General features: G+C 37.1%; 2 protein-coding genes, 1 long non-coding RNA gene and 1 other non-coding gene across 6 annotated transcripts; 3 read left to right on the plus strand and 1 right to left on the minus strand.

Annotated features, from left to right (window-relative positions):
* Window positions 1–11,577: 11,577 nt before the first annotated feature.
* On the minus strand, window positions 11,578–218,917 carry LOC106072300 (uncharacterized). 3 transcript variants are annotated; one of them, XM_056034204.1, is made up of 5 exons: window positions 218,542–218,917; window positions 111,460–111,509; window positions 22,221–23,424; window positions 15,026–15,185; window positions 11,578–13,889 (listed from the first exon to the last, which is right to left on the minus strand). In XM_056034204.1, the coding sequence occupies exons 3-5, from the start codon at window positions 22,611–22,613 to the stop codon at window positions 13,225–13,227; spliced, it is 1,218 nt and encodes a 405-aa protein (XP_055890179.1). In that variant the 5' UTR covers window positions 22,614–23,424; window positions 111,460–111,509; window positions 218,542–218,917; the 3' UTR covers window positions 11,578–13,224. The 3 variants fall into 3 exon arrangements, with proteins under 3 accessions (XP_055890179.1, XP_055890180.1, XP_055890181.1); XM_056034205.1 differs by lacking the exon at window positions 218,542–218,917 and adding an exon at window positions 124,602–124,883; XM_056034206.1 differs by lacking the exon at window positions 111,460–111,509.
* Window positions 139,098–143,144, plus strand: LOC129926891 (uncharacterized). Its single transcript, XM_056033368.1, has 2 exons — window positions 139,098–141,346; window positions 141,548–143,144. Exons 1-2 carry the CDS (start codon window positions 139,098–139,100, stop codon window positions 143,142–143,144), a joined length of 3,846 nt encoding a protein of 1,281 aa, XP_055889343.1.
* Trnal-uaa (transfer RNA leucine (anticodon UAA)) lies at window positions 154,430–154,512 on the plus strand. The gene has a single exon. It is a non-coding gene; the product is annotated as a tRNA-Leu (tRNA).
* Window positions 196,252–203,941, plus strand: LOC129927018 (uncharacterized). The gene is made up of 2 exons (XR_008778728.1): window positions 196,252–198,179; window positions 203,449–203,941. It is a non-coding gene; the product is annotated as an uncharacterized LOC129927018 (long non-coding RNA).
* Window positions 218,918–229,041: the final 10,124 nt, after the last annotated feature.

Consider the following 229,041-nt stretch of genomic DNA (forward strand, 5'->3'; position numbering starts at 1 on the left):
CTAACAACAAAGCTTGCCTTCACAGAATCTTCGATTGCAGTGGGCGGACACCTTGTAAATTTTTCATTCGCGGAGGTGGCAGCGGGCCATACAAAATTGTTTCGCGGGCCACTTGGGCCACGTGTTTGAGACCCCTGTAATAAACTAATACTATGAGCCTAGCTGAGAGTGTGAGAACAAAGTAGCTCCTAGATTTTTCTGTACATCAATTTAGCTCAGAAAACAACGTTTTGACAACTAACTAGATCTCTATATTTTTATTTTTCTCGGCGTTTTAAATGTTTGTATCAAATAACAGCATTTCTAATGAGGTAATTAAAATAAAAAAGGACATATTTGGATAAATAGTCCATAATGATTTTTTTTAAAATATATTATTTAGCCCTGATCTTGACCTTTAAACTTTATAATTCCATTTGTTAATGCGTTTTAAATTATTTTTTTTTTAATTAACTGGCTTTAAAGCAACCACTTCTAAAAAATGCCTCTAGCTTGAGGTAGGTAATAAGTGGATGACCTAGAGGTCACTCTCGACTTGGAATTAGCAGACTTCATCCATAAGGTGGTACATGGTTGTGGTGATATAGTTGAAAGTAGTTACTGTTTGTATAACGTCCTGGGAATATGTTCACAACATTGATTTAATGTGTTATTGTCCAAGTATCTTTCAATAGTTCATGGTCATTCTAGCTCAGTGATGCCCATTTGTGCATTTATTGTTTATGAAATCAACCAGAAAATTTACTTTTTTTTGTGGAACATGATAATAAGCCAAGAAAATTATTTTATAAAGACAATGTCACAGTTTTAAAAAAAACCAATTAACATATAAACGGCATTAAAATCAAATATGGTGGTATTCTTGGTTGATCGATGAGAATATTTACCAGAAAGTGATAAGAAAATGAGTCGGTGGTATAACTAGTGTTATAGGTTTAGAATAGGATTTGTTTAATCGGGAGTTTCCTTTTAGCAATACGACTTTAAATTAACACTTTATTTGGGACGGAAGTGGTTCTGGGATATTAACGACAGTTGAAAACGCACTCCTTTAGCTTGAAGAAAGAAGTGATATTTTGTTAGTAACTGTTGACACTGGACTGTGCCCATTCTTTGTGTATTAAAGAATATTACAAGTTGAACAAGCGTTATCAAGTTATTCATCATATGTTATAAGTGTGTGATCGAACCTCAAGGCCTGAGTGTGGGTTACTACTAATTTCTACATCTACATTTACATCTAATAACAACACCACAACACTAGCTACAATGTTGCTCACATTTTAAGTACAGAAATAAAGCCGTATTCAGATGCGTAAAAACTTTAAAATATCCAATTAATCAATTTTAGCATCCACAGGTTTGTAATAAAATAGTTTCAGGTCAATTTCATTTCTTTTTTTTTTTTTTACCTTTTTAGGTTACGTGGCCCGCGACACGAGTGTCGGAAATTAAAATGACCCGCAGTTCGAATTAGGTTGGGCATCACTGCTCTAGCTTAATAAAACCTTGTTTTGGGTTTCTCTACAGTGTTACTGGAATGCTTATTACGATTGTATTAGGATTGAGAATGATTGAATCTAAATGAGTCATTAGGTTGTCCTTATCGTCATAATCTTCAAACTTCATTTGATTGAGAGCCTCAGAATCTCAAACCTCCTATTACAAAAAGCCCTAGACACAAACCATGTTGTTGTGACTAGTGCATGTAGGTCACCATAAAGGTCAAGAACTTGTGGGTTCCCAGACCTGTCAAGACGGAAAAAGCAGAAGAAAAATATACGAGACACGGTTATCTCCCCCAGTAGCGAGGCCACCGTGATTCAAAGTTTAGCTTAAAGCGTGTAAAATATGAACCAATGGACATTGGTCGGTTCTGCACTGTTTGTTCAGGCAACACCCATCATCAGATAATAATAATAATAAGGCTTGTCTTCGAGTCCGTAGGTTAATGAGGAATGGCGTATTTCCCGTGGCTACGCAGCCCCAACTGTAACCTACATATTTTGCCACACCCAGGGCAAGCATAACCTTTGTCCGCCGGTGGTCAATTAGGATTTTCTTTTCGCCGTCTGCGTCTGTCCTCGGCAGCGGATTTTCTTTAGGTCTAAAATGTGTAATCCGCGGCCTTTGTGAGTGACCTCCAACTGTCTCGTTCTGAGGCCACATGCAGCCAGGTGCTCTCTTCTATGTCAGCTAAGGCAAGTTGGCGCCTAAGCTGGTCTTTAAAGAGTTTCTGTTGGGCACCTCTGTTACGTCGACCAAAAAAGACTGCCTTAGGCATATGTTCGGTTCGTCTCCCATACGGAATACGTGCCCTACCCAGCGCAACTGTCGTACCATAAGAAGTACCTCTTTACTGTCTATACCGACGTTCGCAAGGACATCGCTGTTTGTAGTGCGGTCTTGCCACCGTATGTCCATGATGGAGCGCAAGCATCTTTGGTGAAAGCGCTGAAATAGTCTTTATTGCTTTTCTGCATAATACCCATGTTTCAGATCCATTTCATCAAATAATTGACTTAACAAATCTAAACTGTTCGAGTTATATTCCAAACACAAAAATAGAAAATAATGATATAAAAGGACAAAACAAAATGTATAATTATGTTATATGTAATATTATTTGTATATGAAAGGATCTTCTGGTTTTAAACTGACATAATATGTACATGACCATATGCACAGCCATACAAATCTAATTGTATAGAGAGTAGGACTAGAACCTGTTATCGAGTATACATACACACATCGATACATAAATCTAATATTCATGACATTTAAAATTGTACTTTTGTATTCAGTAAAACAAGAGATTCATTATTTCAAAATGTTCATTACTGGCAAACATTAACATAAATTAAAATAACAATAAAGATTCGAACACCTTGATAGCTGTCTCCACGTGTACTCTGCCCGGCTATTTTATTTGTACAGATACAAATGTATTTACAGTATTATTCAAGGGAACTTATTTACTTATTAAACTGCAAAAAAAGGCAAACAGAGTTACAGCCCTTTGTATGCTTTGTAACCTACATGCGTGGGCACTTCAAAGACTTGAATGCATTATTTTACCATAAGATCGGATTTAAACAATAGGAAACAATCTACTAATAATCGATAGGTGTTGACCTAAACCTTATAGAGAGTATGTCGGTGAATGCACTGAATAGAGACACTATGTGGTTGGTCGAAGTTGATGATTGGACCTCATACAAGGGTCCAACCAACTGATTACCTATCGTTATATTAGGCCTGATCACGTGTGACTTGGCAACGCTTTGTTGGTCCAAATTGCCCACAGGTAGCGACGTCACAGGTCAAGTGTTCAGGCCTTCTATAACGATTGGTCTCGATCTAGCTGGTTCTCGGATAGGATTGAGGAGGCGGGGGGGGGGGATAACTATTGTATGAATCATGAATCATGCACGTGCAATGCTTGGAGATGGTGGTCCTTTGATGAATCGTCTAAAACTCTAATGTTCTCAGTTATCTCCCATTACTAAGGTTCATGCTGCACCTTTGTATAAATGAACAAAACATTTATAAAGGGTAAGTTTGTGTTTTTGTTTGGGTGGCTGAGCAACTTGCAAGATAAGATCAAAACCATGATAACTTTATTATGATATTTTAGACACAAAGTAGTTTCCATTCCACTAGCTTCCACACCAACCTCCGCCCCATATCTCCACTGACTTCTGACACCATAAGACACGAGCTCAGCAAACAATTTCAACACATTATAAGTACTGTAATACGCTCATATCTCGAAGCACGCTTCAGTTCATTGGTCCAGAGCATTGTATCGATGAAAAAAAAAACAATCACGTGACATTGTAGTTGCAGTCTATGTTCCTTCTGTTTTCTCCACTTTTATTGATTGAAAGTCAACATTTTTGTCAGCTCAACATAAATGATAAAATGAAGACGCCATTTTCCTTTCTGGCCTCGCTATATGTACGTAGCTCTCCACCATCCAGGCACTTTTCTTCTATCTCACTCTGTCTATCGATCTGTCTTTCTATCTATCCACTATATACATATATATTTTACTGCTGTCATAGATGAACAGTTTTCACGACACAGTAAAAAGGACCCTGTTACGATGGGTGGGGCATGTAGTCCGTATACCTAGAAATCGCCTCCCCAAGCCAATTTTTTTTTTCTGGGGGGGGGGGGGAGCTGTGCGCAGGAAAGCGTTCACAGGTAGGGGACCTATTTAAGTTCTAGTTAGTAGTATAGTTTACACCTAATCAAGCCTACCTAACATAAACGTTACCAATACACCCTGAAGAGCTCCCTCAAAGTTTGAGATTGACTTTCACGGCTGGAAAACGCTAGCTTTCGATCGCTGCTCATGGCGTGAAGCCGTGAGTGTCGGGGTTTTAAGATCTGTCATAAAAGCAACAAAAAAACAACAACAAAAAAACAACACAGGTGGCAAAAGAAATGCTGGGGAAAAAAAGACAGCCTATCTGTAGCAGACCCAATCTACGCCCTGCCAGTGTATGTGTCCGGCTCTATTGCCAACTTCGAGTTCATGAGAAATTAGAAATTTTCTCATTCTCAACTACGAAGGAGGAGCTTTTAGGCTCGGCGACCCCTTTTAACAACCCCCTCCCCACTCTGCCGCGACCCCCCTCCCCTCGGTATACACACACAGCAAATAGAAGAATGGACAAAAACAATTCATTTTTTTCGATGGTCTTAGTCGACCCCTTGCAAATCGTATATCGACCCCCTTAAGGGGTCGCGAACCACAGGTTGAGAACCCCTGCTATAGACCAAAGTAACTTTCAGCCAATGCCGTCTCGTGAATAAACAAAGCTAACGAAATGATTATTTTTTTAAATTTTAATGTCCAGTGTTTATGATGGCTTCTCCTCGCCCACTGGAAGTATGACATCAGTTATGGGAATAAACATCTAAACTTATTAACTTCATTGTGACTACAGTAGTCCCAGTCGTTCAACCGAAGCACTTAATGTTACGCCCAAAACACCAGTTTTCATTTTTATATCAATCTAGAAATACGACCGAATGGAACAAGACAAAAGGTTATTAACGAAAGAATACAACAACACACACACAAAGTTATCGGCTTGCCAGGTTTTACAACTTTCTGGGAAACACCGCACGTGAAACTCACAAACATGCGCATAAAACAGCTTCCGTTTTACGATGTATGGATCAAGCCGTCCTATTAAATTTAATGTTGGGTTTTTTAATCTAGGAGCTGAGTTTTTATTGGAAAGAAAACCTGTGGAAAAGATTGATGCACGGAAATGCGTCTAAAATGTAAAAAAAAAAAAAATGTCTCCTTAAAGTTGGTGTTTTTTGATAAACAGAAATGTCAAGGTGATATTTGTCATAGAAATGTCATTAATGGCAACAGCATTAGGTCAACCAGCTGGGTATTTGGTTCTGATCCAGATGTCTCGAGTCTGAATCCTGGTAGAAACAAGGCTATAATAAAAGGGATAATGCTATTAGAGCATGGAATGGGTTGCCCGAATCATTCTGTAGAACCAATGACTTAGCCAAGTTTACGTCTATAATTAACAGGCACGGCACTATGGATACATTTAGGACGTAGTTATTTTGTCTTTTTAAGTTACATTTGTAATTTATAAGAAAATAAAATATAAAAGCTTATATAATGGGAAGAATCGCTCAATTACTACCGAATCTCAATGCTGCAGAATTTATCTCCATTTTTTTATAGAAAAAAAAAATTAACTAATTATGATTGATTAATTTATTGATCTATTTAGGTGTTGTCATCGACAAAAAAATCAATATGCAAAGTTTCAAATTGATCCGAGAATGGGAAGTGGGAGAAATAACGTGTACAAGATTTGTACTAGACAGACCTACAGCGTGAGTTGATACAAGCTTTATAAAAAGCCACCGGCTATTGTGAGCACCATACACACACTACAATTGAGCCCACAGTTTTTGAGTCAACAAAACTTAAACACTCGAAATGACAACCAGAATTTTTAAAGACAAATTATCGCCCTTTGTACTCCAAAGTTTCAACTCGGATCTTACCTGCTATGTGCATTTCGAATTACTAGACTTAAAATATAACTATTCTATTTCATTTAGTCTTTATTGCACTACACCAGTGGTTCTCAAACATTTTCCATATCGGAACACTTCGCACATTTTGACTATTTATCGGAACACTTTGCTTATTTTTTAAAGAGAGGTTAATTCACGTGGTGTCCTACTAGCTAATTTTATTCCAGTAGTTCGTGGAACACCTACTCAGGCCTCTCGGAACACTAGGATTCCGCGGGGAACACTGCGGAGGACAGTTTGGGAAACACTGCACTACACCATAGAAGCTCTCTGTTTCCCCATATAATGACACCTACTCAGGCCTCGCGGAACACTATGTTTCCGCGGGGAACACTGCGGAGCACAGTTTGGGAAACACTGCACTACACTATAGAAGCTCTCTGTTTCCCCATATAATGACTTCTTCTTTTCTTATATTTTCCCGTTTTTCTCTTACTACAGTCCTTATATTTACGTCCATTATTTGCGACTCATTTTTCCCGCCATTTTTTCCCGCGTTTACAAAATGTCAGCCGCGAGGAAGAATTGAATAAATAACTCGCCCAATTACCCCTAACAGTGCATCGAATGTAAACATCCCCGGCTCGGACACACACACAAAGGCGAAGTTGTCAACAGACAAGTCAAAAGATTACATAATAATTCCTGACAGACCTACACGGGGGATCTACTTGCCAAGACTATCAAGTAGAAAATGTTCATTAGAAATGAAAGTACTTTTGATAAAACATTCCAGTCAGTACACTCATAGTACCAAATACAAGCCTGTATTTATATTAAACATAATGGATTATTAATTAAGACATTTCCTTTTCTTCAATAAATAATGAAGCAAGAATAGCAAATAACACTGAAGTCTATGAGGCAGCTTTAAAAAAAAAGTAGTAAATTTCCCCTTTCAGACCTAGCGATCTATGGGGGCAGATGATGTTAAAGGTCATCTGTTTCTCTGGCCCATGGTTAACGAGAGGTATCATGTGTCCAGCACAACGACCAACCGCCTTTACTTTTCCCTAACTAATGTCAGGTACCCATTAGAGCTGGCTGGACTCAGAGGCGCCCAAAGATCCCGAAATTAAAATACACAGTCTTCACCAGGATTCGAACCCGGGACCAAAGGTTCAGAAGCCAAGCGATTTACTACTCAGCCACCTAAAAACGTGATGACTGAAATTCTAGTCAAATAATATTTGCATTAAAACAAAATAATCACCCCCGAAAAGATGTAATAATTATTATGGATATATGATATATCCTCGTTACTGTGGAGAGTATTTATTTGAGCAGGGTTAGGTCATCTTGTACAATAGAACTCACTGTCCAAAGTTATCCCCCAAGGTAAAGAGGAGGGAGCACTACTGGTCGTCCAAAGAAAAAGTTTGCTGGCTAACGTCAGAGAATGAACCAGACTCTCTCTTGATAACCCGCAAAGACTGGGGGGGGGGGGATTAGGTCACGCGAACTGTCACGGCACCCATAAGACGAAAGGCAAGGAACTGATGATGATGATGATGATTAGATTGGACGAGTACCCCGAAATGATACAATAACATTGGCGTCTTGGACCAGAAGGAATAAGTCAAAAATTAATGAGCAGTGAATTATCGTGGCATAAAGGGAAGAAATCGCATTTCTCTTTCTAAAACACACAATATACGATCAAAATTCTTATAAGACCTAGCGCTGATGTGAAGGTTTGTTATTAACGAGACTTTCACATAGCCAGAACAATCGCAAAACATTCTTTAATTCATGTAGTCGTGTATGGTGCCGATTTGTAAAATGGAAAATTTTCAAGAGTTTTTGTTTTAGAGATTATGTAAGTCTTTATTGTTTTATTTTAAATTGCCTCCGGAAATGACGTCATTGTTTTTTTTTTTCCTGTCGCTATTACATTTTGAAATCAAGATGCTCATTTCAAATAATGGGAAAGAAATTCAAAGAATTTAGACAATCCAGAAAGTTTAGACATCAAAGACATGGAATGTATTATTTGAGAAAAGAAACTTTTTACATATTACATTCTCGCTGAAGTGAAAGAATCTTTGAAGCTTATATCTACACAGACCATTCAAGTGAAACAAATCTTTGAAGTCGCCATCTACCCAGAACGACATCAAAGTGAAATCCTCTTTAAGGTCGATATCTACCCAGAACACAAACAAATCGAATTTTCTTTAACAGGCAGGTCATTTGCATCGGTTTTTCTCATTGGTCACAAAAAGGAAAAAAAAAAAGCTAGACTAATGGCCTTGATTACTATTTGATATTGACAAATAGGACTTTAATGTCACTCACCCGGTCGGCATTCTCTGGTTTAACGTAAACTGGTTCTATTTTTAAATCATGTGGTCACATACCTAAATTGAGTCCAATCATAGAGCGATTGGTCTAGGACAAACCGATGACCATAAATACACGCGTATGACCTCTGTTATTGTTTATTTTGTTTGACACGACTCCACCCTGGGCAACGCTTCTCTACCTCATCGTGGCGCTCGGGTGGAAACGATTAGTCCAATAGAGAAGGCATTGCATTAACGGAGATGGAAGAAAGCCCCCCCCCCCCAAAAAAAAAAAAAACAACAACAACAACACATGTTACTATACACACACCGTTCCACAATGGGCTTTTTTTCCTCATGGCTGACACATGCACGGCTGATGTGGTTCAGAAAAAGAACATGAGGAAGTTTCCCCGGTGTGCTCGGCCTTTGGACTCGATTCTATTACGAGCGTCCTGTGCTACGAGCCATCTTCGACTCAACTCTTAAGGACCATTTAGAAGAAGAAGAAAACGTTTGGACGTTTTTTTTTTCAGAGCGGAAGATTTTTGAACTTTCTCCCAATTACACGGAAGAGATCTCCGCGAAATGATTCAAACTCGGGGCCATTGTGATGACAAGCCGAAGAGCGTACCACACATGCCATATTATAAAAATTTCTTTGAACAAAACAAATGTGAATTAGTGTCTAAATGTGTTTACAGTAAACTCAAAAAAAAAATGAAATTGCCCAGCACTTTTTTGAAGTTTAAAGACTAGATCTAGATACGGTAAAACTAAAAATGAAGTCGAGAGAAAATCAAGTTTACTTTAACATTTAGCTTACAGTAAAGACAAAAAAAAAATATTTCCTAAGAGTGAACAATTTGGCAATACTTGCTATTGGGCTTGATCTATGTAGGAAACAGAATTGTGAGGATATACTGTATGACTTTGCTACAAGCAAGGCTCGTAAAGTTAATTTGATCGTGATATTGTACTTAGTAAAGTATGAATAAAATGCAAAGACGAATTTATTTTCTAATACAAAATCTTAATTTTCACTTATTCACCTAATCCTAACCCTATCCAGAATGGGCCGAGCGAAATCCGTTTCCCATAAGGCCCCCTCAATTGTTAGGGCCGGCTCTGCATAGGGAGAATGGCAAGCACTTGAACTAGCAGCTACCACACTAATAAACTACCCATGTACAGCCAAACTGTCTTACAAAATAGTCCTTCGTAACCAGAAACACTCAGATACTTCTTACTTAAATCGTGGGAAGAGTGGTCGAGAGGCTAAGTGTGCTTGAACTTGGCTTGGCTACCTAGACGGGGGCTCGAGAGCCTAAAGGCAGCACGGAAAACCAACTGCTAGATACCCCCTCCCCCCCCCCCCCCCACTGGTCCAAAAATGAGATTGGACCAAAAGCGCTCTGAGCATGCTATAAGCATGAAAGTAGCGCTATATAAAAGCTATAAATATATATATAAATCAACTCAGGACATCTCTTTTCAACCCTACCATCAACAGCAAGGAAACTGTTCTTCAATGTATTCCAGCACACATTGAATTAGAAGTCGACATACTGGCCAAAGATGGAAGAACGAACGCACAAATGAAAATGCCTCTCCATTCAGTAGAGATTATGAGAATGATAGAGTGCAGAATAAATGAGAATCGGACCAGCTCACATCCCAATTACAAGAAAAACGAAGTCTAATTATAAGCTCTCTCGACATGACCAACGCATAAATTTTCGACTCACAACCGGACACAACAGAAAGAAACAACATTTGTTCCAGAAGCTTTCCTTGTGGAGCATCACCAGAGAATGCTGACCATGTCCTTTGAAGCTGCATACTTTATCAAGAGGCCCGAATAAGACTCTGGTAAAAAAAAGAAACTATTATAGAAGAAAAACCATACAGAGAACTGCTAGATCTGGAAGCCAAAGTTCGGTTCATCTCTGATGTCAGATATAGGATTACTGATATGAATCCAACGACATGAAAAGTGAGAATAAAGAAGAATATATATATATATATATATATATATATATATATATATATATATATATATATATATATATATATATATATATAACATATTTGTTTAAAAGCATACTGTATGAATCTTTTTAAATCCACTAGGAGGGTAATGAAAGATTAAAGTGACATATTCAATCAAAGCGTCCACTCTGTCAGCCGACGCTGTTGGCCATCACTTGGCATGTCGCTGATCATTGAATCTGACATTGTCCTTATATGAATAGATCTCTGATGTCACCTTTATTTTCATCTCATTTTTTTCGTCAAGAGAGAACAAACTGAAATCCAATGAGAGAAAAAAAGATTTCGTAGAGGAAAGGCGCAGAGCACAAATAGAGAACACTTGCTAGACATCTAATTCATTTGCACCTGATGTAGTAAAATATATAGGTCATAGTTAGGTCTAGGTGAAATACCGCACTGTTTCTTCATCTTCTGGCTCAAAGAAAGTCATAATCTATATTAAACTTATCACTATTTAGTGGATCTCTCTCTCTCTCTCTTTCTGTGAGTCTGTTAAATCTTACTCATCCATCTTATCTATCTATTTCTCTCTCTCTCTATCTGTCTATTTATCTATCTACCTATAGCCTATATATCTATCTATCTCTATCTATATGCCTATCTATCTATCAATAGCCTTACTATCTATCTACCTATAGCCTATCTATCTATTTCTCTCTATCTATCTATGTCTGTCTATTTAGCTATCTATCTATAGCCTATCTTTCTATCTATCTATCTCTCTATCTATATGTCTGTCTGTCTATTTATCTATCTATCAATAGCCTTACTATCTATCTATCTTTAGCCTATCTATCTATCTATTCATTCATCTTTGTTGCTTGATTCTTACAGTACAAGTCTAAATTGTTTATTTTTTTTTTTACTCAACTCAAATACAAGCCTACCTGGCAACTGAAGTTTTATTTTTAGCTTTCAAGTTTCACTGATGCATGCAGCACGCGTCAAGAAAATGTAAATTTTTTACAAATATTTTTTTTTCTTTTTTTTTGTATTATTATTTTACCAGATTCTTGAACCAACAACTTTCAGACAGGCTTCTTAGTTGTTTTTGTTTCAATGTCCAGATTTAGCTCTGACAACATGGCCGCTTCAGATTTGTTTATTTTCTGATGAAGATTCGCAGCTCACTGTATGACCTCGTCAGTTTTTTTTTTTTTTGAGATTTTAAATTATTTTATTGCCTTCGTTCACAGTAATTTTTATCCAGAATATAGATTTTAAATTTTGCGATTTTGGTTTTTGGTTACTCTTTCAATTTTCGTGAGCAAATCTGGATGATGGACTTGAGAATAGGTCGCTGCGCCTCAATCTATCGTTGAATCCTAGTGGGCAAGATTTCGTGACAAGTATTTACTAGCTTATGATAGAAGTAATGACTTAAGCTGAAACTCTATGGACAAGTCATTTCAAATACTTTGTCTTATTGTGAATTCAGTGGTTCTCAAACTTTCATCTTAACCGAACACTTCACACATTCAGAGTATTTAGCGGAACACTTTGCTTATTTTTTTTTTAGATAGATTAATGATTAATTCACGTGGTGGCCTTCAAGTTAATTATTCCTATAGTTCGAGGAACACTTATTCAGGCCTCGAGGAACACTAGGCTTCCGCGGAACACTGTTTGGGAGACACTGGTTAATGTATTCAGCTTAAAAACTGAGATTTAAAATTTGAAACTTAAGATTTCCAGCCACTTTTGGTTAGCTTGTTTGTTACATTGACTTGTCTGCTGAGTATGTACTTGTGTGTTATGTTATTTTTATTGTGTGTATGTATTGTTATGAGTTAGATTGAATACTTAGCGCGTACATTTAAGATTTTTAATGTAGCGCTTATTTAGTGACTGTGGCGTAGTTAGAAACATAAAAATTTAGGAACAGAAATAAAATTTATGTACAAAAAAGGTAGATTCTATAGCGTCATGGCAGCTAGATCTATGGTATAGTATTGGTCAGTATTTGGGCTTGTTTTTTTTTTACCTATGTGATCGTGGGAGACTGAAAATGAGTTAGTGGAGGAACCAGTTACACAGGATATCACTTAGCAGACGTCTATTGCTAGGGGCCCATATCTTGACAATCTTAGTTGTTTTTAAGTACGTAGTGTTATAAAATACATGAAATTAATAACAAGAAAAAAATATGATAAATAAAATGTTTAAATATACATATATGTATATATGAACATCAAAAATAATATACAACAGCAGAAAATATTCTCAGTACGAACTATCATCAGGTGTAGTGTTTTCCACTAAGAGTACACTTTCATCAGGTATAGTGTTTTCCACTAAGAGTACACTTTCACAATAGTGTACATGTCTCAGCCATTGAAAGGAAGTTTACACTCAAGCACACATCTGTACACACACTCTCTCCATTGAGGCATCAAAATGTTTTGTAGCTTGTGTTGTAGCTTGGGTTGTAGCTTGTGAACTGAACAAACTACGAACCCATTTCGAGAGCTATTAATGATAAAGGTAGACGTGGGCTCACTGGACGCAGCAGGTCATTACTTGACATTCAATATCCATTGAAGTTGGTTTGAGATTGTCCTGGCGATTCACTAAACGATTACGACATCTTCACGAGGCCGTCAATTCAGGAGGTCTTAACTTTTCAACAAAGATTAAGGACATAGCAGCCGTATTAAACAGATGAATGACGTCGAAGTGGCGTAGCACAGCTGGAGGGCGTCTCGGCGTTGTAGCACAGCCTAATGTAGTCGAAGCTGCTCAGCACAGCCAAAGCAAAGTTTTGCCTAATTCCCACAAAGGTCAAGGTCACTGGTCAAACGTCCGAAGACATAAGGCACGCCCGAGTGTTCGCCCCTTGCTCTATCCTCTCGGCCAGCTGTATCCTCGGCACTCCCTCTTCCGGCTCCTCGGAAGAGCTCCGGTCGTACCTGCCGGTCAGCTTGGACCGGATGAAGGCGATGCTGGAGATGTAAGACAAGGTCCTCCGCCGGAAGTTGGGCGAGAAGATGAGGTACACGTGCAGCTTGATGGCCCACTCGAACCTCGACACGTACAGAAAGACCGGCTGAAGCTCCGGAGCGTACTGGACGAAGCTGCCGGACACCATGACGAAGAACCGCAGGAATCCCAGAGGCACCTTTAAAATAAGCATAATGAACACCACTGGGAATATCACATTGGTCACCCGCACGGAGCCGCGGCTGGAGGCGCTGCGGGTGGGACCGGCCCTGCCGGACAGCTCCACGGCCGAGGATATCCTGTAGTACTCGTACCCCCGGAAACAGATGAGGCTGACCAGCAAGAGGAGTACGAAGGTGGGGAGGACGCTGACGAAGACCACGTCCAGCTTCATCAGGATGTAGAAGTCGAAGCGAAGCTCCCGCCACTCCCTGCAGATGACGGTCTTGTTGTTCATGGTGATGGGGCCGGTCATGTAGATGACGTAATAGTAGCAGGTGCCCGCCATGATGGCCATACCTGGAGATACAATGAACAAGACGTGAATGAAATAACAAAGACATTAGACTCAATTCTATGTTTCAAGATCTTAGATATGGCTAACGTTGGAATGGATGAGCCGAAGAATAAACCAACAAAGAAAAAATTCCAGTCTTCACCAGAATTAGAACCCGGGACCCCCAGTTCGGATGCCAAGCGCTTTAACACTCAGCCACCGCGCCTCCTTCGACTTGATAGACCGGGGTTCAAATCCAGCAACATCTCCCAGCATTCCGCTTGCAGTTTGAATAGCAGACACAATGTTTTGAATGCCCAATGAATGCATTGCTGGAGTGTGCGGACATGTGGAGAGATAATGTCAATCAACAGACAAGTAAAAACAGCATCATTACTTATAGAGATACGCCTAGAAGGAATGGATACGCGTACGACGTAATTATCTTCTATTAAGAAAGAACGTCTGTAATTTATAAGATTATCCTGACGTCATTCTTGTGAAAGTGTATCAACTTAGAGAAAACTTGATGACATTCAAGGGAAGTAAAAAATTGATTTGGTTGACAATTTTTGACCTCGTGGTCAAAGCCAGTGACCCAAGCGACAATCACCCCCCCCCCTTCACCCACCACCAGTCCTAACTACATGTCACTTGAGAGTGACCCAGGATTAAAGTGTGACAACATTGGTATGGGGGGGGGGGGGGACATCACAAAATAGGACGTAATCATCTTTTTTTTTTTTTTTTTTTTTTGAAGTAACGTCTGTATTTTAGAAGTACTGGACGAAGCTGCCGGACACCATGACGAAGAACCGCAGGAATCCCAGAGGCACCTTTAAAATAAGAAGATATCGAAACACAAAACATAATTAGATAATATGCTTTTGTATTATCCACGTAATGTGGCATGCGCTCTGGACTGTCGTTTTCAGTCATCCCGAAATCTGTAAACCGCCATTCTCTTCCATTCAGCTGGAGAGCTAGGATGTAAATACTCTTCAATTCTGAAGGAACATCCGAAACATGTACAAAAAAAAAATTTAAAAAAAATCAATAATAAGGAAAAAAAAATCTTCAAAGTGGGACATACTGGAGTCAGTGCCCCTTACTTCGCCACTGATTTCTATGTCACCCCCCACACAGTTTGTGATCTTACCAATGACAACCACTTTGGCTCTGAAAGGCGTGCAGAGGGTTGCCTTCCTCAGCGGGCAGTAGACGCCTATGAACTTCTCCACACACAACGCCACGGGGTACCATATGCCCAGGAAGATGAACACGAAGTTGAAGTAGGTCACGTACTGGCACATGCCCGACTGGGGAGAGAACAGAACAAAATACAACTGTTAAGAGTGGTCCAGATGTGGAGTCAAAACAATGTTAAGCGTGTTCCCGATGTGGAGTCAAAACAATGTTAAGCGTGGTCCAGATGTGGAGTTGAAAGAAATGTAAGAGTGGTCCAGATGTGGAGTCAAAACAATGTTAAGAGTGGTCCAGATGTGGAGTTGAAAGAAATGTAAGAGTGGTCCAGATGTGAAGTCAAAACAATGTTAAAAGTGGTCAAGATGTAGAGTCAACTTAAATCCTGGCCCGCTAACATTACTATTTTAGACTTTGACGACATATGCAGATACACATATTAGGCTGCGTCCCATGCTTAAAAAAAAATACTTCAAAAGTATAAAAACAATAAAGAAAAAAAAACAATTATTTTTGTTTAAAAGACTATACCTGATTTGTACCACTTAAAATTAAATTTTTTTTTTTAAATTTAGTTCAAGCCCGGTATCGACCTGGTACTATTGCATCATCAGCTAGAGGAACCTATGTCTCTATTCAAAAGGACAGAGCTACTTTATATAATTGTCATTGTTTTAGTATCTAGTGGCACTTTCAGTGTATAGACATGTTGAGCTAGAATCTAGATTAAACTGCTGCTTTATCTTATCTTATCTTATATAATACAGACGTTACTTCAAAAAAGAAGATGATTACGTCCTTTAGAGCTTATAAGGTCTAGATATAGATCTACCGGTGCTTCTATATCTAGATGTAATGTATTTTACATTTACGTAAAAATATAGCGAAGTTAATCTGTCAAAAAAACTTAAAGCAACTTTAAATTCAATAAACAACTCAGTTATCGGTAAAGTACGGCTGACCAAGCCTTGTCACTTTTTTAAATTGTGTTTCTCTTAAAGGGAAACTCCGATGGTTTTTGACAATTTTTGATATAATGTTTTGATTTACAGATAATGAATATATTATTATTTTGTTTTTATTTGCAATAATAACTCAGTAATTGATATTTTTCTGAAGTAATTTTCATGCGCATCCAAAACGGTCAGACTTTCACCGGGTTTCTATGTGACGTCACACATTCCTATTAATTTAATCTATTGACTTGCTGTATAACGGAAAACCATACAGTAACGTTTACATTCTCGTAAAAGAAATATTTCTTCGTCTATGCAGTTAGATCTAGATCTTGTTAGCCAAGAAAAAAATGCGTGATTTACATGCTTGACTAACCACGGCAGTGTGTATCTTCTCGCCTGACCACTCAACACACAACAACACTATCGCTTGGTTGTCTTGTCATGACTGACTACACGTAGTCTAGACTAGCCTTACACTGACCAGTCAGACCTGCGATCTATTTACTTCTTGGGACAGGGAGGGGCTTAGATGAAAATGTTACTATTTTTCTTGAGTTGATTGTCCTAATGCTTTTAAATCTATCTATCTATATATAAGTGTACCATAGCGCTTGACTAGGCCGTCACTAAGACTTACAGCCTAACAGCTACTGTAAGAATGAAGCGATACGATTGGTCAAATCCAATTTCCCTTTCAGTATTGTTGAGTGAAGTGACGTATGCCTAACATAAAAACAAAATATCATAGAACACCGTTTTTTTTTTAGATGTATCTAAGCATTTAAATAAAAAAAATGGTAAAATGTTTACTATTACAACTTTTTACGCAGAATTTAAATATGTCAACAACTCAAATTTGAAAAACCATCGGAGTTTCCCTTTAATAACTGATGAATGTTAGATTTATAAAAACAACAACAGCCCCATTCTCCCCTAACCCCCAAGGAAAAATCCTGACTAATCGAATGCCTACATCTACTACATGCTATAATATTCCAATGATAGACCTTTAAATATTAAGACTTAGAAGATGATGAGCAAAAATGTTTCTTGAACATTATTTATTGAACTCTTGAATCAATAATGCCTTATATTCGGAAATTCCCGAAAGCGATAGTCCTTTTTAAGAACGCGATAGTCAAAACCGATGTAGGGTCTAGTTCTGTCGCCTAAGTTACAATTTTTTTATTTTGAAAACTTATAAAAACGGTCAAACTAGAGTTTTCCCCATGGGGCCCACGATCTAGTAATTGTTTCTCATCGATACACATCAACTGTTAAGTTTCGTTACAGCCGTTTTTGAAATCGGAGTCCAGATTCCTCCGCCCACTTCTCCTTACAGTTTCCAAATTCCATGAAGTTCTGACTTGAATAGAGGTGTTGTAATAAAAGATTTAATGTAATTCCTAGACATAATAAAAAAAACAACAACACAAAGTTGATTTTTAATGTCAAATATTTATAATGCCAAAAGCTTTTATGAATCATAAATATCGTTTTAGTGATGTGACGAGACGCCATAAAAATAAGTAATTCTGTTTCCGATAAACAAAGAGTGATAACCCTGACAATATTTCATGCTATTCCAATATTATTGCTATTTTCTATTCCCCCAAAGAAACGAATAATGCCAAAATGAGCTTTGAGTTAGATTTTTTAAAGATTAAATTTCTTCTCAATATTGTTTAAAAGAGAAAACTAAACTTGAACTCATTGTGAAACCCAATGAGTGTCTGGCGTAAGTCGAAGAACCAATGCATTTTTTTTGTTCAGCGTATTAGACTTTGAATTTAATAATTTCACATTGTGTTTGACCAATCGTATACATTTGTCTAAGAAATTAAAGTATGTAGATGTGATATGATGTCTGTGTTTCTGGATAGATCTTGAGACATTTGAAAAATATTAGGGCTGACATTAAATACTAATGAAGTTGACATTATATAATATTCAATTTGACATTTCGCAATTTTTTAACCAGCTTATATCAAGTCACTCTGTCTGTCTGTCTGGTCAAAATCGTTTACACGTTATATCTCTAATTTCCGTTTCTCGGATATAGTTGAAGCTTTGCACAATTATTCATTGTCAATGACAACAAATGAATCAATCAAAAAATTAACCCATTAGTTGTGTTTAATTAATTTTGTTTTATATGAACAATTTACTAAATCAGCATAGAGCAACCTGTGACAATAATGTAAAGAATTAGGTCGTTCATTAAAAAAAAATTAACAAAACAATAGACTAATAAAACGTTTTAATTTAATAAGTATTTGACCAGCTCAGTGGCAAAACATGTCAGCCTTGCATCATAGAGGCTCGAGCTCGAATTCCCAATCGCGCAGCTTTTTTTTTTAACCTCGCTAATATCAAAGCGCGAATGGGACTCTTGTCAAAAGGTAAGATAGGAGACGAGAGTAGCCTACGCAATATTCAACAGTTATGATTGATTCAAAATAATTGATGCAATGTTACTCAATAGAAGCGAGAGTTCTACAAAAGTTTCATGTACGTTTAATTTGTTTCCAAACCTCGATTTCTGAGGCGCAACACAGAAATGTGTTTAGATAAAAAATAATATTAGCCTAGCCATAGTGCTTTCACTTAAAAGGGGGGTGGGGGGCTTTGACGTTTTATCCGTATACCCACTAATGCTAGTGGGCAGGTGTCACTTATATATTCAGGAGTGAGTGCTAATATTAAACGGCAGTGGTTTTCTAAAAATCTGAAGGTGTTGGTGTGTTCACATAAAAGTTCACAATGTAAGAAAAAAAAAAGGTGGAGGGGGGAGAGAATAAATGACAAACATTATTTATCTGGGGACTCAATACAGGTGAAGATTTTACTCTCATGTGATATTATGATATAAATCACGATATATGATTTGATTATAGTCATTGGCTACTAAACCTAGATTATTTAATCCTCCCCCCCCCGCCCTGTTCAATCTCCAATATTAACAGGGTCTGTTGCCCTTATATCTGTGTTTATATGTTTATAATACGTCATTTTTTTGTGTGTGGAGGTTTTGTGAAAAATACTTGACAGGATGTGACCTAATAAAATTAAGGCTTTCAATGTCTACTATCACATTTCTTATTCCATATGCTTGGACAAATTTGTACAAATGCTCCTTCTTCCCTAGTGCTATTGTAGCATGGAATGGGTTGCCTGAGTTTGCCAGGAAAACCAGTGACTTGGCAGGATGTAAGTAATTGGTTAACATGCATGACTAGACTAGACAAGACTAGTAATATATTTTTTTTTTAAAGTAACGTCTGTATTTTATAAGATAAGATATCAACATGAAGCATCTGTTAATTAATTCTTATGGGTAATCGTCTACTATAAGTTATTTCTCTGTAGCAACAAAGCAATATCTATATTTAGATCAAGAAGATTATTTCTGTTTGGAAAAGCAAATCTTGGTCTATTTTAACAATAGATGTCCAATCGGAATCGAACATTGCATTAGAGAGGTCTGGCGAAGCACAAAGTAAATATTGCTGCAACATGAGTGCACATCAAATTAGATGTCAAGACACTGTAAGAGGCCGCCATAGTGGGCGGGAAGTAATCTTAGTCGTAACATGTGTATGCTCCCTCGGTCCAAACGAACTCATTCTAAATGTAGCCTACATGGACATCTACAGAGTTCTTTTACGTATTTGCCCAAATATATAGAAAAATAATTGTTACTTTTTATATTTTTATATTTGTATCTTTTTGTGTATTGCTATTACACTAAAGCTATTGTTCTGTTTATATGTAACTTACGGATTTTGACCTTCAGTTTTATGCCTTTCAAGAGATCGCCTGTGCACTTTACATAAACTACGCGTCTTGCTATATTTACATCTCCTGGGAAGTCAATAATTTGATCAGCCTATCGGATAAAACGTTACGTACCTCCCAGTTAGGTCGACTTGACACGAGCGCTGCCGAATTTCCATATTTGATGTAAATCAAGTTTTTATTTTTGTCCTGCACCCTGACCGCTGGGCATTTATAATTTCATTAAACTCTTTGGGGGATAATCTGGATGTGCGATTGAGCAAATGCAGTAGTTTGTTTGCTTTGTTAAGCATGGGCATGTTTCCTCAAATGATGGTTGAATAGAGAGCAGCATATATACGTTTTACTGTCAGGTTTTATATTATTTACTGTTCATTTAGAGCTCGCTGAAATATTGTATTCACCTAGTACGTAATACAACTTCCATTGTTTAAAGTGGGTGACGAGTTTGTTTGTATAGAGTTTCAATGTATACTAAAATTGTTCACAATTTCTTGTACAGGTTATATAACGTCATTTGTGGCAATATTTTGTGAGGTCGTTGCGTCATTTGTGGCAATATTTTGTGAGGCTATGACGTCATCTGTGGCAATTATATTTTGTGAGGCTATGACGTCATCTGTGGCCATTATATTTTGTGAGGCCGTGGCGTCATTTGTGGCAATTATATTTTGTGAGGCTATGACGTCATCTGTGGCAATTATATTTTGTGAGGCTATGACGTCATCTGTGGCCATTATATTTTGTGAGGCTAAGATGTCATCTGTGGCCATTATATTTTGTGAGGCTATGACGTCATCTGTGGCCATTATATTTTGTGAGGCTAAGATGTCATCTGTGGCCATTATATTTTGTGAGGCTATGACGTCATCTGTGGCAATCATATTTTCTGTAGTACATTTATTCAGACTATTTCTTCCTCTAGCCGCTAGTTAGGTACTCACTGTACACTATAACAAAACGGTCTAATCGATAGACGTATCATTAAATTCAAATTACATCGCGCCATGAGTCTCGTGTGTATTCAATAAATCAACAAAGTTGTTGCCCATAATCAAAGAACATTAAATCCGTTCTGGTCAAGGTTTCATATCGCGATAAACGTCTAAGCAATTGACAGTAGAAACAAATCTATAGTAAGAAGCCTTCAACTATGCCCTTTAATGTTTCAAATGTGATTTTTTTTCCCCCCACAAACTGAATTAGCATTTAAACCATGTTAAAATAACTAAATTGATTCTCTCCCTTGGCAGCACAATAACCCCTCGAGTTACACGCTAATGGTTGATGATGTTATTCATTATTTGCAAATATTTGTTTCCAAGCTTATTTTTAAAAAAATGTTCTATATTCTTAGAAAGTAAAGCGCTTGGCTCACAACCCGAGAGAAGGAGTTCGAATCCCATTGAGGCTGAGATTATAAATTCGGGATGTCCCAAGTCTAGCTTTTCCAATCAAATTTGCTATAGAAATTAAGACCGCTATTTGTAGGGCCTTGCGTTGGCAACATGGGATCCTAGTTTATTAAAGATGTATGCAAACGTTTGTTAACCCCTCAGACTGAGAATACTTTTAACATTTTAGGTTCTCAAAAAAAAATGTGTTGTGTTAGCGAATGAAAATTTAGGAAAACAAAATGTTGCTTTTTGTTTTTTTTTTAGCTTTAGACGTGTCAGATGTGGAAAGATTGTTATGGAGTGTGTGTGTTACTATGGTGACGGTAGGAAGAAGCTAGCGATTGGTTCTGAATGATGCAGCATAGGTGGCATTGTCGTCATTTGGTCTTAGGACAGACGACTCGAGAACGTGGGATTGAAAATGTGTGTTATTGTAGCGAGTTAGATTTTGTTAAAAAAATATTGCTGCTAAAGTCGAGTACATTTACTTTATCTCATATAGACTTGATTCTTTTTGACTGTATTATAATAAAAGTTATGTTTCGTATAGTTAACAATGAAGTTATTCAAGTTATTTTAATTAAGCTTTTTTTAGTTAGGATAAAATACGCCTACAGCGGTGTAGTTGTCTACCCGAAGTTTGGTGCTACACATCAACGACAGCCAACAACAAAGATACATTTCATCTTCTTATCTTATCAATTACAGACGTTACTTCAAAATTAAAAAAAAAAAGATAATTACGTCCTACTCATTTCATGTGTCAATCTAGTCATGCATGTTAATCAACTTAAACTCTGCTAAGTCGTTGGTTTTCTTGTCTGATTCAGGCAACCTATACCATTCCTTAATGTAGAGCTAATATGACATGACTATTTGATAACATGCTTCTTTACATAAGACAACAGAGAGGCTACTTACCAAGCCAATGATATTAATATGACATGACTATTTGATAACAAGCTTCTTTTCATAAGACAAGAGGGGCGCTACTTACCAAGCCAATGATATTAATTTTATGTTGCACCAGCCCGTTCTGAATAAAGTCCGTCACCAGGGCGCCGCTGTCGACAACCGCCATGGCGGCCAAATAAGGCACAGAGGGCACTTTCCTGAAATGAGTTCGGGTGAAGACCAGGTAGGCCAAAATGTTGGACAGGAGCCCGACAACCAGCAGAACTGGGTAGGTGTAGAAGCTGATCAGGTAGATGGGCGGAACCTTGGGCGGGGCGCGGGACGACTTGGTGATGGTCCCGTTGCTAAGGAAATGCTGTGTTCCGTTGGCGATGATCCCTTGCAGCGTGTCGTTGGGGCTGAACACAAAGGGCGTGTAGTTGTAGCCCGGGGGAAACACATCCTGAGCGAGGTGGGTGATGTTGGAGGATATCATTTGGAACGTGTGAACCGAGAAACCTGGGCGACACAAAAATGGCGTTCCTCTCACGTGAACATAGGAACAATCCTAATTTTAACTCTTTCCCTACGTAATTATTTACCACATTCTGGTGGAATCAACGTTGGTATCGTCAGTTAGGAGAGAAAGAGTTAATGACATGGTGAAGAACAAATTCCGAAAAAAAAACCATTTGTATGTATCCAAAAATAAGAAATCACGAACTCACAATAATCTAAGAATTGATTATAATCCGGATGGCATTGTGTTGGTTATCGGGAAATCCAGAAGATAAAAATAACACAAGCAAAACTTATTTATAGCTTTATCCACATTAAAAAAAAAATTCTTTATATTTTTACAATGACGTCATTGATAAATGTGTTTTTTTTTCTCCTTCGATGCAAGACTCGACCACTCAGCTAGTTGTCTTGAATGGATTTGTTAAACCTGACTGCAGCGTCGCATGCGAAAGGGGGACAAAGAAACAAACAAAAAAAAAGATTGACGAATAACTCTTTTTTTTTTTTAAGCGATGGAAGAGTTACGTCCCTTGCATCTTCGTTTCGTTTTACCTTTTCACAATTCCTTGCGTGTTGGAAACAGATCTCTGTACTGAGATTCCGTTAATTCTAAGTTTTGAGTAGGCTGGTCTGTGAGATACCGCTCACGTTGAGGAGTAGACTCCCTCGGCACGCCGCGGTGGCGATCAGTCAAATTATTATAGCATTACGAGGCCTGGCGTCCCTGGAGACGCGCCATGACACGTGACCATTACTCGCTTTTCTTGTCAATTTGATTTTCACAGCTGCAATGAAAAAAAAAAATAAAGCAGAAGACAGTGATCAATGATAAAGCTGCAGACGTGATCTATCTAGCAAGTAATTGAAACTAGTTTAACATTTGATTTGATTAACATTCTGATGTCGCGCCCATCGGGGGACACACAATTTGGTCGTAAAAAGTCTTTATTCATTTAGAACAAAATGCACATGTAGAGGCAATGTATAACTTAAAAAAATGTAAACATTAAACAAGATAGGATTTGACTTGAAACTTTGGTCAAAGAAAATGTAAATATCACAAATGTTTTTCTCTGATTCGAAGTGATTGGCAGAATCCATTTTCGTTTTTTGTCTAACTAAACCATATACCATCTCTCTCTCAGTCTCTCTCTCTCTCTTTCTCAGTCTCTCTCTTTCTCAGTCTCTCTCTCTCTTTCAGTCTCTCTCTCTCTCTTTCTCAGTCTCTCTCTCTTTCTTTCTCTCTCTCTTTCTCAGTCTCTTTCTCAGTCTCTCTCTCTCTTTCTCTCTCTCTCTCTCTTTCTCAGTCTCTCTCTATCTCAGCTTGCTAAGTTTGTTGTCCACGGTAGTCATGGGGTCCGATCAACATTGTGATTCTGTTTTAGATTTCATCATTAGTGATATGGTCTTATTTTCCCTTTCTTTTTACCCTAGACCTTTATCAGTCTACAAATACTTGTTTGTCAACTAATTTACTAAATTTTTTCCCAAAAACATTAGCTTCTGAGGCGAAAATGAAAAAAAAAAATTACCTTAAAAAGCCAATCAGATAAAAGTCAAACTTTAGGGAGCAACAAACTCTGACTATGTTGGGCTTTTTACCCCAGCTATAAACTGCTCTTTTCTTAAAAGCCATATGCCCACCACCCACAACGCCACATCAAGAAGATCACTTTTCTCTTTCCCAGGTCGAAACGCTGGTTTCAAATTTCAAATAGGAGATCCTGAGTGACCTTTGATCCGTAAGTGTTTCTTTTGTAGACGCCTTTTCATTCAATTTTCTGGTATATAGGTTTTTCTGAAAGTTGACTGTCAGCCAAGCCTAAACCCATCCTACCTACGTTGACGAGCCCAGCCTGTCCTAATTAGTACATTTTATCGAACTAACTTTACATTTTCATTCATTTTGTTTTGAAAAGTGTTTGGGACTCAGAAGTTGTTCTGTGTGGACAAGACTGGTTCAGTTTTATTTGCTGTTAGTAAGGCACATAAGAAAGTCCCTTCACAAATGAGAAATTCCAAAATCAGAATTTATGAGGAACTTCTGAAAAATGTGAAAACCGCAAGCAAATATTGTATGGCCATATTACAAGATGGTTAAGGCTTTTCTGCAGGGAACAGTACCAGGTAAAAGAAGGAGAGGCAGCCAAAAAAAGAAGCAATGGGAATACAATGTCAAAGAATGGACATATCAAAGGAAATATATTCTCATCCTAACAAAGATATGGTAGAACGGTGAGAGTCGATCATGTGTGGTGCCCCAAAGGTCCTATAGACTAAGAGATAGATGAAAGTGAAGGTGAGAAGGTGACAATGCTTGCGTGATTGAGTCAACACGGAAATAGCTTTATGCAGTCATTGTTCGCTTTATTCATTCTAAGCACAATCGTCATCAACAAATGTCTTCTTACGCTAGTTTCATCAATGGCGGATGACTGTTACATGCGCAGCAAAGTGTGAATGCGTGTTGAAAGAGGAGCGATAGAAAAAGAATCCATAAATGGAGAAATGTAAACGAGGTTATTATTGACATATTATTGTTTGTTGAATCAAGATTAAAGTTCTCATAATCTACTATAGATGAATATAGATAAATAAATTTGGTGCATGATGGGTGGGAAGCGTGGTCGAGAGGCTAAGTGCGCTTGAACTTGGCTTAGCTTGGCTACCTAGAACTCGGGCAGAGTTGTGTTTACTGAGCGCCTGAAGGCAGCACGGAAAACCAACTCCTAGATACCACCTCCCCCCCCCCTCCACCCCAGAGATTGGACCAAAGCGCTCTGAGCATGCTATAAGTATGAACGTAGCGCTATATAAAAGCGATAATTATTTATGATTAAGAGTCTCGTAACCAACCAAAAAATAGCTAGCTTCGTGTACACATAGGTAATGATAATATACACACTTTGAAAAATTTACGATAATCTTATAAGGACGCATAAGCACTGTAAAATTACATTTGGCTAACAGCACACAGTAATTTGCATTATTTAAAATGCAACAGTGATCGTTCGATAAGGTGTCCTTGACATTGGCCAGTTTGTCTTTTTATTTCGTTCTCTCTCGCCATCTTCTTTTTCTTTTAAATTTTCTTTATGCTTTCTAATATCGCCACCACATTTCTCTAAATCGCTCGAACTTCTTTTTCTATGCTACTGTTATTTCAATGCTTGTAAAATCTTAACCGGATCTTTAAAAAACAAAAAAATGGACATGCAATCAAAGGGGAGATTACTCAGTTTAAAATTTATAGAGCAAATTTTCCATACAATCACGAGCCATTTTGAATTTTTCATGCATTAGGCAAATGAACAAGTTGATTACAGAATTATCAAAAGCTTAAAGAGTTACAGACTTATCCTTCAAAGCAGAAGCCAATTACGTTCTACGCATATCCAAGTGTTAATTAGAGACTTAAAACTATGATAAGCCATTGGTTTTCTTGTATGGTTCATGCTCTAATGCAGGGCCGGCCTTAGCACTGCAACCTAGGCTCTTACAGAGGGCCCGCTCTAATTGTAAGTGTAATTTATTAAATTAAACAATTTTAACTTATATATAATAACGGTGATCCGACAAAATAGCGCGGACAAAATAGCGCAAGACACAATAGCGCAAGACAAAATAGCGCAGACAAAATAGCGCAAGACAAGATAGCGCAAGACAAAATCGCGCAAGACAAAATAGCGCAAGACAAGATACCGCAGACAAAATAGCGCAAGACAAAATAGGCAAGACAAGATAGCGCAAGACAAAATAGCGCAAGACAAAATAGCGCAAGACAAGATAGCGCAAGACAAAATAGCGCAAGACAAAATAGCGCAAGACAAAATAGCGCGGACTTATATATGATGTGTATAAAAGTACGGGATTATTAGTAGTTTAATGTCCTGGGCAGCCTTTTTGATCTGTATCTTTTTCAATATTAATAGATCTGAATGTATGCCATATTTGCAGAGAACGAGAGAGCTTTAAATTTTATATCATTCCTCTTTTTTCACCAATGTTTAAAATGCACAACTTGCTAAAAATAGGATTTTGAAATTGGGTAACCCCGTTCAAGTAGTGATGGAATTTCTACGTGACATTTCCTACATTTTAACTTTGTGAAAGTTTGTGTGTGTGTGTGTGTTTAAATCTGACAAGTTTCTTTGCCTGTTTTCAAAGTCCACTTTTGGAATGTAAATAAATGATATACTTTGGAATAATTCATTTTAGCTTATTATAAATTGTGCTTACTGTTTGCATATTTATGATTTCCTCGTGTTTCCAGCTAAATGACTGAAAAATAATGATAACATTAAAACAAAATATTGGCTCTATTCATATTTTACGATATCTAAAGTATTTCTTTCAAAATGACTGAAATATATTTTTTTTCTGCGCTATTTTGTCGGGGTACCCCTTAACAGTGTCTTATTATTATTATTATTTTTTTTTTGCAATACCTCTATTCATGTCACTCCTTCATGGAGGGTGGGCGGACAGCGAATCTCAAAAACAGCTCTATGATTTTCCTAGAAATTGAACAGCTGATGTATCTCGCTAAGAAAATAATTACTAGCTCACTGGCCACATGTCAAAAACTCTAGTTTGACCGTTATAATTTTTCAAAGTAAAAATTAATAAATGTTAATTTGGCTCGAGACTAAATATAGGTCTAGATCCTACATCGGTTTTGAAAGAACTATCGCGTTCAAGAATTTTTGAAAGTAAGGCTTTACTGATTCAAGAGTTTAATAAATTAATATTCAGGAAAATTTTGCGCATTGTCTCTTAAGTCTAGATTTAAATGCTTATCATTGGAATATTAAAAGTCTTTCTCGGGGAGAAAGAGGGTTGGCCGGGAATTTTTTTTTTTTTTAAAATCTAACATTCATTAATCTGTAAGAGAAAAACATTGGCTCAATACGTTGCATAAAGGAAGTATTGTCTTTAAAAAAAAAGTAGTTTTAATATTTTTCTTGTATTTTTTTTTTTTTAATTTGCTTTCTAAGTTATATGAAACTAGATAAACCTATGTCCTATATGCATATATAGGGCCTAGGTGATTCTGGTGATATTGGTTAGAACAAGATTGTGTGTAGGCAATTTTAGAATTGTAATCCCAGAATGCACCGCCACTACCCCGACAGGAACCGGAAAAGCCGGCCATCAATCTTGTACAACGCTCCAATGTAAATTAAATATGCCTCGCCAGTTCGTCCTCCGCTCACATATGTGACACAGAAAAGACGGGGGGGGGGCAGTGGTGGGGGCAGCAGGCTCAGGCAATGTTATATGTGTCTGTCTGTCAGACGAGGATATTCTTGTGTCCTATATTCACGTTTTGTTAGCTTTCAGCGGGCCTGGATACATTATTGCATTTTATCGCAATGGGACGAACTCGAATCAATAGAAAACTAAACTCTTAGCAGGGGAGAGCTCTGCGGTAAACAAACTGATAAGAATAGCTAAACGGACTCGCTTGCCAAATTTCGACGATACCTCATGAAGCTATCCACACTGAACACTAAGGAGATTTGGAACAGAAACAACGCCGCATGAAAATGTAGAACTACATGGAAAGTACTATTATTGAAAGTACTATTATTGAAAGTACTATTATTGAAAGTACTATTATTGAAAGTACTATTATTGAAAGTACTATTATTGAAAGTACTATTACCGAAAGTACTATTACCGAAAGTACTATTACCGAAAGTACTATTACTGAAAGTACTATTACTGAAAGTACTATTATTGAAAGTACTATTACTGAAAGTACTATTAGTTTAAAACGGAAATAAAACCATTTCTTCATTAACTTCAAGAAGAAATTTAATTAGTGAAAAGCCAAGCAAGGGATACGAAAAGTAGTTGAATGAAATGGCAACAAATATTAAAATATTTTTTTTAATCAACGCAGGGCAGGGGTTCTCAACCTGTGGGTCGCGACCCCCTAAGGGGTCGATTGACGATTTGCCAGGGGTCGCCTAAGACCATTGAAACTATGGATTTGTATTGTCTATTCTTCTATTGCTATATCTGTGTGCGGGAGAATTGTCGCGTCAGAGTGGGGGATTGTAAAAAGGGGTCGACGAGCTTAAAAGGTTGAGAACCGCTGACGTAGGGTGTTTACGATTTAAGATGGACTGGATAGAATCCTTGTTTGGCATGTTTTTCGGATGTTCCTTCAGATATAAGGATTATTAGGACACCCTAACCCGCAGTTAACTAAGATAACTATTTACTGAACAAAGTGTAAGTTTAGTGGGATAGAATGATGGAAACTAAAACTGAAATAGATGAAAGAAAACTGAAGCTGAAATAAATGAATGATAACTAAAACTGAAATAGATGAACGAAAACTAAAAACTGAATAGACTAACGGAAACTAAAACTTAAATAAATGAACGGAAACTAAAACTTAAATACCTGAACGAAAACTAAAACTGAAATAGTTGAATGAAAACTAAAACTAAAATAGTTGAACGAAAACTAAAGCTTAAATAAATGAACGGAAACTACAACTGAAATAGTTGAATGAAAACTAAAACTAAATTTGAGGAACGAAAACTAAAACTTAAATACGTGAACGAAAACTACAACGGAAAAAGATGAATGAACACTACAACTGAAATAGTTAAATGAAAACTACAACTGAAGTAGTTGAATGAAAACTACAACTGAAATAGTTGAATGAAAACTACAACTGAAATAGTTGAACGCATAATATTACGACGCGATCCTACTATTAAAATAAATATAAAAGGAACTCAAAATAATGTATTAATATTTTCCTGTTAACAGTCTGCCATGTATTCAACACGCAAGCGATTTCTTCAAAAAGATTTCTTTTTGCTCTTAAAGACTAACTATCCCTCATTAATACTTAGGTATATCTTAAGTGTTATCGTGACTTTTTGAGCTCATTCATCAATCCAAGCTTCCACCTTCAGGTTTACCTTCCCTCCCACACGGTCTAGCCAACACCCGCCCCCCCCCTTTTTTTTTTCTCAGCCTAACAGACCCCCTCTAACAGACCCCCCTCACATCATCACATTTAACAGGTCCACGCAAATAGCAAAGTTCGCGCTATTTTCTCTCATTTCAATTTCATCTCTTTGTCAACCCACGTAGCGGCTGAACTAAAATAAAAAAAGTTGATGGTCAAAATTAAAACGTCTACTTTTTCACTGTTTCTCCGCCGGTCGCTCATCTTCTTGAAATGCTCGCATCGCGTTGATAAAAACAGACACGGTGTAGTGTCAATATGTTCCCTAGGACAAAATAACCCCCCGGAAATTAAAACGCGACATGAAAGGGGGGAAATAGTCAAGAAAATACAAATTAATAATGAAACAAATTTTCATTCACTTTTGGAGATTTTTTGTTGTTGTTGCGTTGACTCTATATTTTGTTTTCCTTGGGTTCAATTAGATCTAAACATTGAACCGGGGGCTCGTTAAAACGTCGCAACCGCTTGCCTTCCGCTAAGGGAAATTCATTCTCTAATTCACCAAAAAGAAAAAAATTCAATAAATCTCATTGAGTTCAAACACGATCAAACACACTCCCACACACACACAGTGGACGCACATACACAGTAGACACACACACACACAGTTGAATTACACACACACACAGTTGACCAACGCACAAGCATATAATGTTCATTGAAAGATGTGATGCCATCAGATAGACAGAAATAGAATAGAACAATCACAGACCCCCCCCCCTCCAACCCACTATCGAAATGTCTAGATGCCTGGGAGGGTAGCGCTCTGTACTGTCACCTCCATGGTTCCTGGCTCGAACCCTGCCCGCTGCCCCCCCCCACCCCCACCGTCCAGTGAGAGGTTTGGATGTAACTTTCGCTCTGAAGAAACATGTACAACTACAACATTGTCCTGCATGTTGACCAGTGACTTCAAATCAGCTTAGTCACTGGGTTTTTTTTTTCTGGCGGATTCAGGCAACCCATTCCATTCTCTATTGGCACTAGGGGAGAAGGATCACTTGCACGACTTTGTTCTAGCGTATGAAGTGAATAATGTGCCTCTATCTCTTGAGTATTGTATCAGGCTTTGTTTTGTATTTGTAAATTATAGTTCAGTGTTTTATGTATTAGGTGCTACTTCTTTTTTTTCAAACATTGACCAGTCGCTAGGTCCATAAATAAAGTAAATCTACCTGAATTCAAACAGCAGCCTGAAAACATTAAACAAAACCAGTTACCTAATTCCAGGATGGGTTTAAGATTCAATCCCTCGACCCCCCCCCCCCCCAAAAAAAAAAAAAAAAAAAAAACAAAACAACAACAAAAAAAACAGAACTACAGTTACCGGTCACATGATCAGAATGTTATTCCGCCAGTCACTGGGCTACATTATAAAAGTACAGTACATAGCAGATATGATATTTGACCTGCACTTTTTTTGTGTATGTCGCTGTAGACTCATCAGAATATGCGTTTAAACGTAATGTCACCTATTGTACGGTCAGGTTATCGTGGTTGAAATAAATGTTATTTTTCAAGAAATGAATCTCAATAGGATACTGATAATACTGTAAACTACGCGTCAAGGTCTAATTGTTTGGGTAATATTAGCTTCAGATAAATACGACACAAGGTCATGCCGTTAATAATGGACAAAAACATATCCCTAGTTATTTCTCACGTGTGTGTGCACTATAAATAAATACGATATCAGGTCATGCCGTTAATAATGGACAAAAACATATCCCTAGTTATTTCTCACGTGTGTGTGCACTATAAATAAATACGACACCAGGTCATACCGTTAATAATGGACAAAAACATATCCCTAGTTATTTCTCACGTGTGTGTGCACTATAAATAAATGGGAAAGAAATTAGGTGGGGCTGAGGAGTTGAACAAAATCTGTTTTATTATTATACTAGTAAAAGTAAAGTTCCCCTTTCAGACCGTGTGGTCTATAGGGCAGATGATGTAAAGAAAGGTCATCTGATTCTGTGGCCTACGGTTAACGAGGGTGTCACGTGGCCAGCACAACGACCAACTGCCTTTACTTTTCCCCAACTAATGTCAGGAACCCATTACAGCTGGGCGGACTCAGTGGCGCCCAAGGATCTCGAAATTAAAAATCCCAGTCTTCAACAGCATTCGAACCCCGGTTCGGAAGTCAAGCGCTTTACCGCTCAGCCACCAAGTCTCCTTATTATTAATATACTACTTCACTGTTGGAATTAAATTATATTGTGGGTTTATAGTGTGTGTTCAATATTTTCATGATTTCCACTTGAGGATTAAAAGTGTTTCATTTCGTAAAGATTATATCTGTTCTGTTTCTTCACTTTACAGCAAGTATCTCCGTCGGTGGAATTCGGATTATAGGACATCTGTTGGTACCGTCGCGTATTTACCTACAAAATCCCTTCGTATCACTTAGAATACAGGGAAAAGACACACTATTTTCAACTTCAATAGTACAAGTGTATCTACTGCCATCCTACCATTTTCTAGGGTACAAAAACTTTCCTAAAAAAAAAAAAAGGGTTACGCCATTCAGAGCTGATCGTTCATATCAAATACTCCAATGATGAAGTAAATACTTCATTAAATATCATAATAAAAAAAAAAAGGTTACAAAGAAAGTTTGTGTGGAAACACAAACTCAAAATCGGCCCGAAGTGGTCTACCCAGGCAGGTAAAATTGCAGGTTTCAATATTTTCAGAAAGAATATCAGGATGAAATTCTATCTAAGGCAAAAGACAGAGAAGAATGGAGGAAAAAAGGTTGACAGATCATATGTGATGCCCCAGCGGTTCAGCAGACCAAAGGATAGGTGAAAGTGAATGTTAAGTTTGTTGTGAACCCGGCCTAACTGATGTCTTATAATAATTATCTAATCTAATTAATCTAATTGTTTTGTAAGTGGTCAATCTCGCATACCTTAAGAAAAAGAGATATTTCCTAGAAAAAAAAAATTCCTTTAGATAAGTTCTGGTTTGTTGAGTGGACCCTCAGTTCGTGCGATAATATGAATACTACTTATTAATTGTTATTTTAAATTATGTCCAAGATATATGTATCGTGAATAGATTTGTTCTCTTAAAAAAAAAAAAAGTAAACATTTTTTTTTTGTAAATGTAGTTAGTATGACAAAAATTTTTTTTTACGAAAATCTAATACCATTTGCATAAATGTGTTATAAATGGGTAAATATTTATCTCCCATAGTAAAAAGCCTCCTGTGTTTGTTGCTAGTAATAGTGAATAGCTGTTTTAGAAACAAAACAAAAAATCTAAAAGAATAATCGTTGTTAAAAAACTATAACCTTGTTACATTAATCTTTAATTTAAATATATAGATTACTGCAATTTTATTTTGTTGATTTCGAACTCTCCGATTAATCATATGCCTTACTCACTTTCAATTCATAAATGTTGAAGGGTTACACTAATCGGTTATAGTAATAATAAAGTGATTGTAAAGATAATTTAAATGAAAAAGGTAGATTACATAACTTCATAATAAATTAGAGGAAATTAAACATAATTGTGTGACGGTTTATAAATACCATTACTTGTAAAAAAAGGGATACATACAAGAGGTTTCTTTTTTTGTAAATAGGACCGACTCCTAAAGCTACGATTTACTCTGCAAAGACTGCATATTAAGACATGAAGAACTCAAGAACTGGACAACACAGACTCCAAAAACAACGCCATACTTTAATAACTAATAAATCAACAGTCAATACTATCTATACCATTGGCAACCATGTACACTGAATGTACACGTTTTATAACAGATAACCTTACAGCAGTACTAAACTCTACTGGTGTCTTTCTTCTTATGAAATACAGACTTCTAAAAAGAAGATGATTACATCCTACGCGTGATCTTAGGTCAATCTAGTCATGTCTAGTCTAGTCAACCAAGGACTTAAATTCTGCCATATCATTAGTTTTCCTGGCTGACTCAGGCAACCCATTCATACTCTAATAACACTATGGAAGAAGGAGCATTTGTACTGTCTCATACTGGATTCGTACTGCTTCCCTCTGGGCTCATAGTGCTGGCCTGTCTTGCTGTGCTGAACTGTCCCGGACATAATTGTGTGACTCTGACTCTTTCTAAAAGATCCATCAAGGTTTTCTTGAAAAAAAAAAGTCTCAGAAAACGTCTGTGTTTTCTACACAATCCCATGTCCATCTCCACGTGATATCCAGGTGGAGAGTTCATACCAGTGCTTCCTGTAGGTGCTTCCCTCACCCAGTGTTGACACTATTGACCGCTAGCAACACGCTGGCCCGTGTCACTCGCGTCAGCTGTTAGCTATCAGCCTGTTAGCACACACATGGCTACTCCTATCTGTGCCGTCACCACGGTTATAACAATACAGAATTGCTCGTTTTTGTTTTTCACATTCAATCTTATAATTTCTAATATCAGGATCAGGGCCCACTGTTATATATTTTTATTTTTATTTTTAACCATGGCCCACAGCTAACCGTTTGATTGTCAAAAGAGTTGAGCCGAAGACTCTTCGAACTCTAGCCTTGTAAGCCTGCTTGAACAAACCGTTCTGTCTGGAAGAGGTCCAAATCAATGCCTATATAAGACATTGCTATTTCAGACGTATCCGACATTCCGAGCGAATGGACTAGAATACATGGCTGAAGGCCGAGCACACTGGGAACCCCCGCCATTTTTCCTATGTTTTACAAAGCTAACCGTGCAGGACTCGCCATTTGTGTAACGGTCCCTTGAGGAACGGCGCATAGATTATCACAGGGAAGTGGAAGCTCTCTTTCAACTCCGCACTGTGCAATGGAAAAGCTCTCGCATTCCCTTAGACCAAGGGTTCTCAACCTGTGGGTCGCGACCCCTTTGGGGGTCGATTGACGATTTGCCAGGGGTCGCCTATGACCATCGAAAATATGGATTGGTATTGTCTATTCCATTGCTGTATGTGTGTGTGTGTGGGGGGGGGATCGCGGCAGAGTGGGGGATTGTAAAAATGGGTCGCCGAGCATAAAAGGTTGAGAACCGCTGCCTTAGACACTCCCACAGGAGTTTTGATATACTATTTATTTAATCACTTCCTCAAGTAATCGTTTCCACCCGAGTGTAATGTTGAGGTAGGATAGCATATCCGGCCACAGCTAACCTGCATACCCAGTAGCGCAGTGACCATGATGCTAAAAATGTTCATTTTGCCTGGTCTAAAGGTTATCTGGGGCCTCTTGACGCCATTAAGAGCTGATCGTTCATAACAAATACCCCAAATGATGAAGTAAATACTTCATTAAATAGCATAATAGACAAAAAAAAAAAAAGGTTACAAAGAAAGTTTGTGTGGAAACACAAACTCAAAATCGGCACCCGAAGTGAACCACCCACGCAGGTAAAAAGGCAGGTTTCAATATTTTCAGATAGAACATCAGAATGAAATTCTATCAAAGACAAATGACAGAGAAGAATGGAGAAAGAAGGTTGACAGATCTTGTGTGGTGCCCCAGCGGTCCAGCAGACCAAAGGATAGGTGAAAGTGAATGTGGAGTTTGATGTGGACATGGCCTAACTGATGTCTTATAATGAATATCTAATTGATCTAATTGTTTTGTAAAGAGTCAATCTCTTATTCCTTAAAAATATAAAAAAAATCGTAAAAAAATTAATAATTTTCCTTCATTTAAGTGTCCTATTGATAAAGTGCAGCACTGCAGTTCACGCGATAATACGAAAAATTACTTTTTAATTGTTGTTTTAAATCATGTCCAACTTATATGCATACTAAATAGTTTTTTTTTTCTCTTTAAAAAAAAAAGTAAACATTTTGTGTGTAAATGTAGTAGTTAGTATAACATAACTTACTTAACTTGGCAATACAAATGTAAAAAAAAATTTTGGTCAAAAAATCTACAACCTTTTGCATAAATGTGTTAAAAATATGGTAAATAGTCTTCTTCCTTACTAAAGGGCCTCCCTTCTTTGTAGACGTTGCTTCAGAACTTTGATTGTTCTAAAACAGCGGTTCTCAACCTTTTATGCTCAGCTATCCCTTTTTACAATCCCTCTCTGCCGCGACCCCCCCCCCCCGCACACACACACACAGCAATAGAGGAATAGACAAAAACAATAAACTTTTTCGATGGTCTTTGGCGACCCCTGTCAAATCGTCAATCGACGTGATCCACAGGTTGAGAGCCGCTGGTCTAAAACATTATGATGTCGGATTTTCACTACTTTTTCTAGTTTACGAGATGTAAACGGGGTGGACGGACGGACGGACAGACAGACCACACAAACCTAATAGCGTCTTCTCCGCTTTCGGGGGTTGCTAAAAAAAAACAACAACACTGAATGGGCTCGAGTACATGTCGTAAACTTTCATTACGTATATAAATATATTGAAAGAAACAAAAAAACGGAAAAAAAAATTGTCTCCCCTTACAACTTCACTCCCTCCAAAAAAAAAAAAAAACCAACATGGTTACGTCAGTGACCTTAGTGTAGAAAGATGTAAGACGTCACACTTCGACTGCTGCATACAGGGAAGTAACACAATGTCATTCATTGCCATTTTGGATCCGCAAACTTCTCTTAACCAAAGTCTTCCAATGACCGAGATTAGTAACCACATTTCCGGTAGTTGACGTCTGCTAATAACAAGATGGCTACCAGCGGAAGGAAGTGATCACGTGTGGGCGACTTTTTTTTAAAGCTAAAATTGTAGAAAAATTGGAAGAAAAAAAAAGGGGGGGGGGGTATTATTTCCTCCGCCAGAAAAACAAGACTGATAATATTTAGTTCAATAATGGAAATGGACATCGTTTTTCTTTACAATCTTATATAGAATGAAATTAATTTCAAATCTTAAAAAATCTAATTGGATTAAAAATCGGGTATCTGCAAATTAAATTCACAAATAACGAAACCTGAATTAAACATCAAACAAAAGTAAGAAATGACAAGAATTTCTAGGAAATGTCTAGGACCTGCATGCTGCATATCATATGATGATACAGCCATTGAAAGATATTGACGATTTTCATACATGGAGGCGAACCCATAAGTAGCACGTTTTTTTTTCTTTTGGATTTACAATCGGGTATCTGCAAATTAAATTCACAAATAACGAAACCTAAATTAAACATCAAACAAAAGTAAGAAATGACAAGAACTTCTAGGAAATGTCGAGACCTCGCATACTGCCTATCATATGATGATACAGCCATTGGAAGATATGGACGATTTTCATACATGGAGGCGAACCCATAAGTAGCACGTTTTTTTTTTTTTTTTTTTTTGGTATATCCTGTGTAAAAAAAAAAAAAGGAAAGTGTTTTGTTTTAAGCTTACAATTTTAATGCACTTGTAAGCACATTTCCTACTCATCGGTTTGTGGCCTTTTTTTTTTTTTAGTTGGCAATTTAAGCGTCCTTGACATTGCTTAGTTTATTGTGAAAATAGCTAATAAACTTAGTTGAATTAATGCCCTTGCCAACGGGAGATAATATTACGGATTTTCACGATAAATGAGACAATGTCAAGGACGCGTTATTGAGTATCAATGTTAAAAACTAAACAGGGGCGGACTGGCTATATGGGCGGGCAAATGCCCGGTGGGCCGGTACCCAAATGGGCCGGTAGGGCCAGCGAAATGGCCTGATCGAAGTCACTATGGCACATATCAAGTTGTTAAAAGGTTTTATAATATCGTTATTATGTTATTATTATTATTTTTATAACAGGCCCTCTGAGCGTCGTGTTTAAACAGAAAGTCTTTCACAGACATTGCAGTGTAATACTCTTTTAATCGAACACATTTTCCGAAAATAAAATGTAGAATGTAGACAGTGCTACTAGTAGGCTTCATCTTTTTAGGGCCTACATAATTGCTGATTTAAAAAGACGCTATATTGCTTATCCTATACTCTTAAGCGAGCAATTCTTGTATGTATGTATATATATTTATATATATATATATATATATATATATATATATATATATATATATATATATATATATAAATTTTATTTCGAAAACGGCTCTAACGATTTTCTTTAAAATTTCACGGTATGTGCATAATAGTGAGAAAAAAATTCTCAACTCATTGGCCACATTGGGAAAACTCGAGATCGACCGTTATATCGGTTTGAAAATGCCTCATTATCGAAAAATTAAGTTTGGCTAGAATGTTTTATGAATGAAAATTTTCCATGACGTAAACGGGAAAAACGCTGCTTACGTCACTAGGCTTACCGCAGTACACTAAAATATTTCTTTGCAAACAAGAACAAGTTTTAAAGAATCAATAGACCTAATTAAACATTTGCGCACCATCTTACTGTAGATTGATTTATTATAGAACTATGAAAGAAAAGTAATGAAATTAAATGTGCCGATGTATGATTAGTTATTGTGTTTTAAGTGCTTAATAAATTGTTTACTCTTTAATTGTGTAGAGTGGTGTAGATACATTTTACTTTGTTGTTTTTTTTGCTGGTGACCTCCAGCTGTCTCGTCCTGAGGCCCCATGCAATCAGGTGCTCTCTTCTATGTCAGGAAAGTCAAGTTTGCGCCATAAGCTGGTGTTTTAAGCGTTTCGGTGTTACGTCGCCCACTTTTTAGCTCACCAAAAAAGACTGCCTTTGGCATGCGTTCGTCTGAGATTCGTCTCCCATACAGGATACTGCTCTGTCCAGCGTAACTTTCGGACTTAAAGAATTCCCTCTATACAAAAACCGCGGATACACATTTGAGACCAAAAGAAAATTTGCTGCCGTGGACAGACGCACCGCGGACAATGGTTATGCTTGCCTTGGATATGGCAAGATATGTAGGTCACAGCTGCAATCCTCATTAATTTTCGGACTCTAAGACAAGCCTTATTATTATTATTATTATTTTGCTGGTGAATTATTACCATGTGTTCATGCTTCGGTGTCTACTGTCCTGTACCAAAACAAAGGAAATGGTCATAACACAGCTTCTCTACGCCTTACTAGCTCACACTAAACGTGATATCTAGCGAGCGGTCAACGAGTTTGCTTACGCTGCAGCCTCTTTTGATTTAACTATAAACCTCGGTAAAAAGCTTGGAGTTAGGGCGTGTTGACGGAAAGCCCAGGAGAGATCTGAATGGAGGGATGTGTAAAAGCAGGTCATAGCACCACTGGGATGGATGGATGGCAAAAGCCGGTATGAACTTCTTATAGTCCGACAGTCAGGCTGTGAAGGGCACGTATCCCGTATGGGTAACGAGCATATTATTCGGCGTAACAGAGGTGCCCTACGGAAACGTTTCTTTAAAAAACTAATGCAATGATTTAAGTCTAATAAGAAAAAATGAGCCATTTTACTTTGTCACTAAGTGCATGTTTTACCCTATAACGTAGAGAAGTTACACTGCAAAGACTTTCTTCCAAGCCAATAATAGTAAGCCTACAATAGTTTTACGCAAAAGATGGATTGCAAAACTTTAAGACGGACTTGAGCTGTAGTTTTTCTAGACTGTAGGAGGACTTAAAAGACTTTAAATTTAATCGACATGTTCAATTAGGCCTACAATTAGAACTAACAGAACACTAAAACAACTCTTCAGATTAGTAGTCTTTATCCGATCGTTCATTTTCGTAATTACAAGAATATTCCCAAAATGACTTCGGGTATATAACCTTCCGAAATTATTTAACTGAGCGAAGTTCGGCCACCTGGTACAAAAATATTCTCAAAATGACTTCGGGTATATATCCTTCCTTAACAAATTATTCATCCGAGCGAGGCTCGGTCACCTGATATTTAAGATATAATAGAGTTCACTGTATGCATGCATATCGATACATTATCAAACTTAACAATGATTTGTAAGGACCGATACACCTAGACATGGATGTGGGCATCCATGTCTAGGTGTATCGGTCCTTACATGATAGAGAATTTGTGGGCCGAATTTTATAGAAATGCCAGGGCCGATTTTGACACCCAGTCCGCCCCTGCAACTAAATATTTAAAAAAAAAAGAATGTGCCACAAACTGAAGACCATTAGAAAATGTGATTCTGCATTGCTACAAAGTGAACGAAACCGATTTTATAACTTAAAAAAAAACAACATAGCCTATCAACACTTTGTTCTGTTTGGTTTGCGTTCCATAAACAACTCGCTATTTATAAATTGACCGTTAGAAACAGGACAGACGCCTGCAGACTTTAATCTTGCATACATCACACTATTACCAAAAAAACCTGAAAACAACACAACACCTAGTGACTTTAGACCCATTTCCCTTTAAAATGCTGACTATAAACTGCTGACCAAAATGATTTTTTTAAGAGTTAGGCCCCTTATACCCCACCTACTAGGACAAGACCAGTACTGTAGCAACCCGGAAAAAAATATAGACGAACTGAACCACTTTCTACGAGACATCATATATTACTGTAAAGACAAAGACTTCAAAGCAGCCCTCATGTCCATTGATCAAGAAAAAGCTTTCGACAGAATTGACCATGACTACTTATTCAAAATACTAGACAAGACTGACATAGACAAGACTTTGATAACATACATAAAGCTAGTCTACACCGATGCCACAAGTCAACTAATAATAAATCAAACACTAAGCACCAAGATTTCTATTAGAAGATCTGTTAGGCAAGGTTGTCCCCTATCCCCCTTTTTATACACCCTTTGCCTAGAACCCCTGTTAGATAATATTAGGTTAGACAAAGAAATTTTAGGAATAAAAATCCCCGGTACAACCCCCGTAGTAAAAATTAAAGCTTATGCCGACGATACCACCCTTTTCCCCACCTCAGAAAAAGACATAGCTAAAATTATAGAGAAATTTACATTATTTGGGAGGGCGAGCGGGTCCAAAATAAACATTAATAAATCCTCAATTATGGGACTAGGTAGGTGGGAAATCCCCCAAAACATTCCCTTTAACCTTAAAATACAGAAAGAAATAAAAGTATGTGGCATCGTGTGGACTAGCAACCCAGCACACTATTGCCGTGAACAGTGGGCGGAGATTCTGGCCCACACAAAGAACGTGATTAGAATGTTTCAGTACATGGCGACAACCATATTTGGGAGAGCTATATTAATAAACAACTTGGTCATCCCGAAGATAATCTACTTAGCAAATATAGTAGAACCTCCTCCTAATTTCATAAACAACATCAATACCACTATCAGAAATTTTATTTTCAAAAACACAATAAGGAACATAAAACACACAACTCTTATACAAGACAAAAAAGAAGGAGGGATAGGCTTACAAGACATTCACACAAAAATCAAAACGCTTAGAATAAAATTTGTAGGGAAAGTAGTAAGGTCTCCCAATAACTTCCCCTTAGTATTATATTATTTTGGACTTACACTAAACAAACTCCTCCCCATTCAAAACAACACACCCCATCATTTTGGTAACCATACACATCCATTCTATAGATCACTCACAAGACACCTACCCAGCAAAGAAAACATAACACACCACGACTCAAAAACAATATACACTATACTCAGAGACAAGTTGAAAGAAAACCTAGAAGTTAGAATAAAGTGGGTCAGGGAGTTAGGGGTTAAACCAACCAACTGGACAGACACATTCACGCATTTACACAACAAATACATAACACCCAAAGCACGAGAAGTGGCCTACAGATTACTCTTCGGGATGACCCCAATAAAAGGAAGACTTTCAACTACAACAGGGTCCAAATATGCCTGTGCAATTTGTAAAAAAGAAAACCAAAACCCAGAGAAACACTTATTTAGTGAATGTGAGCTGGTTGAGGAAGCAAAAAAAACTTTAGAAGATATTATTGACGCAAACAGTCAAACCTGTGCAAATGTAAATACTGCTATTTTCTTTAACAAAGTACCTAAAGCCATAAATAAAAAACTAAGAGACATCAATGTAATTATTTTATCAGAATATAGAAACCTTATTTGGAATACCTACTTACAAATTGTCTACCATAATAAACAATATGCTAAAGTATTATTAGATCACATTTTTAAGAAAATTATTGAACGCAAAGTGAAACAATATAGCGCTACATAAAAATACCAAGATTGTCCATTAACTTAAAGAAAAGGGAATATATATATGAATATGTGTATGCGAGTGTGTATGCGTGTGTATAGATATATATCCTAAATGATCCTTTTTATATGTTAAAAGACCCTGTAATCATATCATTAAAAAAGCTAGTACTCCAAATAAAAAAAAAACAGTGATCGCCCCTTAAAATTGACAAGAGTTAAGACAATTCAAGACAGTACACAATCACGAAGGCCACGCCTTAACATTGTGACTGTAAAGACTTTAACCAAAGTTTTGATCTACAAAGACGAGCGAGTTAGGCAGGAGAAAACGAGAGATCTCATTCGATTAAAACAGAGAATCATATCGAAATGGAACATTAGGCCGTCAAGTCAAGGAACGGAAAAAACAATGAGGAACCAGGAGCGAACACGTGAAAACCCAAGAAAAGGGAAAGAAAAGAGTAACTCCAAGAAATCAAGAACAAGGGCAGACCTTTACGTTTTATGTAAACATTGTTTTTCTTCTGTTGTTACTGTATTGAGAATCAGGCATGACCACATGATATCTAAGCAAACAATTCTTTGTATAAATTTGTACTTTTTAACAATTATGTCCATAGTGACTTCTTTACGAATATTGAAAAAATACCACCACTATCCGTATTGTGCATACCTGTGCAGTCTACATACAAATATATTATTTCTTACTACCTTGCAGACGTTTACAGTCTGTACATAGATTATTTTTCTTCTGTTTTTCTAATATTGAGCATCAACATAACTTCATATCTCAACAAGCTTCTACATCAAATTGTTACTAAATTAGTATTTAGTTTCATTGTCAAAAGTTGTAAAAAAAAAGAAAAAAAAAATTCTCCACTACCATTGTCAATATTGCGCATGCTTGTGCAGTCTACAGAGAAATAATATATTAAAGAGGGGAAGAGGAAAAATTTAAAAAGGGGGAAAAAAAGAAGACGGGGGAAAATATTCAAGAAAAAAAAAAGTATATATATATATATATACATATATAGAGAGATAAAAAGATACATATAAAATAACTTTCAGTACGACTCTAATTGGTCCCTGTGACCAGCCACAGAGAAATTGTTTCTGAACAGAAACTCCCGATATACTGACTCTAGCAGACAGGATTTCCACCTTGATGATGAGGAAGTAGTTTTCCAAATCTCAAGGGAGGAAATCAAAAATTGTCTTTAAAAGGGAGACAACAAAAGAAACAATATAAAAGTTTAAATGCCTATGTTCGCATAAGTGTGTACACACATAGATGTGTATGCACGTTTCATAGAAGTTAATATAAAGAACTGGGGTAATGTAGCAAAGCACAAAGGAAACAACCATAAGCAATGTAGACAAAGTGGAAAAAAAATTTGACTACGATGTTTAAAATGTTTTAATATCATTTAAGTTTCTACTTTCACTCTTTGTTTCTATTTAATTACCTATTGTTGACATTCTCACCACATATATTTGAAGACCTTAAATTTCAAAAATATTCATTATATGCTATTGGAAAAAAATAACGCCATATACAAAGCCATTTAAAACATTAAAATATTATGACAACCTAAATGTAACTATATGCATTGCTATGTTTTGCAATCATTGTACTTTAAAATGTAACTACTTAATTTGTACGCTTACTAATAAAATATGCATCTTTTTTAAAAAAAAAAATAATAATAATAAAAATAAAAATAAAAACAAAAGCCCAATAAAGAGGCCGATAGCCCCCAAAAAGAGGCAAAGAAAAGAGGCAATGCCCAAAAAAGAGGCAAAGGCCCAAGGATTCCTAGGATGTAAACAGCTCGACAACTGAAGTCAAAAGCTAAAAAGCTGAGGTATCCTAAAAAAAAAAAAAAAAAAAAAAAAATTGACCGCCTTCCCTTAACATGTCCGATAAATCATATTTATTATATTTAAATCTAATTATTAGAATGTAAAAAAAATATGTAATTAACATCTTTATTCTAGTATTTACTTATTATTCTTAAAATAAATAATATTGACTGAATTCTTAAAAACAAAATCTCAACACAATTAAACCAATTACAGGAGAATTTGAAAAAAAAATTATTTTACGTTTGTAGTAAAAATACGATTCTTATAAAATCTCAAACAGCCCACTCAAGATTTAGTATGTCGTAAGAGAATCTCTATAACGAGGCTAATTTTTTATGCGGATGCAAATACCTTTTTTTTTTCCCGGTATCATTGCCTGCACAGATAATAGCGGGATTGTTTCGTTAAATTTGTTGCATGGCCTGAGGCTGGAAATTCTAGTTTTTTTTTTTTTTATTTCCTTGAATGCTATTTAAACGGAACGTATACTACGAGTCGTGGTGAGGGTTCTCAAATGTATATGGTCCCCCACACAAGACCGAACAAGGGTTGGCATCCCTGCGCTATTTTATTGTAGGTAGATTTTTTTAACATTAAGAGAGAGGAACTTTAAATGACCTCAAGGTATGGTGTTGACGGCCGTTGAATTGTTGCACCAAATTGCTGGTAGAGAGTACGGCTCGATATTATATCGTAGTCAACTAAATCGCGTATTATATCTTAACTATTAAACTTAAAACAGCTTGCATAACTTCTTTGTGAATAAAACTAAATAGAACTTTTAGTACAATATAGACACAATTAACTTGAGATGAAATACAATAAACGTATATTTTGAACAGATCGAACTCACTATTAAAACACGTCGTTACACTCTGGCAACCTGGAGTCGTCTGGCGTACGGTGTTTACACAGCTTACGACAATGCCGCTTGTCTCGCATCATTCTACCAGACTAACATTAAATAAATGCCCCCCCCCCTCTCTCTCTCAAACTAACAATAAATACTCCCTTTCTATATAACCTAGGAAACACACGCACACTATAACACAGACCTACACGTGACATTTTTTATCTAAATGAAATGTTAATAAATTAATAAATCGATACAAAAAAAACAAAAACAAAAAAAAAAAAAAAAAAAATTGGTTCTATTAGCTCTTCTCAGTAACGGAACATATTCCATAACAAAACCCACAATGAACTTTGAACTAATTTATATTGAAAAATTAATTTGAAACAAAAAAAAACAAAAGGTCAACCATTTAAAGATTTCTGGTAAATCTGTCGGAAGAGTATCACAATAGTTGAACATTGAAAATAAACAATAGTTGTATTGCTTCAATTTTTCTACAACTAAATTGTGCCAAGCAGATTTTTCTTATGGTGCAAGAGAAACTATATAAAGAGGCTTGATGCCACATCAGAGATCAGAGTTCTACTTACCAAACATCAGAGATTAGAGTTCAACTTACCAAACATCAGAGATTAGAATATCAATAATAATAAACAATCAATAATATCAATAAGTTACGCTCTTAAATAAAAATGACATATTCTGGCCCTACTAGACAGTTAGCGGGTAGGTGGATGTCTTTACATTATGATAGATTAATAATCATAATTAATGTAGCTAAATTTGGAATATATTTTTATTAGTTTTTATTTTATTATTATTTTATTTACACAAATAAGAACTAATCCAACCTAAAACAAAATCAAACTGTTCCGCTTAATTTTCCGAATGTGTGAAGAGTTCCGCTCAAGAAAATGTTAGGGAAATATGTGTGTCGACTTTTTGATTTCTTCTGACGGAGTAGGGTCCCCTATTTTTTCTGTTTATTTTTAAACATGGGTAGGTCAAACTGGGTTAATCCAGGATTACTGCTATCAAGTGGAGATTTCGTTGTACAGCAAAGGGAGGCAAGAAATGATGTAACGACAACTGTGCATTTATCAGCTATGGGCGGCTATGGCTATGATCTGTAACAATACACAGACCGAAATAATTATTTCCCTTGACCACTCAGACACACCGGAAGTAAACAAGCCTTCGGGGATTCAGGAAAAGACAATCATATAACCGAAACAAACACGAAAAATAAACAGGTAATGACAAGAGTTATGGCCCATTAAGTCTGTATGAAAGATAACACTGGTCCAACGAGAGACCGGATCGAAGGATTCTTTCAGCAACCATTGAGTGGGATGGAAGCTTTATGTCAACACAAAACCTAGCTCGAAATAAATAACAGGTCATATACTCAGTGCCGGATTTAAATAGGTGGATGCCCTGAGCAAGGCTTTTGTGGAGACTCAAAACAGTCTTTAGAAGACGTCAATGAAATTGCACTTAATTAATGCTAGACTTATGACGACACAGAATTGTAAAAGTCAATTAAACTTATATTCCTACTTTTTCAGAAATATTTTCCTACATTACTTTAGTATTCATATTTTAGTTATTATCACTTACATAGACCGGGAGGCGCGGTGGCTGAATGGTAAAGCGTTTGGCATCCGAACTGGGGATCCTGGTTTCGAATCTCGGTGAAGACTAGGATTTTGAATATCAGGATCTTTACGGCGTCTTTGAGTCGGCACAGCTCTAATGGGTACCCGACAATACTTGTGGAAAAGTAGGGTGGACTCAGAGGCGCCCTAACGATCCAGAAACTAAATGTCCGGTATTCGAACCCGAGACCCCCCGCTTAAAGAAGCGAAACACTTCACCACTCAGTCCCTGCGTCTCTAATGGTAATACACATCACAACAAAAAAGAAAGAATATTTTTTACAAATGCAAAAGAACAAAACTTCATAGATTTTTATTCTTCGTGAAAGTGAAACTCTTGTCTAAAAACTACAGATAAAAAGGAGGTAAAATTTGCAAAACTAATTATCATGGTAAAATGTGCAAAACTAATTATCATGGTAAAATTTGCAAGACTAATTATCATGGTACAAATTTGCAAGACTAATCATCATGGAAGACCATACGAGTTAACACAGACAATATCAGCAGAGTTTAGTCTTCGATGAACACGCACGATAAGATAATAATAATTTATTTATAAAGCGCTGTTAACAAACAAAATGTAGGCTCAAGGCGCTGTAATAACATTACAAACTCAAACACGACAATAGACATCATAAACTAATCTAAAAAAACAGTTTTAAACAAGTAGGTCTTAACGTTCTTCTTAAAAGTGGTAGAGCATGTTGTCTGTCTGAGATCAATAGGGAGTGAGTTCCAAACCTTTGGTCCGTGCACAGAAAAAGCCCGCAGACCGTAGCTTTTGATGGAGAAACGTGACACTACTAAAAGCGTTGAGTCCATTGAGCGCAGGGCTCTCTGGGTGACATATGGAGTAATCAGTTCGCTAAGGTACAAGGGCATCTCATTGTTATATAAACATTGATGACAAAGTGTGGCGACATTGTAATCGATTCTCGCTTTCACGGGAAGCCAATGCAGCGTGCGCAAGAGCGTAGTAGCAGATCCTGTCTTGATACGCGTAAGACATAGTTATCTTCTCTTTTGAAGTAACGTCTGTAATTTATAAGATAATATATATATAATAAAACTAATCTTTAAAACTACAAGGCGAAAGACGTTGTGGCTCTAAACAAGTAAAAAAACGTTTTATTTACAATTCCTCTCATCAGCTTGCAAACTCTTCACGGTTGGACGGACAATGAGTGGACAAGGTTTTCCTGAAAACGCCTCTAACTATTTTTTTTTTTTAGAAACATTACGATGTATTTCTTTGGTGAAAAAAGTTACTACTTAATTAACTGAAATTAAATGAAAACTCTTGTTTGACCGTTAAAAATGTTTCTTTGCATTGATTAAGGAGTTGAATAAATAGATATCTGTAAAAGAACATTTTGCGCATTGTCTTGTGCTGAAATCATAAGTTAGAATGTTAATACATGAACTGGAAAGGCTTTGCAATAATTAAGCGTTAAAAAGAAATACCTAAAAATGAAAGACCAACATCAGCGTCATGATGTAGAACTTAATTTTCAATTAGATAACATATAGAAAAAGAAGAAGAAAAAGATGACACATAACATCAGCAACGACAATGTTCGCATCCTTTCAGCTCTCACATTGGAAACTAGTTGACAGGCTTGAGGGATTGTCACTGTCACAGATCGCTAACGTCGTAGTGTGATCTCTAGTAGATTTTGGACAAAGTTCATCGGCGTTTTATACTTTCCAAAAAAAAAATTATAATCTCTAAAGAATTGACTGCAAAGCGTCATTGCCTTTAATCCATTTCTTGACCAGAAATTTAAGCAGTTGCTGTTGTTTGCTCTTTATTATGATTGACTGACAGGCATTCGTTTTAGTGACGTCAAAACCCTCTGTCTTTAGGTTGAGACAAACAAGCTCAAAAAGGTTTAATCCCCGACGACATAACTCTCTGGTGAACCAAGTTGACCCAGGTTTGTTACTGAATATATGCACGACATTTCACGAACGGCCAGCCCCTGCTCTTGTACAGGTGCCTGAGATGAAGTGCTTTTGAAAAATCAGAGCAGAAAGGACTCAATCCTCCCGTAGTGCTCTGGCAAGAAACTGGGCCGTTCGGCGTAATGCCTCGTAGCTACCAAACAAGTCGAGTGACTGTCCTACCTTAGCTCTCGGAGCTGGGGACACTCGTACAAGACGTGCGACACTGTTTCGACGCTCTCTCCACAGTGACGGCATCGGGAGTCATAGTTCGGGCGGAACCGGGCAAAAGTGCCAGGTTTGGTGACTAGATTTGTAGGAGAAATTCTTTCCAGTGGCGATGAATTGTCAAGGCGCTTTGTGCTCGAAACGTTTATGGGCTGTGTCGCATGTTTACCAACGTTTGTTTCCTAGGAGGTCTGTGGTTGGACTCGGTCGTTGGTTTGTAGCTAGTACAGCTTAACTACAGCTTAACTAATGTAGACGTATTCAATTCTTAGTAAAATATAGTGGAACAGACCTCTGTTTCAACAAACTTGAATATAACTTTGATTTATAAATAGACATAGATATTATTTGAAAGTAGATGTATGTAGAAACACAAAGTGTAGTGATAATTAGAAAAAAAAATCCCTTCAACTATCACCTACGTGAGTTATATCAGTATACATTATGATAGACCAGCTCGTTGTTTAATAATAATCAGCCGTATTTATTGACACTCCAAAACAGCCTGCTTTCAGTCACAGGGAGTTTCAAAGTCACTTGTCACTGAGAGGTACGTAGAAGCCTGATTCATCAAGCGCTTGTCGTGTATGTGTGTGTGCGTGCGTGTGTGTGTATATGTATCTTCGATATCTTAACATTGATCATGTTTGCATTTATTATGATATTGTTATACTAGCAATGCTGAGGTGGACCTCTAATCCCAACTGAATATCTATTGGTTTGGACCAATAAAATTATCTTATCTTACCAGTGTGATTTGTTATTTTTAAAGTTATTTTCGGACGTCATCAGGATAATGAAGTATTTAGAGTAATAACATATTACAATTCTATGGTAATGAAAATAAAATAAAAAAAATTCAAGAAAATCTAAAATGAAACAATTGCAAATGGTAAGATGTAATCAACTCCCCTGAATGTAGTGCTCGGTAAAGGTTTTATTATATTATTACCTTATTTTATCTTATAGATTACAGACGTTACTTCAAAAAAAAAAGAAGATAATTACTTCCTACGCATTTCATGTGTCAATCTAGTCATGCGTGTCAGTCAATGACTGACGTTGGTTTTCCTGGCTGATTCAGGCTACTCATTCCGTTCTCTAATGGCACTAGGGAAGAAGGAGCACTTATACGAATTTGTTCTAGCGTATGGAATAAGAAATGTGCCTCTATCTTTGTGTCATTCTGAGTATTTCATTAGGTTTTGTTTTTCTATTTGTAAGTTATGGTTTAGTGTTTTATGTATTATAGCTACTTTACTTTTATTCTTCTGTTCTGAAGTGTCTCTAAGTTTAGTGATTTTAATAATGGTGTTATCCTAATCCAATCGGAATATTCGTTGGTTATAATAGAAGCAGGCCCTTGTGTCAAAGAACAGTCCTGGAGAAAGTTATAGAGTTGAAATAGGAAGTTTCACCTCTAGATACAAATGACTATGAAAAATGAAGAGGGTTTTAAGTCATATAGCCAAAATATAGTGTGAAGACATAACATTACTGCGAAATAGAATCGGCGTTTTATTTTCGTCCAATGGACATTGTCCTATTTGCCTGACTAATGGCTGGTCAATGTTTTCATAGCTCACAGCTTTCAGATTATTACTAAAAAGGTCGTGACATTTTTCGTCCGGTATTTTTCTAAGCTTCTGACGATATGCGATCACGTAACAGATGTTCCATTAACACGGGAAAAATGAGAAAATGAATGGATGTGTTCGTCTGACAAAGAGAGAGAGAGAGAGAGAGAGAGAGAGAGAGAGAGAGAGAAAGAACATTTGGGTTTTTCTAGGGATTTTTTTTTTTATTTGACGGGGGCGGAGGGGAAAGATTTAGAACGATATCGAGGTCAGACGCAATGATTGCAAGGATTGCTAATGATTGCTAGAACATAATACGCATGTTTTATTATTTGGGGGTCCCAAGTTCGAGATCTTTGGGCACCTCTGAGTCCACCCAGCTCTAATGGGTACCTGACATTAGTTGGGGAAAAGTAAAAGTGGTTGGTCGTTGTGCTGGCCACATGACACCCTTGTTAACCGTGGGCCACAGAATCAGATGACCTTTACATCATCTGACTTTTAGACCACAAGGTCTGGGAGGGGAGAAAGCTTAGCTATATTTATTTGGATATGGTATAGTTTAAGCTGATTTCAGAGTTATCAATAGGTGTACCCCACAATTTGGATCTTGGACGTAAGAACATAAGTATTATGAAGAGTTAGATCTATTTTAGCTCATTAAGACTTTGAATATTTTGCAGTAGCTTCATGTTTAGTAAGATATCCAAACTGAAAATGAGGCTGGATTGGGCTTACATTGTGAGAAACATAGAAAAACATTGTTAATACATGCCCTTATCTGGAATCTACAAGGGAAGAGAGAGTCTGGGGGAGTATGGGACGTCCTAACGGTCGGAGGGCGTCTCCTACGATTCGGCGTGAACGTTACTTTGCAATGGTGCCCGCCCATTGTCGGGTGGTCAGTCACGATTTGGCTGACCAGCTCGCGAAAACCGCGGTCGCAACGGCGCTCGAAAATGATGAACCGTACTCGTATGAAAGTGTACGATCCCTAGTCAACCAGCGCATGTTGACACTTTGGCACGACGGCTGGGATTCTTCGGACAAGGGGCGTGAGCTTTATCGGGCAATGAGGAGACCAGACAGAAGGGATGCATGGTGGCAACTGAATCGTGCGGAACAGGCAGTCCTAGCCCAGTTCCGGGTCGGACACTGTCCAATTGGTGCTTACCTCGGACGATGGAAGGAGAACTACGACACACGGTGTCGCCACTGCATGGAGGACGACGAAACAATAGAACACATTCTTTACGAATGCAGAGTTCTGCACGAAGGACGATTGGGACAAGCTATAGATAGAGAGAATACTGGTTCATGTACGACACAGAGGCTGTCCTTGTACGGGGACAAGGCAACCTTAAGACTCACTGCTCGCTTCCTCTCACGTGCTCTAAGGGAGTAATTCTCAGCATGTTTTTTCGTTGTCAATGGGGTTTCTGACTCGGGGGAGACCAAAGCACAAACATGGAGGTGATCGTTGGACCAAGAAGCCAAGACGGAAGGTCGGACATGACAGAACAAAGTCCGAACGAGAAGTACTGTGGCGGCCCTTAGCTCCAGATGGAGTTAAAATGACAGTTGCTATGTTGTTGGTTGTTAAACAAGTAATGAACATTTTATCTAAATTATGTAGCATACCTAAACAAACCTTCCAAACTGGAGGTCCTGTGTTCAACTCCTGGCAAGGACTAAGATTTTTACTTTCGGGATCTTTAAGGCGCCTCCGAGTCCACCCAGCTCTAATGGGTACCTGATATAAGTTGGGTAAAAGTAAAGGCGGTTTGTCGTTATGCTGGCCAAATGAAACCCTCGTTAACCGTGGGCCACAGAAACAGATGACCTTTACATCGTCAGCCCCATAGATCACAAGGTCCGAAAGAGGAAACTTTAGTTTGCCTAAACAAACAGCTTAAAGATCACCATCATCATCATCATCAAACTCCATTTGAGTGAGGGCTTGAGAGGCTCAAATCCTCTCTTGCAAAAGCCTTGGAGAGAAACCCTGCTGTCTTGCGTAGTGCATACATGTCATCATACAGGTCGAGAATTTTGGGTTAAAGATAAAGCTGCCTGTTTAAAATCCAAACTATTTATTCCAAAAAAGACAGCACATTCCGATGAGTCTAAAAATAAAAAAAAAAACACGTCTTGTCCTAAGCAACACTTAAGTGAGTCTCTACCGTTATAAAAAAGCGATTTCCGTTCACAGTTTTTTAGTGTACTGTTACGTCACTAAAAGAAATTCCCGATTAGTCTGAACTTCTACGCGTCAAACTATAGAGTCATTATACAGTCAAGTCTCTTTATAATAACCCAGGTTTCTTTAGGGCAGGGGTTCTCAACCTGTGGGTCGCGACCCCCTTGATTGACGATTTGCCAGGGGCCGCCAAAGACCATCGAAAAAAGTTTATTGTTTTTGTCTTTTCCTCTGTTGCTGTGTGTGTGTGTGTGCGGGCAGGGGGGGGGGTCGCGTCAGAGTGGGGGATTGTAAAAAAGGGGTCGCCGAGCTTAGAAGGTTGAGAACCGCTGCTTTAGGGCGTTCAATTATTTCAGCGTAACCCATCAAAAGAACCATGTGTATACTCTGAAGTTGAAATTGACTGTAAGCAAGAAAGTTCGTGTAACAAAAATACAAGATATTTGTATTTACGGTCTGTCCATCTTAAGCAGTGTGGTCATTCACGATATTATTAAGGTCCTGTTACTTGCTTATAATAATAATAATCTCTAAAATGCGTCAGTTAGAAGAAATCAAGTGTCAACAACAGCTCTGTTATTGTTTGATTCAGCTGACAGTTACTCGAGTTAGATCGAAGTTTTTTGATTAGCTTCATTTTTATTATCTAGGATTTTTAGTGTAGGATTAACTTGTACTTTCTAAAAGTACATTTCTTTCAAAATTAAAAAAAAAAGTTACGATTAAGTTCATCTTTTTCTAATTTTTTGTTCTAATCAAAATAAAGACATATAGATTTAAGACTACACGTACAGGCAGAGGCCTACGTAGTTGATATTTTGTTTCGTTTTATTATTATTATTTTTAATCCATCGAGAAAATATTTAAAATTGTTTTTACATTCGTTTCTTTTTTTATCTGAAAAAATTGTATTTTATTCACTTAGATCTTAACTTGTCAGAAGTCAGAGTTTAAAACTTTTTGTGCTATCTATCAATGCCTACATTTTTAGTGAGAAATACATATGAAACTAGCACCTTAACACACACAAAAAAGTATTCAGACGAATACATTAATGTAAACAAATAAAGACACACACAGACACAGACACACACACAATCGCGGTGTGGGGTTTCAATTTAACTTAAGCTCTCAGACCATCGCACAAATGATTTAAAAAAAAAAATTGACTTGTTTTTAGAATAGATGACAAATAAAAAAATTATCGAAGCTTTTTTTGTTAATTATCCGCAATCATCGCGCTGGAGGGCCCGCCAAGCACACGTGTAGCAAATAGCCTGAGGTAGAATGACTGTGACTCTGTTGTCCACCAGCAGCTAATAGCCATTGTAGTCTGCTAGATTTTAAAAACACGTCTTTTCACTCTGGCGTTCTGGAGTCGTCTCTCCAAGGACCGCTGACGACAATGCCACCTATGTTGCATCATTCACAACCAATCGCTAACCTCTTCCCACCGTCACCATAGAAACACACACACACACTCCATAACAGGGAAATCGTTCTAACCAAAAAAAAAAAAAAAAGCTCTGTATTTCATTATTCTTTTTTTTCTTTTTCCTGTCATCTTTGTCATCTCATCCAGAACAAGGTTCATCCTTTCCTTGATGTGTTATCCACCAATATTGTTTTTAATCATGGCACTGCTACTATCAGGAAAGCTTTCAAACCAACTTAGTGTCTTATGACTATAGGTGTACAAACCGAGTCTGCCTTTAATTATTTTGTTCAGACCTATCTATTTTTAGATATTTTCTCAAGCTTAGACAGTGGCACGGTGGTTGAGCGGTAAATCGCTTGGCTTCCGAACCGGGGTCCGGGGTTCGAAGCATGGTAAAGACTGGGGTATTCGATTTCCGGATCTTCGGGCGCCTCTGAGCCCACCCAGCTCTAATGGTTAGATGACATGAGTTGGGGGAAAAGTGATGTCGGTTGGTCGTTGTGCTGGCCACATGACATCCTAGTTAACCGTCGGCCATATTACCTTAACATCATCTGCCCTATACACCTCAAGGTCTGAAAGGGGAACTTACTTTTGTTTTCTTCTAGACCAGGGGGGTTCTCAACCTGTGGGTCGCGACCCCATTGGGGGGTGGGTCGATTGACGATTTGCCAGGGGTTGCCTAATACCATCGAAAATATGGATTGTTATTGTCTATTCTTCTATTGCTGTATGTGTGTGTGGGGAGGGGGGGGGTCGCGGCCGAGTGGGGGATTGTAAAAAGGGGTCGCCAAGCTTAAAAGGTTGAGAACCGGTGCTCTAGACAGTGGCGATACGGTCTTGGTTATTAACTTGTTGTTGTCCTCTTTCAGACTATGGTTCATCTCAGCACTTTATCGCATGCCTTGTGGAGCCTTATTCTCGAGAGATATATGTTCCCCGTTCACGTATAATGAAAGTTATGGTGATATTCGTTCTTGTGGTATAGAGCCAGGGATTGGTGTCAATTGTATTCTTAAAGCGTCTCATTTCTGTGGCTTGAGAGTCTCTTGTGTTCAATCGATGCTATTAGGATCCAAGACTCGCGGCCAACTGAACGTGACCACGACCAAAGGAACCGCTTCGTCTTGATCTGCGTGTTGAAGTTTTAATTTCTCTCATTTAAAAAATGTTTCAAGACAGAAACATGAAAACAAAATTCTCAACTTAATTGATCTCCATGGTTCCACAGATCAGCAGACGATCTTTACAAAAGAGACAAGAGAAACAAGAACAACATAAAAATACTTAAAAAAAACAACAAAGCTTTTACTAAGTGTAATTGTATTCATTGGCTTTGGATCAGTCATGTATATATACATGTATGACTGACCTAGACCAATTTTTTTGTTGTTTTTAGCTTTTAACTGTCTCAATGCGCTATGATACTATCACTTGTACTGAAAGAGAGAGGGAAGAAGTGGGCTATCTTGGTGAATGTTTACATGATCATTTTTTAAACGCAGTAAAAAAAAATCACTCAGGGCTCAGGGGGACTAATTAAACTTATACCACCACATCTGTCAAGTACGATTTCTTTCCCTTGTTCAAGATACCAAACAAAATAATTAAATACCAATAAATAATGAACTAATTGGTTGATTTTTAAAATTAATTCTTGTGCTGTCAGGTAAAAGAAATAATAGTGCGAAATGTCAGATTAATTTGAGATTTGGTGTCGGAGAAATAACGTGTATAAACTTTTTACCTGACAGACAGACAGACAGACAGACAGAGTAGATATAAGCTTTGTTAAAAAAGATCCCCTATTTTTTGTGTTTTTCGTTACGTGTCCGTTGTAAACAAACTGAGAATCATTGGTCGATACTAAGATTGCCCGAATCTTATAATTAGATAATGGAGTTATTAATATCTGATGACTGGAAGGCTATTCTAGAGCGTTTATCTTGCGCCGCTTGGGGACGGCCAAGTTACACAAAAGAAAGACGCCCCGTACTTTATCTAGCTGGCCCCCGACATCCGAGCTGGTGGTCAGTATAAATATTCATAATCACGTTTGTCGGGAAACGAATTTGAGAACAACGGGCGAGCGGTCAGCTCCCGGGAGACGATCCTGGTTTGGCTCTACACTCCTGGGGAAGACTAGGTCCATGCTCCCTACAGAAATACTTCCTTCCCCCCCCCGCCCCCTATGTGCGAGGTTTGTTTATAAATCCAACAGTGGGAGTGCATCTTGCGTTTTTATTTGTCTTTTATACAATTTTGAGCATGATTGAGTTTCTTTTTTGTAGGGGAGTGGCAGACTGGGAGTAAGGTGTTTGACTGCTGGCTCGTTGTGTTGAGTTCATTTGCTTTTTTTTTTTTGTGTTGTGGAGTTAATATGTTATTCTGTGTCGTGAAGTTCATTTTGTGTGTGTCGTGCAGTTAATTTGCTATTTTGTGTCGTGGAGTTAATTTGTTATTCTATGTCGTGAAGTTTATTTTGCGTGTGTCGTGGAGTTAATTTGTTATTTTGTGTCGTGAAAATAATTCATTTTGTGCGTGTCGTGCAGTTAATTTGTTATTTTGCGTCGTGAAGTTAATTCTTTTTGCGTGTGTCGTGGATTTAATTTGTTATTTTGTGTCGTGAAGCTAATTCTTTGTGTGTGTGTGTGCGTCGTGCAGTTAATTTGTTATTTTGTGTTGTGAAGTTCATTTTGTGTGTGTGTCGTAGAGTTAGTTTGTCACTTTGTGCCGTGAAGCTCATTTGTGTGTGTGTGTGTGTCGTGGAGTTTATTAATTTTTTGTGTCGTGAAGTTCATTTTTGTGTGTGTCTTGAAGTTAAATTGTTATTTGACACATTTTTTTATGCTTAAATAAAATCGGTCCCTATATATGTATAAAAAAAACAGAAAACAAAACAAAACACAACAAAAACACACATACACTTTGGTAGTGGCTAACACAGACACCAAAAATGGGTTTGGAAAAAAAAAAAAAAAAGAAAGATGTATGCCTTACTAGTATAAACACCAGGTATAAACCAAGGTAAGCATGACAGGAAGTACGAAGTGAATTAATTCTTAAAATCAGGTATATCAAGTTGGTAAACGGTATAAGTCAATAGAAACATCTGTAGCCACAGCTACACTAACTGTAGCAACAGTAAAACTAATTTGTAGCCACAGTAAGACCAATATGTAGGACAAATAACAGTAATCTGTAGCTACAGCGACACAAACTGTAGCAACAATAAAACTAATTTGTATCTACAGCAACACCAATATATGTAGCTAAAGTTCCACTAATATGTAACTAGTAATTAATGGAACGTAAAGAAGCGGTTCTCAAGTTCTCAAGAAAACATTAAGAAACTGGAACAGACACAAAAAAGAGCAGTGAGATTCATAACAAACGAATATTCACATTTGACCAGAGTAACACCTTTAGTAAAATCACTAAATTTAGAAAGCCTTCAGGACAGAAGGCTCAAAAGTAAAGTAGCAATCATACATAAAACACTGAACCATAATCTTCAAATACAAAAACAAAATTTAATAAAATACTCTGAAAGACACAAAGATAAAGGCACATTCCTCGTCCCATATGCTAGGACAAATTTGTACAAATGCTCCTTCTTCCGTAGTGCTATTAGAGCATGGAATGGGTTGCCTGAGCTAGCCAGGAAAACCAGTGGTTTGGCAGAATTTAAGTCATTGGTTAATATGCATGACTAAATGCATGACGCGTAGGACGTAATCATCTTATTTTTTTTTTGAAGTAACGTCTGTATTTTATAAGATAAGAGAAGAAGATGTGACAAATTGAAAAGCAAGGGGGTGCATAGACAAACCTCCAATCTACACGCTAAACTACAATGCTAGAAAACGCGTACGATAGGCCGAGCTAACAAGCCAACATCAGTGCGATAGTTGAGCTGGTTTCTGCTTCAACAAATCGGAAATTCTCTGGTCAGTCTTTCTAAGTACATAACCAACGTCATCTTCTGTATCGAGTCTACTTCTGTCAACTTAAAGGGAAACTCCGATGGTTTTAAGTTACAGAACAGAAATATTAATAGATATTAATATATTATTCTTTTCCTTTTATATTTCAATAATAACTTCGTAAAAATTTTCTTTCTGACTTTACTATTCTGCGCGTCCAAAACGGTCAGATTTTTAACGGCTTTTGTATGTGATGTCAGAATGGTCTAAATGTGTGGCCTACTTATAACTGACCAGGTTGTTAACATAAATCGGACTCTATTTACTTTTTCAGGTTGTGGATGAATTTGCTTCCCCCCCCCCCCGGAAATTGTTATTATAATGCTTTGAGTAGATCTATATGACTGTAGATGTAGACCTAGGTCTCAGTAGTACCGACTAGCATGACGGTATCAATTATACGATTCAGCACCACATATCTATGAAAAATGTGTTACAAACACTGTTATATAACTATAACAAAAATGATGTGTTTATGTATGTTATTTTTGCCCCCTTATTGATTTACTGTATAACGGGAAACCATTCAGTAAAGTTTAACATTCTCGTAAAAGAAATTGATCTAGGTCTATGCAGTTTGTCTGTCTGGTACGTCAAGATCTTGTAAGCAAAGAAAAAAATACGTGTTAAGAATAGATCTACATGCTTGACTAACCATGGCAGTGTGTACTTACTCGCCTGACCAATCAACATACAACAAATACTATCGTGTGGTCATCTTGTATTGACCGACTACATGTAGACTACTAAACTTGTAGCCTAGCCTTACACTGACCAGTTTGTCAGAATCAGTTGTACACACGACTTTTTGGGACAGGGAGGGGTGTGGATGAAAATGTTTATTTTTTGTTCTCGAGTTTGTTACCCTAAGTCTTTTTGATCTATCTACATATATATCATAATCCACTAAATCTAAAAATACTTTAAAAAAAAAAACCAACAACAACAACCAAACAACAAAGTTTATATAATGGGAAGAACTCTACATTTACAAATATATTTATCTATGCTAGAATTTATTTGACTTTTTGATATCAAACAAAATGATTAATTACTAATACTTTATTAACTAAATGCGTTCATTTTATAATTGGAGGATCACCTAGATAATTTTAACCCTTTACTATTGATCAGAAACTTACCAAAAACTGGTTGGTTGGTACAGTAACTCACCCTGATTAAAAACAAATTGAAAATGTGTATTTCACTTAAGTGGTTGCCATGGCAATGGCTGCCATTTTGTTTTGCTTTTTTTTTTTTTTGAATGACATTTAAAAATGCTAAAACTTTTTAACTAATCCATAAAAATGACAAACTTTTTTTTTTTGAAGACGCAAACAAGAGTGTGTCACGTAACAGCCTAATATTTATTACACTTTTCTCCCCTCAAGATTTATTAGTAAAACAGGTGATATAGATTTTTTAAGAAAAAAGAAACAACTTTTTTTTTTTTGAGACTTCAAGACAAGAAAATAAAGATCGTGATTTTTTTCTAACAAATATCTTCAAGTGTTTCAAATTTCATGCAAATATCTCAAATGGTTGCAAAGTTTTATCAATTTTAGTCTTTGGTATTTTCGGGAAAAAATGAGATTTTAAGAGAAAATTGAAACAAAATGTTATTTGTGAAACTATGTAAAATTAAAATATTAAAAAAAAAAAAAAAAAAAAAACAACCCTGTGCACTTCAAGAACTACATACAGTCTAATAATGTTCAACATTTGACATGATTTAATCTATTAGATTTTAAGATGACCATACAAGTCATAAGCAATATTAAAGGCACATTCCTCGTCCCATATGCTAGGACAAATTTGTACAAATACTCCTTCTTCCCTAGTGCTATTAGAGCATGGAATGGGTTGCCTGAGCTAGCCAGGAAAACCAGTGACTTGGCAGAATTTAAGTCATTGATTAATATGCATGACTAAATGCATGACGCGTAGGACGTAATCATCTTTTTTTTTGAAGTAACGTCTGTATAATATAAGATAAGATAATATGAGCAATATAGCTAAAAATTCAAAATATACACAATGGGTCCAACACTTTCAATAGCTTATGTTGCCTAGAGTTAAATCCAGCACTGATTCTCTGGACCTAATACTGTAACCAATGCTTTAGTTTCTAACTCTAGAAAGCCGACATTTTGAAGGCACAAACCCACCAGGTCTTCAAGTCATAATCACTTCTGCTTTCTTCGTTTTAAAAATATTTCACAAATCGTAAATAAATCATTTGAGTCTTTTTTTTTTTTGTTCGAAGGTAATGGGGGACCGGATGTTCTTAATTACTTCCCTTGCAATTCGTTTGAAACGTTGAAACGTTTGGAAAGTTTAATGGCTTGAAAACATTTGTCTGGAAAATAAAACAGACACGAAGAATCCGGAGAGTCTAACTTTCGAGGTGACTTGGGGTCAATCAACTTGACCGTTTTGTTGAAGAGAGAAATATTGTCCGGTATTGACCTCACGCTTTCCTTGATGATCAGCTTTTAAAAGTCGATGTGTTATTTATTAATATCAAATTAACTCTTTCTCTCCGTAATTATTTACCACACTCTGTTGGAATCAACGCTGGTATCGTCAGTTAGGAGAAAAAGAGTTAAGGATATACTTGGGTGACATGCAGCTCTCCTGCCTTCTATAAGATCAACTTACAACAAAATATCTTGTGGGAATCGGACATGTCAAACTCACCGAAGGCGTCTCCTGCTGCGGATGCCCTGGCACCCCGATCTTCAAAAAAGCTTTCTCGTTTATTTTTCTTGCTACCTTATTTATGAAGATCCAGCATCGGAAGTGCATGGTATTGACCTTTTTTTCCCTGGCATCTTTTAGTGCAAGCCCCAAAAATATATATTCTTTTGTAATAGAAAAATTATTAGAATAGTTTTACATTTGAAATAATGAACAACTTGTATCACGTGACAATCAACATGTATTTACCAGGCATGACATAGCTCTTGTAGTCTTCACCAAGATGCCTACTAGTAATTCGTTTCTTTAGCGGGAAAGTGTAAACAGATCTATATGCCATCATAACATGTCCAGCTGAGAGACGGTAATACTTTGTTAGGTAAGTGCACTTAATTTGATGAATAGTTTCTGTTATAACATGTGAGAGAGACGGTTTAGTGGAGAAGAGAGAGAGAGAGAGAGAGAGAGAGAGAGAGAGGGAGAGAGAGAGAGGGAGAGAGAGAGAGAGGGAGAGGGAAAGAGAGAGAGAGAGAGAAAGAGACTAATACAGAGAGTAAGTAAAAAAAGAGAAAGGACGTGATACAGTTTTTGCGAGTCAGATGGATAAAAGGGTGAGAGAGAGAGAGAGAGAGAGAAAGAGAGAGAGAGAAAGAAATAAAGTGCATGAGACAGAGACGCGAAGAGATAAAGAGAGTCACGTTGAAAAAAAAAAGACAGAAAACTAAAGCGGATGCTACTCAAATTTCCAGTCATAAATATTTATCTCTTACGAACGACCTACTATCATCCTAATACCATCAGTAAATCCACTGACTCCTCTGTCACGTGATACGCAAAACTTTGAAAAAAACACACAAGAACACGCGCAGATATTTACATGCAGCTATTTTTAGGTTCAAGCATTCTGCCTGAGGTGCCCACGAGAAAATGATAGTAATTGAAATCCTTGCGAGGCTAAATAACTTTCTAAGTGGGCTCTCAATATGCTATTTTGTTTAATGCAGCTTGTTAAAATATAATAGAGAAATATTTGTCAAGAATTAGTTTTTATAAAGAGCAATAAAACACGTGAAAATCCTTTTCCCAACAAACTCATGTTGATAGAAATTACATTTACTATTATTTTGAATCAACCTTGTAATTAATTTTTAGTAGATGAGATCTAACAATAATACATTTGTGTGATTGGAAAATCTTTTATTAATTGTTTTTTTGTTTTGCGCAATTTTTATAGCCTAATGCGCTATATTCCAATCACTTTTGTGCACCAGTTGGAGCGGTGCCTTTCAAATCTCTAGTATCCACAATGCATGGCCGACGCGTTTGCCCCTTAGCTATTCAAGTATAAAAATAGTTGTATAGTCTATTGTTTGCTCAAATGTTTAGCGAACGACCTCATTCTCTACACAAGACTTTTCTTCCCTTACCTTAGTATATTCTCTATATATAAAAAAAAAAAATTTAATTTAAACATGTTTTGTCGTAGACATTGAATAATTGATCAAAGTTTCAGCTTGATCCGAGAATGGGAGGTCGGAGACGTAACGTGTACCATCTTTAACCCAAGGCGTACTGAGTTGATATTGTTCTGTTGTCACAGATAAATAAATAGCATACTGTAGACATTAATGAAATAAAAAAAAACAGTAATAATAACAGAGACTTTGTGTTTATGCAAGTAGACATAGAAGAGTATCTTTTTATTACGTCACATCCTGTTACGTATTTTCTCACAAAACATTCACAATAAACAATGACGCAATAGAAACATATTAGCATATGCTTCCTTCTGAAGTTGTTATCACATCCTTCTTTTTAAAGTTCTTAAGATTGATATCTACTAGGAACTTTAAAAACTCGACCACTTCTGGTAACAATGACGCAATATAAACATATTAGCACAGATATAAGCTTTGCAAAAAAAAAAAAAAAAAATGGATTAATGTTCAAGTTTCTCACAATCTTTAAAGAGAATCCACTGACTAGTGTGATGTGATCCTAATGCTAACTATTGCAGGTAGAGTTGAGAACCACTGAGGCACAAACAAAACCCATAGACAACCGTCACAGTAACACATCTCAACATTAAAACCATATTCCTAGCAGTGATCTTCTTCTTTTTTTAAATATTTAGCTCTAGTGTGGATGAAATACTAGAATTAATACTTCAATAGAAACCACCTTCAACTTTAACAAACCAGTAATGGAAGCGCCCTTCTCTCAAGGGGGCAAGTGACCCCTATGAAGATTGCTAATTGAAGCTCTCTGTCTGTGGTCTCCTGGGACTTAACTAAGCCTGTTCCAAGTTATTAGACATTTGTATTTTTCTAATTCATTTCACATTAACAAAGGGTCAAAGGGAGAGAATAGTTCAATTCCATTTACACAATTAATTTAAAAAAAAAAGACAAACTAGATTATTTTAATAAGACCAGATTTAATATAATTTTTAACGTGCTAGTTTTTTTTTCCCTAGAAGATTATAAAAAAAAAATTTTATTTCTCCAAGACACAATCAATAAACGTTGGCTTATGAAATCCTGAAAGAAACTTGCTCCTTCGGGAAAGAACGATTGTATTTTCTAGAAAATTAAACCCTAATTGATGCTTCTCTATCTCCGCGTTGAGCTCAGGTGGAAACGGACGTTAGTGGATAAGATTAAGACAATAGGGAAGCAAAAAACGAACCTCGTTGTGGTGCCCAAGAACCGAGTCCATAGCTCTAGAGGAGATCGAAAAAGGCTCCAACGAACATATCCCTATCGACACACCGTTCCTCAAGAGGCCGTATTGTGGTGGAAAAATCGCACGGCTGATTTGAAACAGAGAAGGAATATTGAGGAGTTTACCCAATGTGCTCGGTCTCTGGGCTCCCCCTTTAACCCGAGCGTCTTGGGATGCGAGACATCGGTAATAGGGAGGTGATCATTTATATCTGCTTGTATCTTTCCCAGACAGAAGTTTGTTCAGACACGCAGATGGAGGCCAAGCTTCCATAGGCCTAGAGTTCCGAGTGTCTTAGGTTCAAATCTTAGGACAAATTAAAAAGAAAATGAAACTGTAATATAAAATATGATTACATATGCCCAACCTGTGACCGCAGATGTGTATCAAGGATTGACCTCTTTAGTCACACAAGAAGTTGCAAAGGGAAGAGATATTCTCTCGAGACGTAAAATGCCACAGACTTTGTGCCTAACAAATATTTGAGACTTAAAGAAAACGTTGAAAGAATAGACAAGCGGAAATTTAAAAATTAAAAAAAATAAAAACTAGCCTCAGCAAACAACAGTTGTTGTTTTTTTCCTGTCACAAATTTGACAAAGGTGACAGCTGATGTACATCTCATGTGCGTCCACGTGATCAATTTAAAATTGCAGTCAAACTCAATCAGTGGAATGAAAAACAACGCCTTGTAGATGATAATATTTATCTAACACGCCTTTTGCCTCAATGTCGTCTGCTCTATAAGTTGACAAGAGTGATGTCCCTTTAAGCGGAAGTGAAGTAAGGTAAGTAAAGTTTCAATTTCTATGGGGCAGATGATGTAAAGGTCATCTGTTTCTGCAGCCCGCGGTTAACAAGGGTATCATGTGGCCAGCACAACGAACAACCACCTTTACTTTTCCCCAACTAATGTAAGGTACCCATCAGAGCTGGGTCGACTCAAAGGCGCCTTGAAGATTAGGAATTTCAAAATCCACGTCTTCACCGAGATTCGAACAAATAGAGTTGTAGATTCTCACGATAAACTAAACCACACCAAGGGTTTAACTTGAACTTCCAACACGTCATTTATGGTGCACACCGGATGCACCGAAAAGCTGGCTATTTATAGTTTCATTTTTTTTTCGCCATGTATGAAAATCTCCGGTAGATTAAAGAAATGCAATACAACTATAAATAGCTGTAAGAAGCTATACATCGAATGACTGTCTTGCGGTGCATATTTTCGTAGGACCGCCAGCCCTTCCGGCGCTATTTATAGAAAGGTCATTCTAGTTGAAAAACTCAATTATGACGTCATTACACTGCCGTAAATAACATTTTTTTTGTTTTGTTTTTTTTCTCTTCACTAGTTTTCTCCCTTGTCCAAGCCGCTATGATCCGGGAAGTTGACCCCTGACCCCCCCCCCCCCCATTTCCTCTCCCGAGCAGACTTAACTAATTATGTAATGATACTCCAGGACTTTTCTACCAACACCATTAGGGGGGGATCGTCTGGACTAAGAAGGAATCCCAGGAAAGACGATACTAGGATGATTCCCGCCCCAAGGGCACAGCGCCCGAGCTTGGCGGTATCGAGGTCAACTTTATCCTAATGACCTATCGCTTGGATCCCCCCGAGGTGGCACCAGGGAACGTTAGGTCTTGTTTACAGCGGTCAGGCTGATTAAAACTTCTAAAATTGCAGACTGATTTTAGTGTCGTGGGGAGAAAAAAAAATAGCACGTAGGCACCTAATGTGACGTTTAGATATCAGTACAAGATAATAATAATAATAGTAATAATAATACTCGTTCGTTTCGAACATAATAATAACAACGAAAACCTAGGCTTGGAGATTAAGAGTTTATGGAAGTTATCTAAAAAAAACAATATATCCCATTGTTATATTAACTAAGGGGATAATAACAAATGACCTCACAGTTTCAAGGCCCTTTACATTCCTACTAAGATTCTCGTTGCCTGTCGGAGGGCGACACTGCTGCAGACCTGCCACATCACCAGAAAATTCCTCAGTGGAAACTGATAAAGGGACTACGATGAAATTTGTTTCCCTTTAACGAAACTCGACCCTGGCAGCGCCTTAGAATGAATACTCGTTCGTCTCTAGCACAATATTTTTATAAAATTGATTTTCTTAAAGCGTAACTTTCATGCTTATAGCACGCTCACTGCGCTATGATCAAATCTCTTTTGTGGACCGAAGGGGTGAGGGCGAACATTTGCTTGCTGCCTTCAGGCGCTCAGCAAACTCTGCACGAGACAGGATTCGAACTCAAGCTTCCTTGTTAGCCGTAGCCAAGAGGTTTTGGCCTCTCAGTCACACGGCGCTGTCAATTTAAAAATACGTAATACGGAATTGTTGGCTGCCTGTTCGTGCTGTAAGCTCTCAGTCATTTTATTAAATTTGTAATAGATCTAGACTAACAATAATAAAAATCTGTAACGATTAGAGATATTTGTAACGATTGTTTTTGTTTAGCGCAATGTCATGCTTTTAGCTTTCTCAATACACTATGATCCGGGCCAGTTGGTTACAGGGGAGGTGGAAGACAGGAGAGGGGGAGGGAGGTATATTACCCTGATCGCTTTTTAAAATGCATTTATTTGAAAAAAATATGAAAAAAAATGTCGAACGGTTTCGAACTCGCGGGCTCTAGCTTCCTCAAGCCAGTACCTTGACCACTGTACCTGAGAAGTAAGTGCTTATGAAAAAAGAAGGTGATCTATTGTTAGTTTCAAACTTTAAAGCAAAGTATAAAGTGGCTAATTCATCCTATACCACCACATCATTCAAGTACTATTTCTTTTCCTTGTTCGATACCCCACACAAAAAATAATCAATAATTAATTTTAATATTGGTTAATTTTTTAATTGATTCTTAAGTTGTCAGGTTAAAGGAATCATTGTGCATAATTTCAGCTTGATCCGAGATTGGGTTAATATATGCTTTGTAAAAAAAAAATTATTTGTCTTTTTGCACACTTTTACTTAATTATTTTTTTTTGGTCTAGGCGAGCGTCACAAGTAAAAGTTTGAGAAACACTGTATTATTGCTTCACCAATGATGATTCTTTCACGTCTCGGCGCCCCTTGATCATCTGCGTATTAAACGGAAAGTAAAAAGTTTCTTCCAGATTGACAGAAATCAATGTGATCAATACAAAATGTCTACTAGACGAGAGGCAGGCTACTTAAGCAATGGGATGGAAAGGCTTGGGTTCAATTCACGATGGAGATATATGGAGGGTCTTGATATAACGAGTCTCTTACACTAGATCATGTGAGCTTTATTACAAAGCTCATATCAAATCACTTTGTCTGTCTGTATGTCTGTCTGTCTGGTAAAAAATTTGAACATTTTTTTCTTCCCCTACCCATTCACGGATCCAGTAGAAACTAGGCACAAGTATTCATTGTACCTGACACATGAATCAATCAAAAAATTAATTAATTAATTATTGGTGATTAATTATTTAGTTTGATAACGAAATAAGGGAAATAAATGCTACTCAAAGAAACCCCCTGATTACTTTTTGTCACGTTTTTTTTTCTCAATTTTTCTCATTCTCGGATCAAGTTGAAATTTCGCATAATTATTTATAGTCGATGACAATATTCGAATTAACCAGTTAATCAATTCGCACTAATTAATTAGTTTTATTTTATATAATAGAAAGGAAGCTAAACTCTGCCATCGTGAGATAAATGACAAAAGTTAGTAATTCTTTCTTGTGTCTACTGTTAAAGTACAATGCTTTTTAATGACCATAGGTCATAGACACTAAAAAAAACAAAAAAACTGGACATTTCAGTGTATATCGAGAACTTAACAATCTGTCCTGAATCCTAAATATCTGTACGCAGACACTAACCTAGTGACAAGATAAACTCACAGCTATTTGTGTCAGTCGAAGCTCGAAGGCTTTGATAAGAATGTGACAGCCTGGTGGACAGACTTTAGGAAGTTCAGGTCCAGACAGAAGAGATAATTGGTCATGTGACTGTGACGTGCCAGAGAATATGTCACTGGGACTGACAGATGACACTGGCAGCTGCTGGCGATGACCAATCGGGTAGTTAAAAATGTTCGCTATGTTTTTGTTTTTTTTAAAACATTTCTTGGTTTTATATGGCATACAATTTTATCAATCATTTCATAATGTGATTTAGAACTCTCTCCTCTAAAGAAACAACAAAAACAAAAAATAAATAAATATAGCAGACACAAAATAGGGCCGTGATGTTTGTAACAAATGAATATTGGAATGTGACTATACTAAGATCATTAGTACAATCACTAAATTTAGAGACACTTCAGGGCAGAAGACTAAAGAGTAAAGTAGTACACCACCGCAAAACACTGAACTATATAATTTACAACTAGAAAATACAACCTAAATTAACATATTCATAAATATACAAAGATGAAAGCATCTTTGTTATTCCAAAACAGAACCAGAACCATTCGAGCGAGTTGTCTGAATCCCGGGTTCGAACCCTGCCCGTCGTCCAGCGGGAGGCTTGGACTAGGAAGTAAAATAGATATCAAGACACTAAAACATTGTTTCAACTTTTCATTTTAATAATAATAATAATAATAATCTTTATTGTCCGTACGGAAATTTGTCTTACAATTTGTGCATTACACCAAACAAAACAAGATTACAAAGAGAGTTTGTGTTACACAAACTCAGAGGCGGCCCCCGTCGAAGTCGGATCCCTGTCGGATCTGCATATTCGCAAATAATATTCAAGAGGTGATTTAATTTTGATGTAAAATGTTTTACACGTTTCGGATGTTCCTTCAGAGTTGAAGATAATTACTTCCTAGTCCAAACCTCCCGCAGGACGACGGGGGATGGGAGCGGGCAGGGTTTGAACCCTGGGCCATCCATAAATCTGAACGACAGTCCAGCGCGCAAACCGCACGACCAGGCAGCCATCCGATGGTCAAAAGTAATAATGTTTCAAAGATTCATTTGCCGTAAATTTAAATTTAAATTTAATAAAAAAATAGTAGATTAGTTTTAGTATATTAAAACATTACAATATTGATCAAAACGTTTGGAAATGAAAATCTACACTTTTTTTTTTACACTTTAAGTTTAGAAATTGAAATTCTACATCTTAATCTAGTCTATTTTAGTCTAAACTAGATCTAGAAATTCTAGATCTAGACTCTAAAATAATTTTAATTAGAATATAAATCCAGATCTAGATATACTGTAATAAAAATCTAGATCTAGTTTAAAAAATCTAGATTAGATCTAAATCAAGATATCATTCCTTTTTTAAACGCGAGTCACATAACGAGGCTTAATAAACATTACTATACCGAGTTCTTTTTTCATTTCATTTGAAGAATTAATTCCATATAACGTCAGAGGGAAAAAAAACACTACGTCACACGGCCTAGCTAGACTAAAAATCTCCTTCATCTATAAGAGCCATTTATCGAGTGTTCATAGACATTGGTGCACCGAGTGCGTTCTTTTAGCATTTCATTTAAAGAATTCATTCCATATGACGTCAAAGGAAAAAAAAACACTACGTCACAAGGCCTAGCTAGAATAAAAATCACCTTTATCAACACGAGCCATTTCTCGAGTGTTCATAGACATTGGTGCACCGAGTGCGTTCTTTTAGCATTTCATTTAAAGAATTCATTCCATGTGACGTCAAAGGAAAAAAACACACTACGTCACACGGCTTAGTTAGACTAAAATATGTTTTCATTAATACAAGCAATTTTTTCGAGGGTTAATAGACATTGGTGCACCGAGTGCGTTCTTTTAACATTACATTTAAAGAGTCCATTCATATGACGTCAAAGAAAAAAAATTCCATTACCTCACAATAGGCTAGTACCGGTACCATAAAAAAAAATGTCTTTATTTACACGAGATATTTAACGAGGGTTCATAGACATTGGTGCACTGAGTTCTAATAGATATTATTTAAAAAGGATCAAAGCCACATTGTTTTTGCGTTTTGTCTGTCAGTCGGTCTGTCCATTATCTTGATATAAAAAAAACAACTAAAAGTTATTAAAAATTGATTAACCTTTATTTTACGTTTCAAAACATCGCAATAATTTTTAGGTATGAACACAATTGAAAAGTTTATATAATAGATTGTTCCGGATGTTTGTATAAATAGTAAAAGAAAAAGAGAATTTCAGATAAATGTAATACCGTTAATTAAATTTTTTGGATGGTCTCGTATAAAAATGAGATGTACTACAGCCACGTGGAGAGATTTTCATACCTTACTTTGGTGTTTGGATTCTGTTTTCCTTAAAAATCGGAACATAATATTAACGATAATTAGATTTTTTAATGTTTTAGGTAGAAAGTTAAATGTACTGTAAGAGAGTAGTGAGTTAAAATATTTTTCATAAAAATCCGTAAAAACATTATTTCGTAAATGAGAAGATTATTTGTTTATTAATTAGAAGAGGGAGTTCAAACAATTATTTGGCGTTAGTAGATTTTTAAATAAATTCGGAAATTTCTGGCGACGATTTGTAAGAAACAAAATCCGGAACTTTCTTTATCGATTACAAAACTTCTATGTTATGTTTTACAAGAAAATTAAATGTCTAAGAAGTAATTTTCAGTAATCAATTCTAGTAAATTACTTTTTTTTAAAGCCTTATGCGATTTCAAACAATCATTAGGCATAATTCATGTTTTATAAAACAATATCCGGAACATTTTTACACTTAATGAAATATAAGTCAGTATAGAGATTATGATTTAGCATTAATATGCTATTTACATAAAAAAACGGAACAACATATTATTGATAATGTGTTTTTGCAACGTTTAAGCATGGAAATTGAATGTAATATAAGTTAGAAGAGCAAACAAACATTTGTTGGCGTTGATTAGTTTTGCACAAAAAAATCCGGAACAATCAATTTTAGATACTTAAAACTATTGAGATGTTATGGGAGGAACATTAAAGGGTAAATCAGATTTTCAATAGCTTTTAGAGTTCTAGTTTTTTAAATCTAATCGTGACGGACAGACCGACCAACAGACAAAACGCACAAAAATAAGCTTCTTTTATTCGGATGGGGGCACTAAACAAAAAATAAATAAAATCTGATTTTTTAAAAAAGTTTAAGGAATTGGTTTAGCACCTGATCATGTTGCGACGTTACGCTACTGCACGAAAATCCCTGCATAAAAAGTCCATTTAAAAAAATGTGCGTGATATTTACATACAAAGTGCATTATTAGCCTTTATAAACAAACAGAAATGTTTTCTTTTAATTTTAGCAGCTAGTTGACCAGAAAAAACGTCTTTAACTATTATTTGTATTTGTTGTAAACATTTCCTGTACATTTTAAAAATATATTTGACTTAGTGATACTGAAAATACACAAAAATTGTCCATCTTTGTTAGCATATTGTAACATTGCCTCCCTTACATTTACGTAATTGTTTTAGAATTGGTGTATTTTTATGAAAAAATCGCTTGCATAATTAATTTTATAAATTAAACGGTTTGCTTTTAGAAAACCAAAAGTAGCCGTTGCACCTAAACTTTTCAAGCCGGATTTAATGATGAAATAATATTTTTCATATCTCTTCTAGTTTTTGAGATCTGAGTGTGACAGACGGACAGACGGACAGACGGACAGACGGACAGACGGACATTTTGCACAAACCTAATAGCGGCTTTTTCCCCTTACGGGGGCCGCTAAAAAAACATTATAACAATAAGAAACCAAAGTGTACATTCACACCAGACTCACTCATAATTTACATGTGACAAAGTTTTGATTAAACAAAAACCAAGAGACCAAACAAGGGCTAATTAATGACTGCATCGTATATACACTAGGGGTGCACCGGATAGTCCCTCCGGCTCCGGCTTCTGTCGAATATCCGGCATTTTTTACTATCCGGTGCTATTCGGCTCCGGTCGGATATCACTACCGGATAGTAAACCGGATAGTAAAAAATACACCTATTTAATATGCATAAAGTGGACCTCGTTCCATTACTGTCTGTTATAGAATGTATTAATGCTTAAATGAAAACAAAATAATGTGCTTAAAAATAGAGCCATTATGAATATGCACCAAACTTCGTTTATTATAAAGACAAGGCGTGTTAATAACTTAATATAAATAGAGATGAAACTTTACATCATAAATGCGCTTTACATACAGAGAAGCAATGGCTGGCACTTTTTTCAATTTGTCTTGACCTTTGAGTAAGTTAGTTAACATGTTAAAATGCTACATTCCTTGACTACGTCATGCTGACCAGACGTACTTGGCCGCGAACTGAGCACTGTAAAGTTGTTCTCGTAAACTAGTGATTGATTTACTTATCTGCACTCTCCAAAATCGCTAGCAGACAAAATCAAAGATCGTGAATTGAAATTTACTTTGAATGTTAGACCGATATAAAATTGAAAGGGTTAAATCATGAACTCGCTTTCCAAGTCACGTCACACTTTGGGGAGAGTTTAAGTCCAAGTAAATAAACTTATAGTTGGCCTAAAAGGGCCAACGTTTTTTTGTTTTTTTTTTTTGAAGAAAAAAAATAGGGAATCAGAAGAGAGCAAAAAAAGAGACATGTATGTGAAAGAATAAAGAGAAAGAATAGAGAGAAAGAGAGAAAGGAGATATTCAATGACAGGCGAAAAAACACAAAAAACAATAAATTGTGATAAGGTAGAAAAATAGAGATAGTAAAAGAGAAAAATAGAAAGATAAGGGTAGAAAAAGAGAGAGATAGAAAAAGAGAGATAGAAAATAAAGATAGAAAGAGAAAAAGTAGAAAAAGAAGTAGATAGAAAGACAAAGGTAGAAAAAGAGACAGATAGCAAGAGGTAGTAAAAGAGATAAATAGAAAGAGAAAAGTACACAAAGAGAGGAATCGAAATGGAGTGAAGAAGAAACATTGTAATAGCTAGAGAGAGAGAGAGAGAGAGAGAGAGACAGAGAGAAAAAGAGAGAGAGAGGGAGAGAGAGGAGAGAGAGAAAATGGTTCGTAATCACCCCGAAGTAAGGTAGCTGCCCTCTAGGATAAACAACGTGTCACTAGTAGCAGCACACTAATACAAAAAGATCAACAGGAGAAGTCAGCCTGACATGTCATTTGTCAAAGATCGAATCCCCCTAGGGACCACGTCCAGCGCCTGGTCCAGCTAACCACTTTGTCGTTAAATGCAAAACTTCTTTGGCCGAGTCCGGACGATTAAGGTTAATTAGGCCTCTTTAATGTGTCACTCATCTCCCTGGATGATCGTCTTAGATCTTCATCATGTCGTCTATTCAACCCCCACCCCCTCACCGTCTACGTTTTCACCCCTTCTTCTTCTCTTTCACATATCTTCTCTCTCTCTCTCTCTCTCTTCAAGTCTCTTCCCCCCCCCACTTTTCTATATTGAACACAATCTTTTTTTTATACATAACATAAATTTTACAAATATCGTAAGATTCGATGGTGCACATTAAAATTGCATTAATATTGTTATATAGTGTTGTAAATGCACGGCAGTCAGCTGTGTCAATGGACAAGGGGCAGTACCTAGTATGACCATTACACGCAAACATCACCCGTGATAGGTCATGTGATCGAAAGCCTTGATGAGAAACAGAAAGAGTGTGTGAGGCAGTTCAGTTCAGCACAGCGAGGAGACCAGGACCGTTAGTCGGCCATGAGGTCAGTCCTGGGGGGAGCCGTGGCCTCCGTGGCTATGTCGAAGGTGCCGGTGCAGTGAGTCCTCGAGTGAAGCAGTACGAGTCCCAGGATGCGGCAGAAAGACAGTAGAGTTTAGCAGCAAGGAGATGTACAGTGTAACATTCCTAGTCTGTTCATCGTGTTGCCAAATGTGTCGTATTTTGACTATTATTTATGTATTTACTCATTAAAGTAACAGGTTATTTTGGCACTCTGGTTGTCAAGTTCTTGAGTTAGATGTGTTATGTTAACTGTTACCAATGAAAATGTAAATCTATACAAGAGATGTTACTACGTCTGAAATATCCCACAATGCAATGAAATACGGTGTATCCACTTAATGGCAAACTGCTTTATTGCATAATACACCTAAAAAAAAAATAAATTTTTAAACATACTTGTCACTTAGTATTATTTGGTTTTGTCAGTAGGTAAGCAATTAAGTGGGTTCCACTGGGGAAATGCCAAAGATCTGCATGATGCCTTGAAACTTAAAAAGCACTTCATGTGAAACACAAAACAGACATTTATGTAGAAGTCATATAACAGACATTCATCAACAAGTCATTTAGAAATTCTTTAGGAGAGTAGACTCAAAAGTAAAGTAGCAATTATACATAAAACACTGAATCATAATCTTCAAATACAAAAACAAAATCTAATAAAATACTCAGAAGGACACAAAGATAAAGGAACACTCCTCGTTCCATATGCTAGGACAAATTTGTACAAATGCTCCTTCTTCCCTAGTGCTATTAGAGCATGGAATGGGTTGCCTGAGCTAGGCAGAAAAACCAATAACTTGACAGAATTGACTAAATGCATGGCGCGTAGGTAGGACTTAACCATCTTCTTTTTTGAAGTAACGTCTATACATTATAAGATAAGAAAATAAGTCCTGTAACAGACATCGTCCTACAAGATATATTGCAGCCATTGATGTTGAGGTCATACAACAGTCACGGCTTCGTCTTTCGGTTTGTTTGTAAAAACCCAGACGTATGTATTTCAATCTATATTAAAAACATTTCTGTTGGCTATTTCCTAAAACAATACACACACGCGCGCGCACACACACACACACACAGATTGTACTTTTTTAACTATAAATAGTACAATTAGAAGAAAAAATGATGTTTTGACATATCTATTTTAAGCTTGTGATTCACGACATAAATCTAGATCTAGTTCTGGGTATAACAACACAGATTCATTTACCAGATCGTTTTTCTCAGGCTTGGGGTTAATGGTAAAGAAGTAGTCTAGAGAAGAGAAAAACACAAGAGAAAACAAAGAAATTAGAGGGAGAATAATAATAATAATAATAATAATAATTTTTGTTATCCGTAAGGAAATTTGTCTTACAATTTGTGCATTACAGAGAAAGAAGACAGTAGTTGGTCTTGTCATATGCGCAATGAACTGTTGTTCGGATGGTCTCAATGGTCCAGGGTTCATACCCTGCTATCCTTACGTCCAGAGGGAGGTTACGGTTAGGATTAAATTTTCTTCTTCTTAAACTGTCAGGTAGAGTTGAGCTTTTAGCTCTTGGAACTCTAGGCCAGCAAAAGTGAACCAGAGCTCCCTCTCACCGGCCTGAATGAGAACAGTGTAACTGTTGGATCAGACTCGCGGCAAGAGGCCGCGTACACTAAGACCCCCCGCCATTTTCCTTTTCTATACCAGGCTATCCGTGCAGGACACGCCATTTATGTAATGGCCCCTTGAGGAACGGCGCCTGGATTGTGACAAGGTTGTGGGAGCTTTTTTTTACAACTCCGCGCATTGCAATGAGGATGCTCTCGTACCCCCTTAGGCACCCCCCACGGGAGTCTTGTTTTGCTACCCTTTAGCCTAATCGTTTCCTCCTACGATAGTTTCCATCCGGGCGCCACTTTGAGGCTGGGTAGCATGTCCAGTTAAATTATCTTCAAGTTCTGAAGGAACATACGGAAATATGTAAACATTCCATCTTCTGTATCTTCTCGTGATCTCTATTGACAGCTGTTTTTTTTTTTAACTACAAGTGTCTTTAACTCTAGATTGTTTAATGCAGCGATGCCCAAACTACGGCCCGCGGGCCAGATCCGGCCCGCGACGTGCTTCTATCCGGCCCGCCAACGCATGGGAACAAAATGTAAAAAAATTATTAAAAATTTAAAAAATGTTAACAAAAAAAATTTTAAACTTTTTTTTTTAAATTAAAAAATTAGAATGTTGAAAAAATATTATCTTTAAGTTAGGATTCTCAATCATTCTTTGATGAATTTCATCTTTATCTTTGGTATTCTAATATTCATAGTAAATATTTTTTGTATTGTAAGAACACAAGTGTTGTTTTTTTTTTCAATGGCGATAAAACTAGACAGCTATTTTAAATTCTTTAAAAATTCCGCCACTGTTTTGAGCTAGCCGTGTCCTTGACACCTAGTGTGTGCAACACAGAGCATCATTGATGCCTCGTTTTGGGTCGTGTTCTTTTGATGTCAAAGCGATTGGTACCGTATTGTTTAACGTTTGTGATTTAATGAAATGGGAGAGCCTAAGAAATGAAAAGTGGACTCTGAATGTAGAAACTTTCAAGAAAAGTGGACAGATCTTTACTTTTTTTGGAATATGATAGTAAGTCAACATGTTTGATTTGTAAAGAAAGTGTGGCTGTTTTTAAAGAACATAATTTTAAAGAACATAACATTAAAAGGCACTATGAAGCCAAACACATAAACACATATGGTGGCATTCTTGGTTTGAGCCGCGAAGATTGTCAAGTTACGACTAGAGATTGGGGGATTGACAAGAATATTTAACAAAAAGAGACAAGAAAATGAGTCGGCGATAAGGGCCAGCTACAGAGTTGCTCACATCTTAAGTAGAGCAATGAAGCCTTTTTCCGATGGCGAATGTGTAAAAAAGTGCTTGCTAGCAGTGATGGAAGAAATGTGTCCTGAAAAGAAGAATACAGTAGAAGCTGTCGGCCTTTTTTGCTTGACAATTACAAGGCGATTGGAAGATATGGGGGTAAATCTTCATTCACAATTAATGCAGCACAATTCGAAATGTTGTCTATTGCTGCTGAAGAGTTCACTGACATAACTGATACTGCGCAACTCTTGGTATTTATTCGCAGTACAATCAGCAACTTTGATATAACAGAGGAGTTAGCAGCCATGAGGAGCATGCATGGGACAACAACTGGAGAAGACCTGTTCAAAGAAGTGTCAACCATCATGGAGGACCTTGCTCTTCCTTGGAATAAATTAGGTGGAGTGACTACTGATGGCGCTAGAAATATGGTTGGATGTCACAGCGGACTGACAGCAAGAGTTATTAAAAAATTTGTTGAGTCAAATGGAACTGAACCCCTGCGGCTTCACTGCATTATTCACCAACAACATCTCTGTGGAAAGGTTTTGAATCTGGACCATGTGATGATGATTGTACTCAACACTGTACATTTCATCAAATCACAAAAGCGTTGAATCACAGAACTTTCAAAGATTTTCTGACAGAAATAGAGTCCGAATATGAAGACGTTCTATTTCACAGTGAAGTGCGGGGGGCTGGTTAAGCCGAGGGAAGGTGTTAAAACGTTGTTTTTTTAAAATCAAAACAAGTGCCACTACGACCCCTCATGGTTGTGGGATTTGGCTATTTTATGCGACATCACATCTAAATGAACTTAACACCAAACTACAAGGGAAAGACAAATTGATTTCGCATGTGTATGCAGACATATGTGCTTTCCAAACAAATTGCAACTCTTCATTCAACAGGCAGAAAGGGTGCATCTTGTCCACTTTCCTACCTGTAACACTCTACAAAATGATAAGCAGCTAAATATGTCTCTCCCAAAAGAAAGAATGATTCAACTTCTGAGGCTCTTGATGGATAATTTCAGTGAAAGATTTGTGGATTTTCAGAATTTAAAAAATGAAATCCGTCTTTATGAAAATCCGTTTGCTGCCGATGTATCAAGTGCCCCGACAGATCTACAACTGGAACTGATTGACTTACAAAACCGGACATCCCTGCTTGAAAAATTTCAAGTGATGCAGACCATTGACTTCTACTCCATGTTACTTGCTGAAGCGTTTCCAAATCTTCGAAAACAAGCGCTAAGGATGATCACAATGTTTTCAAGCACTTATTTGTGGGAACAAACTTTTTCAATGATGAAACGGGCGAAAACCATGTGACGTAATCGCCTCACGGCTGAACATCTACATTCAGTGCTCCGACTTGGTGTTTCATCTATGCAGCCAGATATTCAGAAGATGGTTTTGGATAAACTTCATGTGTCACATTAATTTATGTAAGTAGGTCCACAAATAAAACTATTAAAAATAGCATATTGTATTTTTTTTTCTTTTTGGTGTTATGGCCCGCGACACGAATGCCGAAAATTTCAATGGCCCACAGACGGAATAAGGTTGGGCATCACTGGTTTAATGTATATTTGGTTAATCAGTAGATTGAGCTTTTAATAAATTACTTTTATTTTATTATTTCTTAAATTGATATTTTCTATTTGTATTGCTTTGCTAGAAAGGTGACTGCCCGTTAGATCTTAGAGAAGAAAAATATGTCTGTTAGGACACATTTTAATGTTATTGTTTCCTGGGGAAATAAATGAAATTTTTTTTTAAAAGTGTTCCCTACAGCTGAACAAGTCAATTTTTAAAAAATATAAGACTTTATTTTTTTAATTTTCTTTTGTAGAGATCTACTTCTAGCTGGTTCATTAAGAAAAACACCCCCACCACCAAAAAAAAAAAAACATTATAAAAAAATAGGAATCAATATGTCTGGGTGTTAAATTGAAGGAACAAATATGACAAAACATTTTCTCGTTACCAAAACAGTAGAGCTTTCTTTTTACTTCCAAGATTAACTAGGCCTACTTATGGAGTCTGTAAGAACGGATATGGTGTCACCTAGACTTGATTATTTTTTTTTTGTAGAAGAAGAGACCAAAAAAATATTCAAGTAATGAACAATATTTTAGGGGTCTTTTTTTTTTCTTGTTTTCATTGGGTCGTTTTTTGTTATTAACATTCTACGGCCTTTTTTTTTAATTTTCAAAATTAATCTTTTTTTTTCTTCAGAGAATAATATTTACTGTATGGGGAAAGATTAACTGTATGTGTTAGGATCATACGTGAAACTTTATTATGTTAGTATAGTTGATCAACAATTTTGCCTTCTATTATTCCTTTGTCTGTTGAACCGTTGGGGCATCACACGCGATCTTGCAACCGTCTTTCTCCATTCCTCTCTGTCTTTTGCCTTGAGTATAATCTCCTTCAGTAATAGGCATGTCCACTCTGTGATGTTATCTTCATAGCTCTATGAAAATGCTGCTGTTTTTTCAAACATTCATTATAGAGATCTAGTGTCAAAGTTTTAGAGATCTAGTGTCAAAGTTCTACAGATCTAGTGTCAAAGTTCTACAGATCTAGTGTCAAAGTTCTACAGATCTAGTGTCAAAGTTCTACAGATCTAGTGTCAAAGTTCTACAGATCTAGTGTCAAAGTTCTACAGATCTAGTGTCAAAGTTCTACAGATCTAGTGTCAAAGTTCTACAGATCTAGTGACAACAAGTATCAAAGTTCTAGTGTCAAAGTTCTAGAGATCTAGTGTCAAAGTTCTACAGATCTACTGTCAAAGTTCTAGAGATCTACTGTCAAAGTTCTAGAGATCTACTGTCAAAGTTCTAGAGATCTAGTATCAAAGTTCTAGAGATCTACTGTCAAAGTTCTACAGATCTAGTGTCAAAGTTCTACAGATCTACTGTCAAAGTTCTAGAGATCTACTGTCAAAGTTCTAGAGATCTAGTGTCAAAGTTCTAGAGATCTACTGTCAAAGTTCTACAGATCTACTGTCAAAGTTCTAGAGATCTACTGTCAAAGTTCTACAGATCTAGTGTCAAAGTTCTACAGATCTACTGTCAAAGTTCTAGAGATCTAGTGTCAAAGTTCTAGAGATCTAGTGTCAAAGTTCTACAGATCTACTGTCAAAGTTCTAGAGATCTACTGTCAAAGTTCTACAGATCTACTGTCAAAGTTCTAGAGATCTAGTGTCAAAGTTCTAGAGATCTAGTGTCAAAGTTCTACAGATCTACTGTCAAAGTTCTAGAGATCTACTGTCAAAGTTCTAGAGATCTAGTGTCAAAGTTCTAGAGATCTAGTGTCAAAGTTATAGAGATCTACTGTCAAAGTTCTAGAGATCTACTGTCAAAGTTCTACAGATATACTGTCAAAGTTCTAGAGATCTAGTGTCAAAGTTCTAGAGATCTAGTGTCAAAGTTCTAGAGATCTACTGTCAAAGTTCTAGAGATCTAGAGTCAAAGTTCTAGAGATCTACTGTCAAAGTTCTAGAGATCTAGAGTCAAAGTTCTAGAGATCTACTGTCAAAGTTCTAGAGATCTAGTGTCAAAGTTCTAGAGATCTAGTGTCAAAGTTCTAGAGATCAACTGTCAAAGTTCTAGAGATCTACTGTCAAAGTTCTAGAGATCAAGCTTCTTGAAGGCGGCTTTAACTTTGCTTTTAAATTTGAACCAAGTGAGTAGTTAAGAGACTTCATTTACATAAAGTAATACACACGTGACTGGAAGAAGTCTGCTTTCTAAAGCGAAAATAGAATTTTTTATGAAATCGCAAGGAAAACCAACATCTTAATAATAGAGACTAAACCTCTTCAAACATAAATAATTTCTAAGGTCTAAATTGCAGTTTTTTTTAAGGGATTTCTGTAATGCAAAAGATATGTTCAGATAAAATATGATTGGACTTGACAACCAAATTTAGATCATATTTTGAAATAATGTATTGAAACCACCTTAATTTTTTGCAAGCGCCAAGAAGACATAATAGTTAAAAGTGGTGCGCACCTAGGTTTGCACAGTTCGCACCTAGGTTTGCATAGTTGTGGTCAGAGTGAATGAATCGGTGTTTAAAAGCTAGTAAAAACAGAAATAGTTAAGTAAACACATAAACTTCTAGCCTCGTATATAGTGTCGTACTATTGGTCAGATGTAACACCATAACTTTCAGTTGCTGACATTTAAAGGTCAGTCATGATTTAACGTATCATCTTAGAATGATTAATGAATCCGAATATTGCAAAATATTATCCAAAAAAAAAAAAAAAACATGACAGAAAAATAAATTCGAATTTAATATGTCCAGAAATTTTAGTGTTTGTTTAATTTGAGCTATCAATGAAATGCTGCTCTTTTTTTTTCATTCTTTCTAGTGCTATGAATATTTGTTAACTCTTTACCTGCCAAAGCTGATGTACTCTTCTATAAGTACATGTAGCTGTTATGTTATTGTCTGATGATGTTATGTATAAATGATACCTGTCGGCATTATTTTGTATCAACATGTCTACTTGCTATTTCAAGTGTTTACATGTTATTTTAGTTAAGTGTATAAGCCTTCCTTTTTACGGTTAAATATCGCATTAGACTGGTTTAGTCTATAGAAAAATCGAAGCTCATGAAACAAATGGACATCGACTTTACAGTTGAACAAATTAACCAGACACACATGGCAACTAGGAGCATTAATCGCATCACTGGTCATCAAGACTGAAAGAGAAAACTGGAAAAAAAAATCATTAAATATGAACACTGGACATCAAATTTCTACACCAACACCATTTTTCTATTTCACCACTGGACACCAACTTTCTATCTCACCACAAGAATCAACTTTCTGTCTCAACACAAGACATCAACTTTCTATTTCAACACAAGACATCAACTTTCTATTTCACCACAAGACATCAACTTTCTATCTCACCACAAGACATCAACTTTCTATCTCACAACAAGACATCAACTTTCTATCTCACCACAAGAAATCAACTTTCTATCTCAACACAAGACATCAACTTTCTATCTCACAACAAGACATCAACTTTCTATCTCACCACAAGATATCAACTTTCTATCTCACAACAAGAAATCAACTTTCTATCTCACAACAAGACATCAACTTTCTATCTCACAACAAGACATCAACTTTCTATCTCACCACAAGAAATCAACTTTCTATCTCAACCCAAGACATCAACTTTCTATCTCACCACAAGAAATCAACTTTCTATCTCAACACAAGACATCAACTTTCTATCTCACCACAAGACATCAACTTTCTATCTCAACACAAGACATCAACTTTGTATCTCACCACAAGATATCAACTTTCTATCTCACTCCTCGTCATCAACTTTCTATTTCACCACTGGACATCAACTTTCTATCTCACAACAAGAAATCAACTTTCTATCTCAACACTGGACATTAACTTTCTATCTCACCATAAGACATCAATCTTCTATCTCACAACAAGACATCAATCTTCTATCTCACCCCTGGACATCAATCTTCAATCTCACCACTGGACATCAACTTTCTATCTCACCACTGGGCATCAAGACTGAATGAGTAGACTTGACACATTCATGAAACATAACTGCTTGACATCAAAATAAACCGGAAATTGCAAATAATTACTAAATACTGAGTACAAGTGCCGCCTTTGAAACCTTTCAACTCGAGACCCTTATCTTCCTCGTCCGTCATCAACACATCATTTACATCTTCCATGTCCAGTTAGTTGAAGCAGCTTTACAGATCGAAAAGGTGGTCAACGTAACAGAGGCGCCCCACGGAAACGCTTCGAAGACCAGCTTAGGCGTCAACTTTCCTTGGCTGACATAGAAGAGAGCATCTGGTTGCAAGCGGCCTCAGAACGAGACAGCTGAAGGTCACTCACGAAGGCCGCGGGATTCACATTTGAGACCAAAAGAAAATCCGCGGCCGAGGACAGACGCAGACGGCGAAAAGAAAATCTAAATCGACCACCTGCAGACAACGGTTATGCTTGTCCTGGATGTGGCAAAATATGTAGGTCACAGCTGGGGCTGCGCAGCCACGGGAAATACTGCATTCCTCGAAGACAAGCCTTATTGTTATTATTATAGATCGAAAGAAAAGTCTGATGAAATGAATCTTCAATAAAAATATTATTCAGAACTGGCCTGACCAAAAGACATCTAAGCATTGCTATGATGAAAGCATAATTAAATTGCTAACTGTTTATTACTGCATTCGGAAAAGCTTACGAAGAAGATAGTTGTTGAGGTTGTGATTTCAAATTTGATCAACTGATATGAAGTTCACAGTTGGGTCAAGTACTCCTGAAATCTGGTTCTAAATCTGAGTACTCTAAAAACATTTCCTAATTGTTTGCTATTTTTAATGTTTTTATTAGAGAACTTAGTAAAAGAGGAATAATCTCGCGGTTCATCACAAATGTAGGCCTAGTTATTTGCCCTTGACAATGCTAGAGTTGATAAATAAGAGGAAAGGAAAGATAAAGGAATGTGTTCTCTCCCCTTAATCCCAGTAATGCCTAAAAAAAAAAAACACGTCACGCGGAACATGTCCAGCTCGTGAAGAGACGATATCCAGCCAATCGGAACCTCTACCCACTGTACGTAATAAAGTTGCAAAGCAAGAGTTCCATTGGACTGGAGAATTTATTTTTTTTTTTTCAGTGTTGTGGCTAATGATAAGTACGTAGAAATCTTATATGATCTCCAAACCCACCAAAACTTGAGCACCGCTGGCTTAGACCACAGCAATCAGAATAGAACTATTTTGGTAAAGTACATTCATTATAAATAGATACTTCAATACAAATAACGGCACTTTCCATTTTAACCGAACAGCCTTGGGTGGTGGGTAAGGTCGTGACTTATGTCGAAGGTGCCGGTAAGGTCGACGTTCCCCGTCATTTATTAAAGTGCTGACCCCATGGATTGACCAAGTTTTCAGAGAAAGTTCTGCCCTATCCATCATGTCACTTTCAGGGACCGACCCACTTTCACTCCATGTTCTAGTTAAGTTCCAGGTGCGTTCTGTCGCATTGCGAGGGCTGTCCAGGTGGTTGTCCATCAGTAGCATCTGAGTGGGTAGTTCAAGTGGCTATCTTTTGTGTGTGTGTGTGTGTGTATAGTTTCGTGGCTGTTGTAGTGGTTTATCTTTCTCTAAAATAACCCGGATTGTTTAAAGTGGTTGTTGTTATATAGATCTATATCGTGGGTCATTCAAATAGTTGTGACGGCAGATTTCCAATGTATGTCTTTAACTTATACATTACAGAGACGCTCTTTCTTTTATTCCTCATCCCATATGCTAGGACAAATTTGTACAAATACTCCTTCTGCCCTAGTGCTATTAGAGCATGGAGCCTGAGCTAGCCAGGAAAACCAGTGACTTGGCAGAATTTATGTCATTGGTTAATATGCATGACTAAATGTATGACGCGTAGGACGTAATCATCTTCTTTTTTGAAGTAACGTCTGTATAATATAAGATAAGATAAGATCGCCTAAAAGTTTCAATATGAACTTATAAATAAGATGTATTATCTTCACATGGACGTTCACCAGCGCCGTAGAAATGCTTCGAAACATCGCGCAACAAAGTCCCACCCACTTGACCGGTCAACAGCTGTTCTTAGCAGGATATCAAGAGAGAGGTCGGTCCATTCTTTTACCTTGTCTAGCCAGCTGTTCGTAAGACGATTCCATTTTTTTGCGCGCTCCCTGCACTGTACCTTGAAGAATGACTTTTGATAGTTAGTCATGTCTTGCAATATGACCAAATCAGCTCAGCTTTCGTCTCTTTAGATTATTGAGAGAGGGGGCAGGAGCGGCTTCATTATTTGCCAGCCATTTTAGTTGTACGTTAACCCTTGTTAAGATACAGACCTACGTTCTTGCTATGCGCTTCTTGCGGAAATTGTTTTTTTTTTTCAAAGATCTTCTAAGTGGAATCCTGTTTAAATTACAAGAAATAGTATGACAAATACAATGACTGACACACACACACACACGAGGATTACTTTCTAGTCACACAAATACACACACAAAAGACACACATCCACCCACACACAACTGACAAAGATACAGTGTGGCCTGAGTGGTTCACATGAGATACAGTTGCCACACATCGGACAGACCACGTGACGTTCAGCAGACACGACCGAGTGACACACTTAACGGACAGTCCTTTCAGCAAGGACACCAGGGACAAAACTACACGTGACAAATGGCTCGCCACTAGCCTCGTTGTGGCTCTACCGCTCGTAGATCAATCCAACTCTTGGACAAGTCCAGTAGACTAGCCGTTGTCATCCGGTGGCCATCCTCGTCAGGTGCAGCGTCAAATCTTTTCATTGTTAAAGTGCCTCACTAAACCCTGACACTTGGGGAAGAAATACAAATTAAATCTTAGTACAAATCTCCAGTTAAACCTTTAGAAAAAAGATGGGAAAATTCACAAGTCGTTATTCAGTTTAATCACTACTCTCCAATTGTTGATCAATGTTCAGTTTGTCTTCAGGGTGGCTGCCTGGTCGTGCGGTATGCATGGTGGACTGTAGTCCGGATTTCTCGATGGTCCAGGGTTCATACCCTGCCTGTTAAGATACTTGAAATGAAATGATAACACTTTCATGACTAGCTTCTTTAATCAGCCATCTTGGCTCACAGAATGGTGTCTCCTAGGAATGGGCGTAACTCTTCCTACTATTTGCATTATAGTTAAAAAAGGGGGGTAATCTACAATATTCTGTGAGTTACTGAAAGGGGCGTAACATTCCATCAACACCTGCCCGCTGCCATCCACAGTCGTCTTGCGAGAGGTTTGGAATAGGAAGTAGATTATCTTCAATTTTGAAACAACATCCGAACCATTTTACAAACATTTTTTTTCATCTGGAGCTAAATCAAACTTGACTCTTATCATTGTGTAGATAGATTTATACATTTTGTTACAAAGTGAAATGGTTCTGACAGTTTTATCCCACAGCTTCGTAAAACAACTAAAGCTTAAAGTTGGTATAGCTCGATGCCAACAACTAGTTCGTGACTGAGATGAACATTATCAAACAGTACTTGTGTTTCAAAAAGTTAGATCTTGGTGTATGATACATTATCAAACAGTACTTGTGTTTCAAAAAGTTAGATCTTGGTGTATGATACATTATCAAACAGTACTTGTGTTTCAAAAAGTTAGATCTTGGTGTATGATACATTATCAAACAGTACTTGTGTTTCAAAAAGTTAGATCTTGGTGTATGATACATTATCAAACAGTACTTGTGTTTCAAAAAGTTAGATCTTGGTGTATGATACATTATCAAACAGTACTTGTGTTTCAAAAAGTTAGATCTTGGTGTATGATACATTATCAAACAGTACTTGTGTTTCAAAAAGTTAGATCTTGGTGTATGATACATTATCAAACAGTACTTGTGTTTCAAAAAGTTAGATCTTGGTGTATGATACATTATCAAACAGTACTTGTGTTTCAAAAAGTTAGATCTTGGTGTATGATACATTATCAAACAGTACTTGTGTTTCAAAAAGTTAGATCTTGGTGTATGATACATTATCAAACAGTACTTGTGTTTCAAAAAGTTAGATCTTGGTGTATGATACATAATCAAACAGTACTTGTGTTTCAAAAAGTTAGATCTTGGTGTATGATACATTATCAAACAGTACTTGTGTTTCAAAAAGTTAGATCTTGGTGTATGATACTATATCATACTAACCTTTTGTTCAGATTTGGTTCCTTTATCTGAGACGAAAGCTCTGAGGTATTTAAAACTACTGACACTTGTCAGGTTTTCACCTACAATATTAATATCCCTTTTAAAGCCATGTTGGCTATTGGTCATAATTTGTGTATGTTTTTTTTTCGACATACTATATGCTGCGGAAAACTTGTCTATGCGCATCACCAAGTCGGCATATTCTTTTCCTGTCCCTGCCAGACCATCTTTGATGACCCCAAAGTGCAAGTTAGTAATTATTTTTCCTCCAATGCTTATAGGACCAATACCATCGATCAGCCACGCTGTCAAACAGGCTCCAACACCATCAAACAGTTACGCTATCAAACAGGCTCCAATACAATCAAACAGCCACGCTGTCAAACAGACTTAAATAACATCAAACAGCCACGCTGTCAAACAGGCTTTAATACAATCGAACAGCCACGCTGTCAAACAGGCTCCAATACCATCAAACAGTCACGCTGTCAAACAGGCTCCAATACCATCAAAACAGCCACGCTGTCAAACAGGCTCCAATACCATCAAAACAGCCACGCTGTCAAACAGGCTCCAATACCTTCTAACAGTCACGCTGTCAAACAGGCTCCAATACCATCAAACAGTCACGCTGTCAAACAGGCTCCAATACCATCAAAACAACCACGCTGTCAAACAGGCTCCAATACCATCAAACGGCCACGCTAATAGGTTCCACTTCAAGCAGTCCGCAAATCCAAGAAACAAAAAACGGAAAGTATCACTAAACATTTTTTGTGTGTTCAGCGCCCTGTATCCCACAGGAGTCGAATTAAACATGATGTCAAACTAAAAATATGATTTGTAGATGACACTAAGGCCGATCACTTATCATAAGGTTACTGACAAACTGCTGTGGGTAGACACAATTGACTTAAAGCTATTTAAGACAAAGCAGTGATGCACAAGTTCCGACACTGTCTGGGTATCTAAACACAGTATAGCTTCAAAACTCTAAACATTGTTAAAATGTTTCCTATTCAGACCTTGCTATCTATAAGGCAGATGATGCAAATGTAATCTGTTTGTGTGGCCTATGTTTAACAAGGGAGTCACGTGGCCAGCACAACGACTAACCGCCTTAATTTTCAGGTACCCATTAGAGCTGGGTGGTCTCTCAGGCGCCTTAAGATTCCGAAATAAAAAAAAAATCCTAGTCTTCACTAGGCTCTACCACTCTGGAGTATGGTCTAAATAACTCGGAATAGTACTGCATACAAAACGAAACTATCGTCATATCCTGTTGTTCAGACTTTTGACATTTCCAAAAGAAAGAGAGCAGACAGCGGAGAAAACAAAAATGAGAAAGGAATTTTCTGGGAATTAAATTAATTAATCTTAGAAAAGCAGCAAGCATCTAGCAGACTGTATAATGCATAACACACACACACACACACAGACACACACATCTCATGCATCTTGCTTTAGCCTTTTTTTAAGACAACTGAGTTTGAATGTATTCATGTGAAGGTGTGTATCAATCTTTGTGTGTGTGTGTGTGTCTCTCTCTCCGTCCGTTGTTCTTATAGATCTAATAAGGAAGTAAAAAAACCTAGTTATCGAACTTAAGTTTTCATCTACCATCTTACCTTTACCTATCCCTTAGTCTGTTGGACCGTTGGGGCACTAGGCAAGACTTGTCGACCGTCTTTCTCCATTCCTCCCTTTTTTTTGCCTTGTTTAGAACCTCCCTCAATGGCAGGCCCGTCCATTCTTTAATGTTGTCCTCCCATCGCTTTTTCTGTCTGCCTCTTCTTCTTTCCCTGGCACTGTTCCCTAAAGGAAGGTCTTTGCGAGCCCCGTAGATCTTGTAATGTGGCCATAGGTTTTAAGCTTTCGTCTTTTTACAATAGTTAGCAGGTCGTCATGGGCTCCGATCGCTGCAGTAACCAAGAAATCTACCATCTATCTGACTTAATAAGATCATGGCATCTTACTGGCACATACACACACAATAAGAGCAAATCGGCAACTTGAAATACAAAAAGGGTTCAGATGGACCAAATCGTGATAAATAAAGCGAAAAAATTCAAAGTAGTCTAATTTTTTTTAACCAATAGCCAATCAGGAAACACAATCACGTGACATTCGGTGCTGAAAACGGGGGAAAAAAAATTGTCCCCAGCGTTTATGAGTCAAGTTTTGCTGCTGGGTGGGTCTGTAATTAGCTGGTGGAATATTGCCAGTTTTTGAGATGAGGTCTCTAAAAATAGAAGCTGATCATGTGACCAGGTTCGATGGGTTATGTGATAGTCATTTATTAATGACGTCAGGGCGAGAAGCTCCTGGAGAAATTAGTTCACGTCCAAGACTTAGGTGTTAGTGGATTCAGTTGTATGTTACCTCCCCTTCGCTCTTCATCTCCTTGTCTGTTTCCATCACTCTGCATTTTTTTTTATCTTTCTTCTATCTGTGTATGTCCCTGCATCTCTCTCTTTCAGTGTCTGTGTCTCTCTCTTTCTGTGTTTGTCTCTATATCTTTCTCTCTCTCTCTCTTTCTTTGTCTGTCCCTGTAACTCTCCCTCTCTCTTCTTCGTCTGTGTCTCTCTCTTTCTGTGTCTGTGTCTGTCTCTTTCTGTGTTTGTCTCTGTATCTTTCTCTCTCTCTCTCTTTCTGTGTCTGTCCCTGTATCTCTCTCTCTCTCTCTCTCTCTTTCTGTGTCTGTCCCTGTATCTCTCTCTCTCTCTCTCTTTCTGTGTCTGTCCCTGTATCTCTCTCTCTCTTTCTGTGTCTGTATCTCTTTCTGTGTCTGTCCTTGTATCTCTCTCTTTCTCTGTCTGTCCCTTTATCTCTCCCTCCCTCTCTCCGTCTGTCTCTCTCTCATCTCTCGGTTTCTCTATTTGTCTCTCTATGTATTTCTTTCTTTCGAGCTGTGTCTGTTTGTCCTTACTTCAAGTCTCACCCCCCCCGCTCTCTCTTAGACTGTATCTATCGCTCTCTACATCTCTCTATCTTTCTCTCTCCTGCTCAACTCTCTGTCCTTTCTCCTATCTGCATCTTTCCACCTCTCAAACAGAGCATTCCGGGTTTATTAAAAGAAACTTCTATAAATCAACTAAAGAAAACATTAAGAAACTGGAACAGACACAAAATAGAGCAGTGAGATTCATAACAAACGAAAATTCACATTTGAATAGAGTAACACCTTTAGTAAAATCACTAAATTTAGGAAGCCTTCAGGACAGAAGACTCAAAAGTAAAGTAGCAATTATACATAAAACACTGAACGATAATCTTCAAATACAGAAACAAAATTTAATAAAATACTCTGAAAGACACAAAGATAAAGGCACATTCCTCGTCCCATATGCTAGGACACATTTGTACAAATACTTTTTCTTCCCTAGTGCCATTAGAGCATGGAATGGGTTGCCTGAGCTAGCCAGGAAAACCAGTGACTTGGCAGAATTTAAGTCATTGGTTAATATGCATGACTGAATGCATGACGCGTAGGACGTAATCATCTTCTTTTTTGAAGTAACGTCTGCATTATATAATATAAGATAAGAAGATGTGACTAATTGAAAAGCAAGGGGTGCATAGACAACCCTCCAATCTACACGCTAAACGTAACGTCTGTATTAGATAAGATAAGATGCTCATAGCAAAACTCTAAGAAGTCATCTACTCAACACAAATGTAGTTTTTATATTTTTGTAACTCGTCAATAAACTGTTGTATCCTCACTATACTCTCATTTAAAAAATATTATTTTACAAAGCTTATATAAACTGAATCTGTCTGTCTGTCTGTCTGTCTGTCAGGTAAATAGTTTGGACATTTTTTTTTCCTACCACTTCCCGTTCTCGGATCAAGTTGAAATTTTTGCATAATTATTCATAATCGATAACAATAACGAATTAATCCAAACATTTAACAGTTAGTTAATTATTTAGTACTAATCAATAAATTTTGTTTTATATAGCAGAAAGGGAGATAAACCTTGTAACTATCAGATAAATGGCAGTACTTTGCGGTAACTTTCCTTGACAAGCTTTGTTTGCAGTGTTGTGCATGAAGATGAATGTGGAGAGTGTGGGTTTGAAAAATGTAGTGCGGATTGCACAGCGGAAACAGAGCGGTCTAGAAAATAGGTATCTATTTACGTAACTTTCGGGCGCGGAAGGTTTCTAGGTAGCTGATTAAAACGGCTAGGAATGTTATACCACGTTTGGAACTTAAACGTGAGTTCTTTCATTGGACACGCGTATGAATACATTGTATTACACTAATCAAATTTACGTTAATAGGATCTTCTGTCTTGAAAGTAATCTAAATTCACGAAATCAATTAAATCACTCGTATTTCAGTGGTCATTAATGCAATTGCATCTTATTGAAGGGAATAACAAAAATGGGTCTCTCATGGCGACATTCCTGCTTATTGCGACAATGTGAAAGATACCAGAGCTGTCCTAGCATTTAAATCGTGTAATGTATGAACATGACGAAGAACTTGTTCGATGGGAATCTTTATCAAAATATTTTAGTTTCTTTCCATTGTTTCCGTTTCAAAATAAAATATTTATTTTTTTAAGTACAAGAGTGCTCATTAGCCACGTGCACGGGCCCTGAATTGAGATCAGGCACGTGACCCCCAGTAACAAGGAAATCAGAAGTTCGGTTCCTGGGGTCATGGAAAATCTTTAAGATATCGGTTGCTTAGGAAATTTGAGAGTTTGCCTGGAGCAAGTCTTGAGTCTAAGAACAAAAAATATGAAGCTAAAATTAAATATAATAAAATTTATTTAAAAAAGTGGATGAGCTTTGAACACCCGAAACCTAAGCCAATGTTTGATGAAGCTTTTTGTTTTGGTTATCATTTTGTTTTAGAAGCATATCATGTTATGTGATAAATCAAAGACTGTATCGTATTGTCTGGCATAAAAGTTTTCTGTTCATGTGCCACGGCCAGAGGTAATATTATTAAAAAAAAATTCGATTAAAAATTTTCTTTTGTAACAATACTACGTGAGATATAATTGGTATTAAAATTATGCATTAAAAATTAGCTTTAATCAGTGTAGATGTATTCAAGTTTTGAATCTTATTGACATCTAGGTGTGTACTGATTAGTTTTAAAAATATGAAACAAATCTTATAGGTAAACAAAGAATGTCATAGGCCAATGGTCAAGACAGAGACAGGTAGTCTTCAGGTAAAAACAAATTTACAACAACGAAATTCGCTTTTCAAGACTGATTTTTTGCTTAACATGGGATGATATTTTGTTTCGCACATTTTGTTATAAATAATTGCGCAGCATGAAATTGTTGAAACAAAACCTGACTTCTCAATTATCGTCTAAAAAAAAAATATGTTTGAGTCACTTTCCAAATGTGGTAGTCACGACCGCAACACAAACTGCACATTGTCTCTCGTATCTAAAGGAGCCCCAATTCGCCAATAACACTCATGGTACGGCTATCTTAGTCATGACTGAGTTAATTTTTTTCCTTCATCCCCAACCTCCACCCTACCGCTGAACATGAGTGGTCTTCTAGTCACTGACCTCTATTTATAATTTGGTTCTCCGTTTTTTCTTTTGGTTCAAGATACCGGTCTCCTGTTTAGTTACACTAGATAACTGAAATCTAATATTTATCAATATATATATATATATATATATATATATATATATATATATATATATATATATATATTGTTGTAAACCTGGTGGTGACACAGATGGGGGTAGTGCTGTGTGTGTTCCTAGCCTTCCCAAATCGCCACAGTCCAGCGCAGGACGAGCGGTCAACTGTGACCAGTGACAGTACACGCCAGTTCGCCTACGACCTGTGTGTAAATATTACGCACGCAAGTCACGGCGATTGTGATTATTCTGAGCGGTCAAGAACGTTCCATCCGATTCTAGAAGGCCAGTAGAGACACTATATAAGAGCGAGTGTTTCAGAAAGACGGGACTTCACGTTACCTCGCAATGTGACCAGTACGAAGCGAAGTTAGAGACAGACGGTGTGTGAAGTCAGGCGGAGCAAGGCTAGGTTTTGGGCAGTTAGTGTGATGTTGTTTGCCAACTGTACAGTATTTGTAATGTATTTGAAATTAAACTGACTGTTACTTTGGAGCCCTGATGAGTTGTGAGGTTCTTTAAGTTCGTTGTGTCGTGTGGTGCAGTTGGAAGAGAGCCTGGATAGTAGGAGAGATACGTAACAATATATATATTATTGTAGAAATGAATTAATTGTCATCCTTTGGCACTGCCAGGGTCGAGCATCGTTAAAGGGGGAAAAAATTCATTGTAGGTCTGCAGCAGTACTGCTCTCTGACCCTAACCCTGCTCCATCTTCCCTAGTGCCAGAGTAGAGAATGGAATGGGTGGCCTGAATCAGCCCAGGAAAACCGACTTAGCAGAGTTTAAGTCATTGATTAACATAACATGCATGGCAAGATTGACACTTGAAATGCGTAGGACGTAATTATCTTTTTTTTTTAAAGTAACGCCTATAAAATATAAAATAAGATTATTATTATGTGAAAAACAAACTAATATTCATTCTCTGGCACTGCCAGTGTCAAGCTACGTTAGAGAGAAACAAAATTCATTGTAGATCTTTAAAAGTGTTCACTTAGAAACTTTCCGGTGATGTGGCAGGTCTGCAGGAGTACCGCCCTCTGACAGGCAACGAGAATCTTCTTAGGAATGTCAAGGGCCTTGAAGATATCTGTGAAGTCAATTGTCATTATCCCCTCGTTTGATATAACAACAGGGTATATTGTTATTGTAGACTTCCATTACCGCTTAATCTCCAAGCTTAGGTTCCCATATTGTCTTTATTTTTCCATTTCAGTATTATTATGTTACAAATGAACAAGTAATCATTCTCTGGCGCTGCCAGGGTCGAGTTTCGCTAAAGAGAAACAAAAATCATCGTAGTCCCTTTAACAGTTTCCACTGAGGAATTTTCTGGTAATGTGGCAGGTCTGCAGCAGTACCGCCCTCTGACAGGCAACGAGGATGTTCCTAGGAATGTTAAGGGTCTTGAAGGTGTCTGTGAGGTCAGTTGCTATTATCCCCTCGGTTGATATAACAATGGGGTATATTGCTATTTTGGACATTTCCATAGACGCTTAATCTCCAAGCCTAGGTTCCCATATTTTCTTTGTTTTTCTCTCAATTTTTCTTAAATTATGAGACAGCGTTACGGCGATGTCCATTATGGTAACGGTTATTATTATTGTTATTATTATTATTATATACCCTATAGCGATACAGAATGAAGCTGGAGACACTATAACATTGAATAATACAAAACTTTAATACTAGAATATTAGAAATATCCTTCGACTTGATGTTACTGAAAAATGTTTTAAAAAATGCAAATTTTTAAAAGCTTGGACGAAGTCGCCTTAACTGGGTCGCTGTAACCAAGTAATGAAACAAATCCATAAACATCTGTCCTTAACTCATGACCTGATCAATACAAATACAGCTTCCTAAGAAAAATTATCGTCCCAAGAGTTCATCGATTTTGTGTTTTCTCAAGTATAGGGCTGATCTAACAGACAGTAGTTTAAGAAAAGAGTTCAGATCTACTTTTTTTGCTAAAAAAAAAGGTAATTAAAAAATAAGCCAAACGTTAATAACTTGACAATATCGCAGACGCAAAACAAATGAAAGGGAAAAAAAACTGAACTATTCATTGTAAAAGTTCCTCTTTCAGATCAGTTTCTGTGGCACACCGTTAACGTGTGTATCATGTGGCCAGCGACCAACGCCTTTACTTTTCCCCAACTAATGTCAGGTACTCATTAAAAATGGTTGACTCAAGAGGCGCCCAATTATTCAAAAATACCAGTCGTCACCAGGATTCGAACCAAGGATTCCGGTTCGGATGACAAGCACTTTACCACTCAGTCACCGCGCCTCCTCATAAAAACATCACAAAATTTAATTTTACATCAAATTATTTAATAAAAACAACAAATTTCATATTTCCTGTTCCGTATATTAACAAGTCCTTTCTGTCCTTGCTAGGCCATCAATATCATCCGCGAAGCGCTAGTCAGTAATTCTTCTTCCTCCAATGCTTACAGTACCTTCTTCCATTATCCTTTCAATGAAGATATTGAAGAGTGTTGGTGAAAGTAGGCAGCCTTGTCTTACTCCAACTGAGGTTTTAAACTAGTACCCAATATTGTTGTTGAAGTACACCGCACTGGTGGCATCCTTGTAGAGGTTCTGGATAACTTTAGTTATGTTTTTATTTATGTTGTACTTTTTCATTGTCTTAGAAGCTGACTGCAGAGCTAGAGAGGAGGATCCTAGCAATGGGATTGAGATGCTACGGAAGAATACTAGGTATCACATTTAAAAACCGCAACGATTGGACTGCAGCGATTGGACCCCATGATGACCTGCTAGCTATCGTAAACAAACGCAAGCTATAAATCTATGGCCATATTACAAGGTCTTCGGGGCTTGCATAGACCTTCCTTCAGGGAACAGAACCAGGAAAAAGAAGAAGAGGCAGACAGAGAAAGTGATGGGAGGACAACATAAAAGAATGGACGGGCCTGCCCTAGAAAGAGGTTCCAACTAAGGCAAAAGACAGAGAGGAATGGAGAAAGACGGTGGACAAATCTTGCATGGTGCCCCCAATGGTCCAACAGACTAAGGGATAGGTAAAGTAAACTCCCCCCCCCTTTTTTTTACTAGTCACTAATACCATCAGAGCATGGAAAGGGTTGCCTGAATCAGCCAAGTAAACAAATGAGTTTTCAGTCTCTAATAAACATGCACGACTAGATGAACACATGGCTACTAGTAATGTGTAAACATTGTTTTGTTTCTGTAATTTGTAAGATAAGATAAGAATAAGCTTTACGAAAATATGAATGACTCGAGAGAAAATGACTGCACCCAGATGATTAACCGGCACCTCACTAGCAGAGTGGTTAGCATGTCGGTCCGAGGAGGCGTGAGCCACGAGTTCGAATTCAGGTCGTTCTCCTTTTTTTTTTGGTAATGCAGTGGATTCCCTCCCACTGTGGAATTTGAGGAAACGAGAAAGCCGACAGTTTGGCGAAACTAGGATTACTTTTAGACCCACCAGAGGAGTCGCAAACTTACAAGATCGCAAAGTCAGGATTTGTGAATGGATCAACTCCAAGTGTTACGATAGCTGTAACCATTGTAGCAAAGGACGGAAAGTCTGGAAGGTTCTCAAACGCTGGCTAGTGTTAGAAACCTTATTTATATAGATTAGTTATTTAGCGACGCACCATAGAAGACGCATATTGAACGGGACTAGTGACGTTTGGGATATGTTGGGTTAGAGACCGGAAAATCAGTTAGCGATATAATCCTCTAGGGTAACGACGTGTTTAGTGACAGAGACTTTTACTGTGGCCTTTTCTTAGAATAAATACATGTTACATTGTTCTTCAGCGTTGACTACATCTCTTTACTAGTTAAAACCGATGTGTTTGTTTTGTCTGGATTGTTGATCAACTACACGGAATACACCCGAACAATAACACCCAAACGCTTGCAGAGTAATTGGTTGAAATTCAACAGTCATCCATAGTTGACCTCAAGACAGCCTGAACAAGCAACATCACACTAGATAGAAAGGATCAAGAAATTATGGCACTTTCCGATAGGAGCCCAAATGTCGACACGGAAGACGAGACAGTAGAACAAATCCTCTACGATTGCAAGGTGCTCAGAGACACAACCGAAGATACGACTAGTCTCGAAACAGATCTGGTGCATGCGGGGGTCTTCCTCTGTACGGAGACAGGCAAACCCTCAGAACACTGCCAGATACATGGACCGGTGCTATAAGGGATTAGTCACAGCACGAAGCCTTAGTACATGGAGGCTTACAAATACTGCTGACATTTTTCCCACCCTGACACAAGTGGGCCTTCACCTTATTGTTTTTACCAAACAATTTGTAAAGCCAACTGACTGGCTGGTAGCCATGCTGTTTGACCTGATGTGTTAGTGTGTCAAGTCAATACTGGAACGCGGACACATGTACATACGCAAAGTGGAAAACATGTGTCATTTGTTTTGGCTTTCATGCTCTCCAAACGAGGCTCCAAGCCAACTTGTCTTATAATGACGTCATCGATTTGGAGCCTAGTAGAGCACTAAGCATGCTGTAAGCAAGACAGTTGCACTGAGCAAAAGGAAATGTAAAAACAAAAAATGTTTATCTTATCTTTATCTTACAAGTTGCAGACGTTACTTCTAAAGAGAAGATGATTACGCCCTGGGCGTGTCCGCTGTGTTAATCTAGTCATGCATGTTAAATCAGTGACTCTGAAAGTCGTTGGTTTTCTTGGCTGATTCAGGCAACCCATTCCATGCTCTAATAGCACAAAATAAGAAGGAACATTGACATAGAATATGGAATAAAGAAATGTGCCTTTATCATTGAATCGAAGTATTATATTATTCTGAGTATTATTTCCACAAATTGTATAATTTTCAGATTTGAATGTGATGTTTCTAGGATACTGGCCAACAATTTGGTCACTAAAGTATTACGATATTTTTTTTTTCTAATATCCTAAATAGTTTAAGTTTTTTTTCTCTCATCGCTGACTACCCTGTGTTTCAATACGGCTCCGATAGAGTTGAGATTAGAAAGATTGGACAACACTCCCAGATTTAATTACGCTGAACAAAGGGCCGCAGTTTGATTAGATCATAACTCTGTGCGTGCCATAGTTTAATCCCGGAGTTATCTCGCTTACATAACCAACAAAAAAAAAACAAAAAAACAAAAAGAAATCTCAGAAATGATTCCTGGACTAAAATAACTCAGAAATGACTTCTGGACTATTCAATAACCACTTTATAATCCATACACTTGAGACAGGAGGGTAAAAAAAAAAAGAGGTTCTCATTTTTTTTCCCTGACATACTTATCGTTCTTGACCTCAAAAACGTAACAGTTAAAATTGAGTAGTAAAAAAAAAAAATCTTCCAAAAATAAAAACATCCACACTGGACGCAGCCAAACCCACAAATCAACTGTCACATTGGTCTTAAAATAGTTACTTGTTTTTTTTTTGGTAAAGGGGGGGCTAGGAGGGTAAAGGGGTGGTGTGAGTGTGTGTTTGATACGACGATATCACTACTATGACGTTCTCAAGCCAAAACATGGACAATGGACTTCATTCACCAATCGTAAACAAACAACATTTAGTCACGTGATAATGTTGATAAAGCAACGAGGAAAAAAAACAACTGTGACGTGATAGCCATTGTGTATTAAAAATTAGATTGTAATTAGTATAGCAGAAATAGAGAATCACGTGGCTAGATGTTGTTTATTTTCGACTGGTAAAATGAGGTCCGTTAGCCTTTATGATTTTTTATTTAGTTTCTTGTATCAATTCATTTTTTTTTTTCGAAAAAAAAAGTATATATGAATACTACAATCAATGTAGATTTCAACAAGAAAAAAATATTTAAAAACAACACAATACCTCCTTTATGTAACATATAGAGCGATCTTTTGTTCTATCAATAATTAATAAATGTTACATTTAAAATAAACCCGGTTAGGCGAATTTATAAATCTACTACACTTTATAATATTCGAAAGATTGGCTTTTAGATCTAGACCTAGAAGAAGATGAGAGGAATGTTGGTAAAAATTTAATTTCTTAAACTTTTGAATATTAAAATTCTAACAAGCGGAAATACCCGAAGACGTATGGTCCGTTCAAAAGTGAAAATTAGACAATTTGTGGAAATAATGCTCAGAATAATATAATACTTAGATAGAATCAAAGATATTTGCACATTTCTTTATTGCATATTCTATGACAGATTTGTATCAATGTTCCTTCTTAATTCGTGCTATTAGAGCATGGAATGGGTTGCCTGAAACTAGCCAGGAAAACCAGTGATTTGGCAGAATTTAGGTCATTGGTTAATATGCATGACTAAATGCATGACGCGTAGGACGTAATCATCTTCTTTTTTGAAGTAACGTCTGTATCATATAAGATAAGAAGATAAGTATTTTTTTTTTTTGGTTCTCTACACAAATGCAAATGTATTTCTTTTTATGTTTAAAATAATACAACGGTCAGACTAGAGTTTTCCCGGTGTGGTCAACTAGCCAGTAATTCTTTTTCCAACGATCTAACTGTCAAATTTCTAGGAAAATCGTTAGAGCCGTTTTCGAAATCCGAGACCAGGTTCCACACACCGACCCAGAAGGTTCCAGGTTCAATGAAGTTATGAGTTGAATAGAGGTATTGTAAAAAAGAAATGGTTTGTTAAGCTTTGTACAATGGTTTCTTTGTGCTACATGCATCACCAAAGCTTCCCTCAAGAGAGCGGGCGGGGGGGTAGGTTTCGAACCCGGCACAACCAATAAGACAGTTCCATGCCACACAACCAGGCAGCCAACCAGTCAACGCATTCAAAAAAATAACTAAATGTCAGACGACACGCAGTATTCAGATAACAAAGTAAAATGTCACATGACAGGCACTATTTAAAGAACTAACTAAAATGTCAGATGACAGGCACTATTCAAAGAACTAACCAAAATGTCACATGACAGCACTATGTAAAGAACTAACTGAAATGTCAGATGACACGCACTATTCAAATAACAAACCCAAATGTCAGATGACACGCACTATTCATGGGGACTTATTAATGCTATTGATTAGCCAAACAAAGTGTCAGGCTCGTTCACGTCTGAACACAATCAACCCAGAACGTTCAGAAATGAACTAATTGTATTTATGATTGAATGTTCCCAATCACGTCATGCGTGACAGGCTGCAGCCAAAGCTCGAGAGCAAGAGTCTGGTTCATGGGCCATACATTTTTTTTTTTTTACTGTCGCGAAGGGCCCTTCCCCCCCCCCCCCCCCAGCCAGGGATATTGCGGTATAGTTAATGATTTCAACAACTACTAATGAATTTGTACCTGGCGTTCTGTGGTCAGCGAACTAGACTTGATTGATTTCAAACAAAGCGACAATTAACTTTTTCATCGCGACGAGGTCAAAATGACATCAAAATAAACTTTCACTAACAAATGTATACAAGTGACGGGTGAAAAAAAACTTGTTACCAACTAAAAAATATTTAGTGACACTTTTGTCTTTGGAGACGAGGACAAAAGCACGCAGTTGACATTTTCAAATCTCTTGGGACTAAAAGGGCCAGTACTCTGAAATTGTCGGAATTATTAAGTATGATTAATTTCTCGTGTGTATTGGCTCTGAATGCAATGCCATGTTTTTGAAATGTTGATGGAACTCAGACTACGTTCTTGAAGTTGTTGTTGTTGTTGTTTTTCATACCTGTTTCTTGCAAAATAATCAAATAAATGAATTTCACTACTTATTGTCACTTGAAATTAGTTCTAACAGTCCAGTATACTGTTTGTGCACAGCAGCATACGGTCAGAGATGTCCATAACTATAAAGAGGCAGGGGGAGCGTGGCGTAAAGTAAAGTTCCACTTTCAGACCTTGTGGTCTATAGGGCAGATGATGTAACGGTCATCTGTTTCTGTTGTGGCCAGCACAACGACCAACCTACTTTGCTTTTCCCCAACTAATGTCAGGTGCCCATTTGAGCTGGGTGGACTCAGAGGAGCCCGGAGATCCCGAAATAAAAAATCCCGAGCCTCCGTGGCTATTAATTTTTCTTGCCTGGTCAACGTAAGGTTCGGTGTCTCCAGCCTTGACCCAAACTTCAATTTCATGTTAGAGATTTCAACTGTTTTGATAGGTAAGTGTAATCCCTCATTCGTAGTGCTATCACACTTTTCTTTCAGCCCAATGGTTACAAGTGTTACATACCGTTCGACAGCCGCGCGGGATACCAGCAGAGGCGTTCTTAGTGGGAGGCGATTTTTTTGTTAGCGAGCCTAAAGGAACACTGTGTTAACAGAGGTGTCCCACGGAAGTGGCTAAAAAGATCCACTCGAGCGCCATTTTACCCTTACAGGCAAAGAGAAAGGCATCTGGCAGCAGATGGCTTCTGAAAGAGCAGCTGGAGAATTAAATAGACCCAAGCGGGCAAAGGCTTTGTCTGCAAGAAAACTTGCAAAAAATGCAGAGCGCACTGAATTTGCCTGGGCATGAGAAATACTAAATATTTTGATTTTTCCTATTTGCATATTTTGTCTAATCAACTTTCTTATCGCCTCCTTTTTTGTTGGACCAGTGTTTGTGTTTAGTTTGGTGTGTAGAGTGATACCTAAATCTTTTTTTTCACGTTGGACTTGAATCCTAAAGTGTTACAAATGTTACTTTTCAGAATCAGTCAGATGATGAAATATTGTTGACTCCCAGCAGACAAATGGTTCATCTTACACTTGTAGTAAATATATGGTCTGCAAATGGGTCTGTCTGCACTGTTTCTAGATCTTCGTTCTTCAATCAAATGCTCACAGCGCGAGGCCTGTCCGAGTTCTTCACTGAGTCATTGACACGAGTTTAGGTTCAAAGAAGCCAAGGAAACGTAACTCCGTATTTTTGTATTTCAATAACACTTTTAATGCAACATTGAAACGTAGAAATAAGATATTTTTTTTAATGAACGTTGAAATGTATCAATTTCACATTTACAATTCTTTTTGAAGAGCAAAATAAAAGAAACATTCGCATCACCTCCAGCGCACACCATCATCAAGTTACATAAAAGTTGTAACATCAAATAGAGTTCATTACCTTGTGCAGATTAATCACACAGATAATAATAATAAGGCTTGTCTTTGAGTCCGAAGATTAGTGAGGAATACAGTATTTCCCGTGGCTGCGCAGCCCCGGCTGTGACCTGCATATTTTGCCACATTCAGGGCAAGCATAACCATTGTCCGCAGGTGGTCGATTTAGATTTTCTTTTCGTCGTCTGCGTTTGTCCTCGGCAGCAGATTTTCTTTTGGTCTCAAATGTGTATCCCGCGGCCTTCGTGAGTGACCTCCAGCTGCCTCATTCCGACGCCGCATGCAGGTGCTCTCTTCTATGTCAGCCAAGGAAAGTTGACGCCTAAGCTGGTCTTTGAAGCGTTTCCGTGGGGCGCCTCTGTTAAGTCGACCACCTTTTAGCTCACCAAAAAAGACTGCCTTTGGCATACGTTCGTCTCCCATACGGAATATGTGCCCTGCCCAGCGTAGCTGTCGGACCATAAGAATGTGCAGAATATATGTTTCATATATAGTTCATCCATCGTGGTTCGATGATGACCACTTTTGTCATCCAGGGGGCTGAGGGCTTTGCACTGGGATTTTGAGCCTCCTCATGTGGTTGGTGAGACTTGTGTGAGCCCGGAATGTTCGGCTAAACACTAGGCAGGTTATTCCAGTTGGAGCTAGTGTCATTGGCACAGAACGTATTACTCTGTCAATGATTGTTCAATTATATGAAACGTGTCATATTGTTCAATTATATGAAACTCGTCATGATGTAAACATTTTGTTATGCCAAGTTGGGGTTTGTTACAAGTATGTAAAGTCTTAAATTGGTTTTAGTTTTATAATGACACGGTAATCATCGTATTATTGAAAGAACATGGGCCTCAGCCCTGGAAGAAAAACGGACAATGCGAAAAATGGCCAGCTCCTCTATCGGTCATTTAAAAAAAAAACAAGGAAAATAAGAAAACAAAAACTTTTTTTTTACTGAATAAAGCTTATATTAAGCGTTGTTGTATCAATTAGTCTAGATCAGTCATGCAATTAAATTTTTCATAGATCTAGAAAATTAGTGATCTTGCCTTGTCAGTGGATCATAAAAATCTTCCTGGATTTTTTAAAAAATTTTTACGGTATCTCAGTTTATAATATTGGCTTCAGAGCTACGTTTCGATTATCCTATGCAAAGACATAGTGCAAAGAAATAGATGATGGTGCATGATGTCCAAACCGAATCTCGTTTTTTTTTGTTTCAGTGAAGTGAAAAGGAAATTGTCTCCAAAAAGTTCCGCAAGATGTTGATCTCAAACGTGTCCTTGAACTTTGCAAACTTTACATTGTCAAAACAACATCTGAGCTAATTATAGCTAACAGTGCTTCTAGAGAATGTCTAAGAAAAAAAAATTTGATCTAAACCCAAATAAAAAGAAATGTTAAGGCCGAAACAAATAATTAAATTTAACAGATGAATAATTACAGTGACAGTTTTTATACAGTCCTCACTTTAAAGAGTAACTCTGAGTAAAAAAAAAAAATGAAAACGAAAGAGAAGTAGTTAATATTCAAAAGTATAGATACCTACTCTATAACATTCAGTAGAATACATAAATAAAAGTAAATTTTTAGCGCCTTACTATCGTTAAATTCCAGAGTTCTAAAATAAAAAAAAAATCTGGTAACATAATCAAGCTGACCTAATTAGCCAGAAATAATGGAACGTATGTAAACATGCAACATACCTCATGCCAGACAAAAGATAAACAGAGTGAGGACTTCGGAATTTAAAAAAAAAAATTTACATTGACAGTACAAAACAATCGAAACTTTTATTTTAGTATTCTGCCCTTTCTCAGAGCCGAGTCACAGTGACATTGACCGCAGACGGAGACAGATCAATCATATTGCATGAGATAATTAAAAAGTACGTAGAAAGCCATTAAACAAAACTTTAATATTTCCTTAAAGTTCAACACAAACATAAAACTTTTCTTTTTTTTAAATTCTATTTAAAATTTCGTTTATTCTGTTTTAATGTGTCGTGCGCGCATTAGAAGCACTAGTTACCATCCGACAACTGCGCTGGGTCGGACATCAATCCCACATGGGAGAACTCCGGATGCAAAAGGCGGTCTTCTTCGGCGAGCTGAAAGGAGGACGGCATAATAGAAGTGCCCCCCCCCCCCCAAGCACCACAAAGATTAACTCAGGCGCCATTTCGCCCTCACTGGCATAGTGGAAATTAGAAGAGAAAACTCTTACAAAGGCTGTGGGAGACACACTTAAGAACCCAAGAAAATCCATTATTGAAGTCAGGCGCAGAGGACGGAAAGAAAACTTAAATAGACCGTCGGCGGACAACGGCTTTGTCTGCACTAGATGCGGGAAAATATGTAGGTCGCAACTGAGTTTGCGTTGTCACGTCAAACACTGCACTCATCCCTTAATCTTCGGAATTTTCCCGGCGTCCCTTCCTCCCCCCCCCCCAAAAAAAAAATAAAAGGCAAAGAAATAGAAGAAATTATTATAGATCTATCAAACGAATTTTTTTTTTAGAGCGGGACTATTACGTGGCTTGAGTTTTTCATTTGAAAAAGGTCTATGCGAATTGTGTGTAGATCTCATTTTAAATAAAAATCTTTGTCAGTTTTTTTAAAACAAACCTCACATCCAATCCATCATTTTGTGCATGCCCTAATTATAACTTTCCGCCAGAGTTCTCTCCCGTCAAAATTGACAGATTTTACTTGACATACTTAGCAGTCTTAGAATTGCTTGGGAGTGTATCAGGTTCAAATCTCAAAAGACTTTTACCTAACCCTAAGTTTTCATGACATCGTCAATGTCAGGGGAAGTAAACACGAACGCATGAAATGTAGTTTTCTGTTAACATTTTCCCTCATTATGATCTATATTTAGAATAAAACATGTAGGTCTATGCTCTCTGTGCCGAAGCTACGGTGCATACATATGCTGCCAGAGGCGTAGTAGGGGGGGGGGAGACAAGGGGGAACGATGCCCCGGGCGCCACCTTCAACATGCAGAGGAGCGCCTATAAAATAAAATTATTGTAGATATTTTAGTTATGTAATACATTCTAATGTTATTTGTATTGTATTATTATTAAATACTTTTTATGTATAAGCCTATATTTCTATGTAATGTTTAGGGAAAATTGGTGGGGGAGGGGCGCCCCGGGCGAACGTTTTGTTCGCTATGCCTCTGCAAGCTGAAGTGGAAATATAAAAAAAAAATATCCCAAAGAAAGACAATTACTACGTCACATTGAATACAACTTGAATATTTTAGCGCTAAAATTGTCACGTTTCGTCCCTGTGATGGCATGTTTTAGTTTGATGTATAAGTTCAGACGCTCCTTCATAAATGAAAGTCTTTCTGACGTACTCTAAACCTCTTGAAAGGCGGGGGGTTGAGAAACGGTCTGGATTCGATCTCGGGAAATGTCGTAAAGACAGCACTGCCTCAAATGCTATTGTTTGCTAAATAAAGTTTATTTAGCATCCTACACGCTAACACACATGCACTAGAACACATAAACAAACTAAAAAACTCACACACGAAAAAAAGAAAGAAACTTGTGTGTGTGTGCGCGCGTATGTGTGTATTTAAAATTCTAAAGCCTTTAAAAGAGAAGGGGGAAAAAAAGGGAAACAGGTCATCCGGGCTATAAGCGGCTGGCCCATTTTTAGCCTCAGGTTTGCAGATGATATAGACCTCACTGGAGAAAATGCAAGCCAGTTACAGATGATATAGACCTCACTGGAGAAAATGCAAGCCAGTTACAGATGATATAGACATCACTGGAGAAAATGCAAGCCAGTTACAGATGATATAGACCTCACTGGAGAAAATGCAAACCAGTTACAGATGATATAGACCTCACTGGAGAAAATGCAAACCAGTTACAGATGATATAGACCTCACTGGAGAAAATGCAAGCCAGTTACAGATGATATAGACCTCACTGAAGAAAATGCAAACCAGTTACAGATGATATAGACCTCACTGAAGAAAATGCAAGCCAGTTACAGATGATATAGACCTCACTGAAGAAAATGCAAGCCAGTTACAGATGATATAGACCTCACTGGAGAAAATGCAAACCAGTTACAGATGATATAGACCTCACTGAAGAAAATGCAAGCCAGTTACAGATGATATAGACCTCATTGGAGAAAATGCAAACCAGTTACAGATGATATAGACCTCACTGAAGAAAATGCAAGCCAGTTACAGATGATATAGACCTCACTGAAGAAAATGCAAGCCGGTTACAGATGATATAGACCTCATTGGAGAAAATGCAAACCAGTTACAGATGATATAGACCTCACTGAAGAAAATGCAAGCCAGTTACAGATGATATAGACCTCACTGAAGAAAATGCAAGCCAGTTACAGATGATATAGACCTCACTGGAGAAAATGCAAACCAGTTACAGATGATATAGACCTCACTGAAGAAAATGCAAGCCAGTTACAGATGATATAGACCTCATTGGAGAAAATGCAAACCAGTTACAGATGATATAGACCTCACTGAAGAAAATGCAAGCCAGTTACAGATGATATAGACCTCACTGAAGAAAATGCAAGCCAGTTACAGATGATATAGACCTCACTGGAGAAAATGCAAACCAGTTACAGATGATATAGACCTCACTGAAGAAAATGCAAGCCAGTTACAGATGATATAGACCTCACTGAAGAAAATGCAAGCCAGTTACAGATGATATAGACCTCATTGGAGAAAATGCAAACCAGTTACAGATGATATAGACCTCACTGAAGAAAATGAAAGCCAGTTACAGATGATATAGACCTCATTGGAGAAAATGCAAACCAGTTACAGATGATATAGACCTCACTGGAGAAAATGCAAACCAGTTACAAGCTCTTTCTTCAAACCATGCTGCTTCTAGAGCTGTTGGCATAGAAATCAGCGAAAGACTACTCGTTTAATAAAACAAATTTAGCCATAGAACTGCTTTGCAAAGGATACTTGGGGATATGACTAGTGTTGAATAACAAAATAGCACATGTTTACCTATCACTTTGTCCCCCTCCTAAATCCCATAGATTGTTTGGTTTGCGGAGTGATCTAAGCTGGACATACATATGTCTTCGTTGGCGAAATGTTTCATTTGAATAAGTCTTTGTTTATCATCAGCTTAGCTAGTGACCTCTGTTCTTCGTTTGACATGTGTCCGTCCAAGTTGTTTTTTTTATCCTTTATTTCTGAACCCTGCCACCTGTGTGTGTCCGGATGAGAATAGAATGAATTGCTTATAGTCTTCCACTGTTGGTAAAAATAGTATGGTTACGACATATTTATCTGGTTAAAAAAGTATGGTGATGATATTTTCAAATCTGACTGCAGGGAATTTATTAGTTTTAATGAGTCGCTTAGGTCTAGTTACATGTTTGACACGAGTCAGAATCTCTGAAAAATACTGAAAATAAAATAAGTAATAAATAAGTAATAAAATATTTGTGAACCAGCGTATATATACGTATGTGTTTTGTGTGTATGTTATGTCTGTATGTAAGTATGTGTTTTATGTGTGTGTGTTATATCTGTGTGTAAGTATGTGTTTTGTGTGTGTTATGTCTGTACGTAAGTATGTGTTTTATGTGTGTGTTATGTCTGTATGTAAGTATTGTTTTATGTGTGTGTTATGTCTGTATGTAAGTATGTGTTTTATGTGTGTGTTATGTCTGTATGTAAGTATTGTTTTATGTGTGTGTTATGTCTGTACGTAAGTATGTGTTTTATGTGTGTGTTATGTCTGTATGTAAGTATTGTTTTATGTGTGTGTTATGTCTGTATGTAAGTATTGTTTTATGTGTGTGTTATGTCTGTACGTAAGTATGTGTTTTGTGTGTGTTATGTCTGTACGTAAGTATGTGTTTTATGTGTGTGTTATGTCTGTATGTAAGTATTGTTTTATGTGTGTGTTATGTCTGTATGTAAGTATTGTTTTATGTGTGTGTTATGTCTGTACGTAAGTATGTGTTTTATGTGTGTGTTATGTCTGTACGTAAGTATGTGTTTTGTGTGTGTTATGTCTGTATGTAAGTATTGTTTTATGTGTGTGTTATGTCTGTATGTAAGTATTGTTTTATGTGTGTGTTATGTCTGTATGTAAGTATGTGTTTTATGTGTGTGTTATGTCTGTATGTAAGTATTGTTTTATGTGTGTGTTATGTCTGTATGTAAGTATTGTTTTATGTGTGTGTTATGTCTGTACGTAAGTATGTGTTTTATGTGTGTGTTATGTCTGTATGTAAGTATTGTTTTATGTGTGTGTTATGTCTGTATGTAAGTATTGTTTTATGTGTGTGTTATGTCTGTACGTAAGTATGTGTTTTGTGTGTGTTATGTCTGTACGTAAGTATGTGTTTTATGTGTGTGTTATGTCTGTATGTAAGTATTGTTTTATGTGTGTGTTATGTCTGTATGTAAGTATTGTTTTATGTGTGTGTTATGTCTGTACGTAAGTATGTGTTTTATGTGTGTGTTATGTCTGTACGTAAGTATGTGTTTTGTGTGTGTTATGTCTGTATGTAAGTATTGTTTTATGTGTGTGTTATGTCTGTATGTAAGTATTGTTTTATGTGTGTGTTATGTCTGTACGTAAGTATGTGTTTTGTGTGTGTTATGTCTGTACGTAAGTATGTGTTTTATGTGTGTGTTATGTCTGTATGTAAGTATTGTTTTATGTGTGTGTTATGTCTGTATGTAAGTATTGTTTTATGTGTGTGTTATGTCTGTACGTAAGTATGTGTTTTATGTGTGTGTTATGTCTGTACGTAAGTATGTGTTTTGTGTGTGTTATGTCTGTATGTAAGTATTGTTTTATGTGTGTGTTATGTCTGTATGTAAGTATTGTTTTATGTGTGTGTTATGTCTGTATGTAAGTATGTGTTTTATGTGTGTGTTATGTCTGTATGTAAGTATTGTTTTATGTGTGTGTTATGTCTGTATGTAAGTATTGTTTTATGTGTGTGTTATGTCTGTACGTAAGTATGTGTTTTATGTGTGTGTTATGTCTGTATGTAAGTATTGTTTTATGTGTGTGTTATGTCTGTATGTAAGTATTGTTTTATGTGTGTGTTATGTCTGTATGTAAGTATGTGTTTTATGTGTGTGTTATGTCTGTGTGTAAGTATGTGTTTTATGTGTGTGTTATGTCTGTGTGTAAGTATGTGTTTTATGTGTGTATGTTATGTCTGTATGTGTTTTATGTGTGTGTTATGTCTGTGTGTAAGTATGTGTTTTATGTGTGTATGTTATGTCTGTATGTGTTTTATGTGTGTGTTATGTCTGTGTGTAAGTATGTGTTTTATGTGTGTGTTATGTCTGTGTGTAAGTATGTGTTTTATGTGTGTATGTTATGTCTGTATGTGTTTTATGTGTGTGTTATGTCTGTATGTAAGTATGTGTTTTATGTGTGTGTTATGTCTGTGTGTAAGTATGTGTTTTATGTGTGTATGTTATGTCTGTATGTGTTTTATGTGTGTATGTTATGTCTGTGTGTAAGTATGTGTTTTATGTGTATGTTATGTCTGTGTGTAAGTATGTGTGTATGTTATGTCTGTGTGTAAGTATGTGTGTATGTTATGTCTGTGTGTAAGTATGTGTTTTATGTGTGTGTTATGTCTATATGTGCATGTACGTCATTTATACCAATAATTTGCAAGTAGAAATAATTATCTTTTACTCTTTCTAGTGTTGGATTGACATATTTGATTATATGCGAATGATTCTAAAGACAAGCAGATAGCCTCTGAAAGAGAGCCTCTGAAAGAGACCCAGAACTCTCACGAAGACAGCGGGACACACATTAGAGGTCCAAAGAATAGCTCTTCTAGAAGACAGGCACAAAATCGTAAAAAATAAAAAAAATTAAATAGACCACCGGCTTGGTCTGCATTAGTTGTGGAAATATATGCAGGTCACAGCTGTGTTTGCGTGACAATATGAAACACTGCACTCATCATTAATATTAGGAATGGAAGATATTGCTATAATTATTGCTATTTATTATTACTGTTGTAAATCTAAGTCCAGCAACTCAAGGGCAAGGAGACAACACTAATACCACAGACAACACACAGACACATGCGACAATCTGCCTTGGTTGTACACAGCTTCCTTTTCCACTGCCATACCGGAAGTAAAGTCTGACTTTCTTTCAACAATATGTCTAAGCCTCGCGTTCAGTGGTGCACTGGTGCGCACCATAAGTGAGGGTGCAGTGCGCAGTATTTTTATACATACAAATATAGTTCAAAAACAAACAAAAATAAAAAAAAAGGTTTGAAACACTGAAGTGGTATTTCGATTATTCGCGTCTGCTCTTGGCAACAAACTCAAAAGTTAATTAAAATAGTTTAAACTTTTGGTTGCACTGAACAAAGGTCACGATAATCTTTGTCTCCATCTGCTGATGACAGTCTAGAGCAGGGGGTTCACAACCTGTGGGTCGCGACCACCTTGGAGGTCGATTGACGATTTGCCAGGGGTCGCCTAAGATCATCGAAAATATGGATTGTTATTGTCTATTCTTCTATAGCTGTGTGGGTGGGGGGTCGCGGCAGAGTGGGGGATTATAATAAGGGGTCGCCGAGCAAAAAAGGAGCAAAAAAGGTTGAGAACCGCTGGTCTAGAGTCGGGCACAAAATGATTAAACTGAGATACTATCAATACATCACTAATGAGACTTCGTTGTTTGCATTTACTTTTAAAGTCTGTATCCTCAAGTCTGATTGGCTGTGTAATGCAAATAGGTGACCTAGATAAAAGAGCGTCTATTTTTATTTTACAATAAGGTCATCTATTTTACCGTTACACTGTACAGGCAAGACAAAATTTATATGAATAGACATAAGATCTTTTTTTTTGTTGTTGTTTATTTGGTTGTGAAACTATTGAATAGTATCTAACGCACATGTGGCACATGTAACGTTTAAAGTGTAACTGTGGTAAGGATGTATATATATGTGTGTATGCTATCTTATATATTTGTTTTGCTATCTTATACATTTGTTTGCTATCTTATAATGTATTGTTACGTGTAATGCACAATTTGCAAGACACATTGGATCATAGATAATACATATTATTATTACACAAAAGGTAAAAAAAATGTGTCCCACTCCTGGATACTGACATGAACCATGAAACATCTTTGAAATACTTTTATTGAAGCATTTCTTTTACAACTATTATAAATAAATATATATATATATATATATGCATGTCTAGACACACACACACACACGAACGCGTGCGCACAACAGACACACACACAGACACACACAGAGACACACACACAGAGACAGACACAGACAGACAGACACACATAGAGGCCTAATCGAAGTATTGAAAGCCTAAGTTTTTGTTGATATTCTTACATTTAGTGAAGCCAAGAAATACAAACAAACAAAAAAAAAAAAAAGAAACTTTTTCAGGATAACATAAACATTAGATTTGACAGAAGAAAACATGTCTAGACAAAGTTAATGATCAAATGTGGAAATGTCGTGACATGTAAATCCTTAAAGAGGAATGGGCGGAAAAATTATAATGCTAGAAAACTTTTAGCTGTTTGCATAATATTTAAATATTTTCTTGGGTAATAATTGATATAATTCTCCTATGTACTATTCTAAGAATAAAAGTAAACGTGAATCACTTACTATCAATTATATGAGTTATTAATCATAGATAGTTTTATTGTTTTATATTATTGGAGGAAAAGGATGTGCAGGGTTTACTTTCAACAAATATTCAAACAGATGTACACCTTTTTTGATATATAAAGAATTTCAATTTTTTTCAGTAAGATAAGGCAAAGAATGAGTTATAACTATAACACTAATGCATTATGGTACATCTATACAACAGAAACAAGTGAAAGGTCAGATAGAAGTGTTAGATAAACACGACTGAAAGCTGCCTTCAGAAACAAGAGCCAAAAACAAACAGATGGTCTTGGCGTACAGACTTGAGATCTACTTAAATATCTAAACAGACGATAGATTTGTGCCGGTTCCAGTTAGGGGAGACTAAGGACTAAGCAATAAATTAATTGTCTTGTTAAGTAATGTTGTGAGAGATGTTAATAGAATAATAAAGTAACAGCCACGGCGTGAGGAGGTCCATACAGGGCGTGAGGAGGTCCATACAGGGCGTGAGGAGGTCCATACAGGGCGCGAGGAGGTCCATACATGGTTAGAAGGAAAAAGCGTTCACTAGTTCTTACAGGCGTATGATGAGAGAGAGAGAGACAGACAGACAGACATACAGAGGCTAATTGATGGACAGATACAGAGAATGAAAGAGAAACAGAGGCAGACCAAGACAGGCAGAGAGAAAGAGAGTAGAAAGACAGAGAAAGACAGTGACACAGAGAGAAAGAGATGCAGAAAGAGAGAGAGAGAGAAAGAGAGGAGAGAGGGAAAGACAGAGAGAGACAGGGAGACAGGCACAGAGAGACAAAGGTACAGAGAGAGAAATAGAGACCGAGAAAGATGGAGACAGAGAGAGACAGACAGAGAGACAGAGAGGGAAAGATAATGACCAAATAAAAAGAGCGGTAAGAGTAAGAAAGACAAATAAAAAGACATGAATAAAGAGAATAAAAGAGAAAGAAACTGTGAGACACAGAGAAATAGAAGCCTACACTTTGATCACAGTTACTTAGTTGGATTGGAAAAAAAAACAAGCAATACTATTTAGACTATATAACACCATTTAGAGTATATGTACAAGAGCGAGAGGAGAGAGAGAGAGAGAGAAAGAAAGAGAGAAAGAGAGAGAAAGAGAAAGAGAGAGAGAAAGAGAGAGAGAGAGAGAAAGAGAGAGAGAAAGAGAGAGAGAGAGAGAGAAAGAGAGAGAGAGAGAAAGACAAAGAGAGAGAAAGAGAGAGAAAGAGAGAGAGAGAAAGAGAAAGAGAGAGAGAGAGCGAGAATAATTGCGAAGGAAAAGAGAGAACAGAAAAAAAAAGACAGAAAATAGGAGAAAAAAAAAGAACAAAATGAAAGTAAAATGAATAAAAACAACCAAGTTCCGGTGTGAACACATTAAAATATAGAACTACGTTTGCGTTGGATACAAAGAACAATGAAAATGAGAAGAAATAAAATGGGGATGAGAGAAGCAGATTGATAACTGGATAGATAAAGATTCTCATTGAAGACGTGCATTGATGAACTGATGGTGTAAGATTTATGTCGTGAAATCAAGAAACTTGACAACATAAAAATGAAAATCTCCCTTCTTCTAAGTGGTGAAAAAAAAAAGAATCTCAATGAATACGTAAATAAAAAGTGACATAAAAATGGTGAACTCAGAAATGAATGGAGAAATAAATTAATAAAGAATGATAAACAGATGAGAAAAAAAGTAAAAGCAGGCAAACTAAAAAGCTGTACAAATTAAACACGACATGGAAAGGGAGCGAAGTGAGGAAAAGGGAAGTAACTAGTAACATTCAAAAAGATAACACCAAGCCAAGAACCAATATCATATCTACCTTCCAGCTCATTATCGCCAGGTTACCAGTTTATCCAGCTCGCTAAATATCTGCCAACAAAAAAGATTTTTAAAACATAATATCAGTTCAGAACTTTTTAAGTTCAATTAGCGAATTGATATCAAACGTCTAAGACTATCTACTGTCATTTTTCAATCACATTCTAAGAATCTGGTACAGTACTAAATTCATACTTAGCCTTACGTTTAGACACTTATTATTAGGATATACAAATATCGTGACATCATATTCAATTTTCTAAATCTGTACATCAAGATGTTAGGATATGTACATCTCAGAATAATTACTTTGGTATGGCCTGCGCATTATTTTTTTTTGTTCGGAATAATTTCGGCCAAACAGCTGCCCCCCCCCCTCTTTTTTTTTTCACGCAGCTGGTCTATCCAAAGGAAAGGAAAGTGCCGATACAATTTGGGGATCTCTGGTATCCCAAGCTATGCACTGAGTGCTGCAAACCGCTTGGGATCACTGGCTCCTGATTTTTCCTCACGGTTGTCTCCCAAAGACTTTCCCATGTTTGGGTGTAGCTGCAAGGCAGCAGAGGTTTGAATTCAGAGTATTTCTTCTCCTAGGTGGGTAGCCAGCCAAGACTAACAAGCCCCTTCCTGCCCGAAGCCTATTGGTTAAGGCGCCAGTTACTCGCCTTTTCCCCAACACTAAGCCTGAACGCAATGAAGAAAAAACAACAACACTTAAGTCCGAGGTAAGAATATTATTAATGACTCTAAGTGCCAGGCAAAAAGAACAGATATTTAAACAAATATAAAGTTGGGCAGGTATTATTTTAGTCATACTTAAACACACTGATTAAGCAAATAAACAAAGCTTCTCAATATTTACAGTAAAAAAAAGTATAAAGAGCATTGCGCTGCATGAAAAAACAGTAGCAAAAGTGATATCCCGCAAAATCACTACCACATATCTCAATACTGCCATGTTCATCTTCTTTTTTTTCTATTCAAAACAAAATTAATTGATTGCCACTAATTGATAAATATTTTGCACAAGTTCAACTTGATCCGAAGAAAGAAAGTGGGAGAAATAAAATGCACGAAATTTAAACCAGGCAGACAGATGGTCATTGGCTGTGGTAGGATAATTCTTGGGTAGATCTAATAAAAAGTTTTTCTTATTGTACATAAAAGTGGTGCAAGTACATTTGCCTATATATGAAGGCGACGACAAACTCTTAAAATGTTTTTTTTATTGTGTGGAATATTTGTTTTTTTTAGTACAACTATTAGAGAGGTATAACTAGACCACTATTTGTAATCAGCACACAGCACCATTTGATCTGTTTCCCAGTGCAATCTACAAATAACAAATCTTAGGCATTCTCAAATACATTTCTGATAACACAAACCTTACATAATATTAAAAATCAAATTGCCTGCAGTGTGTGACTTCTAATGGCGAGTTTAACCTGTGTGTGACGTCTCATTTTATTTAGATTTTCTTTATTCAAAACAACTAATTAATTTCTCTAAGAAATGACTAAATCCTTCATAATAATAATTGTTGTTGTTTTTTTTATTTCTTTGGATTATCACAAAATAACCGTATCCCACCCCCTTTTTTTTGTCTTTCTCTCGTCACAATCTTCTTTAGAAAATTTCAACAAATCAAAGACAATGAGCACAACCAGAACAAAGACCAGAACAAAGACATGAACAAAGTCATGACATGGAAAAAAAAAAGTAAATACGAGCTTGTAAATTTCATTTTGTTTTGAAACACTTTTTTTTTTTAATTTAAAAAAAAAATTATTTTTTTTCAAGCTTAAATCTAATAACATCGGAACATTATATTTTAGCACTACTACTTTGAATCATAAAAAAAAAAAAAGACTTGTACGGAGGCAGTGAGTTAGCATCAAAAGTGAAGGTAATTGTTAAAAGTCTAACAATAAAACTTAAGAATTTGCAACACATCTTCTTCGAGACTTTCTTGGGAGTCACACAGGAACACAATTAGAAGTAGAAAAAAAAAGGGAATCCAAATATATTTCTTGCTTAGTTCAACGTGTCCCTGTTCACCTTACAACTAACAAAAAAATATAATCAGGAAACTACTAATTAAGGAAATTAACGGGGAAAACTAATTTTGGATATAATCAGGGAATATTTAAAAGATATAATCAAGGAACTACTAAGGATAAAATTAGGGAACACATAATTAAGAATACAATCATGGAACAACTAATTAAGGATATAATCAGGGGGCAACTAATGATATAATCAGGGAAAACGTAGTTTAGGATACAATCATGGAACAACTAAGGATATGATCAAGGAACATCTAATTTAGGATATAATCAGGGAACGACTAATAATACAATAAGGGGAAAACTAATTTAGGACATGATCAGGAAAAAAAAAACTAATCAGGGATATTATCAATAAACAAAGGTAAAAACTAATTGAGGATATAATCAAGGAAAAAACTAATTAGGAATGTAATCAACAAACCACTAAGTATACTATCAGGGAACAAATAACTAATGATATAGTCACGGATTCTATGACTGTATTCAAGATATTGGTGCGCGTGTGTGTATGTGTGCGAGCGTGTGTGTGTGTGCGTGTGGTAGGAGAGAGAGGCCTGAGAAAATTAAACAACAAAAATCTACTTAAAAAAGGCTCAATTAAGGCGTCTCGAATGAAGTCCTTTGGGCACTATATTTAGTAACACCCAACAGTTAACGCTAATCGCCAAAGGGACATAATTCTCAACTCTAATGGAGAAACTTTCAGACCTTAAAAGTCATACATTTTCTTTTTATTGGAGTCTTTTTTTTTTTTTTCAATTTTATAGTGATGATTGAATCAGAAAGTTAACATCGCAGAGAAGGTCAAAGAGTTAAACAGTTAAACAGTACTGGCTAGAGTGCTGGAGATTGCTTTTCTGAATTGTTGAAGCTTACTGGAGTTATTTATGTCTTCCGGGAAAACCCAGTAGAGAAACACATAACACACAGTGTCACTGTATATCATCTTGCAAAATACAGACGTTACTTCAAAAAAAAAGATGAGTACGAGTGTCCCTAGATCAATTTAGTCATGCATGTTATCCAATGACTTAAAACTCTATCAAATCGCAGGTTTTCCTGGCTGATTCAAGCAACCCATTCCATGCTCTAATAGCACTAGGGAAGAAGGAGCGTTTGGACAAATTTGTCCTAGCATATGGAACAAGAAATGTTATTGAGCTATAAACTGTTTGGCATTCCATCGGAACTCGCAAGCAAAAACATAGCTTTCTACGATACAAAACCAACAAACAAGGTGAAGTGTACATAACAAGACTAAGTCCTAGTACCAAGAATTTATTTTCTGTCTAATCCTTAGACCTTAGTACACAATACCCCCAGTAAAAAAAATAATAATAATTAACCTGCTAGTTTATTGCATTCATTTGAGATTCGAGTGAGTATGATTTGTTTCACATGTACAAAATAGCGCGGACAAAAAAGCGCCGACAAAATAGCGCGAATTTTCCCGACAAAATAGCGCGGACTTGTATATGATGTGTATAAAAGTACCGTATTATTAGCTATTTACAGTCTTGGGCAGCATTTTTGTTGATGTCTCTCTCTTTTTTCAATATTAATAGATCTGAAAGTATGCCATATTTGCAGAGAACGAGAGTACTTTACATTTTTATCATTCCCCTTTTTCACCAATGTTTAAAATGCATAACTTGCTAAAAATAGGATTTTGAAATGTGGTTCAAGCAGTGATGGAATTTCTACGTGACATTTCCTACAATTTAACTTTGTGAAAGTTTGTGTGTGTATAAATCTGACAAGTATCTTTGCCTGTTTTCGAAGTACACTTTTGGAATGTAAATAATTGATATATTTTGAAAATTATTTACAGTAGCTTATTATAATTTTTGCTTACTGTTTGCATATTTATGTCCCGGGCATGATACCCTGCCTCATAGTGGCGCCCGAGTGGAAACGATCGTAAGAGGAAACGATTAGGCTAAAGGGTAGCAAAACAAGACTCCCGTGGGGGTGCTTAAGGGGGTGCGAGAGCATCCTCATTGCACTGCGCGGAGTTGTAAAAAAGCTCCCACAACCTTGTCACAATCCAGGCGCTGTTTCTCAAGGTGCCGTTACATAAATGGCGTGTCCCGCACGGTTGGCCTGATATAGAAAAGGAAAATGGTGAGGGGTCTTAGTGTACGCGGTCTCTGGCCGCGAGTCTGACCCATCCTTCAGACAGAACAGTGTACACTGTTCTCATTCAGGCCGGTGAGAGGGAGCTCTTGTTCACTTTTGCTGGCCTAGGGTTACAGTTACATTATGTTACCTTCTACTGCACAGTTTAAGAAGAAGAAGCATATTTATGTTTTAAGATATCTAAAGTGGTTCCTGCAAAATGACTGAAAAATAATGATAACAATAAAACATTTTAATATCTTAAGTATCTCTTTAAAAATGACAGAAATATATTTTTTTCTGCGCTATTTTGTCCGCGCTATTTTGTCGGGGTGCCCTGACAAACACCAAAAAATGCACTTAGTTGTGTGCAATAGAGTAGACACTACAGTTTGATTGCCTCCCATATCTCGCAAATTACAATTCATAATATCCATCCCTCTGATGTTAACTAGATTTTCGGAAGTACTCATGTACCTATGCATCTAAGTCAAGGATGGCGAAATCGAGTTTCTGAGAGAGCTTTAGTTGTAGTTGTTTTTTTTTTAAATTGGAACGTAATAGACAAACGGGCAGAGCAAAATTTTCCCTAAGGGGTAGCTAAAAATGCATTTCATTTTATTTACTTAATCTATTAATTTATACCCAGTATTCCTCTATTTTCTTAACTCACAAAAGCCTGAATTCAGTTTAGTTAAAGTAAAGTAAAACTACTCTTTTCATACCATGAGGGGGTGGGGGGGGGTCGTGGAAGAGTAGCAGAATGTTGATTCTGTGGCCAGCACTGTGACCTGAAATCTTAATGTACCCATTACAGTTGGATGGACACAAGGACGTCCTGAAACTTCCGAAATTTTAGTCTTTACCGGGATTCAAACTCAAAAACACATCACTTTAGAAGCCATGCGTCTTACCACTGGGCAACCATGCTCAACTTTAACATACATCTAAATCCAATCCACTAGATTAGTAAACACAAACTAAGGCCCGCAGGCCGCGGGTAATGTCAGGGTAGTCATTAATAAAGTTTTCTCCTCAGAATCAGCTATGTCTTTTTCGATTTATTAGTGCTTCTGGAAATGTATTTTGTTTATGTTTTTAAGATTTTATATGTTTAGATCTATTTAAAATGTGCTAGATTAAATTGTTAATATTGGCGTCTACAATTCAATTCCATTACATCTGTTCCTTTCCTATCGGACGTTTCACAGAGATGTCCTGTCCGTCACAATTTAATGTGGAACCAGCTGGCTCCTAATCTGGAAACCTTCCAAATCCATCAAATTACAGACAGCCATCCCAGTTTGTAATTTGATCGGTATCCCAAAGAGCCTTGACATCTCAAACAACCTTGACATCCCAAACAACCTTGACATCCCCCAAAAAAACCTTGGGGAGCGCGTTTTGATCATGTTTTGAACAGCAAATAGCTACCGTTGTTGTTTGTTTGCAAGATCCAAGAAGGTCATGTTTAGGACTCATGAGGTCACAAGGTGTTGCAACAGTTCCTATCTGAGATAATAGAAAACATGTTTACTCTCGCCTAATGTAATATTGCTAATTTAAATGAGCTGTCGTGGAAATCATCTAATAAAGCTGTATGAGGCGGGTGTCATTACAGACCCCTACGTTATCACTGCTTTGGTGTAGAAATAAATGGACTCAAACCTGGGTAGATAACATGAACCGAGCCTTGATTTGTTTCTAACACAAATATACTTATATATGTATATGTTGTTGTCTTTTTAACACAAACTTTCTCTATTGGGGAGGAGAATTGAGTTAGGATTTTTTTGTATGTTACTTGCATTTGCATAGCGCGTCTTTCATGCTAAGGCAAACTTAGTGTGATTTAGTTTGAAAATTTTTTTTTTTGTTTAGAGGGGAGAGGGAGTTTCCGCACTGCACTGGGGCGTTCAGCATACACAACTGTAGTCGGAGCCTTAGCCCCCCCCCCCCTTCCCCATATAAATAGCCAAGCGGTCACTTAGTCACACATCCCAAACATTCGAGAGAGAGAGAGAGAGAAAAAAAAAACGCAAATATTTTATGATTAGGCTAAAAATGAACGTTTTTCAAATTTACTTTGTTATAAATCCTAGCAACACAGATGATTTACAGATGTTATTTGTAGTAAAGTTGTATACCATACTGACGATAGTGAATTCGTGTTTGTAAAATAGATAACTTGATACGGATGTTACTTTAGGATGTTACGATAATCTACAAGTCCAAACCTACAGCAGGGTGACGGGGATGGCAGAGGGAGGGGTATGAGCCCTGGACTATATAGACCAGGGGTTCTCAACCTGTGGGTCGCGACCCCCTTGGGGGTCGATTGACGATTTGCCAGGGGTCGCCTAAGACCATCACAAATAAGGATTGTTATTGTCTATTCTTCTATTGCTGTATGTGTGTGCATTGGGGGGGGGGGGGGGGGTCGCGGCAGAGTGTGATTTTGTAAAAAGGGGTCGCCGAGCTTAAAAGGTTGAGAACCGCTGATATAGACGACAGTTCAGCGCGCATGCCGAACGACCATGCAGAGGCCATAGTGTTACATCTGATAGAGGTTTCCAAAAAAAAAAAAAAGAAGTCCAATCGATTGAAAGAATATCCCAACAAAAGAGATTAATCTTGTTGTTTCCAGATGTGAAATATAAAACTCGGATTGTGCTGTGTGTACTTTCAATTCATTAACACACTTTGAAAAAAATAGATACACTTACACTGCGCCTTAGTTCTCGAAAGACTTAAATTTTGAAATGAATGATGTAACTCTATTTCAGATTTCATAATTCATCTCAAGCTATTTTTTCTAACGTGAAAAGACCAAAAAAAAAAAAATTTTTAAATTTCTTTTTTTGTTCCCACACATGTATATATATATTTATATATGTATATATGATTGAATGCAAATATTGAAGAGGCAATAAGAGCGCGATTAAGATGCTGGCGGATATATATCAATATTTCAATAACATCTTTAGGTCTTCAAGTTAGTGAATAATTGTTTGTTTTAAAACAAGTAAGTTTTCTCTTGCACACAAATATAGCTGACAAGAAATATCTAATAAACTTGACAGTAGGGTTCATGTTATGTTTAAATTGAGACACTTCCTCGCCCACAACTTCGAGAGAACTGAAAATCATAAAACAATGTACAAATAATTCATCATGTGAAAGTATTCCAATCCATATTTTTTTCTTCTTTCAAAGCTATCATGAATGTTCCAAATTCCGCAACAGACGTTAACATATAAATGGGCGTTATTGTATAACTAACAATCAGAAGACATTCAAATGCTGCCAACTCTCAACGACCACAATGAACTCTTGCAGCTGTCACACTTGTTCGTGGAACAAATCATTAGGTAATAAATCTTCCTACTTGGCATCACTAATGACCACAACTAAAAAATTTTATTTTTTTTTAAATGCTACAAATTGGCGATTATTTCTCGACTCGCAAGCACCACTTCCGGTTAGCACAGAAGATACCGTTGCAAGGTTGCAGGAATCACTCCGTCAACCACCGTCTGGTCCACAAGAGGGCGGGCGTATCGTGTCCACATTGACTCATGTTAGTGTAGTTAGGTCAAGAAATGTTTGCATATTAAATTTCTTAGTTACAAACACAAATTTCTACTTAAGAAATGAAGTTGTAGGTCTTGATATATTTCACAAAGCAAATGTGCATGGGGGGGGGGATACTTTTTCTTTTAGTATAAATTTCTTCCAGGAAGTAGTTTTTGTTCAATGTAAGCTCTTTTACTTACGCAAACAGCTGATTATCACTAGACTTAAGTCAATGAAAATATGTGTGAATTAGCCGTTATTCTTACACGTTCCGTGAGCCGGTTTCTTAGCATCGAAGGGGCTGGACATGTATTGGGCGTTGGTAGTGATGGGCAAAAGTTATTTAAAAAGTTAACTACTTTTACTTTAACTAAAAAAAAAATATATTGCATGTAAAAATGGACTGGTATAGTAAGATTCTAGTAGAAGTTGTGGAACCAATATCTGCACTTGAATGTAGCAACATTAAGAAAATTTGCCAAACACCATTTTTTTTTCAAAACGCTTCTATTACAAACTGGGGTTTCGTATTTCTTCCTAGTGGTGGCGTTAAATATTTTAAAGTTTATAGTGGTATTCTGTAAGATGTTAGATCGATATTTAGTGGTTTTAATCAATTCATCAGCGGTAAACGATAATTTATTAACTGCAGGAACATCAAGTACACACTAGTTATAGCTTAAACTTTAGAAGATGCTTAAGCGTAAAATAAATCATGGTCTTAGGACCTATTATTGAGTTATATAAGTCTAAATCATCAGTTAGGCCTATAAAGATAAAAAAAAAAGCATTAGGATAATCATCTTTTAATTTAACCTTGATCTAAGTGCATTTTGATAACCAAGTAAAGGAAAAATATTGTTTTTTTAAATCCACAGCCTGCCTGCCGTAAAAGAAAACAGACTGTGTAAATGACTGACTTTATCAACATATTCAGACAGACGCACACACGTAGGCCTACTCGATGACGAAAAGACCAATGCGCGCTTTTTTCCTTGCGCGTTACGCAATAATGTTTGTTCCATGTTCAATGGTCAAAGAAAATAACACATTTGACATGCTTAGTCAAGCATGTACAAAGATCTGCCTTTACACTAAAATAGTTACACAGGTCAAATGTTTTTTTCACTTGGGTACATACATCTACATATTCACCACATTTAAAATACATAAATTCGTTGTCTCGCCATGGCTCCAGAATATTTTTTTCAACGTTGAAAGTTAGAACCATGTCTTCTGTTGACGAATTTCGTTGCCTTAAATGTCCCGCAGTCCTTAAATCGTTTCTGAAGATCTAAGGTCTCCTTTCGCGAAACGACTTTGGATCATCTCTTACAAATGAGATGAATGCCTGGGCTATAGCTATGGTCAGAACGATGTCGCCCACGCAACAGATCCCCCCCCCTCTCTCCACGGAACTAGTGTCAAAAGGAACGGCAAATGCCAATACAACTTGGGGTCAACGAGTCGAAGGCTCTGCCAGGGTGTAAGCGCTAGGTACCACAAACTGCCTAATGGTCGCCAGCTACAGATTTTTCCTTAGGGTTTACTCACGAAGCCTTTGCCATGTTTTTGGGTATAACTCGAAGGCAGCAGAGGTTTGAAATTCAGAGTTTTCCTTTACCTAGGTGGGTATCTAGCCAAGGCTAACGAGCCCCTCCTGTCTGAAGATACTAAGACATTATATATAGGAGCTTCATGTATGGCCATTCATAATTTTACATCTTAATTAATTTGTTTGAATTAGTGACCTGTAGAAGAAACACGAAGAAATATCCTTGATAACATTATAAAGTAGGGTACCGCTTTCATACATTGAGACCCATAAGGGAAGATGATGTAATGAACATCTGTTTCATCGGTTAACGAGGGTGCCATGTGGCCAGCACAACGGTCAACCGCCTTTACTTTTCCCAACTAATGTCAGGTACCCATTAGAAATGGATAGACTCAGCAGTGTGTTAAAAATCCCGAAATTCAAAATCCAAATCTACACCGAGAATCGAACACGAGAACTCTCGGTTCGGAAGTACAAGCGCTTTACCATTCAGCCACCAGGCCACCCTTGATAACTTTGTTTACAGTGGCTCCATCTAGAGTTACAAGAATTAGGGAACTAGTAAAACTGGCTAGAATAATATTGAAGTATTAATGCACAATTTTAACGCAAATTGCTCTAGTAATCTGACTTTAGCTGCCTGGTCGTGCGGTTTGCGCGCTGGACTGTCGTTCAGATTTTCTCGATGGTCCAGGGTTCAAACCCTGCCCGCTCCCACCCCCCGTCGTCCTGCGGGAGGTTTGGACTAGGAAGTAATTATCTTCAACTCTGAAGGAACATCCGAAACACGTAAAACATTTTACAAACAAACAATTTAAAACTACAGACTTCAAAATAACATTTTTTTTTGGGGTTGCTTCGCAACAATAAAAACTGTTAGAAAGTACAGACCACATAAAATAGACACTCTGTAAACTGTAACGCTGTTCTAGGGAAGAGACCAACACAGAACCAGATTTCCCACTAACCACAAAAGTCAACGGGGCTCTAGTTTAGATTCAGAGAAATGAAAGCCGCTGATCTGGCTGGGTAATTGAATTGGAATGTTTGCTCAGCATAATGGAAACTTTTTGACAAACTTTCAGGCAACTATTTTTTTTTTATATTTCAGGCAGGAATTTTAGTTGCAGACACGATTTTAATTTCGTCCTGAAGAGGAACTTCTTTCAACAGATGTGACTTGGATTCCTTGACGTGACTTCGTTTACAGTTGTAGGAATAAAGATTGAAAACGTGACTCATTTATTTTTATAAATGAAAAAAAAAGAACTTAAAATGTGTAATTCTAGTTGATTCTGTAGTTTTGCTTTACAATAATCAGAATAAAAATAAAAACACAGATAAACCCAAATGCTAATCAGAACAGACATGAAATAGAGTTTGCTGGAGAAGAATGATAAACAGTGATTTTATAGAATGCTTAGCAATCATGGCGCAATAGGGTTCACTACGCTCAGGCTCATGACCACTGGGGGCCCAAGGTTGGGGGGGGGGGAGGGGCTTGAAAGGGGAAAAAAAAGAAGAAGAAAAAAAGATGTTTGTAAGAATGTAAGTGTAAGAATTTAAGTGTAATTCATTTCATGCATTACTTGTTAAAAGTAATTACTGTTATAAATGTAAAGACAGCGGTACTTGTAAAATGTGGTAACGATATAAAGTCCCCTTACTGACCATGGGGTCTGTTTCTTGGCGCACGGTTATCGAGGGCGCCATGTGTCCAACAGCGACCAACAGCCCTTACTTTTTCAAAACTAATGTAAGGTATCCACTAGAACTGGGTGGACTCAGAGGCGCCCTAAAGATCCCTAAATTATAAATCCCAGTCTTCACAGGGATTTGAGCCCGGGACCCTTCGGTACGGAAGCCAACGCCACAGCGCCTCCGTAAAAGGTTCTGCATACATAAAAATAGGAGGGATTCACTTTAATAATTCAAGAGTTAAAAAAAAAAAGAGAGACAACTTGTGTTTGTCAATGTACACAAGCATGACGGTCACACCTCGGGTATTTAACAAAAGGTCAATACATGGGGCACTAAATGACAGTAGTTCCAAAAATAAACTTTAACTGTTTGTGTAAATCTTTATGAAATCACACATTAATTAATATGGGCTTATTAAACCCCGGCTTAGATGGCATCAGTAACGGCAGGTAGCAGGTGGCACATGGGTTTGGGTGGTCACGTGAAATAATGCTCCCCCCATCCTTTATCTTCGGGATCGAAGACATTGCTTTATATTAGATTGCACAGTGCTATGGACGATGGTATTACATCACATACTGCTGTGTGCGATTGTATTAGATCACACAATGCTGTGTGCGATGGTATTACATCACACAATGCTGTGTGCGATTGTATTAGATCACACAATGCTGTGTGCGATGGTATTACATCACACAATGCTGTGTGCGATTGTATTAGATCACACAATGCTGTGTGCGATTGTATTACATCACACAATGCTGTGTGCGATGGTATTACATCACACAATGCTGTGGGCGATTGTATTACATCACACAATGCTGTGTGCGATGGTATTACATCACACAATGCTGTGGGCGATGGTATTACATCACACAATGCTGTGGGCGATGGTATTACATCACACAATGCTATGGACGATGGTATTACATCACACAATGCTGTGGGCGATGGTATTACATCATTAATTACTACGAACAATGATATTAGATAATATAACAGCAACAATGTTGAACAATGTATCAAGAAATAAGATTTTCTCAAGACAAAGATGTTTAAAGACATGTGTAGAGTTTATTGATTTAAAAAAAGCGCTGTTCTGTTCCTACAGGAAATGAAAGCCTGTAGCCTGTATCTATTAATTCTATGTTCCTCTATGCTCCTCTTTATTTCCTTGTCTCTCCTAGAGTCGCGATCTGTAGATAATGCTCCCTCCCCCCCTCTCTCTCTCTTAAGTTCTCTTATCTCGCCTTCTCTTATTTCTTTTCTCTCTCGCTCTCTTTCATCCTTTCTCTTCTTCTCTTTGTCATTTCCTTTCACTCGCACTCCCCTCGGATCTGTTTCTTTCTTTTCTTTTTCTTTCTTTCTCTCGTCGTGTCCCTTTTTTTTAAACAGTTTCGTTTCGGTCTTAAGACTTTCCTTCTCCGCCCTCGCCCCCGCCTCCAACAGGATCTTTCTCTCTTCATTTTTCCTTTCTTTTTTTGTTCTTAAAACGCATCAACTCGTGTCTTCTCCCCCTCCCCCTCTTTATCATTTAAGTTAGAAATAGAAAAAAAATAGGAAAAAAAAAATAATTAATTTAAAATGTGTTGGGAAATTTAAACAAAGAGTAAGAGAATCATTACGAATGGAACAAAACCTTTACCCTCCGCCTGGTTTCTACGACTCTGATAATGTACATCAGACTAGAAAGTAGCCACTTGTTATCATATAAATCTTATCCTATAAATTACAAACATTCTTTCAAAAAAAAAAAAGATAATTAAGTCACACGCGTATCCGTGTCTCAATCTAGTCGTGCGTGTCAAGTAGAGACTTACGTTTTGCTATAAGTCGTTGGTTTTCCTGGCTGATTCAGGCAACCCGCTCCATGTTCTTATAACACTAGGGAAGAGAGTGGTAAATGTCAATGTTTTAAAAGGTTCTGAATACCCCAGGGCGGTGGTCTAATAGAGAAAACTATCGGTCACACCAAACAGCGGCGTAACCACCAGACCATGACAGTGTGTCAAACCATATGAGAAGGAATTGAACTCTCCCCTCCCCCTTTCTTCTGCATTAACTGCGCTATCTCTCGTTAAATAAATATAACGAAATGGTTTTAAAAAAAAAAAGACTTACGTTGTTAAAGTGATACATCCCAAGGTAGACAACCGTCAAGTTGACAGCCACCAAGTTGACAACCGCCAAGTGAACAAGAATTAAGAATGTAAATATAACAAATAATCCCTTGCTAAAGAGTAAAGCCAATTTTTTAAAATCATATCTTAGAAGATATAGACGTTATTTCAAGCGATTGGTCCCAAGGAGATCTATTCCAATTGAAACAAGTTGATCACACATTTGTTCACACAAATGATCACACTAATTGATCACAAAAGTTGACCACACTAGTTGACCACACAAGTTGAAACAGAAGTGTTCTAGCGACACAATCTTAAGGTGCACTACTCCACCACTTCCAGGAACAAATTCGTTTTAAAAAAAATGTTGAATAACAAGCGTGAGCGCATCACAAGGGGGGAGGGCGCTGAGTTTCCCCCCCATTTGCAATGGCAAGCGGGGAGGAGGAATTGGGAACCAAGGGTGGAAACGGGGTGTTGCGCGGCGAGTGAGGACTGCCAGCTAAGTGGACTGTGTCTACAAGTAACGACTGGTATTGACCTGTGTTCGCAGAAATCTGTTGGCCTTCATTATTTCCCTCGCTTCAGCCCTCACAGTGAAATTCGTGAGACGATGCTAATAGTGAATCTATTTATCTCTGTCTGTCTAGTGAACTATTGATTTCAACCATTTATAATCTTGAGATAAAGCTTTGATCCCAGAATGGAAAGTGGGAGAGAAAAACAAACGTGCACAACATTTGAGACAGACAGACAGACGGACAGACGGAGTGAGCTAAATACAAGCTTCGTAAAAAAAAATAAAAATAAAAAGGGGTATCAACCGGAGACCATTGAGACGAGAGCCGTTTTTGAGATCAGCGTCCAGGTTCCCCCCTCTATGAAGTTATGGCTTGAATATTGTAAAAAAAACAACATTGAGCACATGTAGAGATCTATTAGTTCCCCGCAGCCAGTGATCGACTGTCTACTTCTTTTCTAGTTCCTCTCATTCGTCTTCACTGGACTTGCGTCTCAATTGAGACAAGATGAAATCCTTGATTTTAATTGTCAAACAATACTACAGTTGACACGTCATAGTTCGACACTTCTCAATATGAAAACACGGAGGATATTCCAGCTACCGTCGCCTCAGCGTGGCGCCTCCGTGGATACGTCCGCCGGGGGATGCGGATAGGCAAAGAATGGTAGCGCACATAGCTCTCAGTGGGCTACCACACGTACGGTCGAGAGACTGTACACTGCACGTGGTAGGGATGTAACAAAGGCTCGCTAACCCGTCCAAACCCCCACTGATTCGTTCCCCAACGGGGGCCATACGCGCTGTGATGGACCCTCGCACGGGTTCGGTGGGACATAATAGGCATACGAAAGGCCCCCACGCAGGCTCGGCCTATGGCCTCGCACGAGTGGGGAACTCGTGTGGGGCTCAAGGGGGTCGTGTCCAGCGACATACCGGACGAGAGTACATGATCGTTTCGGATAAGGCGGGATTTCGGACAGAGGGATTGGTGAAGAGCCGATGCCTCATCCTGGCCATGGATAAAAGCCTTTCCTTGGTCAAGAGGTCCATAAAAGGGAACCGGAAGTTCTCGGACCTTCAGGACATCTGAAACAATATGAAAACATAGTAATGCGACGCGGCGACGACGTAAATTCATGTAACCAATGTATAGTTTGGTGAGTAGATGTTTAGAATGTAGGCAGGCTGAAATCTTTATTTAGCACAGCACGTGAAAGTATATGCTATTTTTTTTGTTTGTTTTTTGTTTTTAGGATAAGATAAACACAAAATTATTGGTATAAACAAATGAAAATTCAATTTGACTACAATTGTCCAGCTCAGAATTACTACTATAACAATGTAGATGCAATCAAGAAACACATTCACATAGAATAATGACACACACAAACACACACAAACAGAGCTTTCTGAATTAGGCTTCTCTGTACTTCTCGGAATGGGCAATAAATGTGCATTATTATCTACTGTTTAATCAATACCCTTTAACGCAGCGGTTCTCAACCTTTTATGCTCGGCGACCCCTTTTTACAATCCCCCTGCTTAACGTGTTCCAAATATGCACAATTTTGTACTCCTGGGTGCAGCTAACTTTTTAATCCGACATCGCCTGTGTTCCGTACCGTCAGACTATGAAGGTTCAGCTGTACTATCAAAATGTTCAGCTTTCAGCTGAAATCGTGTAATAAAGCACATTGCTAGATGTGTCCAAAAACAATAGTCTTACTCACCCCTTGTGTTAGAAAGCCGAATGATCAACCCTGAATTCCCACTTCTCCTGCATAACATGTATCTGTAGACTTAACACGGTTCTGAGATCATTTACAAAATCGATGATGCTTATTTAGAAGAAAAAAAATTGCTGGCGATTACTTATTCGATACCCAGTCTAAAGTATCATTTTACTGAAAGCCTACATTTGTAGTGTTTAGGTGTGTGTGTGTATAAGTTTGTGTGTGTGTGATGTAGTAGCATATAAGTGGATATATGTAGTTACATACAAAAGTGTATTCTATGGGGAAGAGAGGGGTGCGGGAAAGTGCGGGGTGGAGGTCGAGAGGACACAATGCTGTTATTAGCTCATGTCTAGTTTGATGTTCAGACTGGTGGCATTGACAAAGGGAGAGGAGCCAAGAGAGACGAGAAAAAAAGTGGTCAAAAGTTGGGCGCTGTGGATGCGGTGATATCTCCTGGACATTGGTCAGCCGTGTGAATTGTGTGACACGGGCATGGCACTGCAAGTTTTGATTTGGCGCAACTGAAATGTATCGAGAGTTATCTGTTTAAATTATCCTATCCAATTATCTCCCTTTTATTTCAGATAACGTGATTCCATGATGTAGTGTACACTGAATTGCCAATAATTGTCCTGTTTATTAATACAGATCGTGTAGAGCTGTGGTGGGGCTTGGACTTCTCACATTTTTAAAGGCTCATAGCAGGGGAGGACTGGGTGTCAAAATCGGGCCGGGCATTTCTATACAATCCGGCTTACAAGTTCTATATCCTATGATGGGCATCCATCTCTAGGTCTATCTGTCCTTAAAATCGTTATGTTAAGTTTGATAATGTATCGATAAGAAGGCATTCAATGAACTCTATATCTTTATAAGAAACATAGGCCCTATGTTTATTTTTTTTATAGCTAAGTATGTGGGCGCTAAAAGGATAAAGCCTACTAGTAGCACTGTCTAAGAATAAATGTTTCTTTTTAATTGCTAATTGCTTAATTGATAAGTATGTAGGCCCTAAAAGGATAAAGTCTACTAGTAGCACTGTCTACGATTAAATGTTTCTTTTTAATTGCTAATTGCTTAATTGCTAAGTATGTAGGCCCTAAAAGGATTAAGCTTACTAATAAGTAATTTTAGCCCTGGTTCGGAGCCCTTGACAACAACAGTGTTGCTGTGTGGTGGTGCTGGGTTGTAGCTAATCCAGCCTACCATGTACGCCTATTTCTTAAATGACCCCCCAAATTTGAATAAAAGCTTTAAACTCTCTTTTATGAATGAAATAAAATAGAATGTATTGCCAAATTAAATTTTACAGGCTTTCAACCACATCCTGGGAGCCTAAGATCCATCTCTTCAATACAATCATCGTCCTAACGAGAGAACTGGTACATGTGCGGCATTAGGGCTGTCCTTGTACGTGGGACAAGGCGACCTTAAAACTCCCTGCTCTCTTCTTTTTCCGTGCTCTAAGGGAGAAATTCTCAGCATGGTTCCGTTACCAAAGGGGGGGGGGGTGGTTTCTGATTCAGCGCTAGTCCATAAAACGACGCTAGTCCGATCTTCAGCGCTAGTCCATACATCGACGTTAGTCCGTTCTTCAGCGCTAGCCCATACATCGACGCTAGTCCGTTCTTCAGCGCTAGTCCATACATCGACGCTGGTCCGTTCTTCAGCGCTAGCCCATACATCGACGCTAGTCCGTTCTTCAGCGCTAGTCCATACATCGACGCTGGTCCGTTCTTCAGCGCTAGTCCATACATCGACGCTAGTCCGTTCTTCAGCGCTAGTCCATACATCGACGCTTGTCCGTTCTTCAGCGCTAGTCCAATCATCGGCGTTCATAACGGCACTTGTCCATTCATGGGCGCTAGTCATACATTTCATTTGTCTTTAATGAACGATCTTTTATAAACAGATGTTTTGACCTTTAAATACTGTACTATTACACTGTAAGTCAGATGATTAAAATGACTTCTACTTCTACAAATGTAAAATACGCTGCGATTATATTGTAATGCTTTTTTTTTTTAAGTTAATTCAAACTGACCAGAAAGACTTTTATGGCAGATAGCTAAAAGTGTTTCTTTAGATAAAGATGATTCTTAAGAAATGCTTGCTTACATCTATGACATTTATGTAAAAAAAAAAATAATCTTTTATATAACAAAGATTATTTAGGGGAAAGAACCGCAAAATCACTGCCATATACATCTCAACACTGCATGAATAATCTCCCTATTTTCTATATTAAATAAAGTTAATTAAAGACCACATATTGGTTAAATTTTTTAAATTGATTCTTGTTTTGTTAAGTAAAACAAATAATTGTGTAAAGATTCAACTTGATCCGAGATTGGTTGTGGGAGAAATGACGTGTAAAAAAATAAATAATTAAAATTGAATCCGAAAGACAAGGCAGAGTGAGCGGATATAAGCTTTGTAGTTAGTCGCTCTCTTCAGGGGATCTTCAGTGGTTAGTAATAGCCATAAAAAGTGTGTATTTGAAAATGTGTGTGAATGTTTTGTGGGTGAATGTGGCTGTGTGAGTGTGTGTGTTAACATCAGTGTTGTTTTTTTTCCCTTTCTGTCAACCTCCATCCATTTCATCATTGCCATTCTTTTATTCATCTTTATTCAACTTATTTTTTGTCAGATAAAACTCGAATTAAAAAGACGTATTTATGACACAGAGAAGAGGATTGACATATTTGCTGACCCCCCCCCCCCTTTTCTTCTACCCCGAACACGTGTGTGATGTATATGAAGGATATACCGAATGACGCAATGCTAATCAAGTTAACTCCTTAGGCCTGTCTGTGAGTCTTCATATTTCTTTCTTTCTCCAGTGTAACATTGTTTCCCTTGTTTATGTCTCCTTCTGTGTGTACATCATCGAAACGTTAGAAATGTATATTTTATGGGCTATGTACCTTGAGACATGAAGGTAACCAAAAGTATGGATACCCCTGTTATCTATGATATGGACACTGCGCGTAGGTAGAAAGTGCAAACTCTTTTACCTTACAAAACAATGTTCTAATCTTGGTAGATGCCTAAACGAATGTTTTATTTACATAATGTGGCAGTAGACTTCGTTTGTGTTTATTGTTTGAACTTAGTTTTTGAATAAAAGTGACGTCTGTTGTAACAGAACCAATCAGTCAGAATCAACGTTTCAAATGGAAAAAAAAAAGCAAGTGTTGTTTATCTTAAGAAAAAAAAAAAAGATAATTTTACGGTTATTACGTATAGGGCCTAAACCCCCCCCCCCCCTCCAACTGATACTTGTTTGACTCATACAACATAATCTGTTCATGTACCTATTTCTGAAAGAAACGAAGTTTTAATTAGCAAAGATATAAAATTAGATTATTAAAAAAAATGTTTAAGTTTTCTTCCTCAACAGCGGTTCTCAATCCCTTTTGATTTTCTCACTGAGGTGACAAAGAGTTAGCTCCACATCTAAACTCAAGACCATAACAATGTAAAATAGTGCCGCTACTCGTTGAATGAGTCTATTGGATTCTTAGCGACCTTCACGTATCTATCCTGAGGCGAGTCTCTGGCAAAGGGAATGTTGTACTAATGCTCAAACTAACTTATAGTGACGTCCAGTACACGAAAGCCGTAATTATAATAATAGCAATGTCTTCGATTCCGAACAGATAAGGATGATTGCAGTTTTTTCACATGACTACGCAAACCCAGTTGCGGCCTGCATATTTTTTTTCTAGAACTGACGCAGAAAAAAAACAACGTTGTCTGCCAGGGATATATTAACTCTTTCTCTCCTAATATACGATGCCAACGTTGATTTGACTCAAATTAAACTAAACTGGTTTTTGGATTTATATACTATAATTTGTATTGTGTAAAAAGAGCGTGCATTCTCTTATAATTCAATACCAACTGTAACATTTTCTGAAAACAAACAAAAAGTTATTGAAGCTTTATCACAACATAATCGTGAAGCGGTTCTCAAGCTTATAAGCTCGGCGACCCCTTTTTACAATCCTCCACTCTGCCGCGACCCCCCCCCCCCCCTCCACACACACAGAATAGAGAAAAATAGAAGAATAGACAAAAACAATTCATATTTTCGATGGTCTTAGGCGACCCCTGGTAAATCGCCAATCGACCCCCCAAAGGGGCAGCGACCCACAGGTTGAGAACCTCTGGGATAGTGAAACACAAAATGAGCAAACAGAGTAATACGATCGGAATGAGAAAAAAATAATTACGGAGAGAAAGAGTTAAAGTCTTCTTTACGTCTTAGCGCATGTCTTCTACGGTGTCATTCCTCTGGGCCTCCGATGTACCATACGACTAAAATATCAACAAACTCACAACAGGGTCACGTGACGGGCAGTCAACATAGTCCAAACACATCTGATGTAAGAGAGACACGTTCACGAGTAAGCCCTCGGCATAGACACGACAGTTGAGAACCGCTGGTCTAGCGCGTAAACTTACAGGCACGACATAATGTGTATTGAGATACAGAAATGTTGAAACAAAATAAGTTTTATTAATTTAAATATTAACAAAGGTTTACAAAGACAGTTTGTGTGGAAACACAAACTCAAAATCGGCCCCCGAAGTGGTCCAGCTAGAGTCTTCACCAGGATTCGAACACGGGACTTCAGGTTCCAAGTGCTTTACCCCTCAGCCACAGCATCTCCATATATTCATTTAGCGTACTCTTATATTTTTTTTTATAATAATTATTAACCTTATCCATACATTCAAAATTATTAACATGTTAGAGAAACTACAAAATTAGATAAATTAGCAATACGAAAAAAAAAAAATAATTGACCTACTTTAGCACTTAAGGTAGTGAGCTAGCTACAGAGTACAGATCATAGACTTACATATTATATCTAGACTGGAAACCGGAAACTAATTCTTATCCGCGATTGATCGATTCACAGACCTATATATATACATATAGATTTTTATGTACGTAACTCTTTTTCAAGCTCTTATGGAAGTCGCCCCAATCAATCTTTTCTGTCTTAGAAAAGAAATGATCTTTAGTTTTCAAAGTTTAGAAATAATGCAAAATCATTTCTCGGATTTTCTTTAGAATGGGCTATCAATCACATAACTAGATATTCATGCTAATATATGAAATAAAGCCATTTCCTGTTGGTTTCCATTGAGATAATATTTCGAAAATCCTAGATCGAAATAATTCATGCCTGTTGATTTTAATCATCTTATGTAGCCTACATTTAAAGTGATTGATAAGGCTACCTAGATCTTTCTAGATTATGTATCTAAAAAATTGCTAAATAATAATTATGAGACGAGAGTGCTCTTATTTTTGATGTTCAATTACTAGATCTAGATCTAAAAATTAAATTACATAGGTAAGGGTTGAAAAAAAGACAATTTAGCTTCCTATATCTACTTTACAAAACAACGCCTTGTTTCAACTTTAAAAAAAAAAATCCACTAAATGTTTTGTAGTGTCCAGTCTAGATATAGTATATGTCTTGGTACAAATGTATACAAAGGACATAACAAGCAAGACTTTCCCCTAGCAAATGAAAATATCTCCATTGTCATTTGTCATACAAACTAGTCATAGATCTAGCTAGATCTAGACGTAGTTATAGATCTATATCTAGATTCAAGATCTAAGTCTAGGTCTAGAACTAGAGTTAGAACTAGATATAGAATCTTGATATAGAACCTATTATAGCTAGAGTAGTACCGATATGAATTTACAGGTTTAATCTTACAATTACTAGACCTAGGCCAATGTAATGATCATGAATAGTAGGCCTTTTGTTACCGGGTAAGGGTGTACTTTGCTGTTCGTGAAGTTTAGTGAAGTATCATATCGTAGAATGTAGCGAGTTTAGTGAAGTATCATATCGTAGAGTGTGGCGAGATGAGTGAAGTATCATATCGTAGAATGTAGCGAGTTTAGTGAAGTATCATATCGTAGAATGTAGCGAGTTTAGTGATGTATCATATCGTAGAATGTAGCGAGTTTAGTGAAGTATCATATCGTAGAATGTAGCGAGTTTAGTGAAGTATCATATCGTAGAATGTAGTGAGTTTTGTGATGTATCATATCGTAGAATGTGGCGAGTTTAGTGAAGTATCATATCGTAGAATGTAGCGAGTTTAGTGAAGTATCATTAGTGATGGGAACTAAACTAAATTTTTTTAGTTAAACTAAAACTAAGTTTGAACTAAAAAAAAGTAATTAAACTTTTAGTTAATCACAAATTGAAAAAAATTAGTTAAACTAAACTAAGAAACTTTAGTTAAACTTTTACTAACTATTTTGACCTTTTTTAAGGACGAAACAGCCAAAAATGAAAAATATAAACAACAACCAATCTCTTTAGCAAAATGTAATAAACATTTATTTGTGCACATGAAAAAAGATTTAAATGTCTTTATGGGATAGATGTAGATCTTAATAGAATCACTAGATTAGACTAGAATGATACTATTATAGAAAGAAATTAGAAGTAATTGTCCAAGTTCTAATATAAGTTACCTTTTTAGAAGTAGCCTAATGATAAAACTGCATGTTGACTCGCTAGCTAACTCTAGATTCTAGAATATTAATAATATCTTCTACAAACGAAATGATCAGAAATATAATCTGGATCTAAATCTAGAATTAGATCTAGCTACTAGACCAAGATCAAATAATTAATATTTTAATCTAAAAATAATTTAAGAAATACTAGTTACTACTACTACTACTACTAGATCTAAATAGAGTCTAGTAGATATCTTAGTAGGCCTAACTCTAGATCTATCTAGAGATTTTAGATTATTATAATTATGATTATAACAAGATATGGCTATTTAGATCTATAATATACTAATATACTATAATATAATTATAATATAATATACTCTAGTAGATAATACTAGATCTAGATCTAATAGATCTAGATAGTAGATATAAGTATAATTATAATAGAAGTAGAGATGTAGATCTAGTCTAGATTTAGTTAATTTAGTATTAGATATATAGCATAGTGACGACTATTATTAGTAGGCCTATTATAGTCATTATTATTATAGAACTATCATCTTTGCATCTTAGGTCTCAGTATAGGCCTAATAAGTAATCTAGAATTTTCTAGATATATCTAGATCTAATCTAGACTCTAATTCTACTTCTAGAATAGTAGAATCTCTAAACTAATAGATCTATATTATTGACTTAAAATTTTAAATTTACATTTAGATCTAAGACTACTAAGAGTTAGACTTTACTTAAGACTAAGAGACTAAAATAATTAAATATAGACTATTATGACGATGTAATAGAAGAAATAGACTAATAGTAATAGACTAGACGTCACTAGACTCTAACTTTAGAATTTAGATCTATCTAGTAAAAAGTTTTAATTAAAATAAAAAGAGTCGACATTTCTTTTAGATCTAGATCTATATAGATTATTTAGTAAAGCAAAATTCTTGGCCTGCAGCTATACAGGAACACACTGGTGTTTAATAAAAAAGCAGCAAAATGTAGATCTATAGAAGCAAGGAATTATCAGGATTTATCAAGCAGCGAAACTTGCTAGTAATATAATGAACACGTGTATTTTTTTTTAAAGGCGAGAAAAGCGGCCATTATAGGGTAAATGTCAAAAGGCTTTCTTGTGACCTGTGCACCCTCTAGTTTATTCTCCTCTCTATCATTCATTATATATATTCTCTGAATTACATATATCTAAATATTTATTGGTTTTGACCGTATGTATGTTAAAAAAGTTTGTAAAATTTGTAATTAAACTTTTTAGTTTGTAACTAAAAAAAATTAATTAAACTAGGATTTTAACTAGACTATTTTTTTTTAATTAAACTTTGGCCTTAACTAATTTTTTTTAGTTAAACTAAAAGTTAGCAACTTTTTAGTTAACTTTTGCCCATCACTAAGTATCATATCGTAGAATGTAGTGAGTTTTGTGATGTATCATATCGTAGAATGTAGCGAGTTTAGTGAAGTATCATATCGTAAAATGTAGCGAGTTTAGTGAAGTATCAAATCGTAGAAGGTAGCGAGTTTAGTGAAGTATCATATCGTAGAATGTAGCGAGTTTAGTGAATTTTCATATCGTAGAATGTAGCGAGTTTAGTGAAGTATCATATCGTAGAATGTAGCAAGCTTAGTGAAGTATCATATCGTAGAATGTAGCGAGTTTAGTGAAGTATCATATCGTAGAATGTGGCGAGTTTAGGCGAAGTATCATATCGTAGAATGTAGCGAGTTTAGTGAAGTATCATATCGTAGAATGTAGTGAGTTTAGTGAAGTATCATATCGTAGAGTGTAGTGAGTTTAGTGAAGTATCATATCGTAGAATGTAGTGAGTTTTGTGATGTATCATATCGTAGAATGTAGCGAGTTTAGTGAAGTATCATATCGTAGAATGTGGCGACTTTAGTGAAGTATCATATCGTAGAGTGAAGTGAGTTTAGTGAAGTATCATATCGTAGAATGTAGCGAGTTTAGTGAAGTATCATATCGTAGAGTGTAGTGAGTTTAGTGAAGTATCATATCGTAGAATGTAGCGAGTTTAGTGAAGTATCATATCGTAGAATGTAGCGAGTTTAGTGAAGTATCATATCGTAGAATGTAGCGCGTTTAGTGAATTTTCATATCGTAGAATGTAGCGAGTTTAGTGAAGTATCATATCGTAGAATGTAGCAAGCTTAGTGAAGTATCATATCGTAGAATGTAGCGAGTTTAGTGAAGTATCATATCGTAGAATGTGGCGAGTTTAGTGAAGTATCATATCGTAGAATGTAGCGAGTTTAGTGAAGTATCATATCGTAGAATGTGGCGAGTTTAGGTGAAGTATCATTTCGTAGAATGTAGCGAGTTTAGTGAAGTATCATATCGTAGAATGTGGCGACTTTAGTGAAATATCATATCGTAGAATGTGGCGAGTTTAGTGAAGTATCATATCTTAGAAAGTTGCGAGTTTAGTGAAGTATCATATCGTAGAATGTAGCGAGTTTAGTGAAGTATCATATCGTAGAATGTAGCGAGTTTAGTGAAGTATCATATCGTAGAATGTAGTGAGTTTAGTGAAGTATCATATCGTAGAATGTAGCGAGTTTAGTGAAGTATCATATCGTAGAATGTAGCGAGTTTAGTGAAGTATCATATCGTAGAAAGTGGCGAGTTTAGTGAAGTATCATAACTTATAATGTAGTGAGTTTAGTGAAGTATCATATCGTAGAATGTAGCGAGTTAAGTGAAGTATCATATCGTAGAATGTAGTGAGTTTAGTGAAGTATCATATCGTAGAATGTAGTGAGTTTTGTTTTACATTAAAATATCTAGAGAAAGACCTGGATGAAATCCACATTGATAAAATACTTGATTTCTATCCACCTATAAAAATCTCTAATTGAAGAACACGTCTAGAGAGAGAGAGAGAGAGAGAGAGAGAGAGAGAGAGAGAGAGAGAGAGAGAGAGAGAGAGTAATAGTACAGAGTGGGGAAAGTATGATCGAAATAGAACCAATTTAGCGCAAAATCATAGAGAGAGAGAAAAGAAAGAAAAGAGAAAGAGAGAAATGTGGCGAGAGAGAGAGAGAGAAAGAAAAAGAGGCAACAACCCAATAAAACTAATGCAACAAGACCGATAACCTCGAGCACTCATTTATTTCCCCTTACTGGGTGCCGATTACTAGATCGAGAAAAATAGAGGAGAAAGAGGGATTTGGAAAAAGGGGGGGGGGGTGTTAGATAAATGGAAAGTTAGCGTGTGTGTGTGTGTGTGTGTGTGTGAGTGAGTCGGAAAAAAAACAATGAAAGAAAGAACATGTAATGATAAAGAGAAAAAGAATCAGTAAGATTTAGGAGACTTAGTAGGATTAGTGCTAGAGATACAGAGATAGATAGATAGAGAGAAAGAGAGAAAATGGGTTTGTGTAATAGGGAAAGAGAATGAGAGATTCAGAGTTGTGAGGGGGAACGAAAAAAAAAGGGGGAGGGAAATACTACTAATCGTCCAGACAAGCATTGACTTAGTCCAATGCTAGTGTATGTGTCTGTGTCAAAGTGTGTGTGTGTGTGTGTGTGTTTGTGTGATCTGAAATGTGGGATGTGAAAAGTCAGTGTGTGTGTGTATGCGTGTGTCCCCAATGGTCCAAGTTCAAGAGGACTGTACCCTGGTAGATGAATGATCAAATTAAGATACCTGACAGTTGGTAAACGCCTAAAGACACACACAGACACACACACACCACTCTAACAACTGGTGATCTTTACCAGTTACCATGGGGAAAAAAGGGGGACGGGGGGGGGCGAAGTAAATGGGGAGAGGTAGCAGGGATAGTGAACAGTTGAGACCTGAAGGGTCCCGTTCACTTCTAGTGTCTGATCCTGACGTAATACTTCTAAGTGGCTCAGTGCTACGGAGTGTGTGTGTGTTTCTAAGGTAACCATGAGAAAAGTGGGGCGGATGTTGATTGTGTAAGCTGTCTGATGAAACCACGAAAATGGTCTGTCTTTATAGATGGGAGTATAAGTCACGCGGGTAACAGTTGAAGCGTGACCTCCGTGAGCCCAGGCCGTAAGACTATGTCGAAGGCGCCGTTTGAAGGGAGACGAATCAGAGATGTCAGGTGTCAAGAGCGTGGGCGTGTAAGATGTGAGATTGTGTGTGTGTTTGTTTATTTTATTAGTTGGTGTGTGAATTGTTTTTATCACGGGATTTTCAAGGGGGGGGACAATTAGGTTTCTAGCGGTCAGTCTAGCAGTTGGAGAGCTGACCTGGTCTGAGTAGGGTGCTGGTGTTTTGTGTATTTCATAAGAGTGATACAATTGTGTGCTTTATTAAGTATTAAAGTATTATCGATATTCATGAATATAAGGAGTTAGAGTTGATGTATACTAAGTGTTCGTATTTGAGTTAAGCAAGTATTGACAAGTGTAATTGAGAATCATACCCTAGATTATCGAGCCATACGTAAGTGGTAAAGAACTCACCCGAGTTCCCTTACAGTTGGGGGCTCTTGTGAAAGAAAACCAGGACCTCTCGTCGCAGAAATTGTATAAGTATAGCAGTTATAAATTGTTATTGATGTACTTAAACTTCAAATATTGTTCTTCATGTTATATTGTTGTTAACTTGACACTCATTCTATTTTAAAACATTTTCCTCATGTAATTGATGTTCTTAAACTTACAAATATTGTTCTACATGTTATATTATTGTTAATTTGACACTCATTCTATTTTAAAACATTTTTCCTCATGTGTTATGCCCCTTGATTTGGCCTGAGGAACGGCGGTGGTTTGAAGTACCAGTACAGAGAGGACAGCGACAGCCCGAAGTTGCATCACGAGGACAGGTTGGATCACGTGCAGGGAGTGGAAGTTAAGTGATTTGTGTTACCTCTCGTGTAGCTGAACCCTCTACTCTCTAGCCTCTATTTTCTTGCCTCTATTATAATTTGTTTCAATTTGACTATCATATATTTTCCTTTTTTTTTATGTGCTGTCATACTAGCCTCTCAATTTAAGGCTTCAGTAATTTCATTCTGATTTTATTGTTGCCAATTTAAAAAAGGCAAGAGTCTTTAAAATCAACGTATTCTAACTTCCTATCTGAATCTAATAATCTGATCATTATTTCAATTTGTATTTTTCTGTCTTGATCATTTACTTGCCTAATCTATTGTATAACTAAAAATATTCTTCAAAATTAGGATTGATTTTATTTTCTTATTGTATAGTATAGAGCACTATAATTATTCTTAAGGTAGTAATTTAAGGTAAAAGAAATACTAGGACTGTTATTTTAAAATTTTCTGTAAAACTTAGTGTAGCAAACGTACTGAGTGCTGTGTATTATAAGGAATAGAAAGTAAAACATGGAAAAGGAGAGTGAGGCAGAGAAACAGAGAAGAGAAAGATCTGAGAGGGTGGAGGAAAGAGAAATGTCCAAGCTGCAACAGATGATAAGATTAAAGGAACTGGAATTGGAGGAAAAAGAAAAAGAAAGACAGGAGAAAGACAAAGAAAGACAGGAGAAAGACAAAGAAAGACAGGAGAAAGAGAAAGAAAGGGAACACGAAAGAGAAATGAAGAAACTTGACTTACTAATTGCCCAGGAAAAAAATAAAACACAATCAAGCGCGACAACCGGAGTCACGGCCCAGAGACCAAGACTGAGTAAAGGTTTCCCTGCCATGACAACCGAAGATCTACCCTGTTACCTCGACATGTTCGAGATGGCAGCTAGGAGAGACAAGGTTCTAGAAGAAGACTGGGTGGCACAGCTGCAGGAGAAAATAACACCTAAACTAAGGCAATTCCTAACACAGAGAAGATTAGTGGACTGCACTAACTACGAGAAGATAAAAAAAGAGCTCTTAGACTATGTGGGAATGACGGAGGAAGCCTGCAGGAAAAGATGGCATGAGACTGTCCCAATTGAAGATGGCCCAAGAGAATTTTTTGTGGCATTACAAAAGAACTTCCGACAATGGTGCGAGGCGGCGAAAATAGAACGAAACTTTGAACAGCTGGAGGAGTTAATATTGAAAGACTCTATACTCAGTGCCCTAAACGAGGAGGTAAGAGAAGAGATCCTAGATAAAGAACCTGAGTCGTTGGAAAAGCTAGTTGATTTGTTGGAGAACAGAAAGATAATCTTCGCCAGTAAAAGCATTTTCAAGAAATCGAGAATTTATCAGGCCAACGCAGTGAGTGACAGAAGAGATTTGAATAGGCAAAATTACCGCTACCAAACCAGCCCTAGCAGCGCAAACTACATCAGGCCAAACATTGAATACCATGAGCCCAGAAGAAATTTCGTCAGACCCCGCTATAGCAATTCTTACAACAGAGCAAGAGGGCGATGGAATAGGCCAAATTACACATTCAGCAACCAAGTTAACAACAGAAGAAACAATTATGGAAATGGAATGTACCAGAATAACCAAGGAAGGTATAGGAATGAGACAAGAAGGAACTACTCCAATCAAGCCGAATGTGCCGTGGTGCAAGTGCCTGATAGACAAGGGACTTGCAATCTGATCTACCATAATCCAGAAAGTGTGGCTAACTTCATTATAAACGACAAGTCTATTGGATCACTAAACATAGAAGAAGGAAAGCTGAATGGAAGAAAGGCGTCGATCCTGAGAGATAGCGGCTGTAGTGTTATCGCCGTAAGAGAGACACTTGTCAATGAAAAAGATATTTTGCCAGAGAAATGCTCCTTGTGCTTAGCAGACGGACAAGTATTTATATACAAAACCGCAAAGGCAATGCTTGACACACCTTACCTGAAAGGAGAATTCATCGTCGTGCTATTTCCGGAGCCGGTCGCTGATGTGTTAATAGGCAATGTGAAAGGCCTGTTCGTGTCAGCCGTAGAGACTAGAGGAATGAAGGACAAAGAAAGGGAAGAAACTCAAGTAAAGACGCCAATCATAGGAACAAGTATAGAAGGGAGTCTAGAGAAGGAACAACAAGAAGATGAAACTCTGGCACCACTATGGAGAAAATGCAACCTGCAAACAACACAAGTGACTAAAGAAGCAAGTATTATGTTTGTCAGAAAGAAGAGCTTGCTTTACAAGAGAGTTACGTCCCTTACAGAACCTCAAGTAGTTAAAGATCTTTTAGTTGTTCCTAAGTGCAGACGTAAATTAATACTGGAAAACGCCCACAGCTCACCACTGGCAGGGCATATGTCTGTAAAGAAAACAAAACTTCGTATCTACTCTGAATTTTATTGGCCAGGGGTCGACAAAGATGTAAAGCAGTTGGTAAGGTGCTGCGACCCATGTCAGAGAGCAAAAGTTCCAGGGAGAGCTGGTAAAGCAGTGCTGGGGAAGATGGACAGACAAGGTGTACCCTTTAAGAAAATCGCAATAGACCTGGTTGGACCTCTTCCTATGACAGAAAGTAAACATAGATACATCCTAACTATAATAGACACATTCTCCAGATGGCCTGAAGCTGTACCGTTGAGAAACATAGAGACAACTACTGTGATAGAAGCTTTATATTCGGTCTGCACTAGGATTGGTTTTCCAGAGGCCATTCTCTCTGACAATGGTTCTCAATATGGTTCAGATTTATACACAGAAGTCTGCAAATTCTTCAATGTGAAGATAATCAAGTCCTCGCTATACCACCCGGCCTCGAATGGATGCGTAGAACGCCTACATGGTTCACTTAAGAGCATATTAAGAAAGCTGTGTTCTGAACGATCTAAAGATTGGGACAAATACTTAGCCTCGGCATTATTCGCTATAAGAGAATTGCCCAACGATACAACAGGATTTGCACCCTACGAACTTGTATTTGGAAGAAAAATTAGAGGGCCGATGGCAATTTTGAAGAAACTTATGACCAAAGAAAAAGAAGTTGACACTAATTATACTAACTTGTTTGAATATCTTGAGGAATTAAAAGAAAGACTACAAAGTACAGCTAAGATTGCATGTGATAATGAAGACATAGCGAGGCAAGAACAAAAACGACTATATGATAGAAACACTGTAAAAAAAAGTTTTGATACAGGAGAAATGGTATTAGTGTTGAAACCAAAAAAGGGAGATAAGCTCAAATTATATTGGGAAGGCCCGTACAAGATAGAAAAGAGGTTATCAGACTTAAATTACATAGTAAAGAAAGGAAACAAATCAAAGATATTTCATGTAAACAGATTAATCAAATATTACACCCCAGTTGAAGTAACAAGTAACAATGTTGCCAACAGTAGCTGTAAGAGTAACATTTTGTCTGCTGCATTTATTGGAGTCGTGGATGAATATGACCATGATGAAACAGGGCAAATCATTGATAATGAAATAGAAGAATTAAAACTACCGGAAATGATCCATGGAAATGGAGAAATAAACCAAAGGGCAATAACCATTAATAAAGACTTAAACCAAACTCAGAAAAATGAAGTTGAAAAACTCCTTGAAGACTTTGCACACGTAATATCAGATGTACCAGGAAAAGCGAAAGTGGAGCCCTTTAAAATAACTCTAACATCGGATAAGCCTGTCAATTTAAAACCTTATAATGTACCAATGGCATTGAGACAAAGGCTACAAGAAGAAATTGAGTCGATGATTAACATGAATATTATTGAAGAGAGTGAATCGCCTTATGCATCTCCTATGATCTTAATCAAAAAGAAAGATGGAACCTTGAGACCAGTTGTTGATTATAGGCAAGTAAATTCCATAACAAAATTTGATGCAGAAGTCATACCAGATCAAGAAGAACTATTTATCACACTAAGGAAAGCTAAATATTTTAGTAAATTAGACCTAACAAAAGGTTACTGGCAGGTGCCATTAGAAGAGAGTAGTAAGCAGTACACAGCGTTCAAAGTACCCAATGCACACTATCAATTCAAATATCTCCCATTTGGTTTAAAAAACAGTCCTAGTTTCTTTAACAGAACAATGCGTAGAGTGCTAAAAGGTTTAGAACAAGTAGTTTGTTATTTTGATGATCTTTGTGTGTACAACACTGATTGGCAGAGTCACATGCTCTCGTTGAGACAGGTGCTTGAGAGGTTAGGAGAATTCAATCTTACTGTTAAGCCTAACAAGTTACTCATTGGGTTCCAAACTATTACATTCCTAGGCCATAAGATTGGCCAAGGCTTTCTTCAGCCTGAAAATTCTAATGTCAGTAAGATTCTGCAGCTACGGTACCCTAAAACAAAGAAGGAAACCCGATCATTATTAGGTCTGCTCAATTATTATCGCTCCTTCATTCCAAACTTTTCAAGCTTGTTGTCTCCCTTTACTGAAATTCTTAAAAAAGGGCACCCTTCTAAAGTTGCTAAGACTGTGGAGGGGGAGGTTGCATTGGAGCGTATACAAAGATACTTGACTTCTCACCCCATTTTAATGTTGCCTGATCCGGATAAATGTTTTTATCTACAGTGTGATGCTTCGGACAAGGCTGTTGCAGTTGCTGCTCTACAGTACGTGGGAAACAAATTGCATCCTGTCAGTTTCCTCAGCAGAAAATTACTCCCTCGTGAATGTAAATACAGCATAATGGAGCGTGAGTTGTTAGCATTAACATGGGGAATTAAGAAGTTGGAACACTTCTTGTATTCACGTAAGTTCATTGTTTGGACTGATCACCTGAATCTCAAGTATCTCAAGTCTGCAACCACCAATGCTCGCATTGCTAGATGGATATTATACCTTATGGACTTTGACTTTGAAATTCAGCACATTAAAGGTACAGACAACTTTTGGGCTGACCCATTGTCTAGGCTGACAGTTTGAACTCACATTATTGTCTCTGTCAGAAGCATACCTGGTATTGTAACGCTTTCAGACTGTGCACGTCTCAGCAATCCAGTATGTACGTTGAACTTTTTCAACTATGATCGTCTCGTCAGAGAAGTTACTACTATTACTACTACTACTATTATTATTATTGCTCAATTAAATTGACTGAACTGTTCATCTCTTTGTGTTTTAATTGTACTTTGCACAACACGCGTCGTCTCATCCAGTATTGAGAAGCATCGGAAGTCAAGTCTTAAGCTCTATATTCATAAACAATAAACAGTAGCCTACATTGTAACCTGACGTCACAAGAGAAGGAACGGGACAAGTGGAACAGATGAAGATTAGTTTAGTTATATTATTAGTTTTATTATTACATATGCATTATTATTGATGAACTTGTTTTGTTTGGAAATGGAAAGATAATTCATGTATTTTATTAATGTTGATGCTTAGAAACAAAGTATTCATTATTTCATAATTAAACTCATGGGTGTAGTTTGTTGAATTGAAACAAATTACTTGTGTAAACATAGTAAGATGTACTGTGTATTTTTGAGTAGTATTTCTTTTAACCATGTTGTACTTCAACAATGTCATTAATAATTTTTTTTAGTGTACATAATATAGACTTAGATTTTCAGGGAAAATCTAGGGGAAGTAAGGGGGAGATGTCAAGAGCGTGGGCGTGTAAGATGTGAGATTGTGTGTGTGTTTGTTTATTTTATTAGTTGGTGTGTGAATTGTTTTTATCACGGGATTTTCAAGGGGGGACAATTAGGTTTCTAGCGGTCAGTCTAGCAGTTGGAGAGCTGACCTGGTCTGAGTAGGGTGCTGGTGTTTTGTGTATTTCATAAGAGTGATACAATTGTGTGCTTTATTAAGTATTAAAGTATTATCGATATTCATGAATATAAGGAGTTAGAGTTGATGTATACTAAGTGTTCGTATTTGAGTTAAGCAAGTATTGACAAGTGTAATTGAGAATCATACCCTAGATTATCGAGCCATACGTAAGTGGTAAAGAACTCACCCGAGTTCCCTTACATCAGGCAGTAGAGACTCTTTTGCCAATACATTTCCTGTCAATATCCTTTCATTTAATGACTACAAGATTTCTATCTCATTTCAGGTTGAAAGCTTTGTGTATATTTCTAATTAAAAGTTGCATTAAAGTTTGTTTAGAAGACAGTCTGTTCAAGTTCTTCGTTAAAGAATACCACACGCCTACATTTGTTTATTAAGTACTAGATGATTGTAGCTACAAACCAACGACGGACCAAACGACGGACAAACGACTTTCAATGTTGTTTCAAGAGAACGAAAGTGAAAGAACAGGCTTTAGCGAAGGTTACGACAACCCCCCCCCCCCCTGCATCCCTTAAAAAAAGGACAATATAGGGCCGAATTTAGACGACTCCAAAGCTAGTACCAAAACTTGGCATGCAATAGTAAGCTAAGACCAATAAAAAGTAATAGGCGATTCGGAAGAGAATAATGATTTAAAAAAAAAAAAGCTTTAGGTCGGCAAATTAAATTAATTTGTAAGATGTCAACATCTCTAAGGCTTTAACTCGGCTTCAGCAGATCGACTCAGCTTAAATGGGCCTGATTCACCAATCGTAAACAAACATTTAGCCACGTGATAATATTAATGTAAAATGACCAGAGAGAAAAGTCACGTGATAGCCTGTGTTTAGAGAATCACGTGGCTAAATGTTTGTTTGTTTACGATTGGTGAATGAGGCCCATTGTACTTTCCATTCTGCAAAAGGACAAAACACTACATATTTAGCACAACTTAAGTAGCACATCAGATTGGAAACTAGCAGGTTCCAATAGTCTTATCTTATAAAATAAAAAAAAATTTTAAAAAAGTAGAAGATGATTACGTCCTACGCGTGTTCCTAGGTCAATTTAGTCATGCATGTCAACCAATGACTTAAATTCTGCCAAGCCATTGGTTTTCCTGGCTGGCTCAGGCAACCCATTCCATGCTTTAATAGCACTAGGAAATAAGGAGCAATTGTACAAATTAGTCCTAGCATATGGAACGAAGAATGTGCTTTTATCTTTGTGACTTTCTGAGTATTTTATTAAATTTTGTTTTTCTATTTGAAGGTTCAGTGTTTTATGTATAATTGCTACTTTACTTTTGAGTCTTCTACCCTGAAGGCTTTTCTAAATTTAGTGATTTTTACTAAAGGTGTAACTCTAGTCAAATGTGAATATTCGTTTGTTATGAATCTCACTGCTCAATTTTGTGTCTCTTCCAGTTTCTGAATGTTTTCTTGCGGTCACTAGAGGAGAGTCACAACGCACTGTGTTATGAATGTGTAGCGGCTTTCTCTAGTGGCCATTTTCACGTGAACTAGCCAATGTCAAGGACGCTAAATTAAATTTCAATGTTTCTTTTCCATGTTTTCGGATGTTCCTTCAGAGTTGAAGATAATTTACTTCCTGGTCCAAACCACCCGCATTACGACGAGGGATGGGAGCGGCAGGGTTTGAACCCGGGACCATCGATAAGTTAGAACGATAATCCAGCGAGCAAACCACAAGACCAGGCAGCCATCCTGCCTCGATCATGCCAACTAAAATATAATTTAAAAGATCTATAACTTTAACAAGGATCTTAATGTTGACTTCGCTTCATCACCGCTAGTCAGTTGCCCATTGGGTTTCAAATATAAATTGTAAATCATAAAGTGATGTCTAATACTTCCTAAATATTACGATTAATCTGTGCTACAGTGCTGAATGTTATCTACCTTTGAAAAAAAATATTTTATTAACACCTCCTTTATCCTGTAAATAAGATACACCAATTTTTTTATTATTATTATTCATAGATAAAAATCTCTAATAGAATAATTGTGAACTTTAAATTGTCAAAGTTTTATTTTTAAATTAAGTAATTTAAAAGCGTAAATTTGTTTAATACTTATGAAAGAACAGTCGCGCGACACACACTTGAGAACCAAAGAAAAACTTTTGCCGAAGACATGCGCAGACCGTGAAAAGGAAACTACATTTGCAAATCGCAACTGGGTCATATGTCACGTAAACTAATGTTATCGTTATTAATCTTCTGAACCCACAACGCTTATATGCAACAAACGAGCTCTGGGTAAAGCTTTGTTTTCACCAACATTGTGTGTTAAAAAACTTTTTTTTTTTTTTGGGGGGGGGGGGGGTGTTCTGAAATAATGTCACGAGCAATGAACCATGACCTTTCGTCTCCGCGACATTCAAGTGTACACATCTCTGATGATGACTTAAAAAATAAAAGTTGATTTTTAATTCATAATCAATGTTCATTTGAAACCAGTGCTGAATTTACCATCATAAGCTTTAGCTTAGGCCCCCAACTTGGCTCGGGGCCCCTAAAATAGTTCCAGCGGTATTTTCAGTTGGAAGAGTGGGCAGAGGAAAACTTGCCTTTGGTTGATTACAAGGGGCCCCACAAATTCAAAAAGCTTAAGGCCTTATCAGGTCTAAATCCGGTCCTGGTTGAAGCGTATATAATGAAAAGTGCATTGTCAATCATCTGCCACATTAAATGAAAACTGCCCATTTTATTAGCCACATTTTAAAAGCTATAAAAATGACACGGATGGTTAAACTGTTATTTACTTTTTTCCTCTGAAGTCTTTTGAAGTCTGAACATATTTCTAACGGCTAAAAAGAATTTTTTTTTTTTTTTTAAAGACAAGAATTTTGAAAACTAAGCTGAAAATATTTTTTTTTCTGAAATGAGATGCATTCAAAATACAGACATTAGTTAGGACTTAAGTTGTTTTTTTTTTTTCTTCAATTTTTCCTTTCTAATTAACTTTTTTTTCCCTCACGTGACTATTTCGTTAATTTAAAAAAAAGAAAACGTCATTCGACACCTGGACACACCTGGACAAAAGAATGATGAAAACGGAGACGCTTGGAGTACGTTCTAGTCAAGGGTTTGGAGCTTCACATTGGTCAGTAAACAATGACGTGAATAAAGCACGTGAGAATAAAGAGTTGAAAACATTGCCGTGAAAGACTAAGCCAATGTCAACAATCTGCTTTCAAATGTTATTCAAGTTTCCTTTTTTTTCTCCTCCGATAAGAAATAAGTTTGTTCTACGGTAAATGTATCCGTTATTTACAGACAAAATCAGAAGTATGATAAAAATATGTTAAAAATTAACAGGCAAGATGAAACGAAAGTCTGCTCAGAAAACATCAAAGACAAAAGTCTTGCAAAAATCTCCAACACTTGCGTACTTTCTTGTTGTGCTATCCGATAGCGTACAACAATCAGATCAGAGACTATCAACATTTGAAACCTAAGTTCAATGTATAATTGCTGTATTTATCTGAAAATACTTTCTTAAAATATGATGTGTATTATTTTGTAAGGCAACTGCGACGCTTAACAAAATAAATAATTTGTAAAATAATAAATGTGTATGTTAGATTGTTAAAAAGAACCTGACAATAAAATAGTAATAGTTATAGTATAAATGATGGTATAAGTATGGGTATAAATAATAATAATAAGGCTTGTCTTCGAGCCCGAAGATTAACGAGGAATGCAGTATTTCCCGGGGTTACAAATCCCCAGCTATGACCTACGTATTTTTGCCACATTCAGGGCAAGCATAACCATTGTCCGCCGGTGGTTGATTAAGATTTTCTTTTCGCCCTCTGCGTCTGTCCTCGGCAGCGGATTTTCTTTGGTCTCAAATGTGTATTCCGCGGGTATAAATAATGGTGCCATTAATGGTGATGATCATCATAGTCGAATTCTATTTCAGTGAGGGCTTGAGAGTTGAGAGGTTCAAATCCTCTCTTGCAAAAGTCTTGGACATAAACCCTGCAGTTTGACGTAGTGCATACTTGTCACAATACAGGTCGAGAATTTCTGGCTTCCCAGACCTGACGAGACGAAGATCAGCAAGTCTGGGGAACTCAAAAAGATTGTTTTAAAGATGATGTTTGTGAAGAGCTCTAGATATCACTTGGCTTAGTAGACAAATATAAACTTAATATTACATTATACACAGCTCATGTCTCTATTTTGAATGCACCTCATTAATAAAATATTATTTTAAAAGATATTTGCAGCTTTATTTTCAAAATCCTGTCCATAGACATATATATTATATCTAGACTGGTTTTGGAGATCTTTTAAAACTACAAAAAAATGTGAAAATTTTTTTTAAAGTTGGAACAAGGCGTTGTTTTGTAAAGTAGATATAGCCGAGAAATGATTTTGCATTATTTATAAACTTTGAAAACTAAAGATCATTACTTTTCTAAGACAGAAAAGATTGATTGGGGCGACTTCCCATAGAGCTTGAAAAAGAGTTAATGTACATACAAATCTATATATATAGGTCTGTGAATCGATCAATCGCGGATAAGACTTTGTTTTCGGTTTCCAGTCTAGATATAATATATAAGTCTATGATCCTGTCTTTTTTTTAAAACGGGAAATACTACATTCCTCATTAATCTTCAGACTCGAAGACAAGACTTATTATTATATTCAAGTCAGTTAGAAGCCTAATAATATCATTGAAAGCGAAATGAATTTTCCACGGCATTTCAAAGGCAAGTGATACTACTCAGACTATACTCTATACAATCAAACAGCGATTTTTAAAGCTCCATTACGTCACAGAGACACGCATGACTTCGGTCAGTAAAAAAACAGTTTTTATAGATAACCACTTTGAGAGACAGGTTTGACCACACTGACACAGCTTATGGAGCAATTTTTTTTTGCTCTTAACAACTAATGAATGTTAGATTTATTATTTTTTTTTAAAAAGATCATTTTAACGCATCTCATTCCTCCCCCAACCAAGAAAAACTCATGGTTAAGCGAATGTATAAATCTAGTAAACTTTATAAAATTCAAATGTTAGGTCGATAGATCCAGACTTTGAAGACTGAGCGCAAAAATGTTCCCTAACGTCTAATAATTTAATAAAACTCTTTAGTGAATATGGAGGAGCGGTGGCTGAGCCTGGGTCCAGGGTTCCTATCCTGGTGAAGACTGGGATTTTTTAATCTCGGGACCTTTCTGCGCCCTCTGAGTCCACCCAGCTTTCATGATATAAGTTGGGGAAAAGTAAATGCAGTTGGTCGTTATGCTGGCCACATGATCTATGGCCTCCATCAGTCGCAGACCGACTATGGGATCATCTCGTGGAAATGAGATGAATGCCTGGGCATTAGCTGTGGTCGGAACGATGTCGCCCACACATGACACCCTCGTTAACTGTGGGCCATGGAAACAGATAACCTTTCCATCACCTGCCCAATAAATCGCAAGGTCTGAAAGGGAAACTTAACTTACTGTACTGAAGTGAAAAGGGCCTTCATGCGGAAATACCCGAAGACGTATACAGCGATTGCCTCTGGCCTAATTTAAATTATTAGTTTTACAACTTTAAACAAATTATAAAGGTCAAACTAGAGTTTTCCCGGCGTAGCCAACTAGCTATAAATTCTTTTTTCCATCAACTGGTCAAACTTCAAGGAAAATTGTTTTTGACATCCGTGTACAGGTTTTTTTTTTTTTTTTTTTTTGAACCAATGAATTAGCATCTGAATAGAGGAATTAGTTATAAGGATTGAAAGAGATTCTGAAATAGATCTAGCTTGAAAGCTAAAACAGACATTCCAATAGACTCCTTCACAACACTAGCAATGGTTCTCAAACAGAGAAGAATGTGTTGACTTACTTATATGTATAATCTACAACGAGAGGAATGGTTATTTTAGAAACCCACCATTACCCACAATGCAATACACTTGCTAAAATCAGTGATAATAGATTTCTCAGTGGCACACATATGTTGTCAGGTCCGGCCATCAATATTAGGCCGAAGGCAGGGAGACTTGCGTATGTTTTTTCACTACGCTCCGAAGTTACGGCATGTGTGTGTGTGTGTATGAGTGTTATTGTTACTGGGTTTGTTACATATATATCTCATTTACTGTTCGTCCGACCGGTTATATTTCTTTATATAGATCTAGGCCCCATATGTTTGTGTGTTCGATCTAATTAGAGAGACATGACAGAGAAAGTTTAACTTGTATACATGAATGAGTTTACAATTTACAATAAAACAATACAAAAAAAACATTTAAAAAAAAAAAAAAAAGACAATACCTCCTTTATGCCACTTATAGAGACATTGTTTTTCTCTTTAAATTGTTCAATGTTATAGAAAGAATGCTGATTAAGCAAATGAATAAATCTACAACAGTTTATAATACTCCAATGATAAGCATTTAGATCAAGACTTAGAATACAATGCGTAAAATTTCACTGAACATTAATTTATTAAATTCTTGAATCAATGATTCCCTACATTCGGAAATTCCCGAAAGCGATAGTCCTTTCAAGAACGCGTTAGTCCTTTCAAAACCGATGTTGGGTCTGGACCTAGAATAGTTGCAAGCGTGGTCGAGAGGCTAAGTGCGCTTGAACTTAGCTTGGCTTGACTACCTATGGCTTGGCTACCTATGGCTTGACTACCTATGGCTTGACTACCTATGGCTTGGCTACCTATGGCTTGACTACCTATGGCTTGACTACCTATGGCTTGACTACCTATGGCTTGACTACCTATGGCTTGGCTACCTATGGCTTGGCTACCTATGGCTTGGCTACCTATGAAATGTTCGACACCCGACTCGGGGCAGAGTTGTGTTTACCGAGCGCCTAAAGGCAGCACGGAAAAAACTTTCCCTAGATATCCCAGCCATAAGCCATAATTTAATTTTTAATTTAGAATCCTAGATTTAGATCTCTAGCCAAATTACAATTTATTTATTTATTTACTTGAAAAATGTTAACAGTCAAACTAGAGTTTTCTCAGTGTGGCCAGCGAGCCAGTAATTCTTTTCTCAGGGACATACATCAACTGTTAAATTTCTAGAAAAAAATGTTACAGCCGTTTTACATATCAGCGTCCAGGTTCCTCCGCCCTCCAAGAAGTTCTGACTTGAATAGAGGTATTGTAAAAAAAAACAAAAAAAAACATTTTTTTCTTTTCTCGTTCTCTAGCCAAATTTAAATTTATTGCTTTTTACTGTGAACAATTATAACGGTCAAACTAGAGTTTTACAATGTGGCCAACGGGCTAGTAATTCTTTTCTATACGATATACATCAAATGCGAAATTTCTAGGAAAATTGTTTGAGCCATTTTCGAGAATCACGTCCACCAAACCAAAGTCTTAGGTTTTAGAAGTTTCCACGAAGATACGAATTAAAAAGAGATATTGTAAAAAGATCATTTCTATCTCAAATACATTGTCAAACCAAACATTTGTTTCTGTTCTTTACATAATGTGTATTTGACTCCCCCCCCCCCCCCCCCCAAGAGATACATAACTTGTAGACGTCATTATTTTTTTTCGGCCTTGAAATTCAAATTGTAAAACTCATTCCTCATTGGTTAATTGTCTAATGAAAGGAACCACTCCGACTGTGTTATTCCATTAGTGCAGTGATGCATCAATGAGTTAAACTTTAAGATGAAAACTTGTTGATTCCCACCACTGTATCCTCTCTTCAGATAGAGCGAGAATCTGCTTTCATTTTTTTTTAACATACAAACTAAACAAAAAATTCCTATTAGCATAACACTACACTATACATCACATTCAGTCACATTCAGATCAGCCACAATATAAACATCCAATGTTATTGGACTGTTTGCTCTAACCAGAAGCTATTTAAAAAGCAATGCGTCAAACACAATGACTCTATATGAATCAATGTCTTGTCTGTTCCAATAAAACCCTGTCCCAAGAGAACTTGAAACTAACCAGCAGTTATCCACTGGATCAAAGCGGCATTCTCATCCAATTTTTCGGGTCTGCACTGTTATTCAAAATGAGAGCTCGTACAGTTTTGCCGTCATAGAAGCCTGGACTATTTAATAAAAAAAAAACTGTTAGGAAACAGAAAGTCCCAATCCATGGCCATCTTTTAAAATTATTTTCTGTATGTCGCGATTTAATGAAACACAAGAATGATCTACATATTAATGAAATGCTTCGTTTAGAGTCCGAAACTCCAAGAGGGTCACTGAAAGTATTATTAATTTAAAAAAATTGTAACTGAGAGGCTCTCAGTTTATCGGGGAGAAGGGGGGTGTGCAATCTCCAAAAGAAAAAAAATATTTATTATAAAACATTGTGAAAGGGTGGGGGTGGGACGTGCATTAGTCTCTCTCTCTCTCTCTCTCTGAAAGCCAACTAAGCAGAAACTAAAGAGCCCCATCTAAGACTGTCTTCATAATTTGAAAAAGTCACTAGCTTGAAACCCTTACTTCGTCTAATTCATATAATTGCTGGTTGTGAGTGTGTATTTGTTTCGTATGTGAATGTTGTTTGTGTTAGCACTGCGGTCATCATCGAACCACAATGGACGAACTATATATATTATATATATATATATATATATATAGAGAGAGAGAGAGAGAGAGAGATTGATATTGTACAGTAGTTACGCTGAGACGGTCAACTGTAGTCAAACTGAATTTCCATTTGATTGGACCAATACAAATTATCCTATCTTAACCTTTGTCTGGCGCACATCGTGGGATTGTTTAGTTATTCATAGAAGAAAACAAAAACCGGCAATAATTTTTGTTTCAAGGGGAAAGAAGAATGTAATAAAAGAAGGGAGATAACAATAAAATAAATAATAAACATGTTACAGTCGAAACCAGAAGAAAAAAAAAAACTTTCTCGCTCTCCAGCCAAATTGATATGAATTGCTTCTTAACTCTTTCTCTCCGTAATTATTTTTCTCGTTCTGATAGCATTCGTGTTGCTCATTTGTATTTCACAATCCTGATATGATTAAACTTTAATAACTTTATTATTTGTTGTTATAAAATGTTGTATTTGGTATCAAATTATAGGGGAATACATGTTTTTTTTTTTTTTAATCAACACAAATTAAAGTTTATAAATCCAAAAGTCAATTTAGTTTAATGGGGTCAAATCAACGTTGGCATCGTCAATTAGGAGAGAAAGAGTTAAGTGTGAAAAGTTATAGCGGTTAAACTAGAGCGTTCCCAGTGTGGCCAACGAGCTAGTCATTCTTCTCCCAACCATAGACAGCAACTGTCAAATTTCTAGGAAAATCGTTAAAACCTTTTCGAGATCCGCGTCCAGGTTCTGACCAATAGTCCAGACGTTTTCACGAAGTCTAATAGCGGTATTTCAAATATATTTAACATCAATATTGTATATAAAGTAATCTAATTAATAAACAATATCGTACTACCAACGTAGAATGTGGCAGGAACATGATAAGGAATCGGGAGTAACCAGAGATAAAATACCGCTGGGAACTGTGCAGGATAGACTAGTCCTCTCGAAGTGCTCAGGCAAGAAACTGGGGTGTACGGCGAAACGCCTCCTAGTAATCGTCCAGACACGCACACCCTTAACTCTCCAATTTGAGGACATTCGTACAAGACACTGTTTCCACCCAGTGACGGCATCGGGAGTCTTAGCTTGGACGGAACCAGACAAAATGTGCGCCAAAAGGACAGTGTTCCGCCCTACACTGCGCAATCATTGACTTCTGACATTCTGAGACGACCCCATGGATCGTCGCGACCCGGGTGACGAGTATGCTGCCAGACGCCAGGGTCAACGGGAGTAACCAGACATAGTCTCTATCAAATGTGAAGGTCAAAACTGACCCTTCCAGTTCCCCCACCCCCTAATTTTTTTCCCTTTCAGTAAGCCATTGCTACCAAACACACACACGCGCACAAAAACAATACCTGTACAAATACTATCCTGTATACTTTCACCCCGTCATGTCAACACGCGATTACACAGACAGGGCGAGCCACGTGCCACAGTGTTGTCCCATACTGTACCCACGATAAAACTAACATTTCTCTCGGTGTGTGCGTGCGCGTCAGTAGCGGAAACAAGGGACGCAACAAAAGTTAACCTACATTCATAAAGTTAATTACGTCGCAGAAACAGAAGCCGCCTACATAACATGATACAAGTACTCTGATACTAATGGCTACAATAACATTCGCTTCATATCCAAACATTTTTATTTTAAAATAAAGACACTGTTATAATTGATAATGTCAGTAGTGGTGCCCCAAAGGTCCAACAGACTAAGCGATAGGTCAAGGTGAATGTTAGTAGTTCCATCAGAGTATTATCAAACTATTATTGCGGACACATTATATCAACATATACAATAAGTAACAGCGAAGGCTGGATGGCAGCACGATGGCCGAGTGGTTAAGGCGTTGGACTTAAGATCCAATGGAATTATTTCCGCGTGGGTTCGAACCCCACTCGTGCTAATATTTTTTTTGCATATTTATTTTTCTTTTTCTTTTGAAAACAAAAGTAGAAATGATTTCATAGAATTACCTCGATAAAAATGTTAAAAAACCTGGTTTGGAAAAAAAAAATAAAAAAATCGATTTTGAATTTTCTGGTTTCTCCCACACAACAGACAATTATTTGTCATTCTCAGGCTAATTCCGATACAACGGCTAGTTACGTCAAAGCCTTTAGAAAAATAGATCTACTTAAAAGTTCGTCGTTTCTAGAAACCGAAGTACTGCCAGGAAGTTATAGTGACCTAACGCGTACTTTAACAGTACTTGGGGGTTGGGGGGGGGGGGGGAGGGGCAGACCTCGTTAATGTCGAACAATGGTTTTAAATAATAAGAAGCCTACAAGTGGGTGGCTGAGTGTGTGTGTGTGTGCTGAGCAGGGAAAGATGGAACATGGTAATTAGAACTACTCAAATGGTAGGCTAGATTCCACATGTGAGGACAAATGGGGAAAAATCTCACTTTCCCCCAGTCTGTGTAATGCCGATCTGACTAGGGAGAGGCAGGGCGGGAACATTCTCCAAAAGTACACCGGAGTGCCGTGCCCCTGCTTGAACGGCTAAAGATTCAATCCAATTCTGTATCTCTTTTAAATCTGTTTATGCCTTTTACTGTGATCGAGGATTACTTCTGGGTTCGTGATGGATTAAAAAATAAATCTCTAATAAAGAATGTCAAGCTGCAGAAACAAAATGGGGGGATTAGTCATGGCGTGATTTTATTCGATTGTAAAAAAAAAAAAAAAAAAATTGCCAGCATCAAACCTTGGGTTGAGGATGAAATAAAACGAGAACGAGTACAAAGATTCACCATCCAATATTAATAATAACAGTAGTAGTAACAATAATGACATGTAATATCTATAACTTCTGTTTGAAGAGGCGCAAGGTATCTATCTCATCCGACCCTTGATTTTTTGTCGTAGGGGTGCCTGTGACAGTTCGCGTAACAAGATTCCTTCACTTTTCCAGGTCTGCAGCTGTTCTTAGCAGGATATTAAGAGAGAGGCCGATCCATTAGCAGGATATTAAGAGAGAGGCCGATCCATTAGCAGGATATCATGAGAGAGGCCGATCCATTAGCAGGATATCACGAGAGAGGCCGATCCATTAGCAGGATATCACGAGAGAGGCCGATCCATTAGCAGGATATCAAGAGAGAGGCCGATCCATTAGCAGGATATCAAGAGAGACGCCGATCCATTAGCAGGATATCAAGGGAGAGGCAGGTTGTCCAGCCAGCTCTTCTTTGGACGACCCTTTCTTCGCACTTCCTCCGCCTCCCGTGCAAAGGCCGGAGGCCGAGCTCACGGAGGGTTTTAGCGGCTTCTTATAAGGTATGCCACTATTCGTGTGAGGGTCATCACCACCCGTATAACCCCAGCTGAGGAACGGTATGACGGATGAGACTAGTTAGCGAGCCTGACTAACATCCTCTCCACGTGCAAGGTATGTTTGATAGAACGTGTTCACTTGGGAGGGGGGAGGGGCAGTGCTTTATCCCAGTTAGCCTATCTGTCTCCGCTTAAGAGGATGCCTTGATCAGGCCTGGAATATTCCCCAGCGGGACCGTACCAGCATGCACATTAACAGAAGCCATAAGAACAGTAGTAGTAGTGTAGAAATTTGAAGAGACATATATATATATATATTACTTAACATCACAACATGAATAAAACAAATTGCTATTTATAGACTAGATTTCTTATATAGTATACGTTCTGATCTCAGATTGCTTTATGCAAAAAATATAGTTTTAGACCTTAAGAATAATTGCAATAAGATCAATACAGGAATCATATGAAACACAAAATCATTTTAAAATACAAATATAGAGCCTAAATTGAAGAACGTGTTGTAATATTCCGAATTAATTATTTTCATTTTTTCTTAGGGGATATTCATATTGTAGTAAAAAAACTGGACAATCAAGAGAATATTTTCAGAAAGTTAAGTGAAAACATTATCAGCGATCGTTTTAACTGCGGGTTGATTGAGATGGACACGAATTGCGCCTTATAGATATTAACCCTCACCCGCCTCACCAAACCAAGTGAGCTCGGAATAAGGCTCCTTTGTAATGAAGTGTTCATGTCGACTGTCTGGGAGTTGCTCTTTTTTATCTTTTTCATTATTATTATTATTTTTAGAAAAAAAAAATGCCGAAATTAAAATGTTATTTGTTGTAATAAAAAAATAATATTATTTATTTAATAAATGTGTGTGCAAAGATAATATGATATCGTTACAATTATAGCGTATAAATAGGATTTAAAAAATGAAACACATCGCGGACACCGTTTTAATAGAAACTTTAATGTTCCTATTAACCTATTATCGTTATTATTTCAGAAGAGAATATGATATTTTTTTTAATTGGGGCAGTAACATTTCTAGATAAATAGTTGTGTTACTTTAATTGATAACAGAACACAAAGGAATTGACTAATTTTATATGAAGTTTTAAAAGGTCACCAGAAGACTAACAGTATATGTCATCGCAATATCGTATGACACCAAGTTGAAGGTCAATCGTTAGAGAAATTGTCAGAGTTTTAACACAACGTAACTAAGTTACGGAAGGAATAAAGTTTCTATGAAAAAGAAAAAAATCAGTGCCAGGCTCGTTTCATAGCAGCTTCCGAAAGAAAAAAAAAAGACACTCTCAGTTTAGCGTAGTCTGACCGCTCGTCTGTCTGTCGTTTTAGAGCTCAAATACTAGAAAAACTAGGAACCAGATAAGTAGTGTGTGTTGGTTGATAGTCTTCTTTAGTCTATAGCTTCGAAATACTCGTACTTGAAAACTACATTTATACCAGCATAGGTAGACCCAACGAGGGCCGCCTCTGAGTTTTTGCGAAAACACAAGCTCTCTTTATGATCTTTTTTTTTTCTTAATTAGATAAATCTACTACAAAAATATTTTTCAGTATAAACAAAACGTTTTGTGTGTGTGTGCGTGTGTGTATATGCGTGTCTTGTTTTGATTTGGGAAAGGGGGGGGGGGAGTGGCTACAGTAATTAAAAGTTAAAATGTACTTTAAAATTCATTAATATATTGAAGATATACAATATCCGTTCTTCCCATTTGCACCATGATGACAGGCCCGTCATGGTCTGGCATTGTTTGTTGACCACATACAGAGCTATTATATAGCGTCTAGAGCTGGACACTGGCCAAAGCCCAACGGAAATGGAAGAAAGTACTTTAAAACCAAAGTCTACATTGTACAAAAGAGTTGATTGAAAGTAGATTGAGAGCGTACTTGCACCAGACGACACAGTGTTATCAAATGGCGGATAACATTTTTTATATCAGAAATTATCAAGACTTAAGCGGAAATTTAAGTGTACTTCATATAGGTAGGTGACTTATAGGTCCACTAGATCAACAATAATTGTGAAGCTTGTTTGCTTTCTTTTTTTAGTTATTGTTGTTCCAGCTAGTGATCACATGACTTGGCAGAATGTAGGTCATAGGTTAACCTGCATGACTAGATGCATGATGCGCAGGACGTAATCATCTTCATTATTGAAGTGACGTCTGTATTATATAAGATAAGACGCCCGAAAACATTGGCTACTTCCTGGTTTAAAATCTGGAGTTGTGAAAATGTTTTACATGTTTCGGATTTTTGTTTTTCAGAGTTGAAGATAATGAAATATCTAGTTCGAACCTCACATAGGACGACGGGGGATGGCAGGGAGAGAGTATGAATCCGGGACGATCTTGATGACCGAACGATAGTCCAGCGAGCATACCGCAAGACCAGGCAGCCATCCTGTGTGTGTGTGTGTGCATGTGTGATTTTGTACAGTGCGAAAGCAAAAAAAAAGCAAAGAGTAATTTCTGAAGTACACAGTACACACCAGTCTGCGAGTCATAATGGCCTCCAGATCACTGTCAAACTAAGTACAGACATAGCCTCAAGACTTGCAAAGACAAGACAAGGGACGTAACAGAAAAATAGAACTAAAGTCAGGCACAAGGGGAGGTTAGGTATTCTGGTAAAGGGACCACCTTTTCCCACAAAACGTCAGAAATATACAAACTGCTAGTAGACAACTAAACCGCTGTAGGCTTATTATACTTCAACTTTTAAAACTTGAAAAACTTCTTTGAGAATGAGACTAAATTTGTATTACAGTTTAGACAATATGTAACTTCTGATAAAATGAAATCAATATAGTAGACTTCATCAATAATATAAAATAGTATTATGAACAAGATCAAACTCTTTACATGGCAAAACGTCTTTTCACTCGGGCATTCTGGAGTCGTCCAAGACAGCTTACGACATTGCCGATTATATTGCATCATTCACACTGCATAGCCACCAACCAATCGCTAACGTCTTCTCACCATCACCATAGAAACACAAACATACACCCCATAACACGGGGTGAACGATTTGACGTGGAACCCAAGAGTACATCCCTGCTCACCTTGTGCTCAACCAAATAATCGTGTGTCTGGAGCAGTACGGAGCAGTACGGAGCAGCAAACAGTCAATAAACTTGTTTATTGTCAACATGTTCAGATGGAATCACTCCCACATGCAATGGGATTTAAAAAAGGACTTAACTCGAAGCGCAAAGGGGATTAACTCTGATTTCCAGGCAGGAACAACAAAGAGGCGCCAGAAAACAAAACAAAACACGCAGAGTGACTCGCACATAAAGGCTTTCTGCTACTTTAAATGTCAAGGTTGATAGAAAGGTCAAGGACAAACTGTCAGACGTGTTATTATAATTATTTTTTAATGTATTATTGTTTTCTTTTTTTTTTTTTTTTTTTAAAGAAACACTTCCTGCTGTCTCGCTAACATCCTATCATGTCTATCATATTTGAGTATGCGTGTGTCTTTAAAGCTAAATTAAAACGCTGTAAGCTTTCGTTTAATGCAGTGTTTCCCAAACTTTTACCTTCATGGTACACTTCGCACATTCCGAGTATTTAGCGGAACACTTTTTTTTTTTCTTTATGAAATTTTTTCGCATGGTAGCCTGCTAGTCAATTATTCCAGTACATCGTGGAACACCTATCCAGGCCTCGTGGGACACTAGGATCTATCGGAACTTAGTTTGGAAAACACTGGCTTAATGTTTTGCATTGTCGGCTTATGTAGCTGTGTGTGTGTGTGTGTGTGTTTATGTCAAAGCATTGATTTATAATTAGAGTCGAGTTACGTGTCATTATATGGATAATAACTATCCATTACATTGTAGTTATGAAAATAAGGCTTATTTATATTATCTGTGAGTGGGTGTGTGTGTGTGAATAAATCTGGAGTTCTGAACTCTAATAGTTTGTTTTGTTTTTTAACTTTAAAACAAAAATGTCAACGAAATGACTAATATACCAATTTACAAATTCTGAATATTAAAGTTTAGATTAAGCTGTGAAAAACATAATTCGAAAATAAAAGTACAATAAAGTGTTGTAACGACATTAAGTAATAAAAAATATGAAACTATATTCTTATTCGTCATCGCTAATTCCATGTCATCATATGACCCTTGACCCCTGACATAGTAGTGCTGTCACAGATCGCGTAAACAAAATACTTTACTTTTCCCGGTCAGAAGCTGTTATTCACAGGACATCAAGATTGAGGCGGTCCATTATTTCACATTGTCCAGCCAGCTTTTCATTGGATGACCGTTTCTTTGTGCTTCCTCCGCTGTACCTTGAAGGATGCCTTTGTGACAGTGTCTTACAATATGACTGAACAAGTTGTTTTGGAGTGTGTGTGTGTGTCTCTATGGTGATGGTGGGAAGAGGTTAACTATGCAGTGTGAATAATGCATGCAAAGATAAGCGGCATTGTCGTAGTCTTAGGTAGGACAGACGACTCCAGATTGCCAGAGTGAAAAGACGTGTTTTTTGTGTGAGATATTTTTTTCAGAATATTACTTTATATTATTACTAAAGTCTACTAAAGTCCCAAACTGTATCGGATATTCCGTTCATTTGGTCTCATCAGCTGCGCGGAGAGAGGGGGGAACAGCTGTGTGGGCGACATCGTTCCAACCATAGACAATGCCCAGGCTTTCATCTCGCTATCGAGATGAACCATGGCCGTTTCACGACTGAACGAGGCTGACGACGAAAGTCTACTACATTGATTTCATTTTTATCTCAAGTTGAAATTTGTTTCTATTGTAATAAAAGTTCTATTTAGTTTGGTTCAGAATGACGGTATTCAAGTTAATTCAAGTTTTTACAAGCTGTTTCAAGTTTTACAAGCTGCTTCACGTTTTACAAGCTGTTTCAAGTTTTACAAGCTGTTTCACGTTTTACAAGCTGTTTCAAGTTTTACAAGCTGTTTCACGTTTTACAAGCTGCTTCAAGTTTTTACAAGCTGTTTCAAGTTTTACAAGCTGTTTCAAGTTTTTACAAGCTGTTTCAAGTTTTACAAGCTGTTTCAAGTTTTTACAAGCTGTTTCAAGTTTTACAAGCTGTTTCAAGTTTTTACAAGCTGTTTCAAGTTTTACATGTGAAAACGAACACGCCTACAGCGGTTTAGTTGTCTAGTAGCAGTTTAGGGCTGCAACAAACAACTGGATATAACACCAGCTCGGCTTTAGGCTCTACACCAGGGGTTCTCAACCTGTGGGTCGCGACCCCCTTCGGGGGTCGATTGGCGATTTGCCAGGGGTCGCCCAAGACCCTCGAAAAAATGGATCGTTATTATCTACTCTTCTATTGCTGTGTGTGTGTGCGGGGGGGGGGGTCGCGGCAGAGTGGGGGATTGTAAAAAGGGGTCGCCGAGACTAAAAGGTTGAGAACCGCTGCTCTACACAGTATTTAGCAGTTCTTCCCTTTTGTGCCAGCCAGAGTGTTGACTTGTACAAGTATAAGCTCATTTATATTATTCTCCTGGTATCTGATACCCACCATTATAATTTTATAACTATGATATCGTGAATTAAATATGGTCAGGTGAATAGTGGAATTTTAAATTTTGACATAAGCAACACAAGAACTGTTTTATATCATGTTTTTTCATTATACATTATTATTATTATAGCTTTTATATAGCGCTACTTTCATGCTTATAACATGCTCAGAGCGCTTTTGGTCCAATCTCATTTGTGGACCAGTGGTGGGAGGGGGTATCTAGGAGTTGGTTTTCCGTGCTGCCTTTAGGCGCTCAGTAAACACAACTCTGCCTGAGTCGGGTGTCGAACCTCGAGCCCCCTTCAAGCGCACTTGGCCTCTCGACCACGCTTCCCACATGCGTCGATATATGTGCGTATGTGTATGTCAGTCTGTTAATGTATATGCGTCGGTATGTGTGTGTGTGTGTATCTGTCAGTTCGTCAATGTACGTACGTCGACATGTGTGTGTATGTGTATCTGTCAGTCTGTCAATGCATGCGTTGGTATGTGTGTGTATGTTTGTCTGTCAATGTATATGCGTCGGAATGTGTGTGTGTGTATCTGTCAGTTCGTCAATGTACGTACGTCGACACGTGTGTATGTGTATCTGTCAGTCTGTCAATGTATATGCGTCGGTATGTGAGTGTATCTGTATGTCAGTCTTTCAATGTATTTGCGTCGGTATGTGTGTGTGTATCTGTCAGTTCGTCAATGTACATGCGTACCAAAGAGAAGACCTTATAAAAAAAAAGGAGGGGGGGGTCGATGAATTTATAACAACAAATAGCCATCAAGCTAAAAACAATTTGTGATCATTACAAAAGTGACTACACACTGAGCAGGATGTGGACAGATCTAGATTTGAAGCTTTTTAGAGTTCTTTTAGTTTTGGTTACTGGCTGGCAATACGCTAGAACTAGGTGTATCTTAATCTACTATAAAACATGGGCGTTACTGAAGCGACATTATAGTGGAACATGAACAATTGATTGTGATACTATCACTCATTATCAGATGAAAGCCCTACAACGAAGATAGTGAGCTCCAATGTTAGTGTTGACTCTCATTTTATTTCTCGATGGGACCATCCAACGTCGCTAATTTCTTGCTCAATGTTTAATTAAAGAAAGTCAGCATTAATTTTACAATGTGATTCGTATAAACCAGAGGAATGATTACAGCCCTTGAACCAGCAGACCTCACAACGCCGTTACTTGTGTTGACACTGCTCTCGCTCGCCACGCTCAGATATCATTGGCTGACAACTGTGACGTCACGGTAAAAGTCCAAGCCGGCAGACGTCAAGCACTTCCGGTAGCCATCCGTCAAAACTAATGAAGAAACCGTTTCTATGTTGTTATTGGGTTTTGTTTTTTTTTTTTTCGTTTTATTTTTTTTTCTTTATCTTTATATAGATCTTATAATCCAATATTTTATGCACATTAATTCATACTCTACCAGAGTTGAAAAAAATGGAAGAAAGGTGGATAGCTTTTATATTTACTATCTCCTTGTGTTCATATCAAATCAGGTTCAACTTCACCTTAAAAATGTCAGTTTGAAGCACTATATAGAGAAACTGTGGAAATACAGTGAAAACATTGTGCAGTCGGACCCTGGTGTCGCCAAGGGTTAATAGGAATAAGTACGAGTAGATGTAAACCTATTGACAAAACCTAATGAAATACTCAGAAAAACATAAAGATAGAGGCATATTTCTTATTACATACGCCTGTACTCAAATATGCTTAAACCAACTGACGCTAGTGCTACTTCTTCCATAGAGCCACTGGAGGATGGAACGGGTTGCCTGAATCAGCCAGAAAAAACAACGACTTAGCAGAGTTTAAGTCACTGGTCAACATGCAGGACAATACTAGATTGAGACATGAAATGCGTAGGACGTAATTATCTTCTTTATTGAAGTAACATCTGTAATATATAAGATAAGAGGAAGCCTCTTCTTATCATTACATTCCTCCCTCTACTACAAGCCCATACAAAGCCAATGGGAATGTATTTATCGAAGCCTATCAATAGCCTGTACTGAGACGAGATGCATCACTAACACACTTCTCAGCCAGGCTCAAAATCAATTATCTCAAATCCTCTTGGACGAGAAATGCATAGATCTATAAGCGGCATTATTATAGCCGGAGCCTCGGGGCCCAAATGTTTTGATATCATTGACCTTATCTCAATGAAGAGAGACCCAGTATCCTCGCTGACAGCCAGCCCAGTGGTTGGCTCTGTGAAAACGTTCCCCCCTACCCCCCCCCTCCGTTCACCCCCCCCCCCTCAAACTGAATCCCAATTACAGTAAGTGATTCCTGAAGTCTGGATAGAATAGAGAAATATTCAAGTATTTCTTGCTCAGCCCATATCTCTCTGGAAGACATGATTCTGAAGTAAATGTTGACAGCCCAAGGGTTGTATTACAAAATTGATGTCCGCAAACACATATTGTTTCTTTTTTTTTTTCTCTTAAACACTGATATTATTAATTGACAGGGGCATTTAGCGTGAGTCTGATTTTTACAAGTCAATCAATAAGAGTTCTTCGTTATTGTAAAGATTCCTAATGACTAACGCGAGTAATTATGTCCAAAAGATGTCTGTCTTGCGCAAAGGTTTACATGACATTTGTTCATCTACGTAATATTCATTCTTTATTATTATTATTTATTTTTTGTTGATAAGGCGTTCAATTCATTTCATACTTTTAAATTTGCAAGATAAATATTCAAATAGTTATTTACCACAACACTAAGGGAGAGTTATATCCCCTTTTCTGCCATGAAATTTATTCACTATCTAAAAGCAATATCACATGACATGTATAATAACGAAGTGATAGGTCAATACCAAAATAGTTATTGAGATTAAACTATCTGCTATCAGTAATTAGGATTCCAACTTCGAATAGTATAGTCCATGGTTAAGTCTTTGATGACAATCATGTCCCTCTAATGGTTAATTTCTTATGTTCCAATGAATGGTCATAATTTCGTCTATGGTCACTATCACATATTCTACCCCACGGTAACTTCTTATGGTCAGAACCATGGTCACTATCTTAAAATCATATATCATACTTCTCACGCATGGTTGTCCTGCTCGTCAATCTATAAAAAAAATATGTGAAATGATTAGTGTCAGTGGGTCACTAGAAGTCAGGGATATAGCAGACTTCGGGCACCGGGGTGGACAAGAAGGTCAAGTGTTATTTATCCGCCCCTGTATTTGACATTTACAAAGACACACCAGAAGTGTCAAATGTGGAGAGGAGATAGGAAAAAGGAAGGATAAAAGGAAAGGGGGTGGAGTTTAAGGGAGGAGTGATATGACAGGAAATGATGGCTAAGAAGATTCAGAGACAAATGGTGTTGGAGTGATCAGAAAAACAGAACAACATCCATCTGTTAGTTTAGTGAAGCAAGAAGAGACATGAAGTTAGTTTAGTGGAGCAAGAAGAGACATGAAATTAGTTTAGTGGAACAAGAAGAGACATTAAGTTAGTTTAGTGGAGCAAGAAGAGACATGAAGTTAGTTTAGTGGAGCAAGAAGAGACATGAAGTTAGTTTAGTGGAGCAAGAAGAGACATGAAGTTAGTTTAGTGGAGCAAGAAGAGACATGAAGTTAGTTTAGTGGAGCAAGAAGAGACATGAAGTTAGTTTAGTGGAGCAAGAAGAGACATGAAGTTAGTTTAGTGGAGCAAGAAGAGACATGAAGTTAGTTTAGTGGAACAAGAAGAGACATGAAGTTAGTTTAGTGGAGCAAGAAGAGATATGAAGTTAGTTTAGTGGAGCAAGAAGAGACATGAAGTTAGTTTAGTGGAGCAAGAAGAGACATGAAGTTAGTTTAGTGGAGCAAGTAGAGACATGAAGTTAGTTTAGTGGAGCAAGAAGAGACATGAAGTTAGTTTAGTGGAGCAAGAAGAGATATGAAGTTAGTTTAGTGGAGCAAGAAGAGACATGAAGTTAGTTTAGTGGAGCAAGAAGAGACATGAAGTTAGTTTAGTGGAGCAAGAAGAGACATGAAGTTAGTTTAGTGGAGCAAGTAGAGACATGAAGTTAGTTTAGTGGAGCAAGAAGAGACATGAAGTTAGTTTAGTGGAGCAAGAAGAGACATGAAGTTAGTTTAGTGGAGCAAGAAGAGACATGAAGTTAGTTTAGTGGAGCAAGAAGAGACATGAAGTTAGTTTAGTGGAGCAAGAAGAGACATGAAGTTAGTTTAGTGGAACAAGAAGAGACATGAAGTTAGTTTAGTGGAACAAGAAGAGACATGAAGTTAGTTTAGTGGAGCAAGAAGAGACACGAAGTTAGTTTAGTGGAGCAAGAAGAGGCATGAAGTTAGTTTAGTGGAGCAAGAAGAGACATGAAGTTAGTTTAGTGGAGCAAGAAGAGACATGAAGTTAGTTTAGTGGAGCAAGAAGAGACATGAAGTTAGTTTAGTGGATCAAGAAGAGACATGAAATTAGTTTAGTGGAGCAAGAAGAGACATGAAGTTAGTTTAGTGGATCAAGAAGAGACATGAAGTTAGTTTAGTGGATCAAGAAGAGACATGAAGTTAGTTTAGTGGATCAAGAAGAGACATGAAATTAGTTTAGTGGAGCAAATAGAGACATGAAATTAGTTAAATTTACATTTTCATGATCAAATGTTTTTTTTTAATGAGTTCACGAGTATTCTTAAAATACTGCTGAACTCAGCTAGTTTAAATCAGTTGAATACAATAACGAAGTCAAATAAATATCAGAATCATGAGAATCCGTTTTATTCGTTCAGGTGTCTAGTACAGTGTTTCCCAAAATGTACTCCGCAGAATCCTAGTCTTCCACCAGGCCTGAATACGAACTTCTGGACTAATTTACTTAGTAGGCCACCGAGTGACTTAATCTGTCTTAAAAAAAAAAAAAAAGCAAAGTGTCCCGCTAAATACTCACAAACCCTATGAGTCAGAACATAATCGGAACATGATTTGAAATTGACTATCACAAGGGAAGGAATCTTTAGGCGAACCTGTTGTATGAAAGTGTAGTTATCGCCCTATTATATAATTCCTTTGCTATATAACACTGTATTGTTGTGTAATGCATAATTGTGAGACACATTTTCTCAAGGGTAATACAAATTTATGACCATTACTATCATTACATATTGCATCATTATTACCTCAAAGTTATAGAAACATATTTCAATTGTTACTGTAGTGGTCTAGTTTAGCTTAGAGAGTACAATAGTTTGAATATATTGTGCATTGTATTTAGTCACTTTGTAATACAATGGCCTACCCAGACAGACAAATAACGTCGCAGGACAGGGGTACACAATAAGAGATTAGGTTTGGGCTTGAAACAAAAAGCACCGTGAATGAACTGTTGGGAAATATCTACGGATTTAGAGGCATGTGACGTATATATATTCCATATCGTTGAAGTCTTCACGGGTCTTATCAAGTGAATAGTTGTTATCTATTTCGTGTGTCCCGAGTGTCGAACTGGTAGTTAGTATTATGAAATAATTACCAAATCATCGAAGTCAAGACATCTTGTGAGATGAAGTCAAGAGTATTAAAACAGACACATGCCCATGGACAAGAACCAACCACAGATTTATGGATCTTTCTTTGTGACGACTTCTGTAAACAATACTCTTCGTATCTCTATTATCAAAAGAATAATAAGTTAAGTTCAGAGCTTCTGTGATCTATGGGGCAAATGATGGTCATCTGTTAACGAGGGTGTTATGTGGTCAGCGCAACGACCAACCGCGTTTACCTTTCCCCTAATGTCAGGTACCCATGAGAGCTATGTGAACTCAGAGGCGCCCAAAAAATCTCAAAAGTAAAAATCCCAGTCTTCACCAGGATTCGAACCCGGGACCCCCAGTTCGGAAGCCAAGCGCTTAACCACTCAGCCACCGCGATTTCCTAATGCAATTAAGATTGTTTTTATGAGGCAAAACATCGACAAACAAGCAAACATCTGATTTGCCTTATTGTCCTCCTCACTTTTTCTCTCCCAAGTTCCCAATTCACCTGTTTGCTTTGATGTCAGAACGAGCTGAATATTGACAAGTCTCTGATGGCATCCTTCTACGTTCTTTTCCCTTGTTTCACTTTGTTTCCGGGACGTGAGTAGATCAAAGACTTGCAACTTAATTAGTAAAAAGATTTATTTATTTTGTTTCGTTGGGGAGGTCATTTGCGGTTTTTCACGATCAATACTCTTTAATGTACACGATATAGACCTACAGAATGTTAAAATAAATGATCAGATTAATTTTCTTTTTAACTATTTTTATCTGATCAGCCAAAGTGTCCACTAATTTTAGTGTCCCCTGAGTATCCCCTAAGTGTAGGGTCCCCTAAGTGCCCCATATCCCCCTCCCCCCCCTTTCAGATTAGAACGTGTACTGTTTACTTATTAGCAATGAATGTCAACATACGAATTAAAGCGCAGGATTCACCAGCCGATTGGTTTCGCTAAAAACGGACTGACCAAGCACTCATCAACAAGTTGTACAATTTTACTGAATGGTAAAGTTTCCCTTTCAGACCTTGCGATCTATAGGGCAGATGATGTAAAGGTCATCTGTAGTCCGCGGTTAACGAAGGTGTCCTGTGGCTAGCACAACGACCATTTAGAGCTGGGTGGACTCAGAAGCGCCCAAAGCTCCCGAAACTAAAAAAATGCCAGTCTGAACCAGGATTCGAACCCGGGACCCCCGATTCGGAAAGCAAGCGCTTTACCACTCAGCCACCGCTTCTCCAATTTTACTAAATACGTGATGAAGATTAAAAGTGTGAACAAAAAAAAATAAATTTAAAAAATGGCTAGATCTAGTTTTTAGAGTCATTCCTTTGCTTTGTAATGTCTTGACGTTTTGCCTATAAGCCCCCTTTCCCCCCCCCCCCCTTAAAAAATGCTGCAATATTCAATCAAGCGTGTCCTTCAGGTGGTGACGAGAGCAATTGTCCAATCATAAATTCGGATTTAAATTATAGACAACCGGAAGTCAAAAAAAAAACGCCTTGTAAGCAAAGAAAATGTGTCAGGATTTCCAGAGGTTAGGCTACATATTTAAAAACTGTTTTAAAAACTGTCCAAGGAAATGATTATGAAAAGAAAGCTGTGAAAAAAAGTCATGAGAAACTAACGAGTTTGCTGGTGCTGTTAATTGACTGCATGGTCGTCTCGGTGGTCCTCGCCGCCACCCCCCGTCTTCCTGCGGGAGGTCTGGGCTAGAATGAAATAATTTTATTTTCTGGAGCAAATTTCTAAAAAAATCTCTTTTCTTATTGGTAATGAAATAACTAACACAAAACCAAGATCATGGGTTTATTCAACAAGACAATAGAAAAACAGTGAACACACAAACACGTCTCACATGACATTTTTTTAAGTACTATGAACACACACACAATGGACACGACCTTCTTGTTATACACGCTGGATACACGCCGAAAATAACTCAGTTACTCTACATTTATTAATAGGGCTTGTCTTCGGGTCCGAAGATTAATGAGGAATGCAGTATTTCCCGTGGCTACGCAGCCCCAGCTGCGACCTACATATTTTGCCACACTTAGCGCAGCCGTAACCATTGTCCGGCGGTGGTCGATTTAGATTTTATTTTCGCCGTTTACGTCTGTCCTCGGCAGCGGAAAATCATGAAACAGAAAATTAGATTTTTAAAATGCTTCTGTTCAAGTCAGAATTTCGTGAAGGAACCTGTGCGGTGTGATGGATGCTTGTCTATCTTGCAGTTAATTGTTGATGCCTGTCATATTATGAAAAATTACTCTGCAGATGTCTGGGTTTCTTGTGCAGGTGTATTTAAATGTGATTAACTCACAAGTAGACAAACACACCATCTATTTTAACAGTGAAGAGACGAGTCCGAAACTATGTTGAAACAGTTTGAATAAAGGTTTAATCCATGAAAAGGCCACAGTCGATGTCTCTGGCGATAAAATACGCCCTAACCCTGTGGAATCCTATCACCAACTGATTTTCTGTCTCTAAGAAGCCTCCATCCCCAATTAAGTCAAAGCGTCACTAGTCACGTTCAAAATGCGTCTACTATGGTGCGACTCTCTACATAACTAAAAATATAAACTAAGTGTCTAACATTGGACACGGATATTAATATGAACAACTCTCTTCGTCTGAAATACAATTTGCTTTCATACATCTTTAATCTTTCGCTTTTGTCAAACTAGCACAATGTAAATTTTTCTACGCATTAGAAAACAGATTTGTTAGCTCTATTAATGGGTCAACCACTACATCACTAAATTTAGAAAGCCTTTAGGAGAGAAGACTCAAAAGTAAAGCAATTATACATTGAACCATAATCTTCAAATACAAAAACAAAATAAAATACTCAGAAAGACACAAAGACAAAGGCACACTCCTTGTTCCATATGCTAGGACAAATTTGTACAAATTATCCTTCTTCCCTAGCGCTATTAGAGCATGGAATGGGTTGCCTGAGCTAGCCAGGAAAACCAGTGACTTGGTAGAACTTAAGTCATTGGTTAACATGCATGACAAGATGCATGACGCGTAGGACGTAACCATCTTCTTTTTTTTTTTTTTTAGTAACGTCTGTATTATATAAGATAAGATAAGAAGGTCAATGTGACAAACTAAATACGTCCTGGTAAAAATTATACATGTATACCAAATAATAATACAAAATAATATAGGTTAAAAAAAATGAGCTCCACATCAATCTGCCCCCGTGCCTAATGGCATCATTGTCTTTAGCGTGGGAATAAGAGACACAGTATTATTCATGCCAAAAATAAAACCAACAACTGATCCTTGGGGGGATGTCTGACAGTACGTCCGTCTGTCACATTGACATTAACATAAATACATATAGAATATCGCAATCACATTGATAACAATAATTCACCAGAAGAGGCCGTGGGCTTGTAATACGTTTTATGACAACTTTGACATCAGAACTCCCAGTGCGTGGTATGGTTATGTCCCCTGTCTGTCTGCCAACTAAAAGAGAGCATTACTCCATTTATTTAGTATGATTAATTGTTGACTTAATGATAGGAACTTAACGCACTGTCTGCCATTTACCTTTTGGTTAAAACAATAATTTAAAAAAAAAAAAAAGCTTATATTAAGCTTAGTTGTATTAATTAGTTTGGATCAGTCAAGTAGGCATATTTAAATTTGTAATAGATCCTGACTAACAAAAATAAACGTGTCTGATTACAAATATTTTTACCAATTATTTTTCTTTAGCGCAATTTCATGATTTTAGCTTTGTCAATAGATTGTGATCCCATCACTTGCCTGGACCAGTTCAGAAAAGGAGGGGGGGAGAGAGAGAGAGAGAGAGAAAAAAGGGGATATCTGTGTGATCGCTTTTTAAATGCATTTATTTAAGACAAAAAGTGAACGACCTGAATTCGAGCTCCATGGCTAAGGCCTCCTAAAGTCAACACAGTAACCACTCTGCCAGCGATATATAATTAGCTTCAAACTTTAACTTGGTTAGGTCTCAATACCCAGGGGCAATAACAAATCTCTGGTAGGTCTTGGTTACGTCTCAATACCCTGAACACTAACAAATCTCTGGTAGGTTTTGGCTAAATCTCAATACCCGGGACACAATGTTTGGGTCAATGGTCTTGCGACAAAGCCAATTAGAGGCTAACACCAAGAACAAAGATTTTCTTAATCAACAAAGAAGTTAATAAAAACTGACCAGTGTCCCAACTGTGACTTGAAGTAGATACTTGATAGATTTTTGTGCTGAAAATTAATATTATCAAGCTTATCCTTGTGTCTGTGGTGAAAGTGCTGCAGCCCCCCCCCCCCCCCCCCAAAGAAAAAACAAGCTTATTTACACTTCCAAACATTTACAAAACATGTTTTTGTGCCTCACACGTCAATATTTGTATAAGACGTTTTGTTTCGTTTTTTGTTTTTTTTTGTTTTTATCAATTCCGTTATTTTAACTGCAGTTTTTTTAAAAGATGTTCATGCCTGAAACTTTTTGTGTTTGTTTCGTTTCGTTTCACATCACGTGACATTCTTTTTGTTTTTACTTGTTTTTTTTTTTGGAGTTTGACTTTTTATCCGTCACATTCTTCAAAGACCTTCGCCAGAGTTTTTAAAAAAATTCAGTATGTTCCGTTTCTGAAACAGCTTTAAAACCAGGCTAATTTTTTCTTTTATTCTTTATTTAGGATTTATAGTCGTATGCCTTAAAGAAAGGCAATAAATGAAGTTCAATATACATTATTTTTTTACGTACTTTTTTAGCTTTAAAAAAAAATCATCTATTCAAAAGAAGGTCTCAGTGAAACGAGATTCTATTAATCTTTCTCATTGTTAATACTATATGGACTACTATGTAACCTATAATATAGAGTAGAGTCTCACTATTGGAGAAGTTTCATGCAAATTAACATCTATATTCCAAACATCCTATATTCCAAGCTCCAGAAATGTATTGTCCTCACGTCTACAAATGCACTAGTTCTAAAACTAAAAACAGGCGCCCGAAATTCCCGAAATTAAAAATCCCAGTCTTCAACAGGATTCGAACCCGGGAGCCCCCAGTTCGAAAACCAAGCGCTTTACCGTACGCCAAAAAGGTCGTATATCACCCTACTACGAGCTATAGTTCTGTTGATGTCATTTGCGACATTAAATTCAGCTCGCAGTGAGACACTGATGATGTTACGACATTGAAACCCGTTACAAATGCTCCACTGCCACTTATCAGTATCTACCCGGCCCAACCATTTATTCTTCTTTTAACTTTATTTGATCTTCGCTGGTCTGAAAGGGGAACTAACTTTACATGCTGACGTGAGAATGACGGTTAGATTTTTTGAATTCGCAGTAACGTAATGAAATGTTCTCTTTAAAAAAACAGTTAGTTCTTATCTTGTTGCAGATGCTAGAACAGTATGTAACGTCCCACTTAGAAAATAAAACAACGTCATTTATAATAATATTTTTAAAAACATTGTGTAGTGACCTAGTTTAGTTTAGAGATTATGTGTGTTTTGTAGATAAATATATTGTATGTAGTTTTGTACGCCTGCAGAGAGTGGTGACGTAGTCAGACAGACGAATGACGTTGCAGAATGTGTGTACATGGAGACCAAAATGGCTAGAGCTTAGAGAAGGAAGAATAGTGACGTACGCAAAGTAAATGACGGCTAGCGAGACAAGACGAGCCTCCCGTCGTTTGTAAATAAATTCATTAGTTGAAGTATTCAGAAGTCTTGAGAACGCATATCATTTTTTTATTGTAATATCCCTTAGCTAGTTTAGATTAGTTAAGCGAAGCATTGTTGGATTTACATAACACACAAGATCCTTGCCAGGACAATTGTTAATGTTATTACCGAATGAATACTTAAATATGGAAGCAAGTCTACAATAAGAAAAACAAACCTGCCCCTATAACAGCCACCCACTTCCACCTTAGAGAGGCGCATGTAAGGCTATAATATTGCTGTGTCGAAGCAATAATGCCTCTGTAAGAAACATTAGGCCACGAACTAAAGTAATGTCTTAAAATTCTGGTCCTCACATAGTCTCACATTAATTGGATCCTGAGCCTCACGCACATTTTTCATATAGAATCAATTAAAAACGTTATGCATTTTAGCATCTTTACAGTAATCAGTAACTCGATAAAATCATTAACCGATTTCTATAAAGTCTAATTATAGTGTGCGTCTTTCATATAGAACACATTTTAACATCAGATCCGAGATTTTATAGACCAAAACTGAAAGAAAAACGCATTTAACAAGGGGAGACAAGTGGATTTGGTGAGGATTTTTATTTTTTTTTGGGGGGGAGGGTGTATTTCAATCCTTTTATCAAAGCTTATATCAACTCAGTCTGTGTGTCTTCTGTCTGTCTGGTACAGATTTTGAAAAAAAGGTATTTCTCCCCCTTCCCTTTCTAGGATCAAATTGAAACTTTGCACAATTATTCGTTGTTCCTAACAAAACAGGACTCAAAAAAAAAAAAAAACTGTTAATTAAATAGTGGTAATTGATTGATTTTGGATGATATGAAAAAGAAAATAAAACTCAGTGTATTAAGATATATTACTGCAAATGTGGAGTTCTTCTCCTTCAATAATCTTTTCATCTTTTTATAAGTACTCAACTCTTTATATTTTGACATTATATTGAAAGTTGTTTTTCCCTTTTCCAGTTAATGTTACATGTCAAGTGAGTACAATTAAAGTATTTGATTTTCTATATTGGATTTTATGAATCCTTTTTTAACAATGAATGTGTATCACACTTGAGTGATTGTGTCAGTATATCGTGATTGGTTAGCTTTACATCATAAGGACATCAACAGTAGTAACGACAGTTTCATCTTCTGAATGAGAGTTATGTTTATATTTTAAACTATCACAGTCCTCAGTAGCACTTTCTAAGCTCAAAATAATCCTGAAAGACAAATGTGTAACCCTCTTCATTAAAATCAGATTGATGTGTAACTTGATCATGGCCACACTATTGTATGTACATATCTTTGTTGATAAAATTTTATAACTCCAAGCTCGGCTATACAGTCATTTTGGAACCTCTTTCAATGGCAGGCCCGTCCATTTTTTTTATCTCGTCTTCCCATCGCTTTCTCTGTAATGTCTCTTCTTCTTTTTCCAGGTACTGTTCCCTGAAGAAAGGTCTTTGCGAGCCCTGAAGACCTTGTAATATGGCCATAGAGTTTTAGTTTGCTTTTTTTTTTTTCAACAATAGTTAGCAGGTCATTTTGGGGTCCAATCGATGTTGTAACCCTGTCTCAAAATGTCTTGGTTTGTGATGCGGTCAAGGAAGTATGAAAAAAAGAAGAGAAAGAAATGCAGACCCCGAGAAAGAGGCGCCCAAACTCAAGGCATCGAGGAGGAGGGGAGGGGGGAAAACATTCATGGTATTAAATTGTAGTAAACACATTTAAAACATAGGTCAGCCCCCAGGGGTCCGTCTGATTGATTTCCTGGCCCGCAGACACACTACCCGATCACACGTTGGCTGTAATTCAGTTCAATTTAGCAGTCGCCAAGATATAATTGACGTCGCAGATGACCACGAGAAAACGACCTGAAGAACAAGTGTCCATCAAAATGACAAACACTCAGGTTAAATAATTAGTCTCTTGTCGTCTGCAGACAATGTTCGCCTTTCACATCTGAAGTCTCTAAGGTGAATGGTTCTAAAATTACGTATTTCTGAGAATCTCAACTTAGGGTCATGACAGAAATAAATTCTAAGAAAAAATTTTGCATTATAATTCAAATAAAAAGACGAAAAAAATAGAGAGAGAGAGAGAGAGAGAGAGGAGAGAGAGAGAGAGAGAGAGAGAGAGAGAGAGAGAGAAAGAGAGAGAGAGAAAGAGAGAGAGAAAGAGAGAGAGATTATATTATACATCCAAATAGGTCACACTATTTTCTCTCACCAACGATCTCAACCTCTTCCTGTTCATGAACTTAGCACTGCACAAAGTACTGACTGTAATCAGAGCTCAGTGCAATTATTTTAAAGTCAGAGATATTTAAAGTTTAATGTCGGAGAGACTTCATTGTTCAGAAAGAATAGTTCAGAAAGAGTTGTTCAGTTAGAAGTATTCAAGATGTATTGGTTAGAGAGAGTCAAGTTGGATATTGAGGCTATTACCGTTATATCATAATTTTAACTGGATACATTTACTTTGGTCTTTATGAGTTGCTGTTGTATTATTATATGCAGCGGGCCCGGGCATGCTACCCTGCCTCAAAGTGGCGCCCGAGTGGAAACGATCGTAGGAGGAAACGATTAGGCTAAAGGGTAGCAAAACAAGACACCCGTGGGGGTGCCTAAGGGGGTGCGAGAGCATCATCATTGCACTGTGCGGAGTTGTAAAAAAGCTCCCACAACCTTGTCACAATCCAGGTGCTGTTCCTCAAGGGGCCGTTACATAAATGGCGTGTCGTGCACGGTTAGCCTGGTATAGAAAAGGAGAAAGGTAGGGGTCCCGGTGCACGCGGTCTCTGGCCGCCAGTCTGAGACCCCGCCAGATAGAACAGTTTAAACTGTTCTCATTCAGGCCTCGAAAGGGAGCTCTTGTTCACTTTTGCTGGCTTAGAGTTCCAAGAACAGAAGGCTCAACTCTACCTGACAGTTTCAAGAAGAAGAAGAATATGCAGCGGGATACACCTTTGAGACCAAAAGAAAATCTACGACCCAGGACAGATGGAGAAAAGAGAATCTAAATCGACCACCGGCGGACAATGATTATGTCTGCGCTGGATGTGGCAAAACATGTAGGTTTCAGCTGGGGCTGCGTAGCCAAGTGAAATACTGAACTCATCGTTATTCTTCGGTCTCAAAGACACGCCTTATATTCATCCTGTTCTTCTTTCAGTATCGAATGAACGTTTGTGTATAGAGAGTAGTCAGTATAAGAAGTGAACTATGGACACTTTACAGTGACCTGCTTGCCAAGCACATTTACACAGTGCTTGGGTCAGTTGCTCTAGCCGTGTAACTATGCATAGCACATTACACAGTGCGTGGGTCAGTTGCTCTAGCCGTGTAACTATGCATAGCACATTACACAGTGCGTGGGTCAGTTGCTCTAGCCGTGTAACTATGCATAGCACATTACACAGTGCGTGGGTCAGTTGCTCTAGCCGTGTAACTATGCATAGCACATTACACAGTGCGTGGGTCAGTTGCTCTAGCCGTGTAACTATGCATAGCACATTACACAGTGCGTGGGTCAGTTGCTCTAGCCGTGTAATTATGTTCATTGCAAAAATAATTCTCCGTTTTACAATTCATACGCACAAACTTAATGTCAATGCCAGGGGCGTAACGTTATATTAGTATTATCAACATCAACTGATCCATGACTTTCGTCGTAGGGTCGCTGTGACACTTTGCGTAACCAAATCCCTCCATTTTGTTTATCCTGTGATATGTGACATCCATACTTTGATATTACATACAGAGTATATGAATCCATGGGTCTACCGAATGAGTTGTCTAGCCTGAATGTGTGAGAACAAGTATTTTCTAAGTGTATATATTTAATATTTATATAGTTTAGTGTTCGGGAAATCATCTGGGTTATATAAAAAAGAGACAACTTTTAGTTCGAAAACAAAGAATTAAAAAAAACAAGAGAGAAGAAGGGGAGGGGGTGGAGTGGGGGGGGGGGAGAGCTCTCTGTACTGTTGTTTTGTTTGTCCTGGCTAAAAGGTTTTCTATTAATTCTCTCAATAATTATTATTTTCCTGTATCCCATTTTCTTGTCAGGGACGTCAGCAAGTTACTCTAAAAAAAAAAAAAAAAACTTAAAATATTCACGTGTTTCATGGTAATTCGGATCTAGTGTTTTAATGCAACAGATACATTGGGTGTACTAAATTATTGTTTCATATTAAATGAATCTAAAGTACAAACCAGAAAACATGTTAAAATATGCCAATGAATATTCTGATTAGGAGATGCTCTTCAAAACTACAAAGTACGTTGTTTTCTTCTTGGCTTAACACTGTAATGCAAAATAAGAAATACGAAGTGACTGGGGATGGTTCAACTGATGATTATAACTGCAACCTATCTTATAATACAGACGTTACTTCAAAAAGAAGATGATTACGTCCTACGCGTCATGCATTTAGTCATGCATATTAAACAACGACTTAAATTCTGCCAATTCACTGGTTTTCATGGCTAGCTCAGGCAACCCATTCCATGCTCTAATAGCACTAGAAAAGAAGGAGCATTTGTACAAATTTGTCCTAGCATATGGGATCTAGAACCAATGGGGTCACATCTTTTGTGTATCTATCTTTTTAAGAAACATTGTCTTAATATCTGAGGAGTCACTGGATCATTGCCTGTATCAACTCTGTGTCTGTCTGTTTAGTAAAAAGTAAGAAAGTTTGTAAACGTATTTTCTCCCGTACCCATCTCGGATCAAGCTGAAATTTTACACAATTATTTCTTTGACCTGACAAGACAAGAATCAATAAAAAAATTAAACAATTTGTTCAGTTACCCATTGGTAATTAATTATTTTGTTTGGTATCTCAAACAAGGAAAGAAAATTGTGCTTGACTGAAGTGGTGGTAGAAGTTGACTTGTCCCCCTTTGTGGGCCGCCACTTTAAAATAAGTTTATAATAAAACAATATATAACAAAAGACAATCGTTCATTTTCATAGGCACCTCGCTAGCAGAGTGGTCAGTACGTCGGCTTGAGCCATGAACCAAGAGAGAGACAAGACACGGAAAGAGACAGAGACTGACAATGTGTCTTGATGGTTTGGATAAATGCATGTCATAAAGATATTATTTCATTTATTTGTAATTGGATGATGAAAAGAAGTACATACATCAAGAATATGACGTATTGTAACATATTATAACATATTGTTTTATGATTAAACATAACATATTGTTTTATGATTAAACATAAAGCTTTGGCAATACAAATAAGATATTTACATAAGAACTTCAATTATTAATAGTGTAACATTAGCGAAGCACAGTCACTTATATTATGAACGAAAATATATTTTTTTTTAATGTTGGGGGTCGCGGCATAGTGAGGAATTGCAAAAAGAGGTCGCCGATCTGAATAGGTTTAGAACCGCTGACCTTACCTATATAAAAATACTTAACTCGGACTCAAAGACATTAAGGTTATTAGAGCTCTTAAAAGTAATTGTTGGTAAAAACAAATACTGTCATTAAATAGTTATGTGTATAAGTAATGCGAATAGATTCTATTATAAACACAAAGACACATGCCTAATGTTATTTCTCCCACATCAAGATAAGTTATATGCCTCATAAGTCTTCCACATCAAGAAAGTTATTTTTCCAAACGATGAAAAGTTATATGCCTCATATTCCCCACATCAAGATAAATTATATGCCTCATATTCCCCACATCAAGGTAAGTTATATGCCTCATATTCCCCACATCAAGATAAGTTAGATGCCTCATATTCCCCACATCAAGGTAAGTTATATGCCTCATATTCCCCACATCAAGATAAGTTAGATGCTTCATATTCCCCACATCAAGATAAGTTAGATGCCTCATATTCCCCACATCAGGATAAGTTAGATGCCTCATATTCCCCACATCAAGATAAGTTAGATGCCTCATATTCCCCACATCAAGATAAGTTAGATGCCTCATATTCCCCACATCAAGATAAGTTAGATGCCTCATATTCCCCACATCAAGGTAAGTTATATGCCTCATATTCCCCACATCAAGATAAGTTAGATGCCTCATATTCCCCACATCAAGATAAGTTAGATGCCTCATATTCCCCACATCAGGATAAGTTAGATGCCTCATATTCCCCACATCAAGATAAGTTAGATGCCTCATATTCCCCACATCAAGATAAGTTAGATGCCTCATATTCCCCACATCAAGATAAGTTATATGCTTCATATTCCCCACATCAGGATAAGTTAGATGCCTCATATTCCCCACATCAAGATAAGTTAGATGCCTCATATTCCCCACATCAAGATAAGTTAGATGCCTCATATTCCCCACATCAAGATAAGTTAGATGCCTCATATTCCCCACATCAAGGTAAGTTATATGCCTCATATTCCCCACATCAAGATAAGTTAGATGCCTCATATTCCCCACATCAAGATAAGTTAGATGCCTCATATTCCCCACATCAGGATAAGTTAGATGCCTCATATTCCCCACATCAAGATAAGTTAGATGCCTCATATTCCCCACATCAAGATAAGTTAGATGCCTCATATTCCCCACATCAAGATAAGTTAGATGCCTCATATTCCCCACATCAAGATAAGTTAGATGCCTCATATTCCCCACATCAAGATAAGTTAGATGCCTCATATTCCCCACATCAAGGTAAGTTATATGCCTCATATTCCCCACATCATGATAAGTTAGATGCCTTAAAAATTTCCCAAAAAACGAAGATAAGTTAAACGCATCCAGTTATGTTACCCACTTCAAGATACGTTCTATGACTCATACTACGACTTCTACATCAAAATGCTCAAACTTGATTGTACAAAGTTAAACACAAAAATGTCAGGACTACATACACGAAGAACATAGACAAATGTATCAACTATCTTTACACAAGAATGAAATACTGCTGTAAATTGAGATCCTGTTGTAAATTGAGATCCTGTTGTAAATTGAAATCCTGTTGTAATTTGAGATCCTGTTGTAATTTGAGATCCTGTTGTAAATTGAAATCCTGCTGTAAATTGAGATCCTGTTGTAAATTTAAATCCTGCTGTAAATTGAGATCCTGTTGTAAATTGAGACCTGCCGTGAATAGTAAAATTGAGATCCTGCTGTAAAATTGAGATCCTGCTGTAAAATTGATATCCTGCTGTAAAATGAAAGCCTGCTATCGAACCAAACAATAACGAGAGCTTACGTTGCAGCCTAGACCAGGTCTGTGATCTCGATCAGACGATAACTTGCCCGTTCATTCCCTCATTAAGATAGCGCTAAAAAGCAAGACGAAGCGTGTTGTAGGTTTTACATTCGACACTTCTGACGGCGTGAACCTGAGTTCAAAACTATCAGCCAAGATAATAGATCTCCAAGACTTGCCAGGTAAAACAAAAAATCTCATGTTGCGAGCAGAACTTTTTTTCCTTTCGTTTTGTTTTTTAATGTCGCAAACAACTAACAAAAATAAAAAATAAAAACATCATTAGGCCTACATCATAGATCTAATGCTGAATTATACGCTTTGCACATACACTAGTCCAGAATAAGGCTACCGTAATTTAGTATCTATGTCTATTTATAAAGTCTTCATTTTGAAAAGTAAAACTAAGAAATATATAACTACCGCCCCCCGGGGGGTCGATGGGTTTCGTACGGCTGATGTCATCTTATCCCAATATTGAGCTGTCTTTAATGAGCGGGATAATTTGCGTGCTCGTATATTCTTGGATAAAAAAAAAAGATCAAAGAACTAGTTCAAGCGACATTAAGATTATATGTTGCACTGTCAGGCCTGCATTTTGGACACGGCGTCGTTAAAAAAAATCATCAAAAGTTTCCCCGATATGAAAATTGGACAGTTTGGAAGATGGTGTAGTGCTTTGTTGTCCCGTATGTCAAAAACTTTGGCTCAAGTCCATAAACCCATAAAAAAAAGGTAAAGTCCTCTTTTCAGAGATCTTGACTGCAAGGACACTTTGTCTTTGGAAATTGAGAAGAAAACAAACTGACGATTGCGGAACGAACGAATTTGTGTTTTACTTTTGGTAGATACAAGATGGAATAAAACTTTCTTTTTTTCAAGTCCATAAACCCATAAAAAAAAAGTAAAGTTCTCTTTTCAGACCTTTCAATATCTAGGGCAGATGATGTAAAGGTCGCCTGTTTCGATGGCCGACTGTTAATGAGGGTGTCATGTAGCCAGCGCATCGACCAACCGCCTTTACTTTCTCTAAAGTAATGTCAGGTACCCATTAGAGTTGGGTAGACTCAGGAGCGTCTTAGAAATCAACAAATTAAAAATCACCGAGATTAGAACCCAGGACCTCTCGGTTCGGAAGCGTAGCGCTTCAACACTGGGCCACCACGCCCTCTAATGAACCTATAGTATTTTGGCTGGTCTGGAGAAGACTTTTGCGCTGATGTGGCGCGGATATAGCCTCCAGGCCAAACAAAACAACAGGTGTCACATGTGTGGAGGTTTTCTAGTTGTGTGGTTTATGTGTGTCACGTGACCAGAACGGCGATCAATGATCTTGACTGCAAGGACACTTTGACGTCTCTCGATTGACTGCCGCAGCCTCTACAGAGATTCAAACTCAAGCCCTATCCATTCGGTACATTACTTCCCTAACATCGGTTTAAAACAAAGCTTACGTAGGTGAAAGAATTGCACATTTTCCGTCATATCTATCAATACTGCAAGATTTATTTTCGATTTTTCTACATAAAAGAAAAAAAAAATATTAACACAAATTAACTAATTTGTTTGTTTTTTAATGATGCATGTGTTGTCAGCGACAATGAATAATAATAGTACAAGATACACAGATGGAGTGAGGTAATATAAGCTTTTCAAAGACAAAACTAGTTGACAAGAAAGACAAGTTAATACCTTATGTGTGACTGTCTTTGGAAATTGAGAAGAAAACAAACTGACGATTGCGGAACGAACGAATTTGTGTTTTACTTTTGGTAGATACTAGATGGAATAAAACTTTCTTTTTTTTTTAAAGTTCGATAAACAAAAATGCTTCAATAAATGGGCCTAGTGATTCTTAAAAAATTGTACAATTCCACTGCCAGCCTTGGTTGACTAAAGAATTCCCTGTGGAGGTCTTATCTCATTCTATTTGAAACGATGGACAAAGTTAAAGTGAAATAAACTGAAATCTTTAGTCGACCAAGTGAGGGAATAACATTGCAATAATAAATCTCACTATTCAATGCGGACATTACCGCAGTATGACGAAACATCAGGTGGAACGAAATTCCCCGCTCTCATTCTAGATCTAGAGACGTTAATTTAAAATGATCAAAATCATGTGGATGGCTGCCTGGCCGTGCGGTTTGCGCGCTGGACTGTCGTTCGGATTTATCGACGGTCGAGGGTTCAAACCCTGTCCGCTCCCATCCCCCCGACGTCCTGCGGGAGGTTTGGACTAGGAAGTAAACTATCTTCAACTCTGAAGGAACATCCGATACATATAAAACATTTTACAAAATATGTGTTGTTGTTGTTTTTTTCGAGAGGTGGGGTGGGTGGGTTACGAGTGTGCAGTGGTTGATGTGCGTGTGTGTGTGTGTGTCACAAGATTAAATTGGTATGCATTTATTTATCTAGATATGCAATGATCCCATAGCCACCAAAGTAGCCTCTTGCCACGACCAGGGCAATATCAGCTTGACAAATACTTTGGGATTGTTAGATCAAATCTGCATCCCAAGACTAAGGGGACACGAATAAAATAAAAATGTTATTATACAGTTATACAGTGAATTAAATTCCTTATAGTTTTTATCATTAAAATTGCCAGTTTACATTTCTATTTTGAATTTTCGTTGCTCTAGTCTTAGTAATGCGTGTATAATTAGTGAAAAAAAAAAGGAATGGATACCACTAGAACAAGTCTCCTCATTTGTCTTGGCACACATTTTTGAAGTCTTTGTAAATATTCCAGACTTTGTAAATTCAGATCTTTAGCTAATATTTATTTATTACACCAAAATATTTAATTAAAAAAAAACAAAACTAAAAAACATAAGAGAAGGACACATAAAAAAGTAGGCCCTATAGTTTAAGTTGTAATAGGGTTTAAAATTAGACAAATGTATCAACCAGCAACGGAGCAATCATGAGTAAGATCAAATAATATACAACCAACTTAACTTAAAACAACCTTCTTTAATTACTTTATGAATTAGCATAGGCCTACTAAATAAATCTAAATTTTTTATTTGACCTTTAAATACAGAGAAAAAAAATCGGCCAGTATGGGGATCGAACCAACGACATTTGTGTTATTACCGCGAATCAACTTATCTAAACAGTCAAAACGCCTAAATTCAGCATAAAATTATTTTTTTCATTTCACATTCCACATTTCGACCATCTTTTAATTGTGAAGAAACTGTAGCAATAGAAAAGTCCGATTATGTTTGACAGTAACAAACTCAAAGCAAGAGCTGTCTAAACAAGAGAAATACAGAATACGCCCAAAAAACGCGAGACCCCTCGCTGTTTACAAAACACTATTACACTTGAAACATATTTGATGCAGACAAAGCAAAAAGCTGAAAGGACTAAATCGCTATTGGTCACGACTGGTCGCGTGACAAGTGAAAATCACTTTTGATTGGCTTCGAGATTTTCCCATCAGTAGTCCTCTTTCTGGTTTAAATAATTAACTTGGAGAACATGATTACGTCACGTCTGCTGTGCTGAAACGCTTTGATTATGGCTCCGCGAAAGGTGGCTAGGGAGTAGGCTGCAATTTCGGAAGAATAATCATTTGTACAAACAAGTCTTTAAAATTGATAACAACACGAAAAATAAATGAAAGAAAACAACGTGTACAAAAGTACGCATTCAAGTGGAAATTATTCTAAAATCTTTTTTGTTACATAAAATCGGCGTATAAGGTTTCACTTGAATTAGTGGAATAAAAGTCCAATCTTCAGAATAGGGTTAGCCTCGTAGCACTGGCATAAGGACATCTCTTGCAGCCCTGCTGCAAGTCTAAAAAGGTGAAAGCGGCCATGTGTTGCATTGACCTGACAGTACCTGATTTGAGCTTAATAAGGCCCCAAGCTACTTGACATATCATAGTCCCAGTGTTATCAACATAAGACAACCTTTCTTCGCTCTTCATTCAAAATGATTACAAATATCCATGGAAAGTTGGGGCCCCCATGAAAGTTGGTGGAGCAAGCCATAGCAGATGTTGCCATTAAGTAGATCCAGCACCACCTTGGCTGAAGAGTATAAAGTCTTTCTTAATGCAAATATCCTGGTTCAAAGGTCAGCAAAGATTACGAATACTTAGGAAAATGTCCTTGTTTAATGTTAGCGAAAAGGCCTTGGCTATACTTTATCACGGTCACATCTGCAATATTTTAAGCTTTAATATCACTGCCCGGTACGGCAATCTGAACATTAAAAATAAAAATAAACTTCATAGAATCTTAAATGCTGCTGGTTAAGTAATTGGCAAAAAACAAACCCCATTTGGGCAGATGTTTGAGACAAACATTCATAAAAAAGCTAAAAAGATTATAGAAATAATACATTACCTTTTAGGTCAGGATTGTGTTATTTTACCATAATAAAGATTATTATTATTATTATTTTTCTAGTACACAGATGTGGACTCGATATGGTCGGCGTTAATTTATAATTTTATCTTCATAATATTTTATTTTTTATTTTATGTTTGGAACCATATCATAATGTTTCACTCATAACATACATCGGACAAATATTAACAAACTTTATTTTTTTTAATAGTATAAACAATTATTGATGCTAAACAAGGATTATAAAAACACTGGGGGGAAAAAATGTTATATCCTTATAAAAAGATTATGTCCTACATATATGTGGTAATTATGTCCCATATATGTGGTAATTATGTCCTACATATATATGGTATTATTATGAAACTGCTGGAACTTGTTTTGAGATAAACATATTAAGACACAAGGCACGTCTTCAAGGAGGTTGGTCAACATGAGACAAAGGATTCAAAACTGTACACTTTTTTTACTTTTATCTTTTTTTTTCTCGTTTCGTTGTCCCAAAATTTAGTTAGTGTGAAAATTTTCACAAAAAAATCTTGAAAAAAAAAAAAATTTATATTAAAAAATGCAAGAAAATGTAATTTTGCTTTTTATTTTTAAAGTGAACCAGACACCACTGTCCTTACGCCTACTCATGTGATTTAAGCACCCAGACAAATCTGCCCCCCTTACTTTCTCTCTCTCCATCTCATATTTATTTTCTCAAAAAAAAAAAAACAAAAAAAAAACAACAACAATACTTTCGAACTAAAAACAAGTGCAAGAAACCCAAACTTTCCCTCTGACATTTACATTTTCTTTAGTCACTAAATGAACACTGAGATTCGGAAAAGACTTTTGTATTGAAAATTTAAACAAAATAACACAAACCAAGAAAACGAAAGTAAAATGCAGATATTTAACATGTTACGTAGCGCCTAGGAGGCGCGGTGGCTGAGCAGTAAAGCGCTTGGCTTCTGAACCGTGGGTCCCGGGTTCGAATCCTGGTATTTTATTTCGGGACCCTTGGGCGCCTCTGAGTCTACCCAGCTCTAATGGGTACCTGACATTAGTTGGGGAAGGGTAAGGGGGTATCTATGAGTGGGTTTTCCTTCTGGCCTTAAGGCGCTCAGTAAACGCAACTCTGCAAGAGTCGGGTGTCGAGCCTCGATCCCCCTTCTAGGTAGCCAAGCCAAGCCAAGTTCAAGCACATTCGACCACGAACAAAAAATGATAGTGAATTAGAGAGAGAGAGAGAGAGAAAGAGATAGATGAAGAGTGAAATGAAGATAAGAGCTGAGGTAGAATAATGATATTATGTATGAGTTAAGGAGAAAGTTGAAATGAAAGAAAGAAAAAGAAACAAAAGAAAAGAAAGAAAGTAGAATTTAAAAAAAGAAAGAATGACTGACTGACCAGAAAAAGAAACAAGAAAAAAAATTAGAAGAGATAAAAAAAAAAAAAGAAATGTAGAAAGAAAATGAAACAGGAAAGAAATGAAGTACAAAAACGACTGAACTAGACACAAAGAAAAAAAAGAGAAAAAAAAGAGAAAAAAAAGAAACACAAATATGCTGCTTGAAAAAAAGGTGAATGCAAAGAAAAGAGACTGAAATGAGAAAGAGAGAAGGAAATAGAGCAAAAGATCGATAAAGAAAACAGATGTAAAGAAAAGAAGTGAAGAGAGAGAGAGAGAGAGAGAACATTTGAATGATACTGAATAGAATTCCAACTTTGGTCTAACAAGCACGGAACAGTGTTTTAGTTTGAATTGACCCAACAAGTGATACACACAGTTGTGCACAACGTTTAAAAAAACAAAGTCCTCAGTGGACTAAAGCTTACAGTAACACACGTACAAACCAGGGAGAATGTTGGGTTTATTTCAGTCTTAAAACATTTTGTTTTATAGTCAAATCTTAAAACCATTTGCTACAGATTCCAGTCTCAAAACAGTTTGTTTCTTTTCCCTGTCTCAAAATAGTTTGTTACAAAGTCAAGTCTTAAACAAGAAACTATATATTAAAAAGTACTTTGAAAAAAAAACAACAACTTATATTAAGTAAAGCTGTATCTATTAGATTTGATCAGTCATATTTTTAAATTTAGATCTATACTAACAATAATGAATCTGATCACACATATTATTAGAAATATTTCTACCAATTATTTTTTTAGCGCCATTTCATGCTTTTTAGATAAATTTTTTTTTTTTTAAATTTTATTGAACGAACTGGATTCGAACTCAAGGGCTCCTGAAGCCAACACATTAACCACTGTAACAGAAAAGTGCTTTTGAAAAAAAAAATAATAATAATCTATTGCTAGTATAAAAATGTAAAGCAAAGTATAAAGGGGACTTAATCAGCTTATACCATGACACCAGTCAAGTACAATTTCTGGGAGAAAGTTCAAACTTTTTTTTTAACAGTCAGGAAGAGGTGAAGATATAAACTTTGTAAAAAAACAGTTGTTTTTTTCATATTCCAGTCTCAAAACAGTTACTGAGCATTTCAGCCCCGCAATCTAATGTGTACATCACAGCCTTCGAGTCTTCACTCAATTAACTGCACATTTTAGTATGCAGCCAAGTATTTAACATTCTAGTATCCGATATCCGTAGTGATTGGTTCACAGCACGCAAATAAGAAAGTAATAGCAATATAAAATCTTTTTTTTTCCTTTGATATTTCGGCTAATACCTGAAGACCGAACTTACACATCGTGTAACGACCATAATGTACTTCATATAGAAATAAATGGCAATGTCTTCCATTCTAAAGATTAAGGATGGCTGCAGTGTTTCACATGACCACGCAAATCCAGTTGCGACCTGCGTATTTTCCCACACCTGATGCAGACAAAGCCGTTGCCCGGCTTGGGGGGGGGTGAGGGGGGTATTTCAGTATTCTTTACGTCTTCTTTGGGGCTCAAATGTGTGTCCCGCGGCCTTCGTGAGAGCTCTCCAAGAGTCTCTTTCAGAGGTCATCTGCTGCCAGCAATTTTCCTCTATGCCAGTGAGAGCAAAATGGTGACAGAGTTGATCTTTATAACGCTTAATGAGGGCACCTCCTTTTGGCCTTAGGAATGCGATAGTACCCTATTCAGGATAAGTGTTCGACCCAGCGCAGCTATCAAATGGTAAATAGTGCTTCTAAACTGTCCATTCCAGCCTCCTGGCAAGTAGGGCTTTTCGGCTTCTCCAAACGAGAATTCGGCGTCTATGACTCCTGACTACAAAAACCAGTGTCTACCAAGCAGTGGTTCTCACCACACTTTTGCATTGCTCTGAGACCAGCGTGGTCTATAGAAGGCATATAAGGCTTCCCAAACGCTTCAACCAAAGGGGCCTCCGCTCCATAATGGGAACACGCTGGCCGGACTACCTTACAAATAACCACTAAGAACATAGACAGTACAAAAATGTGAACGAATAAAAACAGTCTAGATATTTCTAGCTTTTGCAAAATTTGTTTGGATAAAAAAAAACACACACTTTTTGTTGAACTTTGTAGTTTTGTTTTTCTAACTCTGTTCACATTAGAACATCAAAAGTGCTGTACAACTTATCACCAAATCTGTTTTATGTTCATCTTTTTACTACAGACATTTATAATGCCTCATTTTAAAAAAAAAAAAAAAATTAAACTTCACGTCTGTATATTGACCAGAAGTTACCTCTATTACGTGTCTATGAAAACTTAAAGAGAGTCATCGTGACCAGACTTGACCACAAGCCTATTTTAACTCAGCTCTCCGTGATCAACCATCACCTAACACAAGAGCGCTTGTAGAGTTCATTATTGCCAGGCGTCCAGACGACCAAGGAACCAATGGATGGAAACGATAACTACTTTTCTCCAGCAGTCGTCACATCGTCTGCTGCCTCCACATCCAGTGTTCTCGTTGTTGGGTATTTTCCACTAGATCCTGATATTTTTTTTTTTTTTTCACCCTAGACAACTCATTAACTTAGAGAAAACAATATAAGTCTTTAAATTTAAGCTTGATGTTTCTTGTATTTCTATTTTATAGCTCGCTATTCGTGCTATACCATTCTCATTGCGCTCTGGTGTGGGATCTCTTGTTTGGACCAAAGGGACCTATTTACAACAAGGTTTCCGTTCAGCTCGAGTGTAAGCCTAATTTAAAATTTACGGTCTCCATCGGGGTTAGAAGTCGTATCCCCGCATCAAACTGTAGCTGCCTGACAACCTTCAGGCGTAAATCACACAGGTTCTAGCTGGTAAAGAGCGACAACTGAAGCTGAAAATTTTTAGTGCTTAACAAGTCTCCTCCCTTTATTTCCTAAAGTAGCAACAGCTGGAACTGTTAGATGGACTCAAGGCATATTCTTACGATACGACTGATTCCGCCTGGTCAGTCCTTACTCAAATAATGGTAAATAAAACCAGCAAATAGCTAGCCACTCTGGTGATTGACCTGTCTAGACACAGACATATGAAACTAAATTTGAAACAGAAGAAAGGGAGAAAACCGCGTGTTAAAAATTACTCTTTTTTTATTTAGTGGAACTAAACCTTTTCCATCAATCCAATTGTCTTTACCTTGAACATTTGAGATGTTAAATAGCTTCGTTTTACTTCTAATATTTGGACATAGAAGTTGGTCTTAACTGGCCTGTACCTTTTTATAAGTGAACTATACATGATTTAAAGAAGAGAATCACTAGCTCTTTGGCCACACTGGGGAGGGGTAAAAAGAATGTTGCATTATTTTTTTTTATCTTCAATTCAGTAGTTATCAAGAGAAAAACAATCGCTCTATAAGCTGTATAAAGGAGGCATTGTCTTTTTTAAAAAGTATTCTTTTCTAAATTTCTTGTTTACATTTTTCTCTGTGTGATTAAAACTCTCTATTTACATTTTACCGATTCTATGACATGTGTGATGGATGTTTCATTCTGTACTGAAGTCAACTGGTGATGTTTGTTGAGATTTCAATCAATTACTCAGCAAGTGTTTGGGTTTCTTGTTCGGGTGTATTAAATGTAGTTGGACGACAGCACATAATCAACAAACATCGACTTTTAACTAGTGAAAAGATGTGGTCAACACTGATGAACAATGAATAATAAGTTTAATCCAATAAAAGGCCAGTCAGAGTCTCTGTCAAATAAAACACGTCTTTACCCTAGAGAATCCTATCGCTAACTGATTTTCCAGTCTCTAACCCAAAATATCCCAAGCGTCACTAGTCCCGTTCAATATACGTCTTCAAGGTGCGTCTCTAACTAAGTAATAATATAAACTAGGTGCCTAACACATGTAACAATATCCCCACCTTTTTTTCCCCCCATAGTCCAAGGGTCATATGAGGTACTTCTACTATGTAACACATTATATAAAATAAACTAATACATCACCTTACGCTAAATAGAAGGTTACCAAAGGGCACCAAGGGTCAAGGTTATCTAGCGTATTTACACATGGGAATGTAAGATTTTATGTTTAAAGATTTTCACACAACGATTTTTCTAAATAAACTAGCCATTGACGTAATGTCCCCATTAAACTAACCGGAAATCCAATGTCCAATTAAACTAGCCTGTAAATCATTGTCCCATGACTGATTAATTATTTGCATGTCAACGAATCAAATATATTTGTTTTCATTGATAATTGGTGCATTTTTTAAATGTGTGTGTGTGTATGTGTGTGTGTGTGGGGGGGGGGGTGAGAGAATTATAATCAATATTTTCATATTACTCATCACGGCCACAATTTAATTTTTTGCTCAAATATCGCCCTGCGTGCCTCGGCATAGATAATATGATATCCAAAATATTTTTTTACATTCAACGAATACAAAAACTCTATAAATTGTCTGTTATATAAAAGGTCTAGAGCTCTTGTATAAATAAAAGAGCATATTATAATTTCCTATTTTACATTTCAATGTTAAAATTAATAAATCAAGCCAAGAAAACGAATGACCCAGCAGAGTTGAAGTCTCAAGTTATCAATCATGAATACATTAATACAGGAATGCGCCTCGGACAGGGGTGGCCAAACTATGGCGCATGCGCCAAAGGGTAGCGCATTGCACAATTAGAAGTGGCGCACTGCACCCCGAGAAAACAAAAATCAAGAAAAAGCTTGCCTAATCCCTAAAAATGATATTTAAAAAAAAATTGAAAAAAAAAAAGTTTCACATGTATTTAATCTACTGGGTGTTAATATTAATTGACCGATATGTTTATACAACTAATCAGACCCGTTATTGTGATTTATGGAGCACACTATGCTGTGTTTATTTTTCTTTTGTCTTGAACATTTTTTTATGTTACCTATTTAAGCTTTTGCTATTAGAAAAAAAAATGATGATAAATTCAACATTTTTAAAGAACTTGTTGGCCTTGTCCCTCTACGGAAAAACCAGATGACCAGACATATTTAAGGAAACAAAGTCACGTCTAGGAAATCATCCGTTAAATAAAGTTAATTAAAGTAAACTAAGTCGCCAATGACTACTAGAGTTACTGTAACTGTAATCTTGTTTGTGCCTGTCAGATTCTGATGCCAGCAAGTATTTTCATTCATAAATAATATTTAAAAAAAACTGCGGCCACGAAATTATATCTTAATATTATAGATTTAGAACAGAGTGAAGGCAGAGCAAATTGAAAAAAAAATATATTGCCTAAATGTTTATATTTTTTACATTTAAAACTGGTATCAGTGTTCACAAATTATAAGAAGTCTATAGGTCTTAAAGAAATAATAGATGCAAAGTATAAATGTAAACTTACAATGTTAACAAGGAACAACTGAATAAGTAAAGTTTTTTTTTTTTAAACTCCACATCAGCTATACACAAAACGTGTCTAACAAACCAAACATGTATAGGTTATCATTCTTTCAAAGACTGAAACTTGCCAAATTGTAAGTGGCGAATCTGAATCAGGAGTGGGAAAAAAATTGGCGCATGGAACCAAAAGGTTGGCCACTCCTGGCCTAGGACGTAATTATGTGGAACCAAAAGGTTGGCCACTCCTGGCCTAGGACGTAATTATGTGGAACCAAAAGGTTGGCCACTCCTGGCCTAGGACGTAATTATGTGGAACCAAAAGGTTGGCCACTCCTGGCCTAGGACGTAATTATGTGGAACCAAAAGGTTGGCCACTCCTGGCCTAGGTCGTAATTATGTGGAACCAAAAGGTTGGCCACTCCTGGCCTAGGACGTAATTATGTGGAACCAAAAGGTTGGCCACTCCTGGCCTAGGACGTAATTATGTGGAACCAACAAAGCTTTGGGCTGCATCTAATCTACTTAATCGTTCATTCATTCCTGGATTTAAATCAACTTTTAGACGAAAATACGCAGGTACGTTTTGAGATGGTCATGGTGTGCAATAATTAAATCCTACCATCGTTACTTATTAGAACTTTTTATACACACCTTCACTCTTATTACTGATGCTACGTGAAGCAGTTAATTATAGACAAGCAATCTGATCGTAAAACAGACTATAATTCAAACACAGGATAATGTTGAAAAACATAATACAAAAGTTTTTATACAAAAAAAAAAAACAGATAGTGTATTATTTAAAATGATTATAATTACAACATTAAGTTGCACTTGTCATGGAATGTTCTAGATTTAATGCTTTTTCTAGAGACTCGGATTTCAGCGCTTACTCCGGCCTTGATTTGAGAGAAGAATTAGTAGAATCAGACAATATAAACAATAATGAACAAAAAAATTAGAATAAAATGTCATTTCATAAACATGTTTCAAGAAGTTTCAATAAATAAATATCACGCAACTTAATTATGTTAAAACAGAGGGTATATACTCTTTACACACGCGTGAAAAAGACACGGGTGCAAGTTAAGCTTTACAAAACAATGTGACACACACAACAATGTGACACACACAACAATGTGACACACACAACAATGTGACACACACAACAATGTGACACACAACAACAAACTAGAAGAAAAGAAGGAAACTGCTACGAAGCTTTTCTGGCATAAAAAAATTAGGCTATGCCTGGTGTACGCACTAGCTGATCTTTATGTGTGTGGTGTGTTGTGGGGGGTGAAATATCCTTACCTCTCACTCGAGCGCGGTACTGTAGTGAGAAAAAGAAAAATTATTCCCCCTGGTAATAAAATTCTGGGTATTGATATTTGTTTAAACTGCGAATCCATTTGGCATCTGGCAAGGAACTTATTTTGTCATAGGCGCAAAAACACTTGGGTGCCGAGTAAAAGGCTCAGAGTTGGAATCCTTGTGACGCTGCCAATGTGTAAATTTTCTTCATTCTACCCACGCACCTGTCGAAGGCAGTTCTAGGTTGTTCTGGGTTGATATTTTCCTGCTACATGGATTAATGAGGAAAATATTTTTTTAAAATATTTTTCTGCATATCCCACATCAAACAATATCCCAACATTTCAAAAGGTATGCGTAATACCCAGCACAGCATCTTTATTAACCCCCCGTGTCTAAACTTAGCGTATTAAACAAAGTTACCCTGTGCTGATAAAGAGCATTTGTATAATCTTTGGTGTCTTAGTGTCGTATCAACTGGTCTTCTATACGTGTATGAAACGTTCGCTTACAAACAAAAACACATATTTTCGAGAGAGAGAAAGAGAGAGAGAGAGAGAGAGAGTAGAAAAAAACTGTTTATTTATTAAAGAAAACGTTGCATTCTGGGATCCTTAAGTTGTGAAACTATGTATCTTTTTTAGTAAATCTTCTTTTTTAAATATGTATATATCTATATATTCGCAATTAAATCTCAAACATTATCTACAGATAACCACGGAGTAGTAGCTATATCAAAGTTCGGATACCACAGACTGTAAAACCACAAAGAAAACAATCTACACTTTAAAAGACTTAAAAAGAACAGGTGAATTTATACCTTAAAAAAAAAAAAAAAAATCTCTTCGAATCCAATAACGTACCGGAAGCATTTTTGAGGAGGAAGGAATCACCCAGGCACTTAGCCCAAAGAGTTACAGCCCTTGCGTAACCCGCCAGATCATTGATGGCAGCACAATGGCGGCGTTTCTTGTCTCGCTCTGCTGTCGCGTGTTTAGGACAGGTGAAGCGTGAACCTCATTAAAGTCGATGCAGGGCACGAAGTGAGTACTTCTCCAGCGTCAGCAGACCAACACGATCCTGCACTTAACGTCTGAGACAAAACAATAACTGGGGGGGGGAGGGTTCGCTGAGTCTAATGCAGTCAAAACTCCAGTCGTCTGGAATCGTGTTTGCAGCAGACGATTGTGCACTTTTAAAAAGCCCGCCACATTTCGTTCTCTATTAGTTACACTCTCAAGTCTTCCCAGCTATTAGGGTTAATTTTGGCAATAAGAACTGACGCTGACGATTATTGACAATGGAAGAACAGCAGACGACAGATATAGCAAGAGATAGGCGGAGGGAGGAATGAAGCAGACTAAATACTTCAGGAGATAGAAAGATATGAAGGTACTTGGGGTGGGGTAGAATTGGGAGAGGGAATTCGGTGCATGAAAGAGGAAGAGAAAAGCAACAGAGAGAAAGAGAGAGAGAGCAGGCATAGATGGTAATAAAGAGGACGATATAAGAGACAGAGGGTAATGAAGAGAAATAGGGCAGAGACAGAGGGTAATTAAGAGCAATAGGGCAGAGACAGAGGGTAATGAAAAGAAATAGAGCAGAGACAGATGGTTATGAAGAGAAATAGGACAGAGACAGAGGGTAATGAAAATAAATAGGGCAGAGATAGATGGTTATAAAGAGAAATAGGGCAGAGACAGAGGGTAATGAAGAGAAAAAAAGCAGAGACAGAAGGTAATGAAGAGGACGATATAAGAGATAGATGGTTATGAAGAGAAATAGGGCAGAGACAGATGGTAATGAAGAGAAATAGGGCAGAGACAGAGTGTAAGGAAGAGAAAAAGAGCATAGACAGAGGGTAATAAAGAGAAATAGGGCAGAGACAGAGGGTAATCAAGAGCAATAGGGCAGAGACAGAGAGTAATGAAATGAAATAGGGCAGAGACAGATGGTTATGATGAGAAATAGGGCAGAGACAGAGGGTAATGAAAATAAATAGGGCAGAGATAAATGGTTATAAAGAGAAATAGGGCAGAGACAGAGGGTAATGAAGAGAAAAAGAGAGAGACAGAAGGTAATGAAGAGAAAAAGAGCAGAGACAGAAGGTAATGAAGAGAAAAAGAGCAGAGACAGAAGGTAATGAAGAGAAATAGGGCAGAGAAAGAGGGTGAGGAATGTCAGTATCTTCATACTTATGTTTTAGTATGTTTATTAGAACTTGTGTCTGGATGACTCCAATTAACCTCGGTTGTGAATGACTCCTCAATGTTTTAATTTACGGGAATGAGCAAAGCGTAATGTGTATATAGAATGCAAGTAGCCCTGTAAAGTGTAAGATAAGGTCATGCTATTGACTTAAGTACTGTTTGGTCTAATATCAGATGTTGTTGCTGTTGAAAGACATGTCATCTATCCACTTTTAGTTGGGCCAGTGTCAGTGTGGCTTGAAGCCCTGAATATTTACTATGACTGCATCGCCGAGAAGAGAGAAAGAGAGAGTTGGTATGACGTGAGGAAGTAGAGTCTGTATCAAGAGATGCAGTTGATGAGTTCAGAAGTACAGCCGTAGACTTCCAGAAGATCATTGATCTTCACTAATAACACATTTTTGGATGTTGGAGTAGGATATATAGATTCAATGTTGAATTATGTTCTTATCTTATCTTATCTTATCTTATATAATACAGACGTTACTTCAAAAAGAAGATGATTACGTACTCTATTCAAGTAGACATTGTTTTTATAATTTGTTTAAAATAAATGTTTGAACCACTTCCTATTACTATTTTATAGAGTACATTTTAATTTATTGTATTTTAATGTCTAGTCAATAAACGTATGTTACCCATGGGCGTCAGTTGTTACTACAGTAATCAGTTTCTATGTTCAAAAATCTGTAAGAGATTTTGAGCTTCATAAAAAAATAAAAAAAAATCGGCATGATAATTCAGCCCCCAATATTGTCATCTTGATTTCAATATTTTTAGCAATAGCGGTAAGTTTGGCTATATGCGAAAGAAGTTGTTTTTTTTTTTTCAGACTCATTTTGAATCAATAATTAATGGCGATTAAAGATGAAAAAATTGTCCACTCACTAATTTGGCAATTTTATCCATACAATAATTGCCGATGGAAAAATTTAATAACAATGAGAAGGCACGTAAGATTTTTTTTTTTTTAGCATCTTTTAGTTGTTGTTTTATTTGTTTTTTGTTTGTTTTTTGTTTTGTTGTTGTTGTTTTCCTAATTAGCAATAAAAAAAAAGTCTATTGTGTTTTATCTCATTATTTTTGTTTGTTTGTTTGTTTTGGAGGTGGCATCATGAGGAGCTCCCGCACTGGACATCGTATACCCTAGCCACGCCACTGCAGAAAAGACATGATGAAATCATCCAAGTACTAAACCCAAAATCCTTTTGTAAAAAAAAACAAAAAAAACTTAATGTATTATTTCTACATTCCACAAGGCTACTCCTTGAACTATAAATAGAACATTTTAGCCTTGAGACTTGTGAACCACGTGGTTCTGTCTAAGCCAGGGGTTCTCAAACCTGTGGGTCGCGACCCCTTTGGGGGTCGATTGACGATTTGCCAGGGGTCGCCTAAGACCATCGAAAATATGGATTTTTTGTGTGTTGTTAGACACCTTATTTATATAGGTTAGTTATTTTAGTTATTTAGCGACGCACCATAGTAGACGCATATTGAACGGGACTAGTGACGTTTGGGATATGTTGGGTTAGAGACCGGAAAATCAGTTAGCGATAGAACATTCCAGGGTAACGACGTGTTTAGTGACAGAGACTTCTACTGTGGCCTTTTATCAGAATAAATCCATATAAACTTGTTCATCATCGTTGACTACATCTCTCCACTTGTTAAAACAGGTGTTGTATAGTTCTTGTTTGTGTTGTTGGTCAACTACACGTAATACACCCGAACAATTACACCCAAACGATTGCAGAGTAATTGGTTGACTTCAAGACAGCCTGAACTAGCAACATCACAGTGGCGACCCCCGACGCCCGAAGCCCGAACATCGAACCGGACCTCGAAGCAGAACGTTTACTCAGGTGAGGGTCGTGCACTCGAAGTTATAAGATTTCATCGGAGTACGGCTGAACACAGCAGCATCGCAGAGTGACTTTGTTCTAGATCTACATGCAGTCGTCGCCTGTTTGATCGCACGTTCAACGAGCCGTTAACTCAGGGTGACCTTCGTCAGGACCGTAATCATCGCAACGCCTGATCTTCATATGCTGAATCGACCTACAACCAGAGAAACCGTTCATTCATAACGGGTGAGAGATCGTTAGTGAACCTGTTGGACATATTTTTTCTTCGTCATAGGAGCCACATTGAGTATCAAGTTTTACCTCGTCAGTTCGAGAAGGACAGTTTGCCCGCTGTCAGAAGTATTGTGAGTACTACAAGTTTGGTAGCTAACTAAATCGAAATCGCTCTGTCGTCTTACCCTTGGAGAGATTCTTGTGGAGCAGTTTGCTCATTGAACCGGTTGCTTGCCACTTTTATAACGGTCACTGTGTTTAACCTTTGGAAGGTTAGTAAAGTAATCTTTATCAGTACTGAACATTGATATATCTAGTATTCGTCGGTCTAGACCATACCTAGACTTGTTAGCAGTGAAGTTGTGGAAACAGCTACATCCACTTAATTTCGTTGAAAACCGTTAGTCGTATAACGGAACGTCGTCGGAGGTGACCTTGGTCTCACCTATATAGTCTACATTGGACAGTTTGGTCTAGTGAAGCAGAGTACAACAGCAAACTTCGTCGTACTACCAGAGTAGCAGCAGAAGCAGTGAACTATTTTAGAGAACCGTTATTCGTCAGCCCAGATCAAGTCATCGTCAAGAAAGTCGTTATTCGTCAACCCAGATCAAGTCATCGTCAAGAAATTCGTTATTCGTCAGTCGTCCAGATCAAGTTGCCGTCAAGAGACTGTTATTTGTCAGTAGTCATCTACACAAGTCAAGTCATCGCCAGAAGAACCGTTAACCTATTCGTCAGTAACTGTGTACACTAAGTCGTCGGAACTACACATACGGTCATCAACAGTCGTCGAAGGAACTGAAACATTTTGCTGTGGCATATCAGGACATCTGTGGCATTACGTGGGATACTGGTAGCACCGGAGAACAGAGTCAGAACTGGAAGAGAAGCAGTAGAATTTGTTGTGATCTAGCATATTCGGGAGTCCGAACAAAGGGATCTTTCTTATCAAAAGCTAAGTGCCATTTTTCTTATTAGTATATGTTTAGATTGCCCTTAGAAATAGATTTTGTCTAAATTTGGTACGTTAGCCTGAGTAAAATCAGGTGGTGCGCCTTAAAACCCGTCGGGGTAGAAGACGTAATTTAGATGAAAAACTATAATATACGTTTAGGATTGTAATTTGTTTTGTTTGTGTAAACGTCATATCCGTTGTTGCCTGGTTACTTCGTGACGTTATCATTGTGTGCCATATTGTCATATCCCAACCCATAGCGATAGTCTCATTTAATTATTTCATTTGTTTATATTATTTTAAATTATTTATTTTTATTAATTTAATTAGATCTGTATTTTTTTTTCACTTAATGATAGAAAGTGCGGGTAGGATTCTTTCATTGTGAATCAGACTAAAATAATTTTAGTTTGAGCGGTTAAAATCAAATATGATTTTGCCATGAGAATAATGCCGAAACTGGCTATGTAGTCAAACACTGTCGTCTGGCTAAATTTAGATCTGCAAATTGTTGTACATCTCTTTGGTACATTTGATTATCTAGACTCTAATTTGAGAATATTATTAATTGAAAGATGAATGAAGGTAGTACATTCTAGATATATATATCTTGTTGAAGATATATTTGACATTGTATACATATATTTATTTCGTATGGTTAAATAGAACCACAATCTATTCTAGATCTAGACTCTAGACAGTCTTTGAACTTACTCTAGACATTTCAGTCATACCAGATTTTAAAATTGATCATAGTTATTCATACTAGATCTAAAAGTCATAGTGCTCTTGATAACTATAGATCTAAATAGTATTATTATACATACTATAATATACTAGATTTAAATTTGTGTAATACTGGACCTAATATACAGATTTGAATATAACCATAATAACTCAGACTAGATTTACTCATTTACTAAATCTATAGATAGAGACATAACACTTAAAACTGGTATAAAAGTGTGTAAAAACCAATATAGGCTAAGTAAAAATATATATAAAATATAAAACACAATGGCTACATCATCATATGTGGACCTTAAGGAGGTTAAGGAAGCAGCTATGCAGGATGGAAAGGCCATGGAGTTAAAAGGAAAGGACTTAGCAGCTTATGTACAGCAAGTTGTGAAGGAAGAAATGGAGAGACAAAAAGAAGAAAAAAGACAAGAGATAGAAAGACAAGAAAGGATCAGAAAGGAAGAATATGAGAAGCAAAAAGAGGACCAAGAAAGGCAAGACAAAGAGAGAGAAAAAATTAGAGAACATGAAGCTAAAATGGAAAAGATGAGATTGGATGCAGCACAAGCCAGAACTCAAGCTGAACAAGGAAATAACTCAAATAATCATACCACACAAAGAGACAACCCTAATTCGCAGACATGGCTAAAGAGAAAGATACAAAGTTTTGATGAACAGAAGGATGACATTGGTGATTTTCTGAAAAGATATGAGGCAAAAATGTCTACATTTAATATGCCAGAAGAAGAGTGGTCTGAAATACTGATAGACTTTGTTCATGGTCAAGCTCTAACAATATGCCAAAATCATGACCATCATATTGATGATAGCTATCAGGTTTTAAAAAAAGAGTTATTGAATGCCTATGGTCATAATGCTACAACTTTTAGAAAGAAATACTTTGACAATATACCATCATTAGAAATAGAACCCCAAACTACCATTAATATGGAAAAGGATTTTTTCAATAAGTGGGTAAAATTAGAAAAAGTGAATAACTCTTATGAGGGATTAAAAAATTTTATTTTAGTGGACAACTTTGTAAATAAATGTGATTCTCAATTACAATCTTTTATTAGAGAAAGAAACCCCAAAACTATAGATGAAATAACAGAGATAATGAGAGTATACAAAAATGCTTATCCAAATAAACCATTTTCTGATAGGGATAAGAGCAAAGTAGATTTAATAGGATACACCAAAGAAAATGTTGATAGAAGTAGAAATAGAAACAGATCAAATAGTGGAAATAGAAAATATAGTGAAATAACCTGTTTTAAATGTCAAGGAAAAGGTCATATAGCAGCTAACTGTAGAAGAGGGAATAGCAGGTCTGGAAGTAGAAATAGATACAATGAACAAAATAACAGTAGATATAGGAGTAGAGATAGGAATGACAGGGGAAATTATAGAAATAGGAGTTACAGTAGGGAATACAAAAATAAAGGTACAGATAGGGTATATTTCATGGAAGGAAATAGGAACAATTTTGCAGTGTACCCAGGGTTTGTAGATAGAATTCCGGTGGAATTAATCAGGGATTCAGGTTGTAACACTTTGGCAGTAAAAACTAAATTTGTCAAACCTCATTGGTATAAAGGGTTTACTAGGAAAGTAGAATTAGCAGATGGCACTGTAAGGGAATTTAAAGCTATAAGGGTGTACATTGAAACCCCATTTTTCACTGGTTATTGTGATGGCATTGCAATACCAGAAATGAGATATGATATGTTAGTAGGAAACATAAAAGGAGTTAAAGAATGTTCAAGAAAAGAATTAGAAGACTGGCAAAACAAATACAAAAACATAAGACAAAATCATGAAAACATAGAAACACAAAATATAACAAGTATGGTAATAACAAGATCAATGGATAAACAAGATGAGAAACAGGAAAATACAATAAATGTAATTAGTAATGATAAAGAAAAAGAAACCAGTAATGTAATACAAATAGAAAATACAGATGTTAAGGAAAAAGAGATAGAAAATGAAACACAAAATAGTCTTGAAACACAAATATCTCAAAGTGAAAAAGAAACAACACCCACATTTGCATTAGAACAAATGAATGATAATATTATTGGGAAAATTTATTCAAGAATATCAGATAAAAACAATAATAATCCAATGGAGAAATTTTGTATAGAGAATAAAATATTATTTAGACAAACAAGTAATGATAACAAGAAAATAAAACAACTTGTCTTACCACAGAAATATTGGAAAGATGTTTTAATCATGACACATGATAATAATTTAGCAGCACATAGGGGAGTAAAGAAATGTTATAGGAATTTGTCAAAACAAGTATTTTGGCCCAAAATGAAAGCAACAATCAACAAATACATAAACTTATGTGACATATGTCAAAAGAGATCTAACAAAAGTCTAGTGAATAAAGCACCCATTCAAGAAATGGATGAACCTACAGCACCATTTCAGAAAGTATCTATTGATTTAATAGGTCCTTTAATTCAAACAGAAAATAATAACAAATACATTCTAACAGTAATAGACATGTTTAGTAGATATCCAGAGGCAATCCCATTATCAAATACAAGTGCAGAGAATATCATTAATGCCATAACTCAAAAAGTAATTACAAGACATGGTATACCTAAAATTATATTGAGTGATCAGGGATCTCAGTTTAAGTCAGAACAATTTAAGAAATGGACTAAACAATACAATATACAACACATATACTCTTCGGTTTACCACCCGGCGAGTAACGGTTTATGTGAACGATATGGTGGTTCATTAAAAAGATCACTAACAAAAATAATTCAGAATAATCAGAACAAGTGGGATCATTACATTAACTATGTACTATTTGCTCATAGAAACAACATCCATGAAGCAACACGATTTTCACCATATGAAATAATACATGGAAGAAAACCCAGAGATGAATTAGATGTTTTTAAAGAAAATCTAATAGACAATGAGAATAAATTAAATAATGACAGTGAAACAACAATCACAACAGAATTGAAAGAAATATGGACTCAAGCATATAACAACAATAAGAAGTACAAACAAAGTGCTCATGAGAATTTAAATAAGAAAAGACAATTGAAAACACTAGAAGTAGGAAACAATGTATTAATATTGATAAATGACCTGAAAAATAAAATTGGTAAACAATGGAAAGGTCCATTTAAGGTGATAAAACAAATTAGTGATGTGAATTATCAAATTGAAATAAATGGGAAAATTAAAACATATCACATAAATAATTTGAAACTGTATCATGATAGAGAAGATGAGTTAATACAAAACATTCAGGAGGAAATAGAAAATAAATTTTCAGAAAGAGAAGAATGCCTGATGATAATAACAAATGAAAATCATAATGAAAATGATATTAAGGAAATACCTGTAATAGAAACAAAAGAGAATCAAACTTGGCAAAAGATTAATCTTAATAATTTAACTAAGGAAAAGTCAAAAGATATAACTAAAATAATACAGGAATACAAAGAAATTTTTTCCAGCATACCAGGAAAAACTAATATTATTAAACATGACATTAAAGTAACAGATCCAAAACCTATCAAGCTTAAGCCATATAGAATACCGCTACATTTACAAGACAAAGTAAAGAAAGAAATAGATAATTTACTAGAATCAGGTATAATTGAGCCATCAACATCTCCTTATGCTTCACCAATTGTGATAGCCAAAAAGAAGAATGGAGATATAAGGTTATGTATTGATTATAGGAAACTTAACAACATCACAGAATTTGACCCATATCCAATGCCAAATATAGAGGATATTTTACATAAATTAAATGGAGCAAAATTTTTTACTAAATTGGATTTAACTAAAGGTTATTGGCAAATACCTTTAACAGAAAATGCAAAACCTTACACAGCATTTGTAACACCATATGGTATTTTTCAATGGAATTATATGAGTTTTGGATTAGTAAATGCACCTGCCACATTTAATAGAATGATGAACATGATAATTGGAAACAAAGAAAATGTTATTTGCTATTTGGATGACATATGTATTTTTAATAATAGTTGGGAGGAACATTTGGTAGATGTAAAAGAAGTGTTCAAAATAATAAAAGAAAGTGGACTTACAATTCAAGCAGAAAAAGTAGAAATAGGATTGGAGGAAATAATTTTCTTAGGACATAAAGTAAATAACAACATGATTAGCCCTATTGAAGATAACATAAAGAAAGTACTTAATATTGAAATACCTACAACAAAAAGACAAATTAAAAGCATATTAGGAATAGTAAATTATTACAGAAAGTTTATAAAGAACTTAGCAGAAATAGTGAATCCATTAAATGACTTACTTAAAAAAGGAAAACCTCAAAAAGTAGTTTGTAATGAGGAATGTGTGAAAGCTATTGACAGAATTAAAGATGTTTTTAGTCATGAACTAATATTAAGACTACCTGATAAAGACAAAATATTTTATGTCACAACTGATGCATCTGGTAATGCTATTGGTGGTTGTTTAATGCAGAACTATGATAACTTACATCCTATATTATATGTAAGCAGAAAATTGTCAGAGGCAGAGAAAAAATATAGTGTCATTGAAAGAGAAGCCTTAGCTGTAATATGGGTAATTACTAAGCTAGAGAGCTATTTAATAGGAAGGAAATTCATATTATTAACTGATCATAAACCTATTCAGTATATACAGCAAAAGAGCATGAAAAACAGTCGTGTTTATAGATGGTTCTTAGCACTACAGGAGTATAAATTTGAAGTGAAAGCTATTAGTGGATCTGTGAATATTGTAGCTGATCTATTGTCTAGAATGACATTGAAGTGAAATAATTTTGTAAATAAACTATGATTATATTGATTATGTACTATATATTAATATATTGACACCATTTATATGTTATGGAAAAGGGAGATAAGTAAATTTGATGTTAAGCATTTAAAAGTAAGTATGGATATTTTTTTTTGTGTGAATCATTTCATATATCATTGACGAAAGTTAGTTCTATGGAAAAGGGTGAGTATAAAAGAAAAATGGACAAAAGCGTATAAAAGGGTGGTAAGAAAAAAATGTATTGAATGTGTAAATAAAGTCTGTAATTGTTTTTTGAAATATTGTATTTTATCAGATTACTGCCAGTGAAGAACATTTGAGATGTGTAGGACATGCCAATAAGATGCCACATTTTCCTCCATGATGAACTGTGTACCAATGAAGATGATTTTGGAATGTTATGAACTGTTATGAACATTGACATGAATATGAGGAACTGTCAAGATGAAGATGTCAAGATGAAGATGTCAAGATTTTATGTTTGTGGTCTTCCCCTTAAATTGAAAATGCCCTTGTAAGACTTGACAGTAGTGGAAAAATATTGACATATTTTTTTTTCAAGGGGGGGAGGAATCTGTTAGACACCTTATTTATATAGGTTAGTTATTTTAGTTATTTAGCGACGCACCATAGTAGACGCATATTGAACGGGACTAGTGACGTTTGGGATATGTTGGGTTAGAGACCGGAAAATCAGTTAGCGATAGAACATTCCAGGGTAACGACGTGTTTAGTGACAGAGACTTCTACTGTGGCCTTTTATCAGAATAAATCCATATAAACTTGTTCATCATCGTTGACTACATCTCTCCACTTGTTAAAACAGGTGTTGTATAGTTCTTGTTTGTGTTGTTGGTCAACTACACGTAATACACCCGAACAATTACACCCAAACGATTGCAGAGTAATTGGTTGACTTCAAGACAGCCTGAACTAGCAACATCACAGTGTCTATTCTTCCATTGCTGTGTGTGTGTGTGTGAGGGTGGGGGGGAAGACGCGGCATAGTGAAGGATTGTAAAAAGGGGTCGCCGAGCTTAAAAGGTTGAGAACCGCTGGTCTAAGCCAACCAAAAAAAAGAGCGAATTACATGCTCATTGAGCCATGCACAGAAGGCCATTTTTCTCTAGGTTTTGAAGAGGGGGAGAAAAGGGAGACCATTAACATGCAAGTTTATGGAGCGCATAAGAAACATGTTAGCCGCGTATAATGTGTTAGCGATTGTATACTGTATATATTTGTATATTGTAATATCTTACGAGGGCACCTCAACGATATACATACATTTTACAATCAAACATTTTACATAGATGTTTATTTACATGGGGGCATTACAAACATATAGAGCAACGTCTGCCTTAAACACAGCATCTTCGTTGGCTCCAGACTTGGGCGGGACTTCGCTATCTTTCTTCTATTGTCAAAATCCTTCTTAGACTAGTCTCTAATAGTGCGCACCTTCTGCACTATCTTGGATGGCGGTGTGCATGGCAAGGTTATAACAATATAGCTCTGATGTCTCATCATCTTTGTGATATTAGCTTGTTCTTACAACTTTTAACGATCAACCCTTTAACACAGGGGTTCTCAACCTGTGGATCGCGACCCCCTTGGGGGTCGATTGACGATTTGCCAGGGGTCGCCTAAGACCATCGAAAATATAGATTGTTATTGTCTATTCTTCTATTGCTGTGTGGGTGGGGGTCGCGGCAGAGTGGGGGATTATAATAAGGGGTCGCCGAGCAAACAAGGCTGAGAACCGCTGCTTTAACAGAACAGAGGAGGAAATGTTTTATTTTAAATGGAATCGTGTACTTTTTAAATTCTGGTATCATCTTTTCCCTCCCGCACAACTAGCGCTGGTGTGTATTGATATAGCAAATAATTAGATCACTTTATCTTATCACCCAAAAAAAATAGAAAAACAAGATGTTGACAGTCATTTTTTTTTAATAAAGAAAGCGTGGAAATCTATTTATAATATTGACGTCTGATAATGGGAGACAACTAGCTCGTCTGCTGTTCGGGGGGAAAATATGATTAGGCGGAAAATTGTTGAGAGAGAAAAGTGGGGAAAAAAAAGGAAATAAAAGAAAAATATATAGAATTATTTATACACTATTTCAAATCCCTTTATTTACAACCAAACAAAATATTCGTTTGAAATATTCATGTATTTTGTTTTACGCTAGGACCATTCGGCGACCGTTCCACTCATTGAACCATTTCGCTATCTATACAATGCTTTCATGTAATTACCCTCTGCTACGATTATTATACACTGTGTTCATGCACTTACAGGAGAGAGATAAAGTTGAAATTGTGCACAATTATTCATGTAAAGTTAAATTCCCTTTTCATACAAATTGACCTATGGGGCAGATGATGTAAAGGTCATCCGTTTCTGTTGCCCACGGTTAGCGTGGGTGTCATGTGGCCAGCACAACGACCAACCGCCTGTACTTTACCCCGACTAATGTCAGGTACCCATTAGAGCTCAGGATTTGAACCAGGGACGCCCACTTTGCAGCTCAGACACAGCGTCTCCATGTGGAGAGAGATGGTAACTAAGAAAGCTGTGGACAGCGAAAAAGCATTGGCCTCAGCTATCAGAGTATAAAAAGTGACAGTACCGTCAAAGTTCTGCCATATTTCACATTCATACAAGGTATTGTCTAATCTTTTTCTATATAAAACAAAATTAATGATTTACTACTAAATAATTAATGATTTTGGTTCATTCGTTTGACTGACTCATGTGTTGTCCTCGAAAATGAAGGATTGTTCAAAGTGAAACAGAAACATCAAATCAAAGTAAGAAGCTCGTTGTCAAGAAACAAGTCCTCTTAAGTATAAACTGCCTTTTATTGTGCAGCATGCAAACGTAACATATTTACAAGGCGAACATTATCTGCAGATAACCAACTCCACTCGATGATTTCCTTATGCATAATCTCAACACATTCGTCACTTCCCGCAAGTCCCCTAACTCTCCGATACCCAACACTTGACCGTGTGTCACGGTTGACCACACATAGTAACCGTCTCACAACACTATATCCACCGGCAGCACTTTGTCCACTTCTAAGTTTCTTTCCCACACCCTACACAGACAGGCCTAGACGTTCAACTGTCGTTCTGCAGTCCTGTTCTCACGTTACCCCCGCTAAGCTGACCCATTCAACCACTGGGCAGGTGCAGGACTATGCTTAAGGATGACAATTACACTCCACGACAAACACACACACACACCGAAAATCTTCCACAACACAATGGAAAGTGAAAGTCAAGGCACCACTGTACCTGTGAATAATAATACATTTACATTTATAAAGCGCGTCAACAGACATAAAGTAGGCTCGAGGCGATGTGGTGACATAAACATAATGTAGGCTCGAGGCGATGTGGTGACATAAACATAATGTAGGCTCCAGGTGATGAGGTGACATAAACATAAAGTAGGCTCGAGGCGATGTGGTGACATAAACATAATGTAGGCTCGAGGCGATGTGGTGACATAAACATAATGTAGGCTCGAGGTGATGTGGTGACATAAACATAATGTAGGCTCGAGGCGATGTGGTGACATAAACATAATGTAGGCTCAAGGCGATGTGGTGACATAAACATAATGTAGGCTCGAGGCGATGTGGTGACATAAACATAAAGTAGGCTCGAGGTGATGAGGTGACATAAACATAAAGTAGGCTCGAGGTGATGTGGTGACATAAACATAAAGTAGGCTCGAGGTGATGTGGTGACATAAACATAAAGTAGGCTCGAGGTGATGTGGTGACATAAACATAAAGTAGGCTCGAAGCGATGTGGTGACATAAACATAAAGTAGGCTCGAGGCGATGTGGTGACATAAACATAAAGTAGGCTCGAGGTGATGAGGTGTCATAAACATAAAGTAGGCTCCAGGCGATGTGGTGACATAAACATAAAGTAGGCATGAGGCGATGTGGTGACATAAACATAATGTAGGCTCGGGGCGATGTGGTGACATAAACATAAAGTAGGCTCGAGGCGATGTGGTGACATAAACATAATTTAGGCTCGAGGTGATGTGTGACATAAACATAAAGTAGGCTCGAGGCGATGTGGTGACATAAACATAAAGTAGGCTCGAGGCGATGTGGTGACATAAACATAATGTAGGCTCGAGGTGATGTGGTGACATAACAAACATAAAGTAGGCTCGAGGTGATGAGGTGACATAAACATAAAGTAGGCTCGAGGCGATGTGGTGACATAAACATAAAGTAGGCTCGAGGCGATGTGGTGACATAAACATAAAGTAGACTCGAGGCGATGTGGTGACATAAACATAAAGTAGGCTCGAGGTGATGTGGTGACATAAACATAAAGTAGGCTCGAGGCGATGTGGTGAAATAAACATAATGTAGGCTCGAGGTGATGTGGTGACATAAACATAAAGTAGGCTCGAGGCGATGTGGTGACATAAACATAAAGTAGGCTCGAGGCGATGTGGTGACATAAACATAATGTAGGCTCGGGGCGATGTGGTGACATAAACATAAACTAGGCTCGAGGCGATGTGGTGACATAAACATAATTTAGGCTCGAGGTGATGTGTGACATAAACATAAAGTAGGCTCGAGGCGATGTGGTGACATAAACATAAAGTAGGCTCAAGGCGATGTGGTGACATAAACATAATGTAGGCTCGAGGTGATGTGGTGACATAACAAACATAAAGTAGGCTCGAGGTGATGAGGTGACATAAACATAAAGTAGGCTCGAGGCGATGTGGTTACATAAACATAAAGTAGACTCGAGGCGATGTGGTGACATAAACATAAAGTAGGCTCGAGGTGATGTGGTGACATAAACATAAAGTAGGCTCGAGGCGATGTGGTGAAATAAACATAATGTAGGCTCGAGGTGATGTGGTGACATAAACATAAAGTAGGCTCGAGGCGATGTGGTGACATAAACATAAAGTAGGCTCGAGGCGATGTGGTGAAATAAACATAATGTAGGCTCGAGGCGATGTGGTGACATAAACATAATTTAGGCTCGAGGTGATGTGTGACATAAACATAAAGTAGGCTCGAGGCGATGTGGTGACATAAACATAATGTAGGCTCGGGGCGATGTGGTGACATAAACATAAAGTAGGCTCGTGGCGATGTGGTGACATAAACATAATTTAGGCTCGAGGTGATGTGTGACATAAACATAAAGTAGGCTCGAGGCAATGTGGTGACATAAACATAAAGTAGGCTCGAGGCGATGTGGTGACATAAACATAATGTAGGCTCGAGGTGATGTGGTGACATAACAAACATAAAGTAGGCTCGAGGTGATGAGGTGACATAAACATAAAGTAGGCTCGAGGCGATGTGGTGACATAAACATAAAGTAGGCTCGAGGCGATGTGGTGACATAAACATAAAGTAGACTCGAGGCGATGTGGTGACATAAACATAAAGTAGGCTCGAGGTGATGTGGTGACATAAACATAAAGTAGGCTCGAGGCGATGTGGTGAAATAAACATAATGTAAGCTCGAGGTGATGTGGTGACATAAACATAAAGTAGGCTCGAGGCGATGTGGTGACATAAACATAAAGTACGCTCGAGGTGATGAGGTGACATAAACATAAAGTAGGCTCGAGGTGATGTGGTGACATAAACATAATGTAGGCTCGAGGTGATGTGGTGACATAAACATAAAGTAGGCTCGAGGCGATGTGGTGACATAAACATAATGTAGGCTCGAGGTGATGTGGTGACATAAACATAAAGTAGGCTCGAGGTGATGTGGTGACATAAACATAAAGTAGGCTCGATGTGATGTGGTGACATAAACATAAAGTAGGCTCGAGGTGATGTGGTGACATAAACATAAAGTAGGCCCGAGGCGATGTGGTGACATAAACATAAAGTAGGCTCGAGGTGATGTGGTGACATAAACATAATGTAGGCTCGAGGTGATGTGGTGACATAAACATAAAGTAGGCTCGAGGTGATGTGGTGACATAAACATAAAGTAGGCTCGAGGCGATGTGGTGACATAAACATAAAGTAGGCTCGAGGTGATGTGGTGACATAAACATAATGTAGGCTCGAGGTGATGTGGTGACATAAACATAAAGTAGGCTCGAGGTGATGTGGTGACATAAACATAATGTAGGCTCGAGGTGATGAGGTGACATAAACATAAAGTAGGCTCGAGGCGATGTGGTGACGTAAACATAAAGTAGGCTCGAGGTGATGAGGTGACATAAACATAAAGTAGGCTCGAGGCGATGTGGTGACATAAACATAAAGTAGGCTCGAGGTGATGAGGTGACATAAACATAAAGTAGGCTCGAGGTGATGTGGTGACATAAACATAAAGTAGGCTCGAGGTGATGTGGTGACATAAACATAAAGTAGGCTCGAGGTGATGTGGTGACATAAACATAAAGTAGGCTCGAGGTGATGTGGTGACATAAACATAAAGTAGGCTCGAGGCGATGTGGTGACATAAACATAAAGTATGCTCAAGACGCTGTGATAACATAACAAACATAATCTCGAGAGTTAAAATGACAAAATGCTATTAAAAAAAAGTTGTATTATTTCATTTGAATTTTTTGTTACGTAACAATTCTTCAGACCCGTTGTAACAAATCGTAACAAATTTGAATGCCCCCCCTTCCCCCTTTAGCCGTTACGTAATATCCGAACGTTCCCGTACTGATGTTGATTGGTTTCAGTTGATGTTTAGCTCTTTGTTACACTTTACTGTTAATTCTTATTATTTCATAACAATCTGGAAGTTAACGCAATTTCGAAAGGAAATTATACGATGTGTTATTGTGTTGTATTGTTTTTGGTCTGAATAGCCTAGAAAACGTCTGTAATAACGTAGATAAAACGTAATAAAATACCCAGAAAGACACCAAGATAGAGGCACATTTCTTATTCCATGTGCTAGGACAAGTTAATGTAAGTGTGTTCCTTCTTCCCGAGTACCATTAGAAAATGGAATGGGTTGCCTGAATCAGCCAGGAAAACAAACGACTTTAGAAGAGCTTAAATCACTGATTAACAAGCATGGCTAGATTGACACATGAAATGCGTAGGACGTAATTATCATGTTTTTTTTTTAAGTGACGTCTGCAATTAATAAGATAACAAGATAAGAAATAACAATCTCTTGAACGAGGGGGGTGTCACGCTCATGCCATTCAAGACACATAATTAACATTGATGTTTAATGTTTCTACGCTTTACAGCAGTGGTTCCCAAACTTTTTCCTTAACGGAACACTTCGCAAATTTTGAGTACTTAGCGGAACAATTCGATTTTTTTTTTGGAGAGATTAATTCATGTGTTAGCCTACTAGTTAATTTTTTCCTGCAGTTCGTTGAACACATATTCAGGCCTCGTGGAAAAACTAGGGTCACGCGGAACACAGTCTGAGAAACACTGGTTTAGGACACTGATAAACGTCAGCTCTAGAGCTAAGCTACAGTTAGTGCAAGTTGAATCAGGCCGAACTTATTCATGCTCCGAATGTAATCGGATATGTAAGGAGAAGAATGAAAGCCAGCTTCGTGTAAACAAGGGGAGATAACGCTAGTGATCATCTTCGTGGACCAATAGGACGAGATCGTGCTCACCACTGAATACGCTGAAACGTCATTATGTAAAACGGCGCATGTCACAAAGTAGTGGTCACGTGATAGAAAGTGGAATCAACTTTAGCCAATGGCAAGAGGAGCTGCAATACTTGTACCTCTCAAGCACAAGTCTCGCAGTGAATGTATTATGTAGACGAACTGAGAAGACAACCCGACTTAACAAAAATTTAAAAAAAAAAAACAAAACGGAATGGGTTGCCTGAATCAGACAGGAAAACCAACGATTTAGCAGAGTTTACGTCATTGATTAACATGCATGACTAACTGAAACATGCGTAGGACGTAACTATCTTCTTTTTTTGCAGTAAGGTCTGTATATTCTATAAGATAAGAATTTCAGAACTTGTTTGTAGCTCATTCACATTTATATTTTTAGTGTTTTACAGTGACTTTTCCATACGACGTCCTTGACATTTGTTTTTGTTCGTCTGTTCATTTCAACATCTCTCCCAACTTTCCTTGTTTTTCATTTTGTATCGCTCTCTATATTTCTCCATATTGCTTTGTCTTTATTGTATAAGGTACTGTATTTTATTAAGAAAAGAAAATTAATGCATTAAAAAAATATCGTGAAAATCTTTAATGAGCTAGTTGATGTTTAGGTAACGACAGTTTTCATAACCAAACTTTGGGTCAAACTACAGGTCAATGAACACATCTCTTAACGTTAAAGCTGACCTCAGAAGTGCAGAGCACTGTTACAACACTCTCATATGAAAGTCTACTAATAATCAAATTTTATCAAATTTGTAACAACAGAAGAAAAAATTAAACACTTAAATAGAATCAATGAATAACGATAATAAAGCAAAGGAAATGAGTTGCTTTAAACCTTTATATTAACACCTTTAAAGAATAAGGTATACACACCCCACCTCCCTGTGTAGACTCTGCGCCCACCATTACAAAAACTGTCATTCAAACCCCTTTCGCTCCAACGTAACTCAGGCAGAACTTATTACCAGACCTACTCAGTATAACCAACACTCTATAGGGCAGTGTGGTACAGCTGATAAGAACAGATAGCTAGTTTTCCATTGCAGAACTGCAGAAGAGCTTATAAGACCAGAAGCAAAAAAAGCTGGCCAGGTGAAAAAGAAGGAAAAAAAAACAAACCCATCTCTTTCCTATTCTCCCTTGCCGTCTGTCTTCCAGACGAGAAAATCAAACAATGAAACATTGTATTAATAACCGGCAAAATGTTTTCTCTGGAAATTGGAAAATAAATAAAAACAGTACAAGATAAAGAGTGAATTATACTCCCAGACTGCCAGTTAGAGAGATCATTTGACCCCCCCCCCCCTTTTTTTTCCCAAACTTCTCCAAGAACTTCTACATCCTTCTTATTTTACTATATAAGCTATCCGAATCAAACCAAAGGGGGATGTCGTGTCATAGAAGCAACAAGTTCTCAGCTTCTTCACAGCTCCAATTGTTCGACTGAAAGTCATTATAACACCTAGGCCCTCATTGTGTTGTTGTCGATGCGTTCACGGTCTGAGTGGCCAGACGTGTAATCCCAGAGTGAGAGGAGAGCGAGCTAATTAAAAATAACACCTTGACGTCATTTCCAGATATAGTAGGATCTTAGTTTCTGGACAGCGGAAATGAAGCATTATTACAAAATGATTTATATAAAGGATTAAGAGTCTGGGGATTAATTTTAATCTTTGTCTTTTTTTTTTTTTAACACATCTATGTTGATTTTTTTCTTTTTTAACTTAATAATTCACGCACAAAATTTCGGACTGTGAGTAATTTTAAAAAGAAAATAGAGAGTATTTATTATCAATGCATTCTTTTTGTGAGTTAGAATATTGGCTAGGTCGCTCTTTTTCTGAGAAGTGAAAGATCTATTCAGACGTGGCCTTGAGGTATACACTTCGGACTGTAGAATCGATTCCCCTCTAGTTTATACTCTGTCCACTGGTCATCCCTGCTGCCCTTATACCTCTAGGTTATGCTCTGTCCACTGGTCATCCCTGCTGCCCTTTTACCTCTAGGTTATGCTCTGTCCACTGGTCATCCCTGCTGCCCTTCTACCTCTAGTTTATCCTCTGTCCACTGGTCATCCCTGCTGCCCTTATACCTCTAGTTTATACTCTGTCCACTGGTCATCCCTGCTGCCCTTATACTTCTAGTTTATCCTCTGTCCACTGGTCATCCCTGTTGCCCTTATACCTCTAGTTTATACTCTGTCCACTGGTCATCCCTGCTGCCCTTATACCTCTAGTTTATCCTCTGTCCACTGGTCATCCCTGCTGCCCTTATACCTCTAGTTTATCCTCTGTCCACTGGTCATCCCTGCTGCCCTTATACTTCTAGTTTATACTCTGTCCACTGGTCATCCCTGCTGCCCTTATACCTCTAGTTTATACCCTGTTCACTGGTCATCCCTGCTGCCCTTTTACCTCTAGGTTATCCTCTGTCCACTGGTCACCCCTGCTGTCCTGTAAGGGGTTTCAAGTAGGACGTATTAATCTACATTTTCGGAAGTGACGTCTAAAACTTTCAAGAGAGGTGAAAACTTGTTAACTTTAACCTTTGACTTAACTCTACAATCAAAACGGAAAATTAGATACGAGTTTTAAAACCTTGTTTAGAATAAGAGACTTTGACCTTATTTAGAAATAGAACCAGACTTTGACCTAATTAGGAAAAAGAACCAGACTTTGATCTATTTAGGAAACGGAACCATACTTTGACTTTACTTATAAATAGGGATAAATACAAAAAAAAAAGCCAAATGGTAGTAATACAGGACTCATTAATGAAATTAGCAACTTTAATGGCAATCTGTCTAAAAACAGACATTGGTCTGAATTAAAACAGACATTGACCTAGATGAAAACAAACATTGACCTAGATGAAACTAAATCTTTCAAACTTTTTGCTGACAAAATCCTTGATGTTATTTCATAATAATGTATATATATATACATTTAACAATGACGTTTCTTTTATTATATAACACAACTAATAGGACTAATTGATGATTTTTCAAAAGGTTTAGATAATAGTGAACAAATAGATGCTATCTTACTAGATTTTTCTAAGGCTTTTGACAAAGTTCACCACCATAGTTTGCTTAAAAAATTAAAATATTTCGGCATTAATGGTCCACTGCATCAGTGGATTAAAGACTTTCTGATAGGGAGAGAACAAACTGTAATAATAAATGGCTCTAAATCAACACCGATAACAGTAAACTCAGGTGTACCTCAAGGTACAGTCTTGGGTCCACTACTATTTTTAATTTACATAAATGATTTACCAAATTGCATTAGTTCAGGAACAAAAGTCAGATTATTTGCAGACGATTGCATAATATATAGAACAATAAAAACAACACAAGACACAGATATTTTACAAAGAGAATTAGATGAATTACAGAAATGGGAATCAAATTGGAGCATGTCTTTCCACCCAGAAAAATGTCAGTTGTTAAGAGTAACAAAAAAACTAAAACAAATTAATTCCACTTATCTTATTCATGGCAAACCAGTATCACAGACTAAAAACGCAAAATACCTAGGTGTTATAATAAATGAAAAACTATCATGGAATCCACATATTGATGAAACTACAAAAAAATCAAACAAAGCATTAGGATTTATTAAAAGAAATGTCTATAAATCAAATAAGAACATAAAACTAAAATGTTACTTAACCTTGGTTAGGCCAATAATAGAATATGCATCCTCCGTTTGGGACCCCTCAACTCAAGAAAACATTAAGAAACTGGAACAGACACAAAATAGAGCAGTGAGATTCATAACAAACGAATATTCACATTTGACTAGAGTAACACCTTTAGTAAAATCACTAAATTTAGAAAGCCTTCAGGACAGAAGGCTCAAAAGTAAAGTAGCAATCATACATAAAACACTGAACCATAATCTTCAAATACAAAAACAAAATTTAATAAAATACTCTGAAAGACACAAAGATAAAGGCACATTCCTCGTCCCATATGCTAGGACAAATTTGTACAAATACTCCTTCTTCCCTAGAGCTATTAGAGCATGGAATGGGTTGCCTGAGCTAGCCAGGAAAACCAGTGACTTGGCAGAATTTAAGTCATTGGTTAATATGCATGACTAAATGCATGACGCGTAGGACGTAATCATCTTCTTTTTTGAAGTAACGTCTGTATTATATAAGATAAGATAAGATTTAATAATACGTTATTTTTTTTATACAAAATAAAACAAAAAAGAAATATAGAAGAAACTTTTTTTTTTCGAGTCTAATTTTCGTTCATTTGATAATTCTTTTACATGAAAAAAAAAAAACTTTAAAAAAAAATTATTCTATTAAAACCTAAAGAACACATTTCAGACATTTTTTTTATTTAATTTCATTTCGATAATTTCAGATTAAAACAAAATTAATTTGCAGGAAATATCTGCTCACAGCTGGACATGTTGCGCAATTAAACACTTTTTGTCTCACTGACCTGCAAACCGAGAGATCATTTCTGTATGAGCATGACCTGAATGGAACGCAGAGAGCAGGGTGTCAAACATTTTGTTTCCCCGAGGGGTGGGGGCGGTATAAATTTCGTGTCAAGAGAGGCATTACATAAAAAAAAAAGCACCGAGACCAAGAGCCTCTGAGGCTTCGTTTTACATCGGGGGCAGAAGCTCAGAAAACACTGCCTCACGGGCCTGATATGTCTCGAGGGCCCTTGGTTGAATACCAACCGGTGTAGAGGCGTATACACAGAATGTATAGTGATAGCCATTTTTGTTTCGTTCATTTAGAAACATTTTTAGCATATATCCAATTTAATGCAATTGATCACATACAAAACAAACAATATGCTTCACAACATTCTAGAAGAACATGAAGCTCTATCTGTTCAAAACTTCTTTTAAGATTAGTTTGTCATTGTAACTCGTATGTTTACATGTTATGTTTTTATAGCAACTTAAGCCTACAGTATGTTTCTTAACAGCGCCTTATAAATAAATACAATTATTTTAAAAGTTGAGCGAAAACTTTTGTCACCCTTTAGGACTATACACTCATAGCAGATGCACATGTATCCCACGCCCTGGCTGCCCACCTTCCCTGTACTACCTCAGTGGTGTAAGAAAGTCTATCACTATGTAATCTACATCTTTATTTTTACTATACTGTTAAGACTTGTTACAGGAAATGCGCACCATTCATTGTAATATCATATAACACCATTCAGTGTATTATCATATACAGACTTCTAAGAGATGCGCACCATTCATTGTAATATCATATACAGACTTCTAAGAGATGCGCACCATTCAGTGTAATATTATATACAGACTTCTAAGAGATGCGCACCATTCATTGTAATATCATATACAGACTTCCAAGAGATGCGCACCATTCATTGTAATATCATATACAGACTTCTAAGAGATGCTCACCATTAGTGTAATATCAGATACAGACTTCCAAGAGATGCGCACCATTCATTGTAATATCATATACAGACTTCTAAGAGATGCGCACCATTCAGTGTAATATTATATACAGACTTCTAAGAGATGCGCACCATTCATTGTAATATCATATACAGACTTCCAAGAGATGCGCACCATTCATTGTAATATCATATACAGACTTCTAAGAGATGCTCACCATTAGTGTAATATCAGATACAGACTTCCAAGAGATGCGCACCATTCATTGTAATATCATATACAGACTTCTAAGAGATGCGCACCATTCATTGTAATATCATATACAGACTTCTAAGAGATGTGCACCATTCATTGTAATATCATATACAGACTTCTAAGAGATGCGCACCATTCATTGTAATATCATATACAGACTTCTAAGAGATGCGCACCATTCAGTGTATTATCATATACAGACTTCTAAGAGATGTGCACCATTCAGTGTAATATCATATACAGACTTCTAAGAGATGCGCACCATTCATTGTAATATCATATACAGACTTCTAAGAGATGCGCACCATTCAGTGTAATATCATATCCAGACTTCCAAGAGATACGCACAGTTTACTATCAGATACAGATTAAAACAAATTACATCCCTCCCAGACAGAACATTATTTCAGACATGCCACATGGAGAGGAGATTCAATGGGCCAAGATGGGCCTAGATTTCGATTTCTTGGGTCAATTACAAATAATTACAAATAAGAAATAAATATATTTTCCCCAGTGGCTACATTTCGTGTTGCTTACATTTACAACGACAGAATTTAAATATTTCGTAAACATAATTGATTATGAATTGATACTCACCTTACATAATCGAACGGAGAAAGAGAGAGAGAGAGAAAGATCACAGTAGGCCTATATTTTGTTCTTATTTATTAATATTTTTTCTTAGTTGACCTCATTTCTGAAAGGCATATAGACTAAAACTAAAACTTTATTGACATAAATTGCAAATATGTTAAGTTTACATCAATACAGGAATATCTTTCTCAAGTTGACCTTATTTCTGAAAGGCACACTCCTTAATTAAGACTAAAACTAAAACAACTTTATTGACCCTGATTGGGAACATTTAGGATTACATTCATTGCAGTGCTGACAAGAACATTCCATAGATACTTGAAGAGCTCCAATATGATATTTGAACCAAAAGCTTATAATCATCACCAACTAAGACTGGAGTCTGTGTTTGAAACAAAGTACGCAACCGAATCGAATGTTCGACTAGTCCTCTGGAGAACAACAAGACCATTATGGAACGTGTTATAACTCAAGGCAGTACAGCCACGTAAACAAATATCTGAACTTGCAAACACATTTACTTATAGAAAAGTAACAAGAAAAGAGATGCAGACGAACTAGCCAACAGAAAGACAGCAGAAAGACAACAGTGGAAAATAAAACAATTTTCAAGGAATATTTTTTTTTTTTTTTTTTTTTTGCTGCTTGCGGGAAAAGAATAGAGTAGAGAATAAAATTAGACAAACAACACTCTACTGTTTGTACAATCTCTTAGTCCAGAATGTCGTGTCTTTTTTTTTAAATAAACAAGAGCATTTAAACATGAAGCTGGTCATACTAATTAATGCTCAATTCAATAAAATCGCGTAACTCAACTGAAACAAAAGTATAAGCATTTGACTACAGAGTAACAACATTCAAAGCAATAGTGAATGAAAGACATTCCGGGGTAGAAGATTAAAGAAAAACTTGTCTAATGAGAATAACTCATCGTTTTAAAACTCATATCTCTCAATATCGTAAGAGTTATTTCCCTTTTTTATATCAAACACAATACATTAATTACCACTGATCCATTGGTTAATTTTCTTGTCTCCGTTCGTGTTTTGTTAGGTACGGTCAATAATTGTGCAAATAATTAAATAGATCCGAGAATGGGAAGTGGGAGAAATAACGTGTACACAATTGTACCAGACAGAGTGTTGATTATACATAAAATACGGAACCATAATAAAAACATTCACTAATAAAATAGAAAGTCACAAAGATAAAGGCACATTTCCTATTCCAAACGCTAGGACAAACTTCTTTCCGACCAAGATCCGTTATAACATGGAACGGATTTCCTGAATCAGAAAACTGACAGCTTATCCGCGTATAATTATTTAATTAATATGCACAACTAGATAAACATAAGGATGCGCGTAGATTTAATTGTTTTCTTGCTTATGGGAACGTATTAAAGTTTTAACAAAAGATATTTGAATTATTAATTAATGTGTGATTGTGTAATTTAGATTGTACTTACATCATAAATCAAAAGTCCTTCCAACTATGGAAACTCTTTTTTTGAACTCAAGTGTTTATCACATTCCCCAAACTAAGCACTGCTGTAAGCAACTGTGAACATTGAAATCCACATCTATCCCACTAGGTTTTGTAGGTTTTAGATTTAGAGGTTCACCTCATCACTGGCCAAAGTCCCAGGTCTGCTGATCAAAAGTTTTCAAGACAAGCCCAGACCGTGTCATGGGCTAATGATATTCATTAAAACAAGAAATGACCGACACAGCTCACGTTCTGAGGGCGATAACTTTTGACAGTACAGGTAGCAAGAGGAGGTCACTCCACACACTTCTCTCACTACAGTCGGTATGGTTCTAGACTTCTTTTTTTTTTTAATCCTGCTTCGCCCGCATGCTGAGTGATCAAGAAAGGGGAGACAAAAAAAAAAGATGTATTTTGCTTCCCCCTTGTTTAGTTGGGAGTGAGAGATTTCTCTCCCTTGGCCAAGACTGACTAGAATTACTGGCACACTTCTTTTTATCATATTCTTTATATTTTTTTTTTAAGACAGTAGTTCTCACTTCTGACTTACTAAGAGCCAGCAGCTCTTTGTTTTGACTTTCCAAAGACCAGTAATTCTCACTTCTGACTTTCTAAAGACCAGTAATTCTCACTTCTGACTTTCTAAAGACCAGTAGTTCTCACTTCCGACTTTCCGAAGACGAGTATTTCTCACTTCTGAATTTCCAAAGACCACTAGTTCTGTGTTCTGACTTTCCAAAGACCAATAGTTTTCAATTCTGATTCAGCAGTTTTCAGATATGACTTTGAGCAGACCAGCTTTTAGTGAAAGGAAATCAGGTAGGCCTAATGGTGCCATTGGCTAAGACACATGCAATTTCTTCTGTTTCAGCTTCCTCAAGTATTTCTTAGGCTATATATAAGTCATTTCCTTTCTTATTTATTTTTCTTCTTCTTCGTTCTCATTTTACATGTCGGGGGGTTCAGATCAGTAATCTTATATCTGGGATGAACTGCGCAGTGGTTTCCAGATCAGGGAGTTCTCCGATACGTTTTTCTTCTATTGGAGGGTTTTGGGGCCAGAGTTTTGTTCGGGCCTGTTGGTAAAGTAAGCAGATTTGAAGGACATGGTCAGCATTCTCTGGTGATGCTCCACAAGGGCAAGTTAAGCTAGTCCCGACTTTAGCTTCCGGAACAAATGTTGTCTCATTCTGTTGTATCCGGTTCTGAGTCGAACAATTACGGGTTGGTCATGTTGAGATAGCTTATAATAGGCGTCCTTTTTCTTGTAATTGGGATGTGAGCTGGTCCAATATTCATTTATTCTACACTCTATTGCATTCATCATTTCTTCTGGGTAGAGAGGGATTTATCATTTGTTTGTTAGTTCTTCCATCTGTTCTTATAATTTACATTAGTTTATTCAAACTACCTTCATTAAAAGTTAGACTTTATAATAAGTACACATGTTAGTCGTTTTTATGCATGTATGTGAGTAACTTACAATAAACAAATTCAGTTATTTTTATGTTTCAATAGTAATGGTCTAGAACAGTTTTGCCCAAACTGTTCCGCCTGAATAGGTGTTCCTCGAACTGCTGGAATTAATCTCTCAAAAAAATAAATAAAGCAAAGTGTTCCGCTAAATACTCAGAATGTGCGAAGTGTTCCGTTAAGGGAAAAGTTTTCAAAACACTGGTCGAAAAGCATTTAAGGACGTGAGTCTCAATATATGTAATAAAGCGTTACAGGGCCGGCCTTAGGTAATTGGAGGCCCTAGGTGAAGTGAATAAGGTGGCCCCAAATGAAAACCAATAAAAACAAATAAAACGTTCCCCTTTCAGACCTTGTGGTCTATAGGGCAGATGATTTAAAGGTCATCTGTTTCAGTGGCCTACGGTTAACGAGGGTGTCATGTGGCCAGCACAACCACCAACCGCATTTACTTTTCCCCAACTAATGTCAGGTACCCAATTGTGCTGGATGGACTCAGAGGCACCCGAAGATTCCCGAAATTAAAAATCACAGTCTTCACCAGGATTCGAACCTTGGACACCGGTTCGGAAGACTAGCGCTTTACCGCTCAGCCACCGCGCCTCCAAAAGCAAATAAAGACTGAGAGATAGGCAATGAATGTGAAAACTTGCAGAATGACACTAGTTTATAGATTGATTGAAAATATTTTGTTAAATTGCGTACGCTTAGTTCTACCGCTTCCTTCTCTCGGATCAAGTTGAAACTTTGCACAATTATTTATTGTCCCTAACAATCATGTATCAGTTTTTAAAAAATAACAATTAATTAATTAAATATTGTACATTAATAAATTTTGTTTGATATAGAAAAGGGGAAATGAATGTTACAATATTGAGAAGCGTGGCTGTAAATGTGGTGTTCTTTCACTTATATAAGCTTTGCGGGGGTTTAAAGAATTTTTCCAATTCTGCTTGTTAAATTTCTTTGACCGTAAACTGAGTTAGACTTGAACGTAGGGAATCGGTTCAAGGAAAAACTCCAGACAAAGCAAGAAAAAAAAACAAAAAAAACAATGATATTGGCAGTTAGCTTGTTCAAACTTTTTCTATGCCAAAAAATGTGCGCTCGGTTTTTGTTGGTTATTTTGGAAATAAAAACTAGTCGATAGAGCAAGAGTCAAATTAATCCCCAAAAAGTCTCGTCTTCGACTAGTCTAGAACTTCTGGTCTCTGTGTTCTGTGCATAATTCCGATACAGCAACAATATCTTTCATTCAGGAAGAGAGGAAGAGAAAGAGAAGGAGAGAGAGAGAGAGAGAGAGAGAGATGAGAGAGAGAGAGAGATGAGAGAGACAGATTGAAAGAGAGAGCGAGAGAGAAAGGGGGGGAGAGAGTTAGAGAGAGATGAGAGAGACAGATTGAAAGAGAGAGCGACAGAAGGAGATGAGAGAAAAACAGATTGAAAGAGAGAGAGAGAGGGGGGGAGAGAAGGGGGGGGGGAGAGAGAAGGGGGGGAGAGATAGAGATGAGAGAGACAGATTGAAAGAGAGAGAGAGAGAGAGAGAGAGAGAGGGGGGAGAGAGAGATGAGAGAGACAGATTGAAAGAGAGAGAGAGAGGGGGGAGAGAGAGATGAGAGAGACAGATTGAAAGAGAGAGAGAGAGAAAGGGGGAGAGAGAGAGAGATGAGAGAGACAGATTGAAAGAGAGAGCGAGAGAAGGAGATGAGAGAAAAACAGATTGAAAGAGAGAGAGAGGGGGGGGAGAGAGAAGGGGGGGAGAGAGAAGGGGGGAGAGATAGAGATGAGAGAGACAGATTGAAAGAGAGAGCGACAGAAGGAGATGAGAGAAAAACAGATTGAAAGAGAGAGAGAGAGGGGGGGAGAGAGAGAGATGAGAGAGACAGATTGAAAGAGAGAGAGAGAGACAGGGAGAGAGAGAGGGGGGGAGAGATAGAGAGAGATGAGAGAGACAGATTGAAAGAGAGAGAGAGAGAGGGGGGGGAGAGAGAGAGATGAGAGAGACAGATTGAAAGAGAGAGAGAGGGGGGGGGAGAGAGAGATGAGAGAGACAGATTGAAAGAGAGAGAGAGGGGGGGGGAGAGAGAGATGAGAGAGACAGATTGAAAGAGAGAGAGAGAAGGGGGGGGAGAGAGAGAGAGATGAGAGAGACAGATTGAAAGAGAGAGCGACAGAAAGAGATGAGAGAAAGAAAGATTGAAAGAGAGAGTGAGTGAGAGAGAGAGAGAGAGAGACGCATATGTTGGCATACAATGTTTTGCTAATCTATTTTTTTTCACCCTACCCGATTAGATTCAGCGAACATTCCAACCTATTGTCTTACTTATGGCTTCCATAAGTTCGTGACACTCGGAGCCTCTTATTGATTCCACAGATGTTTATTTAAACGTAAAAATGCATCCAGTCATCCTGAAGAAACAGTTAAGTGCAGCACAAGTGTTGGACCTGAATTGGTCTAGATCTAAAACGTAACTGGTGGGGGGGGGGGGGGGGGGTCAATACTTAGCAACAAACGATTCCTATACATACTGTAATCATATGGGGAAAAGTGTATTTCTTTTTTTTTTTAAATATAGTACTTTTTAAGTAAGATTATGAATATCAGGGTCTTAAATCGAATGCGCTTTATTCCTGACTCATTTAATGTTGTGACTTAATGCTGTTGCTTAGGTGTGCGTGCGTGGGGGGGAGAGGAGGAGAGTTCTGCTTATCGGCACAATAGGGAAAGAAAAAATCAACTGAAAAGAAAAAAGAAATAAAACTTGATTCTGTTCAGCGAGATCAAATTTTATTAAAATAAACTTCTGAATTTTTGGAACTGACTTTCTTAGTGATACTCAAATTGGTCATTAGTAATAGTTATGTTCTTTCTTTCGTTGCACATCACTTTAATGTACATACATGATTGAACACATTGCGTTATTTTTTCAGGAACAAAAGTCAGATTATTTGCAGAAGATTGCATAATATATAGAACAATAAAAACAACACAGGACACAGAAATTTTACAAAGAGAATTAGATGAATTACAGAAACGGAATCAAAATTTCCACCCAGAAAAATGTCAGTTATTAAGAGTAACACAAAAAAAACTAAAACAAATTAATTCCACTTATCTTATTCACGGTAAATCAGTAATACAGACTTAAAAACGCAAAATACCTAGGTGTTATAATAAATGAAAAACTGTCATGGAATCCCCATATTGATGAAACTATCAAAAAAAAAAATCAAATAAAACATTAGGGTTTATTAAAAGAAATTTCTATCAATCAAATAAGAACCTTGGTTAGGCCAATAATAGAATGTGCATCCTCTGTTTGGGACCCCTCAACTCAAAAAAAAAAAAAAAAAAAAAAATATTAACAAACTGGAACAGACACAAAATTGTTAACTGACCAAATGTGAAGCTCCAAACCCTTGACTAGAACGTACTCCAAGCGTCTCCGTTTTCATCATTCTTTTGTCCAGGTGTGTCCAGGTGTCGAGTGACGTTTTCTTTTTCAAATTAACGAAATAGTCACGTGAGGGGAAAAAAGTTAATTAGAAGGGAAAAAGTGGAAAAAAAAACAACAACTTTAGTCCTAACTAATGTCTGTATTTTGAATGCATCTCATTTCAGAAAAAAAAGATATTTTCAGCCTTGATTTTCAAAATTCTGTCTATGTGTCTCGCCAGGCGTTAGAGAATATTTTCAGACATCAAAAAGTAAATAACAGTTTAACCATCCGTGTTATTTTTTTTTTATAGCTTTTAAAATGTGGTTATTAAAAATGGGCAGTTTTCATTTAGTGTGGCAGATGATTGACAATGCACTTTTCATTATATACGCTTCAACCAGGACCGGATTTAGACCTGATAAGGCCTTAAGCTTTTTGAAATTGTGGGGCCCCTTGTAATCAACCAAAGGCAAGTTTTCCTCTGAGCTTTCTTCCAACTAAAAATATCGCTGGAACTATTTTAGTGGCCCCCAGCCAAGTTGGGGCCCTAAGCTAAAGCTTATGATGGTAAATTCAGCACTGGTTTCAAATTAACATTGATGATGAATTAGAAATAGACTTTTATTTTTTTAAGTGACCTGCAGAGATGTGTACACTTGAATGTCGCGGGAAACGAAAGGTCATGGTTCATTGCGCGTGACTTTATTTCAGAATCCCCCCCCCCTTCCCCCCCCCCCCCCCCAAAAAAAAAAAAGTTTTTTAGCTTTTTAAACAAAGCTTTACCCAGAGCTCGTTTGTAGCATATAAGCGTTGTGGGTTCACGACAAAAGATTAATAACGATTGCATTGATTGCATTACGTGACTATGTGACCCAGTTGCAACTGACCAGCGGCGATAAAGCGAAGTTAACACTAAGATCCTTGTTAAAGTTATAGCTCTTTTAAATTATATTTTAGTTGGCATCAGCCAGGCAGGATGGCTGCCTGGTCGTGCGGTTTGCTCGCTGGACTGTCTTTCTAACTTATCGATGTTCCCGGGTTCAAACCCTGCCCGCTCCCATCCCTCGTCGTAATGCTGGAGGTTTGGACTAGGAAGTAAATTATTGGAAAAACACCCGAAACATGAAAAACATTTGACAAACATTGAAATTCAATTTAGCGTCCTTGACATTGGCTAGTTTACGTGAAAATGGCCACTAGAGAATGCCGCTACACATTCAAAACACAGTGCGTTGTGACTCTCCTCTAGTGACCACAAGAAAGCATTCAGAAACTGGAACAGACACAAAATTGAGCAGTGAGATTCATAACAAAACGAAAATTCACATTTGACTAGAGTAACACCTTTAGTAAAATCACTAAATTTAGAAAGCCTCCAGGACAGAAGACGCAAAAAGTAAAGTAGAAATCATACATAAAACACTGAACCATAATCTCCAAATACAAAAACAAAATCTATTTAAATACTCAGAAAGACACAGAGATAAAGGCACATTCCTTGTTACATATAATAGGACAAATTTGTAAAATCCCTCTTTCTGCTATTAGAGCATGGGTTGCCTGAGCTAGCCAGGAAAACCAGTGACTTAGCAGAATTTACGTTAATGGTTAATATGCATGACTAAATGCATGACGCGTAGGACGTAATCATCTTCATTTTTGAAGTAACGTCTGTATTATATAAGATAAGAAGATAATTTGAAGATTCAAGAACCAAGCCTTGGTAACCTTTTTGGGAATTAATGTCAAGCTCAGCACAATGGCTGTCACGTCTACCAGTACGGCATGGTTTATCTTCTCTTTCCCTTTTTCTATTTAAAAGAAAATTAATTAATTACCACTAATTGATTCACTAATTGTTCCTTTTTTTATCTTCTTGTAATGGACTTATAGGGTGAGTTGATACAAGTTTGTTTTTTTAAATTTCTTTCAAATTGTAAAATGTTTGACATGTTTCGGATGTTCCTTCAGAGTTAAAGATAGTTTATTTCCTACTCCGAACCTCCCGCAGGACGACGGGGGATGGAAGCGGGCAGGGTTTGAACCCGAGACCATCGATAAATCCAAATGACAGTCCAGCGCGCAAACCGCACGACCAGGCAGCCATCCATGATTGGTGCGTCCGTCTGCCTCCGGCATCCAAAAATGAGACAAGCTTTACAATAAAAAGAGGGGTGCTTGACCTCCTCGGACGTTAAAACATTTCTTTCCATTTTTAAACACGGTCTTATTGGCTGAATCTGTGGAATTTTTGTGAACAGACTAGACACTCATGTTACACATTAGCAGAGTGTCTGTGTCTATACGCAGCTATTTTCGTGTTTATTTGTTTAGTGTCTGTCACCTTGATAGAGAATGGATAGTCCTTTGACAGAGACTATAGTTCTCAACCATTACAAAACACAAAAGCTGTAAGTCAAGAATGAAACAGGTACTGATAATAATAAAGATCCTCTGTTACTGTGGCCCACGGTTAGCGAGCACAACAACCAACTGCATTTACTATTTCCCAACTAATGTCAAATTAGAGCTGGGTGGACTCAGGGGCGACCTAAATAAAGATTCCGAAATTAAAAATCACAATCTTCGCCAGGATTGAATCCCGGGACCCATCGGTTTTACCATTAAGCCACGACATTAAGTTAAAACCAATGTGGTAATTAAAGCTAAATGTATCAAGTAATCGAGTTTGAGGTCCATCCATCCCTAAGTTAGATCTACTGATCTAAAAAGTAAACCTCACATACAAAAGGAGAAAATCTACCCTCAGCTAATTCCTAATAATTCTTGGGGGCTAGATATTTGAGAGTGACGCTTTTTTTTTCGTCGGTACGTTCTGGGGGAAATATAATTAGTCTCTAGCTATTGTGTTCTGTTTTAATTGGTCAGAGATTTGTCCAAATAGCCCTGAGCTACAATAAATAAAAACAACAACACACCAAGATCAACAGCACTTCTTAAAAAGTGTATGTGTACTGAAGTGGTCAAACTAGATTATAGGTTGTAAAATGTCATATATACTTTTAGTGAATTCTAATCTATTATGTAGTTGAAAATATTTGGTTTCATTTTATTACTCTGAAACAAAGCATGTATATATTTATATTAATATATTATATACATAGGCAGACAGACAGAGATAAGGCGTTGTTTTTTTTTTTTTTTTTTTTGGAATGATGTGATAGTCCAGAGCGGAGAGAGGGAATGAGGACTGATGGAGTATAGAAAATGGAGACCCTGTGCAAGATTATTGTGAAAGCCCCTAACCCTAACCGTCTTCATTTATCAAATGCATATAAGTCTAAAATCATGTCAAATGAGAGAGAGAGAGAGAGAGAAGTTGTAACTTCTCATTCCTATTGTTTTCTTATTTGTATACATATTTTTGTTAAAACATTTATATTTGTGAAATGGTGTAGGCTATTGGGGCATGCGCAATCATGCACTGTCGTAAATTCGGACTCGACTACTCTGATTTAAAAGTCCTGTCGGTGGACAGGTCATGGGCGGTGTCCAAACTGTTCAAGGGACGGATCAAGGGATAGGTGAAGATGAAATTTGCAGATATTTGCGAATAAAAATTCAGTTTCACTAGTTTAAAAACAGGATTTGGAGATTCCATTCAAATGTTGCTTTCATTTGAAATTATACAGAAGTCTAAACGTGATACAGGACTGTATCTATACCACAACCATACCACAACTCGAGTGTAACACTTTTACATTACAAATGCGATACAACAATTGATTGCGAGAGTTTAGTTTTGTTTTGTTTTTTTAAATTTTAAATTCTCCCAGATTCAAACTAGCTCTACATTCTTCTTCGTTCTCATTAAGAAGCTGTAATTTTCAGACAGCCAGTTCCATATCTCAGATGAACTGCGCAGAAATGTCCCGATCAGGTAGTTCTATTTACAGTTTCCAAAGTGAGGCCACTGTTAGCTCTAAATCAGGGGTTCTCAACCTGTGCGTCGCGACCCCCTTGGGGGGTCGATTGACGATTTGCCAGGGGTCGCCAAAGACCATTGAAAAAATGGATTGTTTTTGTCTTCTCTTCTATTGCTGTGTGTGTATGGAGGGGGGGAGGTCGCGGCAGACTGGAGGATTGTAAAAAGGGGTCGCCGAGAACAAAAGGTTGAGAACCGCTGCTCTAAATAAAACGTGACACTTATTGAAGAAATGAAATAATAAGTAAGCCGTTGTTCTTGCCCCACAACAGCCTCGTAAACAATTACACAAGCAATAAAAGTTTCTTCAAATGGACATCTACCTCTTTTTTTTTTTTCGTTCGTATGTCTTGTGGAGACAAGAGCCAGAATCTGCCAGTGTCTAGTAAGGAATTTAAGAATTGAGTTTTGAAACTTGTATTAGCAAGTAACGGATGACACTAAACTTAACGTTAACTTACTCTCTTTCAACAACTACTCTATAATTTTATCATTTGAAAGAAAACATACATAACATTGTATGTTTTCCAGCCCGCATTGGCCCAGTTAGTAAATCGAAGTATTTATAGATCAGCGTAAATTAGATCTAAATAATGGCTGCTACATTTTGTTGCTCGGGAGATCGTCATAAATTACGTAGAGAGGGGAGTGGCTTAGTCCTCATTACGTATGGCGGTAACAGGCCAACACGGGAACAACTCCTAAGTGAATGACGTCATCGGAGCAAGACGGTAAAGATTTCAACGTCGCTTGCAGCCAAAGTTTACGAGCGGTGAAATACTCTCTAAGCCGTGAGCAACATTTTGCTTCAAGTGGATTGATTTGGCGCCTTCTGGGTAATAAACGCGTTCAATCTCTTACAGACTACATCTGATGCCTTAGAATTCGCAAGGGTCAAGTTGGACGCAAGCCAAATTCACAAGTTTTAATATTTTCGCTCTTGGATTTAAAAAAAAATATCTTAATTCCCTTGTTTTTTTATATTTTTCTTCAACTGCAAATCACTGCAATATGCATGCTCAATATTTTCTTATATTGATTTGCATGTATAAACAAAAAAAAATGTTTTTGTCGTTTTAGCTGTAGATAACATTTTTAATGACTTTTAGGAGCGATCTTGAGATAGAGATATACAATCACTCATTATCTGTACATACGGCTGTGTGTGTCTCTGTTTTTGTGTGTATGTGTGCTAGTGCAAATTGTAAAGCGAATGAAATTCAAGTGCACACGTATCAATAAACATAAAAACACACAGACAGAGACAGACAGACAGACAGACAGAGACAGACAGACAGACAGACAGAGACAGACAGACAGACAGACAGAGACAGACAGACAGACAGACAGACAGACAGAGACAGACAGAGACAGACAGAGACAGACAGACAGACAGACAGACAGAGACAGACAGACAGACAGACAGAGACAGACAGACAGACAGACAGACAGACAGAGACAGACAGACAGACAGACAGACAGACAGAGACAGACAGACAGACAGACAGAGACAGACAGACAGACAGACAGACAGAGACAGACAGACAGACAGACAGACAGAGACAGACAGAGACAGACAGACAGACAGACAGAGACAGACAGACAGACAGAGACAGACAGA

The sequence above is a fragment of the Biomphalaria glabrata genome, chromosome 6 (assembly GCF_947242115.1).
Source record: "Biomphalaria glabrata chromosome 6, xgBioGlab47.1, whole genome shotgun sequence".
NCBI lineage: Eukaryota > Metazoa > Mollusca > Gastropoda > Planorbidae > Biomphalaria > Biomphalaria glabrata.

Bases quoted from the DNA above. Each gene is read 5' to 3' on its own strand.
- LOC106072300 (XM_056034206.1), bottom strand. From the start codon at position 22,613: ATGATATCCTCCAACATCACCCACCTCGCTCAGGATGTGTTTCCCCCG. The intron at 15,186-22,220 runs GTAAGTAGCGCC...TTCTCTCCCCAG, and splicing joins AAATTAATATCATTGGCTTG to TCGGGCATGTGCCAGTACGT. The intron at 13,890-15,025 runs GTAAGATCACAA...TTGTATCTCCAG, and splicing joins AGCCAAAGTGGTTGTCATTG to GTATGGCCATCATGGCGGGC.
- LOC129926891 (XM_056033368.1), top strand. From the start codon at position 139,098: ATGGCAGCTAGGAGAGACAAGGTTCTAGAAGAAGACTGGGTGGCACAG. The intron at 141,347-141,547 runs GCAAGAACAAAA...TCATGTAAACAG, and splicing joins GATAATGAAGACATAGCGAG to ATTAATCAAATATTACACCC.